The following is a 288,358-nucleotide window of genomic DNA, read 5'->3' as shown; positions in this document are numbered from 1 at the left end:
TAATAAATAGAAAACTAAGCAAAAAAAGAAAATCATTAGAGAAAACAAAAAATTAGTGCAAGAAAGGGGAAGTAAGGATGGTGTATATACTATGCGTACATGGCTCATCTGTGAATAACATTGCCATTGTCGTAATGCAAACACTGAGTAATGATCTAAACAAACGTGTGTTGTACTGAGAGGATCGTGGGGCAGAGAGTGTGTGTGTATGTGCGTGGTAGTGGCGGTGGTAGTGTCTGCTTGGTGAAGGAAGTGGAGATGGCGAATAAGAGCTAAATCTTCATCTTCTATACATAATACCTAAAATTGAAAATTCCAGAAGTATGAAATATAAGCATGTTCTTTAGATATGTGGAGGTGAACAACAAAAGAAACAGCTAAAATGATTGAAAGTGGTTGCTTTTGAGAAAGAGACGAGCTGGATGTGGGAAGAGTATAGAAGAAGACTGTTATTTTGTAATGTCTCCTAGAATTGTGTGATTCTATAAGTTATGTACAAATCTAATTTTGATGAAAATAAAAACAAAAATTGAAAATAAATAAAAGAATCATAGTATACTCATTTTTAAAAAGCAGATGGGGAAATAGGGAATGGGGCCAAATTGGAGAGACAGGACCTGTCTATTTTACACAGGAGATTGCAGACTCGGAACACTCTCAAGGAGAAATCCAGGAGCCTTTGGGTGGAGGGAAGGTAACCCTGGATGTGGCATAATGTTTGTACCTACAGATTACTACTGTCCAATTTAAATCTAATTCAAGCCACTTTAATTTTTTGGAAGCCACATTAAAATAAGTAAAAAGGAAATGATAAAATTAATTTTAATAATATTTTATTTAATCCAATCTATCCAAACTATGATCATTTCCACAAATGAGAAATATAAAAATTATTACTGAGATGTTTTCATTCTTTTTTTCATAGTAAGTCTTTGAAATCCAATATATATTTTACACTTAGACACATCTCAATTCAGATGCTAAATTTTCATCAGAAATACTTGGTCTGTGTTTAGAGTTCATAAAATTTACAGTTGAAAAAAAATAGATTCACGTACCCAAGTTGTCCCAAACATACTTAAAAATTTTCCAATAACTGAATTGAGTACCAAAAAATTATTTTGCCTTAACGTTCACATTCACATTTGTAAAACTGGTTCATTTTTTTGCTTCAAAGGATTGACTTGACTTTGAAGCAAAACCTTATTAATTTTAAAACTATATCTGTCCAAATTAAGTAAATCCACTAACTCTTATATCAACTCAGTATTATTAACATTGAATTCAAAGGACTATTGCATAAATTGAAAAGCAACTCTAAATTTATCAGTATTAACAAAGTGATGTTTACATTTTTCGTATAATTTTTGCAGCCAATTTACATAACACTGTTGATTGCAACTAAAACAGGCATCTTGATTCATGTTTTAAAAAATGTATGAAAACATTAATTTGCTTTATGAAAAATTTCAATTTCAACATAAATTATTTTTGCTTTCCATAGGACTTAAGTTTAGATCATTCATATGCAATATGACATAGTTGAGAAAACATAAATCACTCTGCCTTTTATTTTTAGTTCAATTATTGAATGTGGTAAACATTCCTTTTGTTTCAAAAAAAAATCTTGAAATGGAGTTACCAGTACTGTAAATCTTTATAAAATTCATTCACAACTCAACCAATGAGTGTTGGTAGAGAATACATGATCACTTAATTCATTGTTTTCTACCTCTTTCAACAATTCCATAAACTAGTGATTTATAGCACATCTATACTGAACGATTTTAACAACTGTTCATGACACTTTCATAAGAAAACTTAGCACAAATATTTTCAATTATGTATCACACAATGGAAGGAAGCAAGTGAAACATCAGTCCGTTGTTTTAAAATTCTGATAAGTCTGAATTTTTGATCTAACATAGTTGGCCCATCATCTGTCTTGATAGAAACTCATTTTTTCATATCTAGTTGAAACTCTTCTTTGACATTTGTAAAACATCCAAAACTACCTACCCATTGGGTTTGATTTTTTTTTCAGGTCATGAATAGACAACATTCTAAGTAAATTTGGAAGTTCTTTGAGATGAAAGTATACCCAAAGTGTTAACCAGGTAGTGTCTCTTACATCGTATAACTTATCTAAAGCTAAAAAAAAAAAAAAAAAAAAGAAAGTACATGCAATTTTTCACATTTTGAATCAATTGGCCTTTTATTTTATTTATTTATTTTTTTCCCCCAAAGCCCCAGTAGATAGTTGTATGTCATAGCCGCACATCCTTCTAGTTGCTGTATGTGGGACACGGCCTCAGCATGGCCAGACAAGCAGTGCGTTGGTGTGTGCCCGGGATCCGAACCCGGGCCGCCAGCAGCGGAGCGCATGCACTTAACCACTAAGCCACAGGGCCGGCCCTCAATTGGCCTTTAACATTGTTAGAAAGGTGTTACATTCTATAGGTATTTGTTTGGTGGCTTAATTGACATGTTTCATCTTTTGTAAAATATCTTTTAGTCTTTTCCTCATAATTTTCTAACAAAATTTCCATAACTGAAATAATTTCTTTAGCATCTCTCTGTCTAAAAATGATTTTCTTTTTTTGTAAAAGAATTCAAGCCATTTTATAGTTGGCCAAAGTTACAAGGTCAGATCCTGTTAAAAATTGAGAAATTTTTGTTGGGTGTTTAATTCTGATTTCATATCACTCATTTCCTCAATTTTTTTTTTTAGCTGTTGGGAGAAAACTTATCAAATTCATCATGTGTTTGGTTTAAATTGCTCTTAGTATTGTGCTATCTACTTTATTGTCATTTTTTTTTTTACATAACAGAATTTTTGGTTTTGCTCTGTGGCAGCCAACTACAATGGCCATGTGTTGTGAAATTTGGAGCACCACTTCTTCCAATCTCTTTTATTTGATGTTCTAGTCATGGTACTAATTTCTGCATCTCCGCTCAGTTCCATATCAGGAGGATGACTTGATTTTAAATTTTAAAATTTGTCAATACTCTTTTTTTAACTAGAAACATCATTTAATTATATTATAATTAAAATAAGGATTTAAAATTTAATTACCAATTATGATTTACATAGGAATCACTATAACTTGAGCTGTCTGCATTTTACATTTTATATTCAAATAAACACATTATAATGTTACATTAGTGCATAGAAAAATAATCCCTTGAACTGAATCAATCTGTCCGCTGGCTGGACCAGTGACGTGTTATGCATAATACTAGAAATGATGCCAGTGCCCGAGCCACACACTGCCACCTACAATAATATCTTATGTGATGCAACAGTTACAGTGAAGTGTAGTCCTACCAATATGTTCAAGTTGTGTTTAACAGAAGACTATTTTGCACTGCTTCAGTTTTTACATTTAAATCTAAATTCATTAAAATTAAATACAATTAAAATTTCAACTCCTCTGTTCACAGTAGCTGCATTTCAAGTGCTCAGTAGCCACATGTGTCTAAAGGCTACCTTAACGGACAACGCAACTATGGAGAGTAAGAGAATGAAAACCTACTAGGGTGCCAGGTATTTTGTTAGGGACTTTCAAAGCCATGATCTCAATTATTCCTCAAAACAGTCCCATGTGTTGTTATCTACATTTTGCATAAAGAAACAGGCTCATTGAGATTCAGTGACTTATGCAAAGTCAGACGGTTAATCAGTGAAGGAGCTGGTTAGTCTGAACCCAAAGCCCATGTATGTGTGTGCCATGATGACATGGCCATTGCTTGGGTATAATGATATATATATATCACCCAGTGGGAAAAACAGGATGCTTTTTCCTTATCTCCCTGCCCCCTTTTAAAGTTTCCAAGCCTCTAATTTTTATAACAATTTTGTATGAGTGAATTTATTCAAGAAATATACATTGTCTCTTATGGGCCAGGCACTATTTTAGTGAACAATAGCAGAGTCTCTGCCTTCATGGAGTTTATGATCTTATGTGAAAGGAACAGAAAATTACAAAACAAAAACAAAAACCAACACTTTCAGTGAGATAGTTTTCTCAAAATTAAAACTTGTGAACTTGCCTAAAATGAAGCTCTCAAGGTGATAGTGCTTTCTGTGATTTTAGAATGGGGATAAAGTATCTCCTCCTTCTACATTAATTCTGCCAAGGTCCATCATGCAAACAGTTGCTTAGTAGGAGCTTTCGTTATTGGATGGGAAATAATTACGTCCAATTCCTGTTTGTCCACTGTTATCTTCGGAGGTGATGGGGTCCAGTCTCTCAATAGAAGTGAGCAACAGGGCAAAGGGGTACATGGTAAAACTAGAAAGGCAGCATCCTCCCAGATCAAGAACATCACACTGAAGAGGGGACTTTTTTTTGTGCCTTCTAGGGAAGCACAGTCGGATCACTCTATGCTAAGGTACTGATTTGATCTGTAAAACCACGGTCTTACAATGTATTGTACCTTTGGCTTATTTTCAGACTATTGCAAGAACTACAAGAAGCCAAGTTTCCTTTGAGTGGAGCAATCAGCTTCATAAAACTACCACCTGTGGTTTAGGATACAGCTCGAGAGCACTGGGGCTGGGTCTTCAGGGTAGAGATTTATGCAAATGAAAGGATTTTTATTTTATTTTTTTTGGTGAGGAAGATTGGCCCTGAGCTAACATTCATTGCCAATCCTCCTCTTTTTGCTTGAGGAAGATTGTCACTGAGCTAACACCTGTGCCAATCTTCCTCAATTTTGTATGTGGGATGCTGCCACAGCATGGCTTGATGAGCAGTGTGTACGTCCCCACCCAGGATACGAACCTGCAAACCCCGGGCCACCAAAGCCTGCAAACCTAACCACTACACCACCGGGCTGGCCCTGAAAGGATTTTTCTTAAATAGCCTCAGGGGAGATGACTTACAGAGAATTTTAGAGTTCAACCAGGTCATCGTACAAATACGGAAACCTGAAATTCAGAGAGGTTAAGTGATTAATCCAAAGTCACAAAGCATATTCATTCAGTGAGACTAGGACTTCTACATTTTCTTTCCAGCTAATGAGTTGCGGTCAAGGAGGGGAAGCAGGGAGGAGGTGGGAAAGAGAATTGGAGGAAGCTACAGATGGCGGGTAAAGTTCAATAAGTCTGGGGTGTAAAATCTGCTCCTGTCCTTTCTAGTCTGACGTTAGGCCGGTTTCTTAACTCTGCTGAGCTTCAGAATCTCGCTGTGAAATGGGGATGACACAGACCTCCTAGGCTTGCGGTGAAGATCTGATGAGATGATGCATGTGAAAAGGCCTCGACCTTTTGAAGATAAGACTTTTCCTTTACTCACTGTCTCAAAGTACCACTTCCTTTGATTGGTCTTCAAACCATCCATTTCAGACTTCCAGTGCCCCGGGCCCCAGTCTTAAGAGTTCTGCATTGGTGGCTCAAAGTCGGCTGCCCTGAGCCTGCTGGTCCCAACCTCCCCTGAGACTCTGTCTCCCAAGACTTCCCCAGTTCTCCCCAAAGCCCCGTTCCTATGATCATACCCTGTACCAGCCTCTTTCTTGTCACCCCTCAGTATCTGGCCCATCCTAGTTGGAGCTCCACCCAACAATAAGAAGCCTTTACAAGTATGTGGATAATGTAACAGGCTTCAAAGTGCTTTCACAGACATTCTCCCCTTTGATCCTCACAACAGCCCTGCGGGGGACACAGGGCAGCTGTTACCCTCCAAGTTTTACCACTGAGGAACCCAAAGTGCGTAGTGGCTAAGTGATTTGCCCAAGGCCACAAGCTGGAGAACTACTTGGTGTGCAAGAAAGAACACAGGCTTTGGGGTCAGGAAGTCCTAGGTTGAAGTCTCAGCTTTTGCCACTTGCTGGCGGTGTGGCCTTGGATAAGTTATAGATCCTTCCTGAGCCTCAGTTTCCCATCTATAAAATGGGAGTATTTGTTGTACGTCCTGCAGGATTGTGTATTTTGTATATGCAGTACTTAGTAGACAGCAAGTACTCAGCAAGCCAGTCCAGAATCCAGTGCACCGCACCATCTCTCTGCACTGTTTCTCAAGACCACTACAACTGGTAATAAGCTCTTCATCTCTGAACTGCAGGAGCATTCACTGTCTTTGGTTTAATGCCTCAGAAATCAACTCTGGCTTACAGACAGCAAATAGGATTTTGCCAAGACACTGTTAAAGTCACAAAATGGAAGAGCTGAAAACTCACTTTCTGGGAAGGAACCGTGGCAGCCCCAGGGATCTCAGCTGCACATTGGGGATGGTCATTGAACGACTCAGTGCCAACTCTCCTTCTTCCCCATGTGTCTCTCTCCTCTCAAAATCTGAATTTACAGAAGAGAAGATGTGATTGACCTGGCTTGCGCCGTGTGCCCACCATGAGGGCACGTGGGCAGGGATGGTTGGCAGCCCACTGGAACAATATGGAATGGAGGAAAGACAGCTCCACAAAGGGAGAAATGCTCTCAGATAAAGGAAGTTCATTACTTAGTCCTCATGTAACTCTAAAACCAACTGTCCCCTGTGGCTGGTTGTATTCATTTGTGCTTCTGCCTTAACATCCAACTAGACCATTAGTCCTCAGGAGTGCGGTGGGAGTGGGTGGGGTGACACCTCTGTCTTATGCTCAGATTCAATATGGAAGCCCAGAGACTGGTCCAGTACCTTGCACATAATTGGTGCTCAATAAAGAACAGATGATTGATAGATTTTATTTTATTACAGTCCTTAATCTTTTTAGTCCAAAAAACAAATTAATTTGGATCTTTCCTGACTTATGCTAGCTCCTAAACCTCAGAACTCCTACCTATGTGCAGCCACCAATAAAGCAATCAATCAATAACAATTTATCTAATTAGCTTGCTCACGTGAACCAATAGACTCCTCAGGCCTAGCCACTTCCCATCACAACCACTGGGTGAGGTGCCAGGTGTCTTGCCAAAGGACTTGATTAATAAGTCATTGTAATTGAAGCTGAATACAATTAATTGCATAATTTTGAACTCTTCAAGTTTAATTCCACAAAAATTACATCACAGAATTGGGGCATGATGAAGTATTTCTAATGAAAGGAATAAACAGAACTTGCATAAGCGCTGTTCATATTTGTGACATGTTATGCACATGCCAGGCATGGACTCTTGGCACTCAATAAAAATTCGCAAAGCTCAAATACATATATGAATTCCTAAACACGTGGTTCATCGTTAAAAAAACGCAGACACCCTTGTCCTAGTCAAGCCCAACATTTTGAAAATGTTGCAGACACCCTCTTTAAATCTATCCTGGTTTTATTCTTTCTGTAGTCAGAGACCCCAGATCGGCTCATATCTTTTTGTTGTTCTTATTTTCTCTCTCTTTGCGGTTCCCTTAAATTTGTTCTTTCTAATGGTTATTAACTTCCTAGAGGACGTGTCAGAAAATAGCTGATGAAGAAAAATAGTCCCATCCTTCGTTGACAAAACTTTTACCCAACTGAGCAGACAGGATTTTCATGAAGAAAATCTGAGAAATTAATTAATTAACTGTAACTGAATTTCACCTCTTTAACCTTAACTCGTGAGGAAACCTGATCTAAATAAACATCTGACCATTCAATCTCTTCCACTTAAGGTTAACTTGAGTTTATTATTCAGGCTACTGCCCTTGTGTATTAGGCAATGCATAAATTACGCATACTAATTACCCTGGATGGGGCACCACTTTAATGAATTCTTTTAATTAAACTGCAACACAGTGGTTTTGCACAGGATGGTCTATATTTCATCCTTAAACTACGTTAACCTTCATCTTTGTCTGGGCAGCTCACATGTCCAACCGGAGAAGGTCTGAGTTTAATTCATCTAAGTATATACACTCAGCAACACCCCCTTGACTATCATGGAAAATTTGAAAAATGTTTCTCTTCTGCTTCGAGGTTAAGAAATTAGATGCCTCTGTGAAAAGTTATGATTCTGCTGGGGATACTAAGGTGGGGAAAAAAAAGGCAAAACAAAGCAAAAAATTGAAATGACAGTTTCAGCCAGCATTTGCATATATAAGTTTGTACTTAGACAAATTCGAGAAGATACACAAAAAAATGTTTCGAGAGTTTGTTTCTGGGAAGCACTGGGGATCTGAGTTGGGAGGGAAGAGTACTTTTCCTCTTCCTCTTCCTCCTCCTCCATTTCCTCCTCTTTCACCTCCTCTCCGCCCTCCTCCTCCTCCTCTTCTTCTTCTATCATAAGCATGTGATACTTTTTAATGCAAAAAATAAAAAACAATAAAAATATCAAGAGGGTTGATAGTCCACTGGGAGAGACAAATAAATCACAATGTAATGTGGTAAGTGCTGTGTTAGGTGAACATGCGGACTGTTCTGGAAACACAAAGGAGGGATCATCTAACTTTGTCTGGTGGAGTCAGGGAAGGCTTCTCAGGGGAGGTGGCACTTAAATTGGGTCTTGAAGCATGAGTGTGAGAGTTTTTCAGGCTGAGCATCAGCTCTTGAGTAATGGGAAGAGAATGATAGCATAAGATGATTCCATCCACTCTAAGATTGTTCTCTCTTAGAAATTCTGTTTATAAATATGCCCCCGCAGGACTTTCCTGATGACATATATAAATGGTGTTTAAATCATTCTAATTTCTGACAAGATGATTGAGAGTGATACATTGTAAATGATCCTAAAGAAAAGTATCTCACTCTGGAAAACAATCTGATATGCCTGAAATTCTAACTTCAGAATTACTCCAACAGTCCTTGTAAATTTTTCACCAAGCCCTAATTTAAATGGAAATTTGTACAAAAGCAACTGACCTGTAGGATACAACCAGTCTTTATTTTGATGAGAAAGATCAAGAATACAGGGTATTTTCATCAACAAAGCCTAGCTCTTAATATCATAACATTACATTTAGAAACGGAATTCCCATTCTTTCCTGACCTCCATCTGTGGCTACAATAGAGGAAAGATAGGGAAAGTAAAGACCATGATGGTCTCAAATTCCATATTTTACCATTGATGGAGTTCTTTGAGGCACCAAATTCTCTTATTCTGAGCCCATTAAGGAGCTCTGGTATGGACTCGGCTGTTCCAAGCCCTGCAAAGGAATCCTGCCTCCAGTCAGAGCAACAAATCCTAAAAAGAGGGATTTGGTAAAATTTGGCTCTCTTCACCTCTTAGGAACTCCATTTGCACATACAACAACAAGGGGAGAGGCTCGCAGATTTATCTCATCACTACCCTGACACTGGTACCATCAACAGCTTTCAATTATTTACTGAGCCACAGCTATACGCCAGATGTAGGGGGTACCAAGATGAATGTCACATAGTTCCTGCTCTCCAGTAGCTCACAGGGAAAAGAGTTGCAGACAAACCACTGTAATATAGTGGAATGTGCTCCTCTAGAGAGCTGAGCCAAGCGCAGAGCAGGAAACCAGGACTCTTCCCGGTGGAGCTGGGAGGGCTTCACCGAGAGCCTGGAGACCCCTAACTAGAGTGCAAATATACCTTTGCAGTGGGAGATATTCTGAACTGCTTAACTCCTATTTTCCGTTTTAGACCAAAGAAGCAGAAGAAAGAGAAGATGGCTGATATGAATGGATAGAGTATAATTTAAAGGCAGAGAATTCTATAATTGGTAGATGGCTAAACCCAAAGGGAGATTTTTCTCTCCTCTGACCCTCTCAGCAAATTTAGGAAGCCTCACAGCTTATTAAGTAATCTATGACAAAAACCAGGCTCTAGAGTGATTTTTTATAATGACAGTGATGGCTCCAGAATCACACAACCCAGTTCCTCTTTGGATGTGCTGTGTGACCTTGGGCAAGTCGCTTAGCCTCTCTAGCTCTCAGCTTCCTTGTCTGTAAAACTTGGATAATAATAGGACCTACATCACACGGTTGTTGATGGTGATTAAATGAGATAATGTATGTAGGGTACTTAGCAAAGTGATGGGCCCCTACTAAGTAATCAGTCAGTGTTAGCTATTATTGTAATTAGTATGAGTAAGGTAAGTGCATCTTGGACCTTTAAGCAAGAGGATTTTATTGCCAGATTTTCAAAATGAATCTAGGAGTCTTCCAAAGCTGATAGAGTGTAAGAATGTAAATTATCATAATGCTATAATCACATGAGCACTTGAAGCTGCAAAATACATACACACGTATTCATTTCAGTTTAGAAACCAAATTACTGTTACAGATGACCCATTTGAAAGGCGTGGGGTGAATTCTTAATCACTGCATGCTACTTTTATTGACGTACTTAAAAGCTGAAAGTGTCAATCCTTTCTGACCCTGTGGATTCCTCAGAAGTGACTTGTCCAACACAGAGGGGAAGTTTGTGCTTCTTTCCAGCGTGCTGGTGAGAGAGGGTGTATTCCAGATAGCAAGAGCACACTCTGGAGGGAGGGCCCTTGCCCCCAGGAGGGCGCACTCAGCCGCAGAGGTGACCAGGAGGCAGCCACCTGGGGCCACCCACTCCCCAGAGTAACTCCAGGACTCGCGCTTTGATCTCTGTGTTTCTCCTGGCTTCCTGGTGGCGTTTTCTGCCCCAGGCTTTCCACATGCAGTGTCTTCGTCCTGTCCTCCTTGTAGGGAACATATGTTGTGACATACCATCTGGCCTTTCTGCATCTCCCCAGTGGCCATGGCATAAAAACCTGCCTGTGTGGCAGCTCCATGTGCCCGCAGTCCCGTTGGTCTTTTTCTTGGGCTGAGGGTTTTTCAACATCAATGGATGTCATTAGGAAGAACTAAGACAAGAATATGGATTTAGGACTGCATTAGGACCATGAAGGGAGCTTCACCTTGGAAGAGGAGCTGCTTGGCCGGGCCCAGCCAGAGGCTCCTGGGCAAACGGGGTGCAGGTGCCGGTGACAGTGGCTTGCCAGTGTGCAGCTGGGCACGGTGTCACACAGGCGTAAAGCTCAAGCGCTGTGGGAGAAGCGTGGCGCATTGGTCGTGCTCACTGACATCCAGAGCCTGGCTCAGAGGAAAGGGGACATCTTGCTGACAAGAGCATATGTGTCTATTGGCTCTGTGATGGAGAAAATAGCAGAACTGCTCACATCCTGGGGTCGGCATCATTTGCGTTGCTTCTCTTTGAACAGAGGAAGAATTTCCAGTTGCTGAATGGCAGTTATTTCCAGAGGGTATGGAGGGAGAAGCCAAGATCAAGCTCCAGAGAGTTGAAAATAGAAGATAAAATTTGGAAGTGTAGATTATTCTATGTACATGCAATGGAATACTAATCAGCTAAAGGAAAGGATGGGGAAATTCTTATGTCCTGATATGGGAAGAATTCCAAGATGTAATAAGCCAAAAAAAAAAAAAAAAAGGAAAATGGAAGATAACTGTGTGTAGACTCTTCTACCATTTGTGTAAAAAGGTTGAGAGTGAGGCGGGTATTTTTGTACTTGCTTGTATACACATAAGAGTGTCTGGAAGAATATATAAGAAACTAATAACAATGGTTATCTATTTGGGAGGGGCAGGAAGAAACTGAGCTGATGGAGGGTGGCGTGGGGGGAAGTTTTACTGTATACTTTTATTTATTTTAACCTAATTTTTAAATGTATTGCTCCTTCACAAAATTAAATAAATTTAAATGTGTTTAAAAGTTTTGAAAGTGACATTATAAAACATATTGACAGCCCAGTGGAGATGGCGTACTAGTAGATTTATAAATACATTTTTATTAGTTTGTCTTTATGTACGTCTTCCCACGTAAATAAGGCTATTTGATTTCCAGAAATATCTTCCATAACTGATTATCATGTGATGGAATAAGTTAGGCATTGCATATTTTACACTGAGCATTTTTCCGTCAAGAAAAAAACCCCAAATAAGTATAAGTTGTATTAATTAACAAATTCAGGGTTTGAATATGGTTATGTGTTAATAACTAGAAAGAAGCATTAACCCTTTTTCCTTTTTCCTGTGATTCAACTAACATTTGTTGAACAGGCATAACTGTCAACATAAACTGTTGACAGTTTGCTCTATAGCCCACAGTTTTCACTGCGTGAAACTCAGCTTGTGTAGTATAATTCATGCTACATTCAGACAGGAATAGGTTTGGTTCAGGGACTTCTCTGAAAGGTTCTTTAGTTAGCTGGTTTGTCCGGAAAGAATATCAATTGGTTCCTGCAAGTTCAATTTTTTATTTTCTAACAATATCTCGGGGGCATTAGGAAGATGACCAGGATGCTGCTTGGAATGAGCTATGTACTATTTACATCCTAATAGACGCAAGGATATTCATGTTCCTCATTGTCTCCCTCTCTCTCCCCAAAATACACAGATCTAACCATAGGGCTTCTTGTAATACATCCATTTCTGCTTCTCTAAAGAATTATGGAAATCCTTACTATAACGACTTTGCACGGCGTAAACTTAGCTAAATTGGAACTATTTTTTCCAGGATTCCTTTCCCTATAGGGTTCCAGGTTACCATTAGCCATAAAAGAAATTTGCATGAGATTTGGAAGGCAGAAATGAAGTAGTATCAACGTTTAGGCTTTGAAGGTTGGTTTAGGGTGCCAGGCACTGCAGCAACTTGGTATGTTGTCACTGATCTGCTAGCTCGTCTTGTGGGCGTGGGTTGTACCTGAGCCCACAGCACCTTTGGCTCCCACCGGGTTTCCTCCCTCAGCTTTTCCAAGTCTTGGACAAGGTATGTATGCAGGTTTGTGGCAAAACAACCCTTTCCAGCAGGTCATCCACATCATGGAGGATGGAGGCCTGGAGGGACAGAGGCAGGTTCCAGTATGTCTTCCTGTGTTATTGTTTGTCCTTGTTCTCTCCACTTCATTGTCAAGTCCTCTTTCCCAATTACCAACCCAGCTGAGCATGCCAAATTCAGACCCAACACCAGACATAGACGCCACTGCCTTGCATAGACTCCACTTGCTCCTACAATTGCATAAGATCTAATCCCTATAATGAATGCTTTATCCTATATCTCTTATAGTAGTTCCGCTTTTCTGATCGAACTCTGACCGAGGCACGACCCAAAAATGTCCAGGGACATGTCTTAGTGTTGTCATTGCTGACAGCACAGCAAACCTAGGCGTTAGGATCTCCATTTTGCAAGTAAGAAAGCTGACTCTAGAAAGAAAAGTAAGCCACAAAGTTGAGAATCTAAGTCTCATTCCAAAACCCATATCTTTCCACCATATTATATTGCCTTGGCTTCCAAAGTAAGAGAGAAACATAGTGCAGAACCTTGTCATAATAACTGAAAAAATCAGCCTTTGGACTAGACTAAGGAGAGCATTTCCAGCTCCTAATTCAGAGCACTGGGGCTTGAAATGGAACTTGCGTTGTGATCCAAAGCAAAGGTCTAGAGCAAAAATGCTTTGGAATCCCTGACTTCAAAATATACTACAAGGTGGAGCTGGCCCCAATGCTTAGCGGTTAAGTGCGCGCGCTCCACTACTGGTGGCCCAGGTTTGGATCCCAGACACGCACCAATGCACCGCTTCTCCGGCTATGCTGAGGCCGCGTCCCACATACAGCAACTAAGAAGGATGTGCAACTATGACATACAACTATCTACTGGGGCTTTGGGGAGAAAAAGGGAAAAAAAAGGAGGAGGATTGGCAATAGATGTTAGCTCAGGGCCAAACTTCCTCAGCAAAAAGAGGAGGATTGGCATGGATGTTAGCTCAGGGCTGATCTTCCTAAAAAAAAAAGTCTTAAAAAAATGTACTACAAGGTGATAGTAATCAAAACAGTATGGTACTTGTACAAAAACAGACACACGGATCAATGGAAAAGAATGGAAAGCCCAGAAGTAAAACCACATATCTATGGACAGCTAATCTTTGACAAAGGAGCTAAGAACATACAGTGGAGAGAGGAAAGTCTCTTCAATAAATGGTGCTGGGAAAACTGGATAGCCACACGCAAAAGAATGAAAGTAGACCATCTTTTTCGCCATACACAAAAATTAACTCAAAATGGATCAAAGACCTGAAGGTGAGACATGAAACCATAAAACTCCTGGAAGAAAATATAGGCAGTACACTATTTGACGTCAGTTGTAAAGGGATCTTTTTGAATTCCATGTCTACTTGGACAAGGGAAACAAAGAAAAAATAAACAAGTGGTATTTCATCAGATTAAAGAGCTTCTTTTTTTTTATTTTTAATTTATTTTTAATTTTTTTTATTTATTTATTCCCCCAAAGCCCCAGTAGACAGTTGTATGTCATAGCTGCACATCCTTCCAGTTGCTGCGTGTGGGACATGGCCCCAGCATGGCCGGAGAAGTGGTGCGTTGGTGCACACCCGGGATCCGAACCCAGGCCGCCAGCAGTGGAGCGCACGCACTTAACCGCCAAGCCACGGGGCCGGCCCAGATTAAAGAGCTTCTACACAGCAAATGAAACCAAGATCAAAATGGAAAGGCAACCTACCAGCTGGGAGAAAATATTTGCAAATCATATATCTGACAAGCAGTTAATCTCCATAATATATAAAGAACCCACACAACTGAACAACAGAAAAACAACCCGATCAAAAAATAGGCAGAGGATATGAACAGATACTATCCCAAGAAAGATATAAGATGGCCAAATAGGCATATAAAATGATGTTCAACATCACTAATCATCAGGGAAATGCAAACCAAAACCACGCTAAGATATTACCTTATACCCGTTAGAATGGCTATAATCACCAAAACAAAAAACAACAAATGTTGGAGAGGTTGTAGAGAAACGGGAACCCTAATTCACTGCTGGTGGGAATGCAAACTGGTGCAGCCTCTATGGAAAAGAGTATGGAGATTCCTCAAAAAATTAAAAATAGAAACACCTTATGATCCAGCTATCCCACTACTGGGTATCTATTTAACAAACATGAAATCAACAACCCGAAGAGGCTTATGCACCCTTATGTTCATTGCAGCATTATTCACTATAGCCAAGAAGTGGAAGCAACCCAAGTATCCCTGGACTGATGATTGGATAAAGAAGATGTGGTATATATATACAACAGAATACTACTCAGCCATAAAAAAATACAAAATTGTTGCATTTGCAACAACGTGGATGGACCTGGAGGGTATTATGTTAAGTGAAATAAGCCAAAGAAAGACAAACACTGTGTGATTTCACTCATATGTGGAAGATAAACTAACACATAGAGAGAACTGTTTGGTGGTTACCAGGGGCAAGGGGGTTGGGGGTGGGCACAAGGGGTGAAGGGAGGTGTTTATATGGTGACTGACAAACAATAATGTACAACTAAGATTTCACAATGTTATAAACTATTAAGACATTAAAAAAAAAAAACCAAAAAAATGCTTTGGGCAGGGGCTGGCCCAGTGGCATACTGGTTAAGTTTGCTCGCTCAGCTTCTGCGGCCAGGGATTCACAGGTTCGGATCCCGGGCACAAACCTATGCACTGCTTATCAAGCCATGCTGTGGCAGTTGTCCCACATAAAATGGAGGAAGATGGACACAGGCGTTAGCCCAGGGCCAATCTTCCTCAGCAAAAAGAGGAGGACTGGCAACAGATGTTAGCTCAGGGCTCATCTTTCTCACACACACACACACACAAAAAGCTTTGGGCATCCTGGGGTTGAGGAGATGGGTGACATTAGCCTCACAACTTACTTAGCTATTTTGAACGAATGCAGAGATGAGAGCCATGTGGTACTCAGTACTATGAACTGAGGAATTTGGATTCATTCTCTATAATGCCAAAAAGTCTTCTATAACAAAATCCATAAATATCCCCAAAGACTGAGAGTATTAAGTAATGTTTGGAAATATGGGTTTTTGAATGCTTTTTGCTTGTTCCAGCTCCTCTTAGAAACACACATACACAAAAGTTATATGCACATACTTGAACTTGTTCCTGGGTTATTCTAAAATTTTCCGTCATCCAAAATTACCAGAAAATATGATTTTAAATCTAAATTTATGTTGACTATGGAAAATGGAAGTAACTGCCAACTAAAAAATATAGAGCAAAAAGAGAAATTCTCAATCTCATGTATTAGTTGAAATGTAGTAGAGAAAATGTTAGGAGAGAGCAGCTTAGTTTCGGAATGAGAGATTTCTGGAAAGCCCTGGGCTAATTCATATCTTGGGACAGAGGAGGTTCTGAATCAATATAGCAGAGAATTTAAGATTAGGCCTGTTTTTAACCAAATGCACTATAGTGCAGAAAGAACTATCTGAGTCTGCTTGGGCTGCTGTGACATATGTCACAGACAGGGTGGCTTCAACAACAGACATTTGTTTTCTCACAGTGCTGGAAGTCAGAGGTCCATGATCAAGGGGCCAGCCAATTGGTTTCTAGTGAGACCTCTCTCCCTGGCCTGTAGTCAACCACCTTCTTGCTGTGTGATCCCTTGGCCTTTCTTTAGGGCGTGTGTGGAGAGAGAGAGAGAGCAAGCTCTCTGTTGTCTCTTCTTATAACGACACTAATCCTATAGGATCAGCTCCCCACTCGTGTGGCCTCATTGAACCTTAATGACTTCCTTAGAGGTTCCATCTCCAAATATAGATACACTGGGGGTTAGGGCTTCAATATATGATTTTGGGGGGGCGGGGGGGGGACACATTCAGTCCATATCAAGAGTAAATGTCTGTTATAGAAAAAGTGATCCAAATCAGAGCCTAACGTTCTGTCTGTATTTCCCTTGTAAAGCTTGTCTAGGTAGAAGATTCTACCTTGATTAAAGACCACAAGTAAACAAGAGGAAATGAGAAGACCTTGAGATTTCAGCCTTGTGTTTGAACTTCACTCATTTTGTCTTTCACATCAGCATCTCAAATTTCCCCACCATGTTCAGGTTGTAACCCCTCTGATTAAGGAAATAAGGCTTCCTTACCTTAACAGACAATTAGCTTTTACGATTAAATAGAGAGAGTCATGATTAACGACCTTGGTGGTTGTTCTTCCCTGATGTGCACATTAATACAAGCAGAATGCTCAAAATTCTGAGGAACTTTCATTCTTTGAGCCTACCATGCTCCATCGTTGTGGATCCAAAGCTGAGAAAGACTCAAACTCTGCCCTCCAGGAGATCAAATATAGTACAAAAGATAGGTGAACAGATATATTACAACAACAAGGGAGAGATCTTGTCAATTTTTCCTGATGTCTGGCATAGCATTGATGTAATGTGCACCTTAGCTGATTAATTGCCAGTAACTCCAGCAGGCCTGCAAGTAAGAAAATGCAGGAGAGATTCTGAATCTTTGGTGGTATGACAGTTGTTGTGAGAGGTTCGGGGATTCGATCGGAGACGTAAAAGAAACTTTCTACTCCAAACCAATGGACTGAAGGTATATTTTATTATATAGAGGATAGTAAAGGCAATAGTCCACAAACAGATCCGAATAGGTCAAATAATAAGAGGGAAAAAACACCAGCTCGACTGGAAAGGGAAAACATCCACATCAGCTGAGATAGCAGCAGATCCGAATAGGTCATATAATAAGAGGGAAAAACATCAGATCGATAGGAAAGGGAAACACCAGATCGACTGAAGGGAAATGACACAAATCAACCGGAAAGAGAAACACCAGGTTGACCGAAAAGAGAACACATCAGATCAATTACTTCACAGTAAATCAATTACTCACAACATCCACGCCCCACTGCCGGGAGAGTCCTATCAATCGACACGGCTGGGCAAGGATCACACGTCCTGGGCAAGGCGTCCCTTCCACAGGTGGAAGTCTCACCGGGTCTTAGTCTCCAGCAGTTTATATAAGCAGTTACAGAGTTTGCAGAGCAAGCATCTAGTGTTCCCATGCACCAATGGTTATCAGTGGCGTACGTGCATTGAGCCCCTTGGCTAACGTCCCAGCCCAGTAACTGTGTACATGCATTGTTCTCTTTGGTTATCGTCTTAGCACGGCACAGATGGCCAGTCCATCCCGTGCTACGACGCTCCAAGAGCCTTGAAATGTTAAAACTTGCAACTCTCTCCGTGGGAGAAGGGCCAGTTCCCACCACGCAGAAAACAGCTTTTATATTTCTTTTTGTGCTGGTGGCTGTAGGTCAATGGAGTGGCCAAACATGGCTGTACTCATGTCAAGACAACAGTTTTCTAGAATGTTTTCAAAGCAGGAGAATATGTTCAAACGGTACAAACTAAGTAAAAGCCAGACCTTTAAAGAGAAGCTAAAACAATATTTCTAATTGTTTTCATGTAAAGAAATCCTACCTGTTCTTTAGGAGTCGATTCTTCTATTAAGCCTCTTTCAATTCTGACAGCTAGAAGTGATTGCCCCCTGAGAACACCCCAGAACTCCATTCTACTCACCTACCTTTTATCATTTAATGCCTTCATCTATAATTCCATTATCATCTATGGGGAGTTTAGCATCCTAAAATCCAAATGTCAGCACTGTGGAATGTTAGACTAGAAAGCTCTCAAAGAGATCCTTTGATTCAGCTTCCTCCATTTACAGATGAGGAAACTGAGGCCCTTTCAAAGAATATTCTTTGAGAGAGTAAGCCTCTTTGAGATAGTGACATTTAACTACAGATTTAAAGGAGGCGGAGGGAGTTAGTGCAATGTCTTAGAGAGGGCACGTGCCTGGCATGTCCACAGAAGGCCTCGTGGCCAGGAGGCTATTGTGGCTACTGTGGGTGGAGGAGAGAGAGCAAGAGAGAGACTGGAATGGGGCCCGCCCGGTGGCATAGTGGTTAAGTTCGAACACTCAGCTTTGGTGGCCCGGGGTTCATGGGTTCAGATCCTGGGTGTGGACCTACACTGCTCATCAAGCCATGCTGTGGCAGCAACCCACATACAAAATAGAGTAAGCTAGGCATGGATGTTAGCTCAGCAACAATCTTACTCAAGCAAAAAGAGGAAGATTGGCAACAGATGTTAGCTCAGAGCCAATCTTCCTCACCCAAAAAAAAAAAGAGAGAGAGAGAGACTGGAAGGGGAGGGGACCTGAAGTGGGGATGGTGGGTCAGATCATGGAGGGCCTGTTGGCTTACAGCCATTTCCTCTGAGGGAAATGAGAGCCTTTGGAAGGATTTTTTGGGGGGGGGGAGGTGTCAGCTTTGCTGAGGTATAATTTACATAGAGTAAAATTCACCAATTTTAAGTGTACAATTTGATGACTTGACATGTGTGTGGAATTGAGTAAACACTACCACAATCGAGATATAGAATGGCTCCATCACCCCCAAAAAGTTCCCTCATACCCCTCTGGAGTCAATCCCTGTCCCTACTCCCACTGATCTGATTTCTGTTCTTGTATTTTTGCTTTTTCCAGAAATTCATATAAATGGAATTATATGGCATGTTACCTTTATATTTGGCTTCTTTTACATAGAACAATGCTTTTGAGACTCAGTCATGTTGTTGCATATGTCAGTAGTTCATTTTTTTTATTGCTGAGGAGGATTCTACTGTATGGACATACCTGTTTTGTTTATCCAGTTACTAGTTGAAGAAGATTTGGATTGTTTGCAGTTTGGGGCCATTATAAATAAAGCTGCTATAAACTCTCATGTATAAGACTTTATGCAGAATGTTTATTTCTCTTGGGTAAATCTCTAGGAGTGGAATTGCTGGGTTGTGTTTATGTTGTTTATTTGCAACTTTATAAGAAATTACCAAAATATATTCCAAAGTGAGTGTCCATTTTGTATTCCCATTAACAGTGTATGAGAGTTCCAGTCATCCTGATTCCTCATCAACACTTGGTATTATTGGTTATTAAATTTTAGTCATTCTAATAGGTGGTTTTTAATATGTATTTTTCTAATGATTAAAGTTGTTAAGCACGTATATTTTCAAGTGCTTGTTTGCCATCATCTCTCTTCTATGGTGAAGTGTCTGTTCAAATCTTTTCCCATCATTTTTAGTCTTCTTATTATTGAGTTGTAAAAGTTCTTTATGTATGTTTGATACAAGTCCTTTATCAGATATATGTTTTGTCTTGTCTTTTCATTTTTCTTAATTCTAATTTATCAATTTTTCTTTTATGGTTTGAGTTCTTGTGTCCCCTTTAAGAAATCTTTGTCTAACCCATGGTAACAAAGATTTTTTTCCTACTTTTTCTTCTAAAAGTTTTATACTTTTAGGCTTTACATTTAAGTCTATGATCCAACTTGAGTCAAGTTTTGTGAATGAGGTAAGATAAAGATCGAGATTTTTTTTCATATAAGTATTCATCTGTTCTAGCATCATTTGTGGGAAAGACTATTTTTTTTTTTTTTTTGGTGAGTAAGATTCACTCTGAGATAACATCTGTGCCAATCTTCCTCTGTTTTGTATGTGGGTCACTGCCACAGCATGGCTGATGAGTGGTGTGTGTCCATGCCCAGGATCCAAACCTGTGAACCCGGGCCACCGAAGTGGAGCATGCCAAACCCAACCACTATGCCATGGGGCCAGCCCCAGAAAAGACTATTCTTTACCCATTGAATTACCTGGGCACATATGTTGAGAATCAATTGACCATATAGTGTGGGTCTATTTCTGGTCTATGTCTCTCTTTATGCTAATACCACAAAGTCTTAATTAAAGTTGCTTAATGGTAGGTCTTGAAATCAGGTAGCGTAAGTTTTCCAACTCAGTTATTTTTTCTTAAAATCACCTTGTCCATTCTAGGTCTTTTACATTTCCATATAAATTTTACAACCAGGTTCTCAATTCCAACAAAAACCCTTTAGAAAGTTTTGAGTAAAGGAGTGACATGGTCCAACTTACATTTTAAAAGGATCACTCTGGTGGCGGTGATTTGCTCAGTATCAAAGCCAAACCTCAACTACACATTTTACAAGGATATCTTAAATCCATTGGACAGAGTGAAAAATAAATAAGCATCATCTTATCAATAAACATTCTCAAATAAATCTCAATGTATTGCATCACCTGAAGATACTTTACTACTAGAAAATTTAAGAGTATTAGAATGTTAAATGCATTTGGACCAGGTCCAGCAGATGAAACTTACTCATGATTACCTTTGGCAAACTATTTGATGGTGAAAGGAGTCTAACTGAGCCCAAAGGAATGCCTCCCAAGAGTGGAAGACGCTGAAGCCAGGATATGGTCCTATGTCCTCTTTCCTTCCCTGGCAGCTGTGTAACTGCAAAAGTAACAGTATTTTTGAAAGCAGACTGCTTGGGTTTGTAGAATCTTGGTTTTTCCAGAGTTGTACTTGTTTTTCAAGTGGGAGAAAAATGAATGCTATTCTAATTCATAAGTCAGCAGGGGAAGAATTTTGTAGCTTCCCAGATAATCTCTCTGCCCTTTGTGCCCCCTTCTTGCCAAATGGGCAGTTTCCTACATGTCAGAAATCAGGGTGTTCCATATGCAAATAAAACGACATTTTTTTTTCCCCACAAAAGTCAACATTTTTTCTCCTGAAACGATTCCTCATTGGTAGTAGTTCTCTCTTTTCTAAAATTTGGCACTTTCCATCTTTGTTGGTAGAGTTGTTCCAACTGCACAGCATTTGAATGTTCTGGACGGTGTCACAGGAAACTGTGGAAGTTGTCATTTGATTACTAACTGGGTGACCTGAGGCAAAACACTTAACCTGAGCTTCATCTCTTCCAGTAAAACACAGCTTTCACATTAACTACCCTCTTTACCACAAGTCTTGTGAGAATCAAACGTGACAATGTACATAATGATATGCTAAGGACTCTGGGGGCATAGTGTACAAAGGTTGGTCACTAAAATTGCAAACAGTAGATAATGTTGATTCTGTGGACCTGCTTACATATTTTTTAAAATGTATTGAACTAAGCCAGTGTTTATTGGGTAGCTACAACCCGCTTGCCATGGTACAAATTACTATGGGGCAGAAATGAACAACAACTGCAGTGCCTGTCCCCTCAAAGAGATTATCGCTTTAGCAGGGAGAAAAGTCTTACATACATGAAATAATGAGAGGCCAATAATAATAGCTCATATTTGGCAACACTTTTCAAGTTTCCGATTTCTTTCACGTGCTCTATCTCATCTCATTCTTACAAACAACTCTTTGCAGTGTGTAGGGCAGATATTTTCATCCTTGTTTTATGGATGAGGAAACCTAGGTACAGAAAGCGCAGGTGATTTCTCTGAAGTTATAATGCTCATAAACAGTGGCGTCGGGACCCAAATCCAGATTATTTGCTGACTCCTAGTCCAGAAAATATATTCTGGTAGTTCTCAAACTTTGATGTGATTAAGAACCATTTAGGGAACTTGTTACAAATGCAAGTTACTAAATCAGTTGATCTGGTCTAAGATTCTGATCTTTAACAAATAGTTCAGAGCCAGCCCTGGTGGTCTAGTGGTTAAGATTTGGCACTCTCACTGCCATGGCCCAGATTCGTTTCCTGGTTGTGGAACCACACCACTGGTCTGTCAGTTGTCATACTGAGGCAGTGGCTCACATAGAGAGCTAAACTAACAACTAGGATACACAACCATGCACTGAAGCTTTAAAAAACAAACAAATAGTTCATATGATTTTCTTGCAGGTAGACTGTAGTTTGTTCTTCACCAGTTTACTCTTCTGGCGCTGACCATGAAAAGCAGAGCAGAGAGCTGCTATGCTGCTGTACAGCTGGCATGCAGAGCATAGTGGTTATGAGCATAAAGTCTGGAGCCAGGCTGCCTGCATTTAAATCCTGCTTTCACTGCTTACTAGCTGGGCGAATTATGTAACCACTCTGTGCCTCAGTTCTCCATCTATAAAATGGGGATAATATCAGTACATACCTGACGGGCTTGTGATGAAGATTAAACAAGTTATTGATTGCAAAGTAGTTAGAACAGAGGTGGCATACATACAGCAAGCTTCCTGTTTGTGAGAAGGGGCCCATAGAAACACTGCCCTATGGAGGATGATGGGGGACAGCCTTTCTGAGGTACAGTGGCCTCATCCCTTGCCTTAAACAACTCCCATTCCTTCTCTTCTGATCTTGCAGACAGCTATTGGCAGCCCTAGGCACCAATTCTCTGGGAGGCAGACTGTAGCCCATTATCTCTGCTTGCAAAGGAACTAGAAGTTTCCAAGGGGCCCTCCAGACTTAAGTCAACTTTGTTGCTTTATCCCATTTAAATCCACATTCTCTGTTGAAGGAAATAAACCAACACAGTAAAGCTTGCTGATAGCCACACCATCTGTATTATGGCACACAATGATGGCTAGAAGTTAAAGGTTTGATATATAGGTCTATTTTTTTATTGCCAGTCCCTGCCCCTGAAGAACGTATTAAAATTTCCAGATGAGTAACCAAACAATAAATAGATGAGACAGTTGCTGTGAATATCTGATTTTTTGCATAATAATGAGATATTGCTGGATAATGCATTCTGCCATCCCCAGTTTTGTCTAAATTATCATTTTGATTGGTCAAATGCATAAGAAAGATATACCAATAAAGTCGTGTCAAGTCCTGTGTTGTAAATTGATGCAGGATGGAGGTTTCTTTAGGTTTGAGGTGAGGTGGGGGCAGGGAGAACTAGTTCTTCAGAAAGTAACTTTGGGGAGATATTTTCTTCAGCCAGTTCGTAATCAAAGGCATCTGAAATTCTCCCTTCCAGAGTCACATGCATAAACATGAGGTAGTTTGTACCTTCTAAGGCCTTGTGTGTTGTTTTTGGAATTGAAAATAAGAACCAAATTTGGAAAAGAAGGGTTGTTCTAGGATATCTGAGGTTTGTTTTGTGTGGAGCATTTTCCCCTTGATTTTGCATCCCTGAGACATAACATCAGAGTGTCCATAGAACTTTTGAATCAGAAAGACCAATCATTAGGGAACACGATGTCAGCAAATCCAAATAGCTCTTTTTCCACCTTAAAAAAAAAAGGAAGAATTTTATAAGTTCCAAATTGGGATGAAAACTAAAATTGCCTGAAGTATTTTGACTTGCAACTCCTCTTTCTTCTTGGTTATGTAACACTTGGTTTAATCTGTTTGGTAGTTCAGTCTGGATTTTGTTTTTAAACTTTTCCTTTCGCTGGGTTGAACTATCATTTTCATCTTTTCTTCTGATTTCAGTTTTCCATGGCCCAGCCTGTAAACTCCTTGAGGTAAGGAGCGACGTCTTGGCATGACTTATGTGCCCTGAGGCGCTTGCGTATACTAGGTGCTCAGAGCACAGACCCAGCACTCAGACAATCTAGGGCTGCTAAGCACGTATCATGTTTTGAATTTTTCAAAACAATAACCAAAAAGGATAGTATGGTATTTATTATAAATAAATATGGCAATGATTTATCAAGCGACAACCATGGGCCAAGCATCAGACAGACAGTAGCTCATTTATTGTGTACATCTTGGCAAAGAGGAAATTCTTACCCCTATTTTGCAGGGAAAGAAACTGGGGCTCCAAAAAGCTTGGTAGTTGGGCCAAGGTGACGCAGTCAGTAAGTGAACTTGTGTCCATCTGATTCCAAGACTCCTTTCACTAAGCCACACATTCTTCGTCATTATCATTGTTAAAATTATATTTTTCCATCCTCTTTTGTCTCCTGGTTATCCTCGTCAGCAACTGAGCTGACACACACCCCCTGACATTTGAGTGCTTTGCATGTTGGCACGTAGGTCACCCCAGCCACGAGAGCTGGGAACTGGCATCTTCAGAAATCCTATCCATCCAAGGCCCTATTGGCAAAGTTGAAGTAAGAACCTTATTGGAGTGACGGAGCTGAAGATTTCCTGGAAGTCAGAACGCTGCATTCTCAAGTAAAAGGATACTCTAGTAAAAGGAAAAATGCATGAAGGAAAAACTGGGAATTTTTTTTTAAAAGATAATAATATAGTGGGGCGGCCCAGTGGCGCAAGCGGTTAAGTGCGCACGCCCCGCTGCGGCGGCCCAGGTTCGCAGCGACGGGCCGCTTGGCAAGCCATGCTGTGGCTGCGTCCCATATAGAGTGGAGGAAGATGGGCATGGATGTTAGCCCAGGGCCAGTCTTCCTCAGCAAAAAAAGAGGAGGATTGGCAGATGTTAGCACAGGGCTGATCTCCTCACCAAAAAAAAAAAAAGGATAATAATATAGCTGTAAAGAAATCCCTAGATGCACTGGGGAAATATGATTTCGGCTAGTCTCAAAATCTGTAAAACAGACAGTGTGTTGAGTTGGGCATTGGAGGGGAGCCATTGCAACCTCAAGGGAAGAATCTTTTGTTGGATTGATTTGCTGTGATTAATTTATTACTAATTAATGACATTTTGAGGATCATCTGAGGAAAAGGATACCAAGTGTGACCTCAATCAGGGATAATGTCTTTCCTGTATTGGTCTAGTCACTATTGGAGATGACTAAAAATAACTAGGATACCCATTATTCTGAGAGATACTGTCTTATAGCTCATTGCTTTAAGCTCCGTGCATTGTATCTGTGCACAGCTTCCCCCCATCCTCCCAACCCCACATCGTCCCTCCATGAGTTCCTTGAAGACATAGATTGACTATCTTTCAGGGCTGAGCATAATATCTGACCAGAGTAAGTATATATAATTGTGGTATGATTAAAAAAAATAGATATTTTGGTTTTATCCCAGGTTCCCCGCACAGAGCTCCTAAAACCCTTAGAATTTGTTGTCTTTTATATGCTAATAAGATGACTTATGGTGGGAGGCTTTAGATAGCTTCTGAATGGGGACTGGTCACTAGAAAAACCAACCAAGTAGTTACAGGGTTAGAACTTTCAGCCCCTTTCTGGAGAGGGGAGAAGGGCTAGAGATTGAATTCAATAACCAAAGGCCAATCAATCATGCCTATGTAATAAAACCTCCATTAAAAGCTCTAAAGGATGGAGTTCGGGAGCTTCCAGGTTGGTGAACACATTGATGTGCTGAGAAGGTGGCACGCCCAGAAAGGGTATGGGAAACTCTGTGCCCTACTCCCCTCCTCCAAATACCTTGCCCTGTGCATCTCTTCCATTTGGCTGTTCCTGAGTTGTATCCTTTATAATAAACTGGTTGAGTCGTTCTAGCAAATTATCAAACATGAAGGGGGTTGCTGTGGGAACCCCTGAGTTTGCAAACAGCTAAGCAGAAGTGCAGGTAGCCTGGGGACTCCATTTGCAGCTGGTATCTAAAGTGGGGGCAGTCTTGTGGGATTAAACCCTTGATCTATGGGATCTGCCCTAACTCTGGGTAGCTAGTGTCAGGATTAAATTGAAATGTAGGACACCCAGTTGACGTTGGGTGGTTGAACTGAAGAATTGGTTGTGGTTGTTTGGAAAAGACATAACTTTTGATGTCAGAAAAAACCCACACATAATGTTTTATGAATGAATGAATAAACGAAGGAATGAAAGAATCTTTGTTACTTGGTGTGTTTTAGTCACAAGCTGACTTCAATAGTAAAGGGAGCTTCCTGGTTCAGACACTTCAAAGGTCCAGGGCAGGACCAGCATCAGGCAGTGCTCTGTAGAGTGACTCAATTATGTCCCAGAGACTGTTTCTTTCTGTCTCTCCACTCTTCTTCTGCAGTGTTAGCTGCTTCTTAAGCTAGCTTCCCTGGGTCTCCCAAGATGGCAGTCAGCAACTCCCAGCCACTTCTCATTCAGTTCCAGCAGGAAAGAATGACCGTCTTTGTGTCACTTTGTGGAAGCATTCCTATCAAAATTCTGAGAATCACTCTGATTGGACCAACTAAAGCCACATGCCCATCTCTGACCAATCACGGTGCCTGGGAATGCCTTGATTGGCTTAGTATAGGTTATTTGGTAGAAGCAGATTTCTTATTACCTCATGCATTCCCGAACTGAAGCTGGAGGTTTTGGAAAGCCGAGAATAGATGCTGGGAAGGCAAGCAGCTAATCTCCATTCCACTTGGAATGTGCTTACATGACATAACAAGTAATGTGGTTCCTAAATGTATTCATTTGTTTGTTTAATACCTAATTACAGAATATTTTAATCAGCTAATCTGTAGTAAATGTTGTGTCAGGAGAAGTCGGGCCTTACCATAAGCTAACTATGTAGTGTATTACATATTGGATCAAACCAGTGGTGTGTTTGATAGTACTTTGTAAACTACACAGCCTGTAAAAATGTATGAGGTGATCCCATGAGCAACTAGAGAAAGATAAGCATGTATAGAGTTGTGATAGACTTTTAATGTTTGATCCAAGTTCTGTAACAAGCTTTGAATAAATTTATTAATAGCCTCCAAATTCATAATCAAATGGATTATTACTTGATGAAAATCTAGACTTCATCTTGACCTTTTGCCAGATTTGTGGCTCATTTACTACTCAATAAGTGTAGGTATGAGAACAAAAACCTCACAGACCAATTGGCACAACCCCAATTAGCTCTGGGGTTGGCAAACTTTTTTCTTAGAGAGCCAGATAATAAATATTTTAGACTTTACGAGCTATGTGGTCTTTATTGCAACTTAAAACTCTGCTATAGTAACACAAAAGCAGCCACAGACAATATGTGAATGAATGAATATTTATGATGAATAAATTTTGATAAAACTTTATTTATGGGCACTGAAATTTGAATTTCCTATAATTTTCATGTGTCATGAAACATTAATCTTTTGATATTTCCAAGTTTTTAAAATGTAAAAACCATTTTTAGCTTATGGGCTGTACAAAAACAGGTGGCAGGCTGGATTTGGTTCGTGGACTGACATTTGCCAGCCCCCGTTTTAGCCCAATGCTGCAGAAACACGAGATTTATGAAGAGGAGATGAGAACGGCATTACCTGAACCAATACTTTGTGCATTCACACACAAAAAATCACCCTATTTTGGATATAGGTTCTATGAGTTTAGTCATTATTCTTTTTTGTCCCTTTCACTAAACTGATACCAACGGATGATCCAAAATTCCCAGAATTCACACTTTTACCTTTAAAGTTAAAAATATTTAAGCTTTTTTGAGGAAACATGGGAATGATTTCAGGTTATCATTGGACATCTTCATGATTAGGCTGCATCTTTGCTGGAGCTGGTGCAAGCTCCCAAGCTTAGCAGATCCTTACCCAAACTCAACATTCTCCTCCCAAAGTCACTTGCTCTCAACCATCCCTATTTCCATCAATGGAATCTCATTTCTAGTTAACCAGGCTTGAATCTTTAGAGTCATTGTATAGTGACCATTCTATAGGAACCCTGCTCAGTCTGAATGATTCTGTGTGGTTAGAACTATCAGGTTGAATTGGGTTTCTGTTACTTGCAACCCAGGGAATTCTGACTAACTGATTTGCCATTTAATTCCTTTGTTTCTTACCTCTCCTTCCCAGCACCTCTCCCTCTCACTATCTAGTTAGCCACCATGTCCTCTAATTTCTTGGAGATGTCTTTCAGATCCATCTCTTTCTCTCTAAACTATCTCACCATCACCTCCTTCTGTTTGTCAGAGTAGCCTCAATAAACATTTTTTGAAGGACAAGCTATATATTACAATGGCTGTAGAACAGATCAGCAACAGCACTGGATTTAGAGTCAAGTAGAACCTGGATTTGAATCTTATTCAGCCACTTACCAGAAAACTTATTAACTCCTCTAGGTATTAGTTTCCTGTTTGTTTAATGAGAATCACCTCATAAGGTTGATGTGAGGATTAAAGAAGAATAACATATGTGAATCAAACAGTACAGATACACAGTTGGCACTCAAGTAATGAGGATTCCTATTGGGTGAAAGGAACTGTGAGAGACCCATCTGGCATCCTTGAAGAGCATTCAGATGTCCTTTCCATGGGCCTTACTCCCTTCGATCTATCTTGCTCATCACTTCTTGCCTTCCTGCCAAGGCCATTTCAGTGTGCAGCCTCGTTGCTCATAAATCTCCTAAGGTCTCCACTAAACTCCACAGACTCTTCATTCTGGCCCCAAGAACCTTCTATCTTCTCTCTCCACCCAATCTGACTTCCCTCTGGTCTCCACCATAAGGTCTCTTTTTCCACCAAGTGACCTCTTTTCTGTCTACCAGATATGCCACCTGTAGTCCTTATGCTAGTAAACTTGAGTTTAAGCTATTTGCCTTCACCCAGTGCTAAACCCCAAATTCTCTCGAGCCCTTCCCTTCCTCCTCCTTCTCCTTCTGCTCCTCAGAACTTTCACAGAACCTGGTCTCTCACCTAGGCACACTCTCCATGTGTGTGCTCTCCTCTTCTTCCTGGAGATCAGGGCTTATCGTGTATATATGTTTAACCATTTCCCTGTTGCCCAACTCCTAGCACAGTGGAGTGCTCATGCCCAGTGTTCAGTAAGCATGGGTTGAGTAAAGGAATACAGACTTTCACAGAGCTGTTGGATTAAGTGACCCAGGATCATAAACACACTATGACTCAGGATTTAGTCTGGAAAACAGAAACCACACTAGATATTTCAAATAGATGAAATTTAATACAGAGAATCAGTTACGTGGATGTTGGTAGGCTTAGAGCACAAGAAAGAAACACTGAGAGAACATCAAGGTAGTAACTGCAGGAAGCAGCTACCACTCCTAGGACCACAGAACAGAAAGGAAGAGGTGGGAGATGGCAGAACCTAGGAGTGTGGAGAAGGGGCCCCATAGAGCTGAGACCAGACCTCAGGAGGGAGTGCTACCCAGCTGATGGTGGTGCCTCTGGAGGTCAACAGAGGGACCCCAAGGAGCTGGTGCTCAGATCTCTGCTGGCACACCTCAGGGGGCATGGTGAGGCTGGCCCTGGGAGTCCTGAAAGATGTTGCAGGCTGGAGCCCAAGCCACTGCAGGAGGGAAGCTGACAGGAACAGCAAAATCAGGAGGAAGGTTTCTTCTTCCCCCTCTCTCCTTCCAACATTCCTCTAGGACTTCCTGTTCGCAGAAACTCAAAGGATGTCAGTTGGCAATGGAGTTTGGGACATAAAATTTTCAGAACAAAGTATAGAGGGCTGAATTTGGAGCTGAGAGAGGATAGATAAATAGCCAGCTCAACATTTCTGATGTAACTCTCAATTTTCTAGAGGAAGAAAGTAAGGCTCAGAGGGTTTCAGCGATTTGCTCAATGCCCCCTCTTTGCATCGTTGATTCCATGATCTTCCCCTTAGGAATAGTGCTGTTATTTTTATTTTAGGAGGAGATAGTACCAAAACTTGATAAATTGTGAGAATATATTTCTACTTCTTGTCTCCTTTTCAGCCATTTCATGCTGATTAATGGTTTGTAGCATATGCCATATAGGACCACATATGTTGCTGTGAACAACTAGGAAAAAAAAGCTTACTGCTTTGCCAAGTTTATTGGTTCCAAAAAAGGATACTTTTATAAGGTTCAGGGAGGGTCATGTGAGTCAGCCTCCCCAACAGCATATTAATATCCAGTTACCACCAAGTTGGTGGAGACAAGTGTACCTCAGCATCACTCTGAAAAACAAGCGTAACAAATGGCAGCAGAAACCATCATAGAACCTTCTACTCCAAAGTGGTAGCAAGTTTTAATTTATTTTTTCTGTAAGATAGTTGATAAATGAAGGCAAAACAAGAACATCTCCTAACTAGATTATTTAATATCTAAAAGCATCTTCTCCCAGTTCTCCCTTTCCTGCTCCATCTGCTGAGCCCCAGGGAACATGGGCATTCACGGACACCAAACCCAGAGGACTGGCAGTCGACTGGCTGAGCTCCGCCTGGTTGGGCATTTTGAAACTCAGATGGAACCAGAACAGAAGAAGGGAGAAAGGTACAAAAAAGAACCCCGAGCTTTGCGGTAGGATCCATCATTAAAGATAGGCTGTCGTGACTCCAGGACTAAGCCTGGTCATTCAAGTAGTAGCCCCAGCACCTCTTGTAGTGGGGGGTCTTGTGCAGTGCAGAGAGGCCAGAAACATGGGGTGTAAACCCTTATGTGGCAAGTTGAACCACCACACCAGGGTGAGGTGATCAAGGAGGCTGGGTGAGCCTCACCAGCATTCTTGACCCAATCACAGACGGCAAGCACAGCTCTGTTAAGAAAAGGCTGAGGGGCTGGCCCGTGGCTTAGTGGTTAAGTGCGCGCGCTCCGCTACTGGTGGCCCGGGTTCGGATCCAGGGCAGGCACCAACACACCGCTTCTCCGGCCATGCTGAGGCCGCGTCCCACATACAGCAACTGGAAGGATGTGCAGCTATGACACACAACTACCTACTGGGGCTTTGGGGAGACAAAGGGGAAAAAAAGGAGGAGGATTGGCAATAGATGTTAGCTCAGGGCTGGTCTTCCTCAGCAAAAAGAAGAGGATTGGCATGGATGTCAGCTCAGGGCTGATCTTCCTCACAAAAAAGAAAAGAAAAGAAAAGGCTGAGAGACTACCAGCACACAGCAAACCGAGAGCCCACTACCCAAGTGTAAAAACAGACCGTGTCCTCGGGAGTCCCTTAAACTGAGGCCCATGGACAAAATGGAGGCCAGAGCTGGACAGTAAACACAAAGACACACACCCTTCTTAAAATGCGTGCTTGTAAAAATATATAAATGCCAGACTCCTGGTAAGTGGATTGAAAAAGATATGTCAGTACACAAGCACACTTTTAGAAAGTACCACTAAAGACATTTAAGCATTAAGAGAAAACATCAAATATTGACCCCTTCAATATTTGGTTCCATCAACAACAAGCAAGAGTAGTATATTTACTGAGATAGAAAGTTACATGAATCTTCCCCTCCCACCCTCGCTGCTCCCTCCCTTCCTTCTGTATTTTCCTTCTTTCTAAAAACACATTGAGGGGCCGGCACCGTGGCTTAGAGGTTAAGTGTGTGTGCCCCGCTGCTGGCGGCCCGGGTTCGGATCCCGGTGCGCACCGGCGCACTGCTTCTCCAGCCATGCTGTGGCCGCATCCCACATACAGCAACTAGAAGGATGTGCAGCTATGACATACAACTATCTACTGGGGCTTTGGGGATAAAAAAAATAAATAAATAAAATTAAAAAAAATTAAAAAATAAAATCACATTGAAAGTACAAAAATTGTACTTCCTCCCCCTTCTGATTTATGTTATGATCTGACAGAGACCGTGAGGGAAGAAAAAGGCACACAGGTTAGTCATTTTCTTCTGAGTACAAGAACACATCCCTGCTTAGATTTCATATCTGTTGCCCTTGTTCCCAAAATATTTGAGTTCCTCATGCATGGATCCAGGTTGGTTGGAAATACCTTGAGGCCCATCATTTTTTTTTGTGCGTGTGGGGGTTTCCATTGTAACATTTTTAGTATCCGATCTGAGATCAAAGATCAAATATTGCTGTGAGCTAGCATAGAGGGGTATTTTGGTCTTATTGAAGGTGGTCCTCGCACACACATGAGTTAAATAGAAGATTGTTTAAGAAGAAAATGCAATTTAGTGAATCACAACTCACAGCAAAGCTGGGAAGGGTGAGAGAAGTAACAAAAGAACAATTAGATTGGCAGCTGCAAAAATTATCTTGTGTCTGAGACAGTCGGCTTAAAGCCAGCAGAGGGGAACCCTCCTTCTCCCACTGCAGACCTCAGAGAGCTCACTAAAGCCCTTGAGTCTAGGAAATGATGGAGAAGCTGTCTTCAGTAACAAAAATATCTTTATATTAAGCCAGCTTTAACTGAGAGTCCATTGGGCATTGATACCATTTACTAGCTGGGTAATCTTGGACAAATTAGTTAAATGCCCTGTGTCTCAATGTTCCCATCTGTAAAATGGGCGTAATAAAAAGCGCCTATCTCAAAGATTGTTATTAGGATTAAATTAAATGAGTTAATATTTGTAAAGAACTTAAAACAGTACCTGGCACATGGTAAATGCTACATAGGCATTTATTAAATTTTTGAAGTGGCAGAAAAGTAGCTTGTACCATTGGTTGGTGGAGAAAAGAAGACTAAAATTGCCCCAATTTTTATGTTAACCATCTCTATGTGTCTGGCTATTTCCTCTCATATCTTCTCAGCAATCTTAATAACAGATTGTTAACATCATATGTTACAATCTGTGAAAAGGCCCACTTTAGGAGAATATGCAAAAAAGGAGCAACAATTTCCCTTGCCATAGCATCCCCTTTGCACTGCCACGTTACTTCACAGAGTTGGGAACAGAAGGGCAGACAGTGAAAATTTGGGGGTTAAAAAATAGCATGACAGGGCCGGCCTGGTGGTGTAGTGATTAAGTTCGTGTGCTTTGCTTCAGCTGCCCAGGGTTCGCAGGTTCGGATCCCAGGCACAGACCTACACACCACTCATCGAACCACACTATGGCAGGTGTCCCACATATAAAGTAGAGGAAGGTGGGCATGGATGTTAGCCCGGGGCCAGTCTTCCTCAGCAAAAAGAGGAGGACTGGCAACAGATGTTAGCTCAGGGCTAATCTTCTTCACCCAAAGAAAAAAAAAATGATGAAAAATAGAAATAGACTTTCTGTCTGCGAGTCTGTCCTGAAGAGTTTAAGACTAAATTCCTCTTAGGCAGGCCAATTTTTTTTTTTTTTTTTTTTTTTTTTTGTGAGGAATGTCAGCCCTGAGCTAACATCCGTGCTAATCTTCCTCTTTTTGCTGAGGATGACCGGCTCTGAGCTAACATCTATTGCCAATCCTTCTCCTTTTTTTTCCCCCAAAGCCCCAGTAGATAGTTGTATGTCATAGTTGCACATCCTTCTAGTTGCTGTATGTGGGACATGGCCTCAGCATGGCTGGAGAAGCGGTGCGTCGGTGCGCGCCCGGGATCCGAACCCGGGCTGCCAGTAGCAGAGTGCGCGCACTTAACCGCTAAGGCACGGAGCCGGCCCTAGGCAGGCCAATTTTTAATAGCTATTTTTACTTTACTATTTCTCTGTTATGGCCAGTAATGGTAACTTAAGTTTGCATTACACTTCAAAGCACTTTCATCTGCTTTGCTCAACTTGATCACTGAGACAAGCCTTTGAGGGGGCCCTTATTCTCATATGAGAGACGGGTACTTGTGAGCTAAGGAGACTTCCTCAGAACCATTTAGGTAGAAGGTGATCAAACTAGGACTCAAATTCAGGTCTTCTGACCAAAACATTTTCTTGAAAGATCTTGTTTGTGTAGGTGATCCTGAGTAATATTTGCAGAATTGGATTGAATCAGACTGAGTTGAATTGGCTTGAACAGAATTAGAAGGACATGTGGTCAAGATGTCCTGGGGGATCCTTTTAAAGGACCATGTTAACAGAAACATCAGATCTTCATCCAGCTTCTCTTTCTCTCAGCTTTCCTCTTTCCTTCCTCTCTGTGTTAAGTGAGCCAAGCGGAGGGTAGGCGTGATCAGCCCTGGGGTGGTTGGGTGGTTTGAGGGCTATGGAAAAGTAATTGTGAACAAGTTCCTTTGGTCCAATGATTTTTTTTCCCATTCAAAAAACATTTCTTCCAGTTCAGGAGAATTTCAACCTTAGCCACTAGCTATGGCACTTTTCCTGCTTGTTCTTTCTGGGTCTGCTCCAGGCTGCCCGGATGTTCTCCCAACTGACAAGTACCTGATCGGCACCTGTGTCGTGCCTCACACAATGTTAAACCACTCTGTTAAAAACAAATAAAATCTCAAGAGCCTGGAGTGGGAAAATCAGACATAAAAGAACCATATAAGAGAGGTCAAAACGAAATGCTACAATAAGGAGACAAAATCTGAAGCTCCGAATCTTTGCCCTTCTTTCCCATCCCCACCACAGCCTCCTGCCACATCTTCAATCTTGATAATTAGCCATCTCAAAGCAACTGAAGAGATGACATAGTCAACACCCACTGTGGGCCTGGACCCTCTAGACTTGTGGTACTTTGTCTGGAAGACTGTTTTCAGTTTCAGGATGTAGATAAAAGAATATACCAGTGGGATTCACCAAATGAGTAAAATAAAGGAAGTGGTTTACCTGGAATCTCTCAGGACCTTTCCAACTCAACATTCAGTGTCTTTATTTTTTTTTATTCTTATTTTTTGCTGGGAAAGACTTGCCCTGAGCTAACATCTGTTGCCAATCTTCCTCTCTTTTTTTTTTTCCTCCCCAAAGCCCTAGTACATAGTTGTATATTCTAGTTGTAAGTCCTTCCGGTTCTTCTATGTGAGCTAGTGCCACAGCATGGCTACTGACAGACGAGCGGTGTGGTTCTGCACCCGGGAATCAAATCCAGGCCGCAGAAGCAGAGTGCACTGAACTTTAACCACTAGGCCATCAGGGCTGGCTCAGCATTCAATGTCTTTATGATTCTAAGTTGAGGCAATATTGTTCTGGGTCCCTGGATAGAAGGCAGATAGAAATGGGGAAATCAAAGCCGAAATCCTAAATTAACTTACATTATTGAATTTGCAGGGAGCTGTTAGAGAATTCCACATGCCAGCACTAATGTATTTTACATCATTGGAAACAGTGTTTTGTTAGGTATGAAAGATGTTCACCGAAACAATCTTTGTATTAGCAAAAACAAACAAAACTTAAAAACATTCAAAATACCCCAATTAGGCATTTGGTATGCCACTCAGCATACTATACAACCATTAAAATCTATGGTTATGAAAACTGTGTATTCCCATGTTATGAAAACATGGGAAATTCTTATGATATAATGCTGGATAAAAGCAAGATATAGAAATGTAAGTAGTATACTGATTATAATTATGGAAAATATTGAAAGGAGAAGTGGATTATTTTAAAACATGCATAGGAAAAATAGAGAAAAAACATTTCTATAAAATAGTTGTAGTATTTTTACAGTAAAGACTAAATTTCTAAATGAAATAGAACAGAACAAAACCGTATATTTAGAAATCAATATAAATCTCTCCATAAACTCCACCATTTCTCAACACAGTGAAATTCCAAGTAATTATTTTATATACTTTATTCAGCATCTGTCATTGTAAGAATTGGATCATGTTTGGCTACATAGCAAAGAATAATTAGCAATATAATTAATCAAATTGCTGTTCATATTTTTATGTCAGTTAATCATTTTCTTGTTTTATGGGAGGGGCTCTCCTTTTATTAAAGCCAGTAGCATCCACAAGTAAATTTAAATATATTTCACATGTTTTAATTGTATAATCTTCGTATCACAGCTGAAACATACAGTCGATACTCTCATATACTGACACCTGGCACAAAGGCATAGTGTTTTTACCTAAGCTAAACTAACAGGACTATTTTCAGAACTCCCATCCATTCAGTCAATTGTTCCTCTGTGTTGGGGACAGGAATCACTGCATATACACGATCTGGAATAATCTGATGTTCATAAAATTTCATCCTTGCCTGTTCTTCCTGCCTTCTCCCTATCCACCAACACACACTGTTAGCATCTTCCAGGCAGTCACAGAAATATTTGATTCAGTCTAGCTAATCCGTTGAACATGGAAAGGCTGGGTAGTCATTTGTCAGTTTTTCTCTGATATGAAATCACACCAGGAATCTTGAGACAGACCATTATTTCAGTTTTGGGTTTTTGGTTTTGTAGCTGACATAAATAGCATGGCACCCAGGGTGATGGGGAACTTTTCAGTGATCATTTTATTGTTATACATAGACCTTCAGTCTATCAAACATATGTAAATAAATAAAATATGTGTTGGTATTTCCAAGTGAGCCAGACATTTGCAGCTCTCTGTTTCACTGTAGCAAGTCTGGTGGGGGAGTACAGATGCTAGGAATTTTCCTGTTGTGTGAAACCAGTCTTGGCTGTAATGTCTCTCCAAGGAGTTGCTCTAATTAATGCAAAACACTCTAGATACTATTTAATAAATACTAAGCTTCCTCTAAGTGGCACAAAATTAAGATCCTTTATTGAATGGTTTCTCTATATGCTACTCTGTGCTAGAATCATTGGACCAATACATTCTATTTCAGGAAGGAGAGGAGAAAAATCTATAGCAAAAACAGAGTTTGGAAACAATTATTTCTGCAAACCAACAACTCTTTCTGTACTCTATACCTTAGTAAACCCAGTCAACAGGGAACACTCTGGGGAAGAAATTAACTGAGTAAATAAAAATATACAGGCTGCAAAGCATGAATCAGAATTACAATGTCTCCAAACAACAGATACTTAAAGAATGCTTTTTATCTGTGAGCTTAATCTGCTCTAATTAATGCTCCGAGTTTGTTCCTTCAAAAGCTTGCCACTGGTTTGACACTAGTTATTTGCAGACACAGGCAAAAGGAGGCTGCCTCCAAAGAAGAACCCTTTGTCCATTTTTCTTGAAAATTTCTGGAAGGAAAATCTTCTAAGGAAGGTTTCATTTAGCCAACTACCATTTTTCATGGATAATTTCTGATTCGTTCATTATTAGTTCCGGTGAGTTTGATAGCTTATGGTTACAAAACAACCAACTATTTCTTCAGTATTTTTTTGTGTGTCTCTAGGTCTGAGCCACCTCCCATCCTCAACTCCAGATACTAATCCCACAAATTAAATGAAGAATAGTGTCAAATATGACCTTACAAATCTTGACACTAAAATCAAAAGTGTTCAAGGTTTTGGTGTAGCTGGAAAAAGTACCAGGCAAAATTTTAAAATACAATAGAAAACCCTCTATATACTTTCTACTTCAGATCAGATCTCAATTAGACTTCAATTTGAGAAAAACTGATCCATTCCTCTGCAATTATACCTCGAAAGCTGAGGAGTCTGCTTCTTTATTTTTCCCTGTTCTGTCCCAGAAGCGGCTCCAAAGTCACTGCAAGCTTTCTAAGATGCTGACACATAAAAATCTATAAAGTTCACCAAAACAAAAATGTTAACCATTGAAGACATAGGAGAGAAGTATCGTCACAAATTATCTCAATTACCACTGACATGTGGCTTGTTGTTTTCCCCCTGAGAATGGGAAATGAAAATGTAAGAAGATTCTGACTTGGAAATTCTAACCAAAGAGTAATTCCTGTCCTGATTTTACATTACAAGTTTACCATCACGGTGCTCAGATGGGGTAGCTATCAGAAACTGGGGTGTGTGTGTGTGTTTGTGAGAGAGAGAGCGAGCAACAGAGCAGGTGAGGTTGAAAGCTCCACTTTCACGTCTGTTGTGACACCTATGACTGGATATTGGTTGAAACAAGAAAACTGGATGACCCAAATGTAATTCTGGTCATTGAAAACAAGCTGTTGATGTAATCCATGCCAAGCAAGGAGGTAAGAGACTTGGAGGTGCGTGTGATATAATGATGTTTATGTTGATATAGATAAAGATTTGTTTGTCAGAGTTATTATCTCAGACCTGGGTGTTAGTTGATCATCCAGAGCTCCTTGGGAATCCTGAGGCCCACATTGCCACCCCCACTCACTTTCTTCCCCTCCCCCCTTTTTTCAGAAGCCAGAGGATGCCTGCTGCATCTTGCACTGTAGTGCAAACAGATCCCCGCAAAGAGAGAGGAAGATAAAATGAATTTAAATTCCAAAGGGGTTCCAGTGCCCGTTTCCTAGTCCCCGAGTCAGCAATGTGTTTGTGAAAATTCAGCCTTTTTGTCTCCCAGTAAAAAGGAGCTAAATCTACATCGGTGGCCCAGTCTCGGGTTGCTATTCTTTGCATTTTCTATTCGAGTGAATGAGAGTGAATGAAGTGGCCGGGACCCTTCATTTGATCTACTCAATTGCATAAAGTGACAGAATTCTAATATATTTGTTTAATGCTCTTCAATGGGCTTTCACTTTTTTGCTTGCAAATGAAGCATCCGTGGGCAAAGTTTCGTCCCCCTTTAACACCGGGACATATTTCATAACTCAGGCCGTGGTTTGAAGTGATCTTGAGAGGAGTTTTACACTCAAAAAGTGGAAAATAAAGAAACAGATGTGAAGTTATTGTAAATTCCTAGAGTGGGCTCTGGGGCTATTGTGTCCCCACGGCGGGCGGTCCAGGGGCTGTGCCTTTCATGCTGTAATTGAAACATATTAATTAGATAATTTGTTGTTAGTTTAAACGAAACAAATGCATCCCCTTTGAGGCTTCACAGCCGGTGGGTTGGGTTGTTTTTGTCTTGTTTTTGTTTGGGTGTCTCTGTGCATATGTGGCTTTAGGAGAAAAAAATTAATTGACATTTATATTAAGAATTTGAGAACAGATCCTGATACTTTCCGTTTCTTAAATGGATACCTTTTACAAAGAGAGTTTCCATTTGTAAGGGTATAAACCATCCCTCACGGCCCCCTACCCCAACCTTGCATAAACTAATGTAAAACCTGCTGTTTGCAACACTCCATTGGATTCTTCATCCCTCCCACCCCCCAACTTCACCCTACTTGAGCAACTGGCCAGATTTATGCTTCCAAGTCACTCAATGTCCTCGTCTATTTTAAAGGAATTAAACTCACTGCTATAACATTTAAGCCATTCTGAAGATCATTTACTAGCACTGCTTCTGCTAGTCTTCAGGCTTCTCAAAACCCCCAACCCAGGCGATAGGAGCAGAAAGAACTTCTCCAGTTTCCCTCTTGAGAAAGGGCACAAAATTCATCCATTGTGTAAGCGTTTCCCCAAATCACAGAGAAAGCCGTTTAAAAACACAGTTGAGTATAGAATCACGTTAAAAAACAAAAGTTACAGAATAGCTGAGTTTTCAAATCAAAAACCTACATTTAAAAAATCAATACTGCCCAAATTTACAAAACAGAAAATAATATAACTTAACTCAATTCTCAGGATAAGACCCCAAACGTACACTTCACTGCATGGTGTTGTCTCTTCCAGTTTTATTTTAAAGCTGTGTGTATTGACTTTGGACTTGAGCCAGGTGAAAAGATTTAACATGACAAAGAGAGCCATTGAAGGTATCATAGTTATAAACTTCCTTATTTGTGGGGCACTTCAGCTAAACAGGGTGTAAGTCTCAAATCTGGGGATGGAGTAGGGTGGAGGCATGTGTGTCTGGGCTGCCTTTGGATTTCTGATCCAGGTCAAAATATCATCAATGGATTTTTTACTTTACTCATTCAACTTCGTCTGAGAAACGATGCCTGCAATTGTGAAAGGAAGGCTCACAATGCCCAAGTTATTTCATTCTTCGCAATACACCATGACGAACTTTCCAGCTGAAAAGAACATTTTCAAATACTGAGTTGAAATCACTCCTTTGCTAAAAATCAGAAATAGGATCTGCATCTTATTTACCTCCATTTATTAAATATGTGTATGTATGTACACACCACTTATCCCTGAATTCTACTTCCTATTAGAGGAAGAATATTTTACCTGACTATTTAAGCTGATAATTTATAAAATGTTTGAGGCCCATGTTAGCTTTATGCTTCCTTCATTCCCAGTTTGAATTCAGTGTTAGTAAATTCAACGAGACTAGAATATTCCAGAGATGGTCTTAATTTTATTTTGCAGGAAATATATTTAAATTTTTTTAATGTAGATGATTTCTTGTTGAGAACAAAGTTTTAAGAGTTTCCTAGCCCAGGGTGGATAAGTTTTCCAGGCTTTCTTGAGCTGATCTTGTTGATATAATTGTGAATTGGGCTTGATGAATGAGTTTAGTTGTCCCCGTCTGACGAGCTCCAGTAGCTTCATGCATTTCAATCAGCCCAATGATTCATTTATTTTCCACCCTTTTTTTTTTTTTTGGCTGTGTGTGGGATCTTTCCTTTTTAAAAATGGTCACAACAGGATTAATTAGCCTTTGCATTAATCCTAAAATTTTTTTTAAAGATAACCCTCTAAATATATAAGGGTGGCAGGTGGTAAGGATTCTCCTGATAGAGTATAATGATCATGATTTCTACGTGGGTTTCTCTGGATTGCACGAGGCTCTCTTGTTTAATCATTTTACACAGTGAAGTGTTAATCACCATTTAAGTTTTTCTTTGTCTTGTGACTTCATTGGTTAAATACACACCTCACTCCAGAAATATTGTGACCCCTTTCAATAAAGTTTCCCTTGGCCATGAGCCATAAAATCTTGGCAAATTTTAATTCTCTGCAAAAATCTGAAGAAAAGCAAATACTTAGAGTCAAACATTTAAAATAACTTCATTCACTTCTTTAAAATAAATGCATCAAGTGTTATTTTCCCACATGAAAGAGTGAAAAGAAATCAATTCAAAGTGAACAGGTTTCCTGACACGCAAGGTGAACTTTTAGGTAACTTCTGAAAAAGAAAATTTCAATAACTGCAATAATTTAAAGGAGCAAGGAAATGAATATTCACTCCAAATAAGATGCATCAGAATATAAGCATTAAGTAAGCAAGTCTGTTTTTACTTTTTGTATCTCCATATTTCCTCTACCTGATTTCTACCTAAGCCTTACATTTATATAAGTGCTGTATATTTTGTGAAATGTATATTTTAAGATAAACAAAAATACATGTAAAGTACTATATTTTTCACTGTTTTTCTTTCCGCACTACACCTGTGCACCTGATCTATAGTAGAAATAGTTTGTTTCCTCTTTCCCTCTGCACAAATATCTTCAAGAGTCCGTCTGAATAATTTCTCCCCCAATCTGCAAGTGCATAAGAGGAGGTTTGATTGTTTTAAAAATAAAATATGAAGAAGACAAGCTACTCACTGTAGTGCAGAAAGCAACCTTCAAGAAGCACTACATCTCTTTTGTAAAGTTATTGTTTGCAGCAACTCTTCAAAAACACACGAAACTAAAATTTGAATTTACATATTTTAATGAGAAAATATTATTTGGACTAGGTTCATAATTTAACGTAGACACCTTTTTAAAATTCTTTGTCTTAAAACAGGCATGCTGGGAACAAGAACATCAATATTTAAAATGCCATGCTAATTCTGTACAGGGAGGGAGAAAAATGAAAGGTAAAAATTTTACAGCTCTGATGACACTACAATTTTTTTAACTTAAGCAGGTCACACCAGAACAGCAGTTCGTTTTCCAGCAAATTACCTAAGATTCTAAAGGAATATAGCAAACAAAAGTGCATTTTACACAGTGTATAATCATTCCTATTCACAAGTATTTACATCTCTTTGCAGCCCTTTAGCTTCTGGGAAGAGTTCTTGTAGCAAACAGAAAGACTTGTCCATGGGAGACCTATCCGGTGACGTCTCCTTCATGTTACCAGTCAGTTTATCTAAGTTCTTCTAGGGTTGACCTGATGCTTTCTTGGTTTGGGCTTATTTCATTTTCTTTCTTTTTCTTTCCAACAATAAAATAAATAGCTAAAAAGGTCTCTAAGTAATCGGAAAGTTAACATCCCAATTAACTTTCCCATCCCCCCCTTCCCGCCCCTAAACCTGGCCAGAAATGAAGAGTAAACATTCACATTACAACAGGTACTTGTAAAGTGGGCTTTGCCCGCTCGCCCGCCAAGCAATACGATTCAAGTTCACTGTTTACATTTTCCGGGCGCTTTGTAAACAATACAAGGTTACTTTTAGTTTTGTTTTGCTTGTGTTGAGGACAATCGTCCCCTTCCCAGCTTGGCAGCCTCTTCCGTAACTCGCAGCCCCTGGAGCCTCTGGCAGGAAACAGAATCCGAAACAAAAAAAAACTCCGCAGAAGCCGAGGAGGCAGGGCCGCTGCTCGGGGAAGCTGTGGTCCGCCCAGCGCCTGCCGGATGGGCGGAGGCGAGTGGGGTAGGAAGATTAGTGGTCCCTTTTCGCGGCAGATTTCCAAGACGTAGACAGAGATCCCGCCCTCCGCTGTGCTGCTGCAGCCCTCAGGGAGTTCTGTTCCAGGAAACCCCTGAGGCGGTTTCTCTGGTCGTAGAACTAACCGCGCCGAGTTCGGAGCCCAGCGGATCCGGACCGAGGGAAGACGCGCTCCTTTCCGCGAAGGCGGGAGGCAGGATTTCCCCTGCCTCTTAAACGGAGGGGGGTTCGGGGCTTCCGGGGATGGGACGGCTCGGCTCAGGTGCCCCCTGCCTTCGCCTCTTGTGGGAGCGAGGATAACTCCCACGCGCCTCCAATCCCATCTGCAAGTTTGTGTTTTGTCTCCTGGGTCCAAAACAAAGTTCTCATGGGGGAGCGAGGGTTGGCCGAAGGTGAAACGGACAAATTAGGGTGGCAGTCCCAGGTCGGGGAGAGCAGGACTGGGGGCCGGGGAAGACGAGTGAGCTGGCGGGGAGGGGAACAAGAGGGGGCGCCGGCCGCTGAGGGTCAGTGCACCGCCACCGAGTGCAAGGCGGAGGCCGGGCTGGTGAGCGTTTCGCTGGGAGTGGCGGGGCTGCTTTGGCTGGTGGCTGTTTGCGAGGACGTGGGGCTGAGCGAGGGAGGCGAGTTCGAGAGCAAGGTGGGGATGGGCGCGGGCAGCGAGGGCAGCGCGGGCACTGCGGCCGGCGTGGGCTTGATGGGCACCGGGATGGCGGGCAGCGTCTGGCCCGCTGCGTGGCACAGCGGCTTCAGCGGCACACCGTAGGCGCTGTAATCGCCACTAGCCATGGAAATGGGGGTGGCCGAATCGATCATGCCTGCAGAACCGTACACGTGTGGCCAGCCAGTGCCCAGCGAGCTGCCCATGGTAGTCAACTGGTTGGGGAGCGGGTAGGCGGCGGGCACCGGCTGCATGGCGGAGAAGGCCAGCCCCCCAGGCATCTTGTACTCGCGCGCGATGATATTCTCGATGGCGAAAGGGTGCTTGAAGCCCGAGGGCTGCGCCACGCCGCCCAGGTTGTAGGCGGCAGCAGGCATCTGCGGCAGGTGCGTGCCAGAGGCCGCGAGCGCGCTGAGGCGCAGCTTGGCCTGCTGCTGCAGATACTGCGCAGCGTCGGCGGGCTTGCTGGGCGCCAGGTGGTCCGACTTGAGCACCTTGAAGCGCTTGCGGCGCCGCAGGAAGCTGCCGTTCTCAAACATGTCCCCGCAGCTGGGGTGCAGCGCCCAGAAGCTGCCCTTGCCCGGCTGATCTGGCCGCCGCGGGATCTTGATGAAGCAGTCGTTGAAGGAGAGGTTGTGGCGCAGGCTGTTCTGCCAGCGCTGCGTGTTCTCCCGGTAGTAGGGGAAGCGGTCCATGATGAACTTGTAGATCTCGCTCAGCGGCAGCATCTTCTCGGGCGAGCTCTGAATGGCCATAGCGGTCAGCGAGATGTACGAGTAGGGCGGCTTCTGGTCGCTGTACGTGTTTCTGCCGGGCCGAGGCATCTTCTTGTTTGCCCCCTTCTTGCTCTGGGTCCGCGCGGGCCGGCGGCTGCTCGGATCTGGCAAGGAGGGGAGATAATGGGGGCAGGGGGGGACATGGATGCACAGACAGACATTATGAGGTCAGCCAGGCCCAGTACCAACTTCGGGGGTGGCGGCTAGGGGCTGCAGCGCTGGATCAGCCGGCGCCCGCGCTCTTTAACCAGCAACTTTGCGTGTAGAGTGAGACTCGGCCAGGGGGCGCGGGAGGGGAGGCCGGCGAGCGGCGCGAGGGTAGCATGGAAGTAAACGGGACCCGGAGCGGAGACCGGGGCAGGGATGCAACCGAGAGTGGCTCACCTTAAAGTTGCTCCAAGTTGCGCGTCCGCATCCAGGATGGCGCTGCAGCTCGCCGCCTCCCTCCCGGCGCGCAGCCGGGGCGCAGTGTCCCGGCTCCGCTGGGCTCCCCACGTCTCTGAGCTCCGCAGCTCAGCCCCGCAGCGCCCGGCGCCGCCCGGTCCGCAGTGCTTCGGAGCAGTGCGCTCCGCGGGCGGCCCAGCTCTGCTGCGAGTCCCGGCGCGGACGGTGGCAGCGGCGGCCTCGGGGCTCAGGAGGGCGCTGCTGTGGGCTCCGCTTCTCCGCTGAGCTAAGTGGCTGCCTCCATGTCCTCCCTCGAACCATCTGATAGTTTTAAGCGGTGACAGGAGCAGAAAAGACCCCTGTAGCGGCGCTTCATTAATGTGCCACTTCTTAGCTATCATATGACAATCGCCTTGGGAGGAGGAGGAAGAGGAGGGGGAGCGGGGGCTGCAGAGGGAGGGGACTGAGCGAGACGGGAAAGCCTGGCCAGCTCTGGTTTCTTTCACACCTATTTACATGGACACCTTGGCCAATAGGAATCACTTCCAGCTCAAGACTGGGCGAGGGGGAAGAGCCTCGGCCGCCGGCGGGGAGCGGGACGCGCCGGCCTGGCTGCGCGGTGTGAAGGTATGAGGAGGCGGCCTCCGCAGAGCGGGGATTCAGGCGACCACTCACGTTCACAGACGGAGCTGCTGCGCAGACGATGTTTGACATGGAAATTGCTTGGCTGGGGTATTCTGTTTCCTTTGCATTGTATCGGGTTTGTATTGTTAGCTAACTTCAGGCATGGCTTTCCCCTGAAGCAGACCCTTTTCCTGCGCTTGGCGTTACCCGGGATGGTTGCATGGGTTGTTATAATGAAAATACACCCTTCCCCCTAGTCCTCCAAGAGGCAGGTCAAAGTTTGGTTTGACCTTCCTAGGCTGCTGCCTTAGCTCTGTACAGTGGGCGTGTATCTTCAAGTGATGGGGTTTTTGAAAATACTTACAAAAATATAATCGGACAGCCTCGTTTAAGAACCCATTTTGAGTCTAAGTGTATTGGCCGAATTAAAAAAAAAATTAAAATAGTGTATCTGGATGAATAGGCACGGTCTTCACTCTTCAAGTCCTCCAGGAATTTAATTAGACACAGGATGAAGGCTCTGGGGCTGTTGGGGCAGACAGTGTGCGGACCTGGGGAGGCCTGAGGTTATTTGGCACACTTTGTCACCAGATGAGCCTCAGGGTCTCTCGCTTTCCCCAGGTGGTTTGAAACTTTAGGAGTTAGGCGTTGCCTGGAAGTTTGCATTTTACAGCCGGAACTTTCTCCCCTGCCCGCCCCCCCGTTTTTTTTTTGCATGGTGAGAACTTAGGGTTTGGAGAGCCCAGCAAAAGCTGCCTGTGGCCCCACCAAAACAGCGGTACCTTCTAGGCTTGCAAAGAACAAGCGAGGTTTCTTTTTGTGGGGAGAGGAGAGGGCGAGGATGTGCCTCAGGTCACCCTGCCCGGTGCGGGCGGCAGGGTCCCTTCGGTTCGGAATCGTATCGAGAGGTTCAATGAATTATTATTATTATTGTCATCATCATCGTCGTCGTCATCATCATCAAATTGCTATGAAATAAATAGTGAGTCGACCTCGCCTGCATGCATTGCCGTCTACAAGTAGACGCTAGGAGTTCCCACTGGTTTCTGCACATTCCCCGACCTTTATGGTTTTTAAAAGTAATTTATTTTACCGCGTTGTTAAAAACTAAATACCTACAGCCTACGCTGAATCATCTTCAGTTAGAAATGTGAGAACTTTTTTTTTTCCCCCCAGGAGGTGGTGGTGGTGGTGGTGTTAGAGTTCTGGGTGTGAAGTTTCGACACCTTTACTATGTTAGAGCATTATTAGTAGAGCTGTTTGAGGTTAGCATAAAAAAAGATCTTTCAGCGCGCGCACGCACACACACACACACACACACACACACACACACACACACACACCCTCCTTTAACCACAGTTTCGGAGGTGGTCAGTAACTCACCAAAACGTAACTTAAACACGATGAATTTAGGAGATTAAACAATTTCATTAATATTGAAAAGGCTCTCGCGTCTGGGCTGCCTCGCTTGAGATGCAAGCGCACGTTTTTCAATATTAACAGAAGTGCTTGAAGAAAAGAATAATGTCATCTTCTTAATTCGGAAAAAATAACGAGGAGGAGGAGGTGGGTGCGAGGGGTGGGGGAGGACGCTGACCTGTCTCTGCGGGTGCAGCTCGAGAAGGGCAGATAAACCCTCCGCACAGAAACCAGGTGGACCCGGTGGGACCTCTGCCGAGCTTCGGCGGGAGGCAGCGGTGCTTCCCGGAGCTGCGCGCTTCAGCTCCTCACGAGGTGCGGCGTTTGGGGGTTACTTGGTGCGGCCGAGTTCGGCTCGAGGGTCCTGGAATGCGAGGAGCTGCGGAGCCCGGGAGCCTGAGGGATCCTTGATGAAGAATAGTGGTGAGGGCTTGTGTTTCCCAGAGAGGCGTTGGTCCACAGCTTTCCTGCTACAGAAGGCAGCTGCCCCTGAGGTACAAAACAGAGAGTGCTCCTGTGGGCGAGGCAGGAGCGCTCCTGGGAAAGAGCGGTACCAGCATCGAAGCCCCTAAGGATTTTTAGGATCCTCTTAGTAAATAGGTGCATATTCATATATAGATACGTAGATAAAATATTGAGAGTGGTTGGGTTCGGGATATGGAAGATCTCTTTCCCCCCAGTGACAGCCAGGAAGATTCTTTTCTACCGGGTGTGTGTGCCTGTTGAGGGTGGGGGATGGGGAGAGAGAAATGTTTTATTTTAACAATTGGCATTTTGTTGCCTTGCAAAGGGCCTTTGTATGGCTGTCCAAATCATTGCTCGGAGTAAACAGAAGATTAACTAAATGCTAAGAGTAGAAACGTTTGGGTTAAAAAAAAATCCAAGTTGGAATAAATCAGTCCATCTCCCCGGGAAAGTTGTCACCACCAAGTTGGACATGCGAGGATACAAGTAGGAATTCGTGTCTGAGGAATCTTCAGAGTTTGGCTAGGGTGAGAATGGGAGGTGAGGCACATTGCCCATGCCCAGGGTTAATTAAGGAAATCGAACCTAATAGCACAAGTTTGTCTTGGGTGGGGTAAGGATACACATTTAAAAAGTGTACTTTGATACAAAATTGTATCTTGTTTTCTACTGAGGATCTACAAAGCCCAGAGAAAGGGGTGGGATTTGCATGCTATTTATAGCGTTTTAAGACCGGTATTATGAAGAGGAGGAGGGAGGTAGCACTTTCCAGAAATCTTGAAAAGTGCATCAGAGTCTATTGTACGGAACCCAAAGCAAACAGAAGCTTTGGGGAGGGGGCACATCCGACCCGGGAAAACTGTATAAAATACACATAAGTCAATTATACCCATGTGCAAACCAAATGGAAATCTCTTTCGTGCAATAGCCATTCATCGCCTCCGCGGAGCCCACCACCGACCACCTTTCTGCTTGGAGAGTTCGCAATAGCCTCTTTTCCCACAAGCTGGACCACACACGGCTACAGATTTCGTAATAATTTATGCTAATTTCCCTCCATAAATCCACAATTCGCTTCAGTGGCACCCGGGCTGCTGAGGGAGTAAAAAGGAGACAGAGGGGTGACAAATACAATATTGATTTTGATTCCTTCTGTTGTCAAGCAGGTGTGTGTGTGTGCGTGAACGGTGGAGCTGGGGATTGGGGGCGGGGGCTCCAGGAGAGGAAAACCGTCCCAAGCCCAGCCAACCCCTTCATCCACACTCCAGAAAGTAACGCGCCCTGGTTTGTTAATATTTACCAAACACCAACGGGAGGTGGAGGGAAAGTACCCGGCAACTTCCGAAGGTTTCCTAGGCGCCAAAAACAATACCCGCCTTCCCGACTTGGAAAGTGAACTCCTGCCTGGAGCGTTTCGGCTAAGCCTTCCTTTGCCTTCTTCTCCTCCTTTCTCCCTCCGAGGCGTTTCCTCCCTCTCCTCGAGTGTCTCCCGCCCCCAGTCTGAGTCTCTCGCTCCCTCTCATCTTTCTCTCCCCCCCCCCCCCGTCCTGGACCCTTGCCCCTCACTTCACTTCGCTTTTTTTCCCCTCTCCCCTCCACTTTTTCCATCTTCTCCAAATCGGCAGTGAAAGAGCTGGGGCCGGGGTGGGGGGTGGGGAAAGGAAGGTCGCGGGCTGGCGCATGTCGATGTTAGGTTTTAGGGCCTCCTGGGGCCCACCCCACCTTTCCAGGCCGCCCCCTGCGCTCGCCCAAATTCTTAGCCCTCTCTGGGAACCCGCGCTAACGCACCGCGCTGCTTTGTCCCATCAGTCATTCTTCACCAAATCTGCACTTTGGTGGCGTGAAACGATTTAACTTTCTTTTCAAAAGGATTTTGTTCCCGGGGTATTCAGCACTAAAACAAACTCCCTCAGCCTGTCAGCGGTCAATTAAAAAAAATTGTCGTCCTGAGTGTCCTGGATGCTGTTTGTGCTCGGAATCTGTGCGCCTCCACCGCCAGCATCCCCGCATGGCACAGCCTAGCTCTAACATTCTGGATCTGGGGACCAGAGGGAACCCGCTCAGTGAGTTCTCCCGACCTGGGGCAACCAGAGGGCACAGTCTTCCGGGTTCATAGGCCCCCCAGGGACCCTCACCCAGTGGGCACCGCGTCAGGGGAAACCTGTCAGCCATGACTTTCCCAAGACCGCCCCAGAAGTTTGAGCCTGCACCCCTGGCCACTTCCACCGAGTCTGGCGGGAAATCAAATTGCCCAAGGAAGAGAGGCGGGGGAGGAGACACATTTTGCGCTCTGGTGCCAACGGCCAAGCGGCAGTGAAAGGACACAGAGCCTTTTCCTCCCCCCTTCGCCAACGCCCCCCACTCCAACCCACCCCCGAGCCGGGCATCAGAAGGAGTCCGGGCTTTTTCCGACTGGTAGAAAAGAATGTCTGCCACGGAACTTTGGAGCCATGTATTTCTTTGGTTGGTGACTGGGTTACATGGGCTTTGGACCTTAACTCACAACAGGGAGGTTGAAAAGAAACTTTCAAAGAGGAGTATATCGCCTGAAGCCAGTTCTCCCGTCCCTGTCCAATCTGGCTGGGTTCTAAGAAAGGCAAGAGTCTCAACCTGCTTCTCAGTCTTCACTCCCATCCAAACTGGGAGGGGGGGGACTCAAATTCTGAGGTGTCCCCTCCTTGGTTCCTGTTGCCTGGCAGTGGGTAAGGCCTCTGGCTGTGGCTGGGGCAACTGAAGTTAAATCTGTGTTTGCCTTGGGGTTGGGAGAAAAGGAGTGGCAACACCCCGCCACACACACACACATTTTAGAAGTATTTCCCAAGCAGCTGCTGCAATTTGGAGAGTATGGAAGGCTCCGTTTTCCCTCCACCACAAGCACAAGACAAACAGTAGCCAGCATCAGGTGCCGGTCTGCTTGACCTCCATCCCCAAGAAGTGCCGCCCCCCACCCGTAGTGAGCAGGGAATTTCAATGTCTGTGAAATCAGCTCTTGCCCTGCTCACCATAATGCCCTCTCTTTGGAATCAGTTTGCTAAATACCATTTGGTCTTTGCTTGCTGTGGTTTGCTTTGAGATTTCAAGACTTTAAAGCCTTAGTTTCCAAATCCAATCCCTCCTTTGCACTAACAATTGCATAGCTTTCAATTGGGCATTACCGAACCTACAAATGTGTTTGTCTAAAAAGTTATTTGCAAAAGGTTGGTGGGAGGATTTTTGTTGTTGTTGCTAAACCCTCCCCATAAGTTTTGCTCTGCCCTATGTGAAATAGAAGAAGCAATTCAAATCTGTTATTATTATTGGAGGAAATATTGCTAAAGCCACCTTGGTATTGAAGGGATTAACTTGCTTTTCTCCCAGCCCCTAACTCTGGGGTTAAGACAGCAGTAGATCAACTGTATAATGTGTGCACTGTTCGCTCATTTGTACAAGCAGAACAAAGGTTGGACTAAGCCAAATTGCATTGCACTTGTGAACCGAGTCCTGATGTGAAGTATCTTTTACAGCGGAGGGAATGAGAACAATTTCGTGTATGTCTAAAAGGGAATAACAAAGCCACTTTCTCGAGCATCTCAAAGTGAAGTAGCGAGGCGTGACATTCCCAGGGTGAGGAGGGACAAAAGCAGGGTCAGGGGGATGAAAAAGAGAATCAAACAGCCACTTTCACATGTCTGCCCTCAACTGCTGCACCTCTCCATAATAGGAAACAAATGTTGTAAAAGGGGGGATTGCTCCCATTCATTCAAAATAGCAAATGATAGCTAAACAACATTGTCAAAACTGAATCAACTTCTGTGCAGTACCACCCAGAAAAAGGTATTGTGTTTTGTTTAATAGCCGGGTGGAGCAAAGGGTCTTTTTTTAAGGGGAGAGGGGGAGAAAATCACCCTATACTTTTCATATTAATTTTCTTTGTCAAGAATTACTTGTTTGCTCAGATTTTAAGGAAAAATATAAGTATCTGTGGCTAGGCACCCACTCTTAAAATGTTAATTTTTGGAGGATTTTGGGAAAGCAGAAACAGGAAGGCGAGTTTTCCCTTTATAAAGTGTTTCAAAGCTTCCAATAAGTGGGAAAACTTTTAACCTGCTTTGAATGTGTTATTTGGAAAAAATAAGATATTGATTGCAATAGAATATTAAGGTCAATCCTGGACAGTAGGCTAAATGTACTTTGCTCACAAATTTGAAAAATAATCGATTCTAGGGGAACTGCAGATATCTGCAATGAAAAATATTTTGCATCCATAATATTTGTTGGTGCATTCTCCCGCTTTAATTTGTTTTGAAACCGGATAACCTGTAGGTCTTCAGCCTTAAAACTCCGCGCTCTGCTTTGTTCAGGCTGACGAGGAGGAGAGCTTAACCCGGTGGACGTGTGCAGTATATGTGTTTTCTTAATGGCAGAAGCAGGTTTCGCTGAAGACCACAACAGCCTTTAGATACAATAACTCGCTGTGTTCCTGGGAAGGTTAAAACCATTTGATTTCTCTTTTTCTTTCCCTCTCTCTCCCTCTCTCCCTCCCTCTCTCCCTCTCTCCCTCTCTGTTTGGGCTTTTTGTTTTTTGTCTCCATGCGTCCCCCGCTGAGCTGCCACCCACAAAGCGGGGTTTGGAAAAGAAAGAAAGAAAAGAAAGCAGGCGGCTGATCCTTACTGGCCTCCCCCAGCTAAGAACGGCCAGGAGGCGGGGCTTGGCGGGGCCTGCAGCGCCGTCCAGCGCTCGCCGCCCCTGGGCGGCCGGGTCCTTCCGCTCAGGCCCGGCTCACCTGGGACGAGGGTTTCGCTTCGCGGGTCCGGGTGAGGGGTGTCGACCCCTCGCGGGGTGCCCTCGTCCTCAGCACCGCCCCTGCTGCGGACGCTCAATTTGCTCACTCCTGGTGGGTCGCTGTGTACTGACAGGCTGTAGGGGGAAACCAGGTTGCCCCGAAGGCTTATCTGCGCCTCAACAATAGATCCACCGTCTTCTGTGTTCCTCAACCTCTCTCTGCTTCCCCCTTTCCTCTCCCGCTCTACCCCTATCCTTTCTTTCTCAGACTCTGGTTTCAATTTCCGCAGCGGAACAGACACCAGATTTTAGGTCCAGAAACTAGTCGCCTTCCCAGCAATGCAGAATGTCCTGGATCGGCAATGCATTTCCTTGGGTCCCCAGCCGGCCCAACCAAATGAAATGAAGGAAGGAAGGGAGGGAGGAAGAAAACAGAAAACTTAAACATTTCCACCCCAACCCCATCACCCGCATACCTCTGCGGCATAGTGGTAGGCCATGATAAGTGGGTGGCTCCAGAGAGAGGGATAAATCGTTAACTCGAAGTTCATGGCATCCGTGCAGTGTTTAGGAGACTTGGGCACTTAAAATTGTGACTGACATTGTTCACCGCCCCCTGCCCCCCGCACCAACAGCGGCCCTAGTAAGCAACCCCTCACCTCCCCCTCATTTATTTTATTTAATATTTTTATTAAGGAAGAATTTTGGAGATATATGTTTATATATAAATACTTATATATTTAAAATAAATATTAAATCTGCACTGCCATTTTTCCCTTAAAGTGCCTCCCTCTCTCCATCTTTTGGATAAATCCAGAACCACGGAACATTTAATAATTCCAAAAAATAATTCCGATTCAGCCGGTGAGTTTCTTTGGAGTGATAACCATTTGTTTGTGGTGGCCATAGCGATTTGATTGGTGGAGCCGATGGCTTCCCTTAACTAAGGTAGGCTGCCTTTTCTTCCCGCGCCGGCAGTAAAGACAACCTCTCACCTCTCGTTTCACCGCCCCCCTCCCCAGAGCAGTTTGGGTTCATAGTCTTTAACTGGCTCTCCTGAATGCCCGGAGTTTGGGAAGGCTATTGATGTTTCCGTTCCGTTCGTTCATCCTCTTTTCACCTATTTTTCTTTAATTGAAAAGAAAAAAAACTACACACAGAGTAAATTAGATGAACCGTATAGAGTGAATAGAGTGAGTCAGATCCTTCCCTTTTTCCATGTCTTTTACCCCTTTCCAAAAGGACAGAGGGAGCGGCGGGACTCGTAGGTTCCACAGATCTTTGGTAATTATTAGCAACTTAGGTTCTCGCGTCCGGATCTCTGCGACCTGTTGATGACTCGAGTCGCGGAGCGCGGAGCTCCGCGTGGAAGTTGGTTATGTAAACTGCTTGTGTATTTCACATTATCATCGCGCTGTCTGGAGGCAATGTAGATTTTCTAAAGATCTAATGAATAAACAACTAGCAACTGCTGGCGGTGTAATTTACATTGTTAATGCCTACATGTGTATAATAAATATGCATTTGTATGTCGTCAAATAAACTCTTTTTAGTTTCTAACCTGTGGTGATTTTTTTTTTCCCCAAAAAGAAAGAGGGTGGGGGGAATCTCGTCTTTCCAAGGAAGAGAGTTTATTTCACTTGCGTGGCTCTGGTGAACAGGGCTCTGCCATCGAGTCCAGGTGTAGGGTCCGCAGCCAGGCTGTCCCTCCTACCCGCCGAGGAAAGCTCGGCTGGGAGGACCCCGGGCACTGGACTCGCCAAGAAAGGGAGAAGCGCCCAGGAACTTGGCGCGGTTGGGGGATGGCGGCGCATCCTGGACCCGGGAGAGGACAGCGTCCACAGGATCCGCGTATTGTCCCCCGAGCTATCGCCCTGCCCCCAAAGAGAAGTGCCAGCGACTTCTCTCAGCTCGCCACTTGGGTTGGGAGAGTTGGGCTGCTGTGGCTTCGACAACCTCTGGGAAAAGTTTCCCTCGGAATTTCCCAAGTAAAGACTTTTCCCCACGCGCCTCTGTAGACAGCATTTCGGACCCGCCTGGGGGACCGCAGGGAGGAAAGAGACGCTCTGGCCCCGGGTCGGAGTCTTACACTCCGCCGGATCGGCCGCTTCCCCCGGTAGGCAACCTCGCGGAGGGCAGCAGGAACACGGACGCCCCCGGGACCCACGGCCTGCCGAGCCGCGGGGTAGCTGCTGTTTTCAGAAGCCCTCCCTGCGTGTCCCTCGCCGCTTATTTCAGGCTGGGCGCCGACATTTGATATCTCTCCCTTCCACCAACCAGGTGCCACTTTCTTAGCGCGCTCGAAGGCAAATGTCTCATCTTTTCCCGTCCTGGATCTGGAATACATTATTTTAATTAAGTCTATGGCGATTTACTTTCCTCTGAGATCTATTCCACGGCGCAATTAGGAACGTATTGGTGCTAGCTCCTATGAATATTCAGGAGCATGTCAATTAATTAGCAGACAGAGGAATCTCATTATGGTGCTCAAAACCCTTTTAGTGTTAAACAGAATTAAGGGGGTATTTGGCAATGCGCTGGATTAGTGAATATTTTACTGTGCACTCATTTAACTTCATTATCATAGCACTTACACTACTCTCTGATTTTATTAATTAAATTGCTCATTAATTTGTCCAAAAAGGATAAAAGTTTTAACGTGCCACCCAATAACTTGGAAAGTAAACTTTCGCCCTGCTTGATCTTCGCTCCCGGCCAGAAGAGGACAGATGGCGGCTTGCACAGCCGGAGATGGAGGCGCGGTTCTCCTCTCCCTCCACTCTCAACTTTGGGGAGCGCACGCACTCCGGCTCCCCACACTCGGGGAGCAGCGGGATGTCTAGGAGGAAGGGCCGCGACCACACAGCAGCCTATTTGCTTTTTGCCTTCCGGGACTGGCCTGGAAATCTGAGTCGTCCTTCAGCACGCAAAAAAAATGAAAGCTTTTCGTTCGCCCCCGGGAGTGCGGGTGACTCGGTCCGGAGCGATTTGTTCAGGGACCCGGGAAGAGCCCTAGGGACTTCGGTCAGCGCGCCCAGGCCCCTCTGCCTCCAGGCCCCAATGCTCGCTGTTTCCCAAAGGCGTGAGCAAAATGCATTTCGTGGGGTCAGCATCCGCGACGCCCCCTAAAGGCCTGCTGAGAGCAGCGCCCACGCCCTAGGCCACTTGAGGCCTTTGTCGGAACACTCTGCCCTCGACCGGGGTCACCCCTCGGGCTTCAGCCGGGTTCGCGCCCAAGTGCCGCTCACGCCCACCTGTACCTCCCCCCATCCTACCCCAAAAGGTTAGAAAGACAAATATTAAAATTACTTGCACAAAGGGAACTGCTAAAGAGATCCCAAATTAATATGCATGTAAAATTAATTAGTTGCATTTCGTGACATCAAAATAAGTACCTGGGAAACAGAACACCTTCTGGGCATTGGGAACATATGCTGGAATTAGAGTTAATTGACTAATTACATAAATTAGGCATTAATTTTGCAACACATCAAGTATAAAAGATATCTCAATTAATTTTGCATAAATTACCAGGTGAAACGGGGCAGCGGTCCGGCCAGGATCCCGGTTCTCCGACCTCTCTGCCCTTTAGGGCCCAAAAGCTAGGCGGCGCGGCGGGCGCCCGGGTTGAGGCTGACTGGCCCGCGAGGAGAGACCGAGATCTGCACCGGGAATCGCCGCCCGCGCAGGCTGATGACCCGGGGCAATCGTTAATGCGAAGAAAACTTCCCCACTCATTAAAATCAATTACGTGAGGTTAGATTGATCAGCTTTTGTCAGAAAAGAGCGAAGCAGACCCCTTTACTAGTTTCCCCTCCCCCTAAGTGCCCCCCCAATCCACCTGGTTCTGTAGCGATCCGGGGCCGTCGCTGAAAAGGTCCCGCCGGCTGGTCCTCAGTTTCCCTCGCTGAAGACATTAATTTTTCTGGGTTTGACGTCGGCTCTGGGCCACTTTCCATCGATCTGGACTCTGGCCTGGCTGTGCAGGACGCCTGGTTTCTCTTGGTGGTCTACATCCTCTCGGGCACACCATCACTCCTTACTCACGAATCCAGATTTGAGGGAGTGATGCTAAGTGATTTGAATCTCGTCCGTTTTGAAGTGGCTGTAAATTAATCTCTGGGATGTGAAATCTAGGTAAATAACCCAAACATTCTCCTAGAGGACTGGTTCGTCGGAGCCCCTAGCTTCCTCCCCCCTCTATGGCATAAATGATTTCTCTCCTTTCTCATGGATGAAAGAACAGAGAGGACACAGCATGGGTGTTCAGTTTAGTTTTCTGGGTCGCCCTTCCCTAAGAGGAGCTTCAGGGAACACACTAGTAATTCTCCCTCAAAAACCATCATATGTAACATTTGCCTTTAAAACAGTTTATTGTTGGCAAAATATTAATAATCTTGACAGCAACTTTCCCCTAAGTTCTCTACACATTATAAGTGAAAGGAAAAGGAGTCTCAAAGTAAAAGGGTTATTTGAGCAGTGGATCAAGTCATGCCACTTCCAAACCCTAGTGAAACCGCAACAAAACTCTTTATATGCATTCCTCACATAAATTACCACCAATTACAACACAGTTTGGTTCTGTTGATCTAGTGGAACGTTACTAATGGAGGGACAGATTTCTCCGTAGCTTCTGGAGCTGTCAACATGTGCCTGGTGGGTGGTTTGTAAAAGTATCTGAAGTCACAGACCCATGCCCCACCTCTGCCCCAAGATTCCCAAGTTGTAATCATTTTCTTTTTGCCAACGCAAACACAGAGAATGAAAGGAAATCCTGAGAAACCCTTTATCGTCTGATTATATACATCTTCATCAAGGTGCCTAGGTGACATTTGTTAGAATATAGTCCTAACTCCTGATGGGCTTAAAGAAACCTATGAATTCCTGAGGTTACTGAGACAAGTACTCATTTTGATGTAGAGGTTTCCTGCGGTAGCCAGATGCTGAAGGCACTTGAGGGAGATGTCGACAAGTGGATAATTGTCAGCAGAACTAAAACAGACACTTTGTTTACAGTCGAGCATGATTAATTGAGAGTAAATAAAACAGCACTCTTTATAAAATCACCATCCAAGTTCGAAAAAGGCGGTATGTTTCTAGGAATAAAAGAAGTGGACTTATGTACAAGGGCTAGTTTTGCCAGCCCCTTGAAGCAGCAGCTGGCAGTGGTGTGTATCAGAAATAGATACACTTTATTGCTTTGCAGCTGGTCTGCTTTTTAAAAAGTTTTTTTTTGCCAAATTTATAGCACTGGATTAGAAACATTTTTCTCCTAATTCACTGAGTTTTAAATTCCTCTCATTAAAAGATTATTCTTCCCCCTCCCTTCATTCTCTCTTTAAAATGTGAAACTCACTTAATGCAAAATAATTTTTAAAATGAACCAGATGTGATAAACCCAAACTGATGTTGTCAAATAAGGCTATTAAATGCCATTGTGATACTACAGTTTGTAAGAGAGCATTTCTATTCCCTGTGGCTCTCATAAATTGCAGAGGCCAGACTCGAGTAAACATCTTATGATTGTCCAACATAATAAATTTTAATGGAACAGGAAATATGTCTTTCTTTCAAAGCACAGTGTGACATATATGCAAAGTATTTTTTTGGCCTTTGTCCTGCTAGGCCAGAGGGTAACCAGGCGAACACCTTTCTAATAAACTTTGCTAATCATGTTTGTGCAGATTAGTGCTGCAGGCATACTGATCATTGCCTTGGATAGATGCCTTGAATGGATTGAGTTTTGGCAGTCTATAAGTGGATGTTCTTCGTATTGTACTATCATGCCCAATGAAATTCAAAGCAATGAGCCTAAGGCAGTTAGAAATAGTTTTGGATTACTAACAACTCAAGTGAATTCACTCCTGTTGTCCTCCTGTAAGTCTGGATACAGAAACACAAGTCAGGCAAATAAGATGCGAACCAGGACTTTCTTCGCGCGGCCGGAAAGGGCTTTCTCTTGGGACTTCTTGCAGTTAAGAACCGTCTCCAGGAGCTTCTGAGACTAAAGCAAAAGCAGAGTGGCATGGAAGGATGGAAGCAGAGAGTGAGTCGTGGGGAGGAAAAAGAAAATGGAGGAGGAAGAAGAGGAGGAGGCAGCAGAGGAGGAGGAGGAAAAGAAGAAGAAGGAGAAGGAAAAGAAGAAGAGATGGATCCTTTCTCTTCTGTGATCCCCGGACTTTTTGTGAATCGATACTTTTTCCTTTGCCTTGAGCCTTTTTGAGCTAAGTTCTGAAGGGGTCACGACTAATATACTTTTCCTATTGTCGTGAGACCCAGAGCAGCTTTCGTCCTGAAAACCTTGCCTATTCCTTCTGTTTCTCCTCACTGTACGTTGGTGGGCGCTGTATGTTGCTGGTGGGCACTATCTATTGCCTTGCTGATTGCACACTTGTGGGGATGCTTATCAGGGCTCCCAGAGCTTTGCCAGTCTTAGGATGAGGAGCTAAAGTAATGTCTCCATCAGCATATCCCTAAGCCTTTAAGAAATCTTAGAAGTCGAACAGCTTCCCCCTCTCCCTCCCTTTCTTTCATCCTTCCTTCATTCTATAAGCGTTTCTGAGGACTAATTCAGTTCTAGGTCATTAAATAGCAAAGCAGGGCTCTGATAAATTCATTTCAGTTTAAATTTCAATTGGTGAAAGAAAATACATACCCAAGAATAGGCACCAGCTTCTCAGATTGGAGTTTTTTTCATGCTGTAAGCTCTTCATAATTTCAAAGTATTTTAAAAAATACGTTCTCTCATTTGACCCTCACAATAACCCATAGGGGAATGGAATCTATGAATAAAAATGGCCAACAGCCATTGAGTGCTACGTATTAGGCCAGCAATTCTGAAAGTGTAGTTCTGGGACCCTGGAGTTCTCTGAGAGCCTTATATGGGTTCCATGAGGTTCACATGATCTTCATGATAAGACATTATTTACCTTTTCCACTCTTATTCTTTCACTAGTGTACAGTGGCGTTTTTCGGAAGCATCATGCCGTGATTTTTGGGACAGATTGAATACAGAAACATGAGAATCTAATTGTTTTCTATTAAGCCAGACGTTAAACAGGTTAACAAAAATGTGAAACAATGGTACCGTTCTCATTAATTTTTTTGTTGTAGAAAATAGATTTTCTTTTTTTTGTGTGAGGAAGATTAGCCCTGAGCTAACATCCGTTGCCAATCCTCCTCTTTTTGCTGAGGAAGATCGGCCCTGGGCTAACATCCGTGCCCATCTTCCTGTAGTTTATATGGGATGCTGCCACAGCATGGCTTGACAAGTGGTGCGTTGGTCCGCACCAGGGATCTGAACCTGCCAACCCCGGGCCTCTGAAGCAGAGCACGCCAACTTAAGCGCTTCGCCACTGTGCCAGCCCTGAAAAAGATATTTTTATAAAAATATGTTATTTATGTTAACACGTAATGGATTTATTATTTTTTAAGTGAATTAACAAATAAATATTTAAAAATTTTCCCAGTTTTAATTTTGAATGCAGTAAATAGCTATAAATAAACTCTGATAAACAAAAGCCTTTGGGGTAGGCTCTGCTATCATCTTTTTTTTTTTATATAATTTTATCTATTTATTTTACCCCCCAAAGTCCCAGTAGATAGTTGTATGTCATAGCTGCACATCCTTCTAGTTGCTGTATGTGGGACGCGGCCTCAGCATGGCCGGAGAAGCGGTGTGTCGGTGCGCGCCTGGGATCCGAACCCGGGCCGCCAATAGCGGAGCGCGCACACTTAACCGCCAAGCCACGGGGCCACCCCTCTGCTATCATCTTTTAGAGATAAGGAAACAAAGGTTGGGAGTGAGCTTAGGAAACCTTGAGGTTCCACAGACAGTAGGTAGGATGGGAGCTCAAGGCACTCTGCTGCCAGAGTTTGAGATTTGACTTCTATTTTATAGTTGAAATTGAAGTGTTCCTGTTCTTAGTTAAGAATGCTGAGACCCAGAAAGGTTATGTGATTTGCCTAAGCTCACACAGCCAGTGACTGAGCTAGGGCTTCCACAGGTCATCCCACTATAGCCAATGACCACTATACTCCCTACTGTCCATTCAGTGGTGTGAAAGGAAGCTGGCTCTTGGTGGGGAAAAGCCTTCATTTGTAGTATTTGCCGATTTCTGTAGTGTAAATACTCCCACCATGGCTGATTTCAAGCCATGACTTCCCATCAACTGGGAAGAGATGAGCACAACGGGCTTTTGTGAACTGGTAAAAGCTGGCTCTAGTATACCAGTGCCTCCACTCTGTCTCACATATAATTTTGCTCTTTATCTTTGAAATTGTTTTCGGGTCACCTCAAAGTAACCATGACGTGGTAGATGATTCCCTGCTCTTGGACTCAAAAGACCTGGCTTCATCTCCCAGCTCTGCTGCTTACTCGCACAGTAAACTTGGGGAAGGGACTTCATCTCTCAGACTCAGATTCTGCTTGTAAAACAGGGCCCATAATATCTGCCCTGCCTATCTCGCTGTTTGTGTGTGCGCGCACATGCATGTGTTCAGGAAATGCGTTCCTTTATATGAAACCACTTTATGAAATGCAAAATGTTATACAAATGTGAGACATGTTGACTGGACTGATCTGTTCCTTGTTAGATGTGCCCAGTTCACAATCCTCCTCTGGAACATCTTTTCTAGGTTCTTTATCCTTGGTCAGAATTGATGGTTTTCTTCTTATACTTCCATAATACTTTGTCCATACCTCTATTTCACCACCCATGCATCATCTCATAATTGCTCTTAAGTCTGTCTGTCATCAAAGCAGTAGAATGCAATAGTTAAATTCTCAGAATCTAAAGCAGTGTTGTCCAGTATAAACATAATGTAAGCCACGTATGTAATTTTGAATGTAGTTTCTCGTAACCACATTTTAAAAAGTAAAAGGAAACAAGTAAACTTAATTCAATAATATATTTTATTTTAATCCAATCTATCTAAAATATTATCATTTCTACATACAATCAATATTAAAAATTACTAATGTGATATTTTACATTCTTGTTTCATACTAAGTCTTTGAAATATGGGGTGTATTTTACACTTACAACATATTTCAATTCAGACTAACCACATTTCAAGTGCTCAGGAGCCACATGTGGCTAGTGATTACTATATTGGGCAGCATAGCTATAATATCAGTCTCCTTGGGTTCAAATCCCAGCTTTTCTATTTACTAGCTGGACAATTTACTTGGCCTCTCTGTTTTTCAATTTCCATTTTGTGAAATGGAATTAATAATGCCATCCACACCACAGGGTTGTTGAAAGAATTAAGTTAATATATACAAATAGTGCTTAGTATAAAATATGCATACCATAAATGTTAAACATGATAGTTTTATTTTTAGATTGTAAGATTTCTAAAGATAAAACTGTATTTTATTCATATTCTCATTTTTCAGAACCTAAAATTGTGGCTGACATACAGTAGGTCCTCTGCATTGGCTGGCTGGCTGAATGAAAACTGGCTTCTACCACTTACTGCATATAGCATCAAAACTTCAGATGAAATCCTGGACATTGTAAGCAATGGCAACTGAGCATTACCTATTAAATGGCGGTAGTGGTGGGGAGATACCATTTGCAGATGTATTTTAAAATAATCAGCTTTGTTAAGGTATAATTATCATAAAACTCACCCATTTTAAGTGTACAGTTCAGTGAGCTTTGACAAATATATCAATCAATCAATACATAGAACATTTTCAGCACCCAGAAAGTTTCCTTGTTCTTCTTTATAGTCAATCCTCTCTCCCCACCCTCAACCCTTGGCTACCATTGATCTGCTTTCTGTTACTTTCGCTTTACCTTTTTAGAATTTCATATGAATGAAATCAGAAAACACGGGGTCTTTTGTGTCTGGCTTCTTTTACTTAGTGTAATGCTTTGAGGTTCATCTGTGTTGTTCCATGTATCCATAGTTCATTCCTTTTTATTGCTGAGTAATATTTCATTGTACAGATATACTACAATTTGTTATCCATTCTCCTGTTGATGAACATTTGAGTTGTATCTAGTTTTTAACCATTATTCTCTTAAAGCATCTTTCACAGAGCAGAAGTTTTTAATTTTAAAGTCAAATTTACCAATTATTTCTTTTATGGATCATGCTTGTGGTGGTGTATCTAAAAAAAGACATCCATTATATTGAAGGTCACCTAGATTTTCTCCTATGTTATCTTCTAGAAGGTTTTATAGTTTTGCATTCTACATTTAGGTCTATGATTCCTTTTGAATTAATTTTTGTGGAAAGTATAATGTCTGTGTCTAGATTTATTTTTTTGCATGTGGATATACAGTTGTTCCAGCACCGTTTGTTGAGAAGACTATCTTTTCTCATTGAATTGCCTTTGCTCTCTTGTCAGTGTTTATTTTTGGACTTTCTCTTCAGGTCCACATATCTAGATTTACAGTAGTTCTGCATTTTTTGATTACTGTAGTTTTATAGTAAGTCTTGATATGTCTCAAGCGTTGTAAGTCTTCAAACATTATTTTTCTTTTTCAAAATTGTTTTGGCTATTCTAGGTCCTTTAAATTATATAGAATTTAAAATCTATATAAATTTTAGAACGAACTTGTCAATGTCTACATAATCTCTAGGATTTTGAATGAGATTGTTTAAAATATCGATTTGGAGGAGAATTAACATCTTAACAATATTGAGTCTTCCAATCCAGAAACATGGTATCTCTCTGCATTTTTTACATCTTCTTTAATTTTGCTCAACAATATTTGGTAGCTTTCAGTGAACAGATATTGCATATTTTACTAAATTTATCCCTAAGAAACTCGTGTTTTTATTCTATTATAAATGGTATGGTTTTTTAAAATTTAAATTTCCAATTGTTTGTTGCTAGAATATAGAAAGACAATAGATCTTTATTTACCTTATATTCTGCAGATTTGCTAAACTCACACATTATTTCTAGTGGCTTTTATATAGATTTGTTAGATTTTTCTATGTGCACTATCATGTCATCTGTAAATAAACGCAGTTTTACTTCTTCCTTCTCAATCAGTATGCTCTTTATTTAGTTTTCTTGCCTTATTGCACTGTCTAGGACCTCCAGTAAAATGTTGAATAGAAATGTGAATAGAAATGCTCACTTTGTTCTTGATCTTATGGGGAAAACGTTCAATTTTCCACCATTAGGTATGATTGCTGTAGGTTTTTCATCAATGTTATTTATTAGATTGAGGAAGTTCCCTTCTATTGCTAGAGTTATTTTTTAAGTCATGAGTGGAGATCAAACTGTATCAAATACTTTGCATCTATGAGATGATCATATGATTTTCCTTTATCTGTTAATATAGTGAATTATATTGGTTGATATTGCAATATTAAATCAACCCACTTGGTCATGATGTATTACTCTTTTTATATTGCTAGATTCAATTTGCTGAAGGAATTGGTTTGTAGTTTTCTTTTCTTGTCTTTTTCTGGTTTTAGAATCGAGTAATTATGGTCTCATAGGTGATTTGGGATATGGCCACTTCTCTTCTATTTTGTGGAAGAATCTGTGTAAAATTAATATTATTTCTTTTTTTTTTGAGGAAGATCAGCCCTGAGCTAACATCCATGCTAATCCTCCTCTTTTTGCTGAGGAAGACCGGCTCTGAGCTAACATCTATTGCCAATCCTCCTCCTTTTTTTTTCTCTCCCCCAAAGCCCCAGTAGATAGTTGTACGTCATAGTTGCACATCCTTCTAGTTGCTGTATGTGGGACACGGCCTCAGCATGGCCGGAGAAGCAGTGCCTCGGTATGCACCCGGGATCCGAACCTGGGCCGCCAGTAGCGGAGCACGCACACTTAACCGCTAAGCCACGGGGCCGGCCCAATATTATTTCTTCCTTAAATCCTTGGTAGAATTCACCAGTGAAGCCATCTGGGCCTGGAGTTTTCTTTGTGGGAAAGGTATTATCTAAAACTTCAATTTCTTTAATAGATATGCTATTCACATTATTTACATCTTCCTGAGAGGGCTTTGGTAGTTTGTGTCTTTAAGGACATTTGTCGTTTCATCTAAGTTGATTGATTTGTTGGTATAAAGTTGGTCATAATGTTTCCTTGTTATTATTTTAGACTTCTCTTATCTTTTTCTTGATCAGTCTGGTTAGAGGTTTATCAATTTTATTGCTATTTTCAAAGAATCAGCTTTTGGTTTCATTGATTGCTGTTGTTTTCCTGTTTTTTATTTCACTGATTTCTGCTCTGATCTCATGGTTTCCTTACTCAAGCTTCTAGTAGGTCTAATTCCCTTTTTACATATTTTCTTTTTTATTGAAGCTGGAAGCTTAGATTATTGAATTGAGATCTTTGTTTTCTAATATAGGTATTTAATGCAGTCAATTTACTTTTAAAGATTGCTTTGCTTCATCTGTAACCTTTGATATATTTTCATTTTCATTCAGTTCAAAAAATTTTTTTAACTTCCCTTGTGATTTCTTCTGTGATCCATGTGTTATTTATAAGTGTATTTCATTTTCAATTATTTGGAAATTTCCAGATTTTTAAAAACTGATTTCTGGTTTCAATCCATTGTTGTCAGAAACCATACTTTGTATGATTTTAATCCTATTATATTTACTAAGCCTCTTTAATGGCACAGTGTATGGCTTATTCTGGTGAATGTTCCAAGTACACTTGAAAAAAATGTTTATTCTGTTGTTGGATGGAGTGTTCCATTAGTGTCAATTAGGTCAAGTTGGCAGAGAGTGTGGTTCAAGTCTTCTATATCCTTACTGTTGTTTTCTATTTACTTGTTCTATCAATTACTGAGAGAGGAATATTGAAGTCTCCAACTAAAATTGTGGATTTGTCTATTTCTTCTTTTAGTACTTTAGTCTTTGGCTTTATGTATTTTGAATTTCTGTTTTACTTCCATAAATATTTAGGATTATTATGTTTTCTTGATCAATTAATCCCTTTATCTATGAAATGTCCATCTTTATCTCTTGTTTATTCTTTGTTTTGAAGTCTGTGTTATCTGATGTTAATATAGCCACTCAGCTTTATTTTGATTAGAGTTCTTGTGGTATCTTTTTCATCCTTTTACTTTTCAAGCTATTTGTATTTTTATATTTAAAGTGGATTTCTTGTAGACAGCATGTAATTGGGTCTTACATTTTTATCTAATTTCACAATCACTGCCTTTTAATTGGAGCATTTAGACCATTTACACTTATCTATATGTAGTTGGACAGAAAACTACTATCTTGTTATTTGCTTTTTTTTTTTGTCCCATATGTTTGTTATTCTTTCACCCCTTTTATTGTCTTCTTTTTGAATATTTTTATGATTCCATTTTATATCCATTATGAGCTTACTAGCTATACTGTTTTTCTCTTTCTTTCCTTCTTTTTTCTTTTGTGGTTGCTCTAGGGTTTAAAATATATGATTTTAATTTAGCACAACCTACTGTCAAATAATATTATACTACTTCATTTGTAAAAACCTTGTAACAATTTACTTCTATTTTCCTCCTCTTGCCTTTTGTACTATTGTTATAATACATTTTACTTCTATATATGCTCTGAATCCTACAATGTACTGTTATTATTTTTGTTTATCTTTAAAGAGATTTAAAAATGAAAACAAATGTCCTATATTTACCTAAATATATGCCTCATTACTCTTCATTCCTTTGTGTTGATCCAAATCTCCATTGGGAATCATTTTCCTTCTTCCTGAAGAACTTCATTTAACATTTCTTGTAGTGCAGGTCTGCTGGTGATGAATTCTCTCAACTTTTGTTTGTCTGGGAAAATATTTGTTTTGACTTAAATTTTGAATGATATTTTCACTGGGTATAGAATTCTAGATTATCAAGTTTTTTCCTTTCAGTACTTTAAAATTTTTGTTCCATTGTCTTCTGATTTGCATGGTTTCTTATGAAAAGTCTCTGCTAATTCTCATTTTGTTCCTCTGTATGGATTGCATGTGTTCTCTCTGGTTGCTTTTAAGATTTCATCACTGGTTTCAGTAATTTGATTCTCATGTGCTGTGTCATGCTTTATTCTGTGTGTATTTATTATGGTTAGACTTCTCTGAGCTCCTTGGATCTGCGAGTTTATATTTTCATCACATTTGGAAAAATTTTGACCATTATTCTGAAAATATTTTTTGCTCCTCCTCCTTTTTTCTGGAACTCCAACTTCATATATATTAGATTGCTTAATATTGTCCCACAGATCACTGATTTTTATTAGTCGTTTCTCTCTCTCTCTCTCTCATTTTGGATAAATTTTATTCCTATGTCTTCAAGTTCCCGATTGTTTCTTCTGCAATGTCTAATCTTCTGTTACTCTCATCCAGTACATTTTTATTTCTGATATTAAGTTTTTCATGTCTAGAAGTTTCATTTGGGTCTTTTTTAGCCTGTATATGCTAATTAAGCATCTCTGTCCTTTCAGGATCTGTTTTTATTGAAGGATTTTTCTGCTGATTGTGGGTCATATGTTTTGCATGCCAGGTAATTTTGATCAAATGCTGGTCATTGTGAATTTTAAGTTGTTGATTGCTGAAAGACACTTAAAACAATGTTGGACAAAATTATTTGAATCAGTTTGATCCTTCTGAGTCTTGATTTTAAGCTTTTTCATGGCTGGCTCAGAGCAGCCTTTGCTCTAGGGTTATTTTAGTCCCACTACTACGGTATGATCCTTCAGAGAACTCTGCTTGATGCCCTATGTGTTACAGTGTCTCTCCACTCTGCTTGGTGGAAAAGGAAACTATGCCTAACTGTGTATGAGCCCCAGTAATTGTTCTGCTTACTGCTTTCCAGTAGTTCTTTCCCTGACCTTATGGATAGATCTATAGTCATTTAAAGACTCCAGGAACTCCTCTTCAGATCTCCAGTAATGTAGCCTGCAAAGTCTAGATACCTAATCCTTCCCAAAATTCAGTTTCTGTCCTCTTAGCCAGTGACACTGCTGGACTTTGTTTAGATTCTTTCTCTTTGTGCTGTGGCCTAGAAACTAACTCCAGGCAGTGAGCTGGGATAATCATAGGGTGTCCCTCATTTGTTTTCCATTGCTCAGAGACCACAGTCCTCCTCTTCCTGAAACAGTTTTTAAATGTATTTTGCATGGATATCTATTTAGAGTGGGAAGGCAATTCCCATGGCAGTTAATTTTTCATGGGCAAAACAGAAGTCTGTCTATGAATAAAATTTATTGTGAAAGAGTTTTACTGAGTAGAATATCCCCTTTTTTAGGAAGTTAATTAAAAGGTTTGTTCTTCTCCATTTGGAAATGTCACAAAGTCTCTTTAAGTTTAAGACAAACTGAAAGTCTCCAATTTCAACATTCTTGGACTAACACGAAGAATATCAGTGCTTTATTTTTCTTACAGGGTCTCCTTTTTTCCAATACAAATCATGTTTTAAAAAATCAGGCTTTATCCACACTAAGCTATTGTAAGGAAATATATAGTATTGGGAGACTTGATATTATCTTTACCAGAAAATGCACTACCGTCCTGTTCACTTAAGCTCTTATTAAATTATTATTTTTTCTTCCTAGTTACCAGTTGGGCTTTAAGAATTGCACAAGTGACAATTTATATGGCATTCTCAGAATTTGATTACTTAAAAAATAAAAAATGATAAACTATCAGTGACTTCACATAAAGTGTGGATGAGTCCTTTATCAGTATCAAAATTTAGCACACAATGAGAATAAGAAATATCTATATATGGCTGGTATCAGAATGTGCACTTCTCACTTCAATAGAGAACACTCAGTACCTCTTAGGAATAAAATTCTATTCTTTTAAGCTCTCTCTGAACAGGTTGTAAACATTTGTGATTTTCTTTTCTGAAATTAGCCTAATCTTTTGTAATAAATTGAGTTTCTGTGTTTGGCAGAGCTTCTGGAGATTAACTTAAGAGGCAGGAGTTTGAGGAATTAGAAATATATTAAATTAAATGTGTTCAAATATTTCCTTCCTCTCATGTATTAAGTACTTTGCAAAAATAATTACTTTAATTTTCTTTTGTGAGAGAGAAAAACTTTTCCTTATATATTTCATTATTCCCAAATAGAAATAAACTTTCATAAAATACCTATCATATCTTATTGTCATATTATTTTTACCTTTAAAGACAGATACATTTGGAGACATCATAACTTGGTAATAAGTAGGTAATCCCTCTATTGTGTTGTATTTTTTATATCCTGATAATTAAGCATGGTATCTTCAGTAGAGATTATGACCATGATTATGAAACTGCAAAGCACCTATAGGAAGGGATGATTAGATTCCTTATAATACTGAAAAAAAACTTTGAATTTTTCTGGTTGCTAACATGTTTTGGGCTACTGAAATACTCATGCCTTTATGGCCCCATTTTTGCTTCTAAATAATCAAAATAATATAATTGAATATCTATACAAAGGGCTAAACTTTTAAAAATTCATAGATTTTTATTTTCATTTTGTTTATAGTATATTTATGCAATATGAAAATGCATTTCAGGTTTAGTATATTACTTAGAAGAATAAGTGCAGAGTCTTCTCCCTTTATATAATTGTATACTTAATGATAAAAAGGAAATCATGATGTCATGATGCCTGTGGTTCCTCTGGTGTTCTTTGTTATCAATTAAAAAATAAACCAGATTTCTAATTCCCCAGTTCCTTGGGGATTTATTTAAAAGGCAACCTGAATTTTTACCTTCATGAAAAACATTGCATTGTTTACAAGCTGAATATTAAAATAATATAATTAGAATGAAAAGTGTTTTCCTTTGGGGTTCTCTTGAGAAAGAGAGTGAGACAGAGAGACATCTTGGGATATAGCAGGGAACATGTTGTCTGCAAAGCTGATTTGATATTAATGCATTCTGCTAATCAAGTGTATTTTCTGTATTGACTGAAGTTAACATTAATCCTTTAATTTGCAAATACTACAGTTCTAAAAATTACATTTCCTAGTTGATCACTGGTGGTTATGCTACATAGTGTCATTGTAAACTCACTGCAGAACAGATTACTTACACTCACTCTAGAAGATGAAATTATCCCCAACATATCTTGCAAAATTAGTAGAAATGCTGGTTGCTGTTAAACCTGATCAGCTGGTATCACAGCAGGGTACTTGTGAAAAAATTACTTAATATCTCTTTGTTTACAGTCTTCTCTGAGGTGAATATATTTAATGTAATTATTCAACTGCTAACCAGCTACTGATGTTAACTATTTCTGTTTAAAGAAGTTACATTTTTAACAAAACCTATGCCACACTAAGGTTTTATTTTCCTAAGAATTTTATTTTGTGTATATATCTAGAAAAGGAGTCTTAATGAAGAGGTCTTGTGCTGATTAAGCCCAAAGGTGTTATTACACAGAAGAAATTTGATCATTCTTGCATCTTCAGAAAGGGTAGTATGGTGTAGAATTTAAAATTTGGATTTCGTAATCAGCCACTGATTTATAAGACAATTTGGGGACAACCTACTTTACGAGTGCCTCAATTTCCCTTTTTAAGCAGCAATTAAACTTTAATGAGACCACTGTGGATTTAGTGAAACAGACGGGAACAAACTTAGATAAAAAGAGTGACTAAACTATAATCTTCTGTTCTATTCTATTCTATTATTATTATACAAAAAAATTATTCCAAATCAGAAATGGGTAAAATATGTAAATATAATGCCCTTAGATGTACGTGTAGTGCCTGTTGATTTCAAGAGGAGCCATGCAAATGTATACGAGTAGAATTTGATTCTGTCTCTTCAGTTGGCTCAACAATTTAGTTTTTTAGTTATATTTATGTTGCACTATATCCTTCAAACAGCTCCCAGAATGAATGTATTTCATGTCTTAAATCATTAGACCAGTCTTAAAATTGCTTTCTCTTTCTTTACATAAATATTCTTATGTAGCTGGTTGGCTAACAAGATCACTTGGTCATTCAGGAAACCTCTAAGCCAAGGCCTATTAATTTTTCTTGGCTCTGAAATATGACCTTAAACTGGCAAAGAATCTTTTAAAAAATATATTGCTCCCCAAGCATCACTCTAAGAAGCAGAAGGTAGCTGGATTGGCTATTATTTTGGGATTTGGAAAAGCAGCTTAATGATATTCATATTAGAAATGATAAACTTGGAGAGTTATAACTTCTTTCTCCAATATATTATTAGGCTGAACCTCAGCTCACCTCTTATTTTGATGGAAGAACTTGTGCTGTTTTCCTGTGTTTGAGTTACCAGAATTCTTGAATTTTAAAAAGAAATCATAGTTAGAACAATTCAGTATTACATAATAATTTTAGTTATTTATGTTATTATTTGTTGGAGGTTGGAAGTGGTACGCGTTTTTGTTCATATCAAGTTCCTATACCCAGCACAATTTCCAACAAATAGTGGGTACTCAACTAGTATTTGTTGGGCAGGTGAATATCGGCTGCGTCTGCATCCTTCTGTTGCTGTGCCCTTGTTATAACTGCATAACTGGGCTCCAGGTGTCACACTGTTGTGCCCCACTTTCTACCCTGAAAAATATCACTTAAGGTCCAACCAGGAAAAAGGAGCCACTCTAAATCAGAGGGAGTTTAGTGAAGGGAACTGGTTACACAGGTGCCAGAAGAGCTGAGAAGATAAAAAGAGGATGGGAAGGCAACCCAAAAGTTAGCAGCATCAGGAAGTCACACCCCTAGACTGGAGAGACAGAAGGAGGAAGTGGAGTCACCACAGCTCAGTGCCTGGGACCACCCGATAGAACCTGAAACCACAGAGGACCTGAAATACTCTGTCTTTTCCCTTCCTTCTGCTCTCCAATTTCTCATTAGAAAACCCTGCAGAATACCGGCTGATATGGGAGCATAGGGAAAGCTGCCTGTACTACCTCTCCTCCCCCCTACCCCCCAACAGAGCAGAGAAAGGCAAGGAATGAGTCTGAGAATAAACAAGCCATGGTGTGACCCACCACCAAAGGAGGATGCTTTAGGGATAATGCCAATTTTGTGCTTTCTGTCTCCCACTTACATGTCCATCTCTGCCAGTTACTCTGCCTAGTTACTCTGACGAACCCAGTATGACTTTACCAGTGACGCACCACTAGCATCCTTTCATCCTAAGAAACTCCTTCTTGGAGCACCTGACAACTCAAGATCGAGCAGCTGGCCTTATTTTAGACTCTGCTTGCCCAGCCCAGTAGAGACGAATCAGCCCAGTGGACCTTGCTTCAGAGCTCATCCACCAGCTTCCCAGATGGTCTCATGCCAAGAGCCAGCAGATGATCCACCCGAGTTCAGGGTAGAGAGAGCAAGTGATCTTGATGACCCAAGCCAATGTCCAAGTGTGATGTGATTAGGGCAGCCTGTGCATCACCACAATTCTAGGCTTACACTTTTCAATGATGATATTTTTCCTTTAGCTATCATTGGTCTTTCATACTTATTTTATGATTCGTCAATGAGAGTTTAATTTGTGTTGTGAAATAAAGACTAGCTACAAATTAAGATTTATTATTATTATTACCACTCATAAAATCTTTCACTAAGCATCTGCTTTGATCTCTATAACTCCATGATATTAAGGCAGAGTTTCTCATCCTTGGCGCTATTGACATTTGAGCTGGACAGTTCTTTGTCGGGGGCTGTCTTGTGCATTGCAGAACTTTTAGTAGCACCCTTCACCTCTAGGCACTAGACACCATCAGCACTCCCCTCCCTCAAACCGTGACGACTAAAAATGCCTCCAGATGTTGCCACATGTCCCAGGGAAAGTGGAAATCACCCCTGGTTGGGAACCATGTGTTAAAGGGAGTACAATTATCCCGATCCCATTTTACAGGTGAAGAAAACAAACGTCAGAGATGTTAACGGAGTATGCCAGGTCTTCTTATACACTGTCTTATATTTTAAGTTTTTATGTAGGCTATATGTCAAATATCAATGAGAAATTCTTGGGGTGAAACTTTTTTTTTTTTTGCTGGTCTGGAGCAAAGTTAAAATTGGGAACCAAAATGCGAGAAGAAAAGGCACCACTTACTATTTTGAAATCCACATCTAGGCCCTAGAAATTGAAGTGAGAATCTTGATTTTGATAACTAAAAGGTTGAGGAATATTATCCTAATAGCTATACGTTGTAAGAAATTGAGTGTTAGGACTACTGGGGACAGCACTGGAATTTGCTTAGCAGGGAAAATAGCACTCGTGGCTTTCTATCTGGCTTTGACTTAATGACCAAATTATTTTAATTTTTTCCTACATTTTAAATCTTTGGTTTCTTCAAGATAAGAACATCTTAATTTCCCTCATTACATCTGTCTGCTCATTAATGTGGATATCTTCCTCTTTGTCAGCAGTTGGCTACCAGATGAAGTTTAGATAAATGGTCGTCAGCTTACCTTACAGTTGTTCTATGATGGAGTTTGGGTGGAAGAGTTACAGCAGATACTCCCAATAAGAACAGGCTATACTCTCGCTCTGTGGTTCATTGAACCCATATGGATAAGAACAGCTGGAAGGATGGATTTGCTACCCGAGGCCAGCAATTGTGTTGCCAACTGTGACTCCCACTTGCTGACCCTTATATAATGCATTGCAGTTGAAGGAATGTTGATCACTCCTTTCTATTTTGTGATGGATGGTGTTATTTAAAACCGATGGTCTTATAAACCATTGGTGAGTTTCCACATCTCACAGATGTGAGTGAGGCAGACAGTCAATAAATAATGCCATGATCTAGAGGAACATGCGCTGCTCTCTACCATGCAGGCTAAATTGTCCTGCTAACAAGCAGTTATGAAGGTAGCTTAGACCCGGAATGGAAAGGCTTCTAGAAAAAATGGTTTCTGGCTGGTATCGTTATAAGTAAACTTTCTTCTTTCCAGGCCTGTGTCTTAAGATTGCTCTATATGAGATGCTTGATTCCTAGGTCACCTCCTGAGAGCACCTGCCTTACCTAGAATGCTAATACGTGGTTAGCAGAGTTACAACAAAGCTTGAGAGGACAAAGTCTTACTGATTTAGATATACTCATTCAAGCTGGGGTAGCAGGTGCCACTTCACGAAAGGTGATTATCTTTGACTGTATAAGGTCATGTGAGCCATCCACAGAGAGTTGTCTGGAAGGACTGTCATGGTTGACACCATTAACATCCACATAACTCGCCTGGCACTGAGTCCATGCTCCTCAAGCAAGCTTCCAATTACAACTTGGCTTTCCAAGTAGCCCTATCTCCAAGTAGAGTATAGGGCAGACGAACAAATGGGAGTGTCCTAATCATGTCCTAGTCAGTACGCATGACAGGTATATTTTTCATTACGTGAATTAATAAATTAGCATCAAGTTGAAAAATGAATAAAGTCAGTTAAGGAGCTTTTACATTCACAGAAAGGTCGGATGGAGTCCTTGTAATCTAGCTACGTTCATTTGTAGAGAAAGAAGTAAAATGAAGCAGCAGAGTGGTTTTGGCACTTAATCAGGTATTCTTAAACATACTTTTCCAGTTGCTGTTCGGAGTTTTCTCTCCCCAAGAAGATGGCAAGTTTCCTCTAGGCAGGAGCCATTTTTTCTACTATTTTTGTATGTATTATAGTGCATAGTGCAATGCTGGGGACATGCTTAACATTCACTTAAAACTTATCACTTGTGTTCTGGCTCCCATAATATATTGAATTAATTAATTAAAGTAAAGAGGCATTTGTTAATATAGAGAACAGCCTATTACAAGTACAGTGGAGAGCTATGATATGATGACTTGGTTGATTTACAGCATTATATACAGTAGGGCCACCTGTAGTAAATCTCCATTGCTGTGTAATCCATGATGCCTTTTTCTCAAGGAACGTTTATTGTGAGTTCCAATATATGTGTGTGCCTTAAAGAGCAATGGTAGAGGCGACTGCTGTATTGGATTTATATAAAGGAAGGAAAATTCTAAACGTATCAGGAGGGTGGGTAGTCGAATATACTGGTAATACATTTACGATCTTAATTGCTATTGTGGTATTTGCCACACTACTTCCCTAAACACGAAGACTGGAACAGTGAAGAGCTCCACAAAAAGAGTTTTTTGGAATAATTCTGTCCTAGATGTTGGCATGGATTTAAAATACTGGGACAGAGAAGGCTAATTCAAATAGGAATTTCTCAGATCAAGAATAAATGACTGTTGGTTAAAATCTGTATTTATCCCCAATTTTGCTGGTTATTAATGGTAATAATTTAATGTTGGATTTACTTTAAGTTGCTTTGAGGGGCTGGGCCCGTGGCATAATGGTTAGGTGCGCGCACTCCGCTGCTGGCAGCCCGGGGTTCGGATCCCAGGTACACTCCAGGGCACCGCTTGTCAGGCCATGCTGTGGCTGCATCCCATATAAAGTAGAGGAAGATGGGCACAGATGTCAGCCCAGGGCCAGTCTTCGTCAGCAAAAAGAGGAGGATTGGCATGGAGGTTAGCTCAGGGCTGATCTTCCTCACAAAAAACACAACAAAAAAAGTTGCTTTGAATCTTTGGATGTTTATGTTTTTGCCTGGCTTTGAAATACTGTTTTAGTCTTTTTGGTAACCTCTGAGCTGTCATAGACAAGGTGCTCAATTGTGTGTATTGTACCTGAAATTTCCAGTGTATCAGTCTCTTGTGGCTGCTCTAACAAATTATCACAAACTGGTGGTTTAAAACAACAGAAGTTTATTCTCTCATGGTTCTTGAGGCCAGAAGTTTGAAATCAGTATCAGTGGACTGAAATCAGGGTATCAGCAGGGCAGTGCTCCCTCCAGAGGCTCTGGTGGAGAATCTACTCATTGCGTCTTCCAACATCTGATGGCTGCTGATCCCTTCGCTCGTGGCCACATCACTCCACTCTTTGCCTCCATGGTCATGTTGCCTTCTCTTCTTTCTGTCAAATCTCCCTCTGCCTCCCTCTTATAAGAATACATGCAATTGCATTTAGGTCCCACCTGTATATCCAGGATAATCTCATCTTAAGATCTTTAATCTAATCACATCAGCAAAGTCCTTTTTTTGCCATATAAGGACACATTCATAGGTTCCAGGGATTAGCATGGGGATATTTTTTTTTGAGGGGGGCATTATTCAGTCTACTTGAATTATTTATTAATTGGTATAGCACTTTAGTTCAAACCTCTTTTCCCTCAGTATTTATAAGACATTTTTTCCATTGCTTTCTAGTATTCCATGGTACATATAAGAAGTGCAATGCCAGTTTAATTACCATTCTTTAGTAAGTAATCTTGTCTCCCCTGGTCTCAAACACACTTACACATACTAGAAGTTTAAAAGGTTTTCCTTTTATTCTCAAATGTTACAAACTTCTCCAGGATTTGTCTATATATTCTGCGTCCCCCCACACCTGTATTTCTATAAAATATTTAGCATGTCCTTTCTATCTAACTACTTAAAACTTTCTTCACTTCAAGGAAATATTCTCTGTAGTATTCTTTATTTGTTTCCCTCCATCTTCTCTATCTCTTTTTAGAACTCTTATTAGATAGATTTTGGACCTCGAACTATCATCTATGACACTTAATTTCCTTTAAACTTTTTATCCCGTTGTTATTTTTGCATTGTATTCTGCAAAAATCCCTTTGCTCAATCTTTTGGCTTTGTATATTGAACTTTAGTCTTGTCATTACTGATATTCATCTTTTCTGTTTGAATTACTTTTTCTTTTGGCTCTCATATTTTTAATTTCTAGATGCTCTGGATAGTTCTTTTTAAATAGTAGACTGTTATAGTTTTATGGCTCTGATGTTTTGAATCTCTGAAGATTTTAACTATGCTTTTAAAAATTCTCTTCTTTTTCCTGCGTTAATCTGTTTCCTTTCATTGAAGTACTATACAAAGATAAGTTGGGTTCATTCCGCACTATTATAAAGCCATATGATAAGAACCTTTTTGTGATTTCCACACTTAACTACATCAAGCTGAGCCCTTGAGAGAGACATGCTCAGCCTCAGATGAATGCAGTTGTCCAATTGTTCCAAAATATAATAACTCTAAGATTACTCATAGAAAGAGTACATTGAAATGGGCAATTTCCAACTTACTGACAGCTAATCTTCCCTATCAGGTTGTGAACCTTTTGAAAGTCGATAATCACATTTTATCCAATGCTGTGTCTGCAGCCGTTAGCACAGTTCTGGCCCATAATTACTGCTTAATAAAATATTTATTAAATAAAAGAATGAACAAATATATGATATTCCAAGTTTCACATAGATTATTACTTGATTTATATTGAAGGCAGAAACTAGAGAAAATGAGGTCTTTTGGGAAGAACGTTTTATTCCAGATTTCATCATTTATATATAGTTGGACTGAAGTAAAAATATAACCAGAGGACACATCTTACAGAGGGCTTCCTGGACGCTTGAGAATGGTCACAGTCACTAAAGAGCACTTTCTCTGCCTGCCCATTCTCCTAGAGATAAGAGGTAGGAGAGGCTGCTTTAATACCCCTCATGTTTCCATGCCTCTGTTGGAGCTCTTCCTTCTTTTACAAGGACCCCTCCCCCAACCCTGCCCCATCCAGCCTTCCCTGACTACTTCAAACCACCTTGATCTCTTCATTTTGAGCTACCATGGGACTTTTTATGTGTATCACACTGTTTACTACTTCAGTTTTGTTGAACAAATATTTATTTTCTCTATATATGGCTCTAAGCTAGGTTCCAAAGGTGATACAAAGATGAAAAAACTTCCAGTCCTGCTTGCAAAAACCTTCAGCCTGGTAGGGAATTTAGTATATAATAAATAGCTGTAATACAACTTAGCAGGACAACTAACATGGGAAGTTCAGGTGGGAGAAATGATATCTACCTGGTGTAGCCTCAAAAGGTACGTGGCTTTGGCAGTGGGCTTGGAAGTTGGACAGGTTTTTGTCAGAAGATAATGGAGGGCCAATGAGGAAAAGAGAAGATAGGAAGAAGCAAATATGTATAAAATGCTCAACTAACACTACAAAAGGCAGAAAAAGAGTGGAAGACAAAAATAGGAACAAAGAATAAGGGTAACAAGTAGAAAACAGTAATAAATATGGTAGCTACTAATCAGAGTGGATCAAAAAACAAGACCCAACTATATGTTGTCTATGAGAAACCCACTTTAAATATAAGACATTTATAGATTAAAAGTAAATGGATGGAGAAAGATAGACCATGATGATACTAATCAAAAGAAAGCAGGAGTAGCTTGATTAATTTCAAACAGAGCAGACGTCAAAGCAAGGAAAGTTATCAAGGATAAAGAGGGGCATTACATAATGATAAAGGAGGGTAGTCAATTCTCCAAGAAGACATAACAATCTTTAACATGTATGTACCTAACAATAGAGTGTCAAAATACGTGAGGCAAAAACTCCTTATATGTAAGGAGAAATAGATAATTCTACTATTATAGTTGGAGACTTCAACAGTCCTCTATCAGACATGGACAGATCCAGCAGGCAGAAAATAATTAAGGACATAGTTGAACTCAACAATACTATCAATCAACTGGATATAATTGACAACTATAGACTAATTCATCCCCCAACAGCAGAATTCTTTTCAAGAGCACATTTCACACTCACATGGAACATTCATCAAGAAAGAACACATTCTGAGCCATAAAACACAACTTAACAAATTTAAAAGAATACAAATCATAGCAAGTCTGCCCTTAGACTATTACAGAATTAAACTAGAAATCAATAACAGAAAGATAACTGGAAAATCCCAAAATACATGGAGATTAAACAACAAGCTTCTAAATAACACATAACTTAAAGAAAAAATCTCAAGAGAAGTTTAAAAATATTTTGAACTAAATGAAAATGAAAGTACAACTTATCAAAACTCGTGAGATGCTGTGAAAGCAACAATCAGAGAAAAATTTACAGCATTGAGTGCATATATTGGAAAAGAAGAAAAATCTAAAATCAATCACCTAAGCTTCCACCTTAGAAAGCTAGAAAAAGAACAAATTAAATCCCAAGTAAGCAGAAGAAAAAAATGTTAAATAGTAGAGGAGAAATCAATGAAATTGAAAACAGGAAATCAATAGAGAAAATCGATGAAACCAGAAGCTGGTTTTTTGAAAGGATCAATAAAATTGATAAGCCTCTAGCCAGGCTAACTAAGAAAACAGAGAGAGGACACACTTTACTATATTAGTATTAATATAATCTGACATACTGTTACTAATACAGTAAAGTATGTCAGAAATGAAAATATCAGAAATGAAAGAAGAGCTATCACTACAGATCCCATGGACATTAAAAGGATAATAAAGGAATATAGTAAAGTATGTCAGAAATAAAATATCAGAAATGAAAGAAGAGATATCACTACAGATCCCATGGATATTAAAAGGATAATAAAGGAATACTATGAACAACTCTATGCCCACAAATTTGACAACCTAGATGAAATGGACCAGTTCCTTGAAAGACACAATCTGCCAAAACTCATACAAGGAGAAATAGACACTCTAAATATGCCTATATCTAATAAAGAAATTGAATCTATAATTAATAACTTTCCCAAACAGAAAATACCAGGCCCAGATGGGTGCACTGGTGAATTCTATCAAACATCTAAGGAAGAAATTTCCCCGATTTTCTGCAACCTCTTTCAGAAGATAGAAGCAGAGGAAATACTTCCTAATTCATGCCATAGGCCAGCCTTACCCTAATATCAAAACCAGACAAAGACATTATTAAAGAAAGAAAACTACAGACCAATATTTCTAATGAACATAAATGTAAAAATCCTCAATAAAATATCAGTAAATCAAATCCAGCAATTGATAAAAAGAATTGCACACCAGGACCAAGTGGGATTTATCCCAGGTAAGCAAGGCTGGTTCAACATTTGAAAACCAATTAATGTAGTCCATCATATCAACAGGCTAAAGAAGAAAAATCACATGATCATATCAATAGACAAAGAAAAAGTATTTGACAAAATATAACATCCACTGACGATAAAAACTCAGTAAACTAGGAATAGATGGGAACTTCCTCAATTTGATAAAGAATATCTATAAAAAATCTACAGCTAGCATCATACTTAATGGTGAGAAACTAGGAGTTTTCCTACTAAGATCAGGAAGAAGGCAAGAATGTCCCCTCTCACTACTGCTTTTCAACATTGTACAGGAAGTCCTGGGTGATGCAATAAGACAACAAAAGGAAATAGGAGGTATACTGATTGGGAAGGAAGAAATAAGACTATCTTTATTTAGAGATGACATGATTGACTATGTAGAAAATCTGAAAGAATCAACAAAACAAACAAACCAACAAACAAACAAAAAAACTCCTGAAACTAATAAGTGATTATAGCAAGGTTGCAGGATACAAGGTTAATACACAAAAGTCAATCGCTTTCCTATATGCCAGCAATGAACAAATGGAATTTGAAATTAAAAACACAAGGCCATTTACATTAGCATCCCTCACCCAAAAGAAATACTTAGATATAATTCTAACAAAATATGTACAAGATCTAGATGAGGGAAATCACAAAACTCTGATGAAGGAAATCAAAGACAAACTATATAAATAGAGAGCTATTCCATGTTCATAGATAGGAAGACTCAATATTGTTAAGATGTCAGTTCTTCCCAACCTGATCTATAGATTCAACACAATCCCAATCAAAATCCCAGCAAATTATTTTGTGGATATTGAGAAACTAATTTTAAAGTTTATATGGACAGGCAAAAGATCCAGAATAGACAACACAATATTTAAGGAGAAGAGCACTTGGAGGACTGACACACCTGATATCAAGCCTTACTATAAAGTTATAGTAATTAAGGCAGTGTGGTACAGGTGAAAGAATAGACAAATAGACATGAAATATAATAGAGAGCCCACAAACAGACCCACATGAATATAGTCAACTGATCTTTGACAAAGGAGCAAAGGTAATACAATGGAAAAAAGGTAGTTTTTCAACAGTGGTGCTGGAACAATTAGATATCCAAAATTAGATGCAAAAAAAAAAGAATCTAGATACAGACCTTACACCATTCACAAAAATTAAGTCAAAATGGATCACAGACTTACATGTAAAATATAAAATTATAAAACTCTTAGAAGATAACATGGGAGAAAATCTAGATGACTTGGGTTTGGTGATGACTTTTCACATATGACACCAAAGGCATGATCTATGAAAGAAAAAATTGATAAACTGTACTTCGTTGAAATTAAAAATTTCTGCTCTGTGAAAGATACTTTCAAGAGAATGAAAATATAAGCCACAGACTGGGAGAAAATATTTTCAAAAGATGTATCTGATACAGGACTGTTATTTAAAACGTACAAAGAGCTCTTAAAACTCAACAGTAAGAAAATAAACAACCCAATTTAAAAATGAACCAAGACCTTAAAAGACCCCTCATCAAAGAAGATACACATCTATTAGAATGGCCAAGATCCAGAGCACTGACAACACCAAATGCTGGTGAGGATGTGGAGGAACAGGAACTCTCATTCATTACAGGTGGGAATGCAAAGTGGTATAGCCACTTTGGAAGACTGTTTGGCAGTTTCTTAAAAACTAAACATACTCTTACAATACAATCCAGCAATGATACTCTATGGTATTTACCCAAAGGGGTTGAAAATATGTCCACACAAAAACCTGCACATGGATGTTTATAGCAACTTTATTCATAATTGCTGAAACTTGGAAGCAACCAAAATGTCCTTCAGTAGGTGAATGGATAAATAAACTGTAGTACATCTAGACAATGGAATGTTATTCAGTGCTAAAAAGAAATGAGCTATCAAGCCATGAAAAGATATGGAAGAACCTTAAATGCATATTACTAAGTGAAAGAAGACAAACTGAAAAGGCTACATACTGTATGATTCCAACTATATATCATTCTGGAAAAGGCAAAACTCTGGAGACAGTAACAAGTATCAGTAGTTGCCAAAGTTTAGGGGGAGGAAGGAATGAATAGGTGGAGCATAAAGGATTTTTAGGGCAGTGAAAATACCCTGTATGATACCGTGATAATGAATACACATCAATTACACATTTGTCCAAACTTAAAGAATGTACACCAATAGTGAATCCTAATGTAAACTATGCACTTTGGGTGATGATGTGTCACTGTAGGTTCATCAGTTGTAACAAACCTACCACTCTGGTGGTGGATGTTGATAATGAGGGAGGTATGCATGTGTGGGGGTGGGGGATATATGGGAAATTTCTGTACCTTCCTCTCAATTTTGCTGTGCACCTAAAGCTGCGCTAAAAAAATAGTCTTTAATAATTAAACAAGAAGCAATCATGTGAGCAAAGACATGGGGTCAAGAAAACTGAGGCATTTTCATGAAACTGAAAAGTTGGCTAGTTTCCAGGCACAGATAGTATCTGGTTCTCTGACAACAGCTAAGTTTCTGCATGACAGCAACGGACTGGAGCCAAAGAGTTGATGGATTCTTTGCGGGGCATAAACACTCAAGTTTACTTACTGCCTACCTCACACATCTATGTAACCTGCCTGGTCCCTTTAGGCGTACAGTGGATAAGAAAGAATAATTCTAAAAGTATTTGGACAGCTTTTTTGAGATTTTGGAGGATCTTGATTGCCCTGATAAGGAGTTGGTTTTCCAGCTTTTAAGTGTTTCTCTACACTTATTACCCTGCAGGCTGCATATGCTATCAGAACTTTGAAGATTACAGAGTGGCAGTGAGGAGCTGAGTCACTGGATTTCCAGAGCATAGGTGAGTGGACTGGATGTTTAAAGCTTAAAGCTTTGCCCTGTTGAGCTATAAGCAACCACTGAGAAACATTGAGCTAAATAGAAAGTGCCTTCCATCAAAGAATAAGTATCTTGGGCACTGGGAATAAATGTATCTCACACTTATCTTGGACCTTCCATAACTCCAGCAGAATTCTACCCTTGGACCAAAATTCATAGCCTTACCAAGGCCTATAAGGCCCTGAATGATTTAGCCTCTAACTATCACAGCTTTTTGGGTTGACTGAGTTGATTTGTTTTCTTATCTCATTAATTTCTCTCTCAAATTTGGAAGTTATCTATGCTACTTCTATTCTTTCACTGGTTGTCCTCAAAATCTTATCATGCATCTTAAATTATAAAATTAATTAATATCTTAATGACTTTCTAAAATAATACAGAATACCTTGATCAGATTACTACTTTTTAACTGATATAATATTATTGCTCAGAAGTTTACATGCTCTTTTAATCCCATTAGACATTATTATTTTTATATAAATAATTATACACTTTACCAATTTCTTTGATTGTTTTCCTTCTTGCATCTCAGACCTTTCTTCTGAGATTATTTTCCTTCTTTCTAAAGAAAATCTTTTAGAAATTCCTTTAGTGAAGGTTTGTTGATGATAAACTCTCTCCCTTTCTGTTTTTGTCTTTAAAATCAGAAAATATATTTAATTTACCACATTCTTAAAAGATGAGGATAGTCTTAAAACTTAGAAAGATACCTTTGCTGGATACATGATTATAGGCTGACATTTATTTTTTGCTCATCTCTTTGAAGACATAATAATTCACCATCTCCTGGTTTCCACTGTTGCTGTTCATCTAATTGTTATTCTGTGGAGATGCTTTGTCTTTGCTCTCTTGCTGCTTGTAAAATCTTTTTTGTTTTGTCTTCAGTGCTTGGCAGTTTCACCACACTATGTCTAGGATTTACTTAATCTTATTGATCTGTTTGGTATTAGCTATGCTTCTTGTATCTATGGATTTATATCTTTCATCAATTCTGCAAAATTCTGTCATTATCTCTATGGTGTCTTTTCCATTCTCTTATTTCTATCCTCATACAACTTTGGTTAGACATATGTCAGATCTTTTCTTTTCCTCTTTCGTTTCTCTAAAGTTCTATTAATATTTTCCATCTCCTTGTCTCTGTGTTGCATTCTGAGTAATTCCCACTGATCTATATTCCAGTACACTAATTCTCTCTTCAGCTGTGTTCAATATGCTGTTTAATCCTGAATTAGTTTTTTTCTTCAGATGTTTATTTTTAAAATAAACTTCATTGAGTTATCATTTACGTAAAACAGAATACACCTCTAGTAAGTATACAGTTTGGCGTTTGACAAATACACTCACTTGTGCGATCATCACCCAAAATAAGAATATTAAGCATTTTCATAATCACAAAAATTTCCCTCTTTCTCTTTTGATCTATTCTCCTCCTCCCCCAACCTTGACCCCTAGCAACTACTCATCTGTTTTCTGTAACTATAGGCTAGCTTTTTCTATTTTAGGATTTTATATAAATGGAATCATATAGTATGTGCTCTTTTGTGATTGGTTTCTTTCACTCAGCAAAATGCTTTTGAGATTCATGTATGTTATTGTGTGTATCAGTGGTTCTAACCATTTTATTTCTGAGTAGTATTCCATTTAAAGGATAAAGATATCACAAATTGGTAGCCCATTTTCCTATTGATGGACATTTGGGATGCTTACAAATTTTTGGCTCTAATGAATGGAACAGTTATGAACATTTGTGTGCAAGTCTTTGTGTGGACATATGTTTTTATTTCTCTTGCTGGATTGTATGATATATGTATGTTTAACTTTAAAAGAAAATGCCAAACACTTTCATAATGTAGCTGTATATATTAATTCCCCTCAGCAATGTATAAGAATTCTAGTTGCTCCGTACGCTCACCAACACTTGAGATGGTTGTAACCGTTCTAACAAGTGTGTGGTGGTGTCTTGTGGTTTTAATTTGCATTTCCCTAATGATTAATAACGTTAAGAATATTTTTATGCATTTAATGGCTCTTCACATATTTTCTTTGGTGAAACGTCTGTTCAAATCTTTTGACCATTTTTTAAATTGGGCTATTTATATTCTTATTGTTGAGTTGTAAGAGTTCTTTATATATTCTGGAGAGTAGTCCTTTATCAGATCTATGTATGGTATACTGTTTGAGGTTAGGATTGAGGTTCAGGATTTTTTTTTGTCATGTAGATATCCAATTGTTCCAGCACTATTTTTTGATGGGACTGTCTTTTCCACATCAAATAATATTGGCATCTTTGTTGAAAATCAATTTACCCCATATATCTAGATCTACCTATGAACTCTATTTAGTTCCATTGAGCTATATAACCATCCTTATGGCAGTGCCATGCTATCTTAATTAATGTATCATCATTACATGTAAATCCTTAACTTTGATCTTCTTTTTCATAATTATTTGGCTATTCTAGGTCCTTTGAATTTCTATATAAATTTTAGAATAAGCTTGTCGATTTCTACAAAATTGCCTGCTCAGGATTTATTCGAAATTGCATTGAATCTATAGATCAGTTTGGGGATGACTGATACATTAACAATACTGAGCTTTCCCATCCATGAACATAGTATATCTCTCCTTTTATTTTGGTCTTCTTTAATTTCTTTCAGCAATGTTCTATAGTTTTCAACAAACACGCGTGGCACATATTTTGCTAAATTTCTCTTTTAAATGTTTAATGAATTTGTTGGTGCCAAAATAAATGGTATATTTTTTTAAATTTCAATTTCCAATTGTTTATAGCTAATATATAGAAATACAATTAAGTTTTCTGTATTGACTGTGTATCCTGTGACCTTGATAAACTCAATTGTTCATTCTCCTTACATTTTGTAGTTCTACTATTATGTGTCTAATGCTGCATGACAAATTAGCCTCAAACTTAAATGGCTTAAAACAACATTTATCATCACACAGTTTTTGTGGGCCAAAATTCTGGATATGACTTAGCTGCATCCTCTGGCTCAGGGTCTCTCACAAGGCTGAAACCAAGGTGTTGGCCATGGCTGCCATCATCTCAAGGCTTGAATGGAGAAGAATCTGCCACTACAATGTTGAACTGAAGTGGTGAGAATAGACATCCTTGAGTTCTCTCTGATCTTAGAGGGAAAGAAGTCAGCCTGTCACCATTAAGTATGATGTTAACAGTATGATTTTTTGTAGATCCCCTTTATCAGCTTGAAGTTTGATTAAACATGTTGGAAAGCTAAGTATTAAGGGTAAAATTTTTAAAAGGCATCTTTTAATATGAAACTAAAATAAAGACTCACAATCTCTTTTCTAAAACCTATGAGGTCTGTTATGTTTAGGAATTGAGAATTTTTGAATTTAGAATGATAATTTAGTTCATATAGTATTTATTACTTAAAAATTCCTTGGGGACTGGGCAATACCTCATAATCGAAGCCGTAATTATTTCTGCAGCAAAACATGAATGTTCACTCTACATGGGATAAATGGAATTCTTAATAGTCTCCTCTCAGTTCAAGTCAGGTTTCCCATTAAATGAGCTCCAATCAGATCAAGTTTTGCTACCAAAAGTGTACTGATAAAACTGTTCATAGCTTTTTTTGGGGATTTTAAAATTGCAAATAAGAGATTGAGGACCCGTAACAGACAGTACTAATAAACAGATATGAGAGAGAAAATTTGGATGGAAGTCAAAGCATACTAAAAGCCTTGCTTTAGGAGAAGATTTTGGTAGAAAAATAATTCTAAAGCACCCAACACGAGAGGCAGCATGACAGAGGTCTCAACTGAAATAGGCAGTTGTCTTAACTGATTGAAGTTGCATTATCTTAATTTTTCAAATTTGCAAAAACATGTGACTATATGAACACATTGCTAAGCACCTCCCAAGCCCTTGGGAAAGATTTATACAAGTGAGAGGCCTTGAAGTTTAGACTTCATTAACTTCTTGGTAAACCTGACTGTGTACAAGGAAACAAAATTGTTAAAGTAATGGCTCAGAGCCTGACTCTATCTGCCCCCTTCAGCAACAATTACCTATATCCTTTAGTAAAAACGTTCCTATGAACTTTATATATTTATATAAAAACAAGCTCATACTATGCATGTGGTTGTGCTCCTTGCTTTTCTCCACTCAAATTGTATTGAGCACATTTTCCCTCTATTTTATTCTTTTAATAGTTGCATAGAATTTCATCATATGAACGTCCCATAATTTAACCTACCTCCTATTTGATGGGTATTTAAGTTGTTTATAATGCTTTGTTCTCACTAACAATACTGCAATGAACATTTTTGTAAATACATCTGCACACATATCTATTTCCATAAGAGAAATACCTAGAAGAGATTGCTGTGTCAAAAAGAAGATATATTTAAATTTTTGATAGGTTCCTCTAAATTGACCTTCCTAAAAGTTTGTACAGATGTACTCCCTACTAAGTGCATATTAATGTGTCACTTTCCTTACTCCTAGCACACACTGGATGGGATCATTCCACACAATCTTTAAATCTGATATGGTATCAGATACAGATATGGTATCTGTAATGATTCCTCATTGCTTTGATTTGCATTTCTTTTATCATTAATGAAATTGAGCATATTTATTTTTATTAATAGCCATTTCCTCTGCCATTGTCTGTTTTGTCTGTATGTTTAGTTTTGTTTGTCAATTCTGATATAGGGGTACTCATCATTTTTATTGATTCGTAAAAGACCTCATTATTGCTACCAGTATTTTTTCTTTGTCTTGTATTTTGCAAACATTTCCCCGAGTTTGTCGTTCCCTTTTGGTTTCAGATAGAGCTGGTTACAAGGTTTGACTCTACTATGCTAGCTGTGTGATTCTGGTACACAATCTAAGCCTTAGTTACCTCACGCGCTAAAAAGGGGCAATACCAGTGTGATGGTTAGTTTTATGTGTCAATTTCACCGGGCCATAGGGTATCCAGAAATTTGGTCAAATATTATTCTAGGTGTGTTTGTGAGAGTGTTGCTGGAGGCAATTATCCTTTGGATGGGTAGATTGAGTACAGCAGATTGCCCCTCCCCCCCCCCCAAGGTAGGTGGGCCTCATCCAATCAATTAAAGACTTGACTAGAACAAAAAGGTTGAGTAAGAGGGAACCCTCCCTACCTGACTGCTGAGCTGAAACATTGGTCTTTTACGGCCTTCACACTGGAGCTGGAACATCAGCTCATCTCGGATCTTGAGCCTGCTATCTTTTGGACTGGAACATCCACCATTGGCTCTCCTGGTTCTCAGGCCTTCAGACTAGGACTGCAACTACACGTTGGCTCTCTTGGGTCTCCAGCTTGCTGACTACAGATCTTGGGACTTCTTAGTCTCCAAAATCACTTGAGCCAATTTCTTATAATAAATTCCTTTATTATATATACACACACTCTATTGGTTTTGTTTCTCTGGAAAACTTTAACTAGTACAATCAGCTATCTTACAGTACTATTGGGAAGAAAGGAGTCAATATACATGAAGACTTAGCTTAGTTCCTGTCACAGAGTGAGTTATCAAGTGAAGGTTAGGTAAAGTTTACTTTATTTAATTATTTTTTGCCATTCAGAAATTTTACATAGTCAAATATATTAATCCTTTCCTTTATGACTTTATTAAAAAATTTTTTGCTAGTATTTGTCAAATGCTCCTACTTCTTGTGTTTAAAAAGTTAATCCATCTGGAAATTTATTTTTATATGTGTGTAACTTAGGATTTAATATTTTCCCCCAAATGGATAGCCAGTGCATGCTATTTATTGAATAATCTATTTTTTCAGTGTTCTCTAAAAGCCCTGTTGTCAGGAAAGTCTTTTAGATCAAGGGAAAAACACTTCTATTATCAAGATTATAAACTGTGTATCTGTATATCGACATAGAAACATACCCCAAATAAGCTGTTTCATCTTCTCAATCTGACAACCTAGAGGGAAAGAAAACAAAGAGATATTTGTATTTTTCTTGTTTACACACCTGCTTATGTAAAATGCAAGATGTTAAATCTGATTGGTGTCTTAAAAGCCATTTAGCAGTTAAACATAATCCAGGCAAACAATGGCAGAGGAAAGATATTGATTTTGTGTCACACAAATGTAGGTGGAACATCTCAGCCTTAAATGATGCTCCCAGGGCACTTTTCGGTGTGATCAGGCAAAGCCGGAGAACACGTTGTATTTAATGATGTGAGAACTCGTTTCTCCGAGGTCAATGGTATGTGCTTAACCTTTAGGCTCTCGCATGGCCGGCTGCCCCACTGGTTTATGGAGTGGAGGCTGGCCGACATGATTGGGGATTTAGGGCAGTGATGACTTGATCTCGTCGATGCTCGCTGCTCTCACCCAGAGATGGGGAACAAATCCTTCGCAGGTGCTGCTGCCTGCGCTTCTCTGAGCTGCCCAGGCCTGTCTTTCATTTCAGATTTACCTCCCGAGGTGGAAGGAACACAGCCGTCTTTGGAAAACGGGACTCCTCACGTCACCGTGAGAAAAAATGGTTTGTTTTAATTGAGCTTTTAACGCCTTAAACAGCATACATAAAGGCAAACATAAAGTCTAGATGACTCTAGATCAAGACTGCTTTGTTATTATTTCTGATTTTGCATGAGCTTCCACTTTGCGCGTTTAGTGTTTTCCAAAGTTGTTCTGAAAAATACTAGTTCTTTGAGACTCTGCTAGGAAGGAAGGAGGGAAAGAAGGAAGGAGGGAGGGATGGAGGGAGTGAAAGAAGGAGAGAGGGAGGGAGGGTAAGCTAGCTGACGTTCATCATGTTTGGGGCATAGGATACCCCCCTTGGGGGACTCGCAGTGCACTTCAGCAATTCAAGTTCAGCTCCACCAGTTAAGAAATGTGTTTTATTTACAACTCAGGATTTTTAATTCATATTTGAGCCTGCAACCCATTTTTTAAAAACGTGTAACATCTGTTCTCCTATTTGGCAAATGTTTCTATTTGGTACACTGCTTTAAAATTGTGTGTAAAACAAAACTTTGCCTATTGAATGCTCTTTACCATTAATTTCCATTATAAGCCAAGAGGTGACTTCTTATGGAAGGAAAAAATCGACCGTATTACATAACCAAAATATCAGGGAAGAATTCCTACCTTCATGCTAAAGCTCTACATTCCACCTGTGTCGATGTGCAGTTAATGCTGCCCTGTATATCTTTCAAAGAAGTTAGTCAAGCAGACGAAGCATATCACTCTGGAGCAGACGGGAACCTAACCAGGGCGTACAAACAGCTTCTCCATTCCCAGAGGAGCAGACCGAGGTGGGCAAAAAGCCACAAACGGATTTTCCTCTGGCTGCTGGCTGAGTTCTCTCTCCAGTTTTGTCTTCCTTAGGACAGCTTCATCCCCAAACCGGAGTCTTCTGAATTTACAGGCCACACCCATTCGCAACAATGTTTGCCAGAAGTGTCACTTTGAGAAGCTTTCCCTGAAGGCAAGGAAAAACCAATCCCCCGCCTCCTGAAGCCCTGTGGTCTGACACTGTGATGAGACCTTCTGACCTTCCCAGGTTAGCCTCACCTGACAGAGTGGCTGATACCCAGGGATGATGAGTTCATGGGCCAAAAGCACCAACATCTGAGGAGTGCAGCTGTTTCAGAGAAAAACAAAGCCTTTTTAGCAGCTAATAATATGATTATATTATTTTTATCCTGTAACTTTTTGATGTTGTGAATTATGTTGCAAGACTTCCTAATCCTGGAGTAAATTTCTGGAGTAAACCCTACTTAGTCATAGAGCATTGTTGTTTTTATATGCTGCTAGATTCTCTTTGCTAATACTTGACTTAAAATTTTGCATTTAAATTCCTGAATGAGATCGGGCTATAGTTTTCTATTTTTATTTCATTTTTTTCAGGTTTTAGTGTTAAGATTGTGTTGGAATTATAAAATGAATTGGGGTACTTTCTAACTTTTTATCATGGTCTGTAATATTTTGAATTATAAAGGAATTATCTGTTCCTTAAAGATGAGACAACTCAGCTGTGAAACTCTAGTTCTGGTTCTTTTAAAAATGACAAGTTTTCAATCATTTTTACAATGTCTTCTATGCTAACTCATCTATTCAATTTTTGTCCTGTTTTGTAAATCAGTTTCTTTTGCAAACTTTTTTTAAACAGCTTTATTGAGGTGTAATTTGTGAGGTCGCAAAATTCAATTACTTTTAGTGATGTGCAATTTTTTAAGTGTACAGTTCTCTGATGTTTAGTAATATAAATCAATTTTAGTTATTTATATTTCTAGAAAATATCCATTTCCTTCAGATTTTTAACTGCTTCCATATAATTGCTCATAATATTTTCCTATAGTTATACACTTATGGAAATGTTGGCTTTTCCAATGAACATGCCAGTGTGAGAGAAAAGAGAAGGAAATGGAGATAACGCCAGAGGCAGTAAATGAACTGGGGGGAGCACGTTTGTTGAAACAGCCGAGCAGTATGTAAGACAGGAGTTACAAAGTGCAATTTTTACCTCCCCAATTGGAAGGACTTTCTAACTGCTAGTCTAGTTTAAGTACTCAAAGTTCCCTGGATGGGAGCCAGGACTGAGAAGTTTCAGACCAGGGAGGCAAAACCACAACATCTGGCACTTTCTGTTTCTTTGTGGTTTTTTAAGTTGGCCATTTCCTTCAATTAAGAATTCTCATAACACCAGTGTGTTTTACCACTTTACGTGGGGAAATTTCACTGCCTGTGTGACCATATGTCAAACAGTTTTTAACACCAAGAATCCACCAAGCTGAACCCTCCACGTTAAAATCAAAGTTGTATATAAAATGCTTAATACCACTAAACTGTAGAATGATCATTCATGTGGATATGTTAGATAAAATGTAATATGAACCAAAGCAAGTATGAATTTATGCCCTATTTTTAAAATCAGTTTTATTGAAGTATAATTTACATGCAGTAAAATTCACCCTTTTGAGTTGTACAGTTCAATAAGTTTTCATAAATGTATATAGTCCTATTACCCATTATCAAATTCAAGATATAGAATATTTCTCTCATCTCCAAATTTTCCCTTGTATGCCTTTCTAATCAGTCCTCTCTCAGGACTCCCAATCTCTGGCAATCTCTGATCTGATTTCTGTCTCTATAGTTTTGCCTTTTCAAGATTATTATATAAGTAGAATCATACAGTATGAAATCTTTTGTGTCTAGCATCTTTCAGTCAGCAGTATTTCTGAGATTCATTTATGTTGTTGCATGCATCAGTTCATTCCTTTTCATTGCCGAATACTATTCTATTGTATAGATATACCACAACTTACTTATCCATTCACCCTTTAAAAGATATTTGAGGTGTTTCCAGTTTGTGGCAATTATGTATAAAGCTGCTCTAAATAACATACAGGTTTTTGCGTGGATATATGTTTGCAGTTCTCTTGGATAAATACCTAGTGGGATTGCTGTATAGTAATGTGTGTTTAACTTTATAAGAAACTACCAACTGGTGTCCAAAGTGACTGTCCCATTTTGCATTCCCACCAGTAATGTAAGAGAGTTGGAGCTGCTCCATCTCATCACCAACTCGTCATATTTTCAGACTTGTTAATGCTTGGCCATTCTTGTATGTATGTAGTGGTATCTCATTGGGTTTTTAATTTGTATTTTCTAATGATTTATGTTTTTATTTGCCATCACATCTCTTCTTTGGTAAAGCATCTGTTCAAATTTTTGCCTATTTTTAAAATTGACTCATTTGTTTTCTTATTATTGAGTTATGAGCTCTTTATGTATTCTGGATATAAGTCCCTTATCAGATGTTTGTTTTGCAAATATTTTTCCCAGTCTGTAGCTTGTCGTTTCATTTTTATAACTGAGTCTTTAGAAGAGCAAAAGTTTTTAATTTTGATAAAGTCTAATTTACTGATTTTTTTTCTTCTATGGTTTGTGCTTTTTTTGTGTTCTAAGAAATCTTTATCCTAACCTAAGGTCATATGTTTCTTCTGGAAGTTTTATAATTTTAGGTTTTACATATATGTCTATGATTCATCTCCAGTTATTTTTTATATATAGTATGAAGAAAAGATTCAAGTTCATTTTTTTGGCATTCAGTTGCATTTAATTGTTCTAGCACCATTGTTGAAAAGACTTTCTCCACTGACTTACCTTGGCACCCTTGCTGATTATCGATTGACTGTATTTCTGTGGGTCTATTTCTGGACTTTCCATTCTATTCCATTCATCTACATGTCCAGCCTTATGTCAATGTTACACCATCTTTATTATTGTCACTATTATTGATTAAGTCTTAAGATCAATTATTGCAAGTCTTCTAATTTTATTCTTCTTTTCAAAATTACTTTGCCTATTCGAGATCCTCTGCTTTTTCCATACAAGTTTAGAATCAGCTTGTCATTCTCTACCACAAAGCTTGCTGATGCTTTCTTTGGGATTTAGTTGATTATAAAGATCAATTTGGAGAGAATTAAAATCTTGACAATATTGAGTCTTCCAATCTATGAACACACTGTAGCTCTCTATTTAGGCCTTTTTTCATTTCTCTCATTGATGTTTGATAGTTTTCTAGCATGCAGCTCTTACACTATATTTTGTTAGATTTATCCCTGAGTGTTTTATTTCTAATGCTACTGTAAATAGTACTGTTTTTTAAATTTTAATTTGCAATTGTTCATTGTTAGTATATAGAAATACAATTGATTTTTGAATATTGTCTTGTCTCCTGTGACCTTACTAAACTTACTTATTAGTTCTAGTAGTTTTTTAGTAGCATCCCAATGCTTTTTTGAATGAGTTATATCCTGTTATGTCTCAGGGGTGGGGGCTATTTATTTTTTGCCTGATACCTGTGTGTGCCTGGTTAAAGAGTGATAGAGATTTTTGAAGCCTTATAATGACCACAAAATTACCAACTTTTTAGGCCTCTTGCTCTGAGTGCATCCCCTGTTTATAAAATAAATCATAATGTCCATCGTCTGTACTTGACTAGAAATTGTTGCTTCTCCCAAGTTGACTAACAGGTGTTTTCAGGACCTTCTGGGTTAGGGGCTAAGATATTGGTGATAGAAGATTGTATGTGTGGGCTATGGTGTATGTGTATGGATTTTGAAACCGACTGTAAAGTTCCTGGGTAAAGATTGGGGGTGGGCTTCTACCAATAGGTAGCAGAGAGGGATGGTGGGTGCAGAATTTGGAGACCTTCCGGAAAAGTCTTAAGCTCCATCGCTATGTCCTAATTGTCAGTGTGGGACGATATGCCTTATACTGGTGTTTCCTAAATTGAGTTCTGTGATACTCCAGTTTTTTTCCTTCTCAGTAAAAATTCCACGACCAAATAAATTTGGGAAACACTTCGTACCATATCCTCCTCTTGGAGTTTTACAGTATCCATTTGTGTATTAAAGGCTGTGAGAAAACCCAAAGTAAAAATGCATGTTTACACAGCTTTGTTTAATCCAGCATTCCCCAAATTCATTCGACCACAGAACCCTCCTTTAATATAAACCCTCCTAATATCCAAAAGCTTTTTAGCTTATGCTCTGCAAAATACACTCAGGAAAATACTGCATGGATAATTCTATGATCTCTTTCTTACCTTCAATAGAACAATACTCATATTGGTTGTAATGGTTATTACTCATAAGGCTTTTATGTAAGAACAAGCTGATTGCTACAAAATGCTCTGAGCAATAGAGTGTGCTTAGAATTCTAGAATGGAGAGAGGTTTATGTTTTAGATGTCTTTCCTTTTGTTTGGACTTAGAAATGACAAGCAAATATTCTCCCAACATATGCTATTGAACTAAGCCAAGGGAATGATTCTCCCACACACTCAGTGTTTCTTGGTCTTTCCTGATGTTCTCCTTTGCTTATACTTCAAGCTCTCTGTCTTGCTTTGCTCTGATTTGGTGCAAAACAGAGCCATCACACTGTAAAGAAGATTTTCTACAGAGGCATTGTACCACCTGCCTCTATGCTTGTGCGATGATCAGGGCGATGGGAGAAAAACAAAGTAGATACTCTTCATTCTTCAGAGAAAGTAAGTTTCTAATGATTGACAGCATGCAATTAAGCAGCACTAAAATCAACGACATTGCAATTTTTAGTGTGAAGCAGCTTGTGTTGTAACTGATCTTATTTGGGACAACAGCTGATGACAGGATTTGTGTTGATCCTCAATGCAAAGTTGTAGCTTTTAAGGAAAGTGCAGCTGGAAACCTGCTCCAAATTTTCTGCATCTGTAATTAAAAGTATAAATGTTTCAAGTAGACTACATCCTATTAGTAAGATTTTAGGAAACAAAAAGTTAATTTATTCACATCCGATCTGGTCTGTAAATGCCACCATTATATGCCTTCTGCTGGCCTTTGATTAGCTATGGATTAATAAAACTTTTATACCTCCTTTGTCAGCCTCATTTTGAACTCTGTTTTTGCATACTGTTACTATTAAATAAATGAATTAGTGTCCAGAAATGTGTCATGCATATTACCTAGCAGCAGGAAGCATAATACAGTGGTCAGCTCCCCAGGAGCGTTATAAATCCTAATGCGCTCGGTAACCTGCTCACGTGGACCTATTAAAAGCATGATGATTTAGTGGAGCAGTATTTGTGCTTAACAATGGAATTTTAGTTAATTCAAAACAATGTAAATCATCTCCAATTACAGTATTTGAATATTCACAGTTGCTTCACAAGTACGTGTACTGTCGCTAAGCCAAAAAAAAAAAAAATTTTTTTTTTTTTAAAGCATTGTACTGGGTCACTTGCCTGGAGTAACGTTCAGGCAGGTTTTGGTAGCTTCTGTTAAAAGTAAGCAATCTTGGAGAACAACGTTTATTTGGCGCAGCTTGCTACCTCAGCCAAAGCAATTTAGGGCATCCAAAAAATGGAAAGTTGCGGGAGAGGGGAAAGCAAGCAGCAGCACTGCCCCCCCCCCAAGCTGTTGCACCTGGAGAGCTCAGGTGAGCGCCGCAATTGTGCTAGGGAGGTGCTGTGGCTACGTGCGTTCCTACAGGCAGCTGACGCCTTTTTGTTGCTGCTGTTATCAAAGTCATTTCAGATCCATGTCAGTAGCTTTTTGATACCACAACTGCTGCTGCGTCCCTCTGGGTACAGCACAGACCAGAGAGGATCCTCTGGTTTGAAACAGGCTCTTTTATGCTTAAGGTCTCGAAGGGCCTTTCCAGGAAATAATGATAATTAGCCGTCCGGCTCACAGCAACTGCTTTCGGCATTGCAGGCCCTTGGCGCTCTGTCAGGATCAGCTTGGACCTCTGCATCAGAGAGGGGACCGGCCCACTCTCCCGCCAGTCCCCAGTCTTTCCCATGAAGTGAAACAGGAGGAGAATTAATGAGGAACAGGGTGAACTTTATTGAAGGAGTTGATTCTGTGTATTGTGGATCTGGCCATTTAGGGACTAAGCACAGCTGTCCTGGCCTTCCAAATAAGTCTGGGATGAATGGAGTACTTTTATTTGGTGAAAAACAAAACCTGGAGAGAATGCTATCAGACACATTTTTCCACAGTTTGCCAATGGGCAAAGTCCACTTGGTATAAAATTGTAATTATTTGCAATATCACCATCAATTTTAGCCAGTGATAAACAGGTAGTGTGGCTTTGCAATCAGCAATCCTGGATTCAAAACTTGATGCTATCTCTTATAAGCTGGGTGCCCTTGGGTGAACTCCTTCCCCTCTCTGAACCTCGATTTATCCATCTGTGAGGGAGGTATAGGATTATGTGCAATAATATGTTGTTCTGTGGGGAGGGAGTGTAGATTAAGTGAAGTGATGTACATAAAACGGTCACAGGGTAGTCACTGCTGATTCATAGGATGTATGATTGTGTTGAGTAAGTGTGGTCTCAGTTAGAGGTTCTATGTATAGTCTGCACAAGTTGTTTCTCTGATTTCATGTAACAACCCTAGTTTTCTATTGACTGTTTTATTTCTCCCTCCATCCATTCATTTGTCCATCTAGCCATCCAACCATCCGTCCTCCACCCATCCAATTAGTAATACATATGCATGGTGAAAAAAAAAAAATTAAAACACTACGAAACCCGAAGTCTCCTCGCCTCTGTCCCCCAGACCCTCAGCTCCTCTCTCCATAGGTGACTGTGGTTAGTGGCTTCCTCTGTGTCCTTCTGGAGGTATTCAATGCACATCCAAGCGCATATGGCGGACCCCACGAGCAGCAGCATACTCTCCCCACTGTGCAGCATCTGAAAAGTTAGCAATATACCTTGAGCTTTCCGTATTAGTACATATCATCTGCCTCATTGTTCTTAACAGCTGCATGATATTTGGTACTGTGAGTGTATCTTAATTTATCTAATCAGTCCTCTATGATGGGCCCTTCAGCTGCTTTTAATCCTTTGAGGTTACATACAGTGCTACCGAGAATATCCTTCTGTGCGCTCCTCTATGCACATGGGCGAATACAGCTGCAGGGTATTCTTACAGCTATAGGATGAATTCCCGGAGATGGATTTTTTGGGTCAGATTTTTATAGAAATTGCCAAATTGCCTTCAAAAAAGATTATGCTAATCTACCCATCCTCCAATAATATGAGAATATAGGTCTTCCCACACCCTTGCCATTTTGTGTTGACTTTTAACTTAGAGCTCAATAGTGCTTGAATCTTCATATAATATCCTGACCAAGTTAATTTTCTTCTTTCCAAATTACTGTTTCAGAACCTACAGATCTACACAATAAAATGTAGCCGCTAAATGTTCAAGTTAAATAAATAGAAACAGAACCAATCCCTTTTAGAAATAAAGGGGCCTTTGAGATGGTTCATTCTAGCAGAGCAAAGCCAAGGCTGTCAGTGTTCAAGTGACTTCTCTGAGGCCACACATTTAATGGCAAGTGGAGAGGGGACTTGGTTCTCCTGAATCAGGTCCAGTCCTCTTTTTATCACTTCACACTGTCCCCACTGTGTGAATATCCTTATGCAACATGGATCAGACTATTCCCCCATGTATGTAACACTAATCCTGGTCACATTCAAAAGGCAGTTATGATAAAATGGGATGAATGTTGAATTGAAAGTCAACTGACCTGGGTTCAAATACCAGCTCTGTCACTTACTGATTGTGTCTTCGGGCAAGTTACCTAACCTCTCAGAGTGTCAGAATTCTCATCTATAAAACAATGGTGGCAATGTGTATACAACAATACCCACAAGGAGTGCTTTGCAAAATGTCTGGCAAGTATAAGTGTTCAGTGTCTTATTTTCTAATTGTTCATTTGCACAAGTAATTAACAACATTTTTGTATTCCATTAGTGTGATTTCCAAGCCTGTGCTTATACTATTTGTTTTTTTAATTCTAAAATAATGTCCTTGTTTCATTAAATATAGATTAAAAACAAAGGCATCCATGAAAATCTCACCCTCTTTTATTGATGGCAGTGGGAGATGTGGAAGAAATTATACCTTATTTTCAATAATGGCAGAAACCTGTTTCTAGGATGCTCATTTTGCTTGAGAATGACAAATAGCCAGTAAGCCTCATCAGCATTTCAAGGAAGGAAAATCGAGTGAATTCCCCATTGCCCCTTCGTTGAGGGGTGGAGTGAGAAGGGAGGAACATCTGGTGTTACCAGTTTTGACTGTAGGGCTGCACATATTTGGATCACTTAGAAAGTTACCATAATCCCAGCAAATATTTGTTAAGAACTCACATGTGGGTGGGTTACACAGCTATGGTCCTGGGCCTAGGGTGGTAGGGAAAGGGACAGGTTAGGAGTAAGAAGCAAGGGTTCTAGTGAGACCATTGCCACTCATTAGCCATGCGATCACTCGATAAATTATTTAACCTTTCAGCGTTCCAGTGTCTTCATTGATAAAATAGTGATAAGATTCTACTATTTTATTGACTTATTTGTAGTTAAGGTACCACTGATCAAGCATAGTGATACCCATGGTTTATCAGTCACTTGCTATTGGTTAGGCACAGGCCATCTCTGCTCTTTGAGGCAGGTACTATTATCATCATCACCCCTGGAATCACTCCTCCATTGATCAAGAACTGGGAACTTAGGGAGCTGATGTACTTTGCCTGAACTCACATAGCCAGTCAGTTGCAGAGCTGGGGCTTGGACCCCACATCTCTTTTACTTCAAAGACTCTGCTTAACTACACTGTCCTGCCTCTGGGGCCCTTCTGTGGGATAGAGAACATCATCCCCATTTTGCAATCAGCTGAGGCTCAGAGAGATGGTGAGTGGGCATTAGGGATTGTCTCACAAGGCTTGGAGAGGAATGAAAGAGAGAGAATGTCTGGGAAAGTGCTGTGTAGACTCAACCCGTTTACAGAGATGAGCTCATTAATGGGACTGTTGCAGATGGGTCATGCCGATGGGTAGAAGCTCACACACTGTGAGGAAATGATGCTGCGAGAGCAACTGGATGAAAAGGATGGGGATTTGCCAGTCGGTTGCTTTGCTTGAACGATGCCTAGCAACAATTTTTGTTGTGTTTTTATAAAACTTACTGGATTTTTTGACATGGTGTAAACATAGCATAAACGATTACTATAAACATTGTAAAGTACTGTTTTATGTTTCGTATTGCAAATGACTATGTGCAGAAGTTAATATACATATCCACATGTATATACATATACTCGTTTATATACACATACACATTAAATACGTATACATATATCTGTATTTATGTATAAAAACACACAATCTCTTTGGTGTTCTTTTTTAAACCTTCTTACAATTCCTTAGGTAGAAAGAATAATAATGTGGGCCGGTGCTTAAAAATAAAGTAGTAGGGGAGTTATTATTAAGATAGTAATTTACCACTACAAAAATGAAAAAATAAAAAGATCAAGCTGCCCTTTGTTCATGAAAACAACTCATTCGTTCAACAAATGTGCTACTAAATGTAATAGTTCCAGCTTCTAGTTAGTGTTTTTAATAATTCCTGTGTTTTATTTTCTAATCAGAATATAAACTAGAAAGATGCACGGTACCTTAAGGCAATGTCATACAATTAACATGTGGGTTTTTTTTAAATAAAACACTTGGAAATTTAAAAAATGAACTTAAAAATCATTCACTATCTGACCATTGACTGGTAGCTGCTGTTAATATTGGCGTATTTTTTCCAGTTTTTTCTATCAGTGTATTGTGAGCATCTCAACATTGGAAATTTGGTGAGGACCCAAGAAGAATGAATTGTATATCAAATGCCACTCAAGGGAGAATAAAAGAGATAGCGTTTAGTTATTCATGTTTAAAGGCCTTACATTATAAGTGAAAGTACTAGAAATAGTTGACTGAGCCTTGCTTAGTGTATGCAAAAATATGAAGCCAATCCATTTGTAAAATCTACACACAATCGTTTTCTTATGAGAATTCTTGGTTGGTAGAAAGCTAGAACATTTCAAAATTCCCATAAAACCACGAAACAATTAAAATAAACATGAAACTGCCAAAAGTAGCCTAGTGGGTGAATTTGCTCACTTTTCTTTCTTCAGTATTTAACTATAGTCTTTACTTTTCTTCTGAGCTCCAGGCCATTATGGCTCACGTCATGGGACATCCCAATTTGGCATCTCGCAAGCATTTCAAACTTAATATGTCCAAACTGAACTCTTGCTCTCCCACTCCTACCTGCTATTCCCCTGGTCTCCTCCATCTCAATGATTGACATCTCCACCCTCCCATTACTTGAACCAGAAATCTAGGAGTAATCCTTGCATCCTTTCTCTCCGTCATTTCCACATCCAATCAGTTTGGTCATTTCTACACCTCAAATCCCTCTCAAACATGTCCACTTTTCTCCATCTCCTTGGCCTCAACTCTAGTTCTAGCCACAGTCGTGTTTTGAACCACAGCGATAGCTCACTCACTGACCCCCCGTGCTTCCTCTCCAGCTCACCTTCAAGCCATGCAGCTGGCCAAGGTCATTGCACTTCCCTCCTCAAAGTTCCCCAATGGCTTCCCACTACTTTTAGGACGAAATCCAAAGTCTTCAGTGTGGCCTCCAAGACCACTCACTCATTCTCCGGGCCACCAAATCCTTTGGTGTTTATCTTCCTCACTCTTTCACTCACTTTGTTCCAGCCTCACTGGCCCTATTTTAGTTTGTTGAACTTGGCAAGTCCTTCCTTCCTCAGGGTCTTTTCATATGCTGCTCCTGAATTCCCTCCCCCGTGACCTAGCTCATTCCTATTCATGTTTTAGATCTCACTATAAATATCTCTTCCTCAGAGACCTTCCCTGAACCCCGATTCAAAAATAGGTCTTCCCTTATACTTTCTGATAGAGCCCTATAGTTCCCTTCACAGCCACCATGACAATTTATTATCATATACATATTTACATGATTGTTTAATGTCTATCTCCCCAGCAGACTATAAGTTCCCTGAGGACAGGGATTATCCATTTTGCTCATTGCTGCACTCTCAGAAGCATAATGCCTGGCACATAGTAGGACTCAAATATTTGTTGATTGAATGAATGAATGTATATTTTCTTTCTTTAATGCTGCTTTCTGGGATTAAAGAGATTTGCGCAAACACAGGAAGCAGAGGAAAGAAGTTTTCAGCAATTTTTCCAGGGTTTTCTTTTCAATGGGCTTTAATTGTCTTCAAGAGGAAATTGCCACCGTTGTGTAATCTCCGATTGACAAATTTCCTATGAAAACTCCCACTTTCCCATCCACTTGTTTACTCTATCACTTTAGTTCAAGGCCCATTCCAATGCCACTTTCCCGTCGCCTAGAAACATATTACTCTCTTTTTTGAACTCCTATGGTGCTTATGATCTGTCTGACTCGAATGGTATGCAGTGTTCATAAAACTCAGGCCTTAAGATTCAGCCCCAGAGTAATAACGTGGAATAAAGAACAGCTAACCCAAAGTCTCTTAGAAACAATACATAGTCCCCTGCAATTCTTCTTTTAAAATTCTAATTGTTGTTTAATCCACTCAACAAATATTTATTCAACGTGTGCTATGTGCTAGGAACTGTGTTCTACAGTGAGATATACCAATGAGCCAGATCCGCAGGAAGCGTGTGGTCTAGTGCTGTCTGAACAATTGAAAAAACGCACAGTCACACAGGCTCATCGTGTGGACACCTCTCAAGGTTTACTGTGGAACCTGAACCAGACCAGAAAGACATTACACATGGCCTTTATAGGGCCATGCAGTATCCTAATGTCTTTCTTCCAAGAATACCACCAATAATGCCATATAACTTTCTAGGTATCTGAACTCCAAATGTCATTAGGAATATTGAGTGCCTGTAGCTTATGCTTGTTCACCACGCAATATCCCTCAGCTTGTCTGGTTTCAGCACAACCGTAGCAGACTCTTCCGTACACTATTGTGTGCGCCGCAGAGTTTCTGCTCGATGTTCTCTAATGTGCAGAGAGCAACCCAGCCACCCACAGGTACAAACCAAAGTGTGTGTGTGCATGTGTGTGTGTACATGTGCTCGCGCACATTGAGAGATGGGAGGTTAATACTCTGGAAGGTACTCCTCCATCAATGTGGGTCACATGTCAGTGGATAAATGCCCCAGCCTCCTGTCTCAGGGTGGTCTAGTGCGTTTCTTTTTTTATTTTGGTGAGGAAGATTTGCCTTGAGCTAATATCTGTTGCTGATCTTCCTCTTTTTCCTTCGGGAAGATTAGCCCTGAGCTAAGCTTTGTGCCCATCTTCCTCTATTTTGTACGTGGGTTGCCACCACAGCATGGCTGACGAGTGGTGTAGGTCCGTGCTCAGGATCTGAACCAGTGAACCCGGGCTGCTAAAGCAGAGCACCCTGAACTTAACCACTATGCCACAGGGCCGGCCCTGAGGTGGTGCTCTTCTGAGGCTGGCTCATGTAGAGCCTCGGCAGCTCTGCAGTGGGATTGAGCCCGGTTGCCTCAACTGTAACTAGCGCATGAACACACTCTTTGTTGGCTCTTCTCTCTCTCTAGTCTCTCTTCCCAAACAGACTACCTGCGCCCAAGTCCTTGTTATAGAGTTTGCTTTTCAGAGAAACCCAATCTAGACACACCCCAAGACTCTGGACCACCCTCACATAGAGGAAACTCAGTAAAAATAACTAAATTTATTGTAGTTAACTGCTTCCTCATTATTTTACCTATCAGACATAAAACACCTCAGCCAAATTTCTGAGCATCTATGAGGTTCTGAGAAAACTAAGATACACAAGATAAATGTGGTTCCTGTCCTCAAGGGACAATAGCCTATCACAAGAACCACTTTTTCTAAGCCTGAGCTACTAAAGGAGAAAGTTTGGTTAGGAAGCTCCATTATCCCCCTTCTCTCCAGCCTACATTTGACTTCTGTTGGAATATATGACCCAATGAGTTACATAACTGTACAAATTGGGCCTGATGCAAAATCTGGTGTGGACTCCATTCTCCTTTTGCTGTAAGCCTAGACTCGCAATGTTACAAGTACAGAAACTCAACTCAATAACTTAAGCCAAAAGGCAATTTATTGGCTGGAGTAGCTGGGAAGTCAAGGGATGCCCTGGCTTCAGGCATAGGTGGGTCCTGAGTCTCAATGATGTTGTTAGGGTTTTGTCTGTCTTCATCTGTCATGTCTGATTCCTTTGGGTTGGCTTCACTCTCAGGCCTCTCCACATGAGAGAAAAAATGGCTCCCAACAGGTCTTGACTTACCCAGTGCTTTTGTCTCACAATCCTAGCAAAAAAGATCCCCTCTCTTTCCCAGTATCCATGTAAAGAAGTCTCATGGAGACAAGCGGGCCCTGCTTGGATTGTGTGCTTATCCCTGAAACAATCATGATGGCCGAGGGGATGGGAAACCCTGGCAGGGCTGAGTCATGTGCCCTTCACTATCTGAGAGGGGTAAACCCCATCCCCAATGAAACAGGGGCTCTGTTACTAGAAGCAAAACAGCCATAGCAGGCTGGCACACTAAAGCTAATCATAGTCCTTTATAGATCCCAAGGCTACAACAAGAAGTATTTTCCTCTTTTTTCTAGGAGTAGGGGAGTGGGTGTCCCCGAGCAAAATGAGATTCTTAAGTGGAGGGTGGATGTTTGTTTATTTGGATTTACCAAAAACAAGTAGGGGACTGCTTCAAGGTTTCTGGAGCTCTGCGTATTGCTCTGGGGGCTTCTACAGATACCCAGGTTAGCTGTGTCCTGCACCCCTTCTGATTGGTGGACACTGCAGGGGTGAACGTGATGTCCAGGTTTTTCCTATTAAGGCCACCCATGACTGGAAGCCACCGGAAAGACGCCCCAGCTGGGGGCAGGGAGCAGAAGAGGGAGCAGTAAGACCTTCATTCCTGAGCACATTCCTGAGAGTGAGAAATGCCCTCTCCTGTCTGCCACTGAGTCAGGGGCAAGGGCAGCTCCCCCAACCCTGTAAAATGTTGAGACATAGCGGGAGGAGCCGAAAGTTGGTCCCCTGCCTCAGCTGCCAGAAGAGTGGCTGACAAAAGCTTGTGCCAAGGCTGTCTGTGCACATAGCATCAGCATCTGGATGCTGCTGGTTGGGAAACTTCAGAACTTCAGCCTCCTAGCAGTGTGTTGACTGCTGCAGGAAGCTGATTTCCTCACTGGCCCAGCCCACAGCAGTATGTGGGCCTGCTCAACCCCAGGATGGGCAAAGCTGAAGCTTCTCTCTTTTATCCTTGCCATACACCTTTAACCTAAGCCTAAATGCTTTTTAGGTGGGTGGCGCCCATAGCACCTGGTCCTTGTCCATTTTCAGACCAGAGCCTTTTCCATGATCAGTGGGCAGCAGTAGGTACTCTGACAACCCCATATTGGCATTTTTTCCCATTCCTAGTCTGCATGTGGCTCTCCCAGCTGTATGTGATCGCACATCCTCCTGGTGATTCCAGGTTTTAAGGAATCAGTAGTCGAATCTTAGTCGATTCCATTTCTTTCCCCACCTTCCTTTCCTCTTTAGCTTATAATTAGCCATTTTTCTTCTTAGTGTTGAAGTCTGCTTGTTTGAAACCCATCAATGAGTTAGTCCTGTGGGAGTTACTCTCAATTACAAATTGAAGACTAATTGTGTCACAATCACTGTTGCTCTAAGACGCCTCCGTGTAATTGCTCCCTAAATTAACTCTCGCCTCTCATTTAACACTAAGTTAAGGCTTTAAGATGAGCTGTGATTTGTAGTAGGAAATGCAGCAGTTGGTGAACTGTAGAGTCTCAACTATATATTTTTTAAATTTCTTTTTCTTTTCATTTGAATTCTGGAGTATTTTTAAAATCTAAAAGTAAAATGCGCTAAACGGAAACAGCATAGATTTTGCTTTTACTGTAAACAGTTTAACACTTTTTCCTGATTATTGCCAGTCTTATTCTGAAAAACAGTTTCTAAAAAACTTGAGTCACCTCCCCCCAACACACATCATTTTTTATGTTGTCATAATGTATTTTTTTGCTCAGTGTGCCTCTTTTTATTTGGGAGGGGCGGTTAGAGGAAGAGGTTGAACTGCTGATCAGAGTGACTTGCATGATCGCCTGTATTTTGAGCTTCTATCCAACCATTGCCACTCTGATAGTCAGGTGACAACTAGCAAGCTGGGGAGAGCTAAGTGTGAATTAACCTGGGATGGGGGAGATTAAAGGCAGTGCCCACAAGAGGAGGTGAGGCGGTGGCTTGAATCAAGAGCCACGATGGAACGAAGAGGACCTGTTAGAACACATGACATCTCCAATGGTTGACCAAGGATCGGTCCCCTTGCAGACATTATCTTCAAGACACTTCCATCAAAGAGTTGAAGAGGTGACTTCTACAAATTTGACCCAAGCTTCAGCTGCAATTCAGACTTTGAGTTAAGAATACACTTTTTATTTTCTAGCAAAATATGGCTATGTGATATTAAGTATAAATTAAAAAGTAACTTAAAAGGCTTCTTAAAAGGTTCTCTTGGCCTTAACCAAATGATGATGATATAAAAAGCCTCCAGTTGGCTTCCCCCAAAAAGACAGGTGGGGCCAAGCTCACTTGGTTTGCTGTTCTGCCACTGTGCTCAGTTGCGAGCACACAACCCTCCAGTACAGCACAGGCAACAGCTCAAAACAGATTGGCCTTGAAGACAGTTATCAGATGCTAAGGGAAAACCAAAAGGAAATGCACCAAAGAAGAGCAAGAAACATAAAACCATCAAACTTCTCAGGTACAGGTTTCAGGTCTGACAAAAGCTGCTGTCTAGCCAAGCCCCCACCCCAGACTCTCTCCACTAGGACACTGCTGGGACCCTGCTGGCTTTCTGCCTGCTTCTTCCTCATGGGCACCGTCTTATGTCCTGTCACTACAGAGTGACCCCCTGGGGATTCTGGCTTCTTATTTGCTGAGCTCCAAAGACTTCACTTCAACATTTCAGCTCACTTGGTCCCAGATTTCCTGTGAGGGACTCGTCTCATCTACACGCATTTGGAGTTGTGTAATGAGGCAAAGAACAGTCTAATGCTCCCAGCTCAGACGATTACCCATGAGCATCTCCGTGAGAATTTTGATTCAGATTAGGTGCTCCCCACACAGAAAATTCACTCAGAGTTAGAAATGGAAGAGTGATTTCCTTGAGCTGCCAACACACACTGACTCAACCCTAGTCCTGAAAGGGATCTGACTAATCCGGAGTTGCAAATAATAAACCAGAACTTCTCCCATCAGTCTACTGAACACCTCTGGCAGCAGTAACAAATGGCTTAGCCCATCTAATTCCAAAATTAAACCTTATTTCCATATTATAATCACCACTTATTGTGTATAGATGATTTGGAAAACATAGAAAAGTAGAAGCAAGTGGGGAAACTCACCCTTAGTTCCACCCCTAAAGAAAACTACTGTTAACAATTTGGTACACTGATTTCCAGTCTTGTCCCTAATATACTAGGAACTGCATTACTTAGGCAATTTTAATTTAACATTGTAATAGATGTATTTCCTCCTGTTAATATAAATTTGTAAATATATTTAATACAAATATGTATTATTATATTTATACAATATAATTAACACATTAATATATTTATACATTATATATAACAATTATAATATAAATCTATATTTGTAAATATATTTATATTTACATTAAATTACATTCATTAAAAATATATTTACAAATGTAAGTTTGTAAATATTTTTGATGTATTTATAAATGTATTTAATGAATGCATGATAATCCATTGGCTGTATGATAGTTAATCTAAATGAGTCCCAATAAAGGGATTTATTTCCAATTTTCCCTGTTATTATTAATACTGTAACTAACACCTTTATGCATAAACTCTTTTTAGATGTTTAGGCTAGTTTCTTTACAGTAGGTTCCCAGCAGGGGGATAACTGGGTCTAAGGGCTTCTTGATGCTCATTGCCAACTAGCCTTTTTAAAGGGACATTAGGAAAACTGTTTCGTGACAGTCACAAAAGCTCTTACTGATTCAAAGGAAAGGATTTGCCCCTCAGCTGATTTGAAATAGAATTAAAGTTTTTTACATACTGAAAAACAGCTAATGAGTGAGTGACCCTCATGCAAAAGTGCAGCCTGCTTTGATCGTTCCTGAAGGCAAATTAACGTCCAACCAATCTACCAAGGATGCGCTTGTATGATTTCAAGATTTCCCCAGAGCTCTCTTCCAAATGTTAAAAACAGTGATTTTTAAAATTTATATCAGTGTACATTAATGACACATTTTTTGTTAACTCTCCTAGATAAGCGGAGAACAGGCCTTTTACAAAACAATCCTTTATATATATATACATATACATATGTACATATGTACGTATATATATAATGTTTATACACACACACAGAGACTCGAACTCAATGAAAGTGCTTATTTTATGTCTTTGATGAAGCAGATTTAATTTCTCCCTTTTCTACACAGAATCTTCAGTTGCATTTCCTTTGAACAGGATAGTTGATGTCACTTGCTGTTACTGCAGAAATAAAGGCTCTTCTCCTCTTTGTAATGCTACACACTGATGAGGAGAAGCATCGGAATTTGCTAACAAATTACTATACGAGCTGCTTGGTGCTATTTTCCCCTCCTTCTGCCTCCCAGACAGACATTTCTTGCCTATCTAGAGCCATTTGAATTCTCAGTTCAAAGAATCTTTGTTAGATGGCCAATTTGTTCCCGAGAGCATTAGAAACAGCTATAAAAAAGGACAGATATTTCATGTGTGGTGGCATCATGCCAGTCTGACTCCGCAAACATTGCTTTCGAGAATGCTTGCCAGCACGCCCGCCAGGGCACAGCAGGCTGAGGATGTGAAGAGGACCATGGTTTAATGCATATTCACAACGTGTCCTAGTCTCCTGTGAGGTGTACTGAGTGCCCACTGGGTAGTTTGTGTCCCTGCTAAGAGCCAACTGGCGGCAACTCTAAGGGAAGCAAACATACTAAAATATTGTAATCAGATTCCTAGGGCATGGTTTTTTGTCTAGCTCAGCAATTAGAGATTTCCCCCCCGGGAAATGTTATTCACATGAATGTCTTCAAATCAAAAATATTGTACTAGAAGAGGAAGGGGTTACACAGAGATCTATAGTCAGTTCAGAAATGTGTGTATATATGTGTGTCCATATTTTTAAGCACACTCACATACACCACAAATTACATGCATATCCCCAACATATGTATTAGATGGAGAAAAAGAGAGCAATGCTGTTCCATGTCTGTGCATGCAAGCAGAGGAAATGTTCCATTCCTAGGTTGGACATCTCTGAAGGCTCTTTGAGCTTAGGTCCTGATCATAAGCATAAATAGGCTTTTCACCAAGTGGATGACTAATTCATTCATCTTGATTGATAATTTGAACCGACAAAGAACAGATCAACACAAATCATGAGGGCAAAAACATCTGGGACTTAGTTTAATGAGAATACCCCAAAACCTCTTTAGTGGTAATTGCATTGCAAGCACCAAATAGCTTTCACAGTTGTTTTTGCAAATGATACAAATTAGCACCCAAGATCTGGACAGTATACTGACTGTAAAAACACTGAGGAATTTAGCAGGGCCCTGGGTCATTTGGCCAAATATATGCATTAACCTAGATACACTCTGGCGTATAATTTGGGGACTTCTTGCTGCAGAAAAAGTTAAGACTCTGGAATCCTACTGCTATTTGCACTTGGGACTCCCAGGTGGCTAAGTTCATCTTTGAGGCAGTTTTCTCCTATCTCCACAGTCTCCTTTACCAATTTCCCACAAATACCCTAAGAATTTTTAAATATCCAAGATGCTTAAAATCTGCAGTTTAAATCCTTTTCCATGTTAGGAAACATAGATACCACACAAATTGCTTAATTTGAAAGTTTTATGGGTACTTCCTTATACCTAAAAAGTCCGGGAAAGCTGTAATGAGATGTAACAATTGTATATCTTATTAGATCTTAACACACCTAGTGAAACAATAAGAAAAGATTTTCAAAGCAGTCGGCTGTGCTTTGATTTATTTCCTTCTTCAGGCACCTCTACCTGAGTCCAGCGAGAAGTCAGGAGTAGGTGCTTATTGTACAAATCCTGCAGAGGGAAATTTCAGACAAATTAAATATATCAGGCTGGAGCAGGAAGGCTTCACTGAAAAAAAAAAGAAAAAAACAGGTGTCATCAAATGTGGAGTGATGAATGGATAATGCCTTTCTCACTGCCTAAAATGTTCTTTCCCTCCTTTTGCTCATCTCTGTTTCCTTCTTCAAGACCTTCCTGGCAGCTACACGCCAGCAAGACTGGGTGTTCCAATTTGTACAGCATTTGCTTGGGCTACATTTTAGCACCTAACCTATTCTACCTGCACCTATTCATTTCTGCCTCTTGAGCTTACAAGATGCTCGATACATGTGTGTTGATGGAACCCCACCTTTTTGAATCACTGTCCTTTTTACAAAGCATTTCTGCATGCAGTTTTCCCATGACGGAATGCCCCAAGGTCATCAACATCATGTCCCAAGGTCAGCAAGGCAAGTTCTGTGAACCCACTTTACAGAAAAGATGTTGCAACTCAGAGGGATTGCATGACCTCTGCAAAGTCATGCACCCACTAAAGTGCAGTTAGAACTTCCAAGCAAGCTGCCATGGCCGCTAAAATGAAACAGGTTAAATCAGACTCATTTTTTTAAATAAATCCTCTCTCTGTCTTGTGGAATTCTCTAGCAATATTAATGAAACAATTTGAGGTGAATACATTTTAGGCTCCTCATCTTTTACCTGTGGAGAATTTGTAGAAAATTAAGCGCTTATTGAAACATAGTTATCAAGCCCCATTGGTGATGGTTCCAGCTGCCTTGTCAGGGAAAGTGGAAAATGAGTAATAATACCCACACTATATCTGCAGAATCTTCCAGAGAAGATTTGGGAGCTCAGAGTCATTCTACAGAAGAATAAGAATGGACAAATCATGTTGTGATTTTCAATCAATCCCCTTCCCCACAACAACAGTATTTTGCTTCAAGTGAAATCAAGTTAAAGTAAAAATAATTTAGAATATTCTATAGGGAAAAATGCCACCCAAAAGGGTTTTAAATGAGCATTAAAGGCAGCTGGAATGGGAGGGGTGGTCCCGACTCTGCCTTGAAGACTCAAGGAGAGTTAGGACCTCATGTTTGTACAAAAGTCTCTGGTCCTTTTTGTCTTTAACACCAGCTAAGCCCCCATGTCTAATTCCTGTTGCCCCTCTGCCTTTTGGATCTCGTATGTGAAGCGACTTCTGTAAGTCAGGAGCAATCATTTTGAAGTTCATATGAAATTGTAAGTGACAAGTTATGAAATGGACTTTGAAGTGGCAGAGTTGCAAATAATGTCTCTACTAAGCCTCAGTAGCCACCTGTCCCATAATAACCAGAACAGGGTGGACAAACCGTGGCCAAATCCACTGCCACCTATTTTTGTTCAGTCTGTGAGTTAAGAAAGGTTTTAACCTTCTTAAATGGTTGAAAAAAAAATCAAAAGAAGAATATTTCATGACGTGAAAATTATATGAAATTTGAATTTTAGTAGCCACAAAAAATTTTATTGGAATACAACCTTACCTGTTCGTTTCCATATTGACTCTGACTGCTTTCAGTAAAGAACAGCAGACTGACGCGGACCTATAACCCACAAAGTCTAAAATACTTACTGTTTGACTCATTATAGAAGAAAGCATTGCTGAGGCCACATGAAGGGTTGTAGACCTAACCAATGTATACTGTACAGATAAATTCAAGATCATCCTTGGGACAAAAAAGACCACACTCTTTTTCTAAACTGATAAACAGATTTTTAAAAATGTCAATGGCAGTTAATAGGGCATATATTCACAGGCTGCTTCAATGGCCCTCCTCCTATCCTCTGTTTCAGCATTCACTGTATTGCAAAAATTGTAACTGGGTGGCCCAATTTGATTATTTAGTCTTACTGTTGTCTTTTGCATTCTTAATGATTTAATAAATTATTTGTGGCACCACTCTCCCAACAGTTTTTAATCCAGGTTAAACATTTCAGTTCATAGCACAGCTAACAGAATCCCAAAGTGTTCCAATAATAATAATTAAAAATTTTAAAAAATATCAAACAAATCTGTGGAAAATTCCAAAGAGATAGCATTAACATTGGCTCAGTAATGAGAAGCAATTTCTCAGCAATCTGAGAAAATACAGTCTAAAAACAATTACCTTCCTACCTAATTCCTCCCTCATTTACAATCTACCAGGCAGAGATTTTAAATGGAAAGACTGTCTTATTCTACAGGGAATCTACTGAATTTAGCACTTAGAATGAATTCATTTGGGGACATTTAAAGGGAATTTTTATCTTGTCAAATTCATTGTGTTTAAAAACTAGTAAAAAGTGAAAAAGTATTTTCCATCACACAGTGTGTGCTACACCTTCGGAATTCCATATTGTTAATATTAAGTAGATAGGTTTGCTTAAAAAATTCAATTGCTGTATTAAAATTTGTCTCAGGAAAGGTTTAAAAATATCCTTTAGTGGGCAAGTCTTGAAATGTTAAAAATAACACGAGATTCAAATCTGGACAACTCTCTCAACGTTAGGGTTATTTGAGTCAGCTCATTTAGAAAGAGAAATGACAAAGAATTCCTTTTATAATCTTCAAAACACAATCACTGTATGATGCTAGAGTTGGTGTGGGGGGGGTCTCTTAGCTTAGCCAATACTGTAATTACAATAGCACGTTTCCAGAACGTTCACCAGACCCTCGCTGGGCCTCTGTCTTGAAAACATGCAACTGCTGTATTCCATGACAAAATCCTATACGTGTGGGTTTTGTTATTAACTCTAGATTTGAATTAGAATTCCCTATCTTACAGCTTGGAGCTAAACTCTGTTTACAAAACAGTATTTACACTCGACTAATTTTGCAGATCAAACTAATTAAATCAATTAAACTGGTGATTAACCAAATGAAGGCTGATTGCAAAAATTAGTGGGTTTATTTTGGAGGACTGGAAGTAAGCTAATTACTGCAGTGATTACTTGAACCTGGAGTACTCTAAATGTGGTATAAATTGAAACCTCATAGTGAATTAGACTGGGAATTCATTACAGTTTAAAGCACTGTTAATACTATTCAGTCTGTTCCTCCTTGGGGAAAATTCCCTCTCTGTGTTTTGTATACCGATAAACAATCACTTGGGTTATTGCTTTTTGTGGTGCAACCCAGTTAAAGTGGGGGACACTGAAGAAAAGTTGTTTACTTTTAGAGTGACATACATCAGTGCCTGTCAAACTTTGACGTGCATTCAAGTCACTTGAGGATCTTCTGAAAAGAAGATTATGATTCAGTATGTTGGGGGTGGAAGTGGTGATTGGGTGGGGATATGGAGGTGTGTGTGCACAACCACAAGAGTATGCTCAAAAACTAAGATGCTGCCTGTCTATCAAGCTCCCAGGTGATGTTGATGCTGCTGGTTCTTGAACCACACTTTCAGCAACAAGCACATACACTGAAGTGGACATACAAACTGTCAGAATTAGAATTGATGCTTCAAGGTGGGATATGGAGACCCAGCTATCATCACATTCCTTGCTGATGAAAACGGACCCACCATTGCTAGACATGCTTGAGCATCAGCTGATTTCAGTAATGGCTACTACTGACGGGTCCTCATCGAGTGCTTTTTCTCATAGTCTTCTCATTGCAGGCATATTATAACAGAGTATTTATGTCCATATATAAAGCACTCTACTAATTGGTTTTTAAAGGATATCATTTTAACAAAATGTGAACACAGCTGAGCGTGTGGTCTACATTTTGCTGATTTAAATATCACTGAGCTTTCGGTTCTCTGTTTTGCCTTGGTTTCAGATTTATGAGATGGTATTTACAGTAATAAGAGAAAGATTTCAGATTCGGCTGAAAGATGCAGTTAAATCTGGGAGAGAGATGTTGGTTTTATGCAAAATTTTCAAGAGAAGCAAACAGCTTTTATTTGCAGCCTAGCTGGAGGATAGACGTATATGTATTTTCAGTGTTGCATCCACTTTAGATGTTGGGGGAAAAAGTTAATTTTCCAAGTTAATCAATGAACCTGTCTTGATGTTTGGTTTCCTGCATGTTGCAGGTTCATAGCAAGAAACAGCTTATCCCTACAGGAAACCCCACAACCTTTAGCAACGACTATTCATTGTCATTTGATAAGTAGTGCCCCCTGTGTGCCAGGGGCTGGAGAGTGCAAATTTGAATAAATTAAGACCACAGACTGTGTTTTAATAAGGACAGAGCTCTCAGAAAGGGAAGGCACGTCTGATGAGTTTCCATCTGTTGAAAGAACAACACTTGAACGACTACAAGAAACAGCTTTACGTAAGAAAGATTGCTCAGGGCTTTGATGAGTCGCTCCAAAGTTAATCAGGAACACTTTTGGTTGCAATTCGTGTTGAAATGCTTCATAGATTATTTTTTCACTTTCAAGTCTTGTGGAAGTACTTGGATTTTTCCTTAATGCTTGAGACATTTGCAAGCTGCTGGCTTCCCAGTCCCAATGTGAATTAGCATCTCCGAACCTGTGGGTAGAGATGGAGAAGGTGCAGGATGTTGAGCTGAATCTTTATAGATCCCAGAGAAGTGGCTTTAAAAACTAAACAGTTGATATAAGCTTGTCTGACTGGCCTCTTTCTTCTAAAACTTAAATGTAGTAAGGAAAAATTACAGGCTAGAATATTTAGTTGAGTGAGAGGTTTTGTGACGGTAAATTTGTAGAATTTGTCAAGTTGAATTAGTGGAAGACACTTAGTATAAAAGTTGAAGGGTTTTCTTGCCTTACTAAACAAAGATCATCACAATGTTTCCATTAATAACCAGTTTACAATCTGGTCAATAATTCCTAATTATGGAAGATGACAAAAACAAATGACTAAATAATCAGTTGAGAGACTATCCAGGTGACACTTCCTTCAGGGAACTCACCACCAGCCAGGACAGCATGTTGGGATTTTGTTCACCGAGCTGGAGTGGATGGACTTTCTGTCTCTTGGGGAAAGAGGAAAGTAACTGAAAAAATATATATATAAACGGGCATCCAGGTGTGTCTGTATGTAACTCTCCTACATACACATGGGAATTCTAATATCTGTTACAGTATCAGGAAGTCGGTTCATAATTTTACAGTGAGAAGTGTCTTAGTCCATTTGGGCTGCTATAACAAAACACCAGAGATTGGGTGGCTTATAAACAAACATTTATTTCTCACAGTTCTGGAAGCTGGGAATTCCAAGATCAAGGTGCTGGCAGATTGGGTATCTGGTGAGAGCCAGCTTCCTCTTGACTGCTGTCTTTTCACTGTAACCTCACATAGTGGAAGGGATGAGGGAGCTTTCTTGCCCTCTTTTATAAGGGCACTAATCCCATCTATGAGGGATCTGCTCTCATGACCTAATCACCCACCTCCTAATCCTGTCACCTTGGGGGTTTGGATTCCAATATATGAATTTGGCGGGGGAGGGGGACACGAACATTCAGACCATAGCAAAAAATGTACCTATCTAGAGGTCAGATTGCTCACACAGACATGCCTAATGCGTTCATTCCCTGTGGGACAAGCTAACAGAGGCGCCTTTAAAAGATACTTGTTGATATTAGGGAAAACTTCTCAGTTAATGTAGTCTGAGGCACTCTTACCTTGCCAAGGAAGGCTTCCCTAGAGCATTCCGTGGATGAGCACTGACAATGATTGCTTCTAGGATTCTGTTTTTAAAAATATTCTGTGATTCTTCTAAACCCCTCTATACATATCTCTTTCTCTTAACAAGATGCAATGATGTTGATTAGGTTATGGCCTATTAACTATAACCCCATCCCTGGTCCATCTTTAAGAAATGCACCCCACATCACCTTGACTGTATTTTGGATCTTCCTAAACCCAGTCTCCTTGTTTTCTCCCACAGCTAGTCACACATAGTATACGGGCTTTGTTTCCAAGCTCTCAGAGAAAAAGTTACCTAATTATCATCTCTGCATATGATCCCATGAGTGAAAGCACTTTTTATCATTCGCATGTAAAGTCAGAAGTTGGAGAACTTTTACTAGTATAATTCATCTCCCCTTTCTATCTCTAAATAAGAAGATGCTGTAGGCTGTTAGAATCACTGATTTCTTGGTGTCTGCCTAACATGTTGTGGCAGAAGAGTCCAGTCCCAGAGATACGATTCCCATGTCATTCCACAGAGTGTGTGTTCCCCTGTGGGTTACTTACCGATGTCTGTTCCTCCCTTCTTTCAAGCAAAAAGTTTATTTAGGTGTCTGCTTCTCAGAGAATGTGACCACAACTCAAGGGTAAGTCCTGATTAGGCTAACCCAAGCTTGGTAATCTCATTTCCATTGCCAGTGATTGGTTTAGAGGAAAGCATTTGGCTGAGTTTTAGCTAATGCAACTGGAGTGGAAATCTGCTTCAGGCTTCTAGAAATGATGCTGTCTCTTAGAGAGACATGGGGGAGAAATGGCCTACCTCTTCCCATGGAAGTGAACTTGTATCTGCTGGCCCATGAAGGGAGCCAGTCTGAGGGCAAAGCTGACATGTTGACATTGGCAGAGGGAAAAGATGGAGAGGACCTGGGCTTTTCATGACAGCAGCCCAAGCTGCTGATGGAAATGGAGCTGCCCAACTCAGGACTTCCTCATCATGTGCTACATTTCCTTTGTTTTTAAGCCATTTGAGTTAGGGTCCCTGTTAGGTACAGCTAAAAGCAACAGAAACTTTTATCCTTATTAGAGTTATACTTTTTTCTTATGCAACCCAGAACTTTTGACTCTATATTTTTACTGGATGAGCACTGGGACTTTCATCTTGCCTATTGATTCCATCTCTCTATTTTTCAGATAAATAAATGGCTTGAATAAATGAATCCAGGATTTAGTGGATACACAAAACTGTTATCAGAACTCTCTCAATTATTGTCAGCCAAGATGACCCTTCCCAAAAGATTTCTCTCATTGGCTCACAGTTCCTGGGGAAACTTTTCTCTTGAAAGCTGAGTAGACTGACCTGCTATTCCCATGTTAGTCCTCTACTGCAAAGAGTGCAGGTAAGGGATAAATTTGTTTAGGTTAGATGCAAACTCTTACCTATGCAGCCCCAGTTTGGAATTAACAAAGCCTATTTAAGATTTCATCCAGGTTACTTTTCCATACCTCTACACTTTTGCTGGGTACAGCCTTCAAAATTTTAAGCCAATTTGCATTTGATTATTTCAAAAAGTACACATTCAGGGATTGAATTACCAGTATGAAATGTTAACACAAACAAGATAAATAGTAGAAAGTAAATTACGGTATGATGATAAATGGACGTATCCACAGATTAGAATAGCAAACATGTTAATGAAATTTATAGTAACCTACAGTGGAGATATTTAATATTAAGAGTTCAGTCTCCTTTAACCTGGCAGTTGGAGAGATTCTTTTGGGACCTGACTTATGCAGGGTAGTCAATCCATTAGCCCAACTTTCAGTGATAGCATTAGTTTATCTTTTAATGTCTCACAATTTAAGGTGTGAAAAGCAGAGAAAAATCCTCTTTCCTTGGGACCTTGAAGAAGCCCGACATAAGCTTTTGAAAGATTTCACAAAAGAGATTTCACATAGATACATTCATGTTCATCTCGAACACCTGATGTGTGAGAGGCATCAGGCATCGGTGAGGTGCTGGGGAGCTTGTGAAGATGAGTCAGACTTAGATTCTACTTTCAAGAGATCCCAGATAAGATGTTAACTTAAGACAGTGACAAAAGAAGAGAAAAGTGACTCCAAGATTTTGTACCTGGAGAACTGTGAGGAGAGTGATGCTGTGAGGGACATGGAGACACCGGGAGGGGTTTCTGGTTTTAGATGAGCTTAGATTCAGGGTGCTTAATCTCAGATGTTGCAGGACAGGTCTGTGGATGTGTTTCATGCAGCTGGATATAGTCAGGCTGTTTGAATTCCCACTTCTATGCAGTACTTCCATTGCATTTATTTAACAAATTGTCTCTGTGTTGATAACTAGACCATCCTTAACAGGCAAGCCTCTTGGTTTGGAAAGTCATTGTGATTACATGCTAATAAAATATTAGAAGTGAGAGGGGGCTGTTTTTCAAATTGAAACTGGAAAGGAAACATCCAGCAGATCATTTTACTTGACCTTTGTCAGGGACAGTCCTGAACACAACTTTGGGAAATATCACAGCCCAGTGGAGAGGACACTGGCTAGGGAGTCAGGAGGTTCGAGTTGTGTTTCTGACCATGACCCTTAGATGAGTCACTTTCTGCACTTCAGGTTTCTCATCTGTAAAGGTGGATTGGGCTAATTAGCTCCAAAGACTCTTTCTGTGATTTCTATATCTTAAGGTATTGTTCACACCCCACCTCTATTTTGCCCTTGATGCTCAGCCCCATCAGAAGTGTTTAATAAAAATTTGTACTATTTCACTTCCCAAAGCATAGTCATTGTTTTCACATTTGTTCCTTTCTGAGCCCTGAAATGGTGGCATTATAGACGACACCTCCAGTCAGATGATAAAACCAGGGTACAGAGAGATTAAGGGGCTTGTCCGAGGTCCCTGGCGGGTGCATGTCAGAGCCAGGACTTGAGCTCAGGCCTCCTCCATTTCCCCCTCACCCACAGCTTCCCCCACCCCGCACAGTCCAGGCTCAGGTTGTCCTTTCTTGAGTGGACTTTGTTAGGGGAACTCTTATAAAGATACTAGCCTTTGGGATTGCAGGTACAAAGATTTTTTTTTTTAACTTTTTATTTTGAAGTCATTTTGTATTTACAGAAAAGTTGCAAAGATAGTACAGAGAGTTCCTATCCACCTCTCACCCAGCTTCTCCTAATAGTAACATCTCACATAACCATGGTACATTTGCCAAAACTAAGCAATTAACATTGGTACAACACTATGATCTAAACTGCAGATTTAATTTGGATTTCACCAGTTCAAATTTTTAATGGACAAATTAAAGTAAATTGGAGAGTGGAAACAGAGTCAGGGACATAAAGTCTTCTGGCCCCCATCAAATAATACTGTGTACTCCATGCATGCTACAAAGGCCAGCCTTACCGCAGGCACAGACTTCTAACACTGAAGCTTCCCCCCGACTTGATGAGCAAGTCAACAGACATAGGGAGCTTTGATGATGAGAAAACCAATGGCCATCGGGAGCACTGATAACCCAAAATTCCAAATGCTTAGGTTTGTGAACTACACACCAAGTAGCAAACCAAAGATACATTTCAGATCCTATCTTTTATGGACAAGATGCTCACAATCACCATCTATCATTTGCTAAGTACAATCCTTTCCTGGAAGATATTGCAGTATTATTCAAAACGTGCCAAAGTGGGCAGGAGATCCCAAGAGTAATTGTGAGTTATGAGGTCATGGGGACCTCATTGCAAACTATTTGCAAAACTTAATTGGGGTAATAAATAAACTAAGCATGTAAATTAGATTGAAGACTGCAGTGTGAATTAGAAGGAGGCCATTAGCCTGCATAGTCAAAATGCCTTCTTCCTGTTCGTAATATTTGCTGAATTGAACTATTAATCGAGCAAGCATTAAATTCAAATATCCTAAAATTTCACAACTAAAATGACTTGGAAATAAAACTTTTTAATGAGATTCTTTCTGGACAAGATGTGAACTTTATTTTTTATGATTAGGTACTTAGGCACTTCTTGAATAGAAGATGGTCTGGCATTCACATCTGAATCCACCTGCCCCCAGGGTGTGAATTCATCTTAACCAGGCTACTTAGAAGCAAATGCAGAAGGAAAAAAAAATAAAGCTCAAAAGGAATGAAATAAGGAAGCCATTTCCAATCGTTGAAAACAAATAGATCTGTAGGCTGAAACGGGACTACTCCTCTCTCCCTTTTCTTTTTTTCTTTTTAAAACAAGGTGATCAAATATAACTTCAGGCGTGACATTTCTTTTTCACATATCTGAAGAATGAGTAAAGGGGCCTCTTGCAGGTGAATATAAACATAAAAAAATAAGAGAAACCAGGCGCCCAAACACTGCATCTAATCATCCAGCCCAAGTCAAGTCTTACAGCGGCTTTTTTTTTTTTAAGCAGTTGATTGAATGAATACAAATGCCTCTCTGTTGTCACTTGGGATGCCACTTGATATATCCCATTTTCTAGACTCTAATTATTCCATTTGTAGACATGAATGCCATTTAGATGTGAGCTAATTCAGCATGGTAACTCAATTAGATTTGTACCGACTTGGATTTATGAAACATCAATGGGTTCTTGGTGAGACCAATGGGACTGCGGGCGATTCATCCCGAAGTCTCACCGACACGGCCTCTCAGGAGCTCAATTAAACATGCCAGCCATGAGGATGTTTTTTAGCTGGAATGTTTCACAATTAAAATAAAAAAGATTTCTGAGTACCTTGGTGTGCTTGGCCCAGCAGAAAAGAAAGACCTGTCATAACACAGGCTGAAGTTTTCCTTTAGGTTATATGTTATCTCCATCAAAGAAGGCTGTCGCTCGCCTAGGCTTCAGATCACCTGTGTGGCTGCACTCGGCCTTGCCAGCCTCAGTCGTGGATCCACATGGCAAGGATTACGGAGTTTCATAATGCCTCACATTCAAGGGCACTCAATAAATGTTGGTTGAACTAAATTGCTAAGTTCATCTTAGAGCCTGCAACTTCATCGCGGTTCTGAGAGCTGAAAGGCAGACGCTGAATGCCAAATTAGATTTGTATAAACATAAGAAATCTCAAAGTGATGAAAGTTATGCTAACTGTATTTTCAGCATAAAAATATGGCCCATGGTCAGAAAATGAGGGAAAGGATTCGAAACCAGGACTATCCCCTAATGGATATCGTGTAAAAAGTACTCTTTCCAAGGAAACCATATAACTGTGCAATTCTGTGCCAGGCTTAGGAATGTAAGCAGGCACCTGTGTGTTAAATGCCTGTGTCTGGCAGAGATTTGCCTCACGTTCCATCTTGTTCACTGTGGGAGTGTTTGATGATTAAAGGCTTCACTGCTTTTCAACACAAAACCTGGCACAGAGGGCATACCTGGAAATACTGTGTGAACTAATGAAACAATATAATAGGTGTGAACTCATTTTGTCAATGTTGAACAACTTTGGAAATGTCTGTTGTCATTTTCTTAAATCAAGTCTTGGATAAGAAACACGATTACATTTGTTTTCCAAGACCTGGATGAGGGACAACGTAAAGGGGAAAGAGTTTCAATTTTACTATGTCTCCTTTTCTTTCCCTCTCTATTTAACCCTAATATTTATTTCTATTGTGAGATTGATTATTGTTAGGTGTAGAATAGTGGTAGTCATAGTGGTAGAAGAAGTAATACTTGGTTAAGTCTTATAAATAATATTTGCTTTGCATGTCATAATTTTCAAAGTGCAGTTTCATATAAGTTGTGTCATTTCATCCCCACAACACTCCCGCAGAACAGTCATTATTTCCTCTGATTTTATAGCTGAGGTAACTGGTCAAGAGAGGTTGTGCGTCTTGCCTAAGGCCACGTGGCTGAATCTCAGTGAGGCTGCTATTTCAACTTTTCCTGTTAAATCCTTCTCATGTGGTGTTGCAGAAATAGCATGGGTTTTAAATCAGAAAACACTGTTTTACTTTCTAGTTTTATCCTTTTGGATCTTTTAACCATTGATGGAAAGATAGATTTAACCTCAGTACATGATGAATCTGGAGGGCATTCTTGAGTTTGATTTGGATAAAAGTTCCAAAATTTGATCCTTAAAACTAATCCCTGAGACTATCTGATTATACTGGCACAGCATCAGCAGGCTAGAGGTGCCAGGGGAGGGAATTAACGTTATCCGGGGAGAGGAGATGCTTCGAGTCTGTGTGCCTCAGTTTCTTTAATCTCATGGGAACCTTCACTTAAATTGGAAACACAGGTTAGGACTTCCTTTTATTGTTTCTGTGGTAACTCCCTTTCTAGCTGCTAATTTCCTACACTAATGGTCTCTGCAAAGATTTTCTGAAGAGCCACCTGAAAGAGAAAGGCCAGGAATTTATTTGTACTACGTTTGCATCAATTAACGTTTGGAAAATTCGCTGTAATCTTGCTATATCCACACAGACCAACCAGCTCTCCTTGGCTTGTTTTTATTCCAGGAACCACCACCTCAGGTAGCAGAGGAGAACATCAGAAAGACCACGGTGCTGGGGGTCAGCAGATGCCGCCCTTCTGCCATCTTGCTCCGCGGCTGACCCCCGTGGGACTAGGTTGGCCACCCACTGGCTGGCAGCCTTGGGCAATTCACTCAACTCCTCTAGTCTTATTTTCTTCATCTGTACCAATAGTGCTTCCCTCCAAAGCTGTTGGAAGGATTAAATAAAATAATATATGTGGAAACATTTTGTAAACTGTTAACCTGTGCTTTTTCCAAGGGACACTGTATCATAACATGCTGTATATATTTTTTAAAGACCATGTTTGTAAAATGCCACATCTTAGAAACTCAAAGTGCACTTTGGCATATTAAAGAAAGAAGTGAACTCTGTGGACATTTGTTTAATGTGTTGTTTCACAAACTATTTGACCACAGAATCCATTTTTCATTTAATACCTCATGTCAAGCTGTGCTATAGGCAGCTTTTTTTTTTTAATAATTTTTATTTATTTATTTTTTTCCCCCAAACCCCCAGTAGATAGTTGTATGTCACAGTTGCACAGCCTTCTAGTTGCTGTATGTGGGACACGGCCTCAGCATGGCCGGAGAAGTGGTGCATCGGTGCACTCCCGGGATCCAAACCCGGGCTGCCAGTAGCAGAGCGTGCGCACTTAACTGCTAAGCCACGGGGCCGGCCGTATAGGCAGCTTTAAAGCACTGACTCCACGCGACTAGTTCTCATTGCCCTGTGTACCCCTCCCCCGCTCCGTCTGCCACAGCCACCTTCTGTGTTGGCAGGCTTCCCCAAACATTAGCAAAGATGACTACCAGCAGCCTAAGACTCACCTTCCACAGCTTAGGAATCCCAGGAGAAAGAGCATCTCTTTCCCAATAATTCTAGAAAGAGTACTGATCTCATTGACAAACTTTCAGTCGTATGCCCAACCTTGAAGCCACTACGGTGGGCAGGGGGAAGGAATCTTCCTGTTGGTCAGGCCTGGGTTTGCATACTTCTGGAAGCGTCAGTCACATCTTAGCCACGTGCACTGAAAATAGGAAAGATTGGTTCTCCAAGACTGTTGTTACAAAACGTTAGTTTGGGCTTTAGTGAAGGAATTCTAGACAGGCCAAAAACAGAAGGAGCATTGTGTCCTTCCTTCTCCATCATCCCTTTTCCTAGAGCAGAGGGTCATAAATTTTGGTATACATAAGAACCCCCTGGGAAATCTACTGAGAATACCTATTACAGGGTCTTACTCCACCTTTGAGATTCTGATTCCATATGTTCAGGTGTTGCTCAGAAATCTGTCCTTGCTGCAAGCACCAGACACAAGTGGTCCAGGTACCATGTTTTGAGAAACAGGGCGATAGGATAAAGACACTTCTAGTGGTTCTCAGTCTTTGCTCTATGTCAAAATTGCCTACCAAATCAACATTTGCTGGGGGTGAGGCTGGCAAAATATACGTTGACATTGATTCTCAGGTGTTTCTGATGTGCCTGAAGCAGTATTTCTCAACATTTACTGTGTATATGAGTCAGCTGGGCATCTTCTTAATATGGAGATTCTGATTCAGTAGGTTTGGGGTAGAGCCTGAGATTCTATGTTTCTAACGTGGTCTCAGGTGCTGCTGCTGCCTCTGGTCTGTGGACCACACTTCGAGCAACAAGATACTAAAGGCTGAGAACCACCTGTACTTGGTTTGCATATTTTAAGACTGTGTCCTTCAGCGTCTACTGGCCTGCTGGGCCAGCACGAAAGGACCTTCTGTTTCTAATGGGATTTGTTCATGCTGATGTTTCTCACTTTGTTCTGGGCTCTGCAGAGCTCATCTTCAAGAGGCTCAAAGAGAACACAATTTACCCCCTAAAAACTGGAGCGCACACCTGCACATTTTCCATTAATCTTTTAAGGCTTCAGATCTCATGGAGACTCTGGAAAGACAAAGAAAAATGATACAGGATCCTGTAGGGAGCTCACACCTGGGGTGACCAACTGTCCTAGTTTGCCCGGGGCTGTCCTGTTTATAGCACTAAAAGGTGACCCTGGCAGTCACAGTTTATTGGGGAAGAAAGACGTGTAGACCCGTAACTATAACACAAGGTAGTGAGTACAGATATGGAACCAGCTGATTCAGCCTGAGGGCTCAGGAACAGCCGGGTTAGAGCTGGCCTTGGAGACTGAATAGAAGTTTACCAGGTTGGGGGCTGAGGATGAATGGGGAGTGGGCATTGAAGGCTGAGGCAAAAACATGTGCATAAATAGAGATACGTGTGTTTGACAGTAGCCCTAACTGCTCTGAGCCCTTGTCTACTTTGAATGCAACCCTATCTTAATTTGGCAAGGTTCAGTAATCTCCACATGGTGGTTCATTGGAAAGGTTTCTTCCTCCTGAATAAAGCCCCACCCTGCAGCTCTGCTAACACACCTGTTTCCTCATAGCCAACTCCTTTATTTAGTTTGGCAAATGAACAATTTTCATTTGTTCCTGGATATTTCTCTGGCCACATTTCTGTGCCCTGTTTTGGTTCATTCATCCACTCAACAAGTATTTATCCTACACTTACTGTGTGCCAGAACAGTTCTGAGCACTTGCAAGATATCAGAGAATAAACAAACACCTCTGCCCCCAGGGAGCATACATTCTAGAAGAGGAAATAGACAATGAGCAGTAAGCATTTAAAAAGTAAATGATATATGCTGGCAGGTCATAGGTGCTGTGGGAAAAATGTACCAGAAGGTAAAGGTAATCAGGAGTATAATTTTATACAGGTAGTCGGGCAAGATCTTTCTAACTTGGTGATATTTGAGCAGAGGTCTGAAGGAAGTGTGAGAAATGACTGTGCAGTTATCTTCAGGAAGCCTTTTCAGGCCTAGGGAATTGCAGTGCAAAGGTCCTGAGGGTGCCTGGTATGTGTAAGGACCAATAAGGAGACTCATGGGTTTGGAGTGGCGTGAATGAGGCAGCTGTGTGTAGATGGAAAGGAGGGCAGACAGATGGACACATGGGGCCTGGGCCAGTGCAAGGATTGACAGTAAATGGGATGGGAGCCCTTGGAGGTGGTCTGAGCAGAGGAGGAACATGATCTCACTTATATTTTTAGAGTATCATTCTGGCTTCTGGTTGAGAAGCGACTGTGAGGCAAGGGTGTCACTAGGGAGACAGTTATAAAGCTATTACAATACCCCAGGCAAGAGATGATGGTGGCGCTGACAATGGTAGGTACAGCGGAGTGGTGAGAAGTAGCTCTCTGGGTCTACTGATCCCCCGCACAACTACTGGCCTTTCAGAGTCTGGAGAGCTTCTCCAACTACCTGGGTGATCTGAGCAGATCTCTCCACCCTCCCGGGGCTTCGTTTTCCTTATCTGTAAAATGATGCCAAACAGTAATATCTGCCTAACCAAACTCATGAGCATTGTGAAAATTAAACGAGATTACAACTTGGAAAGCATAAAGCAAAGCAGGAAGAAAAACACATATGTGTCCGAACCCCAGAACCCACCAGCTAGATAACTAATCTGCCAATACAGAAAAAGAAATGCTGCAGTCTAATCATTGGTGTAGATAACTCACAAGGGGGTGCAAGGAATTTAAAGGTTAAACCCCAAATCATAGACTGAGAGGAGACACTTATGATCATCTGGTCAAAACCTGTATCTCTTGGATAAGGAGGCTGAGATGCAGAGATAAAGGTGGCTCTTCCAGGACAATCCCGGGAGTGGTGGAGCCACACGAGGGTCCTACTTCTGAGTCTTCTTTTACCAAGGGGCTCAATTAAAAGTGGTGACAAATATCCCTCTCTTGAAAGCTAATCGAAGCACAATTACTAACGCAGGAAGAGGAAGAGAAGGCTCTCAGTTGTGAGGCACAGAGCAGCTTTGTAGCTTGCAGCTACAGCATCGCATTTGATCCTCCCAACGACTCCATGAGGTTTTGAATACCCTGTTTTACAAATAAGGATACAGAGGCTCAGAAAGATCAACTGAGTTACCCCAAGGTACACAGCTAGCAAGTGGCTAGGAAAGGATTCCAGCTCATGTCTTCTGGCACCTAACCTGGCGCCTTTCCCCTGCATTTAATGAAGACCTTTGGAGAGAGCAGAAATTGGTTTAATTTGGGGAGGTATTTTCTCTATTGTTCTAATTATTCTCCCTGAATCCTTCAGCAGAGGATTGGAAGGAATGTTTTTATTTGTGAGTGTAGTCTAGTGCTTATTAGAATTTCTGAGCTTTTACACTGGAAGTTTCAACAGGCTTACTGCGATACTTTTGAAGTGTCGAGTGTAAATTTAACTCTAGAAAACATTATCAAGCCAAGCGTACCGATATATTTTTAGATAATGGTGGGAAGAGTTATGGAGTTGTGTAAGTGCACGCTTTACAGAGAGACACGCATGCTGCAGTTTTCCTAACTGTAAGAGGAAAGAGAGAGAGTGGGAGAGAGAGAGAGCGAAAAACAGCGAGTGACATCAGGAAGGTTCTGGAATTTGGTGCAGCCATCATAGGCAGAACTGCTGTTGAAAACGTAGACCTACAAGACTAGTCTGTGCTATTCATCTGGGATATGTGATGTGTCCTTTGGTTTTAACGGTTAATCAATGTTTTCTTTCGAATCAAGAGCTAGAGGAAGCTTTTAAGAGGAAACACTTCTGCTAGAACACAAAACACAGGTAAGTAAACCAAAGTTTGAGATGTCAGTACATTCTCTGGAGCTAGTCATGGCTAAGGGTGGTGTAGACTGTGAACCCGTCCAAGGAATACAGGTTCCTTCCACTCCTGATTTCCCTTGGTAGCAGGTGCGGAGGCCTGGGAGCTATCGGGTTAGCTAAGGCAAGTCCCTCGGCAGGATATTGGGGGTCCTTAGGATGTGAATCTGTGGGGTGTGAATCTGGACACCACGGCCCAGAGCTGTGGTCCTCTCCAATCCCCTGCTGGGACCTTGTCATCACCACTGAGCTTTCGCCCCGTTTCTGAGTTGAACCCTAAGCATTTTCCTATTTAAAAATGCTACTATACTAAATACAATACTCTCTAACATTTTCTCTCTTAACGACACATATTTCAGATATGAGACAGAGATGAAGTAACCTGTCGATGGTCACACAGCCAGTGAGTGGAGAAGCTGGGATTTGAACTGACGAGGCTGACTCGAGTCTGAGCTCTTAACTGCGACAGAGGACGGCCCGTGACAGAGGGGAAGGCTGAGAACAGACCGACGAGGCAGGAGAAGAGGAAGACAAGGAGCAGTCTGCCCCACAGTGGTTCTCTCTCTTACTCCTGAACTCCAGCAGGATTTCTGAGTCCACACGCCCTCTCTGGGAAGACTCTGTCCCTGCATGAAGAGGGGCAGTCTCTGGCCGCAGTCGGCCACACCGCTGGTGCTCAGGAGCCGGTGGCGGGTGGTCAGCTGCTTTGTGCCTAACCTGCTTGTCCATTCCTGGCAAGCAGCTGTGCATGTTGACTTATAAATGTCACTAGTGGTTGAAAGCAAACAACTTGCACACCAAGCACCCCCTGGTTCTTGGATTAAGGAGGGAGAATGTCAACATTTCAGTCTGTAAACACTCCTGGGTTCAGGCAATTCTCAACATTTTATGACAGATAATTTTATAACTGTGAAAAAAAATTGTACACATGTGCCAACTGACTTGGGACATTTAGTGGCTCTTTTAATTAAAATTCAGACAGGCATTTTAGATTTGTTACTGAACAACCGTTGATAATGCCCATGAGCAGTTCATTCTGAATTGATCCTAACCTGCAGGAAATGGCCATTTATAATTCACAAATCACTTTCTTCCCCACCTCTTCCCATCTCCATGCCACTTTCACTTCTCTACTCTCATCTCATTACCAGTCTTCTTACCTCTTGATTAAAAAAAAAAAGAAAAACAGATTCGTTCATTAAATACTGCATTTTTATGAGATGTATATTGAAATTCTGATGTTCAAGCTTATAAATATAATCATGGAATTGCTATTTGTCACATGAATTCAATTTGATTCAACAAACATCTGAGGAGTGCCAATGTGTGCCCTGTGGCATACTAGGAGCTGGAGATACCAAGATCACGCACAGTAGGTGTAACTAGATTATCTACAGCATGGTGTGCAGAGTACAACAGAAGTGTGGGCACACTGTAGTGGCAGCACAGAAAAGAAACTGACAAGAGAGAAGGAGATATGAGGGAAGCCTTTGTGGAAGAAGTAGTTGTTTAGCTGGATTTTGAAGGCTGAATAAGAGTTCGATAGGTGGTCAAGTGGAAAGAGAAAGTCATTCAGGGCAAAGGAAATAGCATTTGCAAAGTGCAGAGGTAAGAAATTGCATGCGTCTGCCGTTTAGTGATAATGGAGTGTGACGGGCGGATGAAGGGGGGGTACAAAATGAGAAAGGATAGGTTTTTAGGGGTTAGACTCTAACTGTTAGAGCATGATTTTTAAATTTTTATTTATTTACACTTGCTAGGTACCAGACACTGTTGTTTTACAAATACTAACTCATTTAATCCTCATAACAATTTAGTTAGACTATTGGACTGCAGATTTGAAATAAGGGCTGTCCTCGAAAATCTGGGATGATTGGGCAAGGGCGAGAAAAGAAACCATGGTAAATGTCAATTATAGAAGCAGATTCACAAACTTTGAAATCCATATGTAAGCCTTTCTCTAGCAATAAGTCCTCATGTCCTCTGTGAAGATTTTGGCTTGATTCTGGAACAGGGAAAAGGGGTTGCTATGTACAATTACTGTGCACCTGAGCCTTCTCATACATATGTCATTTAACCCTCAATGTCATCCTGTGAGGTACATGGTGGTCTCCTCATTTTACACGTGAGGCTTGGAGAGGTCAGAGAAGTTATCCAAATCAGACAGCTGGGTGTGATGAAGGAGACAGAATTTGTCCACCTCGAAATCTGAGGTTTCTCTATTCCACACCTTCCCAGAGAAGGGCCAGAGGGAACCAGACACCACAAATTTTCCTCAAGCTACTCCAATCTGTATGGCTACAGGTAGGGATCTGGGGTGCTTTCTTGAACAATTTGTGATGGAGTGTGGGGAAGACAGGTGGAAGGAAAGGCTGTATCTTTTGGGTACTTTGTATTTATGACAGGTAACTAACAGATGATGCTCATGAACTAATTACTGACACCACGTCCTCTTTCTGGAGTTCCCTCACAAAATGGACCTTTAGCTGGGGACTATTTATGATACAGACTACCTCTCCCCTCCCCCCTACCCAACCAAGTCCTGATAGATCCGAGACAGAATAGCTGAAATTAAGCTGTTCTTGAAAAATGGGGGTGTATAGTCATCACGACCCTATAGTTATCACTTTACAGAAGTCAAGTTCACGAACTTCGAAATCAGCATCCACACGGTAGGTTTTTGTTTTTGTTTTGTCTTGGAGTTCCTTACATTGTACCCTGGTGATTAAACAACCCAGACATGTATAATATTTTTTCCTCACAAGATCCACCCCCCCCTTTCTGTATCCTCCTTTTCCATTTCAACACTTCTCCCTCCGCTCCACCCTCTTCTGCTCTAACTCACCTTTTCAGTCTTGTCTTATCTGCCCCTGTTACAGAAAAAAGGGAGCTGGTATGTTAACTCGCACAAAAGCTTTGATGACCAATGGTGACTTTATCTTCTATCCCTTTTCAAGGTATACAATTTGCATTTTTAAAAAAGAAGCCTTGAGACAGTGGTGTTTATCTCAAAGGAGTGACTAAGGGTAGAATTTCTGACAATCTTCCTTGGAAGAAATAACAAGGATAACAATCACTAGCATTTTGCTCTGGCTGAACCTGACACAATGCTAAGCACTTGCATGTGTGACTAATTTTCATAACAACCTGCCAAGGGGGCGTGATCATCCCCAATCAGAAAAGGAAACTATGATTTAGATGCAGTTATTAAAGCTATTCACCAAGGCCAGGGAGCTTAGAATCTTGGTGTGTCTGGCTTCCAAGCCCTGACCTTTTCTGGTGCTCTGGCTGCTTCCCTAAAAGGAGATGATAGGGTCCTATGGTCAGCTGGTCTCCTTGGTGCTGGATGGTTTCCTCCATCTACTACACCTGGAACAGATACTGCATGCACCTGGCAAGGAACAGAGGAAGAGGCAGGACTCCACAGGTTCCTCCAGAACAAGCGCCCCAGAATTTTGCCAGGAAGCCTGGTCCCTTCTGTGGTCTCCACTTTACCCAGTCGGGAGGACTTTCTGCTACTCAAGTAGAGTTTCTCAAGTAGAAGGATTTCCTCAAGTGAAGTAATCAAAGAGCAGGCCCGGGGACCCAGGACTCACTGTGACATCTTTATGCCGACCCACGCCAATAAACTACTTCATGGTGAGCGGTCTTTTCAAATTGCCTTCAGGTGTTAGTTTAAGAGAGTAGATAAAAAAGACAGGTTAGGGGCCCGCCCGGTGGCGCAAGCGGTTGGGTGTGCGCACTGTGCACCGGTGGCCTGGGGTTTGCAGGTTTGGATCCCTGGTGAGTACCGATGCACCGCTTGTCGAGCCATTCTGTGGCAGCGTCTCATATAAGAGTGGAGGAAGATAGGCATGCATGTTAGCCCAGGGCCAGTCTTCCTTAGCAAAAAGAGGAGGATTGGCAAATGTTAGCTCAGGGTCGATCTTCCTCACCAAAAAAAGAAAAGCTAAAAAGATTTTTAAGATTTAGTAAAAGGGAACAACTGATACCCAGCAGGTCTGGTAATAATGCCCTACGAACCTGTCAGTTTGTAGTAAGGTGACAAGAGCAGCTGAGGGGAATCCTTGTCCCATGGTTTATGGTCACAGGCTTGGTTCACTTTGATGAATCAACTAGTTTGAATTATTAGAAAAAGGAAATGAAATGTTTGCCCTGGTTCCAGAATTTCGAAATGCCCCTACACCATAAAAAGGTCCTTTTCTGTGTCTATTTCATTTTAGAATATGCATAATGGTCTCCAGGAAGCATCTTGTCCTGACTTTATCAGAGCTTTAAACAAACGTCATGACCTGTTCTGATTTAATGATTGATGTTATCCCTTTAAATATTGTAAATCTTTTCTTGTCCTCACTAAACTTGCCCACAGAGGGGACTTTCTCGTTATAAACGCAGATAACTAAATACCATTTAGAAAATGGAAAAAAAAAAAGTGTCTACAGCCAATTAGGCTTCATCATAGTAATTTCTCTGGTTTTGTAATGTTTGTTTACTGGATTTTGTAGGGAAATTGTTGCCCTTTCTGATATCCAGAATCATAAAATCTTCATCCTCGTGTTTTCCTGCAATGGAAAGTTGTGATAATGGGAAAGATTTTCTTCCTTACCAGACCCCATCTCCATCACGAATGAGACATTCGAAGATCCAGACCCAAACATGTAAATCAGTTTGTACACATTCAAAGAAAGCTCTCATACATTTCCCAAAAACCCACACATTAATGTTGCTTACTTTTCAGTGGGGGTAAACAGGGGGTCTCAGAGACCTCCTCAGAACAGGCTGGAGTTAAATAATATTGCATGTTTTTCATTCTACTGTGATGAATGCAAAGCTATTAAATAACCTTTTAAAGAGTTGGTGTAATTATCTGTAAACAGTAATGTTACAAAAAAAAAGGTCAAGTTGTCCTGCCATTAGATGTTTATGGATATAAACTGGATTTATGTTTCCATAAAACAGGCACCGACCAACTAGATTAATTCTCCACAAACTAATCCAACTGTAGTAATATTTAGACACAATAAAATGATACCAATTAAAACAATTTTATTTTTTGTGTCATATTGATTAACGGCGCACTAAAATGAACCAGAGACCTTAAACTCAGAATGGTTGGCAAAAGGCATCCACGTCTCAATATTATTACCAACAAGAAGAGCAGTTAAGTGAGATGGCTGTGCAATAGTATGAATATTTAATTAATAATTAGTCATGTAATTTCTCCTCAGGAATTATTATCCCTCAAACTGGTTTGTGAATTTAATTATTAGCAGCCTTTTTGTTTCCATGTCCCCTCATTACTGTCAGGATTGATGTAACATAAACTTCATTAAAAATTAAAGCAAGAGTCTTAATTACAAGGCTACCCTGACTGAAGTTAGAATTAGCCAAGTCAGTGATGTGCAAATGAGTGCATTATTTAAGAAACACGCTGGAAGTAGTTATGCTAATGTAGAAGGTTGCAGTAGCAGACCTTTCCACTTGCAGTTGCATATTCATTAAATGCACTATGCAAATTTAATGTAGCAGTCTTAGTAATGCGTTGTTAATTTATTCAGATTTATTGAGTACGACTTGTAAAAAAAAGTACAAATTTAATTACTCTATCTAGTAGGGATGATGTTAGGAGATAGCAGAGGTTTAAAATGTGTTGATCTGGATTACTGCGGTTTGATGGAAGACGGGGTATCAAAGGACACAATTTTGATAACCGGGCTTGAAAGAATATTTGATTTACTTATGGAATGATCTAAGAAATCACTAAAATTGCACATGTTCCTTCCCAAAAGGAAAGTAAAAAAGTCTCGGTTGTATTAACTTAAGAGCTAAAGCAGTGCTGAGTCCACAGCCTAATGGTCGTAATGACTCTACAGAGACCAGTAAAGGTTATGGATTGAGAGCCGCGTGAAGCAAACTGTCTTTGTGGCAAGTTCATCGGTGGCTGCCGGCGCCTCCGCGGTGCGCTGACGACAGGCCGGGCGCCACCGCAGGAAGCCTCGCTGCTCTCCAGCAGAAACGCCCTGGCGCCCGGGCGGCGGCTATCTTTTCAAGCAGGTGCGTGCTTGGGCTCCGGAACCCAGGCCACCGTGGAGAAATTAAGTTCCTTAAAATAAGAGACACAGAACCCGCGCCCGACAAGGTCCCCTGGCATCACACTGACTGTGTGGACACGCTGGGACTGCCCTTTACACATCCGCCCTCCCCTAATTCCCCGAAAAACCCTACAGTGTAGGTTTTTTCACCCCCATTTTACAGATGAGAAAACCAAGGCTGAGACTGCAACAGTAATTGACGAAGGTAGAAGAGCTGGGATTCCAATCTGGACCAGTGTTCCTCCCTCCCAGATTTCACTGCTGCCTCCCTACTTCTTCTCCCGGTGACGTCTCTCTCCTCCTCTCCCTCCCTCCTCACTTCCTCCTCTTCCTGGCCTTTGCCCTTTTTTACCCCCCTCTTCCATCCTCTTTCTTTATCTCTCCTCTTTTGCTTTCATAAATTCCTCTCAACTTGCAACTCTCTTCCACTCTTTCAGCGCCTCCTTCCATCCTCTCTCCTCTTCCTCCTCTCTCTTCCTCTCCCTCCTCACTCTTTTCTTTTCTCTCTTCCCCTCTCTCTCCCCTTTCCTTTTCCTCTTACTCTTCAGTGGTCCCTTAATATCTTTTCCTTTCCCTCTCTGATTTATTTGTATGTGTACACATACACGTGTATATGTAATTGAAAAACTGAAATTGGCTGACCTTTTAAACAAGTGCTACAAACAAATATGTAGGTTAAATTGGAATGAAACTGTTTCAAGTTCAACAAAACAACCCCTGACCACCCTGTTAAGACTGTGCTGGGGAACTAAACCAAGAATCTTCTTTTCCACCCAAGGCTCCGAGACCACTGTTCATGTCGCTACTAGCAGCTTAGTTGGCTCAGAGCCCCACACTCATCTTTTAAAAATTTTAACGGTTACTTGGCCTTTATAATCACAAAAAATGAATCCAGTACATTTTTAATACTATTAATATTTTATCTTGGTTTTGGGGACTTCTGCTTCAAATTGGTGAATCCTTTGGAGAAAAATCAATACACACTTTACTGAGCTCCATTAATGAACAGGCCAAATTATTACCAACCATGTTGAGTGCTGGTTCTCAGCACCCATCTTTGGAGGCAATCCAAGCGCTCTAATATATTCCAACAGTCTGACCTGTACGTATTGATCTCCGTCTGACAGAGGGAGAAGCTAAGCACCTCACGGTAAGGTGATTGTATGAATTGATCACAGGCTGAAACTTGGTGTCTACGTAAAGATCTTTCTGAATAATTAATCAATGAGAATCCAAACAGTTAGTTAGGTGGCAAAGCAGTTGTTCTGGGTCTCCTGTGTAAATCTTTTCATCTTGTCTCCATATCTAAAGGGGACCTAGCTCCAGCCACCTGCTTCCTGGCTGCTGTCCATTGCTCCATTTAATACATGCCATTCTGTCTTGGATCATGCTTAACTCTGTGTGTGTGTGTGTGTGTGTGTGTGTGTCTGCCACTGGATTGCAAACTTCTGGGAATCGGGGACTGACCTTGTTCATTTTGGGGTAGTGGCAGTGGTGTGCCAGTAAATGCTTAAACACCAGCTCCCTAAAAAAATAATAAGCCCTGGTTTGTGGCGTTTGCCGATTTCCTTGGTAAATGCCCCCACCATGTCAATTTCAAGCTACCAGGATGGCGTCACTAAATGCACAGCTGGGAAGGGAGAAGCAGTGGCACGCCGTGATATAGTGTGTCCACCCACCACACAGGTGACGACGGGTGTAAATAACCTCAAGTGCAGAGATAGCCGTAAAATGTTGTAAAATACACAGGAAGTGATGAATTTTGCATATTTATTACATTTGCTTTTAACAAAATTTACTTTATTAAAAATTGTATAAAGGTATAATTATGTCTGGGTCTAACAATCAGCTCACAGAACTCCCCCAAATTCAACAATTGGCTCCAGCTCACCAGTGGAAGAAAAAGATTTGCTGTTAAAAACACCACCACAACCAATAACAACAACAACAAAAAAACTGACTGGGGCCCTTTCTCCTACTAAAGTTGTGCTTTATTACCTCTTTTACAGGAAGAAAACCCAGCCCCGAAATGAGATTTTTGAATTGGCTCACGCAAAGAGAAAATCTGTAATCTCATGGCATCTGGAGGGATTTTTGCTGCAAAAGGTTGGCATCTTGGAGCAGACAGAAAGTTTTGTTAGTGATGGCAGAGATGCGGGCATGTCTATCGCCTGGGTACATGGGACAAGAGAGAGGAGGGAACCAATGATGAGTGATTCAATATTTAGCCCAAAATATATGTGGTTCTGGCACCATATACACCAGGTGCAGTGCCAGACGCCAGGGATACAAAGATAAATGTGACTGCAAGTCTTCTGGTCTGGGGATCAGGGCAGACTCCCTGCAGGGGGGACAGTTAAGAAGTCCAGACAAAAGGAAGGACAGAGTTGGGGATAGAGCCTGGTCCTGAGCCTGAACCTTGGTCTGTTCGCTGAACAGCAAAGAAGCCCAGGTGGTTGGAATGCAGCTGGCAAGTGGCAGAAGAGTGTGAAACGAAGCTGGTGGGCATCGGCAGGAGCCAAGTGACCCAGCCCCTCGTGGGCTGTGCTGAGTATTGGAAACAGAATTGGAAATGACTTTCTCAGGCGCTCTGGGGTTACCCCTCCTTACTCTCACCACTCACACTGTATGACCGTTGCTTGTTCGTCTGTCTTGCTTGTTAGGCAGTACACTGCTGAAGGGCAGGAGCGGGTATCCAGAGGGCCAGCACAGGGTCAAGGCCACCGCAGGGACTAAATAAAAAATTCATGGAAGTGAATGAATGGATGAGTCGCTGCACTCACCCACTTTCAGATTTGGCCCCGGGTTCAGGTGTGAGCTGACTTAGAGGTGCTGCTTCTGACTGAGCCAGACCTGAGACCTGCTGGGGAGGCTCAGACCCCAGGACTTCCCTGATCTCAAGGATAAGAGGCCAGCCCAGCCACGAATAGACACTCCTTCCTGGCTCTTTGCTTACCAGGGCCTCTGGGAGCTTTTTAGATCCTCAGAGGAACTGTGGTCGTTATGAGAGGCTCAGATGGGACCTGGGGCTGCAGAGGTGAGCCCTGTGCCCCAGCGAGAAGTGGGAGCCCATGCAGCTTGGAGCTCAGGAGCACCCTTCATTGCTTCACCAGTCCCTAAGGTGTGTGTGGTATGATTTCAGGGGGACCTAAGACTCCCGTACCCTTCCCTACCAATTGGCCCTTCACCTACTGCTGAAGGCTGAAACTGCCCCTTTGAGAACTGAGGATACTGAATCCTCAGGAATGTAAGTCCCTTAGACTAGGAGAAATGATAACAAAGGACAAGTTCACATCTGTTGATCCCTGCCTCTATGATGGTCTCTGTGCTAGGTGCTTTATATGCTTTATCTTCTCTACTCCTCAGAACAACGCCATGAGATAGAGAACATTATTATTCCCATTTTACAAAGAAGAACACAGTGGTATCAAAAGGCTCAAGAACTTATCTGACAATATATAATTGGTAAGTATGACAGCAGGAACAAATCAAGTGTTTCTGATGTAAACCCCATATATTCAAAGGGAGGGCCATCTGACGTTGTGCTGCCATTTAATTTGGGGGCTGAAGGAGGGAGCGAAGTGTCAGTTCTATCCAGCATTCCCAAATTTCCCTGAGGAACAGAATCAGATGGGGGTACTTGTGAATCATGAAGCTTTCTAGGCCCATTCCATGGGGTTGGGAAATGCATGAGTTTGGGATGGGGTCCTGGAGCTTGCATTTAACAAGGGGATTTTTTTCGTGGAAGTTTCAGAAACACTAGTGAGCAGGAATGATCATATGCACGTTGGTCAGGACTGAAGCATATAAAGATGTTGGTCCAAACACCTGTTCTCTATTCCTATTCCACAAAGGAAGAACTGATTTTAATCCACCTGGAAACAGTCATGCAAGCAGTGATTCAGGAAGTCGGTTTGTCAAAGTCATGCATGCCATCAGGAGAAGCTGGGAGGGTGAAGGACAATCAGAAGACAGATGACTGGTGAGCTATGTAGCAACAGGATCCGGGGGCAGATTGCCTGCAAAACGGCTAATGCATTGTTCTCAGACAGGTTCTCCAACTTCCCTGAGCCTTTGTTATCTCATCTGCAAAATGGTGAGAATAATAGTGCCATGAGGGCCGGCCCCGTGGCTAAGCGGTTAAGGGCGCGCGCTCCGCTGCTGGCGGCCTGGGTTCGATCCCGGGCGGGCACCGACGCACCGCTTCTCCGGCCGTGCTGGGGCCGCGTCCCACATACAGCAACTAGAAGGATGTGCAACTATGACATACAACTATCTACTGGGGCTTTGGGGGAAAAAATAAATAAATAAAATTTAAAAAAAAATAGTGCCATGATATAAAAGTGTAAAGATTAGGTGAGGCCTGGCCTGGAACAGCACAGTGGTGAATGTCAATTCAGGTTCTGCATTGCCCAGGTTCATGTCCCAGCTATGCCACTCACTCTTGGGGTGCCTTTGGTTAAGTTACTTCTCTCTGCCTCAATTTCCTCTTGTGTAAATAAGGAATAAAAATAGGACCTACCACAGGGTTGTTGTAAAGACTCATTGTAAAATACTTAGCACAGTGCTAGGTGAATGGTAGGCGTTCTGATAATATCTGCTGGATTGTTATCAGACTTTGATACGTGGTAGGTCCTAATACATAAGATTTTCCCTTCAGATGGTGGACCTGGGCCTAAAGGCCAGGTTTGGCACACGGTCCTTCTACCCATTGACTCTCTAGTCAAAAGTGAAAAGAGCACATTGGCTTTTCAGTAATGATTTTAGAGAACAAAGCAGAGGCCACTCAAAGAGTTGTTTCAACCCTTGACTCATTTTGCTCTTAAGGCTGAAGTGGAGGGCGTACCCCTCCCTCCAGAGGAAGATGGTGAAACAGGCTCCCCTGCTGTCGGCACTGTTGAGCAAGTCATTTCTCCTTTCTGAGCTTAGTTCCCTCATTTATAAAAGATTCCTTCTAGCTCCGAAACCCTATGATTCAATGAAAAATACTCCTTGAGCCTAACCTTCAAATATCGGTCGCTTTGCTGGAAATTCGGGGATGAGGAGAAAGCAGCGGGGAGATTGGGTCATTATGACTTTCTCCTTGGCAAGTAACCTTTTCATTTAAGACCCCTCAGTCATATAGAGTTTCAAATGCATGTGGCTTTGCTTAGCTTGTCCTCCTGAAATGATGGTCTTAATCATAAATTCTAATTGGAACAGGATCCACCTCAATTTATTCCTAATGCCTCAGAAAAGCAGAACTGTTTCTAGGAATAAATTGAGATGGATTCTATTCCAGTTAACAGTTTGACTCAGTTAAAGTGTTGTTAACCCACTGCTGTCTTCTGATAACCATCCAATTCACGGATGGCAAGTTGTTGGCCTCACCAGAACTGTCAAGGAGATGTGAGCCACCTAACTATGCTCACCACTCTGAGTGGTGTGGACTCGATTCTGTCTGCTCCACCCTGCTCCTCCCACCTTAGAGATTTAAGGGGCACTATCAGCTTGCTTTGAGCTGTCATTGGATTGAGCTACTCTCTCTAAATTGGAAGTAAGATGTTCTCATCTTATTCAGACAGATTCTATATCAGTCAGAGTTCTCCAGAGAAACAAAACCAATAGGATGTACGTACACACAGAGAGAGATTTATTTTAAGGAATTGGCCCACGTGATTGTAGGGGCTGGCAAGTTTGAAATGTGTAGTGCAGGCTGGCAAGCTAGAAACTCAGATAGCACTTCAATATTGTATTCTTGAGGCAAAATTCCTGCTTCTTCAGGAAACTTCAGTTTTTGCTCTTAAGGTCTTCACTTGATTGGATGAGGCCCACCCACATTATGGAGGGTAAACTCCTTTACTTAAAGCCAACTGGTTGTGGAAGTTCATGACAACTACAAAATACACAAATACAACTACAAAATTCACAGCCCCACCTAGTGTTTCACTGAACAACTGGGCACCATAGCCTAGCCAAGTTGACACATAACATTAACCATCACAGTCCGTGAATTATATTCCCAATCTCCAGGAGGAACTTGTCTGAACTCAAGACTGGGTGTAAAGAAAGGGAGCAGGCATGAAGCATTGTGACTCTGAGGGTCTCCCAGTGCTACCCAACACCAAGAGCCCAGTATTTATGTTAGATGCCCCTCCCACACCATACCCCTCGCCTGTGCCTCCAGGAATGTTTCTCCCAAGGCAGGAGTCAAGATGCTTTGTGGGAAAAGGCAGAGCTGCTTTCTTTGATGGTCTAGTTATGTTAGGCTCATAGTAATTCCTAAGCCCTTAGATGCCAAAGAAAGAGAGAAGAACGCTAGCTACGGATTTCTATAAACCAGTAGGTAAATATTCATGATTGAACACCCAGCCTGGCAGGCACACTCGGGAGATTTTGACCAAAATAGAGCCTCAGAATTTCCATTTCCATTGGGCAAACAGGAAAACGAGATAATGCAAAATTGATGTGTGTGGAAAGCAGAGTGATTGGGCATTTACATCTATTTAATTAAGGAACACGTTGTAACCTCTATTTACTTCTGTTTAATTAAGGGATTGCTCATTTTGGAGGAGATATCATGCTGGGCCTTCTACTACTTTTGTGATTCAAAGCTCAACTAAGGATGTATGGGAAATAGTTTGGTGATCTTAGTTCAGTCCCTAATGGTGAGAGCTTCCTATTAGAAAGCCAATAAACCATGCTGCCAGACTTACAAAAGGAGAGTTAAGGGACTTATCAAGAAAATGATCTCTTTAAGACACAGGAGGTCATTCCTGAGAATGTATGTTATTCTAGAATAATTCTGATCAAAAGTTAGAACCTCGATGGATTCTTTGTGGAATTACTAGCCATATTTGAGTAGGAAAAGAAAGAGCCAAGGAAAATTATTAGAGCTTTATAGGCTCGTAACTTATATGAAATTTATTTAGTATGTTGATCAAACTAAAAATGCCCCCTCAGGCAAATGATTGGCCCTGCCTGGGCAGAGACAGAAAGGGTAAGAGGGAAGACAGAAAGTGAGGGGATGTGTTTTTCTACATACATGATAGTTCCCATCTTACACTGTTGTTAGGTGTTGATTACATTGGTTCTCCTCAAAGGAGGCGTTTCAGAACTAAGGTGACTCATTATTTCATCTGACATTTTGACATCCTTCTTGGCGTTGCCTTAAGAAATGTTCCTAGAGAAACTCTATTCTTTTTAAGTTCTGTGAGTCACGGTTAAGCAGAAAAGGAGAATGGAAGAAGAGCTATTGGAGAAGGAAGGAGGGGAAGAGATGCCGAATAATTCTGGGGAGTGTGGAGTGGGGAGAGGAAAGTCTGGGATCTCCATTCAACTTGCTGGCCCCTCTTTATCTAGCTAGATCCCCTATCTCTATTGAACATCACTATTTAATGTCTACCAGGATAAAGTAATCAGCTGGGTACCAGCCTCCTCAGTGTCCCCCCTCCATCACCAGGAAGACGTTGAACAGTGGTCCACGGAGACAACTCTCTCCACCCTTGTTTAAGTCAAAGCAGAGAATGGTATGACACCAGGAGATGAAATACTGCATTGAATGCTGGTTATTTTTGCATGTGTCTAGATTTTAACTCCTCTGGAGCAGGGGCTGCACCTTATACCTATGTGACGACCTGCCAGCACCTTGCCAGTGCTTTGCACGTTGTGAGTGCTGGATTAATACAAAAAGTAGGGGGGAATGCTTTGCTCCTATAAAGTTATTTTTTTGTTTTTTATTTAACTCACCCTACTTTCTTCTCTCACTTCCTGGAACACCCCCTACTCCTTCTTCTCCATGTATCCAAGACCTAGCCATTTGCCAAGGCCTAGAACAAGTCCCTCCACTTGCATGAACTCTTTCAGACTTACCTGGCCTTAGCAAGAAATTCTACCTCCAAAGACCTGCATCCCCTAATGACTGATTTCTTGGTTGGTAAGGAGCATATGGTACTTATTAGTTTTTGGTTTTTCTTTTTTTGTGTGAGGAAGATCAGCCCTGAGCTAAAATCCATGCCAATCCTCCTCTTTTTGCTGAGGAAGACTGGTCCTGACCTAACATCTATTGCCAATCCTCCTCCTTTTTTTCCCCAAAGCCCCAGTGGATAGTTGCATGCCATAGTTGCACATCCTTCTAGTTGCTGTATGTGGGATGCCGCCTCAGCATGGCCGGAGAAGCGGTGCATAGGTGCGCACCTGGGATCGGAACCTGGGCCACCAGTAGCGGAGCGCACGCACACTAAGCCATGGGGCCGGCCTCCCGGTTTTTCTTAAATATACATCCTGCCTCCTCAATTGGTTACTGATTCTGTGTGTGACCAACCTCTGGATGCTCCCCTTTCCACACCCCAGCAAATGCACAGCTCCCATGGCATGATGCCTTGTACACAATGGGCTCTCAATTAGTGTCTGTGGTTGGTAATGGATTTGATGGCTGTCTGACAGGCTACACCATAACCTCCTCAAGGAAAAAGGCCAAGCCTGTCTTGTTCAATACTGGATTCCTAGTACCTATTATGGGAGCTGTTCAGAGGATATTTGTTAAATGAATAGTTGAATAAATTTAAGTTTGGGATAAAATGCCTTGCTGCTAAATCTAAAATCAACATCAGAGTTCTTGACCACCTAGTTATTTGAGGAAATGCTTTCTCTTCCCTAAAAGGAGATAGAATTTAAACTAATATATAATGTCTCAAGACTTCTGATTAGAGAGTTAATTCAAGAAACTTTTTTTTTTTAAGATTTTATTTATTTATTTTTTCCCCCCAAAGCCCCAGTAGACAGTTGTATGTCATGGTTGCACATCCTTCTAGTTGCTGTACATGGGACGCGGCCTCAGCGTGGCCGGAGAAGTGGTGCATCAGTGCGCGCCTGGGATCCGAACCGGGGCCGCCAGCAGCAGAGCGCGCGCACTTAACCGCTAAGCCGTGGGGCTGGCCCTCAAGAAACTTTTTGAGTACCTACAATCTCAAGATACTAGGCTAGACATGGCAGGAATGAAGAGGTAACTAAAATTCAGTCCCTACCCCAGATGCACTTAAAGTCTAGCAGTGGAGTTTGTCAAGGAAGCAAGCAAATATTACAAAGCAGAATGTAATGTGTCATAAGGAACAAGCAGAGAACTGTGGAGAAATAAAGCACATGTGGTTGGAAGGATCAGGAAAGATTTGATGGACATGGTAGCTATTAGGAAGGGAAGAGTTGAAACAGGCAGAAATAAAGGAGAAAGGCATTCCAGACAGAGGGGGAAAAACCAGTATGTGCACAGGCAGAAGGGTACAAAAGGTTATGGTCTACTCAGAAAATAGCAAGTGATTCATTCAGGGAGCATGGGAGAAAGAAACGTTGGAGTTGAGATGGGAAAGCTGGGTAGGACCAGGTTGTAAAGAGCCTTGCCTGCTATGGTAGGGCAGTTAGAGAACATCTTATGGGGTGGTGTGGGGCAGGGGGAGCACTTGCTTGTAGATGCCAAAATATTCTACTCCCGTGAAAACTTTTAGCTTTTCTAACCCACAGCTGAAAAGATGCTAGTTCTAGTCTATTTGCAGAAGTGGAGATTTGCTCCTGAGTCTAAATCACAGGGTGAATTCTTCACAAGACTTCAACTCTGTCCTAGCAATAGTTTTGAGAGTTTCAAACTGCATTCAGTGAAACCTTGGAGTTCTGCAGAGGTTGACCTGGATTCGTACAAAGGAGTATTTTTTCCAATGGAGTATATCTCTAGTTTTTTTGTGTGAAGGCACAGATTTATGTATTTATTGATTATAGTTTAAGGTGGTGAGAGACTATTGTTTTTAATTATAACTCCTTTCTGATCAATTGCCATTCATTTAATGGTTACTGCATGCTGCTGAATTAAGGCTACAGTGGTAAGTAAAATGAAGAGATTTAAAGTCTATTATGGATTTTCTAGAGCCTAGTAAGAAATTACAATACAAAATAGTCCACAAATTACACTTTCACAATCTTAAGCAGTGTTGCAGAAACTCTCAGTGTCACCCTAAATCTGTCCTCCCCTTCTTCCATGGTATTACAACTGTAGTCGATCTTAGCTATGCTACATTTCCCAGCCTCCTTTGCAGTTAGGTTTGGTCATGTGACATTCTTCTTGCCAATAGAATGTGAGCTGGATGGATATGTGCCATTTCTCTGAGACATAAGACGTTAATTAGATAAGCCTCCTCCAAGGTCTCTTTCTCCATCCCTCTGGCTGGGACCTGGACATGGCTAAGACCTCTCTTCACACATGCAGATGATGACAGTACCCTAGAGGATGGTGGAGCTAGAACTCAGAAGGAACCTTGATCCCTATGTGACTTCAAGGAGGAGGAAAGCCCAATTAGTCTGGAACATTCTTCTCAGAACTACTATGGAAAGAGAAACAAAAGCCTTTATTCTTGAAGACACTCCCTCTTTTGGTCTTTTTGTTATAGCAGCTTAGCTTAATCCTAATAACATTGAAATTGGTACCATAGGTGTGGTGCTGCCATCACCGAAATCTAAATTACATAGACTTGGCTTAGCTCTGAGATGGCAGATGGTGAGGAAACATAGTTCAGGCTAGAGAGCTGGTGACCTTTGTTATGCTGTGGCAAAATATTTGGTAACACTGTCTCTTGTTATAATTTAAAGGCAGACTGTGTAACTACCAAAACTATAGCTCTAGAGGAACAGGTTGGAAAGAGCCAGAATGTTAATGTGTATTGTCTTTGCTTTTAGCAAGACATTACAAGAAAGAGATGATTTTAAGCCAGGATGCAAGTAGCGATGGAAGAGAACAGAGAATGCCCAGAAATTTGAAGCCCCAAAAGTTGGAAAAGTAGCTACTTCAGGAGATAAAATTGCAGTTGCTCATAGACTTTGGCAAAGATAAAAGTGAAGGTGCTGCCTTCTCACCTGTGCGCCTTGTTTCAGATGACTCCAGGGTAGTCACTCTTAAAGGAGAGAGAGGGAGAGAGAGAGAGAGAAACATGGGTCAGGCAGGCTCCAAAACTATGTCTGAAAAAACTTTGGATGTGGTCACTGGCACATGGAACTAACTAGAAGCAACCAAGCTTACTAAATTTAAAGTATTGTCAAAGAAACCATGAGCCTGACCTGTAAAAGCCAAAGGCCAAAAGCCAAGTGACAGTGCCAGCCTTAAGGCAAGACTTAGGCTCCCAAATCTGAACGAGCAGGGCATAGCTGTGAAAGATGTTCAGCCACCGATAAGGGCATATTTCCAATACTCACTTCAGTTGTGTGCAGGGGAGATGGACAAGGAAAGACTATTTGGAAGATGAAGCCGGAGGCCACGTGGAAGATAAATAAGTTTCTCTTGGTGGATTTATTCAGGAATCTACCAGAGAATTTCCTCCATGTCACCAAAGAGGGGATTTTCATTTTTTCCGTAGGATTTAGTCATTGCTATCAGCCCATGGCTGCTCTGTATTTTCCATGCTGTGGTGGTTATCCTGATTCTGCTCCACCACTATATATAGAAGGCAGGACAGACAACATGTCTTTTAGTTTATAGGTTGCCAGACCTTGAGAAACCAAATCTAATCCTGAGAGGACTGTGCCTCTCACAGAGATCCTGGCCTTACAGCTGGATGGAACTCGGAGTAATCTTCCTTGGAGAGAGGGCAGTGTGTTGGAGGAAGAGGGTGCGCACAGGTATTGGAGACCAGAAGTATGGGTGGTGGTGGGCACGGCTACTTGTCCTCCAAATCCCATTCCCTCCTTCCACAGTAACAGAGTTGGCTGCCAGCTACTCACGGCTGCCTGGCCTCCTTTAAAGTTAAATGTGGACATGTGCCTAAGTGTTTGCTAATGGAATGTGAGCTCAAGTGATGTTTCTAATTTTTGCTCTGGGGCCTTATGTTCTTCACATTTCCTTTCCCCTTCCCCTGGAACCTGGACGTAGTAGCAACCCAACTCCAACTATGCTGGTGATGAGAATGCCCTAGAGATGAGAAAGTGACAACTTGGAAAGAATCTGAGTCCTTGAATGGTCATCCCGAATAGTGTCACCACATGTTGCATGAGATAAACTTCTATATTCTTATGGTTCCTGTATCTTTAGGTCTCTTCACCACAGCAGCTTAGTTTCATCTGAACTAATTTACCAGATAAGAGTATATTTATTTCCAAGTGCAACCAAGTATCACATAAAAAAACAAACAGTTCAAATCTACAGTTTGACCAGTGTGGTGCAAAATGTTTTGTTACTATTCTTTGGTTGCAAAACTGTTGTGAAGTCTAATGTGAAGCCGTTGGGCCAATTTTGGTCTCATATAACTTTAGAACATCTCACATGGGAGAACAAGATCATAAAAATCTTCAAAATATAATTGTTATTAATACAAATTTTTAAAGGAACTAAGTAAATGACATAGAATTTGGAGAATGTGAGTGGAAAAGCTCTCATGAAATCCATTCAACAACAAGATCACAACACCAAAAGGTCTGGGAATGTCTGATCTAATTTGGATTATTCAAAGAGAACTAATTATTTTGCTTTTAAACCCATATAAATGGCTTTGGATGGTTTATAACTTGTGAGGTCAAGTTAGAAAGAGCTATTTCTCTAAAAAAGCTGGATGTTATCACACCACCTTATCTTTACTCCAGCTCGTCCCTCTGCCTGCTATGTCCTTCCAGTTCCCTTCTTTCTTCCGTAATGAAATTCTGCTCATTTTTAAAGCCCAGCACAAGGGTGACTACCTATGAGAAGACTTCTCTGGTTCCCTCCCCTTGCCCACTCCCCTCTGTCCCCACAGAGTTTGGTTCGAAGTGTTGAGAGAGCATCTTGCATAGCGTGTTTCAGTTAGTTGTTGTTCCATGCTAGATCGATCATGAACTACTTAAAGGCAAGGACACGATCTTATTTGTCTCCATCCTTTGTTCTTGGCCCACACCTGACATGGAGCAGGTTGCCCATAAACAGTTGTTGAATTAAATGAGTGCCCATTCCCAGGTGCAACACATTTCTTGTACCCAAGGGAGTGGAGCCAGTTGGGTGAGAGGAGGGGCAGCTCTGATGGCAGCCAGCTCTGTGTAATTATCCCCTTCCAGTGAATAATGGGGCTTCAGCTCTGTGTCTGATTCTTTGATGAAGATGAAACTATTTAATCAGGTTTGGTTGCTCATCTCATCATCTTCCCGCATCACACCCTTCCTGACGAGTTCATTAGCTGGAAGAAAAATTGATGACCTCATTAGTTCTGCACATTGGTTCACTTAGGACAAACTAGAGCTTTAGAATGTCGCTCAACTCTGACCCATGGTGGGACAAGGTCTCATTCTCAGGACTGTTTGCATACACTGTGCCCTTGATGCCTTTGTGTATCGGGTTGCCCAGGAAATTTGTTTGAAATAGTGTCTTTTCCAATGTAAATATCCCTCTCAGGTTTCTCCTCGTCCTGCTTTGTGAGGAATACACCATGCCCTCACAGTGCTAAGTGTAAGCTCACCTTCTCTCCACCCCCCACCTCAAATTTTTTCTCTCTGCTACCCACAGAAATCTTATCGTCCTCGAGGGCTTAGTTTACTTCCTGGCCCCACCCCCATGCAGGAAATATTCACTGCATCCTTGGCATCAGATCTCAGGTGAATTTGGAAGCAGCTCCAGTTGGAATCTCAACCAAAAGACCAAGAGAGGAAGAATGAATCAGGACCATGGACAAGGCCTGGAGAAAGGCACGGAGCGGCAGGGACTGCGGGCCTGTGTAAGCTGGGCCAAGGATCTGACACACCAAGTCTGCAGAAGTGGAAGGTGTGGCCAGTTCTGGTGCTGTCCAGAGGACCCATTTTGGCAAGCAGAGCACGGTGGCCAGAGAAGCCTGGGTGGTAAGTGATCCCGAGGGTCACGGGCAGAGGTTGAATGATCGTGGTCCTGGATGATGATCTATTCCCTCTTCCTCAAATATTCTTTCTCTCTCTCTAACTTCACCCTATTTGCCTGACAAATTCCTGTTCACTTTTCAAAAGCCACCTTTTTCTAGAAAGCCTTTCCTCATCCTCCCTGACATTGTTGGTCACTCCCATCTCTGTATCAGCTCTCCATCTTGAACACATTTTAATGCTGCATTTGTCACATGGTGTTGTGATTATTCATGAAAAGGTAAGTATCTTCTGCTTTCCAGAAAGCTCTTGAGAGTACAGATTTTTTTTTCCTCTCCTGTATCCTGAGTAACAAGCATGGGCCTGCCATCTAGTAGCCGTTAAATAATTATCTGTCAAATAAAAGAATGAATGAATGAATGGTGGGACACCAGCTTGCAACAGGAGTTTGTAGCCACAATAAAGGGGAGTGAGCATGGGCTCCACGGAGCTTCAAGGCTCCTGCCGATGTCCAGTGCCCAGCTTTGGTAATACTGGCACAGTGGAGTGTAATGCAAGGAAACTGAGGCAGAAGTCCAGTCCCATGGCCTGGACCAGCACTGTATCTTCTAAAAATGTTGACTTGGGTTTTAACTGGGTTGTTATTAAATGTTTTTGACAGATGATAACATTGTCAACACTGGTTCAGCTGCTTCTTTATACCAGGTGACTGTGTTTATACTGGCTCAGCTCTTCAATAGCTTCTTCTTTTTCATTTTTTCCACTAAAAAATCTGGCTACAGCTTCATATGCTGCACACAGACACATGGCTCATTGCTGGGCTAAACACAGATATCTAAGACATTGCAGGCCAGCCGGAGGCCAGGGCCCTAGGGCCATGCTTGTCTGGGAGAGGATGTCAGACAGAGATCATTTGTTCATAAGGAAAAAAAACCCCCTTATACTAATGTAAGTAAAACAGTCACTGGGACAGCTGTGGGGACACACCTGGTGGAGTGATGGATCTCCATTCTCGAGCTTGCTAGTCACATGCCACCCTGCACACGGCTGCTTCGTTCTGTCCCTCTTTCAGTGTCCCAATTCTGATTTCCCGGATAGAGGCTACATCTATGTATTGGTTCATCTTGGTTCGAGAGTCTATCCTGGACCAGGAGTAGAGTCTCAAAGTAGAAGATCTGCCCCTTCCAGGAGTCATGTTCAATAAAGATTAACCTGGAAGAGGAAGTGGGAACTTTTCTGCTTACAAGAGAAGCTCATTTAGAAGCCGTAACTTAGAAGTGAGTTAAAAGAAAGGAGCTGGGACGAAGAGGGAGCAGGCTAAAACCATCTAGGAGAACAAGGGCTTGGCAAAATCTAAGATAAATCCAGAGGACAGTGACAGGTTGTATAATTGGAAATGGACATGGCTTCCCTTTGTGAAGTGCTCTTCAGTTTAGAGAGCACATTCCTGTACAGTGGCTGCCCAGTGAGTTCCCCAAAGTTGGAACTGAGTCTAATTCAAATCTGTATTCCTTTATATCCCCCTCATCAGGACACCCATTCCGGTACAAAGCAGGGGGCTGGCAAATGAAAACACTCGGTCCTTATGGTAATCCTGTGAGGCAGACATGACATAAAGTTGTCCCATTTGATGATTAAGGAAACGGAGGCTCAGAGTAGATAACTGATGTGCCCAGGATCATACAGATTGTAAATGATGAAAACAGAACTCAAATCTAAGGCTTTTGTCTCCTGGTAAAGTGGTCTATTCCACAATACCATAAGGAAACATGAACTAGTCTCAGGGACCAGGGAATGGGAGAGAGAACGTGTGTGTAGGGGAGTCATTTTGATGGATATTACTGTTTTAACAAGATGCCCGTTTACTTCATTTCAAGCCTCTGTGGCACACTTAGAACTTGAACTGTAAACTTTTACAGCAAGGACCATGTCTTTTTTCTGGGGAGTGGTGTCCTAAAATGTCTGTGAAGTGAGGGTGGGAGCTTAGTTTCATTAAAACAAATCTGCCATCCACTTTCCACTGGGCTTGTTAAAAAGACACCTCTTTAAACCTCAGCACCAGAAAGTGACATCTGGTTGCATAGCTTTCTAGGGAATTTCGAGGACTTTGTTCAGAACCAATTAAGCCCACCTGTTCTATCTCCCCCGTAGGAGCTGGAACAGGCAAAAAGGGTTAATGTGCTTTTCTAAAGCAATGTTCCCCCAGCACTTATCAAATGCTACTCTCACCTCCTCCTGCCTCCACCTATAAATGTTAATGAGGCAGGAAAGGTTTGACGTTGACAGAGAAGAATCAGGATTTCATTTTTGACAAGCTGACACGTGGAGGAAATTCATATATTATACGGCTGGGAGCAATGGCTTTCTCATTTATTATACTGGTTCTTATCCATAGCTTTCTCTCTCTCTTTTTTTTTTTTTTTTTTTTTTTTTTTTTTGTCTGAAGCATACCTATGTTCCAGAGCAAATGTAGGTGGCCTGAAGCACCTTTCCATCTTGCTTTGGCTGCGGTGTTTTTAACAAGCCACCATCTTGGAGCCCTTTCTGAGTGAGGGCTGTTTGCTACTGGATGCCCTGACTTTCCTCCCCTTCCACACTGTTGGGTCTTCTGAGCCATTCTCCTGACGTGGAGAAAGTTTGCTCTATGGACAGGTGTCTTTGATAGAGCACAAAACCCCTGCTGTGTGTGCACCATGTTGTCTGCCACCCTGAGTATCATGTTTCTTGAAAACCACCTTGAGAATTTAGCTGTACAGTATCCCGCTCTGGGCTGCTCTGTGACTTAGCCTGTCACCAGAGAGGATTCAGGACAACCGAAGCTGCTACCCCTAGGATGTGGTGAATTGTTACTGTGTATTAGAAGTTTAAATTGAAGTGACAAAACTTCCTAAGAACCTCTTAAGAATAAAGGGGGTGGTGGTTAGCATGAGGAGTCGTGTGGACTAGAATTAGTATGAGAAGCAGACAGCCACCAAGAATAGAGGCTGCTGCAGGAACTACGTGCTTGCCCAGTTTCCTAGTCTGATTGGTTTGGTTAATTACTGTTGCCTCCATGGCACCTCATGGAGTCACCTGCCAGCCCAAAGATGGACCACTCTTGTGTCATGTGCTCATCTCTTCTCCAGTCAGTGGCTACCCCTGGACAAGGAAGAGTCTAGTGCTGCCTCTCTGTTAAGGCAGCTGAGAACAGGGCCATCCTAGCTAGAGGATGACAGTGGGCATGGCAGACACCCTGATTGTCATGATGGGAACAGACAGCCTATGAGTCATGCAGACAGCCAGTGGGAAAGTGGTGAGGTTGAAGAAGAAGCTGGCTTTGTTTGCCAGAAGAAGCCATAAAAGACCTGACACTTGAGTGAACACAACTGGCCCATAAAGTAACTCCTTTTTTTTTAAGATTTTTATTTTATTTTTTATTTATTTATTTTTTTCCCCAAAGCCCCAGTAGATAGTTGTATGTCATAGCTGCACATCCTTCTAGTTGCTGTATGTGGGACGCGGCCTCAGCATGGCCGGAGAAGCGGTGCGTCGGTATGCGCCCGGGATCCAAACCCGGGCCGCCAGCAGCGGAACGCGCGCACTTAACCGCTGAGCCACGGGGCCGGCCCTAAAGTAACTCCTTTTGCTGCACAAAATAGCTGTGGGACGCCCCTCTCTCTTTCACATGTCCATTGTGAGTATTTTTGGTAACTCCTGTCCCCTTCAAGCCTGCCCTTTCTGATCATGTAAATTAGATCTTATATGCATAATAATAATAATACGTATCTGTTTTTGCTTGTCCAGCTTTTCTTATCTCACGTTTTGATAGCACTTCCCTGTTTTCCACTGGAGAATCACCGCCCACTTTCAGTCCATGTGCTTCAAGTGGAGCTGGTCCTAGTCCCATTTCCAACTGTCCAATCCCATCCTCTTGGATATGGTGATTGGTTCAAGAATGGCCACATGGCCCAAGCCTTACCACTGAGAAGCTGCTTGCTACTTCTGCTAACATTCTGGGAAAGAGTCTCTCTCTGAGATTGACGACTCTAAGGTCCTTATAAATATGGAACTGCTGGGGCCATTTTTGCCACCGTGTTGGCCCAACAGAAGAGAGCCACCAAGAGTTAGAGACGTTGTCTGGATGAAATCATTTGAGCCCCTTTGTTTAGCCATCCCCAAAGACAAGTAAACCTCTGGACATCTCAATGATGTGTGCAAATAATCTCCCTACCACTACCACCACAATTTTTGTGGCTAAAGCCAATTTCAATGAGTTTCTGCCATTTGCAACTGTAAGAATCCTGACTGATACAACAGTGTTCCAAGGGGATGGAGATTGGGGGACAGAAGGAAGAGATTTGTCCTCTGTCCAGCCCCAGGGTTACCCCTAGGGGCTCTGATTCTACAGAACCACCAGAAACCTCAGTCCTGGAGAATGAGTTCTAAGGTTGTGGTTAGCATCTGGGATACAAGGGCTCAGGAAACTCTTCTCCCCTCTCTCCACTCCCCACCAAGGTGGGGGGTTAAGTCAAAGGCACTGGGGTTGGTTTTTCAGTGTGGATTCCTAGAGTCTCCCTCTTAAAATTTATCTCTGGATTCTTTCTTTGTATTCAGGCTCCGAGAGTCCTGGTCCCATTATCTCGTACTACTAGATTGTTCCTTACCCTGTAACTGGTATGATAAGATGCTCTGGGCTGCCCTCCACACAGGAGTGAGTCCTCTCCCTGGAGCGGACTGCACAGACAATTAGTTTTAGGCATGGGAGAAACACTGCTTCTTCTCTTCTTTTCCTTGGGGATCTCATTTTTCCTGGTCTTAGCAATGGTAAGAGCTATTTGGGGTATAGGTCAAGGGGAATGAGGCCAAAGAGATCACTAGGCCAGCTTGATGTCTGGCTCATGATTCTATCGGCTCCAGTCACACAGGCCTTCTCTCCTATTCCACTGCTCTGACTCTTCCTCATCAATATCCTTCTGTGGCAGCTGCTCGTGAGTGCCACTCTGCTGACAGAGCGCCGGGAGAACACCAGCATCTGGGCCAGGACGCCACTCCCTGATGCTCCCAAGCGGGAGAGATTTCTCCTCTCCCCAACTCTGTGCTGTTCCTTGTCTCCCAAGCCCCCCACAGCACTGCTTGTGCTCAGAGCCTCACACTAACTCTCCTGGAAACAGCTCCTTCCACTTGTGGTCCCACCCCTCCCCTGTAAGGCTGGAGCCAGTCCAGGGGGTGGGGACAGATGGCATGCTATCTCCCTAAAAGTCCCATCTTTCTCCTTCACACATCATAACCCACATACACAAATAACTGCCGTAAATAAACAGCTGAAGTCCAGCTCTCAGGCTGGAATCAGGTAGAACAGCCTGCTCTGTCCTTCCAAGAAAACCCTGACCACTAGAAGCCAGGAGCTTGAAGAGGTATTTACTTTTTAGTTAAATACAGAATCTACTTTTCAAATGTCAAAATGCTCACATAAGAAACTTGCTTATTGTTCACTCGTTAGCAAAGGGGACTTTTCTACATCACGGCAAGTTTTCTTCTTCAGCCGTGAGCTAATTTCTCTGTCTCCTCAACAATGATTCTCTGCTCTGTCTCCTGCTTACAGACACTATTAACATCCCACGGGAAGTGGTGTTTGCACAGTTCTCCTTGATTAACGGATCCCCGGGGAACAAACCTTCTTTATAGTATGCGGGGCTGTGCTCAAAAATACTTCATAAATCACGCAGCCGTGCTCCCCGCGCTGGCGGCCGCGTGCCGGCAACCCTGGGTGCGCGGCTCCTGTTCGGCACCGCCACGCTGAAGGGAAGGCGACAAGAGTTGTTCCCTGCTCCCAGGCTTTTCTAGTCTATAGCCTTCCACCTCCCTGGGTGGGGATGGTCCTCACTCGCGTTCCTCCTTCCTGCTCCCTCTTCTCTCTCTTCCTCTTGCCCCCTCCTCCCTCAGATCCTTTTGCCTGCCCCCCGCCTCCAGCCTACCCCGACACACCTTACAGTGATGAATGAAACTAATTTACACTGAAGATTTAATTAAACCAAACATTTGCATTTTAAGCTGAATTTAAAAAAAAAGGCTTCTCTGACCCCTGTTTAAGGAATCCCGCAAGAAGGTAGATTTCAGCAAGCAGGTTGAAGGATGTTGTGGGAAGAAATGAGTCCCTTGAATAAGCACAAAGGCTACTCAACTGGCTATGACTGCGGATAACAAAAATTTAGACCTTTGCCACCGACACTGGGTGGGACCAGGAGGGCTGGTTCAAGGCCTCTTCCCCTCTGACCTTTGTCCCTTGTCCAGCGAGGAACTCCAACCCCAGGAAAATGTTTTGTGGGGCTTGACGCTTCCACAATCTGGGGGATGGGGTGGGGCCTTACCAAACAGTATAAAATTACAGATACAAAATTAGGTATGAGTATATTTATTTAGAATAGTAATAGAAATCAAGATAAATGGTAAATTTTAAAATACAATAAGCATCATGAAATCCAGAAAAATAACATTAATTAGACTCATTATACATTAATTAATTATCTGCTTGGTGTATTTCTATAATACTTTCCCCCAATATTTTCTAGCTACAAACAATTTGCTTCCTCAAATGACAATTCTGCAATATTTTCTATAGACAAATCTCAAAGAAAATTTTCTTTAATATGATTGACAAGAAAATTTTCACTGATTGACCATTTAGAAAATCTTTTTTTCCAGCTTCACAAATTGTTATTGGTAATGTCACATACATTTTTAGGATTGTTTTTAAATTTGGGAAAAAACCTCACTAGGTTTCGTTCATTTAAGACCTGTAAGATTTCAGAACATTTCAAGTTTTCTTGTGCGGGGACTCATCTTAAATATTCTTTGAAATAATATCATGCATTAACCATTTTGTCCTCTAAGTCCTAATAATGAGCACATAGTATGTGAATTTTGTGTTATCTTCATGCGTGTCGTATTTTGTAGAGATGCGTAAAATGTATGACGATCCAATATTTTAGTAGAAATGCATACAGCATACAACTTGTCACATTGAAATACCAGCTGTTTGTAATACTGCTGAAGGTTTGTACCTATAAACACAAGGATTCTTATATATTTGTGCAAGTCTTACCAAAATTTTAGAAAATGTATAGTAATTGTTACCCTGCATTATTGAGTTTATTGTTGACAGGAGATGCAACTTCTGTTCTGACTAGGTGGTGATGAGAACTGGATCCTCTTCTTATAATTTTCTACATCTGATGATTGGAAGAATTTTCCACATAACTACTCCCTGGCTCTATACATTTTAGAATGCATTTCTCCTCCCTTCCCACATGTCCAGTGTCAGGTGACAAAGGACACAGTCACACAGCTCTAGCACCTCTTTCCCTGCACCTTTATGAGCCGGCAAAGCAGGCGATAGGAGTATTCCCGGAAGATGTCCCTGTATCAGGACCATAAGTGGTAGCCGCATAACTCTACATGAAAGAGACCCTGCGCTACATAAATATAATCCACTAAACCCAATCGAAGTGGATCCTCAACTCAACTTCCCCTTGGCTGGATCCACAAGGTGCTCATGACCACGTGAACACCACACAACAAGAGGGTCAGTATGAAAGAGAGAAATCGAGTTAGAAAGAGGCGGCATCTTAAACCACTTGTTAACCAATTATAGCTAAAACCTCTTACTTTTGCAAATTATGCAAACACACGTGACCATGTGAACAAATTGCAAGAGCCGGTCATTGGATCTGGGAAGGGCTTTTACAAGTGAGGGGCTCTGAAGCTTGATTTCTGTTAGCTTCACAAGCTAACCTGCCTCTGCTTATGAACTGCGGGATGTGGCCAAACCGGTGAGCCTCCCCCTCTTCACCCACTTCTTCCCTGACCTGGAAGCCCCCTGCACTGATGTGAGTCTGACAGCCCCTCCCTTCAGACTGCCTGCCTGGACCTGTACTCCCTCCACTGCCATCAGCCTTCTCAGCCTAAGCCCAGGTCAGGTCTCCCTCTTCCATCTCTCCTCACCTCAACTCAACACTTTCCTCTACTCCAAGAATATCAGATGCAATTTTTATTGTCCCATTTGTTTTTATTTTCATGAGTCATCAGTGATGTTTTTACACTGTAAGTACCATTTTATTTATGCCTATATTCTATTCTATATTCTGTCTATATTAATTCTGCTTCTAGGTTTCATCCTTTGACCAAGAGCTCCCCAGAATGCATCCTCTCTGTTTCATGGCTGCATTATGCTACTGCGATTTGGTAGAGTCTTGGCCTCTGATGCTAGGGACCTCTACTTTGCTGTTATCCGTTAGAGTTGTTATTTGGTTTTGTGTTCATCTGTCTCTGACTGGCTGATTGATGCAGTGAGTTGGTCAGGAATCTTTCAGTTGCAAGTGATGGACATCCCAACTCAGCGTAACTTGAGCAAAATGAAGGGGAATATTTTTGATTCATGTAACCGGGATGTCCAAGGTTAGTTCTGACTTCAAGTACCATTGGATCCAAGGAAATAGATGGTGTTGTCTTTCTCTTTGTCTCTTCATCTCTTGGCTCTGCTTCTGTCTATGTGTTGGCCTTATTATCTTCTACTGTAGATGGGCAGTGAGGTACGTGGCCGCTAACAACTGCAGGCTTACATTATCATAGCTTATGATGTAAGAGGAAAGAGACAGCCTATCTTTCTTGGTGTATACTATTAAATTACATGGAATGACTCTGATTGGCTCTGCCGTCTCTTGGACTAATCAGTGCCTTTTTATAGACAGGGCGTGGGGAACCAGGACTCACCAGACCAGGGTCACTTGCCTACTCCTGCCTCCAGGGACTTGGGCACTACAGTTGGCATCTGCTCCTCGAATCTTATGATTGGAGTGGGGAGCAGTTGAACAAAGAGGCATCCTAGATAAATTGCAACAACACGTATCTCCTACAGATGAGTGAAAATTATTTGTCAATAATTTGTATTATTGACAAATGGAAATGTTTTTCATTATAATTTACATAATATCTTCCTTGCCTCCCTAAATTTTGCAATTTTATTCCATCAATGTGGAATTCATCTAAAATTAGCCTGGCATACTACATCTTTGATATTCTATTATTCTCCTACAATCAACTAGGTCCTTGTCATATGTCAGTTCCCCAGGAAACAGATTCTGAGGCTCTGAGATGTATGTGCAGAATGGAGAGTGAAGGAAGTAGGATTGGGTGGAGGAGGAATTGAACTGTGATGTGGTTGCAACAGAGGCTTCAGGTGATCTTGTGGGAGCTTTGGAACTGGGATGGCCCTTTAGAGTTGTCCCAACTGAGGCAAGGGGGGGCCAGGACTTTATATTCTCCTCTGACCAGCCATTGAGGCTGCCCCCAGGAGCACCTCTGGGGCTGAAGGCATTTCCTGGAGGGGACTCAGCTGTGAGCCCTCGGGAGCCCACACTCCCCGCAGATGGGAAAGTGAATTGCTAGTCCTGAAGGGGCAGGTGAGTAATGCTTCAGTGGATTTCCAAAGAGTGGGAAAGGGACTCCCACAATTCTAATATTTAAATATTAAAGGCCAAGTGTGGGGCAGATATACCCTTAGACCTCTTATCACTTGATATTTTTCTTTATAGTCACAGATATTGAGTCGTTCACTTTAGAATCTGTATTTTAAACTGCTCTTTCCAATGTGATGAATGTTCTCTATTGTTTCAAAATGCATGATGTAAATCCAAATTCTGATGGATTCTATAGAATCACTATAAACATGACTTAAAGATACAAAGCAGGGTAATTCTGAGGGCCCATGGTTATGTTGTGGACCTAGAACCCTGCCTGCCGAGTCAGAGCTGACTGTCTGGTAATCCTTCAAATCTTGGTTCTTTCAGACCAGGGATACAAAAGCACTGCAGTCAAGACACCATCCTCCTTAGCACTCATTCCTCGCAGCTGCCCACCCTCCCAGCAGCCTATCAACCTAGCCAGTTGGAGTGAGCAGGTGTGATAAACCCTGCTTAGCATCTGTCTTAATCAGTTCAGGCTGCTATAACAGCATATCATAGGGGGCTCAAACTATAAACATTTATTCCTCACAGTTCTGGAGGCTGGAAGTCTGAGAACAGGGTGAAAACATGGTCGGGTTCTTGGTGAGGGCCCTCCTCCTGGTTTACAGATGGCTGCTTTCCTGTTGTAGCCTCACATAGCAGAGAAAGGGAGAAAGAGACAGGGGGAGAGAGAGCCAATCCCAGGGGGGTTCCACCCCCATGATCTCATCCAAACTCAATTACCTCCCAAAGGCCCCACCTTCAATACCATCACATTGGGGATTAGGGCTTGAACATATGAATTTGGGGGGGACACAAACATTCAGTCCATAGCAGCATCTCTAGTTTAGACCTTGGGCTATCTGCACTCAAAATTCAACTTTCTTAGTCTCTTTAGCTGTGTCTCCTAATTTTAGACCTCTTTTGGCACTAATTACCCCTATATTCCTACTTTTAGAATAAGAGGCTTTTGAACCCACTCGCATATGTAGAATCCTGGGATTATTCAATCTGCAGTCATAGGTAGACATGCAGGTTGGATTTTCCCCCAACTGGTCCATTATAGGCAGATCTCTTGCTGCCTTGCCACCATTCTTGATCTCCCCACCACCACTTCTAATGAGTCAGATGACTTCCCATTTGAGCTGAGCTATAAATGGGTTTAAAGCAGACGTTACAAATGGCATCCCGAGGACTAAGTGTGGTAGGCAGCTGAATTTTGTTTGACCTATATCATGGTTTTAAAACTTTGAGCCAATATTCAACAATCGGGAGATTTCACCCACAGTAAAATTCTGATTTCTCTTCTCTTAAAAAAAATCAGAGAATCCAGTAATGCAAGTAAGCATTTCTACATGGCAACACTTGGCTCAAGCTGAAGAAGTCACCACAGGTCCCACCACTCACTACCATGTTACACCTGCTCCCTTCACTCATGTATGTTACCTGCCTGGACTCTGTAGTTTACACCTCTGGTCTAAGTTAGCGTTCCTCCCAGGTGGTACTTGGCATCCAGTGCAAGTTATTGGCAGTGAAGAAGGGCCAAAAGCAGATGCAATTCAGGACTGAGGTGAAGAAGAAAATCAAACCCAGGGTTTTCAATAACATCAGGTTTCCTGATGCAGAGAAATTAGGCTTGCCTCCTTTGTCCATTTCACAGAACGAATGACATTCATTCTGTGGAATGCATTGTGGTTTGGACAGAGACGGTCCAGAGTGAATGGATCGTAACCTCTGCCACTTGTTACTCATCTGTTGCTAGGGAGGAGACTCAGGAAAGGTTGGAAAACTATGTGGCATTTTCCCTCCTCCTGGGTCATGGATGCTGCCAAGTGAAAACGTGAGATGTTAGTTGCTAAAGAGAAGAGTCTTTTGTTTGACACAAGGAACAAGATTTTGATTTTCCTGCCTTAAGAACAATTTCCTCTACAGAACAGCAAGTCATGCCTCTGGAAACTCCTGGCCACCTGCCCCAGGTAGACATTGCTTATTATAAGGCTAACAGATGAAGAGAACATAGAAGGAAAGGAATAAAAAAATCAATTACTCAGAGTAGCAGAGATACTGATGGTGGCAGATAAATGGATTTTCTCAGTAAAATATGAGAACTATTACTTGGTTACACTCAGCTCTACCAATTTTACAAAGCAAAATACTTTTTTTTGTGTGTGTGAGGAGATCAGCCCTGAGCTAACATCCGCCAATCCTCCTCCTTTTTTTTTTTTTTTTTTTTGCTGAGGAAGACGGCCCTGGGCTAACATCGGTGCCCATCTTCCTCCACTTTATATGGGACGCCGCCACAGCATGGCCTACCAAGCAGTGCGTCGGTGCGCGCCCGGGATCCGAACCAGCGAACCCCGGGCCGCCGCAGCGGAGCGCGCGCACTTAACTGCTTGCGCCACCGGGCCGGCCCCACAAAGCAAAATACTTTTATCTAAGTATTTTGGATACTGACTAATTTTAAAAACCAGAATACCTTCATCCAGATCTTCTCATTTAAGGATGCCCTCAAATCAGTTGTAATGTTTTCTTGCTTTTCAAAAATAAAAGATTTAAAGGGCCGGCCCCGTGGCTTAGTGGTTGAGTGCGCGCGCTCCGCTGCTGGCTGCCCGGGTTCGGATCCCGGGCGCGCACCGACACACCGCTTCTCCGGCCATGCTGAGGCTGCGTCCCACATACAGGAACTAGAAGGATGTGCAACTGTGACATACAACTATCTACTGGGGCTCTGGGGAGGAAAAAAAAAAAGGAGGAGGAGGATCGGCAATAGATGTTAGCTCAGAGCCCGTCTTTCTCAGCAAAAAGAGGAGGATTAGCATGGATGTTAGCTCAGGGCTGATCTTCCTCACAATAAATAAATAAATAAATAAAAGATTTAAACTAAAGAAGTGTATTGTGTTGGGAAGGCGTGTCTTCTTTGTAGGGCTGGGGCTGGAGGAGCTGGTGCATTTGCAGACTTCGTTATACTGCGTACTCTGTTCAGAGGTTGGTTCAGTCTCTGCTCTCCTGCCCTACCCTTCCCTTGGCACATTACTTCCTGTAACATACACATTTCTTGATTTAATGGGTTCGTTAGTCTATTGTAGCTTTTCCATGGCTGGAATGGGCCAGAGAGGTGATGAATGGTTTATCAGGAAAGCAGCTCAAGGATAGGACTTCATAGATAATTGTGGCAGCACCTTAATCAGGAAATCCAAGGGGCTGTTGGTGAGGGGAGGGGAGAGGAAAGGACATTTGGATCACCAGAGAATTTCTTCCCCTGGGTCTTCTGACTCAGAAACATTAAAAAATCTAATGCAGCTTTATTCTCCATCCTCCTTTAAGCCTTAAATGTCTGCCTTTTGGGCATGGACTGTAATAGACTAGGGCTTTAGGACCAGTTTCTCTGAGAAGCAGCCGGTGTTCAAGAAGGGCCCTTGACACCATTCTGACTTAATGCTAGACACATCTGCAACTACTTGGACAAAATTGACATTGTCTGGAGTGCAAAGCAATCGCCTAGCGCGGCATTAGGGAGCATTTACTCTTGAGCCGTGCTACCAGACAGCAAATCTTGACCTTTAGGAGTTCAGAGATTAGATTTCATTGCTGCAGGCATTGAAGATATTGTTAGGAATTTGTTGCTATTCAAAGCAGATTTCAGGGGTTACCTATGGGTTTAATTCATCGCATCAATCATCTTTTGGAAGGTTCTTTTAAAGCCAACATAGCTTCAAATAAAAACTAGGATTACTTTTACATTGATTGTCAGTAGTTGGTGAGGAGCAAAGGGGGCACACTCTTGAGATGTTGTTAAAGTTTTCGTATTTGTTCCTTTGCTGGCAGGCGTTCTGTGGTATTGGAGAGAAAAGGCGTGTTTCTTCAATAGGTATGCGAGGCAGATGCTGCAGGAAACAGGCAGGAAATGAGAATAAGGATTTGACTATCCTCTGGTGCAGATTTCTCAAGCCCTTTAACCCGTGCAGTGCACAGATCTCCTGCAGGTTATCTCAAAGTGCATTGTTTAAAACAAGACCTGTTTAAGCCAACAGGGGTTAAATGGGGCTTATTTCGTTGAGCTAGCCCATATAGGGGCTCCATTTGTGTGTGGGTGTGTATCTGTGTATGCACATATGGAGTGCATGTGTGTGTGTGTGCACAGGCATGTGCATATGGGCAGCATCTCTTATCTGGAGGTCGGTTTCCCAGCTCCCTCAGCCCTCTTGATCCTGGGGGTGTATAGAAAACATTTCTGAGGGTCTCTGGAAAGGAAGTGCCACGCAGTGGCTGGACTCAAGCCATGTGCTTTTCTCCTTTCAGCAGACTTTCATCTGATCCTTATTGATTTTTATTTACCAGGCAATTCCTATTAAGCTTTTTTACTCAGCTCCCCAATCCATAGTCGATTAAGCAGCTCGAGGAGACTTTATCGCCACTGTTTTTCTTCACCTCTCCAAATTTGCTTCTTATTTCTCAAAGAGGGGGTTTGTACTAGACAATCCTATACCACTGATTTTCTTGCACCTAGAAGGTGATAAGGATTGTTTTTCTTCTTCTTCTTTTTTTTTTTTTGTGAGGAAGATCAGCCCTGAGCTAACATCCGATGCCAATCCTCCTCTTTTTTTTTGCTGAGGAAGATTGGCCCTGAGCTAATATCCATGCCCACCTTCCTCTACTTTCTATGGGACGCCGCCACAGCATGGCTTGACAAGCGGTGCGTCGGTGCGCACCAGAATCCAAACCTGCGAACCCCGGCTGCGGAAGCGGAGCGCGCCCACTTAACCACTTGCGCCACCGAGCTGACCCCAGGATTGCTTTTCAAGGTAGGTATAGTAGCAGCAAAAGAAACAAGAACAAGAGCCAAGGAAGGGAGAGGATGCAAGCATTAACACAGGGAGAGAGCTGTCCCCCACAGCATAATAATGGGGACCTGAGACATCAATGAAAGGTTACACACGGGTCAGTATGTTTAGTTTAAGAAGCCAGGTTAATGGGTAATTATTGTAAAACATATTTTAGAAAGATTTTTATCTAAAATTGTCAACACTTAAAAGTTTCCTTGCTGGAAAGAGGAAGCTTCATTATCAAGATAAAGCATATCTTTGCGGCAGGTTGTTGCTTGATGCTGCTGAAGACAGGAGACCCTTTTACAGCAGGTGCGTATCAGGTGAGCAATGTACCTTGTTGCTGACGCTCAATGTTTTGTCTACGTGGCACTCTGCAGAACTTCAATGGGGAAATAAAAAGGAACCCAATTCTCTTCTCTTCAAGTGAAAGATGCAATTGCCAGGCCATTCTCCCTATCATTGGCAGAAGAATTCCTGTGTGCCAGGCATAAGAGCCCACGAGGTAGGTAATACTGCCCATTGGGCAGAGAGAAAAAGTGAGGATCACAGAGCTAAGTAACTTGCCTGAGGTAACACAACCACCAAAGCACATCACTGGGATTCACGCTCAGCTTTGTCTAGTTAAAGGTTCTTGCTGGCACCACCAAACCAAGCTATGGCTCCCACACAGATGAGTAAACTGAGGCTCACGCAGCTAAATGGTCTTGAATAAGTTGCAGAAAATGACCAGAACAAATATTTCATTCTGAGTCCACTGGCCTCCTACTAAACCATACTTTCAGCTCTCTATGCAAATTACATATGTATTAATAGCCACTGAGCATTCATAATTTGCTGGGTATAAATACATACATGCACAATACTTGCATTATAAAGAGTGATTACTAATTGTTTTTGCTTTTGTGGAAATAGTTTCATATGTGCATTATAAAATATGGCTGAGCATTTCTACCAGGCTTCAAAACCAGCCTGGCGTCGAGTCTTTGATTCACCCATTTACAGACTGTCTGTAGGCAGTGGTTTCCAGGGGAGCGAGGGGAGTGATTGACTTCTCAGCCAAGACTGAGATCCGGGTTGAGTCTCTTAGAATTCATGGGTAAGGATGCAGTTTATTGACAGGAAATACAACCATGCAGCTGCTGGAGAAGTAATGGGGCCAAGCACTGTACTCTGGACATGAGAAGTTAATGAACTGGATGAATTAGACTTGCTTGAGTTTATTTATTTAAAAAATCTTTATTACAAAGGCAATACATTTTCATTGCAGAAAATTGAGGAAGTGCCAATAAGCAAAAAGAAATAATAAAATTCACCCATGGTTTTACCAATTAGAAATAACAAAAGTAAACATGTTGGGGTATGTCCTTCCCTATGTAAACCTGTGTGTTGTCTATGAAAGGATCATAATGAATATTCTGTTTTGTCACGAGCTTATTTTATTTGAAAATATTGGGACCGTTTTTCCATGTCATTAAATGTTCTACAAGGTCATTTTCTTTGGCTGCGTGATAACTTACTGAATGGATGTATCATTGCCTATGTTTATGTAGTTCAATAACTTACCTAATGTGTTTCTGTTGAAGGCCTCAGAACCACAGTAAGATGAATGGAGGTCTTTAAATACTACGGCCCAAAACAATGTCCTCAGGCCCTGTCCTCCTTCCTGTTATTACTAAATGGTGAATGAAAGCTACAGGCCACATCCTTTTAGGTCCTAACACCATATGACACAACGTTAGCATGTGCAGAATCTCTGAAAGAAGCCCTGGGCCATGGTTCGCGCTTATTACTGGTCATTCCCGTTCCCCTCACTCATGCCATAAACAGCTCTTGTAGTGTACAGCGTTTGTGGTTCCAGAGTGCTTCTTCCTCTGGTTTAATCGTCACCACTGGGTGCCAGGTCATTCTAATCCTCCTTACAGAAGTGAGGCGACTGAGGTTCAAGAAGCTGCAGTGACTTACCAAAGATCACCTCAAAAGTGGTCTCAAAGCCAAATACTGAACCCAGACTTTCAGATTCGAAGCTCACTGGAATTTCTAGTGTAATGTGATGCTGTGTGGAGAAGAAGGAAGGAAGGAAGGATGGAAGGAAGGAAAGAACAAAACAGAAAAGCTTAAAAAAACAAAAGAGGCTAAAAAGATAGGCATCTGTAGCCCTGGTGCTCTGTGGGCAGGGAGGGAGGGCAAGGGGCGTCCCTAGGCCATCCTGTACGCACCTGTCTGCTTATCTCCCGCCAAGATAACAGAGGAACAGAGACGAGCAGCTTTCTCAGGCACAGGTTTCAGATTCTGAGGTCTCAAAAGGCGAAGCCATTTCTCTCCGCGCTTTTGCAGTCACTGAAGAATCAACCGCATGTGTTCATGGCTCTCTCTCCTGACCTCCCTCTGCTGTCCTTCTCTGTAGGGAGGAGAAGCGCTCACTAGGAGCCACCTGGCCCCCAGATAACAGCTGAACAGGCGGTGCCCGAAGAAGGAGGAGGACCTGAGATCTATCTTCCCGTATCAGAGGAGCTGGCCTGAGCAAGAGCGATTAGACTTGAGCTCTGCGGCTTCCTAGGGTCAGACACAGGGCCAGTGGGTGAAGGCTCAAGGACCGCGATTTCTACTCATTCTCAGGAGGAATTTTCTTACAGCTGGATAGAATTTCCTGCCAGCCCCTTGGCAGGCAGCAGGGCCACAGACTTGGTGGAAAGATCATCGACTTTGGAGTTTCTCTGCGTTTGTATCTCTCTCTGACTCTTATTATCTGTGGGCTGTGTGAAAGTCACGCCATGTGTCTGAGTCCCAGTTTCCTCGTCCATAGAAGGCAGGGGGGAAATCGAGGTAAGTAGATATAATGATATGAAATAATGTAACTATGTATATGCATAAAATGCCAGGTATATATCAGGAACTCTATAAATGTTGGCTTCTGTGTTCCCTGCGCCTGGAGGTTACATCACAGGGGATATTAAAACCACACTGGTGGTCTGTTAATCTTAAAGGCCTCATCTGAATCTGAGAGTCTGTGATTTTGTGAGTTAATGAAATTGTTTGTGTGTTCGGGGGGAGACATGGTGATAAGGTAAACAAAGCTCCGAGGAAAAAGCTGATACTTTGAAAAATGACTTATCTAAATCTCTTTGGCATATGAATGGAATAGGCTGTGTTTCTCTAAAGTGGCCACAGGTTGGCTGGGGAGGCCTTACCAGCTCCTCCAGAGCCTCCTCAGTGTCTCCAAGACGACCCAGATAAATACACAGTCTAAGCACAAATTGTTTCCTCGCTGTGGAAATTCAGCATCCACAGAAGTCCCCTATCTGCCCCCACCCCAGTCCGTAAGCCCCTGTCATGTAGAAAACTGGGAGCTGCCTTATCCTATAACTTAGTGCACTTGATCAATGTGATGAGAACACTCTGAAGATAAAAATGCACACTCTGTTCTAGTCTTGCCAGTGGTTAATGATTCCTTGGGTGAGAGTCAGGTGTTAAGAAACTACATTTATTTTTTAGGATGCCAGTATACCCCAGAGTTGGCTCACCTCCCACAGCTCCTAATGCTGGATATTGTAGGGGAGAAAGACTATCCTCTAGCCACTCTGGGTCTTTTCTGGCTGGGCTACAAATTAAAATGACATGAGACAGAATAACAGAAGAAAATCAAACAAAGCTTTATAACGTGGATACATGGGAGAGACCCAGAAAAACTGGGTAACTCTACAAAATGGCAGAGGTTCTTATCTTAAATACTATCTTCAGCTAAAGACAAAGGAAGATGTTGGGAGTGGGGGGAGTCAGTTATGGGGGATTACCAGAAAAGCACAAGAGTAAGGTTATTATGCAGATTTAAGGCCTCACCTTCTGCAATGATAAGTTTCTAGAGATGAGGTCATCCCCTCTTCTTCCTGGTACTGAGAGGGAGAAACCTTTACAAACGGAGATTTCTCTTACAAATGTAAAAGTTTGGTAAACAGAACTTTGATAAGAATGGGCTTAGCAAGGACCCTGCCATTTTATCCATACCCAGAGTTATCTATGGTGATGGCCTGTCCTAGGGACAGGCCTTCTATCTTAAATCCTTTTAGTCAGGGTGGGGGGGGGGGCTGTGTCAAAGTTTCTTTCAGAGTCTTCTGAGCCTTTATTGTCTTCAGCTCAAAATAATCCGCATACCAGAGTGGCACATCTTGGGGCAGCCTGCCCTGAACCCCATCAATATCCACAAGGAGAAGGAGGTGCTTAGAAGAACACATATCATTTGAGGAAGCATGAGGAGAACCCAAGGAAAATCATCCTTCCCATGAAATATTTTTTGATCCTAGAGCAGGGTTGGTAGTCTTTGCAAAACAGTCAACTATCAAACTACTTTTACTTGACATTCGATTTATTTGTTCTTTCATCCATTCAATTAATCAACATGTATTTATTGAGCAGCTTGCTAGGCCCGGGAAATATAACATTGATTCACAAGTTCCCTGCCCTTAAGAAGCTTCGAGTCTAGTGGAAACGAGTTGCTCTGAAACTCAGGGACATAGGTTGTGGTCTGCTTTGCCATGGTGGGCTGTCACATCACTGTCACCTCCCTCAGTCACACCAGAGTGAGGGAAAAGTCTGGCTCTCTTGGGCATGGTGCCATAGCACCCAGACCCCTGCTGAGCCAGGGTCCCATTGTGGAGGCAGAAGGTTGGGGTCACTCACATAGTGCATCAAAGGTAGAAAAGAGCAGGTGGTAAATCATTTGCAAGGCTTTATAAGCTTCTGCAAGGTAATTCTGAAATAAACAAGCCAAGTAAATGATACAGAACTTACCAATGAATCAGACCTGAAATGTTCATTTTTCTGATTCCTCTGCTTTTGTGCTAGTTTTTAAGGGTATACTCTCTATCCATATCCTGAGTTAAAACAATTTGGTCCTTTCTTCTCTCCCCACCCCATCCTGAACAGTATTTCCCACTTAAAATTTCCATTTTATCCTGTTTTCTTTCAGTATCTCCCTCTCATCTAAGCTCAGCACTGGCAGAGCAAAAAATTCCAATCTATCCCCAAGCTGGGTCCCCAACCCAGGGTCTCCCTTGGGAGAGACTGTCACAGTCACTGGGGATAAGATATGGGAAGAGGAGAGGAGAGGGAATTAACAGTCACTAAAGCATCTATATGAAGGGCAAGGTCGTGATGACTGTGATGAAAATAATAACCACGGCCCCAGATCACTATCCCTGAAATCCAAGAGTCTGACAAACCAAGATTTTTCTGAAGTTTGTAGCAAATTCTCTGGGTGGCAAAACCAGGCCTGAACTGACATGAATCTATTTATGGTCTTGTATTTATCCTACTTAGTATGAATATTCATACACTTCATTAAAGAAATACTAATGTGTTTAATTATGAGATGCTGCCACATATCCTGTTGGGGGTGTTCTGTAATTTATGGAAAATACCCCATATTACCTTTCTAAAATTCAAAATATTCTGAATTCTTAAACACATTGGTCTCATGGATTTCTGTTAAGGGGTTGTGGAACTATATTGTTTTTCAGTCTGTCTTATAATCTCATCTTTATCTTTTATAGAGATAATTTGTCTTTAATTTTCTTGAGAGTACAAAGTAGACGCTTTTCTAAAATTCTTTTTGCTTTTTAACCACATATGTTTTCTCCCATAATACCCAAAATTAGCTTTCATTTCATGAATACTATGCTTAGCACCTTGGATTTTTTTTGTAGTTAAAGTTCCTATGTATTTTTATATCTTGTTTTTTTAACAGCTTTATTGAGGCATAATTTATGTATCATAAAATTCACTTGTTTTGAGTCTACAATTCAACAACTTTTAGTAAATTTACAGAGTTGTGCGACCATCATCAGAATCTAATTGTAGAATATTTCCATCCCCCGAAAAGAAACCTCGTGTCCATTTGTTGTTACTCCTCGTTCCCAGAAATCTACCTTCTGTCTTTATTTTTGAGACCATGATCTATGTCAGCCACAGTGCACACAATCCTCCTGAGGAAACTGAGGCTCGACTAAGTAGTCGAGGATGAAGTTGGGATTTGACTCAGGTCCTCCTGACTGCAGAGTTCATGATCATTTCAAGGGCTGCCAGAGGAGGGCAAGAGTGGCCTCTCACTGGACAAGATCAGAAATGACAGTGGCCCAGGCGTGGTTGTTGGAGAGAGGAGTGACCGTTAGTGAGGTGGTGAACTGGACGACCTTTAGGCTCCAGCCAATTCTGGGCTTCCGAGATTTTATAAATCCATAAGATGCCTCCAACTAAGCCAGGGACTTATTTTAATGAATAGATAAGAATGATGTGTCATGAACAGACTAATTGCATATAAAAGGAACGCTTCTGAAGTGCTCGGTGTGTTCCCTTAAGTACTTTAAACGCCCCCCAGAGATACTGTTTGCAGTCACAATTTGCATCATCAATGAAGAGGCAGTTTGCCAAGCACAGGGGAGCACCAGCCTCGCCCTGATTCAAGTCACCGCACATTCCAACATAGAGATGTCCAAATGTATGAAACCTCTGATTTATTTTCTCAGCTTTTTAAATTTGAAGTTGGTACTTCTGATGTAATTGTCCTGGTATGCTGGTGTTACAGCTACGTTAGACTAGTTGATAGAATGAAGCACTCTGTACTATAATTGAGGAAACATCTATTATGTTGTTGTTATTATTATTAAGAATTAACAACTTCCTCTCTGTCCATTAGGAGAAGTACGTTCTCAAAGCCAGGCAGCCTCCAGCCCTCTTCTCTGCATCCTGCTCCTCTCTGTGACCCAGACTGTGACCTACTCCTCCCCTCCTCCCCTGATTTCAGGGACCATGTGTTCTTTCTGTACCCTCTGCCAGAGCAAAACCCAGGCCTAGGAAAGGATTTATGATCAGTCATTTCTGTCTTGGTATGATATTTAAATCACCAAAATCTCCAAACAGAGATTGCAGGTTCATGGGTTTTGAACTCTATGGCAATTTTGGAGTAAAAGATAATTTGATCCCTGATAAAGATATGTCAGTGCGCAGATAAGAGTTCTGTAATCTGTGGATTTTCTGGGTGCTTTTAAAATTTTATTGCATATTGTTAAAAGATAAACTGAGGCATATTAAAAATTTTAAGACTTTATTTGAGCAAAAATTGATTCAAATCAGGCAGCATTCAATCTAGCAGATAGAAAGAAACGCCTAGGAGCGGTACAAAAATGAAAGACGTTTATGGGCAGAAGGGAGCGGGAACAAGGAAGTTAGGCTAATTGCAAAGCTACTTTCTTTTAGGGGATGGCAGGGGTCTGTCAGGCGGATGACCTAACTAGTGCTGATCAGGCATTTCCTGATTGACTGGTTTAAGATTCCATTTCCAGGAGAGCTGAAACTGTAATTAAGTCTTGGTTTAGTGACTTGGGGCTTAGCAAGAGTGATGCCATTTTGGGTCTGTTGTCTGGTTTTTAACAATTCCCCCTTTTGATCAGACTCTCAGCCTGAGAGATGTGATCAAAATTGAAAGCATTAGCACTACTCCCAGCTACCGCTCTGGAGTTCTTGCAGTTTTCTGCTGAATCTCTGTGTGGTATTCACAGGTCACAACATTGGGTTCACATTCTTTAAGTCAGTCATTTTCTTAGTTCCTTTTCTGATGTTCTAGTCTTAGGGAGATCGTTTGCTTGGTGGTTAGTGGCTGCGAACATGCATCTAAAGCTTTTGCAAGAATACGGTGTACCAAGGAGACTACTATGATTATAATAAGCAGGGTAATTCCCAATGTCTGGAATGCATTTTGGAGCCATGGTCCCCAAGACCCAAACCAATCGGAATCAAATATGTCAAAGACAGACCCCAGTGAAGGAATCACTTTCTTAAGCCAACTGGCTTGTTCAGTGATCTTTTGTAGCTGAGTCTCAACTTCCCCAGAAGTGTCAATCCTAGTGCAGCACGTGGTGTTGGCCACAGCACAGACACCTGCCTGCTCAGCTAAAAGATAATCAAGGGCTAGCCTATTATCAAGAACAACTTTGGCCAGAGAGTCTAGTGATTTTTCTTGGGCAACTATTGCTTTATCAGCAGATTCTGCAATATCTTCAAGAGTTAAGGAGAGGTTCCTAATTTGCACAAGTGCCTCATTTACACTTACTTCCAGCTAGGGGAGTAGGAATCTGCCAAAGGAAGCAAATTTTGAATTACGAGTGCCTCCTGGTAATTCTCGTTTGAGTCTGTGGCTCAGGACTAGAAACGTGACAGCCATGGAGGCCAGTAAAATTTAAGGGTCTATAGACTGTACAGGCAGTTTTATTCTGGTTACCCTTGCCTTGTGTCCCATTCTTTGTACTCAGTCTGGATGGAATCCTTGGGTTTGGGGTTGTTAATCAGAAACAAGGAAATGGACCTCCAGGGTTAAGGAGCCTGACACAATAGAGAGAGGGCTGAGTTTGTTCCAGAGAAACTGAGGAATTGGAAATCAGGGAGAAGTGTGAGGAAAGCAGAACGACAGGATCATCAGCATCATGGCAAATCCAACAGTTCTTTGGAGTTTGGATTACTCTCCCTTGCAATGGCCTGAGATATATGAACAATGGCATTATCTTTCTAGGCTAGAGTGAGATAAAAGGTGAACAAAAGAATCATAAAGACCTTCATGGTGTAAGAAGTAGGAAAAGGATGGTCAGAGAGGGAAGGAGGAATGGAAAGAAACATTCTTGATCCGACATCTTGGGAGGAAGAGTCTACTTTGATGTCAACTACTTCTCTTCCTAATCAATTTGATTTAGAGTTCTCCAGCATTTGCACAAAGCCAGATGTCAGGTGGAACCTTCTTCAGTTGTGAAATAGGCATCCAAGTTTCGACCCCTTGTAATTTGGCAGCAGTGTCTGTCATCAAGAGTACTTGGTAGGGTTCTTTCCGTGAATCTCATTTCTGCAATAGCATCAGAGTAAAACGATAACTGTCTGTAAATGACAAAAGACTTAAAATACCCATGGTTAAAGATCTGATGAGAGTTCACTATAATGGAATTGACAAGGAAATTTGGTTATTTCTGTGACATGCAACATTTTAAGATAATAACAGGAATTATGACTGATAACATTATATTAGGACATACTAGATTTTTAGGAATTTCATACAATTTCTGGAACACTTAATATTACTAACATGCATCCATGCAAACATAACCTAAGAAAGTTTATAATCACTTATTTTACAATGCTTTCTATGTAATTTAACAAACCAAATAAACCTAATTAGTTTAACATCAAGCTTTTACAAGATAAGAGACAAAATCTTTGATATTTTCCGTGGGCCCTCTGGGAAGTCTCAAAGTTGGTTTAAGATCAAAAAGGCTCCATTTAGAATTTGATTTTGAGAAAATGTCAAAAGGTTTGAACATTTGATTAAATAGGATCACAGATCATTATGAAATAATACTTAGTTATCTATCTAACTAAAGTGACAATAGAAGATGTTAAAGGCTAATATAGAAGATTACATAGTTGTGAACAAAACTTAGCTCTTTTAATATTGAGCTCTTTACAAACTAATTTTGGCAATGTCATCTGGAGGTGAGAAAAAAATCACACATTTATAACATACATAGATAGTTATACATAAACATACAGACAGTTGCAAACAGAGATCTTATAGCTTTTGTTTAAAAATTTTAGCCATGAAACAGGTATGATAATACAAAACTCACTAGTTTATAAAGAACAGTTGGATCCAAATGGTTTCTGGCGGATGGCATAAGTTAAGGTTACCTTCTCAGAAATGGCTTCAACTTTTTACTGTTTGTGGAAGAGACTTTTGAGATTTTACAGAGGCCAAGTTTTCAAAATAGCCTTTTTTTTCTCTTTTTGATAAGAATGACCTTGGTTCCTGGAGAAGACCAGGTAGAATACTTACATCTCAAAAGGCACAGAGAAAGAATGCAAGTTTTGCCAAGAAGGACTTTTGTTTCCTAAGTCCAGATCTTTTACAATATCTGCAAGCCTTTTGAGAGGAATAGGGAGGTTTGAGGATTAGTAAAAGGATGGGTGGGCTTTGAATTGCTTCTAGAACCACATTTCTGTTCTTGTAAAGACTAGATTTGCAAGACAGATACAATTGTTTTTAATTCCTCAAAGGATTGGGTTGCAACCTGAATGATATCAAGAGGCTGACCCACCCATCCAACTGCATTATCTTCAATTTGCTTCTTTACATCAGGGAGAAGATCTTCAACTAAGATGGAAATCAAGATTCCTATGTTCTAGATTTAGAGCTGTGTGTCTTTGGAATGTTTTAGTAAGTCCTTCCATAAAGTCTTCAGAATGTTTTTCTTTCCCTCCAGCTACATAATTTTATTTTAGCTTAAGGGAGAAGGCAAAAACAACAAAAAAAATTCCTATCAAGCGCTGAATATCAACTTCTGACCATAGAGCTACTTGAAAAAACTCCTTTTGAATGTTTTGTCAGTTTTCAGCCAGAACAAACAGTAAATATTCCTAGCAGTATTAAATGACCCCATGGACACAAGAGGCGTCCCCAAAGAAGGTGCAAAAAGTACTACCCTCTCAAGATCCAGAGCCACTCCCACAAATAATCAAAAGAAAGAAAGACTTAGACAGTTCCTCTGAGAGCCTTCAAAAGTTGATGGGACCCTAGCCACAAATGGAGTGCAACCCACATTTCTGTCTTGCCATATCTAACACAAATGGGGTACAACCCATGTTTCTGTCCAGCCATATTTTTGGGGCCCCCAACCTAATGGTTGTCCAGCTAAGTTCTCAGAACATGAAAAGAGACAAACAAGAAGGCAATACCTGTCCCTGGGGGAGAAAAGATCGATAACCAGTGGGTAAATTTATAAGTAACAGTTCAAAGATCTAAGTCTTACAATTGTTTTTTCCTGCCAATCTGTATTTGGAAAGGAAGGGACGATATGAAATTTTACCTTCCTCTCTCAGTTAGGCACCATAGATAGAGATCTGGAAGAGCTCACTCTGGTAAGAATTCTCACCCTTTGGCAGCTTCAGCCAGTTTTCCCAGGATCCCAGATGCTGCAGCTAGTAAGGTATCCCAGAAGGTCTCATCCTGGTCACCAGAAACTACAGAAGGAAAAATAATTTTCCCTCTACCATTTATAGTGAGTGCCTGGCTGAGACCTCTTTTTCTCTAGGGCACCTCATAAATGGATAAGCTTATCTAGGTTAAAAGTTCTCCACTGTTGCCACTGTAATTTAAGAACACCTTTGGTAAGGTTAACCTGCTTGTTCAGCCTTAAAACAAAATTTTATTCACTTGAGGCCTCACACTAGACCCAGTTTAGCTTAAGTCAGACCCAGTCCAACCCCTAACCTGGAACTAGTCTGACCCCCAGACCCAGTCTAGTTTCTAAATCAGGACCAATCTGACCCTGGACCCAGTCCAGTTTCGAAGTTGGAACCAGTCTGATCCTAGACCCAGTCCTTCTCCAGCAAGTTTCTGGACGCAGTCTGGAAAAAGAAATGCTCAGATAAAGTCTGAAAGCTCATGATGCAAATCTGCAGAGCTAAGATCTGACAGGGACTTAACCATGACCTCCAGAAGCAGCAAGATCAAGGGACTCAACAGGTACCTACCCTTGTTGCTCTTTGCTCCTGGGGCTGTCGGGAGTCTCCTTCAGTTCCCTATTTTGATGCCAGAACTGTTAAACTGAGGCATATTAAAAATTTGAAGAGTTTATTTGAGCAAAATTTGATTTGAATTGGGCAGATAGAAAGAAGCTCTGAGGAGCTGTACAAAATGAAAGACTTTTATAGGGAGACAAGAGCAGGAACAAGGAAGTTATGCTGAGCAAAAAAGCGGGTTGGTTATGGCAAGGTGACTTCTCTTTTGGCGATGGCAGGGGTCTATCAGGCAGATGACCTGACTAGTGCTGATCAGGTGATTCCTGATTGACTCATTTAAGATTCCATTTCTGGGAGAGCCAAGACTGTAATTAAGTCTTGATTTGGTGACATGGGGCTTAGCATAAGCGACTCCATTTTGGGCCTGTTGTTTTTAACAGTATGTTATGATTAACATCTATATGTATCTTTTTGGTTGGCAAAGAGCTTTAACCTATTTTCTCTTAGTCAAGATGATCCAATAAAGATGGTATTATTGTCAATTGTTATTAATTTTATAAATTATTGGTGTTATTAATAATTAATGATAAGTGAGATAAGGTATGTAATGCACTTAGCACTAAGCTTTTTGACTTAGAGAGTACATGGGGTAAGGTAGCTATTGTTGTAATTTTAATATCTTCAGCCTTACTTTTAGAGACAAGGAATACCAGGCTCAGAGATATTAAGGAACTTGCCCAAGGTTCACACAGCTAGTAAGAGTGGGATGGGGATTGAAATTTCGTGTCAATTTTCTCTGGGACACACCTTCCATAACAGCTGAAATAGCATGGCCATGTCCCCACAGAGTACCCACTCTGCTACTTACTGGCTTTGTGACCTTGGGCAAGGCCATGCTATTTAAGCTTTTCTATCAAACTATGCCACCGCTAATGAAATCACAGACCACAAAATCAAGGGCCTGAGTTGAAGACTTGGGCTTGATCACAAATTTCCCAGGCCATAGAATTCTTCACCTCCCCCTGGTGAACTAGAGAGAGGACACAGCTTCCCTTCCACAAGTGGCAGCAAAGTGCTTTTATGTAGACTTAGAAATTTATATACTTGAGCTATTTTGCTAGGAGTAGTTTTCTGCTAGAATTAATTTGTTACAAGGTAGTGCCCGACGGGAGAGATATTTAAAGATATTAACAACAAACTAATAATATAGGATTTTCCCAAATGTTCTCTCACATCTGTGAGCTTATTACAATGCGGCCCCTCCACTTCTCAACACAGCACCATGAGATGTCCCTGCATCTGTATGTTTAAGTGAGCAAAAAGTTGCGTTTAAATACTTCCTTCTGGGCCGGCCCCGTGGCTTAGCGGTTAAGTGCGTGCGCTCCGCTACTGGTGGCCCGGGTTCGGATCCCGGGCGTGCATCAACGCACCGCCTCTCCGGCCATGCTGAGGCCACATCCCACATACAGCAACTAGAAGGATGTGCAGCTATGGCATACAACTACCTACTGGGGCTTTGGGGGAAAAAAATAAAAATAAATAAATACTTCCTTCTAAGCATATCTTCCTATGAGAGTGCTCATCTTGCTAGATAGTCAGGTTCTCTGAAGACGTACTTTGGGGTGCCTGAGCCAACAGGGCTGGAAGCACCAGGTTATGTTTCACTTTCGATTTCCTCATTTGCAAGAGGAGGATTTCAGTAATAAAATGCAGCTGAAATGGGCCTGCGACTGAATCAGTATCCTGAGAAACAAGATGGTAATGAGGTGGAAAGAAAAGAGGTGGGAGGAAGGATGGACTGTGGGAAATGTGCTCCCTCTGAAAAAAAAGAGTTGCCCAGGAAATCCTATGATGGGTCTCTCACTGGTGGTTGGAATGGGACTCCTATTAAGCATTTGTTTAATACTGATCCTTATTTTTTTTGGTAGTTTTTCTATTTTGTTAAACTATAAAATCCCTCTCCTGCTCACTTTCTTGATCATTGGTTTTGAAATTTATACATATTTTAACATACAATTTGTGATAATTGTTTCCTTTACTCAAATAATAATGTTAGAATGACAAATGCTGCCTAAAATGGATAAGGTGTTTCTTCACTGACTGTGTGGTGGGAGCGATTCAGCTGTCTGTTACTCCTACGAGGGCTGACCTGAGGTCCTTCCTACCGTATCATCTCCAGCGCAGGTATATTGTCTAGGCCAGAAGCTGCAAAGCAAAGGGCCAAGACCAAATCAGGCCCGTGGGTATGTTTTATTCGGCTCACACAATTGAAAAAAACATTATTTTTCTAATAGTTGCCAACTTTAAGACAAATCAAGAGCATTCACATAAAAATCCTTATTTCTGGCATCTTTTGAAAAATCCAAGGCTCTGCACAGGGGCCCACAATTGTGCATAGTGACAGAGGTACTGGTCATGTAGCTGTCCTTTTAGAAGGGGCATATTCTCTCCAGGGTGCCCTGGCCCCCACCTCTTCCTGATGTCTTGGATAAAGCTTGGCCCCTGTGGGCATTTGAGATTACAATCCTAGATGTTTGGTCAATGGCTGCCACCCCCATGACCACCACCCCCCACACAAAACCAACCACCAAACGTGAGCACTTCCCAATGTTTATTACAAGAACACACGATGATACATGGATATTTGGGAGAAGATGTAATGGTCAGCCCACACGTGGGCATGTGCCTATTAATTTGTTTCTGCGGCAGGGTGTCCATGGCGTGCTTTGTGGCCACGCACTCCCCTCCCCTACCCCAGCAAGTCCTAGAGAGGGCAGGGCACAAGCTTTGATGTGAGGCAGACCTAGCTTCGGATTCTGGTTATGCCATTCACTAATCATGTGATGCTGGGGAAGTCATTTAGTCCAGTCCCAGTATCCTCCTCTATAAAATGAGGGTGCTGTGAGGGTAAAATGAACAATGCCTATTTGCACAGACCTGACCCACTTTAACACCAAACCCATGTTCCCTGCTTCTGTTCTCCCCCTTCAAGCCAATAACTTGATTGAGTCAGCAAGCTCCCTCACTGAATTGAGAGCCAAATGGGTCAAAATTGTTGCTGGAAAACACACAGAACCCTCCATGTGGAGAAGGAGTGTGATGTGGGACTCCATGTAACACAGGAAGCCCCTTCTACAGCAGCCTGGGCATTCCCAAGGTTCAAGTACCCCCAAGTCAGCAGGTACAATCTCTCAAGATTGTTGTCCTCTCTTGGGATGGACTCCACATATTCTTTGTCATAGTTATCGCTGAACTGCAACTACTTTAAAAGGAAGTATGGAGACTGTGAATTTGAGATCAGACTTCAGAATGGAGCCCAAAGGCTTCCAGTTAAGTGTGAACACTGTATGAGAAATAACAATAGGGAGTGAGATATGCTAAAAGTGTTATACATGAATTTACATTCAATAAAAAACCCCTACAGCTATAATTATCACATTTTTGCTAATATTGAGATTCTAGATGTCAGACTTAATATTTGAGTAAACTAATTAAAGAATTTTTTTTCTGGCCTTGACAATTTTGTTTATTGAAAGTTTTCAAATTCATTTTTTTTTTTTTTTTGGCTGAAACTGACTGATCCACAGAACCAGCACTTTGGGGTTAGAACCCCAGGAAAATCTCACCTCTTTGCTTTTTCTTTTCTCCATCCCTCTCCACCTCCCCCATTCCCAGCTCTTTGTGTTCTTTTGTTAAGGGCACTATTTTCAGAGAGTGTTAATGTGTCTTTTTTATGCATTTGCCAAATAGTTCTAGGTGGAATTGCCTCTTAAGATTTCCTCTTTGCTTGTGGCACATTCAGACTCAAATTGTTGTGCTCAGTAGGGCCATTGTCACATTATAACACGGAAGATGCTTCATCATGTGTTATAGAACAAGATGGAATCTTCGCTAAGGAGCTCAGGGATCAAAGCGGAGGAAAAAAGATTAATTTTTATGCATCAAGTCATTATAGAGGGAGAAGGAGACATTAAGATTGCCAGAGAGGAGATTTTCTCATCTAATATCGACATTGAGAATGTGTTGGGAGGATCACTGGTTCTGTTCTGAGATTTGTTTTTACATTTAAAGTGCTCAGATCTAGGTCATAAGCTTGTTTACACATATTTCAGGTTTTATAAAGGGCCTCCCTTTTAAAAAAGATGCCATTTTCCCAGGATTTAGGTACATCTAAAAAATATTTTGATTGTTTTTGCTCCATAAAAATGCATAGCTACATTTCAGACAATTTTGAAAGTAAAAGACAGAAAAAAGAAAAGGCAAAGAAATCACTCTTTACTATCCTAAGCCAGCAACTCATGAAATGTGTTTCCTTTTTATCTCTTAAACGATGCTACTGTCGGGAGAGAGGGAGAATCTCCCTCTGCCCTTTTCGTTAAGGTTCTTATGGCTGGCCAAATAATTAACAAGACAGGTTAGCAGGAGAAAATAATACCAAGTTTAATAACATATATACATGGGAGAAACTCAGAAATGAGCAACTCGTCCCTCTGTCTAAGCTGCTTGCTTAAGTATTGCAGCTAAAGGCAAGGAACGTGTTGGGGGTGGGTAGTGGTCTGGGACTTCAGAGGGCAGGAAGACAATTCTTTTCAGGGTCATCTATAGATAATGTGGTCAGGGAGAGACAGAGTTTTTGATAAAAGGGGCTTGGTGCCTTTCCTATTGTAACCTCTATCCTACATTATCTTTACAGCCATCATGATAATAACTCCTTCCTGAAACAGATCTTTTGTTTTAAATTCTTTAGGCAGTTTGGGAGGGGAAACTCAAATATTCTTCCTGAGTTCTCTGAGTCCTTATTGTCTTCAGCTCGAAATAATCCGCATACCAGAGTGGTGCCTCCTGGGGGAGCTTGCCCTGAGCACCATCACTACTATTTAACATGCTTGCAAGCATAGGTACATGATTTTATATGTACTGTTTCTTTTGCTTACCTAATATTATACTGTACATGATTTTCTACAGCCTTACAGAGATTCTCTTAAGCACGTATGGCCAGTTTATTAAGCTCTTCTATCATTAGACATTTGGGTAACTTCCTTTTTTGTCTTTACTATAAAAAATATATTTGCACGCCAGGATTTTGCCATATTTTGACTTATATTCTTAGAACAAATTCCCCAAAGTGGAATTTCTGGATCAAAGGTTATAAATATTAAGATTTTGATGCAAACTGCAAAATTGCTTTCTAAAAGAATTAGACCAATTTTCACTCTAATTGTGTAAGAATGCCATTTCACCACATCAGATGCCATTTTAGTTCATTTGTACCTTCCAAACTTTTAGAAAAAGGTTGTTTTTATATTTTGTTTGGATTTCTTGATAAATCGCAAAGCATCGTATATGGTAGCAATTATTATTGTTACTAATAAATATCCTCAATAAACAAGCATTCTAACATTTAATGACACAACATTAGTATGGCAGAGTGTGTAAGGGCAGTATAGAGTGACGAAGAGCATGGACTTGGGAGTCAGGCTGCCGGGGCTCAAAGCTAGGCTCTAACACTTGCCAGTTTCTCAACCTCAACATTATTGACATTTGGGACTGATAATTTTTTGCTGCAGAGGGCTGTCCTGTGCATCACAGGATGTTTAACAACATCCCTGGCCTCCACTCCCCCTCCTCCTAGTGTAACAACCAAAAATGTCTCCCAACATTGCTAAATGTTCCTGGGGGCAAGAGCCATTGCCCTAGGCAAATTACCAGACCTCTCAGGGCTCAGTTTCTGTGTGTGTGTAAAATAGGGATAAAAATAATATTCATCTCCAGGAGTTAGTGGGAGGGCTAAGCAGACTTGCGCCTGTAGAGCATGGAGAAGAGGAGCTGTCACTTGCCAGTTGCTCGGTTAATATCGGCTATTATTAACATCAAATTCCTGATGACTGCTCTTAAGCAAAATGCTTGTTATTTTTACTATAAAAATAATTGTATATAATTTGAAAAATTTAGAAAAGTATCAGAAGCTAATAAGGATCTCTTATAACCCTAACAGACAGGAACAACCCTATTAACATTAAGGTGTATTTTCTTCTTATACACCTAGAAGAGTTCCAGGCACATTATAGTTGCTCAGTAAATGTGTTGGATGAATACAAAAAGTGGCATCAAGCTATATATACCATACATAAAGTTTTGCATCCTGTTTTTCTCCCTTACCACTGCATTGTGACTGTTTGCCTATGTGTTTGGAAATTCTTTGAAAAGTTATTTAATAAGTGCATAATATCAACTCTGAGTCTTCTCTAATTTAATTAACCATGATATAATTTGGGGCTTGTACGTGATGTTAGTTTTTCTATAGATAATTTCTAACTTTTTATTATGAAAAATTTTAAACATACATAAAAGTTGAAACAATAGTACAATGCACACCCATATTTTAAATGTTTTTTAAACATTGTGCCATATTTTCTCTTTTTGTTTGTGTGTGTGTTTATCTGCGTGGATAAAGTTATGTGTATGGAGGGTTTTTTTATAGTTTTGTGCGACCACTTAAAGTAAATTGCAAACATCATGACATTTCAGTCTAAAAGACTTCAGCATGCCTCTCCTAAGAAGAAAGACGTTATCCTACGTAATGATAATACGTTTATCACACCTAAGAAAATTAGCAGTAATCCCCTAATACCATCTAATATCTAGTCCATATTCAAATTTCCCAATTGTCCCTAAAGTGTCTTCATAGCTCCCTCTTTTCCTGCCAAAACTCCATGAAATATTCCACATATTGAGCTTCTCTGATTGTTCCCTTGTAGTGTCATTTAACTTGTTCCTCCAGCCTCTGGATTTCCTGTAAACTGGAAGTTCTAGAGTATTAATTTGAGTTAGGTAAACAGTTTTGGCCAGGACACTTCATAGGTGATTGCATCATCAGGAGAATGTGACATCAGGTTGCCCTATGATCAGGGACGGGAAGTTTAATTATTTGGGTAAGGTGGTGACCACTAGGTTTCTTTACTTAGAGGTACGTTTTTCCCCTTGCGATTAGTATGTAGTCTATAGGGTGCCACTTTGGTCTCGTATGACTATCCTAGTCCCCAACAGTTTTTTACCTAAAGGTTTTTAGCTACCTTGCCTAAACTAATTATTTTATTGGGAGCTTCAAATGGTGGTTTTCTAACTCTATTTCACCTAAATTTAATAGCTACTATTCTTCTGGAAAGAAGAGCTTTCCTTCTCCAAACACTGAGTAAATATTCTTATATTCTAAGTACTAATTTAAAGAGTGAGATAAATGAGTTTTATTTTTCTCTCTTTCTTTTATTTTACTGTTTTTTTAGTGTTACCGTGGACTCATGGATTTTTCTTTAGTGTTTTACAATCAACTATAATAAGTTTCTGATGCTCAGGTTGCCTAATGGGCTCCCCTCCAGGCTGACTTCCATGTCTTTTGGCATCTCTCTGCTAGTCTTTGGGTTTCCTTGCTTTTGGGGCTTAATGTGTTCAAAATTACTTTTATATTCCCTGCTCAGCTCTAGGAATCAGCCATTTCCCCAAGGAGCCTTGGATCCTTTTAGTTGTGAACAATATAAATAATCTTTTGATGAATACATTTGTATATAATATTTTTACCAAAGTTGCTAGATTTAAAATTATTTTGACAAAGACTGTGAGCTTTTTCATGCCTTTAACGTACTTGCCAAATTGCTGTTCAGAAAGGCAGTAATAATATACATTCCTGCTCATGTTTGAGAATGTCTGTCTCACCTTATTCCCACTGGCATTAACTTTTTTATATAATAAGTAAATCTCTTTATTACAAGTAATATTGAATAGCTCAGTGTTAAGGATGTTTGTAAGCTTATTAGTTCCATGTATTTTGCCCTTTTTCTATTGCATTTATTTGAAAGTTTTAAAAAATATATCAAAGACTTTCATCTTCTGTTTACTGTGATTGTTGCAAATAATTTTTCTATAGTGTTTTTTTTGACTGTGAGACAGTTTTAATTTTTAAGTGATCAAATCTATTTACCTTTTCCTTGTGATTTCACCCATTTCTCTAGTGCTTAGGCATTTCTTTCCAGATCTAAGAAAAGTTAAGTATTTCTATATATTTTCTTCCCATTAAAAATATCTAAATAGGGGCCGGCCCGGTGGCGCAAGCGGTTAAGTGCGCGCGTTCCGCTGCGGCGGCCCGGGGTTCGCTGGTTCGGATCCCGGGCGCGCACCGACGCACTGCTTGGTAAGCCATGCTGTGGCGGCGTCCCATATAAAGTGGAGGAAGATAGGCACCGATGTTAGCCCAGGGCCGTCTTCCTCAGCAAAAAAGGAGGAGGATTGGCGGATGTTAGCTCAGGGCTGATCTCCTCACAAAAAAAAAAAAAAAAAAAAAAAAAAAAAAAAAAAAAAAAAAAAAAAATATCTAAATAAAACTAAGTTTTTAATATTTGCACTTGCCTTTCAAACCATGAGGAATATATTTAGAGCTATAGTTTGAGGTGAGAATCTAACAATTTTTTTTCCCCAAAACCAGTTTTTCTCATACCACAGGAGGGATAATCCATCCCTTTCTCACTGGTATGTGACTGTTCCTTCATCATATATATATATATAGTTCAGTATAGATATAGATATATTGATATATATGTCAATTTGTATTTACCTGTCAATTTTTGCACCAGTACCATATTGTTTTAACTATTGAAGCTTTTAAGTACATTTTAAAATACAGGGCCTTCTTTTTCTCTTAATTCTTCTTCTACATTTTTTTTCAAGATGAACTTTAGAATAATTTTGTCCTTTTCGGGAAAGTTCATTGCACTTGAAATGATTTCTCATTTTCTAGATAAGACTTTAGGATTTTGCAATAACACTAAAAATTGCTTTGGGATGAGGTAATATACAATAGTAACATAAAAGCATTTGAAGTTGTGATGGGCCTCTGAGATGGAGCATGGTCAGTGTTGATTGGGCTTTGTAACATTTAGGTCTTAAAAGACCCTCGAAGTAAAGACAAATGTCCCCTTTTCATGGCTTAATAAGATCAGCATTGTTATTGCCACCACAGTTTCTAATCCAGAAATTCAGACATGTGGTCTGATAAGGGAAATAATGTTATAAATCTGAGCTATCCGGGAATCTTTGAGATCTGTATGACTATTGGTCATGCAGCCACTAGATTCAGACATTCCATTTGGGGTTATGTGTTCCTGTCCAAATAGTGTTTGCTTTCCTTTTAATATAGGTTAAACTTTCCAAGATATAACTTATATGGAATGACCCATCATGGACTAAGTCTGTGAAGATCAAGCTACGTAGTAGCTCAGATCCTTACAGTACAATACAGTCGTGAAAATCATGTTCTTTGGCATCAGACAGACTTTGGTTTGGATCATCACTCTGCCTCTTCCCAGCAGCGTGACCTTGGATGACAGCACTATATTTGCCTCAGATGCAATATATAAACTACTCAGCAGTGCCTGGCACATAGCATATGCTTAATCACATCAGCTATATTATCCCTATCACCAATACAGTTACTTCTGCTGCTATTATTATTGCTGTTTTGGTTATCTTTCATGACCAAGATGACTGAGAGCTCCTCATGGATATGTTGTTGTATTTCCATATGGAATCTCAGTTATAGTCAGCTCAGAGATTGTACTGACTGCTTTATAGCCCTGATAGGTGATGTGTTTTTCTACAACAAGGGGTTGATGCCAACTACCAGTGCCCTCCATGGGAAGAAGTACAACGCTAGTACAATGCCCACAAAAAAGCTAAAGGCGAGGGGGAAGTGACATTGCTTCAAAGTTCTAAGACAAAAACAATTAAAAACAAAAACAAGAATCCCCATCCATTCTTAGACTTTCCTGAGAAGGTACACTTTCAATCTAGGACTAGGTGTAGCTGAAGTCAAAGCATTAACTTACATATTTGCCTATTATAAGTAGTGTGTCTCATGCTCTTTTCTTAACATTAAAAGATAATATTTCTATTCTTTCTCTTAAAAAGAAATTAGGTCTGATCACCATCCTTATGACACAGCCTTCAAAACAGAGGATAGGGGCCGGCCCCGTGGCTTGGCTGTGTGCGCTCTGCTACTGGTGGCCAGGGTTGGGATCCCAAGCGCGCACCGATGCACCGCTTGTCCAGCCATGCTGAGGCCGCGTCCCACATACAGCAACTAGCAGGATGTGCAACTACCACATACAACTATCTACTGGGGCTTTGGGGAGGGAAAAAAAAAAGGAGGAGGAGGATCAGCAATAGATGTTAGCTCAGGGCCAGTCTTCCTCAGCAAAAAGAGGAGGATTGGCATGGATGTTAGCTCAGGGCTGATCTTCCTCACAAAAAAAAAAAAAAAACAGAGGATAGCCTTTTAAAGATTCAGCCTCTATTTAAATGTGACATTATAGAGCTGTCTGGGCATTTGGATAATTCCTTCAGACATCTCAAAGTGGCATGTATAGGGTCATTAATCAGCAGCTCAATATTTTATTCATATACTGGCTGGGAAAAAAGCAGATGGTAGACTGGGATCCAAGATGAGGAAGGAATTATTGTAACATAGTGCATCAAAATAATCAGGCTTTTAGATGAGCAAAGGAAGTTAAAAAAAAAAGCATGGCCAAGACCTTAGAATTCCTAAGAAAAATCAACTACAGGTCTAATTAGTGAAAAACATTAAGCTATAATCCAAGTTATAGATAGGTTCCTATTTCTAGATCAAGGTAAATCCATAAACTGATTCCAATAAGTTGGCTAACGTCTCTATAAGCCACTACAGATGGCCTGAGATGCCAGATAGATCCTCTTGAATCTCTGTATTCCCTCCTTTTCTCTCCTATTGCCAGTGCCTTTGTTCAAGTCTTAATGATTTCTTCTCTCACTTCTGACAAACACCAGTCTCCCTTCTTCTTGGCTTCCTCATATCACTTCCCTTTCCTCCTTGCTGCAAGGACTATCTTTCTAAAACTCAAAGCAGACTCTGTCATCTATACCTCAAATTCTTTTATGCCTTTTCCTTGCTTAAGATTTTTTCGCTTACCTATATGTATGTTATACCTTAATGAAAAATGAAGGGAAGGAGGTAGCCTTGTTGAGAGGGTCTGGGGATCATCCGAGTGGCAGAAACTACAAGCTTCAAGGTTCCTAGTGGGAACTCATGTGATTATGTTGAGGGGCAGGAAAAGGCCAGCGTGGCTGAGTCAGTGAACAAGGGGAAGGACAGATAGAGGAGGGCAAAGAGGTAGGCAGGGGACATGAGAGAGAGTTTGTACTTTATTCTAAGAGAAGTGGAACCCCACTGGAGGGTTTTAAGGCAGAGGAAAGAACTATAGGGAGCAAAAATGAGGCAGGAAGACTACTTGGGAGGCAGCAGCAGGCTACAGGTGAGAGATTGTGGTAGCCTGGACTAGCATTGGAGCAGTGGAAATTGTACACATTCACTACAATTTGTTTATCCATTGAACTGCTGATGGCCATTTGAGTTGTTTCCAGTTGGAAGCCATTGCAAGTAATGCTCCTATGCATATGCCAGTCTTTGTTGTTTGGGGTACAGATATATGCGTTTCTGTTGAGCATATACTTAGGAGTGGAATTACTGGGTCAAAGGGTGTAGCAGACACTAACACTCACATTAACCATATACCCTTGGCCTTTACCTCAACATACCAAAAGTTGCTTACTGAAAACACATACATGTCTCTACTGGGGGACTTCTGTTTAGCTGTGGTTGTATTTTTGGCCCACATGAGCCAGAAGTGTCAGAAAATTAATGCCTCCTGCTACAGACTGAATGCTTATGTCCCCCCAAAATTCATATGTTGAAACTCTAACCCCCAATGTGATGATATTAGGAGGCGGGGCCTTTGGGAGGTAATTAGGTCATGTGGGTAGAGCCCTCGAGAATAAGATTAATGCCCTTATAAAAAGATACACAAGAGAGATGATCTATCTCTCTCGGCCAGTGAGGATATAGTAAGAAGGTGGCTGCTATAAGCCAGGAAGAGGGTCCTCACTGCAACGTGACCATGCTGGTGTCCTGATCTTGGACTTCTAGCTCCCAGAACTGTGAGAAATAAATGTTTGTTGGTTAAGCCCCCCAATCTATGGTATCTTGTTATAGCAGCCCCAACTGACTAAGACACTCCCAGAAGCAGCTCTCAATTGACACATGGTGGATTCCTTGCTCCTTGTTTGGGATAAGTCTATGCTTGTTCTACACAGTCTCTCAGTTCCCCAGCAGGACTGAGCTCCAACTGCCCACTGTGGGAACTGGCACGTAAGGCCACCCTTACTGGCTTTATTTCCTTCCCTGTATCACTTTCAGATTCCCTGCAGGTGTCTCTATGTCCCTTCTAGTGCTGGCTGCCTTTGGTTGCTCTTGATACCTTAAAATAACTGGTGTCGTTTGTTTGTTTCTAATTTTATCCAGCTTTTATAAGAGATGAGGGTTGGTCTGGTACATGCTACTCAGTCATGGTCATAAGAGTAGGACCTCTGAACATTTCATGTTAGCTATTCCTATTATATAATTCAGTTTGCTGGGGAATCTTCAGTCAGCAACTTGGATTGGCCATTCTGTCTAGAATTGTCCACAGTGAAGCTTGCAGACATGATAGAAATGGAAGACAAGAATTTGTCATGTGTACCCACAAAGGAATATTTATGAAGGTCAGCCCGTTCAATATTCTATTACCCAGTAAATGTGTGGAAACAGAGGCTACAATGGCAAGCAATTAGACAACCTTTGCCATCTGAATAAGCACTTCCTTCTCTGCATTTTCTGTAGAGCATTATGTTTTTATACCTCATGACTTGCATAAAAAAAAACACTGTATATCAAAGCACTAAAAGTAATTTGTTTACACATGTTTCTTACCTGGACTATCTTCTAAGCAACACTGTTACAGATCCAAGTTTTTTCACCCATAGTCTATTTTCTTTCCATCGATCTGAAAGACTACATCTAGTATACAAGACCACACCACTTCTGCCAATTACGGGAGCACTCTTCTCTTTTAGGCAAGCAGAGAAAGCCAAACAAGGGTGCAATCTCAGGCAGAGTCCTGTAGAGGGAAGCTTCTGCCTGATACTATGTAGCATGAGTTACACCTCAGAATTGTCCCGATCTGAGGCAGGGGAGCTGAAGCTTTCATACCTCTCTATCCATCAATGGTTGACTGGGAGCTGCCCAGCAGGACCTAAATACCTGGACAATGCTGGCTCTCGGGTGTGGAGCAAAGCAGGCTGAGGATAGTCTCCTCAGAACAGCTGGAGGTGCTGGCTGTTGGAATTTGAGGCATTCCGGTGAAAGCAACAATATTTTCTACTACCACGGGATCTGCTTAATTTTTTGATTCAGCAGCCAATGCTAAAACAAACACAGTTTAAAAACCACTGCAGCGGGAAGAGGAATAGAATGTGTTTTAGTTTAAATACTTCCTTTTCATCTTTTGCAAGGGGACATGCTGTGTCTTTGAGCAGAGGTGGTGATCCTGTTAACGGACAACCAAACGGGTTGGTCCTGGACAAGGAGAAGTCACTATGGATATCTGGGGGACACCGGGGACAACTAAGAGTGGACTATATAGATTAACAGGTGATCCTTTATAAATTAAAACACCCCTCCCCATTGTTTACGTGGTGAGGCCCCAATATGATTATTTCTAGTGGTACTTTTCACATATGCCTCTTTTCTTATCTCTCTCTGTTGGGCTGAGGGAGCAGAAGGTACTGGCAGAAATTAAGCCTGTGAAGTAGTTCTTCATAGAAAAAGCAGGCCCTACCTTGGTGATAAACTCCCTGGATGTGAGAATATCTGAATATCCCTATTTCATTCTTGTCGCCATTATCCACTTCATTAGATAGTTTCCACTAGCCATGAGTATCCAAGCAAAAAGCCTATAGCTTACAAACATTCATTCATTTAATAAATGCACACAGAAGACTTTGCCCTGCAGCCATGGACTCTAACAAATTCCGCCCAGGAACGTGTCTGTCTAAATCAGCATCTGCTCTAGTCTGTTCGGTATTTGGATTTCATTTTGAATGATACCTGTGAGTACCACTGCGTTCGGTACTTTGTGATGAATGAAACAAGCATCCAAAGAGGGACAGCGTCAAATGGCCAGGACTAAATAACAGTCCCCACACTTACAACAAAAGTTTAACTCTCACAGACATCTTCCTTTGTTTTCATTTTCAACGAACTGCCTTCCTACATCTGTAGAGTGACAACCCTGCTATACAGACCTATTGTAAGAAAAATGCTCTATGAAATATTGGATATCCATTTTATTTACAGATTTCCTGCTGAAATCTCTGGGGCCCAGGTGATTTAGCTAGCTGACATAGCATTCAGATCCTTTTCTAGAAGTGATTAGCAAACTGGATAATGCCTTCAGCTGAGATTTCTCTCTCACTAATAATTTGATATAAGAGTTCATTTTTATTTCAGATTCCTGGACAAACTGAACCTGATTTTGTGAAGGTGACTGGATACATCTGGGTATACTTGCAAAATGAGTTTAACCAGGAAGATAAAATAATTTTATAAGCAGACATCACAGTTTCTAGAAACAAGGAGAGAGGGAGATTAATTGGGACTCACACGTCTTGGAATGACAAAATGCAGCTGTTGTTGACATCTGCAGAGCCAGCTGTTGGTACTCGACAACATCTCTTTCTATGCTTGGAGAGCAATGTCTGTTCACTTCTGATGAAATAAGGGCGCAGTCAGCATATGTGCTCAACAAGAACTAAAACATTGATTTGAGAGCAAAAGAAAAGTGATTTAGCAAAATGCAAGTCTTCTTTTTCTCTCAAAATAAGATACAACGTAATCTATACTGTGGCTGAAACACATACAAATGTAAATGGGAGTCCTGCTTTATTTGCTCTACCATTCCCCCATACTCTCCCTCCTTCCCACCTCCTCATCGCTCTATGCTTTTGACAGATTCCTGCCCACAGCTGAAAACTTGGAAAGTGTTTAATTTCTCGTGGATTTGGCCATAACACCACCTATTGTGTCTAGAGTACTTTTTCATTTACAAGGCACTTTCAGATAGATTTTCACATTCAACCCTCATAGTACCCTTATGAGCTACTTGTGCTGTCATCCCATTGTGCAGATGAGAAAACTGAGACTTGGGGTGGATATGACAAGTTAAGTGACTTACCCTTGGTCCATGAAGAAGTAGCAGAGCTGGAGTGAGGACCCAGGGCTCCAACAACCCAGGCTGCCCTTCCCCCTCACACCTAGGTGTTGCATTTGGCTTTTACTCCCTGGTATGTCAATACGTTGCTTTGTAACTCCCCTGGGGACCTGTATGAAGACATAGGAGCAATGAAATAAAAATAGCATATTTTGATACTTTCTTTACTCAGTGCCACCTCATCTCATGGAGGTTTGGTCTTCTTTCAATTCTTCCGCCCAGAAATAACTGTCCTTAACGTGGCAGAAGAGACAATTGCCTACATGGAAAGGTTTCACACAGGCATCAGGAGGACCCCTCTTCTCAAAATTATCCCCCATCTACTGCCCTTTGCTTGAAAGTCCACCATTCTTTTGGGCACCTCACTCTCTTTGGATCCCTTTTGAAATGCAAATGTCCCTGTGTGGGGTGACACATTGATTTAACTTAACTCCTGCTAAGATATTATTGATTCACTCAGTTCAACTGCATACAGACAGGCAGACCTAGGACAGCCCGAGGAGAGTCGTGAGTACTAAAAAGGAAGGAGGGGGAGACTGAAGAAGAGTGTTTCTGAAAAGACCCCAGTTGGCGGTTCTTGGGACTGAGAACCCAGGAGGCTACAGTCCAGCACATCTCCATGCTGGGAGCTGTGAAGACCTCTGAGGCCCCACCTCTGAGGCTACTGGGAGTGGGAGAGGATATGGCCACTGCAGGAGGCCTGGGCTGCCTTAGATTTGAGCTCAGTGGCCTCCTGGTGGCTCGCCTTGGACTGCCAGCTCATTTCACCTGGGCTGCGTTCAGCACGGCCCCGGGTCACGGGTGGAATGGGCCAGAACAGGGGGCTGCATGCTGTGAAGCATGTGGACAGTGCCTTCCAGTCTCCCGGCTGTGGAGGCCAGAGCTGGCCACCTCCTTTTTGTGCCTGACAAATCTCCAGGCTGCTCTCAGCACAATGAGTGACATGATCGTTATGGTAACCAAGTGTGAAAACAGGAACTTTCAGGGAGGTTCTTTTTCTTGTGCTGGGAGAGAAAAGGTCCTAGTAATAAGGAAGTTTCAGGATTAAGGTTTAAATTGGGATGTGAGTCCTACCCTGACCTTTTGTGGGTTGCTGCCCCGAGGGTGGAGGAATCTGGAGTTCCCTGCTTTATAATTCCTTACTTTCCGAAGCCGAGGAATGGGCTGGCTTTGCTGTCCGTTTATTCCGCATGTGGAGTTACATATTCCGTATCTTCCAATTTGCCTTTGATTTTTTTTTGGATTCGCTGAGCAATCCAGCAATGTTGTCCCGTGACATTTTCAGTTTCCAAACGGGGATTTGAGTCCAGGGCGGAGTGTGTCAGGAGCAAGTGGTTCTGAAATAAAAGGTGAGACCCTCTGGGAACTTGCCTTCCATACCCCACATCCCAAACTGCGAGTGTTTCTGACCCTCATATCACTTGCAGTCAAGCTTGTCTAGGGGAGTTCCGTCAGCGTAAATTGCCAGGACTTGACTAGTCACGCAGGTGGCCCATACGTTTCTGGCTTCCTTCATTTTCTGCTGTGAACTTGCACAGAGCCCTAGCTGTGCCTCATTGGTGTGGATTTAGAAATTCTTTTTTTTTTTTTTTTTTTTTTTTGTGAGGGGATCAGCCCTGTGCTAACATCCGCCAATCCTCCTCTTTTTTTGCCGAGGAAGACGGCCCTGGGCTAACATCCGTGCCCATCCTCCTCCACTTTATATGGGACGCCGCCACAGCGTGGCCTGCCAAAGCAGTGCATCGGTGCGCGCCCGGGATCCGAACCAGCGAACCCCGGGCCGCCGCAGCGGAGCGCGCGCACCCAACCGCTTGCGCCACCGGGCCGGCCCCTGGATTTAGAAATTCTTATCCCCAGAGTTTACTTCCATTGGGTGGGAGGGAGGGAGGAAGGAGGGGGGAGGGATGGAAGGAGGGAAGGAGGGGAGGAAGGAGGGAGGGAGGAAGAGAGGAAGGAAGGAAATCCCCTTGCATAAGCAACTGCAGACACTCTAGAAACATGCGGCATCATTGTAGAGCTACCAAAGCTTCCTCCCCAAAACTGTAATTGTTCTTTACTCAGGCCTACTTATCTCTAATTTCCAAGTTAGAGAATGGCAAGGATTCCAAGGCAATCAATCACCTCAATTCCCTAAACCCCCAGAGCTACTCTGTTTCAGAGGAAGCTGCTCATTAAGGCAGGATGGTATTGGACAGGGACAGACTGTGTTTTCTGTATCAGTAGTTGGGGCTCATTGTCATGGTACAAGATATTTGAAATTGTATATCCATTGAAAATCCAGGAAGCATGGGCAATAATTGTGGAATGTGATTCAGTATATGGAAAAAAAAAAGTTCAATGTACTAACCAGCCTTCTAAATACATCCTACAGGTATAATTCCATAGAACTTAGTATGAGAAAGAAATCTATTTTAGTCTGACTTTGAAATTTTGAACACTCTCATCCAAGCCGCCAGATCCACTCCAGTAGAAGTGAGATTCTGGATGATAATGAAGATGTTAAATAAAAAACAGCTACAATTTATTGACTATTTTCTGTACACTGGGCACTGTGCTCAGAGCTTTTCATGCCTATCTCATTTAATCTTCAGAACTGTATATGGTGTTTTCTTTTCTCCATCCTTTATTGTGAAAGATATTGCAGTGGGTTTGTAGGTGAGACGATTGGAGTTTGGGGACATTAATGAACGTGCCCATAGTGTCACAGTGGCCACCTAACCACTAAACCGAGCTCTCTCAAAAATAGCTTCTGGTACAGTAAATAGGAGAGAAAGAAAAATGTATTTATTCTTCACGTATGGGATGGAGCCTGAGGAGAGTGGTCTCCCATTAGAATTCAGCCAAGAATTCCATGGCAAATATTGAAACAATGAGTGTGAAATTTGTTTAGTATTCTAACAGCAGGCCTCCCAGTGAAGTCACTGTTCAAATATCTTCTTCCGAATTAATTGAAAGCTCTGTGAAAGAAAGCCATTTTGCTCCCACTGTTTCTCCTGGCAGCCCCAAGTGTGTTGGCCAAGTGGATAGCCCGTCGAGGAAACTGCCTGGGACTGAGAAGAAACAGAACATTTCTGGATTCTCAAGGATACCAGTTCTCAAATTAGGCAAAAATTATTCTTGGTTCGTAGCTCAGCTTCAGCACTGCCGAGTCTGAGAGAAGGTTGTCCTGCCTGGACTGAGTAGAGCCCAAGGTTGGGCTCCCTTGAGGCAGCTGGGTAATGGCATCTTTGTTAATTTGTGTCCCTTCTGGCCACGTCTCACGCCTGTTATCCTGGAGGGCATTGTGAGCAAAACAGTGGGTGAATTAATTCGTCTGAGGGCTGGCAATTATCCTGGCGAATTATGCACCTGGATCATGGGGGGGCTGAGTGGAGTCTCCTTTGGGTAGGTTTCTGCTTCCCTTCATTCCCTTCATTCAAAATGAAACAGAGCCCAGCTATAGCCATCTCTCTCCCATTTCCATTTTGCTGCCACTGCTCTCCCTATGCACGTCTTCTATTGCTCATAGTTTTACTGGATGAGAGAAAATTTCAACTAAAATTGGCATCTGCAAAGAAAACAATTTTATAGTTGGCTAATATAAAGTTCATGGCTCCATGCCCAAAAGTGACCTGGCTGAGATCGACACATGTTTCAGACAGAGATACTTGACCCCTCCTAGAAACTTCTTTACTGACCGCTGGGGCACCTATTTGGTGCTTTTTCCAGAGCTGTGCATGACGTGACCTGAAAGAGAGAATCCCCGGGTAACTCCTGGGTTCATTGTAAAGACTGAATAAATTAATGCAGGCGTGGCTGAGAACAGCACCAGGCACATACCAAGTAATCAGACAATGTTAGCTATAATTAACGTCAACTGCCCTATCCTCTTCAGCTTACTGACAAGGAAACTGAGGCCCAGAAATATAAAGTGACCTTCTCAAGATCACATGGAAAGCCAGTGGCGGGGTTGGAACTGGAATCCCAGACTCGTGGTTCCTTTTACCTGTTATTCATAAATTCAACAACTGTCTATTAAGTTCTTTATTCTGTGCCAGACCCTGGCTGAGGATACAAAAGTGGAAAAGACACAAAAAGACAGTGGAACAGCCAATGAAGAGCTTCTTGTTTATGCAAAAGGAAAATATGACCCATATATGTCATATGGGTGACAACCAGCTGGGATCTAAAGGTGATTTTCAAGTTACTTAGGTAGTTTTGAAATTTCCATTGGGTCAAGTCAATAGTAGTGGCTCTTGATACTAACTTTTTAAAACTTATTTTTTAATATTAAATATTTTAATTTATTTAAACATTTATTGAGTATGTATGCAATTCATCTCATATTCAAGTATTGTCATTTAAAGGAGATGGCACATACGGGATATTCTGCCAGCCCACTCACCCCAGCAATGATCCTTGTGGAAATTTTCCATATATTTACCACTGCCCCTCCCATTTGATCTATTTCATTTCTCAAGATAGCTCCTGAGAGGAAATCTGGGGCCAGCTCTGTGCTCTTGGATAAGACCTCCTTTCCTTCTTTTCTCTCTCCTTCCCTCTGTCCCTCCTTTCTTTTTTTCTCTCCCTCTCTCTCTCCTCTCTTTCTTTCTATGATTGAGAGCCCTCGTTTAATGAATAAGGACCTTGAATAATCAGAATCACCTTAAAAACATGATTATACATTTCGTCAAGCAAGACTAGCCAGGCATGGATCTGGAAATCTAAATTTCCTAAAAACCGTAACAAGAAAACTTTGGTGAGGTACTGGAGAGGTCAGCACATTTGCATTCTATTGTCCATTCTTTGGAAAGTGGCAGAAGTTCCCCTGGCATGGGTCCCTCATGGGGTACCCTGTAGACAACTAGGGAGGATGTCATCTTCCATTTAGAGTCTGAAATTAAGAACATGAGAAAAGTGTTCTAGCCACGGATAGAGGAGGGAGAATTGAATTATATGGAGAGGGAAGCAGTTGGCAGGATGGGTTGGGCCTGGCTGAGTTGAACGTGTTTCTCTGGCTTCCTTCATTCTCTGCTGTGAGCTTGCCCGCATAGGGCCCTAGCTCTGCCTGGATTTAGAAATTCTTTTCTCCAGAGTTTACATCCACCGGGCTGAGCTGATATAACTAGTTTAATAAGAAGGTATTTAAAAGGATACCAGTCTTCCTTCCTTCCTTCCTTCATTATTCATTAAGCGTCTATTGGTTGCCATGAGTCAACAGGGTTTAGGAGCAGCCTACGGCTCTATTAAGGAGACTTCTCTGAGAGGCAAACACAGTCAAGAGGAGGCTGCAATCCCACCCTCTCATCTGACCAAAACCCACCTGCGCACCGTGGGTACATCACCACATTGCTTACCTGTGACCTCAGGAGGACATCCACCCACCCCCAGTCCTTGTTCCTAACAACCTGACCCATCTTCCTGAATCTTGCTCACCTCTACAGTGCTTTCATGATGGCCCAATGAGCTAACATATATGAAAAGTGTTTTGTAACTTGGGAAGAGACCCATGTGTACAGGAAAGCATGCTCCACTGTGTGAGTGATGATGTCTCCAGGGTGGGAAATTGAGGATGTGATAACGACAACCCAAGGCATAGAGCTCATTTCAGCTTCACCTGTTGATATATTTTAGGTGAAAGTGACAGGTGGAGAACCATTTGCATGTGTGGGCAGAGTCTGTGCGAGTGCAAGAGAAGGGAGTGAAAATAATACTCGCTCTCTCTCCCAGCCCCTCAACTGTGTCAGGTGGAACCCATAAAAATCACCTGCAGTACTTGGAAGGAGTAGTAGTTGCTTCTTTCTATTCTTCTTGTATTTTTAAAGTGGAAATCTGTGTTTTTAGGAGTCTGTGTGCCTATTTCTGCAGATCTGCCTATCACTTATTGAGAAAAGCTTGACAAGGAGTGGAAGGAGCTGGCAGTGACACCAGAACACGAGACTCCTTCCCCCGGTTTCTTGGGCCCAGGGTTCTCCTTCTGCTGGAGGCACTTCATACCGAGACATGTATGCAGGGAAGGACTAGCGAGTCAGGGCTTGGAGACATGTTAGTTTCCCTAACAGGCACTGAGTGCCCGCTCCACACCTGCCATTGTGCTAAAAGCTGAGGCTGCCGAGAGGAAGCTCTGAGGACAGACCTGGGAGATAAGACACCCAAACTGACAATTTCAAAATCATACAGAAAGTGCTCTGCAAAAAGGCATGCGCGGGATCCTTCATGGGAGGAGGTTTCCTAGAGAGGTGACCCCTGAACTGAGCCTTAGGGGACTAGGGGGTAGCTGGCTGAAAGGAGGGAAGGTCAGTTTGGGGGGAGGACTGGCTGAGCAAACAGAGGAAGGAGATGTGGGGGAGGGGCCGGCAGAGGAAACCTACCTGTAGTTTGATGTTGCTATTGCTTAAAGCCGGGGGAAGTTGGTGAGAGATAAGGTAAGCTACCTAGGAATGGTAAGAGGGAAGATGCAAAATCTAAGGACTTTTAGCCAAAGGAAGGAGAAACAAACAGGTCATGAAGATCTAGAGAAGCAGGTTGCTGAGTCCAAGAGAGCATTGGTAAAGGCTGGCTCTGGAGCAGGAGCTGTTGCTCTGTGCCCTTTTCCTGTTCCATGTATAGTGTGGGATACGGACAAGAAGCCTAAGGGTGAATGCTGTCCCGGATTATTGCAGGGCCAGAGATTCTGAGCTAATCAAACTGAAGCCTGCTTGGTGTGTTCTCAAAAACACCGTTCTTTAGAGACCCAGGAATGTCTCTAAGCCCCTTTCAACCTTACATGTATATTTGTTTAACGGTGAGTTGTATGTTTACTAAAGGAATTGTTGTGTAATCCAGATGGGCACTTCCTAGATCCTTGACTATCAAAGGCTCCAAGAAATGACTCTCCTGGCACTTGCCTCCTCCTCAAACCAACATTACACATTAGGTGTCTCAATACGTATCCAATAAGACGAATGGACTTGAATTTCTCATATGGGCACCAGGTCTTTGCTGTCCTGGAAAACCCTACCGCCTGTGTGTTAATCATCTAGTTTGGTGAGAAACACGCCAGGAAGCTAGTGAGTCAGCTTGGAGGTAGGTATGGAATTTTGTTTGTGAAAGGACTCAAAAGCTTCCAGAAGTTGTACAGAGAAGCATCTGAGTCCTGGGTAGAAGAAAATCAGAAAAACTTGAAACAGTTGGGAACAGTTTTGTTTTTAACAGCAAATACATGTTGAAAGTATAGTTTAACAAAGGCATCAATTTAAAACCTAGAATTATAGCATTCTTAATTTTTTCCTTCAGCAAATATTCACTGAGAGCCTGCTGTAGTCTAGATGTGTGCTAGATCCAGCAGATCTAGATCTTTGCAAAAGTGAGCAAGAGAGATCTGAACCCTGTCCTCACAGAACTTAATCTGGAAAGGACTGCAGAGACCAGCATTCTGGGCATTCTGTGGATGAAGAAAGCAAAACCCAGCAAGAGGGGAAATGACTTGCCCAGGATCACACAGCTAATTAGAGACTGAATTATGACCAGGGCCCAGGGCTTCTGGCTTTCCAAGAGCACAGACATGTTAGTAAGAATTGGATGGTGAAACTGAGGGGATTGTAATATTTCACAATCAAACATTTATTAAGCTTCTATTGTATTTTGTACCAGTCCTTGGCTGAGGGCCAGAGATACTGCAACATATGATAAACAATTTGACCTTCTAAGACATGGTGACTAAAGTAAATTTGGTTGTAGAAGCCAGTGATTTTAATGGGGTGCCTTTTTATGTGGCCAAGTTTCAAACAACCACACAAACAAAAAAGAGCTTAATTTAGGGGATCACAGGCAATTCTTGGGAGGAAAAATAGGAGAACCTGCGCAAGAGAAGAGGGAGGAGACAAATGGCAACAATGAAGATGTCAAGCAGAAATTGAGCAATGTTTTGGTGGTGGAAGTATTTTACTCAGAGAAGGTTGTGTCCCCTTTGCAACCTTGTAACCCACACTGGCAGAGAACACCAACACCCTTGAGGACCCACATGGTTGCAGAGCCCAGTCAGCATTGGAAGAGAGTGAGAGGGATAGCATCAGAAAGTTCGGCTACCTAGGGGGAAAAACCCCTGACCATAAATATTTTGGCAAGGTAGAATTTCTAAAACATTGTGTGCCCCAGGCTTGCAGGTGGGTCTTTGAAATCTTTCCTCAGGGTTTGGCAGTAGTGTGGTGCCTCTCAGCACGCCTTTATTGATGTATCCATTAGAAAGTGACATGGTTTGCTTACTAAGTTTCTGTTTAATTTGCGTCTTAATGTCCTATCATTAGGATATAAGTACAGGCAAAGGGAATTGAGTAATTTAGAAATTCCCTCTGGGGATTTGGTAACTCAGGACTGTGAACTTGGAAAGCCGCAGCCTGGAAAAGTGGGTATCTGAGCAGATCCATTCCTGGAGAAGTGTTTTGGAGTGAACCCATCTGCTGCAGGTGCGGGAGTGTGTCGTAGCAACATGTGTGTTACATCTGAAGTCCGTGCTCACCAAGGTCAGTTTTCAGAGTCTCCCAGAAGCCCCTGGTGTTTTTGGTTTGGGTTTTTTGCTGCTTGTGTTTTGTGCCTACAGAGGTTTGTAGATAATGCCACAGCCGTTGCCTCTTGACATGTGCGTTTTAATTCAGAACTATCTGTCTTTGCTTTGGGCACCTTAGGAGTGGAGTCATATAAGGAAAACTATGAAAGCCATAGAGCCAGGAGTTTAAATCCTTCAACGAGATATGTGATATCTCTGAATGTCAGTGAGCTCTTATCTGGAAAATGGGTATAACAGTTAATTTGAAAAATTGTAGAATCCTAAATGAGATAATATACTTAAAGTGCCTAACGCAGTACCTGCCTAAAAATATAACTGTTCCTTCTTTCTCTGTGAGTGCCTCGCTTGGTTTCAGAACTTCTCTAACTCCCAAATGAAGCTCTGTGGGGACCAAGTGCAGGGCTCCTGACCATCCAAAATGCATTTTTCCCTGGCCCACTTTCAGAAATGGCATTTGACTGCCTAGAATGGCTGCTTCTTGTAAATGGGTGAAGAGCATTAAATGACTTGTCCCAGTCTGTTCAGGAAAGACTTTGATCCAGCCCTCCTCTTCTCTTGCCAGAGCCGAAAGCCCCAGCTGTGTGTACATAATATGAGGGCTGAAAGTGCACTAGAGAGCATTTGGTCCACCCTCTCAGTGTCAAGATGAAGAAATCGAAGGTGGGAAGGATGAAGGGACATGTCCAAAGCCAGATAGCCGCTCAGTTGCAGAATTAGGAGGAGAATTACTGTCTCCAATCTTTATGGAGATTTCATCATTTTCAAAGTACTTTCGTGTATTTTATTTTATTTGATCCTCACTACAACTTTGCGAAGACAGAGAAAGTATTATTATTCCCATTTCACAGATGAGCAAACTGAGATTCAAAAAGGAAGCAATTCTTAAGTCTCAAACCCAGGTCTCTGAACTCTAATGTCCTGTCCAGGACCCAGCTCAGCTGCCAAGGCTTTCCTGATTAGCTCCAAAAAGTGTGTACGTCGTCCAAACCTGGGATGCCTTACATATCACTGGTCTCCCTTTTGTCAGGAAGGTCTCAGATAAATTCTTAAAGGCATAGAGACTCTGGGACAGAATACATGGGGGAACCTGACCCCAAGAAAAATCTGTTCATTCATTTGTTCATTCATGCAACAAATATTTACTGAGCTGCACAATAGTCGAGGAATTGTGCTAGGTGATGCAGGAATATGGAGCTGAATCAAACATCATCTCTGCCCTCCAGGAGCTTACAATCTAGCAAAGGAGTTTACCATCTGTGAGCATTTATCTAACAAAGATCCCTTCTCTTTTAAATAATAAAATAAAAATAAATAAAACTTCACTGTTTGAAATGTTTGGGTCCACCTTTGAGACTTAATAACTATAGTCTGGTGATCTTAAAAATTGAAAACTGAGGATCGTTCAGAGTCCCAAGGCTGAAATTCTGAGCATCACTTATTCCTGTATAAGAACTAAGATTGTAGATCAAGAAAGGCTGAGCAATTGCATTCAATCTGGACTGAAACCCTGAAGGTTAGTTTCTAAATATATATGTTTCGTTGTTGTCTCTTTTTCTGATTTTATTCTGGGAACAGGGAATCTAGTATTATGAGATGGTAATTAAATGAATTTTGGCTAATTGAGCTTTTATTGTATATATTTTACAAAGCAAAACGGTACTTGGCAAAAATCCATATTCATTCATTCAATAATCGTGAAGTTCTATTTGCCAAATACCATGAATCAGTCTTTAACCTCAAGGGGGTTCTAATCTAATTGATCACAGATGGCAAATATACAACATGAATGCTCCCACTTCTGCTGCTTCTGCTCATGACAGACAATACCAATTGTTCACAGAACTCTTTTGATGCATCTGGATCTGGTCTCAGAAATCTTTCTCATTACAAAGCTTCAGGTCACTACCAGTCCTTAAAACTTGCTTACTTGTTGAAACCTACTTGTCACCTCTGTGCTAAACACTTTCTGACTTAACAGAGCTGGAGAAAACAGTGGTTTATCTAATAAGGCCAGAACAAAAGACCAGACCGAGAAGAGTATAAATCCACTTCAAGTCATCCTTTCAGCTTTTCCATGTATTTAAATTATATTATATGGAAGAGAAACTTGTTTTGTTACATACTTGAAGCTTAGTTTTAATTGGTTCTATGTACAATTCAGTAATAGGGCAAATCAAAAATTTAAATCTCACTAACAGGTTTTAACTGTATGAAAACTACTAATGGATAGTCAAATTAAAAAAAGTTAAAGGAGGTATACATTTAGGGCTGCTGACAGTCTATTAGAATTTTAGTTTTACGAGTCGGTCTCTATAAATGTCTGGCTAAAGCACATTTACTTGTAAACACTCTGACAGTGCACCAAAGTGATGTGGATGGCAGACAGGATGCATTCAAGTAAGATTTCACTTTCCCTTTTCATCCAACAGTTGCATTCTGGGATATCTTTTTTGTTGGATTTTAATTTTTGTCCTTCAAAGTGTTGTCCTGGTAGTGTTGATCATGACAGAGGAATTAATTTAGACCAACCTTGATAATTAAGATTATTTATCCACTAACTGTAAATCCTGTTACCAACAAAACAGAAGGTGAAAAGAGGTGATGTTTTGCACAGATCACAGATGAAGTGAACCAACTGTGGGATGCGTGTGCTGTGACTAGGCCCGTCACCACCCCGGCCTGCGTTAATGGAACCACGGGCACCGGAACAAGGGAAAGAGATCTTCCCCAACTCTACATGCCATAGCAGTGGCATTTTGTCAAGCTCTAGGTATCCATGTTTTAAAACCTGGAGGCTGCTCTAGATGGTAAAAAAACCTGGAAACCATGTCACAAGGACTGATGAGGGACGAGAGAGGCTCCATTCAGGTTTTGGCAGATTCAGGTTTTGTGGGGCCTAAAGTTTGTACAATTTTTTTTACGGGGGATGTCTTCTTTAAGAAAAAGCATACAAGTAAATTACAAATACAAAATTAGATATGAATTTTAATATTTATTTTGAATGAAGAAATAGATGACAACAAATTACCGGGGCCTTGGAGATTCGGGTCACTTTTTTCTGAGAACTCTAGACAGTTTACCAGGAATATTTAAGTATAAATGCTTCCTGCTGGAAACCTGGCTTCCCTTCCCCTCCTAGGACCCTCTATAACTCTCAGCATCAGTGAGAGGCCGTGATGCCTGAGCTTTGATAGCTTCACAGTTAATGCACCTCTGGTTGTGTATGTGTATGCAGGGTGGGGAGGAAGCCTTCAGACACTGGTGGGTAAGATGCTAGTAGCTGTGGTCACCAGTTCAAGGACCCTGGATTTGCTTCTCTAATGTTCTTGGAGATAGAACTTGGGCCCAAGGTAGAAACTGCAGCTAGGTAGATTTGGGCAATGGTATAAGAACTCTAACAACAAGAACTATTCAACTGGAATGAAAAGAATTAGCTTCCTGGCCATGGGAGAAGGAAAAGCAGAAACAGAATCATCCCCTTTCAGAGTCCTGTAGCCTGGATCCCTTCATCAGGGGTAGAGTTTGGTTGGGAATTGGATCTCTAAAAGTCCTTGGAACTTCAAAGTTTTGTGTGATTCTATTATGATCATCTGTTCTTTTTGCCTGCCCTGTTCTCATTTATCCTTCTTTTGAGGACCCCAAATTTCTTTTGAGGGAAACTACCCCTCCCAATGTCAGCCAAGGTGGTTTGCCACATTGTGAGCTCACGCCATCCTCCTCTTTAGCCCCAGGATAGACTTGTGTTCTAGTTCTGGCCACTATAACTAATCCAAGGAGGGACGTGACTCAAGTCAGTGTGATGAGAGTAGTCTCAGACTTTGGTGGTTCCACTAGGAATAGAAGAGCTTTCTTTTGGCTGGAGTTGCTGAGCCAGAAGATGTGGACCTGAGAATTCCGGTGTGTTATGAGAGATTCGGGGATTCCATCGGAGACGTAAAAGAAACTTTCCACTCCAAACAAATGGACTGAAGGTATATTTTATTATATAGAGGATAGTAAAGGCGATAGTCTGCAAACAGATCCGAATAGGTCAAATAATAAGAGGGAAAAAACACCAGCTCGACTGGAAAGGGAAAACATCCACATCGGCTGAGATAGCAGCAGATTCGAATAGGTCATATAATAAGAGGGAAAAACATCAGATCGATCGGAAAGGGAAACACCAGATCAACTGAAGGGAAATGACACAAATCAACCGGAAAGAGAAACACCAGGTTGACAGAAAAGAGAACACATCAGATCAATTACTTCACAATAAATCAGTTACTCACAACATTCACTCCCCACTGCCGGGAGAGTCCTGTCAATCGACACGGCTGGGCGGGAATCACACGTCCTGGGCAAGGTGTCCCTTCCACAGGTGGAACTCTCACCGGGTCTCAGTTTCCAGCAGTTTTTATACCATCAGTAATTTTCAGAGTAAGCAATTACAGATTTTGCAGAGCAAGCATTTAGTGTTCCCATGCACAAATGGTTATCAGTGGCGTACGTGCACTGAGCCCCACCTCCCCCACCCCCTCGCTATCGTCCCAGCCCAGTAGATGTGTACGTGCATTGTTTACCTTGTTTATCATCCCAGCCCGGCACAGATGGCCAGTCTGTCCCAGGCTGCTGCACCCGAAAGGCCTTGAAATTTTTACACATTGCAACTATCTCCATGGGAGAAGGGCCAGTTCCCACCATGCAGAAAGCAGCTTTTATATTTCTTTTTGTGCTGGTGGCTGTAGGTCAATGGAGCGGTCAAACATGGCTGCACTCATGTCAAGACACGGTGCTCATCTTGCCCTCTTGAGAGAGAAGCCACTGAAAAGGAAGCAGAGCTGAGAGATGGAGAGATGCACATTTGCTGGTGGTGTTTGGGCACCTGAGTTGAGCTATGCCTGAGGTTAGACCTCCTGGACATTCAGCTGCTAAATTCCCACTTTTCTCAGGCTGGTTTGAAGTGGACATGACTCAGTGACTCACTAAGACCTAAAACCCATTCCTGAGACCTAACCCCACACCTTTTTTGGGTAAACACCTTCTAGCTCTTTTTTCCAAGGGGATTATGGATGGTCTCATTTATACTACTTTACATATTTAAAGGTGTTATTTTGTTTGGTTGGTTTTGTTAGTCTTGTGAGTTTTTAGCCCACTTTTGGCACCAGACTGCTATTATAAATTAAGGTTCTCGTGTGCAGTTTTCACTCACATGACATCTATAATGGAGTTTCATATTTTTGGATGTAGGTAATCAAACTTTCCCACTTAGAAGACTTAGGTGATGTATGTGTTTACCTTTGGAAAGTATGCAGAGAATTTTGCTATGACAGGTATTCCAAGTCTTTTTCTTCTTGATCACTAATACAAGATTTATGTTCCCACTCACAGAATATGACAAGCTAATAAATTAGACTTGCTGACAACCCTTCAATAAAGGAGCTATTTTTCCACAGTTAACAGTCCTTTTTAGATATTAATAAGCTTACTTAGTGTTAATCATCTTGTCAGAGGCAAAACTGTCTCCTAAAGAATAAAAACTCTAACAAAGACTAACCATATTAAGAATGCTTTTTTTCTTATCACGATTCTTTAAGTGAAACACACACATGAAGTCAAAATACTATACATGCAGTCCTTGCCTTGCATGGTAGTGCGAAAGTGTAAAAATGACTGAGCAAGCTGGAACCCTATAAATCATTCTTAATAACCATGAGAAAAATTATAATTGTCTTGTGACCTTTAAAAATTTTTGTCAAAACATTAAAATCTATCTTACTGTTGGTTATAAATGTAGAAGGAAATTTCAAAAATAGTAAAACTAATATTTATTTAGTACATTGTAATTTAGAAGACTAGAAACTTTGAGAATTAAACTGTTTATTTGTAAAAAACTAATCAAAAGTAGTTCAAACAGCGCTTCCCATCTTTTCATCGTATAACTTGTGACGTGGAGCCGGCATCTTTTCTATGCCTTGGTGAATCGTTATACTTCTTTCTAAGTTTGGAACTTCCAACATTTTATCCTTTACACTTTTAATGGTGTTAAATATCTCCAAAAGTTCCTGTAAGGTGAAGTTTTTTGCTGGCATCACTTCCTCTGGATTTCTTCATCCTTTTCATCATAAACAAAACAGGTGGGGTGTCTGTCAGATTCCTGCCTATAAATCAAGTCCCAGGACTCCAGCAGCATTGAGTAGACCTACTTAGGCTCCATACAGAGTCATTTTAAAACCCAGACCCTGCAGCCAAGTCAGTGTTAGAAATGGTAGTGCTTTATGCATTTTCAACGTGTCGTCTTTAGATCGCGCTCTCATTATGTTCTCATCATTATTCTCTGATTTGGGCTTGGCAGAAATTGTCCCCATTTTAGAGATAAAGCAAATGAGGCCCAAAAGAATGAAATTATGGCAGCAATTGGCGGGATGCTCATCAGCCCCATTTCCTCTTCTTGGGCCCAGAGCTAAACTACATTTCCCAGCCCCTTACAAATAGCCATGTGACTAGTTCTCATCAAATGAATGTGAGAGAGGGAATGTGTCGCTTAGGGGCTGGGACAGTTAAGAGAGGGTGAGACTTCTTGCATTCCTTCCTTCCTTCCTTTTCTACAGTGACCTTAGAGACTACCTGTGAGGACGGTGGAACCCCAGTGGGAAGGGCCTGGGTACCTGAGTCACCTCTTGTAGGAAATCCATCCAAGCTACAATGCAATGTGATATAAGTGACAAGTCCTTGTTTGTTGTGTTAAGCCACTGAGATTGTAGGGCTTTTTATTACAGCAGTTCATCTTCCCTGACTAATGCAGGGGTGACCAAGTGATCTGCTCAAAACCACACAGCTGGTCAGTAACAAAGGCAAGTCGTGAAAACAAGCCTCTCAAACCATGTGCTGTGTATAAAGGCTTGATCTAGTGGTTTAAGGAGTTGAACAGATCTGATGAAGAGGTGGTTGTGAGTTAGAGAGCAAAATCAAGATAGACCTTCCTTCTCTAAACCCACCCATCCTGAGCTCCTCATTGTGACTATTCTCAGAGGGTGGTGAATGTGCCCTTCGTATTTGGTTCACATCAAGAGGTTTTAACTACAACTATATTGTAAAGTAGCAAAGATACTTACTGTCTGTTGGATTTCCTCTATCCATAGGAGGAAAGTGAGGCCTTTTTTTTTTTTTAACCAGAAAATGCAATACAAAGGGATTGAAGCCAACATATGATAGTAAACTTTGTTATTATACCCAGCCCGGCACAATCTTCAGGTTCACATCTCAACGATGCTTTTAGGAAGCACTTCCGTGTGGATGGTGCATGTTTCATGGAGATCAGCCATGGGCTCCACGTCCTTTGGTGCAGTAGAGGAAGGAAAGGAAAAATGCCATTTCAGAAAGGAAGGGTCTGGTCATGAGAATACTGCCCTTCACCATTTTTAGTTTTCAAAGTCAGCTCTCGGTTTATACTGGGCCTTATAAACCTATGAAAATGAAAGAACTAATTCAACCAGGATATTCATTTCTCGCTGAAAACAAATAAGAAATTTGGAAAAGCTACATTAGTTAGCATGATCCAAATAGCATTAAATAAATGGTAGCTTCAGTGCAGTCAGAGGTAGCTTTGGAAAAATGTCTATCTTATTTCCAAGGACTATGGCAGGTTGCACTACGGGAAAGTAGGTCTTTGAGAACATCATATTTATTGCTCGGTGCTTAACTTGCTCGTGATCAGCATGATCAAGCATAAAGACAGGGCGCACGTAATCTCAAGCGGTTCACTCTCTCTGGGAACTCTCCTTAATTGTCTGAAGTGTTGACAGATTGATAAAAATTGAAAAGTTTAGAGATGTTTTCCCAAATGCCATTTGTCAAAATGTTGCAAAGTTCTTCTTCTCCTCCATCCCCTGCTAGCTCTTTTTTTCCCATAATTTCAGCCCTGGAGCCAAAGTTGATGGTCAGCAACAGTAAGAATGTTTTAAAGAGTTGTCAAAAGTACTTTCAGAGGCATTAATAGTTAAGTCTGCTAAGTAAACAACCAACTTTTAATCATATCTTCAACCACTTTTTTCCAGTTTAAAAAATTTGTATGTATTAAATACATGCAAATATATATTTTATACCTTATACATGGTATAAAGAACAACAGTGAAATGAACACCCATTCATAGAACATCACCACTGTCTCCAAAAACCCGTGCCCGCTCCTACTGCCATCCACCTCCCTCTCCACAGAGGAAATCTTTATCCTAAATTTATCTTTATTATTCCCTATGTATCCCTAGATTTCATATGTATGTATCTCTAAATCATATAATTATATATTGTTTGATTTTGCACGTTTTTGAACTTATTATACAGTCTTCCGTCACTTAACGATGGGCATATGTTCTGAGAAATGCGTCATTAGGCAATTTCGTCATTGTGCAAACATAAAGTGTACTTACATAAACTTAGATAGTATAGCCTACTACATACCTAAGCTATATGGCACTAATCTTGTGGAACCACCATCGTATATGCGGTCTGTTGTTGACTGAAACATCATTATGCAGTGCATGACTGTAGATGTAATTATACTGTATGTATTCTCATGCTCTTTCCCCCCATTATGTTCCTGTGATTCAACCTGTGGATACCTGTAGCTACTGTATAGTTATGCATTGTATGAATTTACCATAATTTATTTATCCATCATACTGTTGATGCACATTTGGGTAGTTTCTGTTCTTTTCTTCAGCATTATGGCTATAATCTCTCCTATATGTGTCTCAACTTGCATACATGCAAGAGATGCCCTAGAGCAGTGGATCTCAAACTTTAGTGTGCATTTGAATGGCCTGGAGCACCTCCAAAAATCCCCAGACTCTGTCCCCAAGGATTCTGATTAAGAATCCTTCTGAGATGGAGTCCAGGAATCTGTATCTCTACAACCTCCCCAAAGATTCTGAAGCATGTGGTCCACCGACTTTCCCTTTGAGAATCACTGACACTGATTTGAGAATCTGTATCTCTACAACCTCCCCAAAGATTCTGAGCATGTGGTCCACCGACTTTCCCTTTGAGAATCGCTGATTAGTGTACATTCCTAGGAGTAGAATGCCAGATCATAGTGTATGCATATCTTTAACTTTACTTTGAAATTTAAAATTGTCTTCTAAAGTGGGTATACCACTGATATTCCCACCAAAAGAGTGGAAGAGTTTTCATTGTCTCACATCCTTGCCAATATCTCAAAATTTTTTATATTTGCTAATTCTGTGAGTATAAAGTAGGATTTCACTGTGGTTTTTATTTGAATTTCTAATTATTTATGAAATTGGACATCTAGTCAGATTATTTCATTGGCCATTCTTGTGTCTTCTTTTCTGAAGTACTGTTCAAAACTCTTTCCTAATTTTCTGTTGAGTTATTCTTTTCTTATTGATTTATAGGAGAGGTTTCTCCTATTAGTCCGAGATGTGACAGAAGAGAAGACAGAAGAGATGAGGTGCGAGAAGGACTTGACCACCATTGCTGGCATTGAAGATGAAGGAGTCCATGAGCCAAAGAACGTGAAGTGGCCTCTAGAAGCTGAGAACAACCCTAGGTCAACAGGCAGCAAGGAAAAGGCGACTTCAGCCCTCCAACTGCATGGAACTGAATTCTGCCAACAACCTTCATGAGGCAGGGAGCCGACTCTCCCCCAGAGCCGTCAGTAAGTAAAGCAGTCCTGGCACCTTGGTTCTAGCCTAGTAAGACCCATGTGGACTTCTGACCTATGAAACTGTGAGATGATAAATTTGTGTTGTTTTAAGCTACTAAGTTGGTGGTAATTTGTTATGGCAGCAATAGAAAACTAATACAAAATATATGTGTACTTTCCAGTTGGGTGTGATGTTTTATATTTATCCATTCGATGAAGTTTGTTAATTACATTTAGATCAGCTGTACCCTTACTCCTTATCTGTCTTACGAATAACTAAGAAAAGTAAAGGTGGATTTTTTTTCGGTTTCTCTTTGTAGCTCTGTCAATTTTTGCTTTACACGTTTTGAAGCCATGGTATTAAGTATCTAGTCATTAAGAATTGTTATAGTTGTTTATAATTGTCATATTTTTAACCCACTCTGAAAATCTTTGTCATTTAACTGGATAGTTTAGTCATTTAAATTTATTGAGGTTAGTGAGATATTTGGAAACATTATGCTCCTTATTTTGTATTTTTCATTTGTTCTTCCTATTCTAGTTATCTTCTTTCTCCTTTCTTGCTTTTTTTTTTTTTAAAGATTTTATTTATTTATTTTTTCCCCCCAAAGCCCCAGTAGATAGTTGTATGTCATAGCTGCACATCCTTCTAGTTGATGCACGTGGGACGCAGCCTCAGCATGGCCGGAGAAGCGGTACGACGGTGCGCACCCGGGATCCGAACCGGGGCGCCAGTAGCGGAGCGCGCGCACCCAACCACTAAGCCATGGGGCCGGCCCCTTTCTTGCTTTTTTTTAGGTTTGTTCATGTTTCTCTTTCCCTCATTCTCTTTTTACTCTCTCCAAAGTTGGGAGTTTTATACTCTATTGCTATACTTTTACTACTACTTTAAACATTTTAATATAAGTAATTAATGTTTTTAAATACAAAATTAATATTTCTTCTTAAAACAATAAAAGTAACTTAGAACATTTTAATTCTGATCATCCCCATCCTAACTTATTTGCTATTTTATTTATATCTCATTTTTATCAATCCCACAAATTAGACAATTATTGTTTTATAAAGTAAATTTTCACTTAGTTCTATCTATATATTTATCAAGTTCTGTGCTTGTGTTTTCTCCTTGAATATCAAACTTTCATTTGGGATTGTTTTTCTTCTGCCTGAAGCATATCACTTAGAATATCCTTTTATGTTGGTATTTTGATGGAAAACTGTTTTTGCTTATCTGAAAGTATCTTTACTCATTTCCTGGAACATAATTTCATTGAATATAGAATTCTATTTTAACAATTATTTTTTCACTCTCAGGACATTAGATTATTCCATTGTCTTCTGCATTGTATTGTGGCTGTTGAAAAATTAGCTGTCAGTCTAAGAGCTATTCCTTTGCAGATAAACTTTTTTCCACAGCTGCTTTTAATATAATCTCATTTTCTTCAACTTTTTGAAATTTTATTTTGTTGTCCACCTGTAAATTTCTTCTTATTTATCCTGCTTCAGGTTCCTTAGGCTCTAGAAATTGACGGTTAGCCTCTTTTGTCAGTTCTGGAAATTTTTCATCCATTATCTTTTGAATCTCTCTTACCTTTCTTTCATCTCTTTCTGTAACCCTGATTAGACATAAGTAAGACATTTTCACTCTATGTTCCATATCACTTACCTTCTCTGTGATGTTTTCATCTCCTCAATTGTTTTGTTCAGTGTGACATTGTGAATAATTTCTTCAGCTCTGTCATTTCACTAGTTCTCTCTTTAGCTGTATCTAATCTAACCATTGAATTTTTATTCCAATTATTTGGTATTTATTTCCAGAAATTCCACTTGGTTCTTTTTTAAATCCACTTTATCATTTTTAAGATTCCATGTTCCTTATTTATATTAAATATATTGAAACATAATTATTTTTATTTTGAGTTTAAAATTCCAATATTCTCCTGATTGATATTTCTCTTAGCTGTCATCTATATCTCGTTTCTTTATTGATTATTATTATTATTATCATTATTTTAGTATGAACTCAGATTTCATGGATATTTTGATAGCCTTGGTTTAAAGTATGTTCCTCTACAGAGGGTTTAATGTTTGCTTCATCCAGGTGCCTTATACCATTTTAAACTAAATTTTTGGCTTAGCCTTTTTCAGAATGTTCTGAAAATGTAATTTGGGTTGTAAATCTGTATGTGGACTTATTCGTGGTTATGAAAGGTTTTGTTCCCCCTCTTCCCATTGTCAAGGTCAGGAAAGGCAATTTTCTTTAGTCTCCCTCTGCAGGTGTGTTTATTTCTAGTTCACTGTTTCTCTGATGATATAACTCTTTAGGATCCCAGATTTATGCTGAGATCTCCTATTAGACTCTCCATCTTGAGTGGGCTATTAGCTTTGTCTTCTGTCTCCCTTTTCCTATGTAATAGTCAAAAAGGAAGCTCTCAGTGACCAGAATCCATTAGAAGCTCTCTAGAGTGAAAGCTGACCCCATTGCTCTATAGATTCTCACTTCTACTGCATTTGTGGCGTCTGAGGATTCCCTACTTTATTTCCATCTCAACAACACATTTCTAAAGGAGTTTTTTGTAATTTATCCAGGGAAATCTTTGTAGGGTTTCTACTCCACCACATTGTTGGAAAGGAAATTCCTTCAAAAACAAATTATATTCATTCACCCACTGAAGGTTTATTGCTAAGCACCTGGCGTATAAAGAATAATAAGACCCAGTCCCTGCTTTAAACGAGATGACAGTCTTTGTGGCTGGGTTCTCTGGGATTTCTTCTTGGAATCTGCAACATGTTCTGTATTCAATTTATGTGAGAAAATATAATATAACCAGTATTCTCTCAAAAAAGAGTCTAAGAGCTACATAATAGGAATGCATGAATATTTGTTGAATGAATGCACAAATTAAATATTAATTGATTAATGAAATAAGTTGGTGTTAGTTGTGTTACACCAGAGTCTTTTTTTCCTGAGCCTAATGCAGTACAAAAAGTATAGAGGAGAAGCCTTACCCAAGAGACTGGAGGGTAGCCATCCTTACAACCCCCGTAGCACTTCTGCTTTGTTTTGTTTTTCCCACTTAGGTTTTATTAATTGTCTGGGGCACAGTCCTAATGAGAACTGAGAGGCATCAGTACATAACATAAGGTGAACTGTTCCAGTTGGGTCTGATACATCACGTTCAGTAACAACTCTTTCCATCTCCTCCTAATCACATCCTGATTCTCTTTTACACTTCTCTGCCATGTGAAGATAAAGTCTAGTGACAGGCTGACATATTGTGGCATGGTGCAGGTTGAGGGGAAGATAAACCCTAGCATTTCTAACCCATGCTTAGAAATACAGGTAATAGTTAATTTCCATACAATTTCTTATCATGTAGAAACATTTTAAATTTAGTCTTGATGATTCTGATAGACAGGAGTTGTTGGGAAGGGCTGATGAATAATTAATCTAATACAATGGTAACCAGCAATATTAATATTTTATATCACTGTAAAGCCATGTAAAACCATCCTGTAGCTGGTGGGTAACTTGGGTTGGGCACAACTTGAAACACTTCTTCACTGAAACAAGAGATTCTTCTTTTATCTCAAATATAATTATCCATTTAAATGTCATGGGTCAATTTATTAAGATTTTATTCATCGGGGTGTAACCTTTATTAGGCTTTATTGCTACCAGAAATTATATCCTACACAAATACAATAGAGATTTAAATGTTCTGGAGAATGAGCTGACGGCTTCTGCCTTTATGATGTCGTTCAGTAATGGACCTTGACCAACAGAAGATTTGATAAGTATAAAATATTACTGCTTGATGCTAATTTGGTTCCTTTTTAATGACTGATAATCCTTGTCGATTTAGTGTGATTGTCACAATCCAGTACTGTTTCCCACCCCGGGTGCGATTGTAACAGGAGCCATTAAGTGTGTCTGCATAATAAAATTAGTCAGGGAAGCTATGTACATTGTTTCCAGGCCTTCAGATTTCCATTATAGTGGTGAGGCTTGTTGAAGTGAAAAGTCTGCCATCGGCTCAACCAAGTCCCTGGCTCCTCAGATGCTATGCAAAGGACTGATGATGATTGTATTAAGAAGTCTGTTCTTCGAGTTCTAGAAAATTCATCATATATAAATAGGAGCTGTAGATTTGGGGCTAGGAGAAATGATTTGGTCACTGATTTGCCTAACAAAGCTTTACACAGCTCCAAACCTTAAATACATAATCAGTCTTCACAGCTAAAATTTGAAAGGGGGAAGCTTCTCTTCGGTTTGGAGATTTATCGCTCCTTTGGAAGATTGCTGTATTAAAGGAGTTGGAATTGCTTGACATCTTTGAAAATAATTTAAACGTATGATCTGATCCTCCTGCCCCCTTGTAGGGGTGTATGGGGCTTGAGGGGAAGGCCAGGATAAGGACCTCATCACTATGTAAAGGCAGTGAAACAAGTTAAGTGCCTCTGCCTCGTTGTCCTTCTTGTTCCCCCAGATTTTATGGGATCAAATTCAGATTCCTTTCTCCTAAAGCTGCTCTGATGTGAGTCCCCTGGGAACTACCTCCCTAGAGCCTGCCAGAAAAAAAGTAGAGACCATGTACCAAAGAAGGACCTGTTTTGCTTCTTAACTAATTAGCCCTCATTTTAACAAGCCAGAAATTTATATTCTAAATGTTCAGAAAGTCTGGACTGAGAGCAAGAAGGTAATCGAATGTGAAGGCAACATCAGGACCTTCTTTGCAGAGGACTTGTTGATGATATTATTATGTGTGTTAGCTAAAGTTTTTTTGTTTATTAATCCCTTTGGAGTCATTAAAACTCGGGTTATTAGAAATGAGAGTGCTTGTTCAGCAACCAGTCATTTTTCAACACTAAGTGTTATAGTAAACCAACAGTTCATGGTTAAAAAAAGAAAAATAAATAAATTAAAAACAAACAAACAGAAAATATAATGTCTGTATAGTGTCTATAATCATCTCTCTTCTGCAGGGTTGCTATTTGATCAGAGAATATTAAGCAAATCAGAAAATGAGGTTTGTTCCATGAAAGATTGTAGCGCAGTGGACTTGGCACCCTTTGTCCATCTGGAAGCTCCATTCCTCCCCTCTGGATTTCAGCCTCTTTCTCTCCCCTTTGTCTGACCAGTTGTTGTCTCTCTAGACTGAGCCAAGAGCTTCTGCCCCCAGCCAGCTGCCTCTAGAAAGCAGCGGTGTTGCATAGTCTTTTTAAGAGTATTGTGGGAGGTAACCCAAGAGCAGCCCACCCCTTCTCCATCCCACTCAGAGATGGGCATTGGCAGGCCCGTGGGAGTGATGGCCACTTCTGTGAGGCTTGAAGAGGACACATTTTCCCAAAGCAAGAGTAACTTGCAAGGGCTGCCTTAATTTCCAAACAGCAGGTCTTTTCATCAGACTTCTTGTGATGGTGATAACAAAGGCTAGATTTTTCTTGAAACATAGCTTATCATTTTCCACATTGATGCCTACAGCTATTCTCTAATTGCTTGTCTATCCTTCTCTAGGTTATAGGCTCCTTCAAGGGAATGTCTTGCTCTCTTTTATGTCCCTAGCTCCTAGTACAGTGCCTGACTGTGAATAAGCATGCAATAAATATTTGTCCAATAATCAATTGCTTTCTCTGGCCTCTCTAACTATCTGAAACCTGCTCATCCTTAAAATCCCAAGTCAAGTCCTCCATAAAGACTTCTCAGATAATTTTACACTATAGCAGTCCCTCAGTATGCACAGCACTTACTATCTATATCACTCTTGGGGTAGTTGGTCAGGAAATTACTTATAGCATCTTTACTATTGGTGTTTTATATTGCAACTTAAAGTTTTATGGGGGTAGGTGTCTTACCTCTAACCAGATTGCAAAATTCTTGAGAATGCCATTATCATTTTGTGTTATAACAGTCTCTTAGACCAGTGCTTGGAACATTTTATATATTTAAAAATGTTAGCTATTAGCAATTGTTAGCAATTAACAATACCTAGCCCAACACCTCTTGTATAGTGAATATGTACTGATTGTTGAATGGATTGATGATGGGAAATCTTATGAAGACACCATTCAGTATATGTCAACCATTGCCCACTACACATACATACACACACACACACACACACACACACACACACACATAAACTTACATACTTCTAGGGGATCTGCCCCACCTTCTGCCCTTAATACCTTATTAGTCATTTCTCAAAGTGACTTCACCCTTCTGGTCACGGCTTACCAGGCCAGAAATTGTCACCTAACCCTAGGTTAGGCCATTATTGGGCAAGTCTGTGATCAAAATGATGAATCAGAATAATCAGTCCTCTGTCATTCAATATGGAGAAACTAAGAATCCTAAGCGAGAGTCAGTCGGTACTAAAGCTGAAAAGATATTCAAGAAGTCACAGCATGTAGAGTGCACTAGAGTAGCCATGATGGGCCACATGCAAGCCAATGTGATGAGGGGGACAGAAACCCTAAGTGAGCAGAAAAAGCCAATCAGTACAAAGAGAAAAACTAAGCAAGGCTACATAAAGAAGTAGAGATGTCAAGACAGCCAGAAACAACATATCCCTTGGAATCTTTTCAGCTCTAGTTCCAGTTCCAATTCAGTTCATGCATCTCTTTATCAGAATTCCCTTTGACTACCTCACACTCATTAGGATGGCTACTATCCAAGAAAACACAGAAAATAAAAGGAGTTGGTGAGTATATGGAAAAATTGGGACCCTGGTGGGAGTGTAAAATAGTTCAGCCGCTGTGGGAAACAGTATGGCAGTTCCTCAGAAAATGAAACATAGAATTACCATATGATCCACCAATTCCACGTCTGTGTATACATGCAAAAGAAGTGAAAGCAGAGGAGAGATATTCGTACACCCATGTTCATAGCAGTATTATTCACAATAGCCAAAGGTGGAAGCAATTCAAGTGTCCATCCACAGATGAATGGATAAACGAAATGTGGTATATACATGCAATGGAATATTAGTCTTCAAAAGGAAGGAAATTCTGACACATGCTACAACTGTGAAGACATTTTACTAGGTGAAATAGACCAGTCACAAAAGGACAAATACTGTATGATTACACCTTTGTGAAGTTCCTAGAGTAGTCAAATTCATAGAGACAGAAAGTAGAATAGTGGTTGCCAGGGGCTGAGGGAGTTATTATTTAATAGGTACAGAGCTTCAGTTGGGGAAGATGAAAAAGTTCTGGAGATGGATGGTGGTGATGGTTGCACAACAATGTCAATGTGATTAATGCCACTAAACTACATACTTAAAAATGGTTAAGATGGTACATTTTATCGTATGTGTATTTTACCACAGTAAAAAAAAAACTGATTTTAGGTAACTTGAGTTAGAACCAAACTAAAAAAGTACAATTTTGTAAATATACAACATCCATTTTCCTGAAGACAAGAACAGAAACTCGCTCAAGCATTACTCAAGTAATGTTGATGGAATGAGGGGATAGAAGGGGAGGATGTAGTGAGTAACTGAGAGGAGGATCCAGGAAGAGAAACGGTGATCTGAGTAGACCCTGATGGAGACAGGAAATGAACCCAAGGCAGCCTCAGCAGCGAGAGGTCAAGGATCTTCCCTCTGGCGCCTTGACGATACTTTCTCTCTGCTCTCACTTGGTCTCCGCCTTGGTGTGTCTGCTTGCCTCTCTCCCATTAGCTTTTACTCTATCTCAAAGCTTCTGCTTATTCATGCCTTCAGTTTTCTCATAACTTTGGCCCTTTGTGGTTCAGAATGGCCACCGGCCTTTCCCTCTCCCAGACTGTGGAAATAGAGCATTGTAAGCCCCAAATTCTTTAATTCCACCTTGGTTAAAATTATAGTAGAATCTATTTGCCATAGCTTTCAGTGCCCTTTAATAAAGTGCTTTAAGTGAAGAACTGGTTGACACAAGAGATTTTGAGAATGCAAAATACTAGGATAGCCATTATCTTTTGTTTAAAAAGATAAGGAAGAAGATTGGTCAATATTTACTGATTAATTCTCATAAAATTTAAGGTATATCCATACTGATTTCTATATTTTGTTGTTTTGTAAGTTTCGAACTACATTTTGTAACTAAGAAGACCAAAGGACTTGCCTTAATATTAAGAGATTTGCTGTAGTAGTTCTGAGGACCACTGACTTGTAACCTCGAAACTATAAATATTTGTTAGGGAAAACCACATTTATTAGAATGTTTGTTGTACAGAACCAGATTTGTTCACTTAAAGTTACAAACTATGTTTGCTCACCAAACCTGTGTAATTAACCACTGAACAAGACCTCATTCATTTAACTATAATTAATTCAACAAATATAAATGGCTGTGCAAATTTTTAGAGTTAGGAACATTTTTAAAGGCATTTGCCCTTGCAAAAATTATTTTGCAAGTAAAATTAAAACTTGACTCTGGTAGACAGCCTTGTATAATGGTTCCCAATGATCCCCACTTCCCCTCACTTTGACTGTGGGCTGGACCTAGTGACTTGCTTCTAATGAATAGAATATGGCAAAAGTGAAAGATGTTGTAATGGAATTTTTTAATATGTCGACATGGCTCAGCTACAGTCCCCAGTTATTCAGTCAGACACTAATCTAGGTGTTGCTCTGAAGGTATTAAATGTGATTAAAGTCCATAATCAGTTGACTTTAAGTAAGAGAGATTATCCTACATAATCTGGGTGGATGAGATTCAGTCAGTTGAAAGGCTTTAAGCAGAGCTGAGACTTCCCTAAAGAAGAAAAAATTCAGCCTGTGGACTGCAGCTCAGGCCACACCCAAGAGCTCCAGCCTGTCCTTCCTAATGTCCTGCCCTGCAGATCTTGCATAGCCAGCTCCCACAATCCCATAACCACTTCCTTGTGATGAATCTCTTAACAATATCTCCTACTAGTTTTGCTTCTCTGGTTGGACAGTGGCTGACACAGATGTCACTTCAGAGATTAAGTTATAAGGACTGTGACTTTCATCTTGCTGGCACTCTCTCCCTGGCTCCTCTAGCCTGCTTGCTCTGATGCAGAGGGCCACCTGCAAGGAACTGAGGGAGGTCTCCAGCCAAGAGCCAGCAAGGAACTGAGGCCCTCAGTGCAAGAGCTCATGAAGAACTGAATCCTGCCCACAACCATGTGAGTGAGTTTACAAGTGGATCCTGCCCCAGCAGAGCCTTGAGATCACTATGGCCTGAGCCAACTACTTGATTGTAGCCTCATGAGAGACCCTAAAGCAGAAGACCCAGCTAAGCCACGCCAGGAAACTGTGAGCTAAAGTAATGTTTAGCGTTGTTTAAAGCCACTAAGCTTGGGGGTAATTCGTTATGCTACAATAGACGACTAATACAGATTGACTCCACAAATTGACTTTAAAACATGGTGCAAAATCTCATTCTTCTAGATGAACTTTTAGCCACTGATTTACTTCCCAATTCCCAATTCATTATTCTAAGATAGAAAATCTAATTGGTCCAACACATCTAAAAAGGGACTTAATAATAGGCCACCTAATAGACCCGTACATAGTCGTTGGCTGTCTTTGGGTCAGGAGCCCATCCATGGCCCAATCAGCTGTGGCCAGGATGGGGAGCGTGCTTGGGATTTGGAGTTTTGTGATTTAACCAAAAGCTGATGTTTTGCAAAAGCTGTGGGTGAGACAGTTTCCCTGAGAAGAGTTGACAAGCATATCCAGAATCATAATTTACATGCTAAAGAAAGAGCCAGAATCACAGAACTCTAAATATATCCAGCCAATGGTGATATTCAAAATATTTAACTAACTGTATAGTAAGGGCACCAACCTTTCCAAATGGACTTGGCCACTCAGAATGGATGCCAACTGTATGCCATCCTGGTGCATGCAAACGAATATCAGCCCTGATTTAAGGCCCAAGCACCTTCACACACATTTATTTTCTTCGAGTATTTAGACACCGAAAGTGCTGAAAGAGCAGAACACAGGTCTGTTGAATGAACAAATTTACAACATCAAGAGAAGTGATAAATATCAAAAGACCAAGTTTCTCAGCCAGGGCCTCCCTTCCTTTCTCCTTGCAGGTAAACTTTCAAACCATGGAATATTTCACCAAGACTTGAAGAATTAGGACCAAGCTCTCGAAGTTCTCTAGTGAGTCTGAGTCTTCCTGACAGGGCATAGAGGTGACCTCTTTATCACGGTCAAGATTATTTAGTTGCTCATCCTTTCATGGTGTCCTTGGCATCTTTCAGAAATGGAACCCACACTGATGGACTCAGTATATGCAAAATTCCACTACCTAGCAAATAGCTGTGTTTTGTTCATTTTGTAGACAGGGACAGGGTTGTAGATTAGACTATTGTTTAGCAAATATTCACTTTCTCTCTCACTCCCAGGTTCCTGGGAGGAATGTATTTCCCTGCCCTTTTGATGCTGAGCGTGGCCGTGTGGTTTGCTTTGGTCTCATGATAAGCAGAGTATACTGCCCTGTCTCTTGACTTGGGCTGGCCATCCATGTGATTTGCCTTGGGAATGGGGAGTTAGCTGAAGATATAAGACTTGAAACAAGGTTGCATTTCACCATAGGAAGAACGTGCCTTGGGTAACGTCTTGCTTAAGGATGATGAGACGCACGGAGCAGACCTTGATCCAACCTACAGCTTTGTGATCTTTAATTTTATGTAACTTAACTGGGCTGAGGGATGCCCAGATCGCTGGTGAAACATTATTTCTGGGTATGTCTGTGAGAATGTTTCTGGAAGAGATTAGGATTTGAATCAGTAAACTGAGTAAAGAACATCCAGCTCACCAATGTGGGTCAGCATCCTCCAATCTGTTGAGGACCCAAATAGAACAAAAAGGCAGAGAAAGGGCAGATTTGCTCTCTCTCTTCTTGATCTGGGATGTCCATCTTCTCCTGCCATTGGTCATCAGAGCTTCTGGTTCTCGGGCCTTACGACTCAGACTGAATTATACCACTGGCTTTCCTCATTCTCTAGCCTGCAAATAGCATATCACGAGACTTCTCGGCCTCCATAATCTCACGAGCCAATTGCCATAATAATTCTTTTCTTATATATCTATATATATTCTATTGGTTCTGTTTTCCTGGGGAACCCAACTAATACCAGCTTGGAGCCGGATCACCTGAAGCCCAAATGACCCAGGGACATCTAAGAAATAAAGGTTAAAAAAGAAAAAAAACAGTTGCCTTTTTAATTTGTTTTTTAATCAATGCTTGTCCAGACAAGATTTGTTCAGCCTTGGCTAGGTATATTCCTCCTGACTGTCACAAGGTTATTATCTTTTTGGCCGAGATGATGTATTCAACCGGTCTTGCAGTCTAACAGAGAAACTCCTCACAGATAAACAGGAGACAGTCACAAAGAAACCCCACACAGGCCCGCAACGCACACCGAGCTTCAAGTAGCAGCTCCACAGATGTGCCCACAGAAGTTTAAGAGGCAGCTTAACAGATGTACAAAGCTGCAGATCAGAGGGGCTATAAAACAGTTAAACTTGCTTAAAGGCACAATGTGTCACCATCTAACAGTTACATGCATCCTAAGCCCCTCCAAGGAGGAACATGCGCGGGCCGTGCTCCTGGCTGTCAGCATGCCAGGAAGATTATAAAAACGCCATGCTGTGAAATGTTGCCCTCCTGCCTGAGAAACTACTATTAAGCTGAGTATTTACTGCACCTATTCAGACAGGAGCGGCAGCCCAGAGTGCTACCTGTCTTCTGGTTGGATAAATTAGTTGCTGGTGTCACAAGATTATAGCTGCCTATTGTTCTGTCTGCTGAAGGTGGGAAGAGATGAAAGCCCCTGGACTGCCCTTGTAATGTTTCGTGTGAAATGCAGAAGGCAGCCTTTTTCTTACCAAGTTAATGGCAAAACAAGATCTGGACTGACTATATTCAAGTTTGGGGCATAATTAAAAAGACAACACATGGCAAAGAGGGGGAAAAAGACGTTTATTTATGGCGGTAGGGCATGTATAAGAGGAAAGGGAGAGCAAAAAAAAAATAGTCTGGGAAAATCAAATGTACCTGCCACAAAAGGTGAGCTCCCTGCACCACTATATAAATTGGTGCTGTAATCAGACCACAAATGCTCAGTAGTCAGTGTAGAAATGATCTTCAATTTGTTCAACTCCTCTCAAAATATTTTTTATATAAATTGTTTTGCCCTCACATTTCCATGATATATGGAGCTATGAACTCTAAATTAGTGTTAACAGAAATTGACAAGCTCTGCATTAAAAAATATCAGCCAGCCAGCCCTACAGGCTTAATTATGGAAGGAGAGTATGATGGGCGCAAAAATCCTGTTTCGAAATTTTACCACATGCAATATAAATAAAAGATTATCTCATCCACTAGCAACCTTCCAGATCAAAAGGAAAACAGGCAAGCGACTGTGCTGGCATTTATAATTATTTATCTTGCCTGAACGGTTTTGTTGTATTTTGACAAATCCAAAATCGGTAATTTTTTGTTGTGGTGCAGAAGGGGTAGTAACCCTACTTTGTGCCTCTAAGACACAGGTTCAGGAAATCATGGGATTTAAAATAACACACTTTAAATGGAGACAGGTTCCCACATATCAGATAAGACCATGTAAATGTGTCCAGCAGCAGACTTCTGTTGAGTACCTACTATGTGCACTCAATATACAGGTGTTTTTTTAAAAAGTTTTAAAGGGTTTATGTTCCTTGTATGTATTGAGCTTTGTGCTTATTTTGTCTTTCCTAAAACCAAGCTCTATTGTAGTGGTAATGGTTTCACATTGGATTTTTTTATGTCATGATCTCACCAACACACAAACCAGGAATGACCTTAGACCTCAGCCCTGATGCTCAGTCCCAATGCCCAAACACCAGTCTCCCAACGGGCTGCCATTAGAAATTCCTCCATGTCTTATTTGTCATTTTGGACATGGCATGCTGCCATATGATTAGGATGACCAGATGATCTGATTTACCCAGGATTTACTCCTATTGTCCAGCTTAACTATTAACAACCCTCAATAGTGTCCCAGTTTGGACAATAAATTGTATTTTACCCTACATATGATGTGCTTTTATTTCTATTAGACCTAGGAAGTACTGAATGAGTGAGTGTGTGAGTGAATGAAAATGTGTAGGCATGTAGACGGAGAGAGACTTAGATAATTAAAGCCAGCTCTTACAGATTTGCAGGCTCAGTTCACCTCCTGAAGGATGCTGCCAAAGGGAAAATTGACTTGAGACAAAAACGACAACTCTTTCAGATTAGAGCTGAGTTTCTTAATCTCAAACTTCACGACATTTTGAGTCGGATAATTCTTTGTTGTGAGAGGCTGTCCTGTGCATTGTGGGATGTTTGCAAGTAGCCCTGGCCTCCAGCTACTAAAAGCTAGTAGCCCTTCCCACCAGCTGTGACAACCAAAAATATCTCCAGACATTGCCAAGTGTCCTCTGGGGGAAGGCAAAATCGCCCCCAGTTGAGAACCACTGGGTTAGAGAATGGGTACAAAAGATTTTCTAAAATTACTAAAGACCACGAAGGAAAGACAGACACATTGACGCATAAGAAGCGGCAGGGCACTCTACAGCCACCCAATATCATGTACTTTCAAAGCCTAAAATGCAAAATTTTATTTTAAATTTTAAAATGCACATAGCATATGCTACAGTGAGAACTCAAAGACAACTGAAGTTCTGGGTTTAACCTCCACTCATTTATTTTGCTTTGGGGTATTCATATTTAGTAATTGCTTCATTTGCTGATATGCTGATAGCCATGAACTCAATCAAATCATGTTGTTTGGTTGCTTTGTGTGTGTATTGCCAACCTTATAATATGGCATGATTTATGTCCCTTCTAAACTCGACTTGAATGAGAACTGAAGAGGGTTTGGAAAGTATCCTCTTTCCCTCCCCATTTCTTCTGAATTTCTTCCTTCTTTTTTTGGCATTTATACCTTTTGTTTATTAAAATCATTTATATTTTCCATAAAATAAGTGAAGGTACAAATAAAGTAAAGCATATTTCCTTCCAAATGAGGAAAATGCTAAATTATGTTATCAAATGGATGTGGCTAATTTATTTCAATCGATATAAAATACTGAAATTAGAAATAGGTTGTCTCTCTTAAAGAACTTTGTTTTAAAAAGAAAAAAAATTCTATAGGGTCAAATAATACTGCCTTATCCAATAATTTTTTTCAAGCTCATACTAACCCGACAGATGTATATGAAAGTTTAAGTAGATTACTCCTGTTTAATCTTGAAAATATTTTAGGTTTACGTGAGACTTTAGATTTTTAGCTGTCAAAATTATCTTTAATCAATTCGTACACAGTAACAACGATTCACATCAAGAATGCTTGGCCAAATGCTCCTCTCTAATTTCTAAATGCTAACCCTTAAAGCGATTGTGGAAACATATTCAATTGTAGTGCGTAGATTCAGCCTAATCTTTAAATAGAGTGTTGAATAAACCACCTCACAGTGAGGGTTTTTACTCTTTCCTTTTGTGATTTTCCTGAAAAAACAAGCTTAAACAATATATTTACTCACATACTGTGCCCACTCAGTCCCTGATGATTTGAAAGAATTAGTGTCTTACTTCTTAGCAAAATGTATCTAGCATCTGCAAAATTTCATTTAGTTCTGCTATAGTGGTGTGTTGTGGACACAGGTGTGAATAGAGCATGACCTCTGCTCTCCCGAAATTCACCTGTCCAACAAAAAAAAAGCATGCATGCCATATATGCCACTTTAAATTTTCTAGTAGCCACATTAAAATAGTAAAAGTAAATAAGTGCAATTAATTTTGATAATATATTTGATTTAAACCAATATATCCAAAATATGTAATTAATATAAAAATTATTAATGAGATATTTCTGCATTCTTTTTTTCTTGTTCTAAGTCTTCAACATCCACTGTACATTTTACGCCTTCAGCACCTCTCAATTTGGATTAGTACATTTCAAATGCTCAGTAAGCCACATGTGGCTACTGGCTACTGTATTGAACAGTGCAGACCCGGAGCAGTGGTCTCCAAAGTTCAGTGCCCTTGACAGCTCGCTGGGGTTTGAGAAGAAAATCTTAAAATGCCTGTATGTATTTATTTTTATCCTATCATTAACAAATCTTTCTAGAAATATTTTATGCATATACAAGCAAACAATCGTATTTTTTGCCCCCCCTTAGATGCAAATGGTAACATAATTCATATACTATCTGCACCTTGCTTTTTCCATTTAGTGTCATTTGGGGATTATTCCAAAATATACATTGGATGCACCATAACTTATTTAACCAGCCTGCTGTTGATCGACTTGTTGATTTTTTTCTATCCTTTGCTATTACAAACAAGATACAAAGATATTGAAACGGCATAGGTCGTTTCACATGGTGTGAGCAAATCTCTAAAAAAAAAAGTTGTCAGAAATAGAATTGCTGAGTGAAAGGAATATGGATTTTGACAGAATTTACCACATTTCTCACAATAGAGGTTACACTCCCACTAGCAACGTAAGAGAATGCCTCTTTCCTTTCAGCTTCGTCAACACAGTATGTTATTGAGCTTTCCTATCTTTGCCAAATTATAGGGAAAAATGACATTTCAATGTAATTGTGTTTTACATTTCTCTTAAGATTGATGTCTTGCACTTTCTCAAATATTTATTACCCATTGTATTTTCTGTTATCTGTTAATCTTCGCCCATTTTTCTATGGAGTTGCAGGTCTGTTTCTTATTGATTTGTAAGAACTCATTTTAGACTAGGGAAATCAGCCTTTTGTAATATGAGTTGCAAATATTATTTTACCAGTTTGTCTTTGACTTTGCTTATGGTAATTTTTAACTTTCAAACATTTTTTTATGTTGTCTAGTACAGTAATCTTTTATGGCTTCTGAGTTTGGTGTCATAATTATAAAGATCTTCCCCACTATCAGATTGTAAAATAATTTTCTTGTTCTAGAACTCTTAAACTTTTATTTTTTGTATTTAGATATTTGATCTATTTTTAATTTATTCTGATGTAACGTGTAAGGTATAGATCTGACTTTGTTTCCATATGATGACCTAGTCATTCTCATACCATTTACTGAATAAGCTATCTTTTCCACACTGATTTGAGATACCATTTTTATTCTACACCAAATTTGATTCTATGCTACCTACAAACCCAAATGTATGTCAATTTCTGGACCTTCAATTCTGTGCCATTTCTCTCTATTCATGTGGTGCTACAACATTGTTTAAATCATTAGAATATTATAAGACATTTTCTTATTTCTTTGGGCTAGTTCCTTCTTCATACTCTACTTTTTCACATTTTTCCTAGCTAAACTTGCTAATTAATTTCTTTTCTATGACAATAGTGTCTGTTTGTCTTATTTCAAAAGTAAACTCAATTGGTATATTTATTGGGATCAGGTTAAATTTATAGGCTAAATTGGAGAGAACTGACAGCTTTGTAATGGTAAACGTAAGACTATAACATGGCTTTTGATTCGTTTAAATCTTCTTGTGTGCCCTTGAGGCATGTTTTAGTTTACCTTATGTGTATTTTGCACATATTTTGCACATTTTTAAAGTTATCTTTTAAGTATCTTATACTTTTATTGCTATTGTAAATGAAGTTTTTCTTCCTTTATCTGATAACTGGTTGATGTTTATATATACAAAAGCAACCAATTTCTGTATATCGATACCGAATTCTCTTCAGTTTTAATAGTTTTACAGTTTACCTTCTTTTGTTTTTCAAGAACCATCTCACTGCAAATGTGGTTTTATCTCTTCCTTCCCAAGTTTTCTTCCTCTAATTTCTTTCTCTAGTGTAATTATCTTGGCTACTACATTCTGAAAAATATTAAACAATAATGGTAATAGTGTGATTTCAGTAATTCCTGATTTCAGTGAGAATTTATCTAATGCTTTCCCACTAAACATGATGTCAGCTTTTGGGTTGAAATAGAAATATCTTACCATGTTAAGGAAGTACCTATCAATTCTTTTGTTGAGTTTTTTTTAACCAAGCATAAATGGTGAACTTTGTCAAATATTTTTTTAGCATCTTTGGCGATGATCACATGATTTTTCTCTCTGGAGCTTTTGTGCTGATTAATTATATTAGTAGATTTCCTCATATTGAATCAACCTTATATTCCTACAATAATCCCAACTTTTCATAATGTTTTGTTCTTTAAATATGATGTTGGATTATGTTTGCTAATATTAATTTAGAATTTTTACATTGATGTTCATATTCATGAGATTCATTTGTTGTTTTCTTTTTGTGGCTAATTTATGTCGGGTCTATTCTTGCTTCATAAAATAACTTGGAAATTTTCCTTCTTTTTCTATGCCCCAGAATTTAAATCTGGAATTTAAATAACAATGGAATTATGTGTTCTTTGGAGATTTTGTGGAAATCCTTTGTGACACCATCTGAACCTGATACTTTAGGGTAGAGATAACATTTTGACAACTTTCTCTATTTCCTCCATCAAAATTTGCCATTTAGGTTTTCCTGTCTCTTTTGTAATCTGTTTTTATAAATTGTTTTCTCCTAGAAAATTATGCATTTCATTTGTTTTCAGATTTATTTGCATAGAATTGAGCAAGGTAGGCTCATATTATTCTTTTCATTTCCATGATGTCTGTAGTTATTTCAACTTTATCATTTCTTATTCTGTGTATTTCTGCTTTTTCTCTTGATTCGAGTAGATACTAGTTTATCAAATTTGTTAGGTTTTTCCTTAAAAACAAATCAACTTTTGAATTTATTTGTTCTGTTTTCTGGTTAATTAATTCTACTTTCATCGGTAGTAATTTATTCTTTCCCTTTTTTAGATTCATTTTCTTATGTAGTTCTCTATTTCTGCATAACAAAGTACTCTAAAACTTAGTGGCTTTAAATAACAATAAACTTTTTCTTGTCTCACATAGTTTCGTAGGGTCAAGAATCCAGGCGCAGCTTAGCTGGGAGGTTCTGGCTCATGATCTCTGATGAAATTTCAGTTAAGCTGTTGGCTAAGGCTGAAGTCATCTGAAGGCTTGACTGGGGCTGGAAGATCCACTTCAAAGAAGGCTCACTTCCCTGGCTGTTGGCTGGAAGCCTCAGTTCCTTGCCATGTGGGCCTCTCCACAGGGCTGCCTAAGTATCCTCAAGACATGGGACTGCCTAAGTATCCTCAAGACAGCAACTGGCATCCCCTAGAGTGAGTGATCCAACACAGAGAAAGGGAATGACCAAGATGGAAGTCATGGTGTGTTTTTTGTTTGTTTGTTTTTGTTTTTGTTTTTCTTTCAATAATTTTATTGAAGTCCTAATCGTTTATAACATTGTGTAATTTCAGGTATACCTTATTGTTTATCCGTTTCTGTACAGACTGCATCATGCTCATCACTCATAGTCTAATTTTTTTTTTTTTTTGGTTTCAATCTTTTTTTTTTTTTTTATTGATGTTTTAATGGTTTCTAACATTGTGAAATTTTTGGGTTGTACATTTTTGTTTGTCCATCGCCATATATATGACTCCCTTCACCCCTTGTGCCCACCCCCCACCCCCACTGCCCCTGGTAACCACAGTCCAGTTTTCTCTGTCCATGTGTTGGTTTATATTCCACATATGAGTGAGATCATACAGTGTTTGTCTTTCTCTTTCTGGCTTATTTCACTTAACATAATACGCTCCAGGCCCATCCATGTTGTTGCAAATGGGACGATTTTGTCTTTTTTTATGGCTGAGTAGTATTCCATTGTATATATATACCACATTTTCCTAATCCAATCGTCAGTCGAGGGACACTTAGGTTGCTTCCACTTCTTGGCTATGGTGAATAATGCTGCAATGAACATAGGGGTGCATAAGCCTCTTTGGATTGTTGATTTCAGGTGCGTTGGATAGATTCCCAGTAGTGGGATGGCTGGATCATAGGGCATCTCTATTTTTAATTCTTTGAGGAATCTCCATACCGTTTTCCATAGAGCCTGCACCAATTTGCATTCCCACCAGCTGTGTATGAGGGTTCCTGTTTCTCCACATCCTCTCCAACATTTGTTGTTTTTTGTCTTGGTGATTATAGCCATTCTAACGGGCGTGAGGTGGTATCTTAGTGTTGTTTTGATTTGCATTTCCCTGATGATTAGTGACGTTGAGCGTCTTTTCATGTGCCTACTGGCCATCTGTATATCTTCCTTGGAGAAGTGTCTGTTCATTTCCTCTGCCCATTTTTTGATCGGGTTGTTTGTTTTTTTTGTTGTTCAGTTGTGTGAGTTCTTTATATATTATGGAGATCAACCCCTTGTCAGATGTATGTTTTGCAAATATTTTCTCCCAGCTGGTTGGTTGTCTGTTCATCTTGATTCTGGTTTCATTAGTCTTATAAAAGCTCTTTAATCTGATAAAGTCCCACTTGTTCATTTTTTCTTTAGTTTCCCTAGTCTGGGTAGGCATGTCATCGAAAAGATTCCTTTAAAACCAATGTCAAATAGTGTGTTGCCTATATTTTCTTCTATGAGTTTTATAGTTTCAGGTCTCACCTTCAGGTCTTTGATCCATTTTGAGCTAATTTTTGTGAATGGCGATAGCACATGGTCCACTTTCATTCTTTTGCATGTGGCTGTCCAGTTTTCCCAACACCATTTATTGAAGAGACTTTCCTTTCTCCATTGTATGTTCTTAGCTCCTTTGTCGAAAATTAGCTGTCCGTATATGTGTGGTTTTATTTCTGGGATTTCAATTCTGTTCCATTGATCTGTGTGTCTGTTTTTGTACCAGTACCGTGCTGTTTTGATTACTATTGCTTTGTAGTATGTTTTGAAGTCAGGGATTGTGATGCCTCCTGCTTTGTTCTTTTTTCTTAGGATTGCTTTAGCTATTCAGGGTCTTTTGTTGCCCCATGTGAATTTTAGTATTCTTTTTCCTATTTCCGTGAAGAATGTCGTTGGGATTCTGATCGGGATTGCATTGAATCTGTAGATTGCTTTAGGTAATATAGACGTTTTAACTATGTTTATTCTTCCAATCCACGTGCATGGGATGTCTTTCCATTTCTTTATGTCATCACGGATTTCTTTCAATAATGTATTGTAGTTCTCATTGTATAGGTCCTTCACCTCCTTGGTAAGATGTATTCCTAGGTATTTTATTCTTTTTGATGTGATTGTAAATGGTATTATCTTTTTGAGCTCTCTTTCTGTTAGTTCATTATTAGCATACAGAAATGCAACTGATTTTTGTAGATTGATTTTGTACCCTGCAACTTTGCTGTAGTTGTTGATTGTTTCTAACAGTTTTCCAACAGATTCTTTAGGGTTTTCTATATATACAATCATGTCATCTGCAAATAGTGAGAGTTTCACTTCTTCGTTACCTATTTGGATTCCTTTTATTCCTTTTTCTTGCCTAATTGCTCTGGCCAAAACCTCCAGTACTATGTTGAACAGGAGTGGTGAGAGTGGGCAGCCCTGCCTCGTTCCTGTTCTCAGAGGAATGGCTTTCAGTCTTTCCCTGTTGAGTATGATGTTGGCTGTGGGTTTGTCATATATGGCCTTTATTATGTTGAGGTATTTTCCTTCTATTCCCGTTTTATTGAGAGTTTTTATCATAAATGGATGTTGTAGCTTGTCAAATGCCTTCTCTGCATCTATTGAGATGATCATGTGGTTTTTATTCTTTGTTTTGTTGATGTGAGGTATCACGTTGATTGATTTGCGGATGTTGAACCATCCCTGCGTCCCTGGTATAAATCCCACTTGATCATGGTGTATGATCTTTTTAATGTATTGTTGTATTCGGTTTGCCAATATTTTGTTGAGGATTTTTGCATCAATGTTCATCAGTGATATTGGCCTGTAATTTTCTTTCTTTGTATTGTCTTTGTCTGGTTTTGGTATCAGGGTGATGTTGGCCTCGTAGAATGATTTAGGAAGTGTTCCATTTTCCTCTATTTTTTGGAATAGTTTGAGAAGGATGGGTATTAAATCTTCTTTGAATGTTTGGTAAAATTCACTGGAGAAGCCATCTGGTCCTGGACTTTTATTTTTTGGGAGGTTTTTGATTACTATTTCAATCTCTTTACTTGTTATTGGTCTATTCAGATTCTCCATTTCTTCTTGGTTCAATTTTGGGAGGTTGTATAAGTCTAAGAATTTATCCATTTCTTCTAGATTGTCCAATTTGTTGGCATATAATTTCTCATAGTATTCTCTTATAATCCTCTGTATTTCCGTGGTATCCATTGTAATTTCTCCTCTTTCATTTCTAATTTTATTTACTTGAGCCTTTTCTCTTTTTTTCTTAGTAAGCCTGGCTAAGGGTTTGTCGATTTTGTTTATCTTCTCGAAGAACCAACTCTTTGTTTCATTAATCCTTTCTACTGTTTTTTTGGTCTCAATTTCATTTATTTCTGCTCTGATTTTTATTATTTCTCTCCTTCTGCTGGCTTTGGGCTTTGTTTGTTCTTCTTTTTCTGGTTTTGTTAGGTGTAATTTAAGGTTGCCTATTTGGGCTTTTTCTTGTTTGTTAAGGTGGGCTTGTATCGCTATGAGTTTCCCTCTTAGGACCGCTTTTGCTGCATCCCATATGGTTTGATATGGCATATTATCATTTTCGTTTGTTTCCAGATAGTTTTTGATTTCTCCTTTAATTTCATAAATGATCCATTGGTGGTTCAGTAGCATGTTGTTTAATCTCCACATTTTTGTCACTTTCCCAGTTTTTTTTTCATGGTTCATTTCCAGTTTCATAGCCTTATGGTCTGAAAAGATGCTTGTTATGATTTCAATCTTCTTAAATTTATTGAGGCTTGCTTTGTTTCCCAACATATGGTCTATCCTAGAGAATGTTCCATGCGCGCTTGAGAAGAATGTGTAGTCAGCTGTTTTTGGATGGAGTGCTCTGTATATGTCTACTAGGTCCATCTCGTCCAGTTTTTCATTTAAGTCTACTATTTCTTTATTGACCTTTTGTCTGGATGATCTATCCATTGTTGTAAGTGGGGTGTTAAGATCCCCTACTATTATTGTCTTGTTGTTGATTTCTCCTTTTAGGTTTGTTAATAGTTGCTTTATGTACATTGGTGCTCCTATGTTGGGTGCATATATATTTATAAGTGATGTGTCTTCTTGATGGAGTGTCCTTTTTATCATTATATATTTCCCTTCTTTGTCTTTCTTAACCTGTTTTATCTTGAAGTCTACTTTGTCTGATATGAGTATGGCAACACCTGCTTTCTTTTGTTTGCCATTAGCTTGGAGTATTGTCTTCCATCCTTTCACTCTGAGCCTGTGCTTGTCTTTAGTGCTAAGATGTGTTTCCTGAAGGCAGCATATTGTTGGGTCTTGCTTTTTAATCCATCCTGCCACTCTGTATCTTTTGATTGGAGAGTTCAATCCATTTACATTTAGGGTAATTATTGAAATATGAGGGCTTAATGTTGCTGTTTTGTTGCTTATTTTCTGGTTCTTTTGCATTTCCTTTGTTTCTTGTCCCATTTGTTTCGGACTGCCAATTCAGTTTGGTTGTTCTGTCTTATGACTCTTCTAGTTTTCTCTTTGTTTATCATATGTGGTTTTGTTTTGATTATTTGTTTAGTGGTTACCTTGAGGTTTGGGCAAAAAATCTTGTGTATGAGATAGTCCATTATCTGATGGCCTCCTATTTCCTTATACTAAATCAATTCAATCACTTTCCTCTTCCCCTTCTAAGTTGTTCTTGTTATACCTTATTCTATCTTGTGTTGTGGCTGTGTGTTTACAGTGATGAGGTTAAATTTATTTTTGGTGAGTTTCTTCCTTTGATCTTTGAATTTAGTATTTAAGTGGTTGTTAACCTATTCCAGTAAAGATCTACTATATTTCTGAGTTTGTCTACCTACTTTTCTCCTTGCTCCAAGCTTTGTGTTCCCTTTCTCTTCTTTTTTCAGGCCTGAGGGCCTTGTTGAGTATTTCTTGTAGTGGGGGTCTCGTGGCCATGAGCTCCCTTAGCTTTTGTTTATCTGGGAGAGTTACTATTTCTCCATCATATTTGAAGGATATTTTTGCTGGATAGAGTATTCTTAGCTGAAAGTTTTTGTCTTTCAGTATTTTGAATATATCATTCCAGTCACTTCTAGCCTGTAAAGTTTCTGTTGAGAAATCCGCTGAGAGCCTGATGGGAGTTCCTTTGTACGTTATTTTTTGTTTTTGTCTAGCTGCCCTTAATATTGTTTCTTTGTCGTTGACCCTGGCTAGCCTTACCACTAGGTGTCGTGGTGAAGGCCTTTGTCTGTTAATATATATAGGTGTCCTGTTGGCTTCGCTTCCTGGTATTTCCTGCTCCTTCCCCAGATTTGGGAAATTCTCAACTATTATTTCCTTGAATAGGCTCTCTGTTCCTCTTTCCCTCTCTTCTCCCTCAGGAATACGTATAATTCTTATGTTACATTTTCTAATAGAGTCAGATATTTCTCGGAGTCTTTCTTCATTTCTTTTTAGTCTTAGTTCTCTCTCCTCTTCCATCTGGAGTATATCTGTATTCCTATCCTCTAAAGTGCTAATTCTTTTCTCCATATTGTCAGCTCTGTTCTTTAAAGATTCCAGATTCTCCTTTATCTCCTCCATTGTGTTCTTCATCTCCATCAGCACTGATTGGTTTTTCTTTATGATTTCAATCTCTTTTGTGAAGAAACTCCTAATCTCATTGAATTGTTTGTCTGTGTTGTCTCGTATTTTGTTGAGAGTTTTTATGATAGCTATTTTGAAATCTCTGTCATTTAGTTTATGGATTTCTGTGTCTTCGGGGTTGATTTCTGGGTGCTTGTCATTTTGTTTCTGGTCTGGTGATTTCATATATTTTTGCATTGTGGTTCCTGTGTTGGTTTTGTTTTTCCTCATCCTGGAAATCCCTGGTTGCAATTTCCACCTGCCGCCACTGTCTGGTGGTAAAGGGCTGTGTAGTCTAACACTACACATACACTATACTATACGGTTTTTCTGCTGTGATCCGCAGTTTTGTTTTTTGTTTTTTGTTTTTTTTCCCACTGCAATCCACGGGTCCAGTCGTTTGATCAGATCTGCCGCAGATCACTTGGTCTGGTCTGTCGCAGATCTCTTGGTCTGGTCTGCCGCGGATCGCTAGGTCTGGTCTGGTCGGTTGAGCTGCAGGGTCCGGTTTGTGGGGAGGGGGGAGCTCTCTTTTGCCCTCTGGGTCCCTGATGTGGGAGGCTTCTCGTTTGCCCCTCTTTATCCGCTCTCTGGGGTGCTCAGATGTTGATGGTAGCCCTGTGGCTCTTCTGAGTCCTCTGTGCGGGAGTTTCCCAATGGCTGAGAGAGCCCGAAGAGCTACGGTTTCCCCGCCGAGGGCCGCCCCTCCCCCCTCTCTGGGAGCCGCGTGGACCGGGATCGCTGATCTGATGCGGAGGGAGAGGAGTTCTCCTTACCTCTCCCCACTTCCTCCGGGGGCCCAGCACGATCCGCTCTCAGATGTGCGGCAGTGTGGATCTTTCCGCTCTAGCTTTTCACTGTCTGGGATTCCGTTGTTGGTCTCTGACTGTTCCTTTTGTTGTATCTTGTCGGGGGAAGAGTTCACGGGAAAACTCACTTCGCCATGATGCTGACGTCACTGTGTGAGGACGACGGTGTGTTTTTATAATTTAGCCTTCAAACCCTTTGAGAGGTGGAATCTAATTCCCCTCCCTTTGCATATGGGCTGGATTTAGTGACTCACTTCTAATGGATAGAATACGGTGGAAGTGTTTCTTTTAATCTTTGTATTTCCTGTAGATTTATCTTTATAAATATTGATGCTGTATTATTCAGTACTTCTATCTACTGTTAATTGTACTTTTCAACAAAATAAGAAACCCATTTTTGACTCATTTAATGCTCTTTGTCTTGTATTCAACTTTGTCTGACATTAAGATGACTAACTTGTTTTCTTTTTGTTTGCATTTGCCTGGTGTATTTTACTCATCCTTTGTTTTCAAACTTTCTGAATCACTTTGCTTTGGGAGTGTCTCTTATGTATGACATAGAGTTTAGATTTGCTTCACAAAGTTATTTTCCAAAATAACTTCTAAAAGTTATTTTCTTTTACTAGGTGAAGTGACTCCATTTATATTTACTAGTATGACAGATAAGTTTTACCTTACTTCTGTCATATTTTATATTGTTTTCTATTTTATAGTTTTGTGAAAATTTTTCAACATATGTCCTATTTCTTTACCTATTTGTGCATTTTTTCATGATAAACATAAAGTTTTATATTTTTTACAAGTGACTACCCTTAAATTTTAAGTTTATTTGATAATGAATCCTCAATTTCTTTAGGCAATATACATTACTTACTTAGAGCATAAAGAATTGTACATATTTCTTTTTTCTCCCCATTCTCTTTCCCACCTCCAGTTCTTGTGAATTATTTCATCTTTCTTAGTGTTCTTCTTTTTTTGTACTATTAGATATACTCTTGCCTATATTAATTGATTTGTCAATATTAAAATGATCTCCTTAACCAGCAATTGTTAGAGATGAGGAAACCACATCATGGGTTTTTGTGTGTCAATTTGCCTAACTTTTACTTTCCAGCTTCTTTCACCCTTACCCTCCCAACTTACATTACTTATATCATGTCTGCATTTTTGGGCACATAGTATTTACTTTCTGCTCTATAATCCAAATCGCATTTGTTTTCATCTTAGTGCTAATACATTCAGTGCTCATGTTGGTCTCTTTTCTCTCATACCTTGATTGGCTAAAGTTTGTCCTCTAGGCTATTCTTCAAGAAGGGCTTATGGGAACAATATTCTCTGAATTCTTGCAGGTTCAAGAGTATTTGCCTGTTGTCCTTATACCCAAATAACATCTTTAGGTTACACATTCTTTTCTTGAGGATATCGTAGGTGTTACTCCTCTGACTTGGAAGTCGGTCGAGCATTGATTGCTGCTGTGGCAAAGTGTAAGGCCAGCATGCCCTTTTTTTCTCATAATTGACTCTTTGCCTAGCTGCCCAGAGAATGTTGTTGTTCTTGTCGTGTTGCTGTCTTGCAGTCCAATAACTTTACTAGGACACATCTCAGTGTTGGCTATTCTGAGTCAGTTTTCCCTGGAATATGGTGTGTCCTTTCTTAGGTAGATACAAATTTCTTTTATTTCAAGTAAGTTTTCTTGAATTATATTGCAAGTATTTTGTTATGATTCAATATTTTCTTCTTCCGCAACCCCAAGTATACATAGGTGTATGTACAATTTCCTCTGCCTATCCTCTATATCTTCTTCCTTTTTATCCTTTTGACTCTTTCTTCATTTTACTTCATTCGTCTTCCTTTCTTCCTTCCTCTATCCCCACCTCCCATTTCTATCCTCCTTTCCCCACTTTGTTTTTAGCAGCATCTGGTCTCTCTGGTGCTTCTTCCAATCTGACTTTAATTTCTGTGATGGTTTTATTTTTTCCTTCAACCTTTTTCGTCAGCTCTGCCAGATCACACATCGCTTCCTCCTCTGTTGCTTCAGGATCTCTTCGTGGAGCTCTTGCATCTCTGATTTGTGTTCTTCCTTCATACAATCAATTGCTTCACCAAGCTTTTTAAATTTTTGGCAAAAAGTTTGGTCATAATTTTCCTCTAACCTGTGGCATTATCTTTTTGTGCTTGTCTGCCATTTGTTTGATTCTTTTCCTGTGCTTCTATTGATCCTCTGATTGTTTCTTTTTGATTTTTCATCTTTGCTGTATGAGTTTTTCCCCAACCAGATATTTGCAAAAGTTCATGTTGAGGAAGAGCCAAGGCCAACTGGGACTTTTCTTAGGTTGCAGAGTTTTGTGCATAAGTTTGTTTCTCTTGAGTCAGTGGGGTTTAGCAGCTTTGAGGTTTTTCCAAAGCAAAGTTAGGTTTCTCCCCCTCTGGCAGAGGTAGACTGCTTCCTACACATGCAGCTTTTCTCTGTGATTTCTCTTTTGGCCTCACTTTTTCTTCTTGGGATAAAACCAGGTACAAAGGTGCTCTTACCACCAGCCTATGCACCCTATTTCTATTGTTGCATACAAGGCATTAGGTTTCACACCTCAGGGTAAACCTTCACCTCTGAAAAATCTTCACACTTTGAAAAGTGTATTTTGTGTTTTTCCAAGATCTGTGCTGCAGTGTCTTCTCTCTTCAGGCATTCCTGAAGAATCTCCACAACTTTTGGCAACCCTTTCACTTATTTTATAGTTTGGAGTTCTAGCTATTTTTTGTTTGTGTCAGAAATGGAGTTTGTCTTTTTCTTTCTCATTCTCCTTGTTGCTTTTGAATAGTTTCCAAGAAGAGAAGGAAGGAGTGCTGGCTTTATGTCACCGTATATAAACCCAAAGTCTCTTCCATTATTTTTAAATTACTATTATTTGAATATGTAATAATATATAAATCTATAAATTTATAAAATAAATATATAGATGTATTACATATAAACATATTAGGTTACATGCTCCCTCTAAATTTTTATTTATGAGATAACTGATCAAAAAAGCTTAGAGAATACTGAAGTCAAGAAAACCATGTTTGTTAAATGCTATTATAAAGGTAGACACCTAAGGCTATTATAGGTCTAGAGAGAAGTAACATCTCCCTCTTCTCATGAGCCTAAATAGATATCACACACTATGTTAGCAGAACACATTGAGGAAAAAGTGGTTTGAGGAATAATATCCTATAGAAGTGTAATAATAATAACACACTTTTGATAGTTTTGCAGTTTGATGGTATAATATTTTACAAAGCGCTTTCATATACGTTATTTCATTTAATTCTCTAAATGACCCATTGAAGGGGATATTACTATTTCCTTTTTACCAACACCGAAAATGAAGCACTCAGAGGTTAAATGACTTATTTAAGGCCACACAGCTGAATGTCAAACCTTGGTCACTAGAGTTCTCAACTACTGCCTGGGGTTAGGGAGTGATAATGTCCCTTGGTAGGGTATGGACCTATACAAAAGTGAGTCCTATGGTTTAAGAAGCTGCCAAGTCACAGAACTTTCCTAATCAAAACATGTTAATCCTCACTTCTTTTTTTTTAATGAGATGCAAACATAGATGTCAGTTTCTTCAAATACTTGAGGTAATCTTTTCAAAATCTCTTAGATTCGTTCTCTAACATGAAAAGAAAAGGAGATATATTCATTCTTCAGTTTATTTGATCAGTATGTGCATTCAAGGCAGGTAACTGAACCCAACAAGGATTTCAGAATGAGAGCTGGAAAACAGTCTAGTACTCTTTGTTATCTTACACATTTTATTTTCAACTTATTCAGTGTTCGGATGACCAGTGGCTTGGTATCAAGTCAATTACTGTTGCAGAGTACATCAAATAACCATCAGTTAAAATGTCAGAATAGCTTCATTCTTTTTAAATAAACTGCCTCTTCCATAATTTATTCTGAAGCTTCATGGCCAGATGTGGCTTAGGCACAGCCAAGTGTGTGGTATTTTATCGATTTATTAGTTCAGTCAGAATGTGTGTGTGTGTGTGTGTGTGTGTGTATGTGTGTGTGTGTTGGGGAAGGCACAAGACAATTGTGAATAGATTAGCCACACTCAAAGATTTTAAAAGATGTATAGCAACATTTTGAGTTAGGTATTATTTAACAACCACAACCAAATGCTTTCACAAATTTATGAACTTATAACTATTTGAATAAGATTATTTTTAATATAATTAAAAGAACTCAAATCACAGGTAGCTGAGAGATTTTTCCAATAAACATTCTTAAAATAATATTGAAAATTTGGAAAGAGTTGATTTTTTAAATAAAATCGAGGCTTTGGAACAGCTGGCAATGTCTCCTTGACAAATATCCTTGTCTATAAGTGTTTACATTTTGCTATCAAAAGATAAGTCACAAAACTACAAGAAGAAAGGAGAGAACGAAGGAAGAGAGAGAGACAAGGAGGGAGAAAGATTTCATTGGGAAGTATATATTCGTGTATTTAGAATTTCATGTGAAACTAAAAGTTGAGAAGAGGCTTTTTTATATGAAATTATCCCTGCTTTCTGCACCTAATTCTACAGGCCCTAAAATGGATAATTAAAACTTAAGTGTGTTGCTTAGTTAATTCAGTTGACAGTTAACCCTAGGGAATATTTTGGTAGTTAATTATATACATTGACAATTTTTATATGGTGGGTATAAATTTATAGTGATATAACTATAAAATTCCACCCCAGCAACCAAATTTTTGTTCATATGAAGGTCCAGATATATCTTAATCATTATTAAGAAATGTAATTGAGCTCGTTTGATAAGTGAATATTCCCATAGTGCTTCAAAGAGCTTGTCATTCTTTTGAATTGTTTTTCTGCTGCAGTGCAATCTGCAAAAAGATGTATATCTTGAGGGAGCACACATTGGTAAAAAAAATAAGAACTTCCCTCTCTCATATACATACACACACACACACACACATTTTAAAGTTAGATTTCTACACACCTTCAAGATTTACTCCATTCCAGACTCATAATAAACAACTATTCTGAGCCCAAGAACTTGCTAGTTTAAAAATATGATAGAAACTCATACCAAAGGACTTTATGGTCTATCTGGGAGACAAGACTTTGAAGATATAAACCAAGCAGACAAATAAGACAGAACGGAATTGGGAGCACTGTGCGTTTGGGGGTTTCAAGGAGGAAGTGGGGCTGTGGGGACTGGAGGAAGTAGACACGTGAGTGTTTGCCACGTGGTGTGATGAGAGCTGCAGTAGCCTTAGGTACCCAGGGATGGGGACACAAAGTAAGCAACGTCTAACTCACTCCGGGGAGACAAGGATGGCTTCACTGGGAATATGATGTCTGAGATGAGTTTTAAAAGACAAAGAGTTTGTCAATAGGAAAAAGGAGGGCGGAGTACACAAGTCAAAGGCAGAAAACATTTTAAAATGTCAAGAAGTTTAGGCTTTATCTGTAAATTATTGGGTTCTTGAGAGTTTTTAACTAAGAGAAGGACGTGGTCAGAGCTGGGTTTTGGAGAGCCCCTCTGGCTGCGGAATCCAGAGGAGGATCATATTAGAGACAGGAGATGACTTCAGAGGCATCACACGTGTAGACCTGAACTAAAAGAGTTTCGGCGGAGGTGAAGATCAGAAGATCATCTTGCCACTGGATAAACATAGACTAAAGAATTTTTTTTTTAACTGGCATTGAACATTGTTTTTGGAAGGCATAATCAAAGAGAGATTACACGGGTTGCTTTCTTGAGAACTGTAGAAGGTTACCCCCTGCCACCATCTACTTTGTGGGGTCTGTGGTCTCCAAGCCATATTAACAAATATTTATGGAGTGAGACTCTGTGCTCAGCCCTGGGAAGATTCCACTTCTGTGACACACACACTCAATTCCAGCCATTTGGAATGGGGACCGGAGGCTGCCTGCACCAGTAAGCACCCTGCAGTATGCAAAGCAGTCATTTACGTAGACAAAGTGGGAGAGAAGAAAAAAATTACTGTGTTTTCCATTACCCAGTGAGTTCCATCCCTCCACCCTTTACCAGTGAATTAAGTGTAAATAAATAAATACAACCAAGTTCACTGGTAACCTTTAGGGCCTTCCATTAATCAGAGTAATAAGGGGTCTTTTCTCGGGTCTTCATTGATGCTATAGAAAGAAAAATGGTGACACAAGGTCAGCTTAGCTCCAGCCCTGTGACACTTTGTCAATACAGTATTGGCAATTCAGTTATGGTGAAAAATAAGGGCATTATTTAGCTGTTAGGAGTTAGTAAATAGATTATTTATTGTGTTGTCTCTCATCAATCAGAACTCCAAGCCGACGAGACATCAGCTGCCTGAATAATTTTCCTGCAAAAGCCTAAAACAGTTTGCTTGGGCTCCCTCCCTCCTTTCTCTCTCTCTCTCCCTCTCTCCCTGTGAGTCTCTCTCTCCCTCTATCTCACTCTCTGTCTTTCTCTCTTTCTCTCTCTCTCTCCTTCTGTGTGTGTGTGTTAGAAAATGTTATAATATTTGAGGTTGATGAATGTGGAAATTTATTAACAGGAAATGAAAACTGATAGGTATTTAACATTTAATGTGAAATAATCTACTGTAACATAAAAAACTCAAAATAATACTAACTGTTTTAATTGTCCATGGTAGTTAAACTGTCACTGTGGTAATTAAAAAGATAGGTGGATAGTAAGTTATTGACATAAGCTCTTCAAATAAAGTGGGCTAATTTTAAAACTAAATTTAACTTAAATTGAATCATTGCTTCTCGCTCACATTTTTTTTTTTTTTTTTTTTTAGTGGCAGCATCAAAATCTTTTTTATCAGAGTTTACCAGGGATAAACCCAAAGTAACTGAGTCAGCATGTGTTAATAAAAATTCCCAGTAATAAAATCTTCACTTTTACTAAATGGAAAAGATTATTTACTATATAGTGAGAGAACTGTAGTAGGTTAGCTATTTGAGAAATGTGTGTGTGTGTGTGTTCATCTCACGTCACATATCTAAATAAATTCTGGATGGATTCAAGCTAAAATTTTTTAATCAAACAGAATTTTAAAAATATTTAATTGAATATACATCAAATTTCTTGAAAAGAAAGAAAATTTCTGGACTTTAAATTCCATAAAAGTCCTATAATCTTCCATTCTCAATCTGTCCCTGCCTGGTTTTGGTATAAAGTTATATAAACCTTATGAAATTAGTTCGGAAGTGTCTCCTCTTTCTGTATTTTCTAGAGAAGTTTAATATTAGCTTGGTCTGTTAGAACTCAACTGGTGTTTTCTTTATGGGAAGATTTTTAACCAACGTTCTGATTTCTTTTATAATTAAGGAACAATATAAGCTTTCTATATCTTATTGAGTCCGTTTTTGCTAAGTTATATTTTTTCAGGAATTTGTCCATTACATCTAATTGTTTAAATCAATTGGTATGAAACTGTTCATCATATTCCTTAATTATATTTTTAAATTTCAGCTGTATGTATAGTTATGTTTCCCTTTCTTTTATATTGATCATTTCTATTTTCTTTTCTTAATCAATGTTACCAAAATTTCTCTGTATGATTAGTCTTTTACAAGAAACAACTTTGGGCTCTTTTATTCTATCTTTCATATGTTTTCCTTTTCATTGATTACTCTTTTGACCTTTATTATCTCCTTCTTTCTACATTTTTGAGTTTATTCTGTTCTACATTTTAAAACTTTTTAATTGGACACCACTCATTAATTTTCATCTTTTATCCTTTTCTAACATAAGTACTTAAATGTATAAAATACCACTTTTACTGCATCCTAGTGAAAGTTTTGACATGTATAATTTTCACAATTCATGTAATAGACATTTCTTTAAATATCTAATATAATTTCATCTTTGACTCAGGAGTTGTCACCAACCTGGGCACTTCAACCCCCTTGAAATTTAGGCAAGTCTGCCCACCACGTGGTGGTGGCTGGGGCAAGAACAAAAGTGGGATCAACCTATATCCACGTATTATAAATTATACATCAATTAAAATTATGGATCAAGCCTACAAACTGGCACATAAAATATGTTCTATCCCCCAACTTCGAAAAATGTACCTTTATACAACAAAGTAGAGAATTATGTGTAAAACTATATATAACTGAAAGTTGGCAGAAAAGTAAAAACAACTGAAGTGTTAATTATTATCACACAAGTCTGGGTATTCTTTTGATAGGTTAGTGAGGGTTGGCTAGACATAGAATAAAGATTTAAATAATTCATAAATTATTATACATTTATTTCACAAAATTTATTTTTCTTGCCTTCATTTCAGAAAAATCACTTATGTAGTAATCAAGATGTTCACATAATTTGTTTTCTATTAACATTAATGATCTAATAGATCAAAAAATAAATTACAAGTGAATTCAAATTAGACATGTAAATATTTGCCTATCAAAATTATACGCTTAATTCAGTTTCTTATTTCAAGAAACTGAAACTTTCTAATGTAATATTAAATTTTGTGATTATCATATTTGTATAATATAAAATCATTTGTAACTCTAGCACTCAAGTCTCTCGAGTTTCTAATGTAAAGAATCAATAGATATCACACTTCGCATATGATGTATTAAGACTGCAGATCTGTGAATGTAACACAATATGAATTGTTCAATATTGGAAAATTTTCTCTGCAGCCATGTGCATCTGTTGCAGATACTGTACTAATTTGTGAGTCCCTCCAGAACCACAAATTGGACATAAACTGAAGCAAAAAAAATGGACGCCTGAGACGACTGAGCAATACCATATGGTGTGACAACCTATTACGTTCACTCCGAAGAAAAGGATTTAACAAGTTGATTAATTTATCTGTTCTTTTATCTAAAGATTTCCACCCCTCAAATCCTCCCTACCTTCTAAAGCAATATCCATCTCCAATAACCCAAACCTCACCATATCTACTTCATCACCCTTGTTCAGATGCTGTTTGGCACAAGTGTTTCCCTGGGGCCTTAATGGAGTTAGTCATGAGAGTGGTTGTGTAGGGTATGGTCATGCTCGCTGGTGCTGAGTACATGTCTTTAATCTATGTGTGTATATGTATTTTGTGTGTGTGTGTGTGTGTATATGAGAGATTTCTCTAAAGCATTGACCCAAGGCAGGGTCCCTTCTTGCCCATGTCTAAGGGTGGTGCCAGGTCAGCTTTCCCATCCCTGCTGGCCCAAGGCTAGATAACCATATATAACATGCAGAGTTGCTGTCAGGTAACCACCCTCCTCCTTGCTGCTAGCCACTCTGGCTTTATTAAACTCCAACTCACATTTTTGCTGCTTTTTCTACTAGAAAGACACGGATCTTTAGACACTTCCTTTATCTCTTATAAAACTAGCAATATCTCCGAGAGTGTGTCCTTTCTAGGGTTTAATTCTGGAACCCTTGCACTGTTCTGCAGTCAACAGGTTCCTTTGAGTACCTAGTTGGCTGTAATTCCAGAAGTGGAAGTCCCCTCGATCCACTATATTGAAATTTCCTGTGCTGTCATATCCTCATATAGATTGCAAGCTCTTGGAGGCCAGATGTTATTGGTGTTTAAACCCACCACAACGCCTGGCACATATACACACTTAATAAATCTTTATTGGAATAAAATGTCCAAGGATGTGGCAAAAGAAAGGACAGATTTGATTTCATAAAAGCAAATATTTCTGTACACCAAGAAGATTCCCAGTAGGGCCGGCCCCGTGGCTTAGCGGTTAAGTGCGCGCGCTCTGCTGCTGGCGGCCCGGGTTCAGATCCCGGGCGCACACCGACGCACTGCTTTTCCGGCCATGCTGAGGCCACGTCCCATATACAGCAACTAGAAGGATGTGCAGCTATGACATACAACTATCTACTGGGGCTTTGGGGGAAAAATAAAAATTAAAAAAATTTAAAAAAAAGATTCCCGATAGCCTTAGGAAAATATCTGCAGCAAATAATGCAGTGATATTTAGTATGTAAAGTATAAATATTTAGTATGTAAAGAGTTCACACAAATTGATGAGAAAAAAACTAAAACCAATAAAGGTAAATGGGTAAAGTACCTAAAAGATAATTCTCAAAGGAGGAAATACAACTAGAAATAAGTTCCTAAACTGACACTTGGAACCAATATGGCAGTCAGATGCCTCAAAATATTCACTTTATTTGACCTAATAATTCCACCGCTAAAAATCTATCTAAAAGAGTTATAAATTTTGGAGGAGAAAGTTTTATTTATCTAAGTAGAGCATGGTAAGGCCTTTCTTTTTCTATCTCACAGGATGTTCTTTGGCATCCTTGCGGGGGGCTAGAGTGGGAGGAGAGCCAGGACCTAGAATTCAGGCATTCAGAGTCAACAAGAAGATTACTACAGGACTAGAGAACACTAGATGGTTGGTTGAGTTTCATGTTGCCCACCGGATGTGAGTACCCCTGCATCCCTGTTGCAGCCATCAACACCTGGGCCTGATTGAAACACAGAAAGAGATTCTCAAATGATCACACAGGTTGGAATGCAAAACGTTTTCATTCTAATCACACACAAATTAAAAGTTCTGCCCTCGAACATTTAACAGTAGCATTACAACTCAGAAATAGTTACTTCTGTAGAGTGTTGGCTCCAAGTGGCCTCGAGCCCCTTGGAAATGTGAGGTTCAATTCAAATGGAATGGCCACAAGGGCTTATTGGCAGAATGGTCAGAACATCTCAGTTTGCCCAGCCAGCTGCCAGGCCACTTTATGGAACAGAAGCTCTCTGCCCAGGTAGCCCCTCCTTAGTGATAATTAATACATATGCTTTTCCTTGGAACCATGGTGACACAGAACCTGGAAATTGACAGCGGGTCCCTAGCTGCCCATCAAGAAGCGCTCACGCTCCATACTGCCACCTGCCATTAGGAGAGCTTTTTACCACCACCAGGCCACTTGTCATTTCTCTACAGAATGCACTCAGCTGGATCAACCTGTAATACACCAACGTGATTTCAACTCAACAACAGAGCTAAATACCAGAGGAGTGGGGCACTTGGAGCAGAAAAGAAAGGAAATGAAATAACTATCATTACCTCCCTAAACTTCAACAACTAGGAAAGAGCCCTCTTACCGAGGAGTCCAGATCCCCAATTTCAGACGGTGTAATGGCAGCCAGGTTCGCAGAACAGAAGCAGAAACACTTGTCTACTGATGAGTCTCTTTCCTTTCCCATTAAACAGGTGGAGATGATCCTCTGGCATCAGTCCCAGCCCAAGGTTTGGGCCCCTGACCTCATAGTCCATTTGATCCTAAAGCAGTGGTTTGTAGTCTCCATTTAGAGTCTTACTGAAAATTAATAATGACTACAGACTTCCATTCTAGAGAAATGTGCACATGCATATGCTCCTTTTTACATACTATCAGTGGAGCACAAGGACCCCCAGAGGCCCATCCACGGAGCCCCTTAAACTATCAGCTAGTTCTCTCTACACTTCTGCCACCACGCCCCATTCCTGTGTCTGTAACAGGCCTCCTTAACGGAGCGTGGGGCTCGATTCTGCTGAACTAGGAAGCAGCATTGCAACCTTTCCCAGCACAGAGCCCTAGCAGGCCACTTGGACTTAATTTCAGGAGGCCTGTAGATAGAACCTCCTTGTCACTCTGTCCATAGACGTCCATGGTAAAGCATCTCTGTTCCAGAGAGACCCTTCCCAATCTGACTTCCCTCTCAGTGGATTTATGTGTAGTTCTCTAACGATGTGGAAAAGCAGTTTGACACTAAGGAAAAACAAAGCCACTTAAGGTAAGAAATTAAGAGCAAAATTACATAAGCCTTTTAAAAAAAAATTGGCATTCTAGCTGCATTTTTCAACTGAGTCGTAAAATCATTTCCCAAGCCCGAAGCATCATTATCCTCATTTCACAGGTGGAAAACCGGGAATTACAGAGAGGTTAATGGCTGTGTCTAAAACCACACAGCACGCTCTCATCAGGAGCTGGAAATACAGGTATAGTCAAGGACTCATACTGTTCTGTGATAACCCAAACTTTATGAACCAGTTTGACTTGGCCCTAATTCGCATTCAATTTTAAAAAATGTCTTTCATTAAAAAATATAATTTGAAGAACTGGGTAATTGACTCACATTTGATTAAGGCAGAGTCTATTGGATTAACATGATGAATAGATAAAATTATAATCAAACAGAAAGCAGAACAAAAGGTGACTAAGTCATGGGTCACATTAAGATACTAAATTTTTGGAAGATGGATATGCTGGGGTGTTTTTTTTTTTTTTTTACACTAGTAATATTCATTTCACAGTGGATCTCACACTGTTCAGCTATCGCTAGTAGGGTAATTAGAATGAAGTTTATATTCAGGATTAAAAGTAGTAGTACTTGGGAGGTGTTTTGATTTCACAGTAAGGAAAACTCCAGCTGTCCTCTTTCTGATTCTCCCCAAAACATCTGGTTCAATGGTAATTTCTCAAACTCCAGTGGTTATTCCTGCTCAGAACTAAATATAGCTAATGCCACATCAAACTCCAAAGTACCTTTCAGAAACTGTAATGTTCACCAGCCTGTACTGGGATAACTTATTCCACAGTTTTTTCTATTAATGCAAAATTGTATCCCCTATAGAAACTTAGTTAATTAATATGAACTACTCTAGCGTCAGCCACGTCCAGACAGCCAGGCCAGGAAGTAAAATGAAAAAGATGGTGCTTGAGTTTTTTATTTGTCTTTCGGTCTTAAATCTTCTTAGCCCGAGAAATGGGAGCTGCTGTGGTATAAACGGAGGTGTATGTGAAAGCAACATTCTTCTCATCACCAAGACTGTCTCTGTTTCAGACTGACTGGGTGGTGGTAGACTCCTTCCCAAAACTTCCATGTCTGCAAAAACTGGGAGGAAGGAAGGAACTGGGAGAGGCTTTGACCCTTCCTTAACCTTCATCAATGTCCCAAAAGCCAACTCACATAACATACAGTGTAAAGAAGAAACTGACTTCCTTGGCAAACACTGCTCCGGCGCAGTCTCCTAGCCACCACCCCACTAGCTGCAGGATTTTCCTAGATAGAAATCTGGAACCACAACTGCAGTCCTTGTTCTTATCATGTTGTTACTTCTAGAAGCATACTCTGGTCAGGCAAATGTCTAACAACCTGGGACGAAAAGACGGCATTAGCATAGTAAGTTAGCTTTTTTTGCCTATAAGAATGACAAAGTGTTTAAGGATTGATGATATTTCTGTGTGGCAAGGATTCAGGGAATAAGTAATCTCATATACAACTTGTAGAGTATATATTGGAAGGCAGTTTGGTAATATCTATGAAAATATTAATAAAATGTGCATCCCCTTTGACCAAGCCATTCCACGTATACCTATGCACAATGATATGGATTCAGGGCTATTTATTGTAGCATTTTATGTATAGCAAAATATTGGAAACCACCTAATGTTCACAAGTAGGAAAATGGTGAAATAAATCATGGTATAGCTACACCGTGGAATTTATCTCTTTTTTTAAAAGTAGATCCAACCATAATGTCAAGGAAAGATTTCTATGAGATATGTATACATACATTTTTTTTTCCTCCCTAAAGCCCTCGTACATGGTTGTATATCATAGTTGTAAGTCCTTCTAGTTCTTCCATGTGAGCCACTGCCACAGCATGGCTACTGACAGATGAGTAGCATGCTTCCACACCTGGGAACTAAACTGGGGCTGCCAAAGCAGAGCATGCCAAACTTTAACTGCTGGGTCATCAGGGCTGGCTCACCATGATATCTTTTTAAATGAAAAAAGCAAGTGGTGGAAATATTTATTTATATAATATGATCCTATTTACATATTTTTAAACAGTATATGTGTATTCTATGATTTTAAATGGATAGAAAAAGATCAGAATGGACACATCCCCAACTGGTAACAGGGCTGACCTCTGGAGAGGAGAAAGGAGCTAGGAAGTGGAGAGGGGTGAGAAGATGGAGGACGAATTTCACTTTCTACTCAATATGCTTCAGTAATTTATGCTAACAAATATATGGTATTTTTATCATGACAAAATAAAAGAAGGATGTTGGCTGGCATCTCCTTATAAGGCACTAGGTAGCCAACCGTGATGAAGTGGAAATCCCACCTGATCCATTCAAGCAGGACAAGCCACCTAAATTCTCTAAGCCTCAGTTTTCTCACCTGTAAATGAGGACAACAATGCCTGCCTCAGAGTATTGTTGTAAAGGATTACATGATAGAATGCTTATAAAAGCTCTGTTTACTGTTAAACGTAAGTGATTATGAAATGTTAAACAAGAACTTTTCCAAGGTCAAGAAGAAAGAGTTGATCTAATGTAACAGGATGACCATGGATAGGACTAAATTACCCCAACTGTGGGAAATGACCAGCTAAGTTGTGATGGTGTTAGACTGATTAAAGAAATCAAAGTCATATGGTTGGGCATGAAGTCTCCCGGGAAGGTGCTCCAAGCTATAATAATCCTGGGAAGTGGTTAACCCTGGAGCAGGGAATGAGCAATGGGGCAAAGCATCCTCCTCTTTCTGAGGCTGGGGAGGAGTTTGGAACAGATCCAAGGGCTCAAGAAACCTGAAAGAAGCCCTATTAGCGGGTGAACTTCTACCAGCTACGTGCAGGCTGGGAGTGAGGCTGGGAATTAGCCCCACATGACACTCTAAGGTAGGTTTGAGCCTGTATAGTAATTGTAAGTGATTTTCTGTGTAAAATGCTTCTTCTAGTATCATTGAACCTTCAAATAAAGTTTCATTAAAAGTTGGATCCTGATCTCAGGGGCCGGTCCTGTACCATAGTGGTTAAGTTCAGCACATTCTACTTTGGCGGCCCAGGTTCGTGGGTTCGGATCCTGGGCCTAGACCTACACCACTAGTCAAGTGACACTGTGGCAGCATCCCAGATATGAAATAGAAGAAGATTGGCACAGATGTTAGCTCAGGTCTAATCTTCCTCAGCAAAAAAAAAAAAAAAAACCCATAAAAAAAATAAAAGTTGGAACCTGGTCTCAACTGCTGAGTGGAGAAATAGAAAAATGCCATGTCTGCTGTTCTATGTCAAAGATTCCTCTTCTAGAATGAGGATATTTGTGGGGACTAAAGGCACCGGGACCCCCCCACCCATAGTCATGATTTGGGACCCTTTATCTATGGCTGCATTGGAGAATAGACTGGCTATGTTAAGGATAGGCTGATGGCCTCATCTCCTTCCATCTCAGGGGACCACTATTAAGTTCCCTGGCTCAGATGCAATGGAAATTCTACTTCGTACTCCTGATTTGGTTCTCTGTCAAGCAGCTTGCTTTGTCTCAATACTTACGTGCTGTCTGACTAGACACAGGTATCGTTTTGATGATCTTTAACTTTTATTGATTCTGCCTGCCCCAAGGTGTTGTTAATTGTCTCTAAGGACCTGAACCCCAGGAATGGTGGCAGACTCAATGGAGAGGTTATGCAGTGTACAGATCGCTTCTCTGAGGGCCAGATATTTAGAGACTGATATATTAACTTAAATAGAAAATGCCTTGCAAGACATATTTATGCAGAACTTGGTGGTGCTGAATGGTAAGATATGGGAAATAATTAGGGAGAATGTTCTCCATATTTTTACTCTAGGGCTCAGAATCATAGATTATATTATAGTTAGACTCTTCTTGATTATTTTCGTAAGCTGCCTTAAATCCTCTCTGGAAGCACGGTAAAGACATATACAAACAAGCAAATAAGCAAATAACATTTATTGAGTCCTTACTGTGTGCCACGTAGTGTGCTAGGTGTTTTGTTTTTTTGGTGAGGAAGATTGGCCCTGAGCTAACATCTGTTGCTAATCTTCCTCTTTTGCTCTTTTTGCTTGAGGAAGATTGTCCTTGAGCTAACATCCATGCCAATCTTCCTCTGTTTTGTATATGGGATGCCACCGCAGCATGGCTTGATGAGCGGTGTATAGGTCTGTGCCCGGGATCCGAACCTGAGAACCCTGGGCCGCCAAAGCAGAATACACGAACTTAACCACTATGCCACGGGGCCAGCCCCTGTGCTAGGTGTTTTAACTGTTTCCTTTAACCCTCACAACAACCTATTGATCCTCAATTCCATCTCCAGTGATTTGTCAGATATTTGCCCTAAGAGGTAGGGGCCATGTGGGCCTTTTACTTGTCAAGCCTCTGCAGCAGGCAAGGCAAAGGAAGCAGCAGGAGAGAAGGAACCTCTGAAGGTGAGGGTGGAGGAGGGTTTACAAGTGCTAGGGACACGCAAGCTTGAGAATCAAGCATTGACTTTCCTGATTGCCAGAAATGCTGAAGAAATGGCTTTGTTTCTTTTTTCCTTCCAGTGGCTTTTTCTGTACATTCTCCAAATGGAAGACATCACTGAAGGGATTACTGGTCAAACAGGATAGAGAACAAAACTTTCCCTTCTTTTTCACTTGCAGCCTGTCCTTATATTTCCTCCTGGGTCTACAATAAGACTCCCTCCTGTTTGTTGAGTATCCTGGGCACTGTGTTGTCCCCAGTTCCTTACAAGCCTCAAAGAATGAAAAAGGTTATGCTTTTGGGATGTAATAGATCTTTCATTTGCACGATTAGGTCTCTCTGGTGTAGGAAGCCCATCTTCACATTTTTGGGTGTGTGACACAGTCAAGTCTACAACACATTCGGATGGTGATCGTCCCCGCCGAGCAAGTGGGAAGCTTGGGGCTCTGATTTGGTTGTGGGTTCTGAGACCCTGAGCTGGTAGTGAGCAAAGAGTGTCCTTCTGGGAGACAACATCCAAACGTAAGTGTTGGTCATGTACCAAATGTGGACGGTGCAAATGAAGAATGAGTCCAAAGGAGGTAGATGGAAAGGCAGCAAGGAGAGGGACTCAGAACCACCCCAGAGAGACAAAAGAGCAGTTCAGCTTCCCCCAGGAGAGATTCTCATGGTGCTGGAAGGTGGGCGTTGAGGGCTTTTGATAGATCCTGTTGGGTGGGTGGAAGCTGTTAGAAGCACTAACAACTGTTTCAGGGACAGGGAACTAGGTCTCACCCTGCACAAGGAAGGAACTCTGTAAATATTAGGCAAATGGTTTAATTTTTGTTCAAGCAAAACAGCCTCTCTTAATGGTTGTTGAAGCCATGAACAGTCAAAACTCTGTTATTTAGGGAAGTTGCAGCTGACTTTCAGATATGAGCTGTCAGAGAGACTAGACGTCAGGCTGGTTCTGTTGCCCTTTCAGCTCTCTGAAAGTTTAGCTTGTATGTGCAGGCACACCCGTGTGCCCGTGCACACACACACATAAGCACACTGCTCTAATAAGAAACATGCAGTAGGCAAACAAGGAAAGAATCTGCATTGTTCCGAAACAACTAGTTCCCTCTGTTTCTTCATTGAATTCACTGGACAAAAATAGTAATGTAACATATTCTACTGAATCAGACAGAAAATTCTTTTCAACCTAACAATTTACATGGGCATTTATGTCATGTCCCAGTGTGTGTATGTGTATATACATATATAGTATTACTACAGTATGTACAACAGGAATGCATGAAATAATCTTTAATATTAGGAGATTCACAATCTTTTGTGAAAGGTAACAATTAGACATAGCAAACAGGTAACTTGCAAGACAGGAATAAAGATTCCTAAATACAAAATTCCATCGCCAGAACATTACCTTTCCATTGTTCCCTCAAGCAGTCAATTCCATGGCCTAAGAGACATCAGGGGTTCCAATTGCTTCTCTTTTGGCAGGGTTTGGCATCCAATATCAAGCCACTCACTATCAAGCCCTTTTAACTCAATTGACAAGGTTCTGGAGAACCAGGGCCCATCACAGGCTAAGTTGGAAGAAGGGGTTGGACAGGTAAGAAGGATGATTCTAAGTAAATTCAAAGATCATCACAACATAGGGAGAAGCCTGATGTGAGGAGAAGCTGGTTATTAGAAAGAGATTGATTCCACAAAGGTGCTTATCCTCGTTTTATGTGACTACCCAGGAGGTATGGTCACCCTCGCGTCTGCTCTGGAGTATAGAAGGAAAGACATTTCGATTTATTAGGTTTGGGGAGATTTTAAGGGGCTGGGAGGGTTGGTTGTTGTTTTAAAGGAATGAAGTCAAGTGTAGACAACTTTAAAACACTGCTGCTACATCGTGCATCTAATTGAGTCACTTGTGGGTCGTCAGGCTCTAGAGTACAACGATTTGTCAGCACAGGACACAGAGTGGACCAATTTAATACTTGCTGGAGGGGTTAGAATTTCCACAGCCTTTGATCAGATTTTTTTTTTAGGTCAGTATCATTTAGAGGTAGATAAAAATATCAAGTAATTGGTGAGAAACTAGATGGTTTGTGGCTAATTTGCAAAAGCACCGATTACATTGTAATTTGGATTTTATCCCCTTAACAAAAAAGTCTGGAGATTTTGAGGAAGAACACATTTAATATTGATACCATGCTATGCAGCTTACTCTATAGCATGCAAACGTCTGCCATCTTTCCTCCCGATGTGCCCTCTTGCTTGCTTGCTCACTGGAGCCTCTGAATCTGCAATGACTTTCGTGTTCTGCCAGATAATAAGATTATGTGTAACACCATTGCTCCTTTATTACCTTCTTTTTAAAAAATGGAAAATGAAACCCTCTATTCTTTCTTTAACTTAGAATGGAGCAGGATAGAAAAAATTGAAGTCTGATCTATAATCACTAAAATGCCTATCTAATCACTAAATCACTAAAATGCCTATTTGAAGAGAGTTTCCAAAAGAGTCTTTAGGGTGGAAGAGAGTGCAAAAGATGTTGGGTGTTACTACTTGAAGACCTTCTCCACCCCACCAGCCCAGACATTTTTTCTGGAAGAGCCTTCACAGACCTAGTTAATCTCCTCCGAATGTGTTTCCAGGTCAATGGCCTCCTTTCAAAATCAGGCACCAGCACTGAACACGATACTCCAGGAGCAGGGCAGCCACACCCTGGTGGCCTGTTTTGGCTTGTGCTCCACCAAAAGCATTAGAACTTGTTCCCGTGACCTACAGCTTATCACCTGTTAACCCACTATCCTCCTGTTGTGTTTAGAAATAGGACAGGGAAGAATAAACTCAGCAGACATTACTCTTTAGAGTGTTTCCTTCCATTTTAAAAAGACTCATTTTTTTTTTTACCTAGTGTATTAGTGTTTGGGCTGCCATAGCAAAATACCATTGACTGGGTGGCTTAAAAAACAGACATTTACTTCTCACAGTTCTGGAGGCTAGAAGTCTAAGATCAAGATTCTGGTCGATTCGGTTTCTGGTGAGACTTTTCCTGGCTTGCAGGCGGCCGCCTTCATGTCATGTGCTCACATGGCCTTTCCGCAGTGCCTGCTCAGGAAAAGAGAGAGAGAAGGAGATCTCTGGGGTATTTTCTTATAAGGACATTAAACTGGTCAGATCAGGGCCCCACCCTTATGACCTTGTATAATCTTAATTACTTCCCTAGAGTCCCCATCTCCAAGTACTGCCACACTGGGGTTAGGGCTTTACAGACATTCAGTCCGTAACACGGAGTGTACCTCTAATTTCATCTTCTACTTTTTCCATTCACTTTGCATAACCTTCATTTTTCTGCACAGTCTTCATAACCATCTTTTCACTTTTTCTGACTATACTATTTTCATATGTTCTTATTATTTAAAATTTTGGGTAAATTCAGGGAAATACAGTGAAGAAAACTTAAAATCACTTAGGTATAATCACTATTAAATTTTAGTGCATTCTCTTTCAGTGTTTTCCAATGCATTTCTATATATTATATCTAGAAAATACATTTACAGAATGAGTTATATAGATTTAGTAGCCAGCTTTTGTCTCTTAGCATTGTATCATAAGTATTTCCCCAGTGTTGCAAAAAAATTATTTGACCACGTATTTTAACAACTGCCTAATATTTTATAACATGACAGTACCATGGTTTATTTAACCAAACTCATATTGTTGAACATTTGAGTTTCCAGTTTTTCACTGCTGTAAATAATATTTTAAGTAATATTGTGCAAGTAAGTTTTGTCTACATTTCATATTTGTTTTAGGCCAGATTCTACTAGATCAAATAATAGAAATATTTTAATGCTCCTGTACGTATTGCAAATTATTTTACAGAATCTCAACAATGATTATTCATGGCTTTAAAAAATACTATTTGAAACATAGAAATAAGCACAGCACGAAGAAGTCATTTTGTTCAATCACCTAAAATAGCCGTTATTAAAATTTCAAAGAATAAATAGGATTGTATTGTTTTAAATCTTATTTTTCATTACAATATTTATGAATATTTTTTCCATGACATTATGTACCCTTCCATGATATTTTAAAGCCTGCATTGTGGTCTATTGTATGGATGCATCATAATTTAACTAGCCAATTCCCTAGTTTTGAATTTTTATGTTTCTTTATTACAAATAAGACAGAACAAAACACTCTTATAGATAAACCTTGAAGTACTTGCCAGATGCAGTGTTCTTGTGCCAAAATATTTGCATATGTTTAATGATTTTTTTTGTTGTTGTTTGTTTGTTTGTTTAATGATTTTAACATGCACTGTTAAATTGTACTTGAAAAGTTTGTGCTGATTTATATTTTCATCAACAGTGTAAGAGCAGTACCTATGCTGGTGGGGAGAGTAACACATAATCGTACATTTAATAAATGGAAAATTATATTTCAATTTAACGTCTGTCTTTATTTAGTAGTAAGGTTGAATATTTTTTCATATGTTTATTGGCCAGTTTTTTTTTTCATTAATTACCTCTAAGTGTTCTTTGATCATTTTTCTATTGGAAGTATCCATCATTCTCTTGTTAATTTGTAAGATCTTCCCATATTTTTAAGCAGCGTTTCTTAAACCACGTTCCACAGAGAATTAATGTCACATGAAAAGATAATAAATATTCTGCTAAAATTGAAAAAAAAATTGATAATGATAATGTTTATTAAAACATTTTTAAATGTATATGTAAGAAAAATATTAAACAAATATAAATAGTAGTTATTTGATATCTATTTTGAGACACAATCTGTTATACCTGAGAATGCCAGAAAGTGGCATGAGAAAATACCTAATATATGTATTTACCCTTGTGTCTCTTCAGTGGTCATGAGAACATCATATATCTTATCTTAAAATGTCCACATATATTTGTGATATATTTAATATTATCATAAATAAATCATCAATCAAATTTTAACTCTTTTCACATCAATTAATTTGTCTGAGACTCTCTTGTCATTTGTCAAGATATTCTTGGCTGGTCTTATTTGTACTTACAAATAAACTTAGAATAAGATTGTCGAGATCTTCTCCCAAAATACCCTTAAGATTTTTACTGTAATTGCAATAATTTTATTGATTGATCTGGAAAGAACTTACCTTTGTACAAGGTGAAGTCTTCCCATTCAGCAACATGGTACTTCTCTCCAATTTTTCAAGTCTTGTTTTAACTCACTAAGAAACTTAATTTTTTAAAGAAAAATTATTATAACTTTTATAACTATATAAATTTTTTATAAATATATATTTTCATATTTTTTATATTTTTATATAGTTTAAATTTTATAACTAGGAGGTCCTCAACTAATATGGTGGGGCTTTCTTCTATCATCTTGTCTTATTTTTTTGTTTTTAAATTTTCCTTTATTTTTCCTTTTATAATGGTATTTTTTTCTGTATCTTTGTTTCTGTAAGTACACTGGTAAATTTTCTAAAAATTATTTGATCCTGTCTCTTTATCAATGTCAATTGCAAAAATATCTATTAATTTCTTCCTATAAAACTTGTGAAATTTACCATCATTTTACTTCCTTTCTCTCCCTCCATCTTGCTTCTCTTCTTGGTATGATCAGATTTAGACCCAGATTCTTATTATTACTCCTTTTACATTGTAAAGCCTTTAAAGAATTTTTTTTAACATTTGCATTGTTTATTCTACCGTTTCTTTTTTACTGCATCTTTTGTATTCTTGAATTCTTTATTCAATTTTTGATTCACTCTGGAATTCTTGATTCACTTTTTGAATCAAAATATTTTTACTTTTGAAAGATAGATATTGGTAGCTTCAAAATAGTTGCATTTCTGATTTTATCTTTCTGAGGCTTTTAAACTGGATATAAGATTCTCAATTCATAATCCTTTCCTTTCAACTCTATTGGTTGAAAGGAAACCAACTGGTAGCTATTGCTTCATTGTCTGCTCAAATTTAGTGTTGTAGTAAAAAAATCTGACCTTTTGTTTTGCTTGTACACACTTATAAGAATTTTTCTTTTGCAAATACAAAACATGTCTAGGTGTGAGTTTCCTCACTAATTTGCCAACCACTCCATTATCCCTTTTGCTCTGAATATTCAAGTCTTTTATCAACTGGTGGAAGTTGTCTTTTATTATATTTTTGATTGTTACTTCTCTTCTGTCTGTTCTGTCTTCTCTTTCTAGAATTCCTAACATACATATTTTGAATTTATGGTAACCCTCTTGAAAGTCAATCTCTTCTCTCCTCATAAATCTCCTCTAAGTCAGGGGAGAACCTTATAGCTATTGATTTCCTACAACAGTCTGTAGTTTGCTGCCTCCATTTTAGTTTTTAATTCAGCATTCACATTTTTTCATCTCTGTAACATCTTTCTTGGGCTGCATTTTCTTCACAGTGCTCTATTCCTGTCTTCTCTAGCTTTACAGATTCACACTCCTCCTGAATCTTGATAAGAAAATTTATTTGAAATCTTCTACACTTTTATCCTGTTGCTTCAATAATAAGAGAAAATTTGGTTATTAAAGATTTGTCTCCTTTTCTTGAATTGCTCTGTCTTTTCAGTGGTTTTTCACAAGATCCGTGCTTGTCTGCTTTTATGAGTTCAGGTGAGGGTGCAAATTGTTGAGATCTCTATCTAAACAATAAATGGAGAAAGAAAAACTTTAGATTTGCTGTAGTTTATTTATGTCTGGAAGCCAATGGAAAATAATGAATGAGCGATAGCAGGAGTAGTTACAGCAGCGAGCTTCACCTCTGTGCCTATAAGTTTTGTCTGTGTCTTAGTTGTGGCAGCCCAGAGTACTCCAGGCAGTGCCCCAAATCTAAGGTTGCCCTTACAAAGAGTCAGCCACAGCAGTACCCTATATCTGCTCAGCTTGTCTAGTCACATCATACGTAATAATAATAACCATAATGGCTAAATTTTTTGAGTGCTTATGATGTGGCAGCTACTGTCCTGACATGTACATAGTACATGAAAATTGGATATAAACACTGCAGAAAGACTCCTATTATTTGTGGTCTCCTCGTCTAGGATGTTTCCCAGAAACATTACTGAGATTGAGATTTGATCTCCACCCCCCCAGCCAACCAATGATAGCTAGAGTGACCAAATAATTTATCGTCTAAACTGAGACACTTTTTTGTGTGTGTGTGTGAGGAAGATGAGCCCTGAGCTAACATCCATGCCAATCGTCCTCTTTTTGCTGAGGAAGACCGGCTCTGACCTAACATCTATTGCGAATCCTCCTCCTTTTTTTTTTCCCCCCAAAGCCCCAGTAGATAGTTGCATGTCATAGTTGCACATCCTTCTGGTTGCTGTATGTGGGACGTGGCCTCAGCATGGCCAGAGAAGCAGTGCGTCAGCGCATGCCCGGGATCCAAAGCCGGGCGGCCAGTAGCGGACCTGGCACACTTAACCACTGTGGGGGGAAGAGGGAGAATCTCCCTCTGCCCTTTTCCTTAAGGTTTTTATGGCTGGCCAAATAATTAACAAGACAGGTTAACAGGAGAAAATAATACCAAGTTTAATAACATGTATACATGGGAGAAACTTAGAAATGAGCAACTCGTCCCTCTGTCTAAGCTGCTTGCTTAAGTATTGCAGCTAAAGGCGAGGAGCGTGTTGGGGGCGGGTAGTGGCTTGGGACTTCAGAGGACAGGAAGACAATTCTTTTCAGGGTCATCTATAGATAATGTGGTCAGGGAGAGACAGAGTTTTTCATTAAAGAGGCTTGGTGCCTTTCCTATTGTAACCTCTATCCTATATTATCTTTACAGCCATCATGATAGAAGATCTGTTCCAGGAAGGAGCCACCATGTCAAATTTTTTAGGCAGTTAGTGGGGGAGGTCAAATGTCCCTCAGAGAAAACAATCAAGGTAAAGAGCTATATTTCAGGGTGGCCAAATCTTGATCTCCCACACCGCTAAGCCACGGGGCCAGCCCTAAACTGAGACACGTTTGAAAGCAAAAAAGGAAGTTAAGAATTATAAGATAACAAGGGTAAACTGGGACTGTCCCAGGTAAACTGGAATATATGGTCACTGAAATCGTAGCACACTCTTGCCTTCAGCTATTGTTGCTCTGAGTTAGATTCAATGCATGTGTTCAAATTACCCTCTTCACTAGGTGGTCCTCAACTGACATTTTTAGTAACTGCCTAATAATCTATATTTACGATCGCGTAATCATTTCCTTATTGATGAGCAATTAAGCTGCTTCCAATTTTCATCTATTAAATATAACACTGAATGAACATCTTTATGCATAAAACTATATCCTTAATTTAGATTTTTCTTTTGGACAACATCTCAGAACTAAAATTATGTAGTAAGCTCTTCTTTCTCTGCCTCCATCTCTTTCTCTTCTTTTTCTTTCCCTTTTCTAAAAGCCATTATAGAAATGGGTTATAATATCTTACTGCCTCATTAATTAATAAGTTAACTAAAATCTTTGACACGGGCCGGCCCCGTGGCTTAGCGGTTAAGTGCGCGCGCTCTGCTGCTGGCAGCCCGGGTTCGGATCCCGGGCGTGCACCGACGCACCGCTTCTCCGGCCATGCTGAGGCCGCGTCCCACATACAGCAACTAGAAGGATGTGCAGCAATGACATACAACTATCTACTGGGGCTTTGGGGGGAAAAAAATAAATTAAAAAAAATATCTTTGACACGTTCATTTTGTATTTGTATAGGAGTCATGACTTTTCTTCTTTTTAAATTATCCTTTAACAGTTTGGAGGTCATCCACCAAGGTCCTCTGACAGAGCCAGGTAAACTGCATTGCCCGAGAGGTACACCTATTAGGAGGAGCCAGGGGGTGGGGGGTGAGTGAAAATCAGATACATCTTTTCTTGATTTTGAGAAATGAATCTTAAACAGCAATAGAACTTGAACTTTTCTGTCTCTATGTTTCTGTAGGGATTTTTTCCCCTCTCTCTCCTCTAATTTTGCATTTTGTTTTTCTTTCTGGTTCACACAGGAAGAATAAGTTATGATGGCAGCAATAATCAGTGGAATTTGACTTTATGGTCTGACTATTCAGTAATATGGGTAAATGGATTAATGGACCATAGAGGTCTATTCTCTGTGGGGTGAAAAAATAGAGAATCCAGGATGTTAGTCTTTTTTGTTTCTCTATTTGTCTATTTTAGCTTGAATCAGTTAAGAATTTCATTCTTACCAAGAGAGTGAACAGCTCTATGATATCTGGACCTGTGAGTTTTTGTGTTGCTATCTTACTATTAACCCATGAATAAACTTGTAGAACAAAAGATATACACTCTCTCTATATATGTGTGTCTGTGTGTCTATAATTCAGAAAGTCCTTTACTTCTCATAGTGTGAATATGAGATGTTTTCCTATCTCTGCAGCCATTAATAAATTAAATTATAAAGTCCTTTAAATTAAAAGAAACTCTGTTCTGGTTGGCTTATAGAGATAAATAAGGTCCTATAAATTAAATATTCCTAAAATTCCCAGAAAATAAGGAAATTGAACTCCAAACACATTAAGTATGCTAGACATGAAAGCAATTACATGGGGTAAAGCGTAGTAGGTGGGGTAGGGAAGGACTAGAGGCTGAGAGAAGGACCGGAAGGGTGATATTGTGGGGAAGAAGGGTGGTGGCAGTGACTGGAGATTGGTCACACACAAGTGGGTTCATCAAATAAGTAAATATACTAATGTGGGAGATCAAAATTTGGCCACTCCAAAATATATCTCTTTACCTTGATTATTTTCTCTGATGGACATTTGACCTCCTCCACTAACTGCCTAAAGGAATTTAACTCTGGGTATGGACAGACTGGCAGGGTCCTCACTAACCCATTCTTATCAAAGTTCTGGTTACCAAACATTTACATTTGTAAAGGTATCTCCCTCTCTGTACTGGGAAGAGTGGGGGATGACCTTATCTCTGGAAACTCTTATCAGTACAGAAGGAGAGGACTTAAATCTGTATACCCTTGATTGCTGTGCTTTCCGGTAATCCCCCATAGCTCTCTCCTCCCCCACCCCAACATCCTCCCTTGTCTTTATCTAAATCTACTTAAGGTGAAAAATCTCTGCGATTTGTTGAGAAACTTGGTTTCCCTGGTTTCTCCCATGTATACATGTTATTAAACTTTATTTTATTTTCTCCTGCTAACCTGTCTTTTAATTATTTGGCCAGCCATAAGAACCTTAAAGGAAAGGGCAGAGGGGGATTCTCCCTCTTCCCCCACACTAACAATAACGAGAGTTCGATTTCTCATTGTGAAAGAAGGGAATTACTGAAAAGAAGAAAACTACAACAAACCATGTGGTGTTGGATTCAAATTAGAAGTATCTGTTTGTACTCACAGTTTAATAAATAGATATAAATGCCCCTATGCATATCTCTATATAGCTATCTATAGAGATAAATATACATATATCTATTCATTTCCTAGCTCTGTCTACTAGTCACTGACTAGGTGCACGAAGGAACTCAAGGGTGGATTGGGAAGCATTTAGCTGTTTTTCCAAATTTTTTTTTTCCCTTTTTATTATGTTAAGGAGATGCAACTGCCAATCACGCTGAACCAGACCAAGCCTCGCCCCAAGAGCTACGCCCATGACCTTTGCCTTATTTTTAATGCTAAGATCTCTCCAGGAGGAGCTTCGGCCTTATCGCTTTAACCTGCAGTGCATGTGAAAGCATGTTTTCCTACTGAGCCTGCGCAAGCGAATACCCACCTCTCCCTTTTGAGTATTCATTCCCCATTGAAAATAAAAGGTCCTTGCTTCCCTTTGTTTGGGGGACACCATGACTTTGGAAATGATTCTGCATGGCCTTCTATTTGCTACAAATATAACTTACTTTGTGAGACAACTTCCACTGGTATAGAGTTTTATTTAACTCACCAGGAGGCAAACCCACTTGGTTAGATAACATACTGAGAAGGCCTGGGAGTCATGACTCCCAGTGTCACTGTGCATTGAGCACGTCTAGCTCTCAGATTTTGGTTTCTAAATATCATTCTGCACTAAAAGAAACCAAGGCTCTTTGGAGAAATAGAAGATTCCAGTTCTGGTTCAGGAAAAATACAAGATAAGCCTGAAACATCCTGTGCCTGAAAGAGAGAAAGTGCTCAAAAAATTGTGAGGGTATGTCAAAACAACACAGAAACCAACTTGAAGGAGTTCCCACTGGCTGAATCTAGGACAATCTGAGCAGCAAAATAAATAATGAGGTAACAGATTAAAGCCCATTGAATAAAATCGGAATACATGAGTTCATGCTAATCTAAATAAACAAATGATATAAATTAATTAATTAATGGTGAGATACAGGATATTTATATCATCTCAAAGTAACTCCTTTATTACAAAGGGAAAAAGAATAACTTTACAGTGGAGCAACCTGGTAGATACCACGTCAACGAAGTGATTAAAGTTAATATAACTAGGATTGAGACTAATAAAAATTATGTGCCACCTAATGGAATTCAATGAGAAGAACACATCGTTACTTCTGTGATATTCTCACCAAAGTCGTATAACCTGAATCGAATCTTAAGGGAACAGCAGACTAACCCAAACTGAGGTACCATCCACAAAATAACTGGTCTGTAATCTTCAAATGTGCCATGACCGACCGTGAAAAGCAAGGGAAGAAGGAGGAACTGCTCTACATTGAAGGGGACTAAAGAGCCATGATGACTAAAAGCAGCATATTGTTCTGAACTGGATCCTTCTACTACAAAGACATTATTGAGACAATTGACGAAAATTGAATAGAGTGTGAGGACAAGACAGGTGTAACGTATCAGTGTTAATTTCCTAATTTTGATGGTTGTATTGTGGTTATGTAGGAAAATGTATACCTTTGTAAGAAAGTCACCTTAAATATTCAAGGATGGTAAGGGTATCATATCAACTTACTCTCAAATGGTATAGGGAAAGTTCTTTGTACTCCAATTGCAATTTTTGAAAATCTGATATTACATCAAATTTTTTTAAAAAATTTACATCGTCCAAAGGCGTGAACATTTTAACGATTCTTGATAAAAATTGCTAAGTTGCTTTCCAAAAGGGTTGTACCTTGTCTTATAACTATGCAGTTCCATTTTTTCCTATTAAATTTTTGTCAGGTAAGCCAGGCACTAACAGCATTCAAAGACCTTATTTTCAGACCTACCTGTCACACTTTATAATAGAAGTGCTGATTTTCATGAACTCACTTATTATCTCAATGTGGGGGTAATCACTCATTGTATCATTAGCTGATAATGACTAGATGAGTTGATTGAGCTGCAAATGACCATGGTTACAGATTGCAGCTCTAGCTGATTAGATAAATATGCCACATATTTCATTTTGATCATATCAATTTCACTATCATTTGACTGAAATGTCTTCCTTCAACCTAAAGTTCTCATTAAGGCATGGTAATTTCTCTGAAATATGACTGTATGTATGACTTCTACCAGCCAAAACCAATAGTTACAGAAAAGGAAGGTTATTTTACATTTTAGCAACTGCCTTGTTATATGATTTTACACAATTCTAGAAATCTGAAGCTCCTTTGTTAGAAAGTGAATAGTATCTTTATGACACTTGGAATAGAACACGTGTGGCAGGGCAGAGAGATCAGTGCTTCTTTAACTGACCATCCTGTCTAGTTTAAGAATTTTAGGAGGAAGATGGGCACGGATGTTAGCCCAGGGCCAGTGTTCTTCAGCAAAAAGAGGAGGATTGGCAGATGTTAGCTCAGGGCCGATTTTCCTCACACAAAAAAATAAATAATAATAATAAGAAAAAAAGAATTTTAGTGAAGAGATTTGGGGGTTTTCTCCACAGTAAGTCCTAAAGAATGGCTCTCTTTGGCACCTGGCATCAGGCATTATTTAGATTTTGTAGCCAAGTGCTTCACAAACTTTAAAGTGCACAGGAATTTTGTTAAAATGCAGATCTGGTTCAGCAGGTCTGGGGTGGGACCCGAGAGTCTGCCTTCCTAACAAGATCCCAGGAGGTACCGATGCTGCCTGTGCACAAACCACACTCACAGGGAAAGCCAGGGGCTACCAAACAGCTCACTTATGCTGTTGCATCAAGAACAGACCTCAGAGGTTGTGTGTGAGGAGATGCTTGGCACACTGGTGAATCTGCTCCTCTCAGCAGGCCTGGTTCATCCACCTGCTCTAGAGCAGAGTTAATCCAGCAGCCAGCTGGATGGACGATGACAATGACCACAGTGAACAATTTTATTGGGCCAAGATTGCGTACTTAAGAAAACAGACAAAAATTTGACTGTCTTGTCCATGTAGTGCTATGATCTTTATTGGAATATGGCCCATAGCTCTTATTTTTCTTCTAAAACTCCTTGTACAGCCCTGGGGAAAACAAGTCATTGTCATTCCTTGGAAAGGAAAGAGAAAGAGAAGATGAGGAAACGTATGCAGTCTCATGAGCTGCCTTGAATAACTCCGGGTAAATAGGAATCTGGTCTGATCTGGTGAGTCACAAATTGACCTAAGGTTAGCTTTAAGATTATTCAGTCATTTTTGCTATTTTGGGATGAGGGAAGGGGCCTCTTTTAAAAGTAGCTGAGTGTTACTGAGCCTTTTCCATGAATACCTTGGACTCAGAATTTTTAGGGATGAAGTTTGCTCTATGGTAAACTGGTATGTTAACATTTCAAAGGCACAATAAGTCAGCACTTGCTACTTCAAGTTGTCTCTTCACCTTGGGACACTGAGTAACACCATCTCCATTCTATTGATCTGGGAATTGAGGCACTAGGAGGTTAATTAATTTAGCCAAAATCACATAGCTAATAAGTGGTGGAGATGGGATTTGAATTCTGCCTGTAAGATTTCAAAGCTCAATGGCCTTCTAATATGCCAGGCTTCTTCTCTAAGAATATTTGTGTAGGAAAAGTATTTTAGCTTAAATTGGTGGGAAATGGGTGATATGCTGGGATTTTTTTGCTTGACCAAGATTATGCAACTACTAAGTGAGGAGAAAGAATTCAAACCCAGGTCTAATCGACTGCACAGGCTTTGCATTATACCCACTTCTTATGATCCAAGAATCATGCTGCTAACAGCAGTACCACAGATATCACATCTTATTTGTAGAGCACTTTCAAGTTCTTAGAGTTGTCATTTGGGTCCCACAGTATGCCTGAGAGGTGAGTAGGGCAGGCTTTCCATGCAGTTCACAAGTTAGGAAACCAAGACTGTGCAAGTTAAACCCAAAGTTCACAACCAAGAAGCGGTAGCCCTAAAATCGAGGTCTTGGGAAGCAAATTCCAGGAGTCCACAGTCTTCACTGTCATCAAAAGACCTCAGCATGTTTCTGGAGCATTTTTAAGTGGAAATATCCCTAGCTGTGCACGGGGATTTATTTTCATTTTAAAGTAGTTATTTAGAAGCTAGCCAAGGCCATGATCTGCTTTTAGATTACTAAAATAATGGCAGCTGTCTTAACAGGAATTTATTGAGTACCTACAATGTATAAAAATGAACATGACATGGGCCCTGCTTTCAAGGAGCTTACAATCTAGTAGACATGCAAAGACATAGACATAACTGACTGAGAAAAGATGACAAATTCGTTTGAGTCTATGTGTAAAGAAGTAAGTACAAACCGAGGCAAGGATATAAGTGAGTAAGGAATATAAATACCTCTTCTGGAAAGAGGAGAGCTGCTTTGTACTTTGCAGGTGACTTTTCCATAAAGGACAATTACCATTATTTTAGTCCACAGCAATTTGGTTCTTCGTTTCTCCTTTCTAGTCCAAGAGCCCAAATAAACCTGTCAGAAATCCTTTGGAATCTTATCCTTGTAAGCAATTACTATTAGCCCTACTCGGAGTAATCTCCAATAGCTCTGTTGGATCTTCACACAGCAGTTGTGGAAAAAAAACCCAAAAAAACAAAAAAAAGAAACAACCTCAGGACCGGCCCCGTGGCATAGCGGTTAAGTGCATGCTCTCCACTGCTGGCGGCCTGGGTTCGGATCCCGGGCACGCGCCAATGCACCGCTTGTCAGGCCATGCTGTGGCGGCGTCCCATATAAAGTAGAGGAAGATGGGCACGGATGTTAACCCAGGGCCAGTCTTCTTCAGCAAAAAGAGGAGGATTGGCATGGATGTTAGCTCAGAGCTGATCTTCCTCACAAGAAAAAAAAAAACCCTCTTCCCAGAACATGCTGAATTCTCTTCCTGCTCCAAGCCTTTGCATGTACTTCTATCTCTGGAACACTGTTCCCTTCGAGTCTTTACCTGGACAACTCTTATGCATCCTTCAGGTCTCAGCTTAGCTTTATGCACACTGGGAAACTTTTCTAATTCTCCAAGTCTGGAGTAAAGCATGTAGTGGTCTGTGTAGGTTAAGCTGTGCTGCAATAACAAACATCCTCCAAATCTCAGTGGCTTAAAAAAAATAAAGGTTTATTTCTAATGCACATTATATGTCCATTGAAGGTTAGTTGGGGGCTCTGCTCCGTATCATTCCCCCTCGGGGTCCAAGCCCAATAGAGCCTCCACCATATGGAGTACAGCCAGTTACCATGAGGGAAAAAGGCTTTCCACCTACATGTGACTTGTGTTACTCCCACTCATATTTCATTAGCCAAAATAAGTCAGTCCTAGCAATCCTACCATGTGCCAGAAAGGAAAAGAGCTGGAATCTCAGTGAATATCACTAATAACCAGCACAGAGCTCTTCCTGCTTGCACCCAGAATCCCAGTACTTACGGCAATTGCAGTACTTGTTACACTGCACTGCAATTATCAGTCAGTATCCCCCCACTAGACTCCAAGCTTCTTAAGGACAGGCACTTAACCTTACTTTTATATCCAATACCTGCCACAGTGTGTGGCACATACACACTCAGTGAAAAAACTTGAACGAAGAAGACAATGTCCTCTTTTTTAAAAATGCAGGTCTGTATCTTTAAATTTATGATTTCAAAATAATTACAATTCAAAATGCTATTTATGTCTTATGTTCCTTAGGAAAGATATACATATAGCCTTGAGCTACAATTCTGACTTTGCTTTTGAATGCAAATATTTTAACAAGTATAGCACACAGAAGCTTGAACTGTCAGTTATTCTAGCAGCATATGTATAATATCTTGTTTATCCCGGAGATCCCAAATTAGACTAATGAAAAAGCTCTACCTTTAAAAATACATCTCTGTGTTTGTTCTCAATTTGTCTTGAAAATGAATCAAAAGTTAGAGCTGCTATTTTCTTTAAGAAATAAAAGTAATATTTCTTTAGTTTTCTTAGTTGTGAATGGACTTTGATGACTAAACATGACAAGTAAATGCAAAAGATGAATTATCCATCATCAGTTTCTTTGTTTATAGTCAGGTATTAATTTTCCTATATACTTTAGAGCTTTAAAACATATCAGTTGAATTTCTACACAAACAAATCGGTTTAGGAAATAACCCACCAATTTGTTGATGAATTCACCCAAATGGTAAATTCTTTAAAACATCCAGCTATCAACAAATAGCTTGAATAAATTACATGGCATGTTCCCAGCAAGCCAGGGTGTAAAAACATAACCATAAGGTACTTTTGGAGAGAACACAATGTATAAGTTTATAATAAAAATGACAGTCCACTGAAATGTCACATTTTCTTAACTACAAATTTGTTTTCAGAGGAACCATGTCGTTTTTCAAGTGCAAGTATTGGATTTAGCAATTATTAGATTTAGTGTGAAGAATATGCTTACCAATTTTAGCTTCTTTAGTTTTAACAGCTTTTTTTGGATTGGCCCTAAGGAAAATCTATAGGATGTTTTATGTTTGTGTGGTATTTTTATATCATTATAACATTTGTATTTTGATCATCATGATACTTTCCTGAGATAGATGAGTTTCAGAGACTTTTAGCCCCATCTAACTTGGCTTTTTTCCTCCTGCAATTCCATTTCCTCCTCAGTCCCCTTTCTAGTGGTTACATTTTAATAGGGAAATTTTCATGAATCCTCTCAGCAACTGGCATTCAGTCAGCTCTCTTCTGATTTGGGCAAGAAAATTCATCTTCTCCAAGAAGGGCTTCTTCCTATGGAATTTTCTCCTTTTCCTGACAACAAAAACCTAACTTGATAACTTATGGAATATATCTGGATGTCTACTTAAGAGAAATACGAGTTCCAATGAACAGATATTTATTTTTAGAGTTATACCATCTTTTTTTTCTTTATTATTATTTTTTTTTCCTTTTTTAAAAAATTTTTTGTTTATGGTTTAACATTGTATTAAATTTCAGGTGTACTAGTTATATCATCTTGTTTCTTATGTTTAAAAACAACTATGAGACTTGTTTGATGATATTAAAAAGTAACCAAATTGGAAGTTATTCTTTAAGACCCCTGAAGTATGAAATAGATAATATTAGCTCTCCCTGAAAATCTATAGTATGGTTTGAACTGGGTAAAATAGTGAAATAGATGAAGTTGTTCTTGTTATTCTTTTCTCACATTTCAGTCTCTCAACAAATATTTACTGAGTACATACTATATGCCAGGCCCTGTGTTTGTAGTTAGCATTAAAACGGTGAGCAGAAACCGAGCCTAGAAAATAACAGGGAAGATATACATTAATCAAACAATCGTGTCAAGGATGAAATACATCCTTGGATGCAATGCATAGTGACAAACTGAGATAAGTATTTTGAAGGATGGTAACCATTTCTCAAAAGTGGATAATACCGAAGGAACTTGACTTAGAGTGGGAGGGAGGAGGGGGTCAGGGGAGCCTTGCCTGAGAAGATGACCCTTGATCTGAGATCTGGCAAATGAAATGGTACAGGTGGGGGCCTGGGAGCAAGAAAAAATGAATAGAGATGAAACACATCAAACAAGTTGAGGTTGGGGACAGAGGCTGAAGGTGTAAGAAGAGACTAGAAAGGCTGGCAAAACCCAAACCTTCAGGACCTTGTAAAACGTGGATTTTGGACCTCCTCATGAGGGCAATAAAAAGCCACTGACGCATTTTAAACAAGTGATGAACATGACCAGATTCATGTTCTGAAAAAACTACTCTGACTTCATTGTGGAGATTAATGAGAAGCCCAAGTGGTATAGGGAGACTAGTGAGAAGTCTGGACAAGAGGTGGTGGTGGCTTAGATTTAGTGTAGCAGCATCATTCAAAGATGAAAAGTGGGCAAATTTGAGAGATATTTAGACACAGTCAAGAAGACCTGGTGATGGACTGGCTATAGAAGGGGAAGAAGAGAAAAGGGTGGAGGACAAGTCTGAACAAACACTAACTTAAACAACATTTTGGATGCAGGCACTATTTACCTAGTTAGAAACAGGAGAGGAGTCAGTTTGAGTCTGGGTATTGGCTGTGCTGGATTTGAGGTGCCTTTGAGATAGCCAAGCAGAGATGTTGAGTAGCTGCCTATATAGGTCTGGAGCTCGGAGGAAAGGTCTGGGCTGGAGATTTAAATTTGCAAGTCACTGGTAATTAAAACAATGCAGATGTATGAGTGAGATAAAGGGAAAGGAACAGAAGAACTAGGAGAGACCGGGAGGAACTTCTCCACATGATGTTTGGGTACAGGCAAATAAGTCTGCATAGGAGACTTGAAATGGGATAGCCAGAAGCTAGAAAACCAGGAAAGTGCAGTATTTCAGAATTAAGGGGGAAAAGAGTTTTAAGGAGAAGAGAATGATCAGTAGTGTCAATTTCAGCTGAGAGATCAAGAGAATTGAGACTGAAACACGTACGTTGGATTTAACAACAAAGCAAATGATGGCAGAGGTTTGAGTGTGTTTAAACATCAGTGGGAAGCAGCTGCCCGGGAGAGAGGGGCCACATACACACAAGAGAGAAGTGGTGACTTTCATTCTGACTCTCAACATCATCCCAATGGCCTAACCGCTTTATGTTATTCTGCACAATGTTCGACAATTCAGAGCATCTCCCTGAACTGCGTTTTATCTTGTATAAAATAGGAATAGTGATATTGCTACATCATGCAGGATTATTAGGAAGATTAAAATAAGATAAAAGGTGAACAGAGGCTCTAAACTATAAAATGGAATTAAAAGGTTAGCAGTGACTGTTTCCCCTCAATCTCTGGCTCAGCCAAAGTTTACCTTTTCTATGTCCTCTTCCTTCAAATCCCTGCTAGATAGATAACACATCCAGTCTTCTTATCTGTGGCTGAAAATGACTTACTGTCCCGCTGCTCCTAGATGTCGACAAGGGGGCCTCCTATAAGCTCAATGATAATACATAGAAAGAGGGTCTCAAAAGCCCATTGCATGCAGCATGGCTGACCAGCAGGCAGAGGTGCTTGTAAACAAGGACCTTTTTCTGTGGCATACCTAAAATCATATCCAGTAGGCATCTGCCTTTTCTGCTGATTATTAGGAAATAGAAAGAATGTCACTTTCTCCCACTCCCCACCAAATCAAGTCACCCAACCTTGTGAGGATTTCAAGGGGTTTGGTTTTGTTTTTGAACCAAAGGAGTCATTTAGAAAAATAAGGCAAGAATGCCATCTTGGGGTTTCTGCTGACAGCACAGGCTACCTAAGCAGCAGATGGGAAAAAGAATGTGTTCCTAGAAGTTGTTCAAGGTCACTACAGCAATGCACTCAGATCCTTAAGGGCTTCTCTGGTTGACTAAATTTAACTGTTGCAATCCTATAATTAAACAATTTAAAACTTTAAAGTCAGACTAATTCTTGACATTTGGGTTTGGGCCTTTCCATATTAAGCTTCTAGCTAGATCATGCTCAGCTTTTGCTTACCCATCGGTGGTCTTATCTATTTATGATTTGCTTGATAAGAGGACTTAGAGTTTGGGGCCATCATCTGGTAAATTCCTTTCTCACCTGTTTTTTCTGCTTATCTCAGGATATATTGAAAGAAAATAGTGACAGAATTTCTCAGGTTTTTCTTTATTTTATTTTGGGAGGCATAGGGTTTTTGGCTTATAGAACCAGCTCCCAAAGTTCAACGGGTGTGACTATAAAGTAATAGGATTCCTTGGAAATGAGTTTTATTCCTTGATAGGACATCTTTTTAACCTTTTACTTGCACGATTTTTCCCTCATAGTTTTGTCTTTTTTAAGGTAGTGGAGAAGGCAATATACTATGATTGGCATCCTTCGTTAATCTTTCTACATCTCACCCTTATTTACTAAAGAGAAGTAAATCCAGGCAATGTTGCAAAGACCCCACTAGCAAATAATTTGGAACCCAATTTTGTTTATTTTCTTTCTTCACAAGTACTTCCTGTAGGAAGAGGAATCTTGCTTTGAATAAGATTGCTTACAGAAGTCTATGCACGAGAGATGCAGTACAGGGTGATGGAGAGAGATTTGCAAGATGTAAACACTTGTTTTCATCTTCCGTCATCGTCACTTATATAACTATCTCTACCCAGCTCCAATAGATTTTTTAAAATTCATTGAAATAAGGACTCGTGCCGTTATCTATCTGCCATGGGGTTAGAGATTAGCAAACATTTGTTGACTCCAACAATGTATGTCTAAAAGATGAGATTTACACTTTGTTCTTTCTTTCCCTTCATGTTTCAGTGTGTATTCTTATTATCTCCCCACGAGTTTGGAAATAGTTTTTGTGATTGCACATGACAGACATGGAGATGAGGATACAAAGGAGCAAGTTGAGTACCAGTCAAGGCAAGTGCTGATTGCTTGTTCCTTTGTCTTTTCCACTACAGAGAACAATATGGTAGTAATTTAAAAACAAAAGAAGAGGGAGAGAAACTATGAGAATTTGTGTTTTTTTCAACCAAATGCAGAAAGGAGAAAGTATGTCAAGAAATGAGGAGGTGGGAAACTTCAGATTTGACTATCTTGATGCATGTTCAAAGTGTCCCCTTACGTTCCCAGAGGTGGGTTGGGACCAGATTTTGAGTTTGGGCTCTGTGTGAGCTGTGACCTTGGGTAAGTAACTTAAACTCTCTAAGCCTCTGATTCCTCATCTGCAAAATAGGATTAATAGCAATACCTCCTTCATGAGTTCATTATCAGGGTTAAACGAGCTAACGAATGTAGAGTGCCTGGCAAATGACCATTGCTCTATAAAAGTAGCAGCCGCTGCTAATAAATTCCGAAGGCCAAAAGGCAAGCCACCCCACTTAGCTCCATGGGGCTCCTTTCCTTGGGCACCAACCACTCACAAGCCCACACTGCCTTGAGGGAGCCCCATCCTCAACATGACGGTAGGTTACTCCTGGCTGGGGAAAGAACGACCACACATAAATATGGTTTGTTGAGATACGCTAAAATCTTTATTAAACAAGAACTGCTAGGTCGACTTGCAAAAATCAACATTGGATAAATGAACTAAGCAAGGGTTAGAACTCTCTGGAGAAATAGGGAATACAGGTTAAAGCAACTTCAAGAGCCTATTAACTATGAGAGGAAAATCAATGAGAAAGAATTGAAACAGGAAGTAGTCACTGATAGGAATGCACCCAGTCAGAGAAAATGTCCCAGAAGAAACAAATTAGTTCAGGGAGAGTTCCCGGAGAGGGAGAGAAGGGCAGGGTTCATGGTATGTGATGACAGGAAAGCTAGTTGAATTGCAGCCCATTGCGACATGCAACAGAGAGAACCTCTCTTCCTAGCAATCGGGGGAGCTGAGAAGCTCATTTAACTGAGCCACAGAGGAACAGAAAAGAAACATCAGAAGCCTGAGCATTCTGTCTTTGGAGGAGATACCTCTGAATCCACCGGTAATGGGAATAGAAATTTACCTTCAGGGCTCAAATCATAAAATATTCTCTGTAGACTTCTGTTTTGGAATAATATTGACTACAATTTTTCTTTGTTGAAAATATAAGTTTCACAATAGATTAAGATTGATTTCACTCACTCATTTAACCTCCATTAAAAATATCAAAGTCGGGGCCAGCCCCGCAGTGTAGCGGTTAAGTGCGCGCCCTCTACTGCTGGCAGCATGGGCTCGGATCTTGGACACACACCTACGCACCACTTGTCAGGCCATGCTGTGGTGGTGTCCCACATAAAGTGGAGGACGACTGGCATGGATGTTAGCTGGGGCCAGTCTTCCTCAGCAAAAAGAGAAGGATTGGCATGGATGTTAGTTCAGGTCTGATCTTCCTCACAAAAGAAAAAAGTCATTTATTAATTTTTAAAAAGTAAAAAAATCATTTTAGTGCCTAAACAAGCACACTCTGATACATTGTTGGCAGTGCTACAGGCCAATGGAGGGCACTATGTCCATGGATATCAAAACTAAAATGCACGTGTCCTTTGATATAGCACTTCTTCTGGAAAATTTGTCTTACAGATATACTTGCCTGCATGAATATGATATTTGTACAGAATTGCTCATTGCAGTATACATACAATGGAATATTATACAGCTATAAAAATGAATGATGAATTTATTTATATGTTGGAATGGAAATATCTCAAAGATATATTAAGAGAAAAGAGCAAGATTCATAAAACATACATGGGTATGCTATCATTCAAAAAAATAAAATTAAAACAGGAAGAAAAATATGTGCATGTGTGTTGGCTTGAATATGCATAAAAATTCTCTGGAAGAATAAACAAGAAACTAAAAACTGGTTTCCTCATGAGAAGAATGTGAACTGGGCGAGATGGAGGGAAGGAATGGGAAGCTTGAATCATGTGAATATATTATGTATCAAAAAAATCAAATTACAAAAATGTCATATTTTATGAGAAACTTAATAATATTCCATTTAATGCCAAAGAAAAACTTCCAAACCAACTTAGTATCAAATAGCAGCATACAGGAAAATATCCCTCAAAAAAAGTACATAAAGAAAGAATTTAAAACGACTCACGAAGCTCACATCAGACCCTTCAAACTGAAAAGGACTCTAGAAAACACATTTCCCAATTTCTTAAATCATATTACATACCAAATGAATATAGGTTTCAACAAGTTGGTTCACTTCTCTGTGACTCAGGGTCTTTGATGATGAACTGTAAATGGCAACGCTAGTTTACAATGTAAAATTTCAAAAAAGATTATTTGATAGAGGTCCCTTTGAAGAACTTTATAAATATCAAAAACCCTATGAATATGTACCGACCAAGCATATATATTTCTCCTTGTCCTCACTAATGAATTAGAAATATAGGCTTTCATAGTACAGGGATCATAAACTATAAGCCCCATGAAGGCAGAGGCCACATTTGTTTTGATCAATACCATATTCCTATAACCTATTACAGTTGATATTAGCCTGAACTTCCCCTAAGCAGAACAGTGAATAGTCCTGTGGTGTGTGATGCCAGCGGGCAAGAGTGAAGAGCAGAGAGAGTGAACAGGGAAGGAGGGAGAGCCAGTAAAATGTCACATTATCACGTTGACCATTGCTACAGGGCACAGGTAGGTCCTACAGGACCTTCTGAGGAGCCTTGTGAAATGTGTCTCAGGCCCTTCTGCTCAGAGGAAGAAAGGGGGAAGCATTATCCATCAACTCCATCCCCCATTGGTCAAGAGTGTCTCATGGAGCTTTAATTCTCCTGCCATTCCAGGTTACACAGGCATGAGGGCCAAGTGGGTTCTCTGGGCGTCCAATGACACAGCTTCAGAGAAGCAGAAGCCGGAAGCAAGAGGCCCGTGATGCAGGCCTGCAGTGAAGCCCTGTCCAGGCTGCCTCTATGCACAGCTGGTTGAAGTCCGCAGAGAACTGGGCACCGCAGCTGTGGTTGGCACAAGAGGCGAGTCTGAGAAGACCTGAAGTGATGTACAAGAGGTGTTCAATAGGCGGTGCGTGTCACACTGTAAGAGCTCAATAAATATTTGTTCAATGGAAAGACCCCAGGTGACCAGATCACAGAACTGGAGAGTTGGAGGAGGCCTTAGAAATCAGCTCATCCAACCTCCCACCTAGTGTAGGTTTTCCTTCTGAAGGAGCCTGGCAGACGCTTCCCGAAAAGGGGAGCTCACCCACTGCTTGTAGGGAGTCTTTTCGTGTTCAAGTACTTCCATCTACTGGGATGTTTCCCTCACGTGAACAGAAATCTGTCTCCCTGGAACTTCTACCATCAGTTCCAGTTCAGCCCCCAACAGCGTAATACAGCTACTTCCTTTGCCAAATAGCACTTGTAAATGAGGTTTGCACATGAAGGCAGCATTTAAACAGGAAGCTGGCAGGCTTCATTTCAGTGTCCTCCAACTTAAGTCTGGGTTAGCCAGCACGGCCTGAGATTGGGCTTAATGCTACCCCACTCCACCCCACCCCCTGCACAAGTTCCCACAACCTGAGCTGCACCTGTCCTGTTAGGGAGGGAGCTGATTCACATCCAATGGGAGGAGTGGCCTTATAGCCAGAAAAGGCCATATAGTCTTGATATATGTCAAAATTGGCACCTTCTGTCATCCCCCCAGGTTGAGCACCCTGTCCTAGGATGATGACCCCTGGGGATCCTTCCTGAGTGGTACATCCTTGAGAAACTGAACCACAGCCAGAAGCAGCCAACCCATCGCAGTGTCTCAGATGTTTGAACCTAGTGACTAAGTCTCTTCAGAGACATTTCAGCTCCTTCTGTCATTTCCCCATGAGGAGATGGCACCTTGCCATGCTGGCCACTGTCCTCTTGATACTTCTCAGTTTATCAAGAATAAACTGTAACTCTCTTAAAATGCTGAGTCCATCCTGAAAACAGTACTCCATGTGGGGCCTCACCAGCTCTGGGCTCAGTGAGGCTCTGATTCACACCTGCACATGTTTGCTCATGGTAAAGGAGCAGAGAGGAGAAATCCTATGTTTAGTTAGTTTTGGAAAACTTGACAGAGTGAAATAAATTGTAGAGAGGTGAGAAGTCCTGTTCCTGCGTTAATGCAAACAAATATTGTGGAGGAGGGCGCTGCTACAAAGACCAATCAACTGGTAGTATTCAAAAGGGCTGCTGGGAATGGGGGGCTAAAAAAAGGCAAAGCTGATAAGCCTCCTCCCACGTCAGCAATTCCTTACATATTTCTGTTATCACTCTGTGACACTGTTGTGCAATGATTTCTTCACATTTCCCTAAAGTGCTATGAGCAAACTGGGGGCAAGGACCAGCCTTGAGCTCAGTTCCTGGTGCCACATTGGCGTCCAGTAGTTTCTACTTGAAACAGAATGTGGGAGCACTCTACCCCAGGCCCCAAGCACAGATTAGGATCATCCACTCTTCCTTTTACTCACAGCTCTCTGCCCGCATGTGACCCCACTCTTTAAACCTGCCTTTGGCTTTTATGTTAGCCAGATTCTTTACAAAAACCTTCCATTTTCTGTGCTCTTCCATTGAGAATTAACCCTTCACTTGGCAAAGAAGTAAGTCTGCCCTAAGTTAGCTGGACAAGGGGGTGTCCATAGCCCTCCAGGACCTGGCTATTAAGACAGTGACATTCCAGGGCCGGCCCCGTGGCTTAGCGGTTAAGGGCACGCGCTCCGCTGCTGGCGGCCCGGGGTTCGGATCCCAGGCACGCACCAACGCACCGCTTCTCCGGCCATGCTGAGGCGGCCTCCCACATACAGCAACTAGAAGGATGTGCAACTGTGACATACAACTATCTACTGGGGCTTTGGGGGAAAAAAAGGAGGAGGATTGGCAATAGATGTTAGCTCAGAGCCAGTCTTCCTCAGCAAAAAGAGGAGGATTGGCACGGATGTTAGCTCAGGGCTGATCGCCCTCACAAAAAAATAATAATAATAATAATAAAAGACAGTGACATTCCAAGGGGGGGGAGACACTAGCAAACCCCTTCACCCCCCCACCCATCACCACCCGTAATCCCCTGGTAGTTGGCAGAGAAACCTAACTGCTTCCCATACAGTTTCTAAAGGAGAGCTGGTGAGGGGAGGCGTGCTGTTGGAGGAGGGAAAGAGGCAGCTAACATGTTTCTCTCACACAGCTCAACAAAAGAATTACAGGGGCTGGCCCAGTGGCGTGGTGGTTAAGTTCGCAAGCTCCACTTCGGTGGCCCGGGGTTCTCATTTTTCACATCTGGGCCCGGACCAATGCACCTGCTTGTCAAGCCATGCTGCGGCGGCGTCCCATATAAAGTAGAGGAAGATGGGCACGGATGTTAGCCCAGGGCCAGTCTTCCTCAGCAAAAAAAATAGGAGGATTGGCATCAGATGTTAGCTCAGGGCTAGTCTTCCTCACACACACACACAAAATTACAGAAAGAACTGTGGTGAGTGTGTTGTCTGGTCCTTCTTTCTGCAGAGCACAGCCTCCAATGCCCAGGGAGAAGTGACTCCTCTGAGGTCAAACAGAATTTTAGCAACACAGCCCCCTGGCTCCCAATTCAGTGCTGTTTCCACCTCACTGTGCTGCCCTGATTGGCAAACACAGAAACTTTAGGAGCCACCCCTGTCACAGAAGGACAAACTCCACACTGTGGCAGAGCGGCGCTCCACTTTGGCCACTCCAGACCCGCCCCCCAACCTTGACTCACAGCACGAGGCTCTTTGCATCCTTGGACAGTTTCCACTTGCATCCGCATCGATTAAACCTTGATCTCATTTATTATCTCAGGAAATGGTCTCAAGGTCACAGGGCTGGAAATTTAATTATGGTAGCAGTATATTAAGTGGCACATTTAAAGATGCTGAATTGTAGTAATTAATTTTTTGGATGGTGGTCTCGAAGGAACGGGTTTTCTCCACAATGGGTGTTCGGCATCCATCATGGCCATTGAGCTTGGCAGCTGTCTTTTAGCTTTAAACTGCCTCGTTATTCATCTTTTATGACTAGCCTTTAAAAACACTAGACACCGATATCCCCTTTTATTGTAATATATGTGTGCGGTGGGAACGGAGCCATACTTCACCTTTGCTATAAAACATGAACCGAGGGTGCCAGAAGCTACCTGAGCTGGCCTCTAAATTGAGACAACAATTACCCTTCGCTGACATCTAGTGTCAAGGCATGAGATACAGCCAGAGCGCTGAATCCATTGGCCTGGAAAACCTACGCTTCCCCAGTGATAAACCCTGTCTCACCCACGAGGCTCTAGCCCCAGCTGTAAGACGGGAAGCAGAGGGATGAACTTGGCACTGGCTATTGACTTTGCCAGGGCGTTAGGTTATCAAATGGGGCACCCATCTGCCAAGACCTTAAAGAGCTTGTAATGTTTAATGAGGGGACAGTCATTAAATGTGTTTGGTTCAAATATTAGGCTCGATGAGCCTGGGTGGTACTTAATAGAGAGGTGGGAAAATACGAATTAAATTAGAGAGATTCATTAAAGAAATTGGCCTGGAGCCCAAGAATGACTGGTTGTCAGATAGCGCTGCCAGTAGCTAGGAGCTCATCCAGGGAGGAAAACTCAAACTAGTTTTAGGTTTTAAATTCCAGAATACCACTGTAAAATACATTTAAGTACTGGTCAGCCTCTACAGCCTGTGCTTGTGGACAAAGGGATATCCATAAGATAGAACATTTTATACATAGAATATGGATAGAATGCTTGTGGACAGACTTCTTTTTTCCTCTGGGAAATTTGTGGACTTTGCCTCCTACAGTGGAAGACCACAGTATTCACACATTTTCAAAGCAGAGATCCCAATTTCTCCCCACTTCAGGTAGGGTCTGCCCTATCCTCTACTCCAGGGTCTCTCGATCTGGGCACTGTTGATATATTGGACTGGATAATTCTTTGTTATGGTGGGGAGTGAGGGTGGACTTCCTCTGCAGTGTAGGATGTCTCACAGCATCTCTGGCCTCTACCCACTGGATGCCAGTGGTCCTTCTCCCCCTAATTATGACAATTAAAAATGTCTCCAGACATTGCTGGATAGATATCCACTGGAAAGCAAAACTGCCCTGGTTGAGAGCCACGGGTCTCTTCCAACCTCAGGAAGCAGGTTCAAACCCCTAAACTGATCAACCCCTTATGACCATTCGTTGGCTGGAGTATACACTGTCGGGCCAGCACGTCTGAGTTGCCCTCGTAGCTGGTCTGATGACCACTCATTCCTGATTTTGACCATGACTGTTTTCTGGCTTATATGTTCGACCTTGGCCTGGTGAACTCTAACTCAGTCATGGCCACAGTCCTGAGTCTTTACCTTGAGCATCATTTGATCTCCTGATCTTATTTTAGTAACGCTCATCCTGTAACATCCTATAACACTCTAACAGAGTCCTAATATCAGCTTAAGTGTCTCTGCCTCAGTCAGTCAGCAACCAACATATATTTCCTGCCGGGGATTCCACAGCAAACAAGACAATCAAAAGCATGGCCATCATGTGATTTACATTATAGTGGTAAGAGATAGCCAATAAGTACATTAATAAATAAGCTACATTCTGATGGTGATAAGTGCAATGAAGAAAATTAACCAGGTAATTGGATAGAGTGTAGAGGGGAGGGTGGGCTGCTCTACTTCTGCCTCTCTGAAGAAGTGAAGACAGCCAAGACATGAACAATGAGAAGAAGGCGGCCCTGAATACAGTACTCTTTCCATTATAGGCTATATTTTAAGAAGAAATTTAATAAGATTACGGCATACGCAGAGCAAAGTGCATAAATCCCAAGTGTATATCTCGATGAATTGTCATACACACACACACACACACACACACGTATATATACTTGTGTAACCACCACCCAGATCAAGATACAAAACCTTTCCATCATCGCAGTTTATTCCTGCCCCTTCTCACACACCTCCAGTGAAAACTATTCTGTCTTTGATCATCATTGATTCATTTTGCCAACAGGCTACATTATATTTTATTCTGTTTTGTTTTTTCTAGCAAAGCCAGTCAGGTCTTCCATACCAGTAACTTTTCATAAATTCTTAGAAGCCTCCAGTTACTTATAAGACTGAAGGAGGCCACTCAACAGTTCCTCTTGGAAACTATAAGAACCAGCCATGATGGGACCCACGTCACCAAGCCCCTGTCAGGTTAATCCCACCCTGGCTGATTCCATGACGCCCAGAGGGAGGAGAGACACCAGAGGAAGCAGAGTCTTGAGCCCCTGCCTTCTTGTTTGCTGAACAAACATTCCTGCCAGAGAGAACAGCAGAAAAACACTGGGCTCTGTCAGCCCCCTGTTAATCAATGAGGCCATAACAAATCATAGGAGGAAGCCTATGACACATCAATTACACTAAAAACTGAGGGCATCTACGGGAATTGGCAATCAGGTGCAGGACCTTTGGGGTCACCTCCACCCAGCCCGATGAGGCCTGGATGCTCTGCTATTTATTGGTTCAGCTGTGGGATGATGGCTTGGAGGTGAGCAGGTGGCTACAGTATAAGAAATGCTTCATACAGGCAGTGGTCTGAGTGAAGATTCCAAGGTCTAAATGGGCTGTACCTGGTGTATGCTTCTTCATGCCAGTTCTGGACGATGGGTTTTCACAGTACTTAGTTATGACGAAGGGAAGTTATCCAGTAATTGGAAACTGACTTCTACTTCTGCCATTGACTAGAAACTTGGGCAACTGAGTTGACCACTTCATGTCTCAATTTATTCTGCTACATGTAATGTACCACCTCATGACAGCATTGCCTTTTGAGATCAAGAAAAGGGTCAAGAACGGTGTAAATTTATGGGTGATATATTTGATATATGAGTTGGTATTTATTCAACACCCACTTGATAACATTAAATGTGTCCACTGTGTGTCAGTGCTTCAGTTCCCTCAAGGAACTCACAGTGGAGGAGACAGATTGAGTTGAAAGTGAGAAATCCATACGGAGACATCCAACAAAAGCTACTCCATTATAGTCCACCAAGCTGTGAATTCCCCTAAGAGACGGCTTGCATTGCATTGTTCTTTGAATCAGGTGGCCAATGCCTGAGAACTGGAGCAATCAGATTTCTTAGGCTTGTCTGGGCCAGCCTTGTGTGGGGTGTAGTAGAACTCCTCAGCCCTTATCCCATGGTATTCCCTCTCCCCTTTCCCATTGCCCCACCACTCCCTGGATGTGAAAATGGGGCAGAGGAAAAGAAGGACATAAATGGGAAGAGTCATGGAACTCAGTGGGAGAAGTAAAACATTGGTTAAATTTAGGACAGTGCCCTGGGACTGGTTCTGTCAGAGCCACATGCAGGACCAAGCACTTGCTCAAAGTGACACAGCCTGTTAATGAGCCAATACTAGCTCTCTGGTCTTCCGATTCCATGCTGTTTCTTACTAATAGGAGGTGACTTAATAAGTCAGAGTTCTTAGTTGTAAGCAACGGAGACTAATTTGGGCTGACAAAGGAGAAAAAGAATCTGTTAAAAAGATATTGCCAGGCAAAAATCACCAGTGGATACAAAAATCATAAGGTGAAAAGTTTTTGTAGAACAGGATATTCATAGTAGGTAAAGCACAGAGTACCTACTACAAGATTACTTGCAAAAGGAAAAAACCACATATTTACAATGGAGAGATCTGGCCATGATCACGCTAACCAAGTGATCAAATCTAGTATCACCAACAGTGGAACACTCTACCAGTATGTGGTACACATAGCCCCATCTATGAAATACACTTGCCAAAAAATGTAAGCTTGATCTCATCAGGACTCCAGCCCTAACTTCAGGTTACAGGGAATACAAGAAGAGAGAGGAATAAATTAAACACCACAAAGAGGAAACTATTAGACTAATCAGGAACATAAGAGAGCCTATGGGACAACTGGTTTGCCCTTCAGAAATTCAAGGTCATGAACAAATTTTTAAAAGTTAGAAGTACTCTAGACTAAAAGAGACTAAAGAGATATAACCACCAATTATAATATTGAAACTAGATTGGATCCTGTTTTGGAAAGAAATTATAAATATATTCTCAGACTGGAGGAATTTAAATATAGACTGTATTCCAGATAGTATTATGAAATTAATATTAATTTTCCTAGGTTTGATAACAGTATTGGGGGGGAGATTATACTTATGCTTAGGAGATGCACTCTGAAGTATTGAGGAGTAAAGTCTCATGAGGTCGACAACTTTCAAATGGTATAGTAGAAAATAAGAGTAAAATAAAAAATACACACACACACAGAGGGATAAAGTAAAAGGTGCCCTCTTATCGAAGCTAGGTGGAGATGATACAAGTGTTCATCAGCGAGGAGTCAGGAAGGACACCGAGTAATTTAGAGAGTTGGTGGAAGGGCTGGAGGGCGAGCATGAGGCTAATTTTCTGGGAGAAAGGCCTAAGTTACCTAAGGCACCTCGCCAGGTCAGAACTCACCATTGCAGCTGCTGCCTCTCTGACCACCAGAGGGCGCCACCTCTCTCTCTCTGCCCCACTGCCACTTCTGCACCAGGAATTTCCCCTGGCAACCACAGGGGTAAATCCCCCGTTGCCTCTGCTGCACCGAAAGCAAGGCCTGTGCCACCCAACACACCGGAAAAATTGGAAACGCTACACGCAGGTGTTTTCTCAGGTGGCTCAGATGAATCCGAGTCTCCGACTGGTACGTCTGATTGGTGGAGCCTTAGTTCTCAGGCCTGTATTCTTGCTGCAAGGTAAGCTGGGAATTGGCACGCGGATGCTTCTCTTGTGAGGCTAACAAAAGATGATTGGCAGAACAGATGTATGTAAAATAGCCAAGGGTCCAGGCTCTAACCTAGTACTTAGCTCGCACGACTGCAGGATACTTCCAAGTGAGAAGAATAATTTTGACTTTTCTTTTTAATCTTTGCCAGTTTCACATATAGCATTTCCATTCCTGGGTATAGGCGTTTATTTATGGACCAACTCAGGGATTTATTTATTTGGGCATATTGCCTTGTTTGATTATAAGTTACTCTCTTAGTTGTTTCCTGTTTAAATGCCAAGAGGCCTTCAGGCATGGATTGTTCATAAATTAAAATGTATTATGATTATTATCGTTCACGATGGCTCCAAAATATACTCCCTCTCGTCAGAATGCATAATGATGACATTGCATAGAGGAAATTTTTAAAAGCCTTTATGCTTTATGTATTGAAAATCTAAGAGGACGATAGTGACGCTCTCCTAGCAGCTGGTGATAGATTCAAATACAACTGAATTCACATTTACCATGACCTAATATTAATATCCATTAACGCGTTTTATATTGATAAATTCAGAAAGGGAATTCACGGCACTCTCTCGGCGACTGCTGGGAAGTAGCTTCAACCCCTTCATTTGTCATCATTATGGGGAAGAGCTATGGTCCACAACTTATCATTTGTTTACGGCAGTAAGTACAGCAAAGGAGGCATATAGGGAGGCACAGTGAGGCTGCTGGGCCTCCTTCCCGTTCCCTGATTGAGGGTTGGCAATGCCCTATATCCAGATACTCAAGCCACATACCTAGGAGACATCCCTGATACCTTCCTCTCCCTCGCCTCCCCCCAACACCCAATCCATCCCTAGTCTTGTTGATTTCAACCCTTAAATATCTTTCAAATCCATCCGCTTCTCTCGTTTCCTTCAATATCAATCTTTTCCTGAGCCACTATTATTTATTTCCCCTGTACAGCAATAGCCTCCAAAGTGGCCTCCCTACTCTGCTCTTCATCCGTAGCCTGAGGGATCTTTTTAAATGCAAATCAAGTCATGTATTCCTCTGATCTCATCTCCCCACCCTCCACAACCTAAAATTTTTTCAGTGGTTTCCAGTTACATTTACAATACAATCCAAAAATCCTTAACTCAGCCTATACAGCTTTGTAGGCTGTAGCCCTCTCCCCGTCATCCGCTTCCCAACCTCATCTGGCAATCTCTATCCCTTGTTCACTGGGCTCCAGCTACACCAACCTCATCTCAGTATTTCTCATGCCCCAAGCTCCTTCTCCCCTCCAAGACTTTACATGTAGTGTCCCCTCTGCCTGGCAGTTGTTCCTTCCCCACCCATACCCACTCCTGGGTAATGCTCAAAACAAACTAGGTCTGTTCTACATTCTCATAGTACCCTCTGCCTTTCCTTTTTTGTTCCCATCACAGTTTGAAATTACACATATGTTGGTGTGATTGTTCGATGATGTCTATTAACCTCACTACACTGGCAGGGAAAGTGTTTCAATCCCTTTGCATCCTCAGCTCATAGCACAAAGCTTAGGCATATAAGGTGCTAAGTATGCATTTCTTGAATAAAAAAATACTTGAACAAATGAATGAATGTAAGTGACCATAGCGAGGGGTGACCGCAGAGAGGTCAGAGAAGGGTGAGGGAGCCCAGACAACATTTAGATAGCGCTGTGGGTTGAACATTGTCTTTGAACCAAGATTTAGAAACAAGATCATGAATGCTGGCTGATCTTGTATCTTCTCCCCAGTTGAGAGGCTGGGCTGGTCAGTTCAGATATAGATAACTCTAGAGATTTAAAAGGTGTGCCCAAGGAATAACAAAAACTTACTTGCAGACCTTGCTGAGATCTCAATCCGAATTTAAGATTTCCATAATTGAAATTCCCACAGCCACCTCCTCTGAATTGCATTCAACTTTCCTAAATGAGATTTTATGGGAACTGATTGTGATTAGATAAATGGGCAACTCCACTAATGTATAATACAATTTTCAATTACAGCGTATGTATGATAATTTACATTTCTTGTTTGATGGTGTGATATTTATGTGACATATTCTGGATGAGACCCGGCTGCTGTTTACATAATGATCTTGCTTTTCTCTTAGAGGAGACCTGGTTTTCAATTTTCTTTTTGTGCTGCAAGGTATTGTCATTCCAAGATAAACATTGTATATTATAGAATGTGCAGGTGAGAAACATCAATAAAGTAATAATCTAGATGGGTTTTAATAATTCTTATTTATGCCACTGGATTAGGTAATAGAATGGGTTCACCTTTCATAAAACGTTGGAATAAAAATGTCCCTAAAATTACAGTAAATTTTTTGTGATCTGCTCGCTCGGTGATCACTCCTATGGCAAAGGGCCATTGAATAGCAAAAGTGAATGTTTCATCGAATATATTTGACCATCAATAACATAATATTCATGCTCTGAAGTTGGAACAATATCAAGGGAAAATGTTTTTTTTCTGACCTTTAAGTCTGCAGGAAACAAATGCTTTTATGCATTTAACCCCAAATATTATTCCTCCCCTCCTAGCTAGAGACGGTTGACAGACAGAGGTGAAAATAACTCCCAATCAAAATGCCTTCCAGATAGAAAACTCCTCTGAACATAGCAAAGGGGAGGGAAGGAGAGCACAAAGGAGACGCATGAAATGAATCCAATTTAGGGTTCAAGACCCAGACAAGTATCAGGATATAGTGTGGTGGTCTTGAACCCAGGGGCCACATCTAGGAACAAGAGGTGGCTAAGTAGGGACCTGCAGCCCTCTACCTTGCATCAGCCAGAACACCTCTCCTTTTGTCCTTGTTATGGACAGGTACTCCCAGCACGAGTTCATTCAAAAAGGAGAACCGGCTATTTTTAACACTTCACAGAAACACTTAACAGCGAAAAAAGCGCTGTTCTAGAAGTCAGCTCTCTGAGCTCCGTTTCCTCATTTACAAATGGCGAGTTTGTATTTCAGAGTCTCCAGCGTTCCTCTTTTCCACAGTCTGCTCTGTTTTATATTCCAAGCCAAAACACTAGTGTAGATGTGGCTATTACTTGGTATAACAGTCTAATTATGCCATGTTATCAAACTGCCTGCTTGCCTCCCTTCTAACATAACAAGGAAAGTAAAACACCCAGGCGTGGAACCAGCGATATATCAACAGTGCTGGTCTCAAATATAACATGCTCGCTTTAACCCGGGTCGCTGGGAAGTAGTCCTGTAGCCCTCAGAGATTCTAGAGGACAGGGTGAAATACTGTACATTTCTCCAGATTTGTCTGCATTCAGATGAGCCCAACACTAGAGTGAGTTGCAAATAAGCCTATAATTTTACTGTAATTAAGAAATCTGTATAATTTTGGATGGTGTTATTTTAGTCATAACTTATTCTAACAGGGAGCAATCTGTTGAGTTTCTCTTCCTTTCTGCAAAAAAAAAAAAACAAAAACTCTCCAGCTAAATGAATTATGGCAAAATCATAAAATCAAATACTATACAGCCATTAAAATGATAATATGAGTGTATATTTGCTGGCATGGAAAAATGTCCAAGATACATTAAGTGAAAAAATCAAATAACAGCATACATATTATTTCATTTTTGGAAAAAATCATATGTACACAAAATTTTTTCAAAATTTTGCAGGATGGTCATAGTTATCTCTGGATAGCAGGATTGTCCGTGATCATCATCTTCTTTGTTACCTTCTAGGGTCATGAAATTTTTAGGGAGAGTTTACACTAATATTGAAAGCAGAAAAAAGCAATTTTGGAAAAAAGAAAACCTTAGTTTCTTGTTCCCATGTACTATTCAGAAAATGTACAAATGACAGCTCCTTAGAAATAGTGGACTAGCAAGAATCAGCAAACTCTCTGTAAAGAGCCAGATAGTAAATACTTTGGGCTTGTGCACCACACACTGATTGTGCAGCCACTCAACTTTGCCGTTACAGCACAAAAGCATCCATAGATGATAGGTAAATGAATGAACATGATTGTGTCCCAATAAAACTTTGCAAAAACAGGAGTCATGGTTTGCCAACCTCTGGAGTAGTGAAGGAACCTGGGCTTTGGGGAACAGAGAGTTTGAATCCTCGCTCCACCACATAGAGCTGTATAACCACTGCGAGACTTGGTTTCCTCGTAGGTAAAATGGAAAAAATAACACCTTCCTTGAAGACTTGTGCGAGAAAGTGCATCTCACAAACAATGCACACAATAAGTGGTTGTTTCCTGCCTTCTTTTGTTTTAGAGCACAACAGAGAAAAAAGTTATGTATGTTAAATAAAATAAGATTTAAAAGTAAACTAACTCTAACACCAACATTTATCCACAACACAACCGTTTTATGGCTAAAAAGAATTTGCAGGGCAGGCTATGAAATAGGGCTAAGAGAGGCACCCAGTTGGAGGCCTTTAATTTCCATTTCATTGCTCCAGGGATGGCTACAACAATAGAATGTTTTGAAAGCACATACTCTAATTTAAAACAAACACAATATATCTAATGAGGCTCGTGTTGGATGTACCCTAAGACAAAAAGTCATTTACACTGGCCCCAATACTTCCACGTAAGATGACCCATTTGCTGGGAATAGGCCACGTGGGTAGACTCACACACTCCTTATACTGAAAATGTGAATGAGCATCATCATGTTTTCATGTTAACAATCCTGGAGACACCTTAGATTTCTCTTTTCTTTCCTTGCTGTTCGTAATGACGTCTGTTGTCCTACACTTCATTCCTTATAACAGAAAGTGGGAGAAACATTTTGCAAATGATAGAACTATACCAGCCCCTCATTCATTTACATTCCAAAGAAGAAGTTCTTACTTGTGAGTTCAAAACACATTGACTATCCATGGTACTTTGTTAGTTTCTGTCTCCATGTCTAAGAAACTTGTCTTCTAATAAAATTTTCTTTTTTGGCTACTCAGGGTCTCTGCCGATTGGAGACATTTGATTAGATTCAAAATGTTACAGAGATTCAAAAGGAAGAAAATACTCTACCCATCCCTCGTGGCACTGTACATTCTCATGACCCTACTGTGCCAATATCATGTTTCTTGAAAGCCAGAGAAGTAAAAATATGACACCGAAAAGAAATCTCTCTAAGAACTTGGATTTCTATTCACAGCAAGGTACTCATGATTAGCAATTTCCCCCTAGAAAAACCCTTGAAACATGAAAAAATGTTGATATTGATACCAAAACACATATTGCCATGCAATGTACCACAATGGCGGCCGGTTAGCAATTTGAAAGAGAACTTTGCTGACTCCAGAGCACAGAGCTGTAGTGGAGGAAGAATTTCTACAGCTCTTGCCTAAGAGCTTTCCCTTTCCCTCAGACAGAGGAAAGGAATTACAGGTAGTGATTAATACAGGTGTTGGGGAGAGCTCTCATGTTCCGTATTTAAATATATTTCTTAAATATAATATTCAAATCCAAAATACAGAAATTTGTGCTTATTCCTTTTCGCTTCCAGGGAAATAGAGTCTGTAATAGGCAGAGAGCCCTCCCCAAACGAGAAGCGCTTGCAGGAGCACGAAGCACAGCGGTCTGCACGCTGGGCACAGAGCCTGGGCCTGGAGGGGTAGGGCTGGCGTCCCCCACAGGCTCAAGCCCCGCCCCCCAATTATCAGGAAGATGTGTGGGCCGGCTGGGCTGTGGGTGTTTGGGCACATTCACAGGGTCCCACATAGAGAGAACTAGAAAGCCTAGGTTTCTCTGGGAGATCAAAACCCAGGATGGGACTAGATAAAGATAGAAGGTGGGGCTGCATGGAAAGGCAGTACTGTTTAGCAAGGAATTATCGACAGCCTTCACACAACAATTTCTCTACCAGATTTTTTGGGAAACATGACCTCTAGAAATGTGTGCTCTAGAGTGACACCTAATGGAATGACATATAACGGTTTCCATGAGAGGGAGGTTGCGTTAGAGAGGAACTCATCGTTGGGGCGCGATGCTAGGGCAGGGGGCGCGATGCTAGGGCAGGAGGGACAGGCCAGGAGGAGTGGTGGGGGAAGGCGTTTTAGAGGAGGGAATGCTGGAGCTCGGCCTTGGCAGAGTTCCCCCGCGAGACAAAGAGGGAACGGTGTTTCATATAGAAGGACCAGCACGAGCGAGGTTGGGAGTCATGGAACTTGCCAGATTTGGGGAAGAGCAAATAGTTTTGTGCATCTGGAATGTAAGGGCAGACTGGAGATAAGGGTCAGGAACTGGAGGAGTAGAGAGAGGGGTTGTGAAAGGTCTCTGTACTTGGCCAAGGGGTTTGAATGCAATCTAGTAGGCGCTTGTAGTTTTTGTTTTTGTGTGTGTGTGTGTGAGGAAGATCCGCCCTGAGCTAACATCTGTTGCCAATCCTCGTTTTTTGCTGAGGAAGACTCGCCCTGGGCTAACATCCATGCCCATCTTCCTCCACTTTATATGGGATGCAGTCACAGCAGGGCTTGACAAGCGATGCGTCTGTACCCGCCAGGAATCGAGACCTGCGAGCCCGGCCAGCAGAACTGGAGCGGGCGCACTTAACCGCTGGGCCACTGGGCCGCTGGGCCACTGGGCTGTACCCTCACCTCCGGCACTTGTAGTTTTAAAAGGTTAACTTCACACACGTAGAGTTAGGAGGTGGACATCACTGCAGGCTTTAAGGGAATTGGAGAAAAGTGAGATAAACCTATTTGTTTTAATAAATAAATTGTACCAAATACTGTTCTAAGTGTTTTTACACATATCAACTCGTTTAATCCTTGCAACAACCCTCTGAGGTAGATACTAATATTCTTCCTATTTTAGAGATGAGGGAACTGAGGCACAGAGAGGTTAAGTCATCGGTCCTAGGTCACACAGCAAATAAGTGGTAGAAACAGGATAAAACCCCAAGCAGTCTGGCTCCAGTGTTTGAGCTCAGCATCATTCTGCTGTTTCCTGTCTTGGGCACTGGGCCCAGTATGAAGCTCATGGTAAGTCCTGAGTAACCGTTGGAGCTGACCTAACCTCCCACTGCTCTCTCATCTCCCAATAACTGGGCTGCCTCTTTAGTATCATCCCATCATCTATTGACCTTGAAGCACCTGCTGGAGGTCAGGAAGGAGAACAAGGAGCGCCCACTTTTCATTTATTCTCTTTAGTGGGTATTCACCCTCCATTTACAGTGTGTGAAATGGTGTCAACAAGGCAGACTGTGGGGCTTCAGTGAAAAAATTTTAATATACATATTTTTGTATTTATATATGGTTTTTGGTCAGTGAATTTTTTAATTTTGTGAGCTGTCCTGTGAAAGAAACCCTTTCAGCTCCTATAGAACACTTTTGACACAAGTCTGTAAAATTGATTCAGACAGTTTGCCAAAGCCGCCAGTCTTAATTAATGACTTCCTATAACCTCCAGTTTTATTAGGTCTATATTTCTAGTATATTGGCACATATATTAATGACTGGCCCATGAATAAACTGACAGTTTTAAAATGATATGAGATAACTTGTTTTCTTATGGGGAATTCACTTTTGCCTTGAACTTATAGTAAAATGATTATTAGTTCAGTAAATTTTAACTCCAATGTTCTTATGATCACCTTAGCAATAGAAAGGCTGTCTGGATTTCATTTCTGGATGAAACTCCGCTTCGGACGAGTCTCTTTGGTTAATCTCATGCTCTAGCAAGTAGGACTGTTGGCTTCATAGTCATAAACTTTCCAAGCAGAAAAACATTCACTAGGGATCTGCTGGTTTCCTGTATTAGTAATAGCCAAACCTGGGTTTAAAAACACCGTATTTTCCAACATCTTAAAGGATGTGTTAAAATATATATATATGTCAAAGCAAAATTAATTTGAATGCTCTTTACCTTTTAGTAAAATGCATATGGAACATTTTAAAGTAAGATAGGATATTAATAAAATAAACAATGTGAATCTCACAACAACAAAAGCAAAAAAGAGCTGGATAGTCTACTGGCCAATTTGAAATCATTTGCATTATTCCCCCAAAAGGGGGCACCAGCTGTGCCTTGTATATTATTTGCGTATGGCACAGGCAAAGTCTGGTTGAGAAGTGGTGGTAGAAGCAAAAAAGTACTGAGTTGTTGCTGAATTACCATATTTTCCAGCTTCTTCTTCCCAAATTCACTGCCTTTTTGAAAGGTAAGTTTTGAAATTAATATGACAACTCCAAGTGACAGTGAAAATAATAGACAGAGCTGAAATTTTTCGTTTGGAATTAAGCCAGACAGTCTGAACCAGACCTACAGTAAGTTAGTCAAATTCATGGGGATTACATTGTATTTGAGGGTTATTCCCAAAGGCCTAGGGTAATTCAAGACTGATTTTCCCATAGAGCTGACAAAGGATAGCTGGGATTTGTTTCCTGGTTGGAGTGGCGCCACCATGTGGCAATAGCATAAACAGTTTACAAGTCACTCAACCAGGTGGTGACTGAACCATGAGATTCAGAACCATGAGATTTGGGGTATTTTTTTCATTCAGGAATATTTGCATTATTTAAAATTTTGTACATAAGGAGAGATTCAACTTATATTTTTGCATTATGTGATTTCAAATTAGTATATTTCAAATTCACTAAAATGTGAACGTGCTGTGTTTCTACATAGTCATATGCAGAGTGATTAAGAGAATACAGTTTGGAACTAGTTAGTCTAGACTTAAATCCCAGCTCTGCTAATTACTCTCTGTATAATCTTGGGCAAATTACGCAACCCTTCCAAGCCTCAGTTTCCTCATCTGTACAATGGGGACAGTACTGGTACCTATCCTAATGGATTATAATGAGGATTAAGTGAGTTACCTCATATAAAACACTTAGAACAGTGCCTGGCACAGCAGAGTAAGTCATCTATAAGTTTTTGTTATTTCTTTTCTATTAATATTATTAAACTTGAAGAGACTTTGATAAGCCATCTCATTCACCTTTCTAAATCCATCCAGAGTGCCCCCTAAGCCGACTGATGGGAGATCAACATCGGTGGCCCAGCTCAAGGAATAGATCACAGCTACTTTTTGCAGTTTAAAAACTGGTACTATACTTTGAGATGATTGTTTTAAAAGAAATCAAAATAACTTGAATGTCTTTGTGTCAGATTACATCACTTAAACACTCCATTACGAATGACTGAGCTTCAACATTTTAACCAAACCTGTGAAATCCGTTCTTCTGGACAGGTGACTCTCAAACATTAAAGTACATGCAAATAACCAGGCACTCTGGTTAAAATGCAGATTCCAATTCAGTAGGTCTGGGTGGTTCCTGAGATTTTTGCATTTCTTACAAGTCTTCACTTTCTCTAGACAACCTAACTTTCTTCTTTCAGGACGGCAATGACTGCCACTGTAAGGGAGGGATAAACGCTTACACAGAGCTGGGGCACTTGTTGAGTTCTACCATGCCAGAATGTTCAGAGAACTGGAAATGGTGTAGCTCACATTTATATAGAATTGCCCTCTATGTGAAAAGCAGAAGGGGCACAGCAAAGTCCACCAAAGTGTAAAACAGGGAAGCCATCATCCTAGAGACCTCACAGGTGTGAGAGTCACACAAGATGTACGTAAAAGTGCTTTCTAAACCATTCAAAAGGAAGTTAAGGGCTTTATTATTTGTAAAGCAATGCCAAAAATATTGTAACTCTAAAAATTCTTTGGAAATTTACATAAGCTTATCTAAAATCCGTTAGTTATGACCCAGGCAAACCAGACGCACTTTTATTGTCAGAGTTAGAGATTAGAAAATTCCAGGTCAAGAAACCTGGTATCGTGGAAAAGACCCAAGAAGTTGAGAACTCTGTGGAGAACCTATTGTGAGATTCTGACAGCATCAACTCACACCAATTAAACAGTTTAAATAATTTCCAGAGGGGCCAGCTCTGTGGCCTCGTAGTTAAGTTTGACACGTTCCACTTCAGCAGCCCGGGTTCAGGGGTTTGGATCCTGGGCACAAACCTACACCACTTGTCAGCCATGCTGTGGCAGGGACCCACATATAAAGTAGAGGAAGATTGACACAGATGTTAGCTCAGGGCTAATGTTCCTCAAGCAAAAAATGAGGAGGATTGGCAACAGATGTTAGCTCAGGGCTAATCTTTAATAATAATAATAATAATATAATTTCCAGAAGCTAGAAACATATCCTTAACCACATGTATGTGCTTTTTTTACTGTATATATAAAACAGCTGCAATATTTTATATTCAGTAAAATCACATTGTAAAAGAAAATATTATAAATACATATACATGAAAAAAACTAGAAAGATATACAATCAAATGTTGAAAACAGTTAACTCTGATAGGTGATTTTTATTTTCTTTTTGGCTTAAGTGTATTTTGTCATGTTCCATAATCAATGTATATAATTTTTGTAACATGGGGTGGAAAAAACAAAACCAAATTTTACTTTAAAAGGGAGATCACCTCCTGAATGTGAATAAAGTATTTTAAAAGTTCACTATTTAGCAACAGAAAACTTTGTATTATATGACTACAGCTCCTGATACACCTTCCTACACTTGCTGCTATACGCTGAATTTCTGAAAATGTAATTCGGCTCATTTTTAAAAAACAAATACCAATATGCAAAATAGTGCATTAGTGTATTAAGAATTTTCCCTGCTAATAATTAATTCTGTGTATTCTTTGGGTTCTAAATCACTCTGAGGAAAATCTGAAATAGAGAAAAGCCCATTTTTGTTAATGTCAGGGTTCTTTTGTCTCCTGACTCTGTTTCCATTTCAAGTGCACTTGGGCCTCCAAAAGAGACTTTCATAACTTTTTTGACTCTAGAAACATCTCCAAGGAACACTTGCAAGAAAACCGCTTCAAATTGGAATCCTTCCACTTGGGTACAATCATGCAAACAGCCAGCAGAATTTATTTAACCTTCAGCCAACTGCTCAACCAACTTGAAATTATTGATAGCCCATCAACAATGATCAAGATGGAGAGGCTAAATGGAGAGGTGCTTTTTTTTACAAGAGAACCATTGAGCTGGTAACAGGACTTGAAATGCCGTGTCAGCTCAGCTCGCATGGTCAGAGAGCTCAGCTGCTGGAGGGAAATAAAACTGTTCAGTTACGGCCGCCCTCCCATCAGTCACAGGGGTAATGGTGTTTGGCTTCAGTCAGGTTGTATGTCAGCAAATATACATCTCTTAGACAGCCCCTAAGAGTGCCTTAAGATCATGCTTATTGTTTTATATAGATAGGGGTCGGATGCTGATAGATGGTGGCCATAGGCCACCGAAATAAATTTTACCACATCCAGCAGTAAAGTTAATTTCAATACTGGAGAATGAGAGCCATTTTGATAGAATATTCATTCTATTGACAGTGATGGGACATTTTTCCTCTGTTAATGTCAGCTGCAGATCACACGAAAGTAGATATCCTCTCCTCCCCACTCCCTAGCCCCACTGTATGAAGTCCACCTGCAGAGAAGAGACCTCAGGTACAATCTGAGAGATTCACTAAGACTGAACTTCAAAGACCAAGTTTGGTTGAAGGAGCTCTCCAGGGAACTGAACATACCCCCAGCACTACCCTTCGATGGTCAGAATGACACAGGAATCAGATATAGAAGTAAAGAACCACTGGCTGTTACACTGAATTACTTATGCCCTATCCTTAGTCCAAAAAAGGATTGGAAGCAGCATGAAGGGGTCACCAAGTCATGGATGGAAATAAATGGCACAAGGGTGGCCACCCTCTCCCAAGGCTGTCAAACATCAGCCACAGTACCCTTTCCCCACTGAGCCCAGATGAAGCTCAGAATCTCAATCCAGTGTTTCAGGCACTCAGATTAAAACGAGTTTGCCACCACCCCACTAAGTCTTTAAAATCTAGAAGTCTCCATCAAAACATTTGAAGAAATATAGTGAGTCCTCTAAAAGTTTCCTGAAGGGTGAGTAGAGGGTGGCTCCAATATTAGAGCCTGTGAAAAACAGAATATTATAGGGTTCCTCAAAGACAATCTTTCTGTCTGCAAGACATTTTTCTTGGGAAGGAGAAATGAGGCCCAGCAGAAACAGGACACTGTGGTATTCATTGGAGAAATGAGAAGACTTTTTCAAAGGATTGGATCCTCTTATCCCCAGGCCAGGAGTCAGCGAGACTCACGGATCTGCATCAGTGTGCCTACAAGAACCTCTCAGAGCCGATCTTCATTAGAAACCCCTAGAAAGTTTGAAGGGGGAGAAGGGAAAGAAGAAGTATTAAAAGAATGTTAACCGCAGAGTGACTTCATGCTTACGTTATGGCAGATATGCTTAAAGAAACCAACCCACGTGCCAGTGACTTCAGCCCTTGTAAGATCTGCTGTAGAACATGAGACTTACATCATCTCCCTGGCCTAGTGCTTCATTTATCAGACTGGATTCCTCAGATGTTATGACTTTGAGCTTGCTTGGGAATGAAAAAATTAACTGAGTTCTTATTTTCATAATTTAGTGAAAGTAGGTCTTTGTGTTACAGTTCACCTTCTTGTTTTCCACTTTCTTAAGGCAGGATGTTGCTCACATCTGTTGCTGCCATATCCTAGTGGGCATCCAATCCAGTAAAACC

General features: G+C 40.7%; 1 protein-coding gene and 2 long non-coding RNA genes across 11 annotated transcripts; 2 read left to right on the top strand and 1 right to left on the bottom strand.

The window, feature by feature from the left end:
* Positions 1–42,783: 42,783 nt before the first annotated feature.
* FOXB1 (forkhead box B1) lies at positions 42,784–44,641 on the bottom strand. Its single transcript, XM_058541724.1, has 2 exons — positions 44,215–44,641; positions 42,784–43,934 (listed from the first exon to the last, which is right to left on the bottom strand). The coding sequence occupies exon 2, from the start codon at positions 43,876–43,878 to the stop codon at positions 42,901–42,903; it is 978 nt and encodes a 325-aa protein (XP_058397707.1). The 5' UTR covers positions 43,879–43,934; positions 44,215–44,641; the 3' UTR covers positions 42,784–42,900.
* A 97-nt stretch (positions 44,642–44,738) lies between these two features.
* LOC131406139 (uncharacterized) lies at positions 44,739–120,057 on the top strand. Of its 2 annotated transcripts, none has more exons than XR_009220074.1 (4): positions 44,739–44,841; positions 60,885–61,004; positions 81,112–81,187; positions 119,823–120,057. It is a non-coding gene; the product is annotated as an uncharacterized LOC131406139 (long non-coding RNA). The 2 variants fall into 2 exon arrangements; XR_009220073.1 differs by having other exon boundaries at positions 44,739–44,946.
* A 40,835-nt stretch (positions 120,058–160,892) lies between these two features.
* LOC131406136 (uncharacterized) lies at positions 160,893–268,679 on the top strand. 8 transcript variants are annotated; one of them, XR_009220069.1, is made up of 6 exons: positions 160,953–161,550; positions 203,364–203,626; positions 220,960–221,055; positions 221,538–221,857; positions 245,779–245,890; positions 254,845–257,036. It is a non-coding gene; the product is annotated as an uncharacterized LOC131406136 (long non-coding RNA). The 8 variants fall into 8 exon arrangements; XR_009220070.1 differs by lacking the exon at positions 254,845–257,036 and adding an exon at positions 221,189–221,213 and having other exon boundaries at positions 160,958–161,550; positions 245,779–247,709; XR_009220067.1 differs by lacking the exon at positions 245,779–245,890 and having other exon boundaries at positions 160,967–161,550.
* The last annotated feature ends 19,679 nt before the right edge of the window (positions 268,680–288,358 follow it).

The sequence above is a fragment of the Diceros bicornis genome, chromosome 5 (assembly GCF_020826845.1).
Source record: "Diceros bicornis minor isolate mBicDic1 chromosome 5, mDicBic1.mat.cur, whole genome shotgun sequence".
Lineage (NCBI taxonomy): Eukaryota > Metazoa > Chordata > Mammalia > Perissodactyla > Rhinocerotidae > Diceros > Diceros bicornis.
This window is presented reverse-complemented; position numbering and strand designations above follow the sequence as displayed.

What these genes read in the sequence shown, in the direction of transcription:
- FOXB1 (XM_058541724.1), bottom strand. Translation starts at nt 43,878, where the DNA reads ATGCCTCGGCCCGGCAGAAACACGTACAGCGACCAGAAGCCGCCCTAC.